This window comes from Malaclemys terrapin, chromosome 1 (assembly GCF_027887155.1).
Source record: "Malaclemys terrapin pileata isolate rMalTer1 chromosome 1, rMalTer1.hap1, whole genome shotgun sequence".
In the NCBI taxonomy this organism is placed as follows: domain Eukaryota; kingdom Metazoa; phylum Chordata; order Testudines; family Emydidae; genus Malaclemys; species Malaclemys terrapin.
In genome coordinates, this window is record NC_071505.1 from 234,532,046 (window position 1) to 234,820,403 (window position 288,358).

At 43.4% G+C, this 288,358-nt stretch overlaps 4 protein-coding genes and 2 long non-coding RNA genes across 12 annotated transcripts in view; 3 read left to right on the forward strand and 3 right to left on the reverse strand.

Annotated features, from left to right (window-relative positions):
- Positions 1 to 857: 857 nt before the first annotated feature.
- On the reverse strand, positions 858 to 13,296 carry LOC128826248 (cytochrome c oxidase assembly factor 5). The gene is made up of 3 exons (XM_054009462.1): positions 13,091 to 13,296; positions 7,653 to 7,736; positions 858 to 4,677 (listed from the first exon to the last, which is right to left on the reverse strand). Exons 1-3 carry the CDS (start codon positions 13,190 to 13,192, stop codon positions 4,636 to 4,638), a joined length of 228 nt encoding a protein of 75 aa, XP_053865437.1. The 5' UTR covers positions 13,193 to 13,296; the 3' UTR covers positions 858 to 4,635.
- A 119-nt stretch (positions 13,297 to 13,415) lies between these two features.
- Positions 13,416 to 22,149, forward strand: UNC50 (unc-50 inner nuclear membrane RNA binding protein). 3 transcript variants are annotated; one of them, XM_054009482.1, is made up of 6 exons: positions 13,416 to 13,515; positions 15,845 to 16,128; positions 18,739 to 18,859; positions 20,808 to 20,947; positions 21,032 to 21,133; positions 22,000 to 22,149. In XM_054009482.1, the coding sequence occupies exons 2-6, from the start codon at positions 15,849 to 15,851 to the stop codon at positions 22,134 to 22,136; spliced, it is 780 nt and encodes a 259-aa protein (XP_053865457.1). In that variant the 5' UTR covers positions 13,416 to 13,515; positions 15,845 to 15,848; the 3' UTR covers positions 22,137 to 22,149. The 3 variants fall into 3 exon arrangements, with proteins under 3 accessions (XP_053865457.1, XP_053865466.1, XP_053865449.1); XM_054009491.1 differs by having other exon boundaries at positions 13,416 to 13,511; XM_054009474.1 differs by lacking the exon at positions 13,416 to 13,515 and adding an exon at positions 15,174 to 15,228.
- A 6,211-nt stretch (positions 22,150 to 28,360) lies between these two features.
- On the reverse strand, positions 28,361 to 172,522 carry MGAT4A (alpha-1,3-mannosyl-glycoprotein 4-beta-N-acetylglucosaminyltransferase A). Of its 3 annotated transcripts, none has more exons than XM_054009516.1 (16): positions 172,395 to 172,522; positions 166,979 to 167,299; positions 127,080 to 127,220; positions 123,810 to 123,950; positions 120,587 to 120,720; positions 89,082 to 89,128; positions 88,304 to 88,417; positions 87,559 to 87,634; positions 83,697 to 83,811; positions 71,312 to 71,442; positions 69,485 to 69,592; positions 68,868 to 69,061; positions 39,848 to 39,926; positions 32,246 to 32,312; positions 28,996 to 29,108; positions 28,361 to 28,788 (listed from the first exon to the last, which is right to left on the reverse strand). In XM_054009516.1, the coding sequence occupies exons 2-16, from the start codon at positions 167,070 to 167,072 to the stop codon at positions 28,762 to 28,764; spliced, it is 1,581 nt and encodes a 526-aa protein (XP_053865491.1). In that variant the 5' UTR covers positions 167,073 to 167,299; positions 172,395 to 172,522; the 3' UTR covers positions 28,361 to 28,761. The 3 variants fall into 3 exon arrangements, with proteins under 3 accessions (XP_053865491.1, XP_053865480.1, XP_053865500.1); XM_054009505.1 differs by having other exon boundaries at positions 127,053 to 127,220; XM_054009525.1 differs by lacking the exons at positions 28,361 to 28,788; positions 28,996 to 29,108; positions 32,246 to 32,312; positions 39,848 to 39,926 and adding an exon at positions 47,789 to 47,906 and having other exon boundaries at positions 127,053 to 127,220.
- Positions 96,334 to 97,987, forward strand: LOC128826284 (uncharacterized). The gene is made up of 3 exons (XR_008442826.1): positions 96,334 to 96,442; positions 96,653 to 96,739; positions 97,528 to 97,987. It is a non-coding gene; the product is annotated as an uncharacterized LOC128826284 (long non-coding RNA).
- A 20,123-nt stretch (positions 172,523 to 192,645) lies between the features above and the next one.
- Positions 192,646 to 280,535, reverse strand: CRACDL (CRACD like). 3 transcript variants are annotated; one of them, XM_054009547.1, is made up of 11 exons: positions 280,035 to 280,535; positions 232,503 to 232,579; positions 231,222 to 231,390; positions 227,904 to 228,039; positions 227,072 to 227,236; positions 226,351 to 226,419; positions 222,530 to 222,760; positions 218,727 to 220,344; positions 197,618 to 197,820; positions 195,511 to 195,658; positions 192,646 to 194,976 (listed from the first exon to the last, which is right to left on the reverse strand). In XM_054009547.1, the coding sequence occupies exons 2-11, from the start codon at positions 232,567 to 232,569 to the stop codon at positions 194,834 to 194,836; spliced, it is 2,949 nt and encodes a 982-aa protein (XP_053865522.1). In that variant the 5' UTR covers positions 232,570 to 232,579; positions 280,035 to 280,535; the 3' UTR covers positions 192,646 to 194,833. The 3 variants fall into 3 exon arrangements, with proteins under 3 accessions (XP_053865522.1, XP_053865528.1, XP_053865517.1); XM_054009553.1 differs by lacking the exon at positions 280,035 to 280,535 and adding an exon at positions 278,617 to 278,631; XM_054009542.1 differs by lacking the exon at positions 280,035 to 280,535 and adding an exon at positions 243,274 to 243,407.
- LOC128826341 (uncharacterized) overlaps positions 279,778 to 288,358 on the forward strand; it is an 11,614-nt gene continuing 3,033 nt past the window's right edge. Inside the window, exons 1-2 of the long non-coding RNA XR_008442831.1 lie at positions 279,778 to 279,882; positions 286,049 to 286,196. This is a non-coding gene — a long non-coding RNA (uncharacterized LOC128826341). The remainder of the gene's footprint in view (positions 279,883 to 286,048; positions 286,197 to 288,358) is intronic.

Sequence of the window (288,358 nt, forward strand, 5' to 3'; positions counted from 1 at the left end):
GTGTGTGTGCGTGTACTGCAAGAGACCGGACAGCCTAATTCAGCAAAGTAAGGAGAGGGAGCCCAGGCTGATTGAGCAGGGGAGGCTCAGTTAAACCCCAGCACATCAGGGTGGCATCCCAGAAGGGATGGGGGGTTCCAACTCATCACACATACCATTTAACTCCTGGGACAATTCTGTACAACGGTGTGCACACAGCATTCACATTTGCTTCCCCACAGAAAAATGACTTTGTGACAGGGAAGCAAAGGGAAGCTGCAAGTGCAGTCATGTACCCCTCCCCAGCAGTGCGAGCATATTGTTTCGGGTGCCTGGAGCAGCTGGCAGAGAAGTAAATCACTGAGAGGAGAGGGGGTGCGGTCGCTGGGGACACCTGGGTCAGTGGCTCCTGTCCTGCTAGTTCCAGGACTTCCTCTTCTTCTTCCCCTTCCCCTGCAAGGAGCGGCCAGGGCTGGGTCAAAACCACCCACAGAAATCCCCCAGCACCGGACCGCCCCTGACTGCTTCCTGCCTGAATTGAATACCCCCCTCTGCCAAACTTCACCCTCTGCATTCAGAGCCCTACTGCACCCAGAGCCCCCTGCTGAGCTCTATCCCTCCACCCCCAGGCCCACCCGCTGAGCTCTGCCCCACACCACTGCTCTGCATCTGCCTGCTCACACCTGGTGCCGAGGGCCAGTGATCCAGGGTATTTCTGGGGCAGGCCCAGCCATTGCGCTGTGTCAGGGGCAGCCTCACCCCCGCATCCGTGTCCTGGTGAGGCGGTTGCAGGTCCCACCTCCATGCAGCCAGTGCCCTGTACTCCCCACTGCCATGTGGAGCCGCCACATTTATTTATTGACAAATACAATTTAAAATATTGTGCAAAGAATTTTAATTTTTTTGGCACCGAATTCCCTCAGGAGTAATACAAGATAGATTAACACATACTATATATCTAAACATAGAGGAAAACTCCATAAGAAAAATTGTTTAAAGTTCTTGCACAAAACAATCAAATTTTATCTATTTCAAAAACTACCAAACGCTTAAAAAAAAAAAAAAATACATTGTTTATCATTACAAACATCCAGCCATTCTTGGGCCTGGCCTTCCAGTTAGCAGTATATGTATTAATTATCCATCAGAGAAGGTAGGCAAAAGCTGGTAGCTATCTTTATCCTTACACTCATTTCCTGATTTACATGTCTTATGTTCTAGTTTACTAATCAGGTTGTCTAAAATTACTTTGATTCCTCCCATTTTAAGAGTTAAATTATCATTTTTAAGGCTATTTGGCTTTTAAAGGGCTCCAAAAGATTTTCCCCATACAAAGCAGCTACTTTTAAACTGTTTTAATGTTAGCTGAAAATAACTATTGAAGGGTATAGCTAATTTAACTGAATATTGCATACACCAAGCTCATATTTGGGCTAGTACTTTTTCACATTTCATGAATCTCCTTGCTTGTTTTATCTTGTGTTTGGAGACATTTCTTCTTTATGCTCCAATAGACTTGGTGGAAGACAGAATGTGAGAAAACTGACCTCTGCAACATTAAATTTTCCATAAAAGGACTATGAAAAGTTGTCAAAATATTTCCTCATGATGCCTCTATATATTTTGGGTACAAAGATGCCCTGGTTGTAAGGTTAAACTATTCACAGCAAAGATGTCTGGGTTAGGGCACCAATGCACTTTGGAGGGGATTTTATGTTTGTTTTTAAAATACATGCCCTTGAAAGAGCCTTGAGAAACTGTTGGAGAGTTTTCTTATTAAAGACAGAGTTAAGTATTGAGTATTAAAAAGCCTTTTTCAGAAATTAGTTCTTGGGTAACCCTAAGTTTTGGTTACAGTATGTTGTGTGTGTGCCTTACTTTGTTTAACTACTGGTAGAAATCTTGTTTTGTTACCAAGACGGAACATGGCTTAGATAAGAGTATACAAAGTGGCAAATTGCCTTGTTTGGTCCCCCTGGAGCCAAACTATAAGAACAGAAGTAAAAGAATCCCACTCTCATGAATAGTTATAAGAAAACTGAGTGGCAATATTAGGCTTGATAAACTGGTCAAAAAATGCCAGTTGATCACCTATTATTTGATCACATTCAAATACAGTAACTCTTAGCTTAACGTTGTAGTTATATTTTTGAAAAATGCAACTTTAAGCAAAATGATGTTAAGTGAATCCAATTTCCCCATAAGAATTAATGTAAATGTAGAAGGGATTAGGTTCCAGAGAATTTTTTTTGCCAGACAAAAGACATTATATAAATATACAGTACAAGTTTAAACAAAGTAATACAGGTACAAGTTTTAAACAATTTAATACTCTCCTCAGCAATGATGATTGTGAAGCTTGGTTGAGTCAGAGGGTGGATTGTCTGGCTGCTCCTCTTGCTGTTCTTTCCAAAGTGAAGGAGGGTGCTCAACCCGCAGCTCTGCCCACCTTTGCTCAACCCCCTTCTCCCAAGCACGCTACATCCTTGCTCCTCCCCACCCTCCTGAATGCTGAGAAACAGCTGATTGCTGCGGGCGGGAGGTACAGAGAGGGAGGGGGGAGGCTGCGTGCTGTATCCTCGTTCCTCCCCCCCCAGAGCTTCCTGAACACTGCGACACAGCTGATTGCTGCAGGTGGAAGGTGCAGGGAGGGATAGGGGAGGCGCCTACTCACGGGGCCCACTGTCAGGCAGGAGGTGCTGGTGGAGGGGAGCTGAAGGGGGGCTGCCAGCCAACCCTGGTTCCAAGCCACCACCCGCTAGCTCCGAGGGGCTACTCTTACAGAAAATCCTGCAAGTAGTGGACAAAGTACTGTACTAGCAGGCGGCGGCCAAACAATGTTATAAGCGAACATTGTGCAACTTTAAACAAGTATGTTCTCTAATAGATCAGCGACGTAACAACAAAACAAAGTTAACCGGGACAACGTTAAGTGAGGAGTTACTGTACTGTCACACGTTCCAGCAAGAACACGCTGATGTAGGTGGTTGCCTACATTTTTAATTGCGGTATGGTGCCATTCTTTCATTTTTTAGAACTTGGTTTCATGGTTATTTGCATTATTCTAAGATAAAATAACTCAGTTAAGTAATTTTTTTTTGTAATTAAGAGTAATTATCTGCGCTAAGCCTACTAGAAACAAAGTCTTCCTCTCTTTTGTTACTGCTGTTCCCATTCTAATAAATTAGTGCTTTAAAATATATGACAAATCAACTGACCAACTATTTTTAGACTTGTGAAATGCCTAACTCTAGGCAGCATATATCATAAAGAACATCCTCCAATACTTACATGTTACAGACAGATCTGGCACTGGGAGGAGACATCCTTGATTTAAAGAAAAAAATCAAAATCAAACATTTTTCCTTTTCTCCCATTTATAGTTTGGTCTTCCAGCTGAACTACATTATGACTTATGCAATTATACAAACTTGTGAATTAAGTTGTACAAAAGGAACATGTGGAAATGCTAAGAGTTTAAAAATCAAGTTTACCGTAGAAAACCAGTCATAATTTAAATTAATGTGAATGACAACTTGAAAATTATACACCCATATATACATTTTAGAGTACAGAAAGGAATAAGAATGCAGGAATAAGAAATTTGTTAAAAAATTATAAAGTTTGTGGTACATAATTAATGTTTAATACAAAGGTAAGAAAAAATGTAATTCTGAATTGTGGTCAAGTGTGTAAAGGGGGAAAAGTCAAGCATAACCTCAAAGGAATCTAGAGGCTGTTGTCGGCACACTATGATAAAAGCGACAACCGATATCTCTTCAGCTGCATGTCTGGGTGAAAAACATGACATTTAATTACTCTTACTTCTCATATGCAACTCTTCAGCTATACACTAGTACTGGTCAGATGAACTATATTTCTCTTAAAAGCAGTGGCTGTTTTTCAAAATGAATAATCACTTTCAGACAGATATATTTTAATTTTTAAGAGTAACCCCAACTTTAATTTAGCTCTTCAGTAATGAAAGGCTACAATGTATGAATGAACTTACACCAACCATCATATTAAAAAAAGAATTTTGTGGAGGGATAAAGAGATGTTGTCACAGTTCTTGGGGACTGGAAAGGTACCAACTGCACTCTAACTGGAACTCACTATTGAGCAATATAAGCCACTCTCTTCCCCAGAGGCTAACCTGTACATTTCAGTGTATGTCGGCCCTGCCAAGCTGGGAAACAAGAGATCTATCTTAGGTTTCCTGAATGATACTGCAGAACATTACTCAAGCGGTCTACCAATTTCAATCATTTTATAATATTTCATTCTGACAATGTTTTATGGTTTTAGATAAATAAAACTACAAACCTAAAAACTGAAAGGAAATCTCAATTTCAAAACAAATTGACTCAGCTAAAGATTGCTACAGCTTATTTTGGATTTTGCATAGTTTATTTAAAATGAATTAGGGCATTTCATATCACTCCAAACTGCAAGCCTAATATTGGTTTCTTTTCAGTATTTTAGGTGCATGTCAGCCTCAATCTATCAGAGTTCTTGAAAGCAGGTATTTTCCATGAGAATACTTCATGACTGGGAGGATGCAGATGATGTACTCTTCTTATTTTAGTCTCTGTATTTTGCTTAAAGCACTGATACACCCACAAATCCCCATGCTTGGCTCTCTTCACAAAGGCTTCAGTATCCCTTCCTTCCTCTGAATCTTGCTCTGCCATCCAACTAAAAATTGAATAATAATTAAATCAACATGTTGCAAAATGTAAAATACTACTATTAGAACTGCTTTGAAGCAACTTTGTTTCTATTTCTGGCACTTTACAAACAAGGATACAGTAAAAAAAAAAAGTCACTGAAGAGAATAAATGATTTCTCCATAAAAAGACACACAAGACTGTTGTGAAAGTACACGGTAGAACTGCATTCAGAAATCTTACTCATAATTAATACTAGGTGACTGATCAGCAAATCTGAAGTCTACATGACAGTGCTAAAGGCCCATAAACAGAATGATAGTAAGTGGTACAATAGAGTCGGGAGAGCGAGGAAGTGTGTAAGTGAGGTACTGTAGAGAATACTCATTAGTCTTATCTTACTGATCATCACTCATGATCTGGAGAATGTGGTACACAGCAAATTCAGATTAAGTTAAAATGGAAGGTGTTGCAAACACCAGTGAGGCTGGGATAATATAAAAAGGAACCTATAGAGTCTATAAATATGGGTAAAATATAAAGTGAGATTCAATTTAGGAAAATGCAAGCTAATATCGGAGGGAAATAATACATGGATATATAATTGGAGGGAAAAGCCTAAAGATTTACTGTACACCAGCATTTCCTAAAGCTGAGAGTGGATAGCTGCTGTACAGTAGATCGCTTTTAGCACTGCAAGAGATATGGCAGCAAGAAGGGCCACATTATTTTGGCCTGGCATAGTTCCTCTTAAGTTTTCTGTCTTCAAGGTTGCGATGACTGAGTATTCTTGAATCCAACAATAATTAAGCTAGTATGTTCTACACACTTAAATTTGAGGAATAGATTACTACTATGCAAAATCATTAACTAGAATTCACTGCTATAGCACAATAAAAAGTTAGGTACAACATAAGGTTGACCATATTACACCAGTCACCATGCCATGTGCAGGGAGAGGAACGTGTACACTCCCTGCCCATTTGTGTATCTAATTGCTAGCACAGAAGCATACTTTATTCTTTACCCAACTGCTGATTGTCTCATGCCCTGAAGCATGAGAACTGAAAACCTTAATCATTTTAATCTAATGTAAATGTTCAAAGTATTTGTATTTGCATGCAGTGCCACATCCTTTAAAAAATGTACTAAATTATTTGTCTCACTAGTACCCTGAGATAGTAAAATTCCAGAATACAAAATCTTTTAAAATTCCATTTTAAGTTTGTTGCCATTTAATTTAATTGGTCAACAAATACGTCTTTTTTTCTTATATTATGGGACAGGTTAAGCAGAAGTCCACAAACAGCCTTTTCTATTACATTCCTATTTAAATATAATTATCTCTCACTCTTTTCCTTTCCAGACTAAATAATCTAATCCAGTGGTTCTCAAACAGGGGGATGAGGCCCCCCGGGGGAAAGGGTGGGGAAATGTATTCTGGGGGGCATGAGATACTTGAGAAGAAAACAAAAACAAAAAAGCACACACTTGCTGTGCACATTTTACCCACAGCAATGAATAACTAGCAAAGCTGATTCCTCCAGAAATATCGGGTCCTCAGATGGCACTGTGCATTTTGACAGATTTCTGTTAAGCTTGCATAGCATTATACAAAGCTGTTGCCATCTGTACATTAATCCGTTTGCTACAATGCGGTGTGCACATTTAATTGTAAGCATCAGCTACAATCGCAGGTTTGCTTTTGCTATTACAATGGATCGTTGGCTCTGTTTGAATCAATGCCTTAGTGTTTTTTAAAATTTAGTGAGGGGTGCATGTTGATTTTTTTCTAATCCGTATATGTACTTGTGCTGCGGGAGGGGAGGCATAAACTACTACAGACACAAAGAAGAGGGGCGTGATCAATTAAGTTTGAGAACCACCTACCTAGTCTTTTTCATCTGTCCTTGTTACATACTGAACTATAGTGAGAAATATTTGAAGATTGTTACAGTGTTGTTGTAGACATGCTGGAGAGTAAAGACACTTTTCTAGCATATTTCTAGCTTAATTCCATTATCCGCTCTAGCTGAATTAAGACAGTTTCCACTGGAGGAGGGTTGAAGGCTGTGAGGCTACAGCAGCAGAGTGGGATGAAAGATCTTAGGTATGTTCTACTTCTGCATCCCTTTAATTAAAATTAAAATCAGGGTTTATTCATTACAGAGCAAAGTAACACATTAGGTAAGACCAAAAACAGGCTATGTGCCCATCATGTGTGGAATGGTTTGATATCAACTTTGCTGCCTCTACCCTATTTTACAAAAAAGCTTTATGACAGCATAGGTCAACATTTCCATACAAGAAACCCATAGCCAGTCTGGGGAAACTCCTTTTCTATCTAGGTAGGTATTTATAATAGGCTTCTCGCTGTGGTACTTGAGCACTCACTCCCAAAAGGAGAGTTTGTCACTCCATCATAAAACTGACATATCTCCTTAAATTAACAGTCATCCAATTATTACCTAAGTACATTTATATTAAAACTACAAAACTTCAAGTGGAAAGCAGATGTCCATTACCACAGTAAAATGATCCTTTAATGAGTTTCCTCTAAATTTAAATCAATGTCCCCCAGTTCTGTTTCTTCCAATGATCTCAAATAGATAAGATTAAGGTATGGCTAATTATCAATCTTAAATATTAAAAAGCTATTTTACCTATTGATCTTCATATTTAAAATAACCCCAATTTTGTTAATCATTTCCTATTTTTATTGTAGCTGTCACACTCTGAGCCTTCTCCAATTGAAATATCTTATTGGATTATACCCACAACCTAATTCCTTGTTTTGCTTGAATGCGAAAGATGTGCTATACTAATGTTCACAACAGCTAACATTTATTAAGGACCAATTACAATTATGACAAGTAAGGAGCTATTCTACTTAATGATGTCAATTTGATTAATTTCAATCGTGTCTTCTTCCTCATCAGAATCTTTTAGAAAAGAAAAAAAAATATTGGCAAAGACTAAAAAACAATCAAACCAATCACTTACCATTGACCTTTTGCACTCAAAAAACGAAACCTGCAAACTTCTGCAGTGTCCTTCCTTCAAGCATTGTCTGGGGCTTTTTCCTTCCTGTCATATGAAACATAACAGTATAAGAATCCAGTGTATTTCTTCAGTGGAAAGGACACTACAGACAAGGCACCTCTAAGAAGTCCTGTGCACACTGTTGAAACTCAGTCCAAGGTCCTTTAACTTGTGTTCTTTGCTGTGGTAAGTTCCTGAGAGTTGTGAAAGTGCAGATAATAATTCTTCCCTTCCTCCCCCAACATCAAAGACATGTGCTTGTATCAGTAAAATGAAGACCAGGGTGGATAAAAATCAATGATTTAAAAAACAAACAAACAACGCCCCCCGCCCCCGATTTTTTTATTTAAATCAGATGTTTTTGATAAAATGCTTTTTGAGGAAAAAACCTATCTAAAGATAGTTTTAATAAAGATAGCTTTGAGCTATAATGTATCTCATCATGGAACATTCTAATTCTATAGTATGAGACAATATATTCATGTAATGTTTAAGAAATCTTTTGTAAATGAGTTCCAATAGTTCATGGATTAGGGATCCAATCTTATGGGGTTCCAGGGGCCTCTGTATAGATTGTTTAGGTTAATCTTTCTATCTACCCAACGGGACTCAGTGCTCAGTCTAGAAGATACCATCAGAGATGCTTAGTTTTGCAGTTCTCAAACTGTGGATTTGTCTCTCCAGAGGTAATGTGCTTGTTAACAGCAAAAATGTTTTTAAATAAATAAATCAATAATATATAGAGGTGAGAAATAACAGACCTCAACCCTATTGTCCCTCTGCAAATTTGTGTACATAGAGTCAATCCCTTACCTCTCTCTAAAAGTGCAAAATTTCTAAAAGTTCAATAAATATAAGATTGTTGGGGGCAGAATAGACCTGGACAAGGAAAAGAAGTCTGGAGATAAATGTGAGAAGGGAGGGACAGGCAGTAGAAACAAAAGTGAAACTGTTTGAGCAGCATATTCCAGAAGTTTTGAGGTCTTTCTGAGTGTAGCCTTCATTGATTTGAGATCTACCATACCATTCTCTCACTAGAAGGGAAAACCTATAATGGCAGTAGGCCATAAGAGAGACCCAGTTTGGGAATATTTTCATGAAGTTCCTCTACCTGTGGGTAAGACACGCATGTGTGCAAAATGCAAACAGTGCACAAAGAAATGCAAGGTCTGGTTGCCCGAATTAAACAACTTCATGAGAAGTGTTCCTTCTCAGGAGGAAGCCGCACTGAAGATGATGAAATAAACATGTCTGAACATGCAGGATCTTCAGGTTGGTAAACTTTTTTATTTCATACTTCTTTCTTGAGGACTGCCTGTCTTCCTTCTGGACTATTCTTGAATTCTCATGTTTGAGCAAAAAAATATAGTTGTTACTCTATGGTACTATCATTTTAGATGCAGTTGTGATAAAAATAAATAGCTGAAATAGGCAGATCTTCCTTTTACAATTTCACCTTTGAAGTCGTACTGAGTGTCAGTGAATGCAATGAGTGATACTAACTGAGCAGTATGGAATTAATAATTAAATAACTGCATTGACTTATTTTGTTTAGGAGAACATACAGGATTCTGAAGACTATCCACCTTCAAGATCACCATCATTTTCTATTGTTTCAGAGTTATCTGCCAATGATAGTGTTTCAGTCACACCACGTATGTCACATAGCCACAGTATATCACCTGTAGCAAAAAGAAAAAAAATAAATCTCTATCATCCAGAAACAACCATAGATAAGTTTGTGATAAGAACCAGCAGATTACAAAAAAAAAAGGAATTGATGAAATATTGCCCGATTTGTTTATGCAACAAACTCTCCTTTCCGTATGATTGAGAACCCACACTTCATTAACATGGTTCAGTCATTAAGACCAGGATACAGTTCACCCAACAGAGCAGATGTCGCAGGCAAATTGCTGGATAAAGTGTATGAAAGAGAAATTGAGCAGTGTGCAGAAGGTCTAGAGGGTAAAATTGTTAACCTGAGTCTTGATGGGTGGAGCAATGTCCACAATGATCCTGTTGTATGTGCTTGTGTGACAACAGAAGAAGGGAATGTCTTCCTTACAGAAACAACTGATACATTAGGAAATGTACACACAGAATACTTACAAGAATTAGCAGTAAAAGCTATAACAGACTGTGAAAAAAAAATTCAAATGTCTAGTACACAGCTTGGTCACATGCTGAAAATGTATCCAAGATGAGAAGAAATTTAGAAGAGAGTCCCAAGATAATAACATACAGTTGCAGTGCTCATTTGATGCACCTCCTAGCCAAAGACTTCTGTGTTCCAGAAATAAAGGCTAATGTTGTTGAAATTGCAAAATACTTCCGTAACAACCACTTTGCAGCAGCTGCTCTGAAAAAGTGGGAGGAACCAAGCTAACTCTCCCACAAGACATGCAATGGAACACAGTTGTGCACTGTTTTGAGCACTATATCAAGAACTGGCCTAATCTGATGACAGTTTGTGAACAAAATTGTGAAAAAATAGATGGCACTGTCACAGCCAATGTTCTCAACATTGGGCTTAAGAGAAATGTTGAACACATGCTGAGTACCTTGAAGCCTTTTTCCTTAGCCCTGAACAAAATGCAGGGAAACAGCTGTTTTATTGCTGATGCTGTTGAAATTTGGAAGGAACTGAGTGAGGTCTTAAAAAGAGAAATACGCAATGACAGAGTTAAATTACAAGCATTAAAAAAACAAATGGGACAAGCACTATCTCCAGCTCATTTTCTTGCAAATATTCTCAATACTTGGTACCAGGGTCAAACCTTAACTGCTGAAGAGGAGGAGTTGGCTAGGACATGGACATCCAGCAATCATCCCTCCATAATACCAACTATAATAAACTTTGGAGTAAGGGTGGACCATTCAAGAAATATACGTTTTCTGATGTTTTAAAGAAAGTCACACCAGTGAACTGGTGGAAGTCACTTAAGCACTTGGATTCAGAGACTGTTGAAGTGATAATCTCACTTTTAACAGCAGTAGCTTCTGCTGGTATAGAAAGAATATTTTCTTCCTTTGGACTAATTCATTCTAAATTGAAAAATCATTTGGGACCTGAAAAAGCAGGAAAGTTTTTTTTTTTCTTTTCCAGATTATGAACAAACAGAAAAATGAAGGTGAAGACGACTGAGTTAGCTGCAGAAGCCAATATTTTAAGTTTCTCATGTTGACCTGGCTGACATAGTCTATTTAATTTTTGTTTATTTTTTTAAATATTTCTTTTAAACTATTTTGGTTAAAAACAATTTTAACAAAAAGAAACCTGATTTAAAAAAACTTGAATGTTTAACTAAATTCAAAAATCCATATGCTTGTTTTGTTAAAATACTATATGTTTGCTGTTGCCCTGTATGCTGTCTATGTTGAATGTGTTGTGTAGGTAAGTAGAAAACTTCTGTCTCCAAGACTGTCTAGTTGACACCTTTCACCAGCGCAATTACCACTGTTTTGTTTTGTTTTTGGTCTTCTGGTGATTATAGCTTGCTTTTAGCATTATGTTAAGTCCAGTCTGAATAAATCTAAAACCACTCAAAAGATGTGTATACAGTACAGATTTTCTAATACAACCATTTGACTTTTTATAGAAAAAAAAATCACACTACCATACCTGAAGTTCTGTATGATCAAATTTCAACATTTCTGTTTCAGTGAACACACATTTTCCCAGCTCATGATTACACACTATAAACTAACACACCATGATACTTTCTTGGGGTGCCCAGGACACTGAATTACTGTTTGCCCCCTGCCTCCAGTGAGAGAGAGACTTGCTGGTGCTTAATTGGGTATCACTTCCCTGACCCTTCCTGCCTGTTGGCCACCCTAAGAACCTCCACTGGGCAATGCTAGTCCTCACTTTTCTTGTTATGATAGGCATACCCTAATCCCCACGCCCCTTTGAAGCATTCCCCTGTGATATCCTGCCTGTCACTGGCTACTTACAAGAATACCAGCTTTTCCTATCCCCAAGGGAACAGCTCACATACCAGCTGTTTAACTGAGAATCAGCTCAGCACTGAGATACATTTGTTATCAATGGTTAAGATTTAATAGTAAGGACAATAAAAATAGAAATATTATATATAAAACAAAAGGCATAGCATACTTTCTAGAAATTAAACTTAACTTAGTAGGTTGACCTTCTGACTAAGGAATTTTCTCACCCCCAAAATGTCTTTTGTAATGTTTCCAACCAGGGCAGGTTAGGATCCTGTTTTCATGAATGAAATCCCACTGACTAATTACTTCCTCAGGTGCAGGATAAAGATGTATCCTTTTGCCTTCTCTTTTATCCCCCAAAATTAATTATTGGATATCGAAGTTGGGATGCCTCCCTTGCACCCCACAAAGTTTATGTCACATCCCCATGCTGACTTTGTATGCAAACAGGGCTTCCATTGTATTGTCTTACAATGCTTAATTTACATTGTGAACTGAGGCAGACAGGTGATATACAATCTTTTGTCTGGTAGGTACTTCTTTGTCAACTTTGCCTTGATTCAGACTGTAGGAACATATTTCCTTTATACTGTACGTATATAACTTTTTACATCGTATCCGTACAGACATTTCACAAGCATATTTATGATCACTGTGTTTTCTGGCTTTAATTTAAGATTGTACATGACATCTTTTATGGAAAGCAGTGTGCTAGGTATAGTGAGTTTGGCAAGCCCTGTCAGAGTTACTTACTGGTACAGAAGATTGAACCCTTTGCCAGTCAGAACTGAGGAATTCTTAGGGGTCACACACACCTTCTCAGGCCTGGTTTACACTAACCCCCCAATTCGAACTAAGATACGCAGCTTCAGGCTTGGTCTACACTACCCCCCCTAATTCGAACTAAGGTACGCAACTTCAGCTACGTGAATAACGTAGCTGAAGTCGAAGTACCTTAGTTCGAACTTACCTTGGTCCACACGCGGCAGGCAGGCTCCCCCGTCGACTCCGCGGTACTCCTCTCGCCGAGCTGGAGTACCGCAGTCGACGGCAAGCACTTCCGGGTTCGACTTATCGCGTCCAGACTAGACGCGATAAGTCGAACCCAGAACTTCGATTTCCAGCCATCGAACTATCTGGTAAGTGTAGCCAAGGCCTCAGCTACCTGAATAACGTAGCTGAAGTCGACGTACCTTAGTTCGAACTTACCTTGGTCCACACGCGGCAGGCAGGCTCCCCCGTCGACTCCGCGTACTCCTCGCGCCGAGCAGGATTACTGGAGTCGATGGGGAGCACTTCTGCGGGACCGGGCGCGAGACAGGTGCAGTGTCCCGGCCGAGGCCGTCACCAGGGGGAACAGGGAAGGGGCCGCCCAGCTCCCGCCATTGACTGTGTGACGCAGGGGGTCTCTCAGCAGGCCCCGCCCCGCCCCTCCCGCGTACCTGTATGACGCAGGAGGTCTCGAGCAGACACTGTCTCAGGTCCTCCCGCACCCCCGCACAGGCCCGCCCGTCCTCCTCCTTCTCCTCATAGTATTTGGGCATCGCGGCAGCGCTCCCCACACACAGCGTTTCGGCTCCTCACTGCAGCGCCGCCGACACCGCCTCCCAGTTCGCTCTGCAGGACGCCGCCATCTTGTTGTCCTTTGACCCAGCTGCGGTGCACGCGCAGACACCGCCACCGCTCTTCCCCGCCGAGTCAGGAACTACCGTACCCAGCATGCACCGCGACGCAGGGTCACGGGCCGGGTCAGGGGGCGCGCGCCGCGCTACGTTGCCGGAAGCAGCTGGAGTTTGCTGTGGGTGCGCACCACCCCGGGAGACCCTCGCGCTGTGTGTGGTTGGGAGGGGCGGGGCTGGAGCGGCAGGTGAGCGGGGCAGTTGCGGGCGGAGTTCTTGGCCCCCGGGCCTTGGGATCCCTGCGGGGTGGGGGCCCCTCCCTTCTACTGCTGCGCGCGCGGCCCTCCCCCCCCGTGTCCTCAAAGGAGGCGATTCTCGCGTCGCGCCTCGGAGCCGCCTCTGGGCACGTGCCCCGGGCAGATCGTTGCCGGGGAGGCGGGAGCTGAGGGGGAGACCTGCGTTCGCTGCCCTGCTGCGGGGAAGGGACTTGAACCAGGGGCTGCCCGGACCCCTGGGCGCGGGGCACTGCGGCGGGGTGTGGGTGGGTGTGTGTCTCTATCTGTGCTGCCGAAGCTGTTCCACTTTGCGGGGGCGCTTAACTAGCCTCGGCCTGAGACTTACTGGGTCTCCCTCCTCTGAAGCATCAGGGATGGCCACTGCTGGAGGTGGGACATTAGCTGGGTTGGTGTCTGAGGTGGCTCAGCAGTTTTTCTTTCTCATGCTCCGGGTCTAACTATCCCCGTATTTGGGATCAGGCAGAGACCCCCCCCCCCCCCCAGGTCAGATTGGCAGAGACTTCAGCATTTGGGTTTTTTGCCTTCCCCTGCAGTGTGAGAGTGTGGGTCACTTGCTCGGGTTATCTGGGTATATCTCAGTCACTACCCTGCCATTGCAGGAGCCTCAGGCATTTGTGCATCTCAGACTATGACACTACCGATCTTACAGTGGTACAGCTATACTGCTACAGCTGTGCCACTGTAAAGTCTCCTGTGTAGCCGCTCTGTGCTGGCAGCAGAGAGCTCTCCTCCTGGCATAACTAAGTCACCCCAATGAGCGGTGGTAGCTATGTCAGCAGGAGAGCATCTCCCACCAACGTAGCGCTATCCACACTGGCACTTTTGTCAGTGAAATGTATGTTGGTCGGGGGAGGGGTGTTTTTTTTCCTCACTCACCTGTCCGACAAAAGTATTACTAACAAAAGTGCTAGCGTAGATGTAGCCTTAGTCCCTCCTAGTCTCTGCCTGTGACACATCATAGTCTGATCTCCTGTGGGCAGTAATATTTTGGTTGTTGAGTTTAGTGTGTAGGGTTCTGGGTGGTGTTGGTGGCCTGTGATATATAGGCAGTCGAACTAGATTATCTGGTGGTCCTTTCAGGCCCTTAAACTAAGACTGATATTCAGAGACCCGAGTTCAAAACAGCGTTGCATTGACTATTTAATTATTAATACAAAGTGGAACAGCTTCAACAGGACAGATTGAGAGACCCACCCCAGAATACCCAATAATCAGTTGGCACTCATCTGAGACATGGGAGACCTGGGTTCTCCCTACCTCAGGCAAAGGGGAATTTTGAAGCCAGGGTTCCCACAGCCTGGGTAAGTGCCCTGCACACTGGACTGAAGTTTATAAGGGGAGACACAATCATCTCGTCTTTATTTTGTTTTGTTTGTTGTAAGAAAGAGCTTAGGTAGGGAGAAGATTCATGGCTTTGAATCCCAAGCAAACAGAGGTGGCTCCCTCTAGCCCAGAATGACATGCCTATGCTTCTTTGAGGAGTGGGGCACACTGAATTTTTATCTGAAATAATTAAAATATAATGCAGTGTAAAATAGAATATCTTTAATAGTAAAAGCATTCAAGGGCAATTGTTAAATTGTACATTTATACTTAGTGCTTGAAGAGTGCTTTGTTTCCAGAGCAGTGTACAAAGATTGTCACAGCACCCCATCCAGTAGGCAGGTAAGTACACCTCTACCTTGATATAACGCTGTCCTCGGGAGCCAAAAAATCTTACCGCGTTATAGGTGAAACCGCATTATATCGAACTTGCTTTGATCCACTGGAGTGTGCAGCCCCGCCCCCCGGAGCGCTGCTTTACTGCGTTATATCCGAATTCGTGTTATATCAGGTCGCGTTATATCGGGATAGAGGTGTATTTGTGTTATACATGGAAAGGGGGAGGGATAGAGAGGTTACATAATTTGTCAAGGGCCACATACTGAGTTAGTAGCAGATTGGAATTTTAATTTATGTATTATTGGCACCAATCCTGGTGCGCAGGTCTCTAAACTATGCTATTTCAATACACTGTTTTTAGGCAGCAGAAAGGGGAAACAATTAACATAAATGGTCACATTTTGAAAGGGGCACACTCTAGCTTATAATTTTACACGTAGTCTTGCTGGCACAAGTGGTAGTATTTAGCTAGCTACTTGCCTGATTACCCTTGCAAATTAGATTTATATCTAAATGCCATAATTAACACTGCATAATTTAAAACGCTTCTAATTTTACATCTGTCATTTCTAAGATTATGTAAAATCAATTAGTTTTAACTTTAAAATCTTTCCTTCAGAAAAATGTTGCCGACCACTTCAGTTAGTTCCCCAAACCAGGGCAATGGTGCGTTAAACTCCAGGGATGCAGCGAGACATACAGCGGGTGCAAAACGCTACAAATATCTAAGGAGGCTCCTTCACTTCCGGCAGATGGACTTTGAGTTTGCTGTTTGGCAGATGCTCTACCTGTTCACTTCACCACAGAGAGTTTATAGAAACTTTCATTACCGAAAACAAACAAAGGACCAGTGGGCAAGAGATGATCCTGCTTTCTTGGTATTGCTGAGTATTTGGCTGTGTGGTGAGTGTCTATTTCCATGATCAGCAAAAATGAGGTGGGAAAGAGGAAGAATTGGGCATTAGCCTAAGATTAGGGAGGCCTGGGTTCAAGTCCTTGCTCTGCCACAGACTTTCTGTGTAACCTTGGGCAACTCATTTAGTCTCGCTATGCCTCACTTCCTCATCTGTAAAATGGGGAAAGTAGTAGTTCCCAACCTTACGAGTGTTGTGAGGATAAACATGTTAAAAAGGTTGTGAAGTGCGCAGATACTACAGTGGTGGTGGCCATATAAGTACCTAAGATAGATAAGATCTTTCTCTTTTCAATAAAGTTGCAGGAATGTACCTTCACAGGGATTTTTTCAGCACCCTTAGTTTTTGACTGTAGAGGCCCTTAATCAGAATGGAAAAGAAGCTGATGAGCTATCTACACTCAAAGGTTACAGTAACCATTTAGAAATTAGAGAACCAGGGTAAACCAGAGGGTCTAGCTGTATCTAGAATCCTCTAAAGAGTCTTCTTTATGTTTATTGTAATCAAGTCTTGTCTCTGTTCTGTGTTTCAAACTGGGAGGTGGGGGGGTTCAATAATTGTGTCATAGCAAAGACAACCAGAGAAATGAATGACTATTCTTGTTTTTGTTTTTTTTAAATAGTTGAACATTTGGATGATTAGTAAACGGGATGTATTATTGTTACATGTATTACCATAACACACAGGCACCCAAACTGTAGACATTGTGCTAGTCACTGTGCAAAAACAGAACAAAAAGACAGTCCCTAATGTTGAACCCATTACTGGCAAAGTACCCTTTACACAGGGTTCTGTCCTTGTTCCCCTTCTCATCTACCTCTATACCTTATCTCTGGTCATCTTATCTACAAACACACACATGCTGATGGCTCACAGATCTACCTTTCTGTCCAAACTAAAATCTTGGACTGTCTCTCTGACATCCCTCATGGATGTCTAGCTGCCAGCTCAAGCTAAGCATGGCTAAAACAGAGCTCCTATTCTTGCAAATCCTCTCCTCCCCATACCTTCCTACTACCCCCTTTCTTGATCACTGTAGAAAACCCCACCATCCTGCCTGTCACTCAGACTTGTAATCCAGACATCATCTTGACTCAGACCTCTCGCTAGGTCATTACATCCAGGCTGTATCTAAGAATAGGCCTTTCTTATCCATCCATACAACTAAAACTATAACAGCCTTCTCTCTGGCCTTGACAAATGCAGTCTTGCCCCACTCCTGTCCCTTCACAATGCTTCTGCAAAGATCATTTTACTAGCCTGCGCTTTGACCACATCACCCCTCTTTTTGAATCTCTTCACTGGCTGCCTCTTCACTATCACATCAAACATAAGGTGCTTGTGTTCATTTTCGAGGCCCTTCATGGTCAGTCCCCAATTTACCTATCGCTTCTCATTCGCTATCCACCTGTGGATGCTCACTTCCTTTCCTGCGATGCCAGCCTCCATTGCCCACTACTCCATTGTTAAATTTTCAAACAGCGCCTTCATGCTTTCTCCCATGCTGACCCACACGCTTGGGAGGAGCGCCTCGTAAACATCAGCAAAGGAATGTCATTATCCACCTTCAAAGGCCTTCTCAAAACTCTCCTTTGCTGTGATGCCTACAGAACCCTTGGCAACAATTAGGCTGCTTGTATGCTGAGACCTCTGCCTATCATGCTGTCCAGTATTGTTTCCTTGTAGACTCCGTCTGTCTTTATCTATTTGTTGTCTCTTGTCTGATACTTAGATTGTAACCCCTTTGGGGCAGAAACTCACTTTTTGTACTGTACCTAGCACAGTAGGGTCGTGGTCCACAACTAGGACTCCTAAGTGCTTTGATAATACAAATAATTCAGTGACCAAAGCCGTAGCGAGACACTGAACTTCAGTCATCACCAATCAAAAGAAAATCTTTTGCATGTAAGCTTCAGTTCAAATTGTGTTTTTATTGTTGCCTTTTAAAAGACAATATCCAGTCCATTTTTGACGTGGCACAGTACCTGCAGTCATAACAAAGCTGTTACTTCTGAAATTCTAGTGTTCTTGTGGTTGGATGGGAAATATTTCCTAGATCCATTTGTGTTTCACGGATGTTTTCCCAAAGCTGCCCAAGGAACTCTATAAGAATGTGTCTTACGTGTACGGCATTTTCATTCAACTAAAATGGACAGGACATCTGAGTCTTCAGAGCCAGAAAGCTCTGCACTGTCAGGTGGTTTTGTTGTAACTGAAAGAGTGAGACTTCAGCTCTGCTTGTTGCTCTTACTCTGCACTTCTGCTTAACAAGGTATCGTCTTCATTAAAAGTTTAAGTTTAAAAACGTGAGATTAGTTCAATGGCATTGGTGCCACACGCTGAACCTAAGCCAACCACATTAGACACAAGTGGTATGCTGTGCAGCATTTGAATAGAAAAAGGAGCTGCCTTGCAGAAGATCTTAGGGGTGAGGAGGAATAAAGGGGAAAATGTTGAGATTTCAGGAGATCTCCTCCAAAAAGTTAACCTCTGGAATGTCAAAGTCTGAGGAACTGGCATTGTTTGGTGTTACAGTATTTTTCCAGCTAGGAAGGATTAATTTCTCTTTTTCCTCTTCTCTCTCTCCCCCGCCCCCCAGTCTCTACTATAGGATTTGGATTTGTGCTGGACATGGGATTTTTTCAAATGATAAAGCTACTTCTTTGGGTTGTGTTTATAGACTGTGTAGGCGTTGGCCTTCTAATAGCAACTTTAATGTGGTAAGTAAATAATTCCACCTAGAACTAAGTTGGGCATTGCTATAGGGGAGTTGAAGGTCCCTGTTGCTGAGGCAGTGTACTTAAATCTGTACGATATGACTTTGCTCAGAAGAGAGGGTTAAGAGTTTTCATTGGCTGTGAATAGAGCACTATTATTGGGAAAGAGCATTAGAAAATAGTTTTCGCTTGACCTTTTTCTGCCAAAAAAAGGTTAATACTTAGAGGAAATTTGTCACTTGCACCTCTCAGTGCCTATTTTCCTGCTGAGTTCTCCCAGAAGCAGTGACATGTCCCTTTCTCCAGCTCCTATGCGGATGCGGAGGCGCAGCCAGGCGGCTCTGCACACTGCCCTGTCCGCAGGCTCTGCCCCTGCAGCTCCCATTGGAGCACCAGAGGGGGCCATTGGAGCACATAGGAGCTGGAGCGGGGCCATGCCATGGCTTCCGGGAGCTACACCGTGCATCCCCTGACCCTGCATCCCCACTAGAGTGCCGGAGTGGGGCCGAGCCGTGTGGTGCAGTCCCCAACCCAGCGCCCTGGCTGGAGCGCAGCAAGCTCCGGACCCCACTCCCCAGTGGGAGCTCAAGGGCTGGTTTAAAACGGCGCGGCTCACAGGCCGTAGTTTGCCCACCCCTGAGATATAGTATTCCAATTCTAAGAATCTTGTCAGGGTAGTGAGGGCCAAGAATCTCCCTGCAGACACAGGAGACTTTTCCAGTCCTTGAGGGTAGCACCTGATTGGGCAGGAGTTGAGAATATGTCTGATGCTGGTTCCTCTGCAGTATTGGACCTCTGAGGGAAACAGCTGAGAACAGTGGTAGGACTTTTCTCCACTGTTGAAAGACCAATAGCAGAGGCCATCTTTTGCCTTCAGTTGCTTCCTCGAGGCACACGCACAGGAAGGTCTCAATTCTCACACTTGCTCTTTTCTCTGCTGCTTGTGTGGTTCACTTGAAGCAGCAGGGAGATGGGGGAAAAAGCAGGAAAACTCTTATCAAAAATGTAAAGGAAATCAGGGGCACTTTAAAGAAGTGATTTCTCATTAGTGAAAACAACATTTTAAAGTAGAGTGACCTTGAAAAAAAATGCAATATTTGATTCAAAAATGACTTTGGAAGTTTGTTGATCATATAAGGAATGTTCTGCTCTTATTCCAAGTATATGCCCAAAATGTGTCATCAAATTCTTAGCTCTACTCAGGTTTTAATTAGGCAAAACTTCCATAGACTTCAGTGGAAGTTTACCTGTGAAAATTAGGCTAAACTATTGATTTGGTCCATAATCTCAAGACCAGAAACTGTGTTTGGTCTGCTTTGTTTTTGGGTGCAGCAAGTAATGTAGTACTCATATCAAGTTAGTACCCATATTTTAAGTATTTTGTTGCCTTCTTTGGTGGAGGTGGGGCGTTTATTAAATGAGGTAACCAGTGTGCCGTCTGTCTCTAAAATTGAATGCAACTGAGATTTTTGTAACACAGGAAATGTGAAGATGTGGCTATCCCCAGCCTTTTTGGGAAGTGAGTGGATGGACAACTGAAAGACAGGGCTTCTTCAGTATCCTATAATTAAAGAAAGCTGCTGTTCTCCTGTGCACAGTGTTTGCACTTTCTATTCAGCATCAAAGAATGTGACTACTGCTGAGAGAGAAATGGGCTAACAAAAGGCTGGTCTGTGCTGTCTTTTTGGGGAAATACTCACCTTTGCTTAGGCTACCATGTTTTATTCACACATTAGGGAAATAATTTTCAGTGATCTGAGGTTGGCAATTATGCAGAGACATTTGAAAGGATTGAACTTATGAATTAAATGGTAAAGACTTGAGGTTTTTTTCCTGTATGTGACTTCATTACTTTAACTATAGGTGGAATGTCAAATCAACATAACTTTAGGAATCATGAAAGTGCGAAATTGTTCACAACTTATTCCTTTTAAATTTCTTTTCCAATTAGGTTTATTTCTAATAAGTACTTGGTAAAGCGACAGAGCAGAGACTATGATGTGGAATGGGGATATGCCTTTGATGTTCATCTGAATGCTTTCTATCCACTTCTAGTCATTTTGCATTTTATCCAACTGTTTTTCATCAATTGTAAGTAGAACAGCCTTTTTAATGCTTTTTGCCATGGTGCTGGGCCTCAGGCAGGTAATAGAGCAACTGTCTTCTCTTTTACAGATGTTATCTCGTCAACCTCATTCATGGGATATTTTGTTGGGAACACAGTATGGCTCATTGCAATTGGTTATTATATCTATGTAACATTTTTAGGGTACAGTGGTAAGTAATTTCAAAAGCTTTTATTAATTAGGCAACTGACTATATGAAAACAACCGAGCCCTGGCCCAGTAAGCTACTTTAATTTATGAATTCATAGGTTTGCAATGATCGTCTCAAATGCAGAAGTAGGAGAATACAGTGTTGATTTATTTTTTAAGCTATCCCTCCATGATAGATGTCTTGTAGTCTTCACTGTCTAATGAAGCAATTCCACATGCTCCCTTGGCAGCTTGTTCCATTCTGTTACATTTTTTCTGAACATCACTTTTCCTGTTCCCTTCCAAACCCAATACTGTCTCTGTCCTGGGTGGTTGGAGTTAATCATTTGTAATCCTTTGCCAAGAATCCTAGGTACTCCCTTATCTAAATGTCCAAACTGGGTTAAAAAGTTTATACCTAAAGGACTTGTCACTTTATGGGGTGGTATTAAAACACACTTTGCACAGAAGATATTGGTACTCATTGATGTTCGCCATTGTGTTGTACTATAATCCAGTTCAGCTGCTGTGTCAAACTTCAAGACCCTTACATTAGTTCTGGACTCGCAGATTGACTAGAGAGGAGGGTAGTAATGCAACAAAATCATTGAGTAGGTTGGCTGTACTAATGTATACAGAGCTACCTCAATTACTCCTTTACTCTGATAGAAGCTATTCTGTATCTGGGTGAAGGGCTACAGAATCAGCATGGCAGGAATGATAAACAGGCACCTAATTTTAACCAAGCTGTTAAGAAATTGATGAAATACGGGCATCCTCTCCCCAGGGTCCTTCTAGATGTAACAGTTGATGGTTTTGGTCCATTAATGCAACTAATTGCTGGTTTTAAATAATTTTGTACTGATCATAATTGTATTTCTTTTCTAGCATTGCCATTTTTGAAGAATACAGTTATCCTTTTGTATCCATTTGCACTCTTAATTCTGCTGTATGTGCTCTCATTAGCACTGGGATGGAACTTCACCAAGACACTTTGTACTTTCTATGAATTCAGAGTGAAATAAAAACAGGACTTCATATGTCTCTACGGTGTAGTTTGTCTTAGCTGCTGACAGTATGCACATCTAAGACCTCTCGTTGTAAATGGTTGTAAATTTTCTCTTTGTAGATAAGTGTAAAAAGCTTGAGTCTATTGCAATTTTTAATGATTAAAATATTTACAAACAGTAAAAATGTTACTAATGCTCTATGAATACTTTTGCAGTACATTCCTCAAGACAAACTACCTGTACATTTTTGTAATAAATCTACCTATGAATAAGTTGAATAGCATAATTCTCACTGCTAATGTCTTTTAATGGGATAAGTACCATATTAAGTTAGTGGAATCAATAGATGGAGGCTAGTTTTGAAGACAAAGTGCTTGGTTTATTATTGTGTGGTTCTGAGGTTTAGTGCTGCTTAAGTTTAGCTACACTAATAATGCCTGATTGCTGTTCAGTCACATGGTCTAAGGGTACGTCTACACTTACCGGAGGGTCCGGCGGCAGGCAATCGATGTTCTGGGATCGATTTATCGCGTCTGGTTTAGACACGATAAATCGATCCCGGAAGTGCTTGCCGTTGATGCCGGTACTCCAGCTCGGCGAGAGGAGTACGCGGCATCGACGGGGGAGCCTCCCTGCCGCGTCTGGACATACGGTAAGTTCGGACTAAGGTACTTCGAATTCAGCTACGTTAAACGTAGCTGAATTTGCGTACCTTAGTCCGAAGTGGGGGGCTAGTGGGGACCAGGCCAAAGTTCCTACAATGTATCAGCCATATCTGCCACTAGCAGCAGCTGGAGTCAGCTAAAGCAAGGACTCCTGCACAGGGGTAGGTGGTGAAATTAGGCCCACCCCGATGGACTCAAAGATACAGCTGTGAGCCCCTGTACTGTAGGGATATTAAGACCCAGGTGATACCTCCCCTGCCATACAGCCTTGGGGCAAAAAAATGTAGACAATCAGCATGAGACTTCAGCCCATAGGAGCAAAAGCACCCAACCACAGAGACCACTGGCCATTCAGAACATCCTAAGGTTTTGCATCAACTATTTTTTTCCTATGCTGAGTGGCTGTTTGCCCCAACCATGTCCCTCCCTCACAGTCTTCACCTCCCCTTTGTTTTCCATTATCTAGTCCTAAGCAAACCCACCCTTGACATAACTGTTTATTACACTGTTCACTCTGCTTGTGTTCCACCCCTTCACCCTGTGTCTTGTCTATTTAGACTGTAAGCTTTTAGGAGCAGGGACTTTCTACTACCATGTTTGTACAGAGTCTAGCCCAATGGCACTATTGTAATAAGGATGACCTAATAACTTTTTCACAAACAAATTCTTGGCCTGCACTGAGGTTTCTGTATATGTCACCATAGGTGCTGACTTTCCCCCTGGTCCTGCCCCCACTACACCCCTTCCATAAGGTCCCACCTCTTCCCCTGAGCGTGCCACATTGCTGCTCTCTTTCCCCCGGAGCATGCTAACGCTGCCAAACAGCTGTTTGGGGCCGAGCGGGAAGCGCTGGGAGGTAGGTGGAGGAACAGTGATGCAGCGTGCTCGGGGGGAAGAAGGAGGGGGTAAGTGGAGCTTGGTTGGTGGTGGGTGCACAGCACCCACTAATTTTTCCCTGTGAGTGCTTCAGCCCTGCACCTGTGTGTGTCACTTCTTAACTGAAGAGCAGTTGCTGTAGTGGCTCTGAGACATGGCATTTAAAGTACTGTATTCAATCCCTATTTAACATGCCTTTTGACAGTTTGGACTCAACACCTTAAAATATTGCTACATTGTTAATGCAACATATTGGGTCTCTTAGAGACAGAAGTATTCTCTCTCAGCTTATGTAAGAACTACAGAACAGATTTTTTTTTAAGCCTTTATTTCAAATATACATGGATAGCTGTGGTACATAAACATTGATGAAAGGCACAGTTGACATGACCCATATCAGGTTTTCAAATATAGCAGCAAGTTTTAAACAAATCTAGCCAATTTATAAAAATCTATTACAGCAGGAGTTGGTTAATGAAAAGATGGGGAAACGTACAGAATAAGTTTTGCCAGAAAAGAATGTTTCAGGATTTAACAGTACTAGATTCCACAAGGCAAGAGTACAAACTGACAACCCCCCCTCAAAAATAAGCCTGCAAATGAAGATGGCAATTTTCCAAAAACAGTGCTCAGTATCAAACTCAAGCACCAGGTTTTAATTTCAAAAAGGATATTTTTAAACAGCAAACTAGTTACAATAAGACTTCAATATTTGATTACTAGAATTTGATATTTCTAGAAAAAAAAACTACATTTAGCTTAAAATACCAAATCTGCTGGCAGTTCATTTTACAGTAGTGTATCCACCACTGTTAAGGCTTGAAGAGAATGCACTCCAAGTCATCTATTGAAATCTCAGCAAACACTGAGCAACAAAGAAAAATTTACCATTTCAACAAGTAAAGCACTATACCTTTGATCCTGGGGAGGCTGGGAATTTCTGTTGTGACCTGCTGTACACTGGCACAAAGTGAGAGCTCCTGACCTGCAGGCAGCCACCAATTAACACTTTTAAAAAAGCAACCCTTCCTTACTTCATAGGAACGTTTAGCACCAGTGATGATCATCATGTCAGCTACCATTAAAGTCAACAGTAATGATGTTTTGCAATAAGGAGCTTGATCCTGCACCACTAAAATTAATGGGAGTAGGATGACTGCCGGTCATGTAAAGATATCAAAGTTTGTCCCCCTGAAACAAAGTTTCATAGTTCCCAACATTAAGCTACCTAGAGTTCTAGCTCAATGCTTACAGTAGAAATCACAAAAAACCCACTCAAGAGAACACTGAAATCAAGAAACATGATACAAAATGACAAAGTCTTGGTGTCAATATTTACACCAATCAAATTCCATTTCCAAAAACAGCAGCATAGCAGTATGACACCCTTTCAGTATTAAACTGTAATGTTTGTAAATATGAATAAGCATAACCGTGCTTTTAAAAATGAGTACAGTTTTCATTTTAGTCCAATTTCAAAATGGATCCTTGTTAAGAAGAAACCTAAAACTTAAGCAAATACTTGATTTCATGAAACAATGGTCTTGGAATAAATATGTATCCTCGTTTCCAGAGGAAAGCACAGATTAGAAGCACAAGATGTAAATTAATACTGTACTCCTTTTGGAGCAGATATTTCAAACAAAAAAAATCAAGGAATTACTGAAGAGATTTTATACTTGCTTATGGAAAAAATGAAGGACAAAGTACAAGTCTTGCCAAAAGACTAAACATGATCCCTCAACATACTCAAAGGTATACGTACTACATATTATAAGGCAGAAGTACAAAGTCATTCTGCCTTAAATTGAGCCAGTATCTTATCTCAGATTCACAAGGGACCCTAATGATTTTCTAATCTAAATTTTTAAAAGGCTGAGAAAAGCAGTGATGGGGTGAGAATTCTAATCTGGTCCATAACTACTATACCTGCCTTGAGCTTTGCCAAACCACCATGGCTAGAGGAGGAAAAAAATCATTACATTTATCCCTATGACTGTAAATAGTTTTCAATTAATGCAAATAAATTAAGTTTAGGACCCTAAAAGAGCAGAAAGCCCTGTAGTAGCTTTTTCAGAGGGGGGATTGTTTTCATTCATGGGCGAATGTTTTGACATGGGGCCAAATCTTGCTTACATCACACACACACAAAGTCTTCAGCAGGACTATTCACTTAGTAAGCTAAACAGGATTTAGTTATGAATAGGCCAAATCTTTGCAATTGCTGTGGGCCCCGCTAAAGATCATTGTTTAAAAAAACAAAACAAAAAAACAACAGTAGTATTTTAAGAAAAAACTTTAATTGGCATCAAATCTGGGGATTTAAACTCAATTTGATCAGAAAATTAAGGTATCTGGAAATGCCAGCTGCTCCAAAAAAGACCTACGTTTCCTTAAGCTATAACATCTTCAGAAGGAACGAATACAACTCAGTCTGAAATAGTTACTATTGTAAAGCTACTACAGGTTTTATTCTCCTATATAGGAGTGTTTAAGGCTGACCTAAAGTTCACTGAAAAGGAAAAAACGTACAAAAAAATCCTGAGGATTAAAAAATCTATAGTAAATCCAAGACATTGAGATGAGCTCGTGTGTTAAATACTATCGTTTCTGGCTGACATAATGCACATAAAGTATATTTGGAGTGTCTATTAATCATAAAGCATGGAGGAATGCAATACACAAACTGGCTAATGTCCAGCAATATTTGAAACGCTCTTATTCTGCCATAAATAGGTGGATCTCCAAAAAGGAGAGCAGACCACTTTGGAGTGATTGGTGAATTAGAATTTTTGAGATTTTAGAGTCTAAAACAATGGTATGTAGAGATAATTTTCTTTAAACAATAACAACAACAAAAAAACGCTACATTTTCTCCACCCCTACCTTCTTCTAATTTAAGGAACAAACTCTCAGGAAATCAACGGAGTTGTACCTGATTACATCAGGTCAGAATTTGATTCTGAATCTACAAAACCTATCTGCTCCCTAAATGATTTATAATAAATTCACTTCTACTGTTGTGGCACATTCTTTTAGTAAGAGTGCAATCTATCATAACATCCCAGAGTATTTCTGGCTCCTGCTAGTAAGATCCAACAAAATAGAATATAAATTAATCCTTTTAAAAAAAATCAGTTTATCAAAAAGGAGGTAATGGATGATAATTGACGAGTTTCAGTTCAATATTTTGACTGCTAGAAAAAAGTTATTCGAAAAAATATAAGGTAGAGCTCACAAAGAAACAACACAAAAGTGTGATCAGTTTGGGGTGAGTTTCTACACATTTAGAGATGTTTGGAGTTTCTTATATGTTGAATGTTACTTTAGGAACACTGTGCTGACAGAATAAACCCATAAGAAGACACTGCTCAGAGGAAAGGCACCTAACAATGGTACTGGTAAATTTATTATAAATCATTTTAACTTCATGGAACGATAAGACAACATTGTTGGCATTGCTTGTTTTGTTCAGAAACATATATCTGACTTAAAAATTAAGTCATGATATAAAATTTAATAAATAGCTATAATTTAAATTATTGGCATCAGTCGCAGGTAAAATTGGGGGGAAAAATAAACCCAAATAATTTCTCAGATCTATGCTGAGATGTGATGAAAAAACTACTAGATTTTAATGAACTGTTAAATGGCATTACATGTTAGGAACAGTGCTGTAGCAGCACAAAGAGCTCACAGGGTCTGTCTGGGCTGCTCATCAGTTACACAAGTATTGTTCTTTTCCTTGAAGCACAAAAGGCAGGAAACTGACTTTGGGCTTGATTCTATTCAAGTCAATGGAAGTCTTTCCATTGATTCCCATGGAAGTTGGATAGGACTCACCCTTAAAAAAAAAAATAAAAAATCACCCACCACAACGTTTACCTAAGGTAAACACCGAAATAAAAACATTTTAAGAAAGACCTATAATGAGGTTAATTACAAATAATTACTATTATTTTTTTATATTTTTTGCTGATAAAAATATCATGTAGGATTGTAGTCATTCAAAGTACTGAACAGAATTTGTATGTCTGGGGACATGAGACAAAATTCAAAATTTACAGCACAAAGTAGGGAATGCTTTTCTATACAGTGAATGAATTCATTCAGTTTAGGAACTGTCTACGAAGTTTTAAAAAGGGATAGCTCGGTATCGAAATCTCCCTCTAAAATGTGATGGATTAAACTTAAAATCACTGCAGATTTAGCATTTACGTTATACTGAAATATTAAGATACTTCAACATGCTTTTTATGTGGCTATGCATTGTAATCAGTGGAATATGGTAGACCCCAAGAATAATGTTCTTCAGAACTCCGGCAATTAAGGCATGCTTATGCTTTGAACAATAGCTTTCAGATTTTGTGGTACAAAAGTACTTTAAAATTTAGCAACTCAATTTAGTTTTCTTAACCATGGCAGTATAGTTGAAATATGGTATTAATTTTTTATGTTGTTTGCAGTTGCAAAGAAAAATGTAGAAAGATAATTTAAGTTAGATAATCCATAAAAAAACCTATATCAATTTAAAATTTTACTGCATAAAAATATGTACTTTTCAAATTATTTTAATAAATTAAATATCCCTAATGTTTTTATATATCTATATATCTATATCTAGATATAGATATAAATATATCCTGATAATCTATAAAAGAGGGTTTTGTTATAGGAAAATAAATGGAACCCCAAAAGTACCCCCTTCATAAAATTTAATTATATTTTTTCATCTCCAAGAAATGTAAGAATATGTACAACTTCTCCGTATTACTATACTATCAAAATAGTATGGGTTAAGAGTAGCAGGTTTCTGCAACCATAAGATGGTAAAGTCATGTAAAAATGGAGGACAACTTGGATCTCAGATGAATGTTATCAGTGTGGAGAATCAGTTTCTGGATGGATATGACAAGAAGGGTTACTTACAATCTTCTCATCTACAGTAGATTTCACAAGAGGTAGAGTTCGAGTGAAAAATAAAAGACAATTGGAATAAGGTGCATGCTCAGTATTTTCAATTTGTGACTTGTTAAAGATGTAGGATATTATAGGAAAAGTTTGCAAAGATTCTCTCTTTTCTTCCAAACAGATTTTGATCAGGTTGTGACTTTTTTAATGTGAATCTAAAATGAAGAATGGAAAAAAAATCATACATTTAAAAAACCCATATGTTTTAGTACATTACAGTAAATCTTAATTTTTAGACAATTATAAGAGAAACAGCTTTCTGATTAATCCAAAATTCTTAGCTTCAAATATGTTGATGCAATTAAAAACATCTCATATTTGATATTCTGATTTTAAAAGGGGTAAAGTATACAACATCTCACCTCATTCAGAATTGCCCAGACTGCTGAGTTTTGTATTACCGAAAGCCGAAATGATGAAATAGGGTTTAGACTTGGGTCAATTGTCCCTTCTGCTATACCACTTTCAAATTTACCTTCAAATGAACAAAAGCATATCCTAAATAATCAATCTCCAGACAAACAAATACAAGATACGGTGTTTAAAGCAATTAAAAAAATTAATCGCAATTAATCACACTGTTAAATAGAATACCATTTATTTAAATATTTTTTGATGTTTTCTACATTTTCAAATATATTGATTTCAATCACAACACAGATTACAAAGTGTACAGTGCTCACTTTATATTTATTTTCTTATTACAAATATTTGCACTATAAAAAACAATTTTTTTTCAATTCACCTCATACAAGTACTGTAGTGCAATCGCTATCATGAAAGTTGAACTTACAAATGTAGAATTATGTACAAAAAAACTGCCATTCAAAAATACAACAATGTAAAATTTTAGAGCCTGCAAGTCCACTCAGTCCTACTTCTTGTTCAGCCAATCCCTCAGACAAATAAGTTTCTTTACATTTGCAGGAGATAATGCTGCCCACTTCTTGTTTACAATGTCACCTGAAAGTGAGAACAGGTGTTCTCATGGCACTGTTGTAGCCAGCGTCACAAGATATTTACATGCCAGTTGCACTAATGATTCATATGTCCCTTCATGCTTCAACCACCCTTCCAGGGGACATGCGTCCATGCTGATGACGGGTTCTGCTCAACAACAATCCAAAGTAGTGCGGACTGACTCATGTTCATTTTCATCATCTGAGTCAGATGCCACCAGCAGAGGGTTGATTTTCTTTTTTGGTGGTTCAGGTTCTGTAGTTTCCACATTGGAGTGTTGCTTTTTTAAGACTTATAAAAGCATGCGCCACATCTCATCCCTCTCAGATTTTGGAAGGCACTTCAGATTCTTAAACCTGGGGTCGAGTGCTGTAGCTATTTTTAGAAATCTCACATTGGTACCTTTCTTTGCATTTTGTCAAATCTGCAGTGAAAGTGTTCTTAAAATGAACAACATGTGCTGGGTCATCATCTGAGACTGCTATAACACAACGGGTAGTGATCAATGGCTCCATGTCTAGTTGGCAGCCGGTTTCAAGCGGAGTGCCCCAAGGATCGGTCCTGGGGCCGGTTTTGTTTAATATCTTTATTAATGATCTGGAGGATGGGGTGGACTGCACTCTCAGCAAGTCTGCAGATGACACTAAACTAGGAGGCGTGGTAGATACACTAGAGGGTAGGGATCAGATACAGAGGGACCTAGACAAATTTGAGGATGGGCCAAAAAAACCCTGATGAGGTTCAACAAGGACAAGTGCAGAGTCCTGCACTTAGGACGGAAGAATCCCATGCTCTGCTACAGACTAGGGACCGAATGGCTAGGTAGCAGTTCTGCAGAAAAGGATCTAGGGGTCACAGTGGACGAGAAGCTGGATGAGTCAACAGCGTGCTCTTGTTGCCAAGAAGGCTAACAGCATTTTGGGCTGTATAAGTAGGGGCATTGCCAGCAGATCGAGGAACGTGATCGTTCCCCTTTATTCGACATTGGTGAGGCCTCATCTGGAATACTGTGTCCAGTTTTGGGCCCCACACTACAAGAAGGATGTGGAAAAATTGGAAAGAGTCCAGCGGAGGGCAACAAAAATGATTAGGGGTCTGGAACACATGACTTATGAGGAGATGCTGAGGGAACTGGGATTGTTTAGTCTCCAGAAGAGAAGAATGAGGGGGGATTTGATAGCAGCCTTCAACTACCTGAAGGGGGGTTCCAAAGAGGATGGAGCTCGGCTGTTCTCAGTGGTGGCAGATGACAGAACAAGGAGCAATGGTCTCAAGTTGCAGTGGGGGAGGTCCAGGTTGGATATTAGGAAACACTATTTCACTAGGAGGGCGGTGAAGCACTGGAATGCGTTACCTAGGGAGGTGGTGGAGTCTCCTTTCTTGGAGGTTTTTAAGGCCCGGCTTGACAAAGCCCTGGCTGGGATGATTTAGTTGGGAATTGGTCCTGCTTTGAGCAGGGGGTTGGACTAGATGACCTCTTGAGGTCCCTTCCAACCCTGATATTCTATGATTCTATGAAAATATATGGCAGAATGCGAGTAAAACAGAACAGGAGACGTAGAATTCTCCCCCAAGGAGTTCACAACAGAGAGATTGCACTACTCATACAGTGCTTGTATGAGGTGAATTGAAAAATACTATTTCTTTTATCATTTACAGTGCAAATATTTGTAATAAAAGATAATGTACACTTTGATTTCAATTACAACACAGAATACTATATATGAAAATATAGAAAAACATCCAAAATATTCAATACATTTCAATTGGTATTCTATTGTTTAACAGTGCGATTAAAACTGCGATTAATCACGATTCATTTTTAATCGTGATTAATTTTTTGAGTTAATCGCGTGAGTTAACTGAGATTAATCGACAGCCTTAGTGACTATCTATTCAATAAATGGATTTGCAACGCTACAGTCATGAATTGGCTGCAGTAATTCACCATAGATAAGTTTTTGAGGGTTTTTTATTTTTTTTTGTTTAAGTCTAATAGTAGGAAAATGGAACCTTACAACACTACCCAAAAATCTTCCATAATGCTCAGAGCTCTTTGCCATCAGCTTCAGTTTTTCATTGGCAAATACTGCAGTACATATAGCCTTAGCACACAGACTAAGCAGCAGACGCACTAAATAAAAAAGCTTAAATTCAGTGTAGCTGTGGGTGTTCAACACCTCTGAAAATTAGGCCACTTTTGGTTAGATTGGATTCAGAGGTCAAATTTTAGGCAACCAACTTTTAAATTTTGACTTAAATATATATAAACTACATTAAGCATGTATGGATATTGGTATTTCTACTGGTAGAAACTTTGATTATATCAGGACGAATAAACATGATGTTGTAAAGGCTATTAATAGACCAAAGCTAAAATGAATAAAAACTATAATACTTTAAAAAGTGATGAATAAAATCCTTTTTTTCACTACAACTAAGAATCACATCAGAACTTCGTTCATTAAAGCAACCTGAAAAGGGCAAGTAACATTTATAAGGTCAGTTACGCAATGAAAATGATCAGAAACATATAAAGGCTTTTAAAAAAAATAACATTTTACTAATTGATATAGTAATAAAACAAATTTTATTTCTATTTCTATGTTTGTAAAAGAACAAACATTGCTGTTCTATGGTGCACAGTATTACCTATTCTGAAATAACCGTCCTCCAAGCGTTTGTCTTTGGTTTCTTTGCTTAATATCAAGTCTTCATTCTAAAATAAAACAGGCACAAAACAAAATGAAAGCACTTATTTTGCATGTATCTAATAAATTTGCAAGCTAGAGCAAAACATGGGTGCCCATGTTCTCTATTTAGAGCACTTTCCTAAAAACTTTGAACCAGCCTACTATTTCCATGAGTAAACAGATGTTATTTATAGCATAGACTTTTCTTAAAACAAAACAAAAACAAAAAAACAACCTGTTCCAGAACTGACTGTATTTGGCTTCAGGGTAGAAGAGAAAAATACCACTCATAAGAACTCATATGATGAAGCACAAGGATATTGCAGATACTGGCATACACGACAGAAAAGACACTCTGGGTAAAGCCTGCTCCACGGCTGATTTGGGGAGAGAAAGATCAAGTAACCTCTTCCCCACCCATAGGACACTCATGAAACCATACAGCACACTTTAATCTTAAAATAGGTCTAGCTAATCTGCCTGCTGTATTCAGAAAGAAATCGGATACTTGCGGATTTCTCTTTTGAGCATCCAGGCTTATCATATTCCTATAGTTCGTTTTTGTTCTCATCTGCAGTTTGAGGAGGCAGGATCAGAAACTTATCACCCACCAAATTGGGGCTGGCTGCTTTTTCTACAAACTGAGAATGCTTCCAAAGCTAAAACACAGATCAGTTTGTAACACTCGAACAATAATTAACAATCAATTTCCACTTCAGTAAGTCTATCTACAGAACAATCTGTCCTCAAACAACTTTTACTCAGGGCTGCCCAGAGGATTCAGGGGGCCTGGGGCAAAGCAATTTCAGGGGCCCCTTCCATAAAAAAAAGTTACAATACTATAGAATACTATATTCTTGTGCGGGCCCCTGGAGGGCCCAGGGCAAATTGCCCCACTCTTCCCCCCCCCACCCCAGGCGGCCCTGGTAAAAATAAACATTTAAAAACCTTCCGCATCTCGGCACAAACCCAGTGTTGAGAAAACTTCTTTTCAAGTCACCTTTACAAGCTATCACTGGTTCTCAGTATCAGCTAGTGCTACAAAGCAACTAAAGCTCATTAAAAGGCTTGGACAAATATTTTCCGTCAAAACTTTTTTTGGATCGAAAATTAGGGGTTTTTAAAAAGCAGAAAAAATCACGGACAATGTCTGCTTTCCTTCAAAATTTGTTGTGTTTTTTTTAATTGAAAAGCTGAAATTAGTCTGCCAAAAACTGAACATGGTTTGGGGTTTCAGAAGTGTGTGGCCAAATATTTGCTGCTTGCTGTGTTTGATTGTTTAAAGAAACAATAAAAAAAATTCTGCTTAAAAAATATCCAAAATTTTTGAACCACCTCAGCTTGTGACCAAACGCCTGAGCCCATCCAGTCAGAGATTTTTCCAGGTGTTGATACTCTGCTGGTTTCCTTGACTCATATCTGTCTCCATAACTTTGGGTTCATTTAGGTTAGAACATAAGAATGGCCATACTGGGTCAGACCAAAGGTCCATCCAGCCCAGTATCCTGTCTACAGATAGTGGCCAATGCCAGGTGCCCCAGAGGGAATGAACCTAACAGGTAATGATCAAGTGATCTCTCTCCTGCAATCCATCTCCACCCTCTGACAAACAGAGGCTAGGGACACCATTCCTTACCCATCCTGGCTAATAGCCATTAATGGACTTAACCTCCATGAATTTATCTGTTTCCTAGAGACTGGCTCCATGGGGTCCCTCACAAACTGGAGATGGTTACTGTGGGTTTGTCTTTAGTATAGACTATGTACATACTCCACAAACTGAGCATTTGAGCTTGTTCCAGAATTTGGGATGAGCCTATGTTGTGAAAACTGAAATGCTCAAAATAGCACATGCATGTGAATGGACACAGGGTGCTAAAATTAAATTAACCCAGGGGTTCTCAAACTGGGGGTCGGGACCCCTCAGGGGGTCACGAGGTTATTACTGGGGGTTGCGAGCTGTCAGCCTCCACCTCAAACCCCGCTTTGCCTCCAGCATTTATAATAGTGTTAAATATATAAAAAAGTGTTTTTAATTTATAAGGGGGGGTTGCACTCAGAGGTTTGCTATGTGAAAGGGGTCACCAGTACAAAAGTTTGAGAACCACTGAATTAACCCCTCTGGAGCCTCGGGGAATGCAGGGGAGGGAGGTCTCCCTTGGTAGGGTTGGGAAGGAGGTAGGTGGTGTAAGATATTGCTCTTCTCATGTGATCCCTCCCCCATGGCTCTCTTGGCTCTATCACTATTAATCTAAGGTGGCTAATTTTAAATGAAGCTACCCTCCCCTGACATGAATCTCCCTATGGCACTGAAATTAAATGTAGACTATAATTTGGCATTTGAGAAGTGAAAGGGATGGTAGCCCTAAGGGAAAAGATAACAGCTTGGCTCTTTGTGTTAAATAGCTGTCTGCAAGCCTCAAACTGCTGAATGAGCTTTAGGGTAGGGAAGGCTGTGCCTCCCCAAACAGCCTGGCCGTGCCCTCTATCCAACCCCCACCCACTTTCTGCCCCCCCGACCCATCCTGCTCCTTGTCCCCCCCGACCTCCCCGAATCACCACCCCGGAACCCCACCCACCACGAACTCCCCCTGCTGCTCCCTGTCCCCTGACTGCCCCGACCCCTATTCACCCCCCCGCCAAGTCCTGACAGACCCCCAGAACGCCCACGATCCAACCCCCCATTCCCCATCCCCTGACCACCCCCCAACAGCACTGTCCAGGGCCGCTCCTGGGTTACCCCCACCTCTCCCCTCTCTCAGAGCCTCAGCGCGCCACGTCCAGGAGCTGTCCTGGCCCCTGGACAGAGCTGCAGCAGTGTGGCTCCGGCGGGACCGGAGCTCACAGCCCCGCCCCCTTACCACATGGCTCTGACTCAGCGGGAGGAGCTCAGGCCTCGCCAGAGCCACGCTGCTGCAACACTGTCCAGGGCTGCTCCTGACACGGCGCACTGAGGCGCCGGGGGATGGGGGAAGATGGAGGTGGGGCCCTGGACGCCTCAGACATTCTCGCGGGGCCCAGGGCAAATTGCCCCACTTGCCCCTCCCCTCTGGGTGGCCCTGCTTTTACTTACTTCCAATTAACAGGTGGGTCAGAACATTGTGCCCAGGTACTCAGAGAAGAACTATCAGCAGTTATCAACTTTCTCATTCTTATCCAGGCTCACCATTCCTATCATGGGAAAGCCACAAGCAAGGGTAGGCCACAAGCAAGACTACTGAAGCAATGATACTTTAAAAGATTATTAGGTATCACAGTACTGTATGCAATACCCTCCTGCTAAAACAGCATCTGTCAAGGCCTGTGTCCAATTCCTAGCGCCTGGTGAATGCTTAATTAGGTGACTGTTGCTGCCCTACCAATGCCTTTAATTCAACACAAACAATTTACCAGTCCAGGAAGTAAACAATGTCCTTGTTTGAAGAGCTTTATCTTTCCTGTAAGGTTTGAAGAGCTTTATCTTTCCTGTAAGTAAACAATGTCCTTGTTTGAAGAGCTTTATCTTTCCTGTAAGCCTGCTTCATAGGCTTCTTTAATGCAATACTCCAGCTATCTAGCAATTAATGCTTTAGATGCTTTTTTTGGCTCTTGTTGCTGGATGACTTTTCTATACATTTACATTCTTGCCAGCTAGATCTAAACAGCTTGGTGTATATCAAATATTTGCTGGAGCTTTGCTTTTGGATGCATAGGGTTTGTAGAAAACGATGGGAGGACTAGCTCCTGGGATCTGTGAAATCCCTAATTTATTTTTGGTAAAAAAATATTTGAGATGAAGAGCCATCTGATCAAAGTGAAAAATACAGTACACCTCTACCCCAGTATAACGTGACCCGATATAACACAAATTCGGATATAATGTGGTAAAGCAGTGCTCCGGGGGGGGGGGGGGGGGGGCAGGGCTGCGCACTCCAGCGGATCAAAGCAAGTTCGATATAACGCGGTTTCACCTATAACATGGTAAGATTTTTTGGCTCCCAAGGACAGTTTATATTGGGGTAGAGGTGTATTTGTAATTATTCAATACACAATGCCTCTAGAAAAGACCCTCCATGTACAAAGGGGATGGTAAGCTCTCTTTAATAAAGAGATAGAAAAATGAAACTGAAGAAAGAAATGTGAACAGTCTAGTAATTGCATCCAGGGTCAGATGATCTAAATCCAAAGGCTCTACTCTGGGGAATTCTGGTGATTAATCAAAAATGCTTGATAGGGTTATTCAGAATTAAAGTGGCCTTAATTCAATTTAGTTTAATTCACTTTGGAAGTGAATGTGGTTTAGCTAATTCTACTTCAAATTCACACCTTTAGTTAATTTGGATTAATTTTTCTGGATATCCATATGTAGACATGTCCTCAGGTCATAGAATCATAGAAGATTAGGGTTGGAAGAGACCTCAGGAGGTCATCTAGTCCAACCCCCTGCTCAAAGCAAGACCAACCCCAACTAAATCATCCCAGCCAGGGCTTTGTCAAGCCGGGCCTTAAAAACCTCTAAGGAAGGAGATTCCACCACCTCCCTAGGTAACCTATTCCAGTGCTTCACCAGCCACCTAGTGAAATAGTTTTTCCTAATATCCAACCTAGACCTCCCGCACTACAACTTGAGACCCTTGCTCCTTGTTCTGTCATGTGCCATCACTGAGAACAGCCTAGCTCCATCCTCTTTGGAACCCCGCTTCAGGTAGTTGAAGGCTGCTATCAAATCCCATCTCACTCTTTTCTTCTGCAGACTAAATAAGCCCAGTTCCCTCAGCCTCTCCTCCTAAGTCTTGTGCCCCAGCCCCCTAATAATTTTCGTTGCCCTCCGCTGGACTCTCTCCAATTTGTCCAAATCCTTTCTGTAGTAGGGGGCCCAAAACTGGACACAATACTCCAGATGTGGCATCACAGTGCCAAATAGAGGGGATAATCACTTCCCTCAATCTGCTAGCAATGTTCCTACTAATGTAGCCTAATATTCCGTTAGCCATCTTGCAACAAGGGCACACTGTTGACTCATAGCCAGCTTCTCGGCCACTGTAATCCCCAGGTCCTTTTCTGAAGAACTGCCACTTTAGCCAGTCGAGCCCCAGCCTGTAGCGGTGCATGGGATTCTTCTGTCCTAAGTGCAAGACTCTGCCCTTGTCCTTGTTGAACCTCATCAGATTTATTTTGGCCCAATCCTCCATAAGAACATAAGAATGGTCATACTGGGTCAGACCAAAGGTCCATCCAGCCCAGTATCCTGTCTGCTGACAGTGGCCAATGCCAGGTGCCCCAGAGGGAGTGAACCTAACAGGTAATGATCAAGTGTTCTCTCTCCTGCCATCCATCTCCAGCCTCTGACAAACAGAGGCTAGGGACACCATTCCTTACTCATCCTGGCTAATAGCCATTAATAGACTTAACCTCCATGAATGTATCTAGTTCTCTTTTAAACCCTGTTATAGTCCTAGCCTTCACAATCTCCTCAGGCAAGGAGTTCCACAGGTTGACTGTGCACTGTGTGAAGAACTTCCTTTTATTTGTTTTAAACCTGCTGCCCATTAATTTCATTTTGTGGCCCCTAGTCCTTATATTATGGGAACAAGTAAATAACTTTTTCTTATTCGCTTTCTCCACACCACTCATGATTTTATATACCTCCAATCTGTCTAGGTCACTCTGGACCCTACCTCTCCCCCCAGTTTAGTGTCATCCACGAACTTGCTGAGGGTGCAATCCATCCATCATCCAGATCATTAATGAAGATGTTGAACAAAACTGGCCCCAGGACAGATATCTGGGGCACTCTGCTTGATACCAGCTGCCAACAGGACATCGAGCTGTTGATCACTACCCGTTGAGCCCAACCATCTAGCCAGCTTTCTATCCATCTTATAGTCCATTCATCCAATCCATACTTTTTTAACTTGCTGGCAAGAATACTGTGGGAGACTGTATCAAAAGCTTTGCTAAAGTCAAGATATATCACATCCACCACTTTCAAACTTTTCAAAGTTTTCTCTGCAATCACTAGGGCTAGAAAATTACTTTATTTTTTGTTTTCCTTTAAAAATGCTAATACCCTCATGTAATCACTTGACTCAAGAAACTAAGGATTTAAGAAAAACAACAAATATGGCAAGACGCGATAAAAATCACAAGAGTTGGCAACATATTTTAACCCCTTTTATAGGCTTCTAGTTGTCTTTCTATACATCCTGGCCTTTATTTAGACATGTAAAAATAGTATGATGAAACGTAAACTGTATTAAAATTATTAATTTTAATAATGTTTAGAATTGTATACATGATAAATATATGGATTTTTTTAAAGAAAAATATGGTTGATGAATCAACAAGAATCAAACATCAGGAGAAAGGGGTATCAAGATACAATCTGACTTACAACACTGTTTACCTGCTCCTGTCTGAAATGTTTCCCATCTTTTCCAGCTGACCTCCAAGGTAAAACTAGTGAACTTAAATCAAATTAGCTCTACCCGGTAGAATGTAAATATGATGAGCCAAATTCAGGCCTAATTCCGGTACACCTCAATTTCATGCCTGTTTATGCCAGTTCTGAATTTGGCTAAAGATATTTCCATTGTGAAATTATGCAGCTCTCCAAATAATTTTTGCATTTTGAGCAGTTATTTCTTTTTTATAATTTCACTCTTGCAATGTATGTATGAACATCAATAAGTTTGGCCTCTCACAACACAAGAAAGTGGGGAGAGGAGAGTGGGTCTTGTTTTGATTAAAATTGCGAAGTAATATCTCATGAGTGTTGAAGGTAGGATTTGTATAGGAATAAAGTAGGGGAGAGAGGAATACTAGCAAGATCACTGCTCTGATATCACTTTGAATCATCATATGTTAATCTTCCAGACACAATGGTCAGGGTTCTTCCAGCTGAAAATATCTGCATCAGATGTGTATCATTTGCAATGAGATCAGACACAAATACTTTAGATTACTCTTTTCATACCTACTGAAAAAACCCTCTTTTTGAAGTAATGTCTTTTGGAATAGAAATTTTTGTGGTGAAAAAGACTAAAGATTCTCCTTTAGATACAGTGGTTAGAGTCTGACTTCAGACTGGAATTGACTTTATTCACTGCATTGCCATCTTGAGGTAAAATCCAGGTTGGTTGTGTGGAAGGAATAGAAAGTTTCAGACTCTGTTCTGGTAACTTGACCATTAAGATGCCAAAATATTTGCTTAGCTGGATTTGTGCAGGATCTTTAAGGCTGGACACTCAGAGGTTGAAAAATGAGGAAGCGGAGTGAAGCCAATTCCTCCAAAATCCAATTGTTTAAAATAAAAGCAGCAGCTAAACAAATGTAGATGAGTAAACACTGTTCTCCTCCAGATTACCCATCTTCCTTTTACCAAGCTTTATTCTGAATGAAAGTCTCTGCTCTTTGTAAATAAGGTCTGTTTAAAGTAAAGAGGAATAAATGTGATGAGATAAGTGGTTTTCAATTCCAATAAAAGAGACACCCATATTTTCCCAATCCAATGATTTCATTAGAAATTAGGAGTTTTGCCTTTACTCTAATATAGAAAGGAGAGATATTAATGTATTCATACCTTAAAAGGCAGAACCTCTACTGTAGTATTTAGTAGAATATCTCCTGGATGCTCTGGATTGCCACTATGAAACAAGTATCTATAAATGCAAAAATTAAAAATAAATGGTCTGCACACTCAGTCACTGTTAGTTTAATAAGTAACATTAAACGACATTATGGAAATTACCCTGGTAGATGATCCCAGTTCAACTATGAAAATCAACTGAAAATTAGTTTCATATACGAATGTACTGAAAAGCTCTGCTTTAATGAAAGATATTGAGTTTTTAAAAAGTGACCAGGCAAAGTTTTTTTCATAGGATTTACGTGTTACTAGAACTTGCACCTAGGAAAATAGCCATATAGAGCTGGTCTTGACACCACAGGGTTATCCTGTGAGACAAAGGGGACTGGGAGGCAACAGGTTCAGGAAAATTGCATTTATTCTTAGCTCTGCTGCTGACCAGCTGTGTAACCATGGGCAATTCACATGGGCCCATTACATCCCATCTTGCCCATCTGCAAAACTAATACCAAATAACTTCTTTCATAACATACTTTGAGCTCTAGGGATGAAAAATGCTATATAGTAAATGCTAAATGTTATTGTCATCTATATGGAAATTTGCTGGTCATGGCAAAAGCTACTGAATAAGCGCTGACCAAGATCACGAATGCAACAACAAAGCTACATAGTTTATTAGCATAGTTGTATTTACATGTCTGTATTCCTAACTATATGTATTAATAAATATTAGTGTTTTAACATTTATATAGTGTTATGGCTCATCAAAGCTACAACCCCTTGATCACATATTATAAACAAACGTACAAAAAAACAAATCCCCAAAATTAATGTAGTGCAGTAGCCAGAAGCCACTTTCCCCCACCCCGGTTGTGGAACAGTTTCCCATTTATTATGGGGTTACGGAATTATTTATTACAAGAGAGAAAAACAAGGTATGTTAGGCAACAGCAGTACCTGTATGTATTTTACACAGTAATTTTAGAGACCATATTGCGATGTGCATCACAACTTTGAAAAAAGAAAATAGAAAATTTCCCTGTAAACATGCATATCGGATGGAATATATTACATAAAAAAATGTTTATAGCACTTAAACCCTCATGCTTCAGGGCACAAGTAAACCACTAACCACTTGAGAAAAGGAATTCACTTTTCCCCATGGGCAGGTTATTCCATAATTGCTTGTTATTAAGTTTCCTGGACCTTCCTCTGAAGGAGTTGGTACTGGACACTGTTAGAGACTGGACACTAAGCCAGAAGGACCATTGGCTTAATTCAATATGGTAGTTTCTAGTTCTAAACCTAGTGGCAGACAGCTTTCTGGCCAAGAGGACTTAAAAGAGGAGCCCATGGACGATGGAACTCCCAACCACCAGAGACTTGGATGAGCCTGAGACTTGCTACTTTTAAGAGTCAAGACAGGACTGTCTCTTTGAGCAAGGCTTCCCCTAATAACAGTGGGAACAGAATGTTCCAGAATACAACAATGAAATGGAGGAAAAATACAACAATTCCATTTTCAGAAAGTAGAGTAACAAGGTTGGGATGAACTGTGTGACAGAAATTACATTTTTAATTATGCCTATGACATCCGGTAATGGACACATTTCAAACAGACATTTGAAAACACACATTTGCAAGAACTCACTTTGCTAACAAAGAACACTCAATGTAAGGGGCTGCTAAATGTAGCATTAGTTATATTAGGAGAAAATTGGATGTTTCTCATCATTAATAAATATATTTATCTTCATGGTCAACATTTTTCCTCAGTGAAGGCTGTTTGAACTGTGGTTGCATTCATTAATGATACTTTATTTTTTTTAAATGATGTATTAATGTGATGATAAAAATAAATGTGTATGACATATATTAAGAGTAACTAATTGGAATTGTAATGCAAAGTTATGGGAGAATTCCAACGTAGGGATTCACAGACCAGGACACACCAACTCAAAGCAGCACCAGACCCTGCCAGAACAACAGATGCAAAACCTGCAGACATATCTCCACTGCTACAATGATCAACAACCCCCACAACACACCTTTCTAGATCTGTGGATCCTACACATGCCTGTCACAACATGTAGTACATCTCATCCAGTGCACTAAATGCCCCAATAACAACTATTTAAAACCAGACAATCACTACGCCCTCAAATGAACTCTCACAGGAAAATATAAAAGACAAATACACCCTATTACCTGTGGGTGAACACTTTTCACAAAGCAATCACTCTATATCAATCTGCATCCTCAAAGAAAACCTGCACAACACATTCAAAAGATGAGCATGGGAGCTTAAATTCATAACACTGTTAGACAATAAAAATCACAGACTGAACAGAGACACTGGATTTATAGCTTATTACAACAATCTGTAACCCAACTAAATCTCTCTTTTTGTCCTGTGACTGGCCACTTCACCTTGAATGATCTCTTACAATATGTGCTAACTACTTATGCTAAACAATCTGTTCCATCTTGCATTTAGCTGTGACACTGGGAGTTCCTTTCCTGTAAGGATGAGGCCTTTTCCTGTAGCCATATTGTAGAGCCCAAGGCCTTTGTCTGGAGAGCAGCAGCCACTAGCTAAGAAGCAGAAAGTCACATCCTCACATTACATCTAAATTACAATAAAACCATGTAATATCGGGCTGTTCTGAAGGCGATCCTGTCCTAATAGCAGCCACCATAACCAGATAAAGAAACAAATCTTAAGATGGTTAAAGAAAACTTAATTTGATAGCATTCTGTCTGGCAAGAAATCACTACAATAGTAGTGGTTATGAAATCCCGACTTCTTTATTGTTTTATCTTTATGGTCCCCACTTCTCGATTGTTTACCTGTATGATCTCTGTCTGGTTCATTGATTGTTTCTGTCTGTTACATAATTAATTTGCTAGGTATAAATCAATTAAGGTGGTGGGGTATGATTGGTTAAATAATTGTTTTACAATATGTACAATATGTTTTACAATATGTTAGGTTAAAATTGTTTTAGTAATATTTTAATAAAATGATTGGTTAAGGTACAACTAACCACGACTCACGTTTCACTATATAAACTTGTCAACTGTCCAAAATGGGCCATCTTGATTATCACTACAAAAGTTTTTTTTCTCCTGCTGATAATAGCTCATCTTAATTAATTAGCCTCTTAGAGTTGGTATGGCAACTTCCACCTTTTCATGTTCTCTGTATATATTGTGACAGGGTCAGGCCAGATGGCTACAAGAGAGTGGTTGAAGGTAGATACATTAGTTCCAGGTTAAGCAGGTCCCTTTCCCATGGGTAAGATAACAGGGCCTATTCCAGAACACTCAGGAATGTTTTAGAACTCATTAAGGCAGGTAGGCTAATTAGGACACCTGTAGCCAATTGGGAAGCTGTTAGAATTAATTAAGGCTAATCAAGACACCTGGTTTAAAAAGGCTCTCACTCCAGTTAGTGAGGTGTGCATAAGGAGCTGGGAGTGAGAGGATGTGCTGCTGGAGGACTGAGGAGTACAAGCATTAACAGACATCAGGAGGAAGGTCCTGTGGTGAGGACAAAGAAGGTGTTGGGAGGAGGCCATGGGGAAGTAGCCCAGGGAGTTGTAGCTGTTGTACAGCTGTTCCAGAAGGCACTCTAGACAGCTGCAGTCCACAGGGCCCTGGGCTGGAACCCGGGGTAGAGGGTGGGCCTAGGGGGTTCCCCCCAAACCTTCCAACTCCTGATCCACATGGTGGATCAGCAGAAACTGCGGGGATTGTTCTTACTCTTTTTTTTCCCCCATATTGGCAAGTGATGAGGTTATCTGAGTGAACAGCAGATTTGAGCCACGAAAGTAGTCAAACTGAGGGCTACTGTGAATCTCTGAGACAAGAAAAATCTGCCAATAAGCGCAGGACCCACCAACGTAGAGAAGGAACTTTATCACTATCTATCTATATATCTATCTTCTTACAATATGTTCCATTGTATGTATCTGATGAAGTGGGCTGTAGCCCATGAAAGCTTATGCTCAAATAAATTTGTTAGTCTCTAAGGTGCCACAAGTACTCCTGGTTTTTTTGCGGATACAGACTAACACAGCTGCTACCCTGAAACCTGTCACTATATAAACTGAGGTCCAAAAGGAAATTCTTTGGAACCAACTCCAGGACACAGCCCCAAGATTAGAGCTGCCAGACCTCAACAGCCTGCCAATCAGAGTGCAAAATCTGGAGTTCCCCAGATTACCTGATCCTGACTGGCCAGCAGGAACAGTACGTCTGCCTTATTGGGAGCGGTGAGCCTTGTATGCTTAGTGTGTGCATTCTGTTTTGGTGATTGTTAATAAATAGAGGTTAAGTAGGATATTACTGTGTAAGGCTCCTTCACTGGTAAAAGACCCCATAAATCCCCAAAAGATTAAACCCTGAGTCCACAGGGAATGGGTGTTTACCTGGAGCCCACGGAGGAGTAGAGCCCGGAGCCCATTGAGGGATAAAGTTAGATGCCTTTTGCCTGGAGATGTAGGAACTGGGAAAGGGTGGGGGGGTGCCTAAATCAACAGGGTTATGCCTTGAGCTTTAGGAACTAGGTAGAGGTGGAAGCCTTGAGCCCTAGGAACTAGGTAAAGGCAGGTGCCCTAGAGTGTGTGTAATAGAGAATTTTGTGCGGGTAACATTTACAGACCTGAAGAATAGCTCCGTGTGACTTGAAGGTTTGTCTTTCTCACTAACAAAAGTTGGTCCAATAAAAGATATTACCTCACCTACTTTGTCTCTCTAATATCCTGGGACTGACATGGCTACAACTATACTGCATACATTCCTTTTAACATTGAGTTTTCAACATGAATTGCGTGAATGAGAAACACCAGCATTTTTTACCACTAGGTGGTATATCTATACTTGGGAATTTATTAAGGCCATTCATTTATATTAATAGAACACAGACTAGTTTCCTAAAATTAATGTCTATGTAACTGCATATAGAACTGATATCTAAATACACCTAGTTTAACAGGCTTTTGTTATTCTTAATGCATCTAAATAAATATGTAAAATCTATTAGCACTGAAGCGCTCATTTCAACTGAAATGTAAAGTAAGCACCATCCAACACACTACATATGCATCACCACTCAGTTAAAACTAGTTCAAGAATAATCACTTAACTAAAATTATGAAAAATCACTCAATTTACAATTTATTAAAATGTAATCAGACATAAAATTTCCAATTTGTCAGTGTTAAATATGTCTAGAGCTGGATAAGTAGTTGCCATTAATCCACATAATCTTTATCTGCAAGAAATTATTTTTTGCTGTGATTAATGATCCTTACAGAAAGGATCATTAAAAGAAAGCAGAAGAGGAAAACAGGGGGCTCTAGTCCTGATTTGGGAAAACATCTCTATTCAGACAGCAGCACATGCTTAACTTTAAGCATCTGCTTTCTTGAATAGGGAAATTCTCTGATAGAGTGATAGGGTGACAAAAAATCCTAAAACAGGATCAGGGCCCTGAAAGAGACAGTGCCAAATTCTGTTGTCAGATGCATGCATGCAAGCTCCATTGACTTCAGTGGTATACACTGAATTCAACGGGAATTGCATAGGAGTAGCAGAACAGAATCTGCTCCAGGGGCATTGGCTCTGTAAACTCTTCAAGAAAAATATTTGTGCTTTTTAACAACTGTTGTTAAATGTTCAATACCTGAGTTTACACAATGCTAACATACAAACAGAATTTATCATACACAGGTCCCTAATCTGCAGATTTTATCAGATAAAACTCTTATTGAAATTAATGGAGAGTTTTGCCTGGATTAAGGACTGCAAAACCAGATTTGTAATCCTTTTTCTAAACATTTATGAAATCTCAAAAATATACAAGGAGTACATTTTCCAGCATTTACTACAGGTCTCAATGATAAGTAAGACAAAATTACAGCAAAGCAGCCCAGAAAGATATTTGTTTAAAATGTGCATTTAGATCTATTCAGATGGCCTTATGCATTCTAACACCCTAATCATCAGTGGGAGTTTTACCACTATATTAATGAGATTACCACTCTCACTCGCCAATATTTTTTCATAAGGGACTTTTTAAAAATGCAAATGCATAAAATGCTCTTGCATAGAGACAGGAACAGTGCTTTTCTTCATCACTATTTAGTTCACAACTCTTATTACCGACAGCAGGACAGAGTGAGAACAATCACCAAAGAAATTCCTCTATAGTCATCAAGCTCTCTGTGAGGGGTAATGGTGAACAAATTGCAATAGTAGCAGTGTTTTTCCTGCTGTGCTATTAACATTTAGACACTGGGGGTGATTTTGTTCATTTACAGCAGTTATCAGCTCCACTGTAGCAACACTGCAACACACAAAAGTTAGCATAATGTCAGTCTGATATGATTTACAAAAATGATTGACCTAAACGAGTTTCCAGGCTTCCTTCCATCCAAAGTTGACCTTTTCATTTATCTCTCTTCATCTATGTAAATAACACATACACATGTGTATTTTCTCTTTGACAGATCGGGTCTATTACCATAATCAAAGAATGCATACAAAATACAAATAAAGTTAGGTATGATAGTTAAGGCTACGTTTTAGTAAGTTAAGGCTACTCCCCTTCCCCACAGGTAAGGACTGCACACAATCCCCAGCCCTGAGCCCCCCCATACGCAAACTCCTGCTGCTGCGGGGGCCCCAAGACTGCCCCAGCAGCAGCTGGTGCGACCGGCCCAAGGGCTGCCCGAGCTACTCAGGCGGCTCCCCAGCCAGCCGCACAGGCCGCTGCAGAAGTCACAGAGGTCACGGAATCTGTGACTTCCGTGACAAACATGGAGCCTTCATGATAGTCTATTCTTGTACTTCAGATTTATAAGAATTTTATTTCTCGTAAAGATAAAATTATTTGACAGCAGATCAAAACTCTATTGCTATTGCACTGGGTACCATTTAGCTAGCTGTCTGCAGTAAGCGTGCCTTCCTTTCGCTGGATAACAAGCACAAGGGCCAAGAGGAGTTGAGCTACAGAACATTTTTCTAGCTGCCAGACCTGACTGATGTGTAGAGAGATGTGCTTTTGGTTCATGAATTACTAAGGCATCTGGCCTGGGATTTACTGGTGTCAACCCATGGGAACACTGGAAATATGTATTTTTTCTGCTTGAGTCGCATTTTTCTTGTTACTAAAATCACTAACAATAGTGTCTCATCTATCTGCTATTTAAACACAATATCCTCAGAATCATTCATTATCATTAAAATTCTGGAAAGCACACACACACACACACACGTATATTATTCCAAACAGAAGTGAAAATTGCTAAATTATTCTCTTAAAAAATAAAAGCTGTAAAAGAATATTTTAGTTACAAATTTAAACATGCAGAAGTTTGGAAACTATAAAATAAGTCAGTCAATGAAAAGTAATATTACATTTACAAAATATAAATTAACATCAAGCTACCTCATAAAAATGAAACTGTAAGAAGCTGCTCTATCCCTGACACCTTCTTTGTATGGAGTTTGTGCAAGGGTTAATAACTACCTAATTCTTGTGTCATTTAAAAAACCTCAACCATTTACAATGTCCACCTTGCATAAATATAAACTACTTTCTTCTTACTTTGTTTCAATGTACATAGAAGTACAAGATGATTCACATTGCTAGTGTAGAAAAAGTTGTATAAGATATGAAAAATAGTATGTGACCGTGTCATTACACATGCAATCTTGGTTTTTGTCACTGTATGTCTTGAATGTAATATAGAATTTGGAATTTGATTCCATTGAAAGTAAACTAGATGTAGTATCTAAAAACATATGAGCTGGAGAGAAAAATATAATCGGTTGAAATAAGTACACTTCTACCCCGATGTAACGCTGTCCTCGGGAGCCAAAAAATCTTACCACGTTATATGTGAAACTGCGTTATATCGAACTTGCTTTGATCCGCCGGAGCGCGTAGCCATGCCCCCCTGGAGCGCTGCTTTACCGCGTTATATCTGAATTCGTATTATATCGGGGTAGAAGTGTATCAATGAAATCCAATACAATCTGATTGCTGTGAAAACCGAAGAAAAAGCACTGTGACTCTCATTGGTGTGGTAATTAAAGATAGTAACAACTTCCCTAGGCAGAAATGCATTATTTATTACTGATATTCTAAAAAATAGCTTCAATCATGATTATAGCCCATTGTAATGAAACCTTAGAAAATTTTCTTGAAGCCTAATGTCCTGGGTTTTCTTGAAAATCATAAAAAGGAAGTTTTGTACAAATCTTCCATGTCAACACTTTTAACTTCTATTTGTGATTTTAATCTTCCCCTTTCCATACTTAAACTGTTTAATCTCGAACAGCAGTTCTTCATCTCCTCTATTTGCAAAATCATGTGCTGATTGTACCATGTTTGATCAGCTGTTGATTGCACAAGGCTCATAAATCAGATCAGGAAATAGAAGTAATCTTTTCTAGCAAAATAAAAACAATGTGTATTTTCCAACATGTTTTAAAAATCTATGCTGGTACAGAGAATTTATTGTTGTTTCTCTGAGCTAAAGTTCTGTCTTTAGGCTTCTGCCTTATGTCCTTTCAAATTTTATGTACTTATAAAATGTACTTATTTTACACTTTTGATGAAGACAAGACTTTCGTTTCTTCACAGCTGGCTTGTAAAGATACTAAAGAGCTTGATACTGAAGAGGAGCATGAACATCACTTGTCGTTTTATATTCTATATTGAGAAAGGAAATATTTCCCTTAAATTAAAATTCTCTATCAACGGGTGATACTTACTGAACATGTGTCATTTAATTTAATTAAACTACAACTTGATTTTTTTAGAGCCTGTTGTTGTATAACTTACAATTGCACTTTAACTTAGTTGGAAAAAGTATGTTTTTTTTTTTTTCTGTCTGGTTTTTATGTGCCTAGTGAACTGTTTGGTCTATTTATAAAATCCTGGGCGTGAAAATCTGGCCCCACTGAAGTCAATGAGAGTTTTGCCACTGACTTCAATGGCGCCAGGATTTCCCCCTTAGTGGTTTTTCAGGACTCCAAGTAGCTGCTTTGTTATCATGGTTGTAGTAGTTATTTAGGTTATAGTATGTGTTTTGTCTCTCTATATACAGATTTTTAAACAACTCTGGTTTTAATAATCTTCTCTTACTGATTGATGTTTAAATGATTTTTAAAAATAAAAAAAGGAACATTCTATAGAATATCAGATTACATGCATGTTAAAATGTGGTCGTCTTTTTAGAAATCACCATAGCAGGCTTACTGTTATTTTTCATTCTCCTAAAATACCATTTTTTCTCCTTTGAGTGATTGTGCACATATACATATTGCTGTGGGTGACTCACCAGCAGTTTTCTTATGAGTGCTAGGACTTTGGATTATCTGAAGAGAGACTGATTTGCCAAAGCAGGAATCATCCCAGAAAGCTTGAGTAATAGTGTTGTATCTAGAGAAGCTATGTACAGATGAGCATATTGCTGCTTTGCGAATGTCCACTTCAGGAATGTTGCTCAAAAAAGGCTGATAAAGTGGAATGAGCGCTAGCGGAGTGGGCCATTATTATGGTGGAGTATGGACTTTAGCAAGATCGTAGCAAAGCTTGATACAGTCATAGAATAGCAGGGTTGGAAGGGACCTCAGGAGGTCATCTAGTCCAACCCACTGCTCAAAGCAGGACCAATTCCCAACTAAATCACCCTAGCCAGGGTTTTGTCAAGTCTGACCTTAAAAACCTCTAAGGAAGGAGATTCCACCACCTCCCTAGGTAACCCATTAGTGCTTCACCACCCTCCTAGTGAAAAAGTTTTTCCAAATATCCAACCTAAACCTCCCCCACTGCAACTTGATACCATTACTCCTTGTTCTGTCATCAGGTACCACTGAGAACAGTCTAGATCCATCCTCTTTGGAACCCCCTTTCAGGTAGTTGAAAGCAGCTATCAAATCCCCCAGCTCTCAAATCCCTATCAAAAATCCAGTGTAAAATACAATGAGCTGGAACAGGTTCCCTTTTGATCCTTTCAGCATAGACTTCAAAGAATCCGGCAGAGGATTTGAAAGACTTTTTGTGGCTGAGGTAAAATGCCAGAGCCCTCCAAACATCCAAGGTGTGAAGCTTTTCTTTGGCCTTGTAGCAATGACATTTTGAAAAGAACAGCGGGAGATGAATACTCTCATTGAGGTGCAATGCTGATACTACCTTAGGCACAAACTTGCGGTGTGGCCTAAGATTCTCCTTGCAGAACTAACAGCCATCAAGAACATGGTTTTCAGAAATGTTATCAACGGCTCAAAGAGGGGAACCAACAAGCAAGACAGCATTAAATTCAGGTCTCATGAAGGTAATGGTACATGCTAAGAAATCCCCTTTAAAATCTGGAAATGACAGGCTGTGAAAAGATAGAAAATCCACCCACTGTAAGGTGTCCTGCAGAGATGCATGCTAGATGGACTCTTGCTGAACTGACAAAGACCAGAGCACTTCAGATGCAGCAAGTAATCAAGTATATGATTTCAGTGATAGGTTACATACTATAGTTAGTGGTACTGCAATTTCATATTTGAGTTTTTTCAGAAGGCTAAGGTGAATATCATATGGTCCTGGTGACTTCTTATTGTTTAGTTTACCAATTTGTTCTAAAACCTCTTCTAGTGACAGATTTAGGACAGTACTTCAGATCTTTGCCCAGAAAAATAGCTCTGATGTGGGTATCTTCCCCCATAAAGAACGGTTACTTACCTTCTGTAACTGTTGTTCTTCGAGATGTGTTGTTCACGTCCATTACACATTAGGTGTGCGCGCGCCGCGTGCACGGACGTCGGAAACTTTTTCCCTTAGCGGCTCCCGTCGGGCCGGCGGGGCCCCCACCTTCCCGCCAGAGCGGCGCCCCGCTCCAGGGTATATATATCCCTGCCGACCCGACCCCTCCGGTTCCTTCTTGCCGGAGACTCCGACAGAGGGGAAGGAGGGTGGGAAGTGTAATGGACGTGAACAACACATCTCGAAGAACAACAGTTACAGAAGGTAAGTAACCATTCTTTCTTCTTCGAGTGATTGTTCACGTCCATTACACATTAGGTGATTCCCAAGCTTACCATTGGAGGTGGATAGGAGTCAAGGTACAACTGACTGTAACACAGCCCGGCCGACCATCGCGTCCTCTCTGGTCTGATGATGGATCGCGTAATGGGCTGTGAACGTGTGTATGGACGACCAGGTGGCTGCCTTACAGATCTCCTGGATCGGGACCTGCGCCAAGTAGGCCATTGAGGACGCTTGGGCTCTAGTCGAATGGGCCCGGATATCCGGGGCCGGAACATTGGCGAGCTCATAACAAGTGCGTATGCAATGCACAATCCATGCCGACAAGCGCTGTGTCGAGATAGGCAAGCCTTTCATACGTTCCGCAATCGCAATGAACAGCTGGGGTGTTCTGCGGAACGACCTGGTCCGCTCCAGGTAAAATGCCAACGCCCTTCGGACATCCAGGGTATGTAGGCTGCGGTGGTGAGGGTCCGTATGGGGTTTTGGGAAAAACACCGGGAGGCAAATGTCTTGCCCCATGTGAAACTGTGACACCACCTTTGGGAGGAATTTGGGGTGCGGCCTAAGTTGCACCTTATCTTTATGGAACACCGTATAGGGTGGTTCCTACGAGAGGGCCCTCAATTCCGATACCCTTCTGGCCGACGTGATGGCCACGAGAAACGCCACCTTCCACGAGAGGTGCGTGAGGGAGCAAGTGGCCAGGGGCTCAAACGGAGGACTCATGAGTCTATTTAGGACTAGGTTCAGAGACCACGTCGGAACCGGCGGGCGTGAGTAGGGAAACACCCTTTCCAGCCCCTTGAGGAATCGGGCCACTGTGGGGTTGGAGAATACTGACACTCCCAACTCTCCCGGATGGAAAGCCGAAATAGCGGCTAAGTGAACTCTAATAGAGGCGGGCGCAAGCCCTTGATTCTTGAGGTGCAGTAAATAGTCCAAGATGGACGGAACCGAGGCCTGTAAAGGCTGTATGCGTTGAGGCTCACACCAGTGGGAGAACCTTTTCCACTTCGCCAGGTATGTTGCCCTTGTAGAGGGCTTCCTACTATTAAGGAGGATTTGCTGAACCTGGTGAGAGCACCTGTGCTCTGCATCGTTCAGCCAGAGAGATACCATGCCGTGAGATGAAGCGAAGACAGGTTCGGGTGGAGTAGGCGACCTTTGTCTTGCGTGACTAGGTCGCGATGGAGGGGAAGGGTGATTGGATCGGCTACGGACAGTTCCAGCAGGGACGTGAACCAATGCTGGCGAGGCCAGGCCGGGGCAATAAGTATGATCGTTGCCCTGCCCCTGCGGGTCTTGAGAAGAACCTTGTGTATAAGTGGAAATGGAGGGAAGGCATATTTTAGGCTCCCTCCCCATGGGATCATGAAAGCATCCGCTAATGATCCCGGGCTGAGGTTCTGGAACGAGCAGAACTGAGGGCATTGGCTGTTGTCCCTGGTGGCGAATAGATCCACCTGGGGAAACCCCCACTTCCGGAAGATCGAATGCAGGACGTCTCCTCTCAGTGTCCATTCGTGCATTCGATAGGATCGGCTGAGGCGGTCTGCTAAGCCGTTCTGAATTCCCGGAAGATACGTCGCGATGAGGTGTATCGCATGGGCTATACAGAAGTTCCATAATTGGAGTGCCTCGCGACAGAGGGGAGAAGACCGGGACCCGCCCTGCTTGTTTATATAGAACATGGCGGTAGTGTTGTCCGTCAGGACTGCCACGCTGTGACCTTTTAGGAAGGTGTGGAAGGTCTGGCAGGCGAGGCGAACCGCTCTTAGCTCCTTCAGATTGATGTGAAGCAGCTTGTCCTCTCCGGACTACAGCCCTTGGGTCCGCAGTTCCCCCAGGTGCGCCCCCCAGCCCATGTCTGATGCGTCTGTCACTAACGTCAGAGTGGGTTGTGGGGCAGCAAAGGGGATCCCTTCGCATACCTGCTGGCGATCGAGCCACCAGCGTAGTGAGCTGAGCACCTGGTTCGGGATCGTGACTACTTGATCCAATGGGTCTCTGTTGGGGCGATGCGTGTGGGCGAACCACAACTGTAAAGGCCGGAGTCTCAGCCGGGCATGTCTGACCACGTGCGTGCAAGCTGCCATATGCCCCAGAAGCTGCATGCAACACCTTGCCGTTGTCGTGGGAAATTTTTGGACCGAGCTTACGGCCCCGTGAATTGACATGAACCGTGCCTCTGGTAAACTCGCTCGCGCGGTTACCGAATCCAGGGTAGCACCTATGAAGTCCAGCCTCTGTGTGGGGACTAACGTGGATTTTGGCACGTTGACCCAGAGGCCGAGCTTGTCGAACATCTGCAAGGCCAGCGTCACGTGGGATCGGACCTCGGCCTCCGACCTGCCCGCGAGTAGCCAATCGTCCAGGTACGGGAACACACGCATCCTTCTTTTTCGAAGGAAGGCTGCTACCACGGACATGCACTTTGTAAACACCCGTGGAGCTGATGCCAGGCCGAAGGGCAGGACAGTAAATTGGAAATGGCGCTGTCCGACGACGAAGCGCAGAAAACGCCTGTGGGCCGGATTGATTGCGATGTGAAAATAGGCATCTTTCATATCGAGGGCAGCATACCAATCCCCCGGATCCAGGGATGGGATAATAGTTCCAAGGGAGACCATACGGAAGCGCGCTTTGATCAGAAACCTGTTTAGATCGCGCAGGTCCAAGATAGGACGGAGGCCTCCTTTCGCCTTGGGGATCAGGAAGTATCTGGAATAGAATCCTTTTCCCCTTAGGTCCAGAGGGACCTCTTCTACTGCTCCTACAGCGAGAAGGGTCTGTACCTCCTGTATGAGGAGTTGCTCGTGAGAAGGGTCCCTGAAGAGGGACAGGGAAGGGGGATGGTAGGGAGGGGGCGAGGAAAACTGGAGGGTATAGCCCGCCTTCACTGTGCGCAGGACCCAGCGGTCCGATGTTATGCGCGACCAGGCCCGGTAGAATTGGGACAGACGGTCCTTGAAACCCAAAGGAGGATCCGGTATATGAAGTGGTACGCTGTCCTCGGGCGTAGCTTCAAAAGCCTGGTTTATTTCCCGGCTGCGGCTTGCCCTGGCCGTGATTCTGGCCCTGGTTAGGCGTATCGTTACGTCTCCGCCTGTTATCCCTGCCTCGACGGCGGTAAGGCTCGTGTCGGGGCCAAGGGTGGTAATGCCTTTGCGGCGGCTGGGGTTTGAAGGGCTTACGCTCCGTTACCGGCGTGTGCATACCCAATGACTTAAGGGTCGCTCGTGAGTCCTTAAGGCTATGTAGCCTGGCGTCCGTCTGGTCGGAAAACAAGCCCGAACCTTCAAACGGGAGGTCCTGCAGCGTGGTCTGCACCTCCGGCGGGAGACCTGAAGCCTGCAACCACGCTGAACGCCTCATCACGACTCCCGACGCGATTGTTCTAGCCGCAGCGTCGGCTGAGTCCAGTGCGGCCTGTAAAGAGGTCTTGGCCACTGCCATTCCCTCGTCCACCAGGGCCGTGAACTCCGGATGCACGTCCGGTGGGAGGGAGTCCTTGAACTTGGCGACTGATGCCCAAGAGTTAAAATTATGCCTGTTTAGAATCGCCTGCTGATTGGCGATCCTCAGTTGCAGGCCCCCCGATGAATAGACTTTCCTCCCGAATAGGTCCAATCTCTTAGCTTCCTTGCCCTTGGGGGCAGGAGCTTGCTGGCCATGTCGCTCCCTTTCGTTGACCGCCGAGACCACCAGCGAACAGGGGGACGGATGTAGAAAGAGGAAGTCAAACCCTCTAGATGGGGCGAAGTATTTCCTCTCCACTCCCCTTGCAGTTGGCGCACTGGAGGCCGGTGTTTGCCACACCGTCTTATAGTTGGACTGTACTGTCCGTATAATCGGGAGAGCGACTCTGGAGGGGCCCTCTGGGCTCAGGATATCGACCATGGGGTCGTCCTGCTCTATGGTCTCCTCCGCTTGCAAGCCCAGATTGAGGGCTACCCGGCGAAGCAGGTCTTGGTGTGCCCGATGGTCAATCGGGGGAGGGCCGGACACCAGTGTGCCCGCTACCGCCTCATCTGGCGAGGAGGAAGAGGTCGGGGCCTTCTGCCCATCCTCATTGTCCTGCAATCCGGCATCAGCCAATTGCTCCTCTGCGGCCTGACCCGCCGCGTGGGATTGGGACGGTACCGTACTCGGTGCCGAGTCCACTCCTTCCCGCTCCGGTGGTCTAGAGACCGTTGCCTCCCTATACGATGGCGGACGGTGCCGCGGGGAGCGGGATCGGTACCGGGATGGCCCGGATCTCGAGGCTCCCGATGGGGGCTCTTGTTGGTGGTAGGCCCAGGGTGTCCAGAATGGCCATTGGCTCGGCTGGCCCCATTGTGACTGACCGTAGTCCCTGCTGGCTTGTGACCTACGGGCATAGCCGCCGTATCGGTCTGAGTCAGTCCCCGAGACCACGGACGGTGACCTGGAAGGCCACGGTGGGGCCGTGGGACGGTGCCGGTCCGGTATTGGGGAGTAGCGCCTCCGCGACCAGGACCTGGAATGGCGCCTCGTCGACCTGGACCTGGAACGGTACCGGTGATCGCGGGACCGGGAACGGCTACGGCTGGTCGGCCTCGGGTAACGAGCCGCCGATGCTTCGCAGTGCCGACTCGTGCTCGGTTGCTGAGTCGGTGCCGGCCGTTTGTTGAAGCCCGACTGCTGCGGTGCTTCTTGCGCCGAGGGCAACCGGGAGTCCACCGAGGCGGAGCTCGACCGGGACCGGTCCCTGGAACAGTGCCGAGACGGCGACCGTGGTGGGCGCACCATCGCCGGCTTGCCTCTGCGCGGCAGCCTAGGCGGGGCGCCTTCAGCGCGTGCCGGGGCCTCGACGGACAAGGCAATGAGGTCCTTAGCTGCCTCAAACGTGTCCGGAGTGGAGGGCTGTTCCACCAGTTCCTCCAGCCCTGCATCCTCGCTCGACGCGCTCATCCCGGGGCTCGACGGGCCCTTCGGCGCCGGAGCCACTACCGGGGTCCGTGATGAGGCCGTGTCGGCCTTAGGGGCACTCGAGGTCTTTACCGGTGCCGCCTTCTTGTGCGGGGAGCGACCTCGGGCCTTAGGTTGGCCCTTCACTTTTGCCGGCGAAGACGATCGGCGTCGTGCACTTCCCCGCTGGGTCGGTGCCGCGGTCTTCGGGTGACCCGCCGGCGCCGGTTCCCGCACCGAAGCCGGGGCGCTCCGCACGGAGGCAGACGGTGCCGTCGAAGTGGAGGGCTGTAACGCCGTCTCCATGAGCAGCTGTTTAAGGCGAAAGTCCCTCTCTTTTTTAGTTCTGGGCTTAAAGGCCTTGCAGATTTTGCAGCGCTCCTTCTGGTGAGCCTCCCCCAGGCAACGAAGACACGAAGCGTGGGGGTCGCTCAATGGCATGGGCCTGCGGCACGTGGCACAGGCCTTAAAACCCTGGGCGTGTGGCATACCCCACCGCCCGGGGCCGGTGCTGAACAAACAACCCCAGCAGGAACTTTAAGTACTCTAATGAGCCGTTAACTACTGGTTAAACACTACACAACTAACTGCTAGATAACTCTAATGTGCTAAGGGACACTCTCAGACGAGAGACAGAGTTGTTCCAACGCCGCCACGGACGGTAAGAAGGAACTGGAGGGGTCGGGTCGGCAGGGATATATATACCCTGGAGCGGGGCGCCGCTCTGGCGGGAACGTGGGGGCCCCGCCGGCCCGACGGGAGCCGCTAAGGGAAAAAGTTTCTGACGTCCGTGCACGCGGCGCGCGCACACCTAATGTGTAATGGACGTGAACAATCACTCGAAGAAGAACCTCTGAATTGAAGACCAGTGCAAAAAATTCATTTAGCTTCTGTGCAAGGGCCTTGTCTTCCCTGAGTCCTCCTTTAGCAGCTTTGTCATCTACTGGTTCCACTGCCTGTTTAGGCGGCGTCCTGCTTCTGATGTACTTTAAACAAAATTACTGTTAGTTTTTCCATCTATAACAAGTTGCTTCTCAAATTCTTTCTTGGCCTGTTTTATTATACTTTGACATTTTACTTGCCAGAGTTTATGATCCTTCCTATTAATCGCATTAGGATTTGACTTCCAATTTTTAAAGACTGTCTTTTTGCCTCTAACCATCTCTTTTATTCTGCTGTTTAGCCATGGTGGCACTCTTTTGGTCCTCCTACTGTCTTTTTTTTATTTGGCGTATACATTTATTCTGAATGTCTATTGTGGTGTTTTTAAGTAGTCTCCATGCTGCTTGTAGGCATTTTACCCTTGTGACATTATGGTCACTATTACCAAGTGGTTCAGCTATAGTTACCTCTTCCAGCTATATTGGAGGTGGGTAGAAGTTCACAGACACTTGGGACGGAGTACAGCTCTGCCGAACCCGGCATCCTCCCTGGTTTGGGAGACAATCGCATAATGTGAGGTAAACGTGCGAACCGAAGACCATGTGGCAGCCCTATAAATATCCTGGAAGGGGACACGTGCCAAAAATGCAGCCAATGAGGCTTGTGCCCTAGTTGAGTGTGCCACCCTCACAATTGGCGACGGGGAGACTCCCGCCAGGTTGTAACAGGTATGAATACACGAGGTGATCCAGTTGGAGAGCCGCTGAGTGGAGATCAGCCAACCTCTCATGCATTCGGCCGAGGCGATGAACAGCTGCGAGGATTTCCTGAACGGCTTTGTACATTCCAGGTAAAAAGCCAGAGCCCGTCTCACATCCAGCATGTGGAGGTGGTGCTCCTCACCGGATGCGTGGGATTTGGGACAGAGCACTGGCAGGAAAATGTCCTGACCCATATGGTAGGCAGAGACCACCTTGTGGAGGAATGAAGGATGTGGTCGGAGCTGGACCTTATCCTTATGGAACACTGTGTATGGGGGGTCAGAAGTCAGGGCCTTGACATTTATATGCAGGGCAAGGTCCTGCGCAGACCACAGACCTTGGGTCTGAACGTTTCCCACATGGGTTCCCTACCCCAGATCCGACGCGTCGGACACCAGCTCCATGGACGAGGGTTGGCCCCTGAACAGGACCCCGTGAAGCATGTTCCCCGGGGAGGACCACCACCGCAGAGAGGTGATCACCGGTTTGGGCACACTGAGGACTTTGTCCATCCTGTCTCTGAACTGGGAGAACACGGAGGCCAACCAGAGCTGGAGGGGCCGCATCCTGAGTCTTGCATGGTGAACCACATACATGCACACTGACATATGACCCAGGAGCTGGAGGCACGCTCTGGCTGTGGTCCTGGGGAACCTTGCGACTGTGCTGATGAACTCCCTTAGGGTTTCGAACTTGTCCAGTGGGAGGGAGGCCCTAGCTGACGTCGCGTCCAGAATTACCCCAATGAACTCTGTGCGCTGCACTAGGACCAACGTGGACTTGGTGTCATTTACCAACAGGCCCAGAGTGGCACATGTGGACAGGAGGAGTGGCACGTGATCCCGCACCTGCGACCTGGAGCTGCCCTTCACCAGCCAGTCGTCGAGATAGGGGAAGATCTGGACCCCCCACCCCCCACCCCGACGTCTGAGGTAGGCCGCCACCACAGATGTACACTTTGTGAATACCTTGGGAGCAGTGGACAGGCCAAACGGGAGGACAACAAATTGGTAGTGCTCCTGCCCATGAAACGGAGAAACTGAGGAAACGCCTGTGGCCCTCAAATATATGAATGTGGAACTAGGCGTCCTGCAGATCGAGGGCAGCGTACCAGTTCCCGGGATCCAGGGAGGGGATGATGGAAGCCAGAGAGACCATGCAAAACTTGAGCTTTACCATGTATTGGTTCAGGCCTTGCAGGTCCAGGATGGGCCTGAGCCCCCGTTTGGCCTTTGGGATAGGGAAGTAGCGGGAGTAGAACCCCTTGTGACTGAACTCCGCTGGTACCACTGCCACTGCTCCTGGGCCAAGGAGCTGCCTCACCTCCTGTTCGAGCAGGGTCTCGTGAGAGGGGTCCCTGAGGAGGGACGGGGATGTAGGGTGAGTGGGTGGGGTACAAGTAAATTGGAGGATGTAGCCCTGGAAGATGGTGTTGAGGACCCATCGGTCCGAGGTCAGCTGCGACCACTCCAGGAGAAAAGCACATAACTGGTTGGAGAAGGGAAGCTTTATTGGATCCCTGGTATGAACTGATAAGTCGCCCCCGGGCATCCCGCCAAAACTGACGCTTTCCTGCCTGTTTACCCTTGGAGGGCCCAGGTTGGAGTGCAGACCGGGATTGCTGCTGCGGGCATTTTTTTTTATAGTCTCTTGACTTTTTATAAGGGGGCACATAGTTAGAGTGGGTGGCCTGGGTGGGAGCCTGCTGGGGTTTAAACTTGATCCTGGCCGGGGCCGGGACATAGAGGCCAAGGGTCTTTAGAGTTGTGCAGGAATCTTTCAGGTTGTGCAATTTCACGTCCATCTGTTCCGCAAACAGGGCCTTGCCATCGAAGGAAGGTCCTGTAAGGAGTTCTGCACCTCACTGGACAACCCAGACAGCAGGAGTCATGACGACTTTCTCATGGACACCCCGGAGGCCACAGACCTTGCTGCCGTATCTGTGGCATCTGAGGCTGCCTGGCGGCAGCCGTACCCTCCTCCACCAGAGCCTTGAACTCTTTTTTTTTTTTTTTTTTTTTTGGGTCATCCTCTTGGAGGGAGTCCTCGAATTTGGGCAGAGAGCCCCACAAATTGAACTCGTATCTCCCCAGCAGGCCTTGGTGGCTCGCCACCATCAGTTGGAAACACGAGGACAAATAAACCTCTCTACTGAATAGATCTAGTCTCCTCGAGTCCTTATTCTTAGGAGTAGGGGCTGGTTGGCCTTGCTTCTCCCTGTGGTTGACCGACTCAACCACTAGGGAGTTGGGGGCAGGGTGGGTGTACAGGTATTCATGCCCCTTGGCAGGCACGAAATACTTCCGTTCTGCTCTCTTGGAGATGCGGGGCAAGGAAGCCAGGGTTTGCCACAAGGCGTTTGAAATCTTTGCCACCCCTTCATGGAGTGGGAGAGCCACCCTGCCCGGTGCCAAAGCCGAGAGAACATTGAAGAGGGAGTCCAAGGTTTCCTCCACCTCTACAGCTTGAAGGTTGAGGCTTGATGCTACCCTTTTCAACAGTTCCTGGTGGGCTTTAGAGTCCTCCTGTGGGACAGGCGGAGGAGGGGCTGTGATTGCCTCATCCGGGGAGGATGAGGATAGGGGTGCGATACTCTGCATCCCCACCAGTGCCGCAGGTCCCACCGCTTGGTCCCACTCCGCGTGCAGAACCGGGGATAAACGCTCCACCGACTCCTTCTTGGGAGGCTGAGAAAGGGAGCCAACGGTCTCTCTGAGGCTCCAGCCACCAAGATAGCTACAACCGGGGGCTGCTTCGTGGCTCATTGGTACCATGGTGCCAGCCAAGGAGCCTGGTGCCACTGCACCTGCTATGGCACCGGCGGAGCAGGCTGTTCAGCCTGACTAGCCTGGCCCATTGACTGACGACTGCGAAGGGAGGCCGGGCTGGCATACGATCTGCTGCTATCTCGGGACTGGGACGAGCGGTGGCGGCGGGAATGGTGCCGACCACGAGACCGTGATCCTGGTACGGAGGAGTGGGAGTACCGCTGGTAGCAGCTGCTCCACAACCGGCTCCAACAGGTGGATCCGCAACGGCAAGGTGCCAATGATCGATGCCTGGGACCACGGGAGCGGTGTCACGGCGGGGACCTCAAGCGAGATGAAGAATGGGAACGGCATCGATGTCCATACCGCGAAGAGCTACGGTAGCCTCTCGGAGACAAGAACCTCCAGTGCCGTCTGTCCCGGTCTTGAAAGGGCACGCTCTCCTTGCGAAGTCTATGGTCCCTCGAGGCGGAGCGGTGCCTGGAACCCCTGTCAGTCAGTACCCAGCCAGACAACCTGGTGAGGGTCAACAGGGAGTGGCGTGCATGGCACATGGGACAGTCGCTGAGCAGGGAATGGCGGCGGGAACCTTCCCTAGACCGTGAACGGTATTGTCCATGCGGCAACTGTGGGGATCTGAGCAGTGGCTTGCCTCTGGACTGGGGAGCCAACAGTTGCAGTGTCCCTGGTACTGGCAGACACAAAGTCTCGGGCCACTTGCAGGGTCTCCAGCGTGGAGGGCACTCAAACGTCTGGGGAGGTAGTCTCAGAATGGGCTGGGCTACTCCGCTCAACTTGAGCAGGGAGCGGTGGCAGCTGGTGGAAGGCACTAAGGGTCGCCGCGCACCAATGCTGCGGTGCTCGGTGCCGACTCGGAGCAGCGCAACGGTGTCGGGGTCAGGGCCGACTCCATCAAAATGGCTTGGAGCGGAATGTCCCGTTCCTTCTTGGTCCGAAGTTTGAAGTATCTGCAAATCTTGCAGCAATTGCTGAAATGGGTTTCCCCCAGACAGTGTAAACAGTCTGCATACAGATCACTCACAGGCATCGGCCGCTTGCAAGTGTCGCACGACTTAAAGCCCGTGGCATGCCCCGACCCAGGTGCACTAAACTAACTCTAAACCAGGGGTCGGCAACCTCTGGCATGCAGCTCATCAGGGTAAGCACCCTGGCAGGCCGGGCCAGTTTGTTTACCTGCCACGTCCACAGGTTTGGCCGATCGCAGCTCCCACTGGCCGCGGTTCGCCGCTCCAGGGCAATGGGGGCTGCGGGAAGCGGCGCGGGCCAAGGGATGTGCTGACCGCGGCCAGTGGGAGCCGCGATCGGCTGAACCTGTGGACGCGGCAGGTAAACAAACTGGCCCGGCCCGCCAGGGTGCTTATCCTGGCGAGCTGCGTGCCAGACGTTGCTGACCCCTGCTCTAAACTAAACTACTTCTAACTTCAGGTACTACTAATATGAATTAACAGAGTCCAAGAGGGAAGCTACAGCAAAGCTGGAGCACAGCAGTTCCGACGCACCTTCACTGGCGACAAGAAGGAACTGATGGTGGGGGGAGCGCGCAGCGCCCCTTATACTGCGCCATAGCGGCACCACTCCAGGAGTTGCTAGGGGCACTCCCCTAGAGGTACTGCTAGGGGAAAAGCTTCCGGCATCAGTGCACGTGGTGAGCACGCACACCTATTGTGGAATGCACATGCGCAATCACTTGAAGAAGAAAAGGGGTATCTATATTCTCTTACAAAGTGTTAGAACCTAAAGAAAGGAAATGCATCTTTGACACAACAATTACAGTGATAGAATTGTCAAGCATTTAAAGCTACTTTTAAATGTGACTGTCATTTTTAGTTCAAAAAAGTGCATTTGGACAACAAGTAGCATATATCAAAATAGCCAAAGTGGACTTCAATAGCCTAGTAACAACTTAAAGTGACTGCATCTTTTTGTAATCTTAAAAGTGTGATCTATTTTGAGGGTCTTAACATCCAGAATTAATGATGGATTTATTTTGCAAACAATCCACAAAATGTTGATGTCCAGTTTCCTATCAAGAATAAAACTAGTGAATTCACAGTACAGCACTGAAATAGAGAGATGTGTGAAGAAGCACATCAGAGATTGCAACGATGAAAGTGGGATTCTAGCTTACTATAAAGGGGGTTCAGTGCTCTGGATGAGGAACTTCAGTTGTAAGAACTGTTATCGAAATGGAAGACTAGTTTCAGAGTCTTGTTCAGTTCACTCCATCCCTGTTGTAGTATGGTTGGCTTAGGACAAGAAACATCCGCTGAACTGCTGAAGTTATGAAGAGATAAAATAAACAGTTGGGTTTCCGTGTGTTCAGTTATGCTCTTATCCTTGCAAAAGAACAATTTTTCTGATTCTCAGAAGTACGGAGTTTTAAAGAAAGGGATCAAAAGTTTATAGCTAACCAAACAAATTACTACAGAAACGGTAAATTCAGCATAGTAAAATGTTTTACATGGAACAATACATTATGGGAACAAGTAATTGCTGTGTTATGCTGTTACAGGTGCACCATTCATTTGGTCAGATTTGTAGTCATTATTTCCATTATCTCATATATCGGGATTTTACTAACATAGCTAGCTACTAACCAGTAACTCTGGGGTGGAGCTTGGCAGACAAAGTTTCATTCCGGTTCAGAAGGCTTTTTTCATTGGTTTCAAGAATCACAGACAAAGAGAAGACATGCATACTAAAGGTCATCAAGTTCCCTCCCCTCACAAATCCAGATTGTTCCCAAAAGTATACTTTCTAATGTTTATCTAGTTTAGTTTTATTCCACATCCTACTACATCTCACCATCAGGAAGATTTTCCTGATATTCAGCCTAAGTTTTCCCTTTCCTAATTCAACCCATTACTCCCAGTTATAACCTTTGTGTACTTCAGTAAATCATTCCTCTCACTCATTGGTGTTTAGAGCCATGATATATCTGCAAACTTATTTCTCCACTTGTCACTTGACTTTAAAGGAAGCAGATTTAGGCCAATACTGAGTGCTTTTGAAAATCCCACCACTTAAGTGCATCATATCCCTGACAATTCTTAACAGTAGTAACTCTCCCAAATCTTCTGACAATTCAAGAAAGGTAAAAACTGATATGTGTGGACTTTGGGTAATGATATAAGAGCCCAAATAACATTTCAATATTTATTAGAAATTGAGAAAATGACCTCACGTCAGATGAAAAACTACTTAGACTTAAAATGTTATACCAGTCCCATCAGTGAACTTCCTTTGAGAAAGCAGGAGAATCCGAGATGTTCACTTTCCTCAGAAAGTGAACTATCTTCATTGAATAGAGATTATTAAAGTCATGTAATCCTCATCTCTTTTGAATGTTACCAGCACTCAAGACATGGCAGTACTGAGAATAGGCTTATATTAGCCATTTGGCCAATTACAAAAGAATGGACACATTCTCCCTTTCTTTGCACAAATGACTGGCACTCTCTCTCCCTCAACCAGTGATGAGCTGCTAAAATCTTAACAACCGGTTCCCTATAAAAAGTTCTGATTTAAGGGATGTACCACAGTACGTATTTTTTTGTACCAATAGGGTACATATGTCCGTATTTTCCTGGGAGCAATTTTTAAATTTTAAAAATTCCGCCCGGACGGCGATTTAAGAACCAAAAAGCCTGACATCTCCAGGAAAATACAGTTGTATGTTAACCCTAAAGTTCTTTTTTAAAAAGATGGGTCTGAACTAGAAATGAGCTCCGTTTCACATGTGTGGGTCCCCGCCACTCTCTGGGGGTGTGCTAGGGTGACCAGATGTCCTGATTTTATAGGGACAGTCTCGATTTTTGGGTCTTTTTCTTATATAGGCTCCTATTAGCCCCCACCCCTTGTCCTGATTTTTCACACTTGCTGTCTGGTCACCCTAGGGTGTGCATCTGTGTGGGTCCCAGCTGCTCCCTGCCCCCCACCCCATTGAAGCAGGAGTGCAGGGTTACTGCCCTGGGAACTGCAGGGCACCAGTGGATGTGGGGCTGGCTGCAGAAAGGGGCGTGGGGCAGGGCTAGCTGGAGGCAGGGGGTATGACATGGGCTGGCTGCAGGCAGGGGCTGGCTGCGGGCAGGGGGGTGCAGCAGGGGCTGGCTGCGGGCAGGGGGGTGGGTACTCACACGGGGAGAGCAGCTGGGAGCAGCAGGACGCAGGCCAAGCCCAGCAGAGCAGCCAGGGACCCACCAGGCAGCAGCAGGAGCCCCAGGACCAGAGGTCCAAGGAGCAGCAGCAGCAACAGGGCCAGGAGGCAGCCCACATGGCTCCCTCAGTGCAGCGCCCCCGGTGGCCGGGAGGAGGAATTACACTCTTCCCGGCCGGAGCCCATCAAAGCTTCCCTCGTAGGGAAGCCAGTTAACAAGTGGTTCTAAAACCGCTTCAAAATTTAACAACCGGTTCGTGCGAACTGCTGCGAACCGGCTCCAGCTCACCACTGCCCTCAACACGATAAACTGAGATGACACTCTTCAGCAAATATATTGTGTAAGTCATGTCCATTTTTGAGGCACAAAGTTTACTTATGACATTTCCTAGCAAGTTTAGAGCATTTGTCAAAACTGCCAGGTTGCTTCTGACACATCCTAATAAAACAAGTATCTAACCAAAATAAAAATTAACTAGTTCCACCCCCTTTCCCTGAAATTCATATCTACAAAAGTATCCACTTTTTTTTTTTTCAAAAATGGATAAGTAAAAACACAAACAATATTGTTCATTTCAATATAACTTTGAAACAGAAACTTTGAAGTTGATCAAAAACACTGGTCTACAATTTTTGAGAAGTCGTCTGCTTCAGAGATAAAATGTGCTATTTATTATGTATTTTGATGTGCTGAATTAAAATATGACAATTAAAACAACTGATTGGCTACTGTTTCTAAGATAATAAAGTTTTTACATTTTATGTCTATGTATATTGTGTAGATAGAGTTTTAATCATAAATTGTAAACCTAGGTCTTTTCATGTGTTTATGGTTGCTTTACATGATAATATTTCACCTGTCCTGTTTATGTAACACTTTAAAAATCAGCAAAAGGGTTATATAAATAAAATTTATTATGAAACAAAAGGCAAAAAACTGTTATGTACATAGTTTAGTCCTATTCAGTGTCTACTCGGCGCTTCTTGCCTTGTCTCTTGTATTCATTAAATGGAGCATCTCTTGTCACTGTCCAGCAATAGTCTGCAAGCATTGATGGGCTCCATTTGCCCTGATAGCGTTTCTCCATTGTTGCAATGTCCTGGTGAAATCGCTCGCTGTGCTCGTCGCTCACTGCTCCGCAGTTCGGTGGAAAAAAATCTAGATGAGAGAGATCTATCTGTATCTTTAGTGACATGTATCTAAACATGTATCTTTAGTGACATGTTGCAACCAAGGCTTTTGTATGCCTTGAGGAGGTTTTCCATCAACAACCTGTAGTTGTCTGCCTTGTTGTTTCAGAGAAAATTTATTGCCACTAACTGGAAGGTTTTCCATGCCGTCTTTTCCTTGCCACACAGTGCGTGGTCAAATGCATCATCTCGAAGAAGTTCACGAATCTGAGGACCAACAAAGACACCTTCCTTTATCTTAGCTTCACTTAACCTTGGAAATTTTCCACTGAGGTACTTGAAAGCTGCTTGTGTTTTGTCAATGGCCTTGACAAAATTCTTCATCAGACCCAGCTTGATGTGTAATGAGGGTAACAAAATCTTCCTTAAAAAGCAACAGAGGGTCCTGTGGCACCTTTGAGACTAACAGAAGTATTGGGAGCATAAGCTTTCGTGGGTAAGAACCTCACTTCAGATGCAAGCCAAAAATCTTCCTTGATTCAACAAGTGGTGGATGCTGAACACTTTTCCTCCCAGGCTCCAATGACTGTCGGAGTGCCCAATCTTTCTTGATGTAGTGGGAATCTCTTGCACGACTATCCCATTCGCAGAGAAAACAGCAGTACTTTGTGTGTATCCAGTCTGCAGACCAAGCAAGAGAGCAACAACCTTCAAATCGCCACAAAGCTGCCACTGATGTTGGTCACAGTTTATGCACCTCAAAAGTTGTTTCATGTTGTCATAGGTTTCCTTCATATGGACTGCATGACCAACTGGAATTGATGGCAAAACATTGCCATTATGCAGTAAAACAGCTTTAAGACTCGTCTTCGATGAATCAATGAACAGTCTCCACTCATCTGGATCGTGAACGATGTTGAGGGCTGCCATCACACCACCGATGTTGTTGCAGGCTACAATATCGCCTTCCATGAAGAAGAATGGGACAAGATCCTTTTGACGGTCACGGAACATGGAAACCCTAACATCACCTGCCAGGAGATTCCACTGCTGTAGTCTGGAGCCCAACAGCTCTGCCTTACTCTTGGGTAGTGCCAAATCCCTGACAAGGTCATTCAGTTCACCTTGTGTTCGGAGGTGTGGTTCAGAGGAGGAGGATGGGAGAAAATGTGGGTCCTGTGACATTGATGGTTCAGGACCAGAAGTTTCATCCTCTTCCTCGTCTGACTCAAGCGAGAATGATTCTGGTGCATCAGGAACCGGCAGTCCTTCTCCGTGGGGTACTGGGCGTATAGCCGATGGAATGTTTGGATAATGCACAGTCCACTTTTTCTTCTTTGACACACCTTTCCCAACTGGAGGCACCATGCAGAAGTAACAATTGCTGGTATGATCTGTTGGCTCTCTCCAAATCATTGGCACTGCAAAAGGCATAGATTTCCTTTTCCTGTTCAACCACTGGCGAAGATTTGTTGCACACGTGTTGCAGCATATGTGTGGGGCCCATCTCTTGTCCTGATCTCCAATTTTGCAGCCAAAATAAAGGTAATAGGTTTTCTTAACCATAGTGGTTATAATGTGCTTTTGTGATGCAAAAGTCATTTCACCACAAACATAGCAGAAGTTATCTGCACTGTTCACACAAGTACGAGGCATCTCTCCTCACTTTGGCTAAACAGAAATGTGTCCCTTTGCAAAATCAAACACAGAGACAAATAAGAGAGCACGACACTGTATGATTTCTAGAGCTGATATAGGGCAATTTGTTCAGCAGAGTGATGTAAGCTTCATTATGATTGCATCATCCATGACTTCTAGGAATAACATGATGCAATTCATAGCATGAATGACGCAAAAAGCAAGTACTGTCCAAACCCAGTCATAGATTTATTCATAGATCCAGTCAAAGATGTATTTTAGTCATTTCTGGTTTAAATTGAGATCGCTTCCCTTTATAACTCACTTATCCTCCCGCCATTCTCAAGTCAAGGGTCGTATATACTGACCCAATAGCATATCTTGAAAATTAGAGCCAATAACCATTTTAAGCATCATTTTCGTTCTCAGTGACCCAGAATTAGTAAAGTTTGACTACATTTATTTCAGAAGCATTTTGGCTGTAGAGCAGTGAAACCTACCACTGAATGTACACTCTCCAGCTGAAAGGTGTCTATTTCATATTATTGCCACAGATAAAAGGTATTGACTTTTATATGATAAAGTGGGGTGTATGTACCCCCTTTAAGGTACATTCCATGCAGGCCTACCAACTACACTGGAAGAAAAGACTTTTATAAGCAACTGAAGAGTACTGTAATTTTTAATTCTTTCACCTCTCAAGTGATCTGCATTTCACTGGTCAGAATCATTGGAGCAAAAATTACCATGTGGGGAAAATACTAAACTCAATGAATCTGAGATCTTCAAGATCGGTTAAGGTGATGACTCAGTCTTCAGCTTGCTGCCAATCCATGGAAGAAGTTGACCAACTGGGTTGACTTCAAGAAGGCAGAAAGAGCAGCTTGACAGCCTGAGATATCCTCCACAAGGAAAGTATCTAGTGAGATTACTCCAATAGTAGTAGTTACCACTGCAAGGCTCTGGGTCTGCAGAAGTGGGGCAGCAGAAAGGCACAATGTGCATGAAAGAAGAATATAAGGGGAATATAAAGATATCCTAAACAAAAAATTTCTTTTTGAAGTCTTGGGCTAGTGTACAAGGGGAAAAGAAAATAAGCAAACAAAAGAGACTCCAACATAACTAAAAGAGAGGACAGTGGCAACTTAACAAAATTAAAATTACTCTGTTAAAAAATAAAAGCAAAAGTAGTATTTCCTTGCCTTAGCTGGCCTAAAGGTTAATAAATAGAAGAGGTCACTTTCACTCCTCTGTGTGACTGTAGCAAATCATAAATTCAAGCACAGATGCAGATAAAAAACCCACACACATCAAGTTTGAGTAAGATAAAGGGCTTGAAAAAAAGTCACATTCAACCGACTGGAACAGACTCAATTTGGCAGTCTTTTTAACTGCTGGCAGGGTACTGGCTGTGGTGTTATACTTCTGGAGAAGGTTACAAAAATAGATTTTGTAGCAAAATACTCTAAATAAAATACAGAGTCAACTACAACGAATAAAGTTGATTGAAGCACATTTTAAACTGAACTGCAAAGTATCCATTTCATTTGATACCTTGTATGAAATTACTTTTTCATTATGTTTAATTTATTATTTCCTCAATTCTATCCTCAAGCATACTTGCTCAGCAAGCATCTTTAGCTGTGAGACCAAAAGACAAGTGATTACTAACCTTTCTACGTTGACTGGTTTGTCAAATTTAAATAGGATATAATCCCCCGCAATTGGTGTAACAGCCCAGAAAAAATCCTCTCCCATATAGGTTTTTTCCAGTGTATGTCCTTGGTAGACTTTTAAAGATGTAGAAACTTCCGCGGGTGGATTCACATGAATTTTATGTAATAATGGTTTCAGGAAGTCTTTATCCTAATTGAAAGAAAGACAAACATGCTATCAGGCTGGTCAGGCAGTCTCTTTTCCTTAGTGGCTAATTTTGCTAGTACTTAAAAGCAAATGGAAAACAAAGGGCAACTAATGTATTATCCATTTTCTCCATTGTACATCTCAAACCCTGTATTGATTAATTAAAAGGTCACAGTATTACAGATAAAAGGTTAGAGATTTAAAATGAGAGACTATATGCAGAAGTTGTATAAAAATATATGAGTTGAGCTGAACATTCTTCTATTCTATGGTAGCAAGCTTTAATCAGGCTTAATTCCAACTAGAGTATAATATATTATACTTGAAAATGCTAAACTATAACAAAAAGTTAATTTTCTCATCTGATGAAAAATCACCTATCAATTCTGTCTGATCTGGATGGGCAGGGAAGTTTTAGCTACTAACCGTGAGTTTCTGGATCTTTCCTGCTAGGGAGGAGTGCAGTCCAACATGTTGGAAAAGGGAAGGCCTGAAGCGTATTCGTAGATTAGATTTCTGTCTGTCACAATGTTTCTTAAAATAAAATCAAGAAAACCTCACATTAACAAAGATAATAAAGAAAGATCAGTGAGTTTTTATTGAAATTGTATGATAATCTATGATTCATGAACCAAAACAAATTACAAGAAACCGGAACTATATACTTCAGTCCTGATGCTATCTTCTTTCATTGCCTAAGAGCACCATTGGGCTATTCATTCTGGTTAAAATTTACTCCTCTCCTCCTCCTGCAAAAAGCCTGAGTAAATGGGCTCTGTACAGAGGAACTACATGAGAATTTATCTATCAATCAGTAGGTGGGTGCAGGGCAGCCTGTAACCCTACCACAACTACTTCTCCAGTCAAACAGGTAATTTCTGTACAGCCTCCATATGATGATATGTGACCAGTTAGTCTGTATAGTCTCAGACAAAATGCTCTCCTCTCTCCCCTTTCCACCCTGTGACAATACTAATGGGGCTCTCCTGTTGATCCACCCTATCTAGCTGGTATTGGACCTGGCATAAAGCTGCTGAGTAAATTCTGCTCACTCTTTGTTGCAAGTGGGGCTTGTTAACGCTACAGGGATATAAGGAAGGTCGAATTAATGGCATCTGCAGGAAACCTTAGAAACATCAAACTTGGGCAGAAAACTCAGGTTGAGATTTATGTTGTTTAATTCTTGTTTCTAGTACCAGTAAATCCAATTCTCAAGTACGGTATAAATCTGGACTATACTCTGACTACAACTATTCTGTTCAGAGCAATCTGCTCACATGCCCCATATTCTCCATCTATACTGGTCTATGTGCCAACTGTGCCATGCACATAGACCCTTTTATATAATCTCTCAACAGCTGCCCTGCCCATACAGAAGAACTGAAGTGGTTCAGCTACACTTGGCCCCTTCACTGATGTGTGAATTTTACCCCTAGAGTTTTCATACACAAAAACCTCAGCCAAAAAAAGCAGTGTGTAAAGTTAACATGGAAACACTCTGCAGGCAAACACACAAGCAGAAGAGCACCCCCAGAGATAACGCTTTTGTACCCCATATTGTAGCCATCATTCTTCTGGTTAATGACACTTGGATGAGATTTTTAATGGAACTAGTCAATACTGCTTCTTCACTGGACAAAGAGCTTTCTGTGTGGCTATATAAGACACTCCCTATAGGGCTACAAGAACTACCTCCACAGGGATGTGGTAGTCTGAAGATGAAGAAACCCTGGGTGAAATCCTGGCCTACTGAAGTCAATGGAAAAACTTTCATTGACTTCAAAAGGACCAGGAATTTACTCCGAGACAGTATATTCAATGAAGGACTCCTTCCCTGAAGTATTGAGCACTACCATTAAGCTACTGGGATGAACCTTTATAATTATTTTCAAAAATTAAAGTGGACTCAAATAATTTTTCTGCAGAATGTTAAATATAGCTAGTGCAACTGCTAGTTATCTTAGGTCTTCTAGGCACAAAAAATGCTGACCTGTTTTCCCCCAAAAATGCATTTCTAAGCCTCCCAAATCTGAAACATTAAGAAATCTAAGAAAGCCATTTTTTTGATCTCCGAGGTCTCCAAAACTTTCTCTCAGATTCAGATCTAACCATAGACTGAGATTTGTATTGGGATATGAAGGAACCAGGAAAAGAATCAGCACATCACATACTACTACTTAGATTCACAGAAAATAAAGTTTTTTTTTAATCAAGAAGCGACATTAAAAGCTACATAATAAAAACTGAACTTACTGCATCTTTTTCAGGGTTGCAGACTTTCACCCAGAGTATATGATCTAAGAGCCAATCAATAGGTTTCTCCTTATAAAACATAAATATGAACTCTACAATAAGAGTGATATCTGGAGATTGGAACATTTTACCTGTAAAGATATTATTCTAAATTAATAATAGTTATTCTGAAACCACTCTTGAGATCACAAACCTAGAGACCATATTGTTTGTGCTAAGGCAAGTTGTATTACCATTTCACAATTGGAAATCCCAGCTGATATCACAAATTTCAACAAGTTGAGCAAAACTGTATAAACAGGAAAACTTCACAAAACAGCTCTTTACAATATTACAACTCCCAACATCATTAAAATACTCAACTTGCATAATAAAACATAAATCAGTATAAATACAGAATTTTTCAACAATTCCAAGAACAGAGAACTTTAGAATACAAAAGTCAAACTTAAAATAGGACCAGATTTCTGTAAACAATTAGCAATACAACATTGAAGATTATTTCTCCATATTAAAAATATTAATTTTGTGTTTATATAGAGAAGAGGGCAAATGAGAGTGTGGGATTCAAAAAAGGTATACAGTGGAAAATTTACTATTACCTATTATGACCTTCCATTAGTTTATTAGTCCATTAGAGTTTCAGTATATTTTAACTATTGTAAATTACACTATTCTGACTGCATAGTATTTTGTTGGGTCAGTATTAATGTAAAAGATACAATTCAAGAAGAAAAACTTTGTTTTCATTCTTCTCTGAATTACAGATATTTAAATAATTCATTTAAAATCTTTAGTAAAAGCGCCGTGTTAAACACAGAGTTAATTACAGCCACAGATCAGAATGTTTCCAAAACTAATTTTATATCTCCAGAAACTTTTAAACTTAAACTTAAAAGTGAAAAACTTTTAAACTATTTTTATGCTTATATTCTGCAAATTATTGCAGTTATTTGGCTAATATTAAAATGGATCCATTGACCAAATCTGTCTGGCAGCTGGTGTTGTTAGAGTCCAAACTCATCCAAAGTTCACTTTTTGTTCAATATTTTAATTGGAAAAAATTTAAAAACTTGAGTGAGCTTCTCACCCCTGCTCCACGGCCCCTTCATATTAGGGGTTCTAAAAACCTCTACATCCAGCCATGGGAGGATTCCCCCAGCATAGAACTATGGAATGCAGTTGTAAGGCTGCCTTCAGAGGACTCCCTTGCAAGCCCTGGCATAGGGGATGTCCAGGACAGGGCTGCAGCACTTTGCATGGCAGAGATTCTGAGCACCTGCTGCAGGTCACAGGCAGCTGGAGACAGGCTGCCATAATTTAGACAGGTCCCTAGAGCTGCCTAGGATATACCATGGACTACCCAGCAGCCCAGAATTGGGAGGGCATCCCCTACCTCAAAACTGATGACTCTGTGCTGTGCCTCTTAGAGGTGAAACACAGAATTCCACCCTTTATAATTTATTTAGTTTAAGTGACAACACTTAAAGACTACATATTCAGCACAGCATACAAAGAATGCAACTTCTGTTATTGTGTATGGACGGTAGAATTCTACTACTTTTTGGCTGTCAGTCAAAACCCCTTATCAACAAGGATGAATTTGTCACCTCTGTGTATAAACAATTTGTTTTCTATCGCACTTTAAAAAAAAACAGATTAGATGTATGCATAAATAAGATTTACAGCCAAGACAAATTTTAATAAAAACAAAATACCATTTTTATAAATGAACTTGTAAGCTAGCTAAGGCTTTCAACAGAGTATGGCTAAAGCCACATCTCTATTAACATTTCAATTATTATTTTTCTAAGTTAAATCGATAGGGACAAAGTGATATAACAGGTCAATATGCTAGACTTTTGCCTTTGGAGATCTGGATATAAATCTCATCCCAAGTCATAAATAATGATTTATTTGGCTGCCCCTACATTTTTTTTAATCAAAATTGTACAACTTGTCGTATGTGTCCACATAAAGAACCAGAAATGGAATAGCAGAGATAAGGCAAATCAAGAATAATGATAACTGTGAAGAATTTTGCACTATGGATGATTACACTATCTCTACATGTCTCTAGACAAAGCTATTAATCACACACTTTAATGAATACTAAATTCACTCAACTTAAAAATAGAATAAGTAGTTAAATTGGGAGCATTAGACTCCTGATTTAACTCTCTCAATAAACACTGTTAAGATGTGGTGAAGTCATGGGTAAATCCTGCTGAAAGCCTAGTGGCAATAACATTTGAATTAAATGGTTACAGAATGGAGTAAGCAGTAAATATAATACATGGGAGAGCAAGAGATAAAAAGGAGAGAGAGAACAGTTGGAGACAATTAATTAATTTAGTTTTTAAAGTAATTATTTTCAGAATCCATAAAAAGAAGAGCCAACAAACAGGCTTAACTCAACTTCTAATCTTTGAGTTCCAATCAGTTTTACTCATGATTTAACCAGAAACTCTATGAAATAAGCAACTTGTAATAAATAATGCTTATTTATTATTCCCCAACAGTAGGGGTCAGGAGAGAAATGTGTCCCTTTTACAGATGATCTGTAAATATACTTTAAAAAGTAACTCATAGGTAAGGCTGAAACTCTGTCACGAATTCACTCTGCAACAGCCAGTGCTGGCTCAGGGGCTGCCCGAGCCAGGAAGCCCCTGGACCAGCAGCAGCAGTTTGGGTGTGTGGGAGGGGGCTCAAGGCTAGGGGCATGAGGTTGGGGGCAGAGGCGCTGGAACAATTTGTATAGTGGGGGTGCTGAGAGTCATTGAATCAAACTGTAAACCCTGTATATAATGGAAACCACTTCAAACCTGGGGGTCCTGCAGCACCCCCCCAAATCCTAGTTCCAGCACCTCTGGTTGGGGGGCGCGGGGTGACTCTTACCTTGGGGTGGGGGGCTCCCCGGCTCCCACCGGCATGGCCCTGCAGTTCCTAGGTGGTGGGGTCGGGGGGTTCCACACTTTGCCCGTGCTGGCAGCCCCCGCAGCTCCCATTGGCTGTAGTTCCCGGGCAATGGGAGCTGCGTAGCCGGTGCTTGTGGAGGGAGCTGCGTGGAGCTCCCTGGCCCCTCTGCTGCTTAGGAGGTGTTAGGACCTGCGGAGCTGGGTAGGGAGTCCCTGCCAGCCCCGCCAACCCTCCCCCTCAGCACCAGCAGGGGTCCTGGGCTGTGCGCCGCCACCCAGACCCGCCTCCAGCACCAGCGGTGGTCCCAGGCCACTGCCCACCCTCTCCCCCAGCACCAGCAGGGTCCCAGGCCACCTCCTCCAGCACCCACGGTGCCCCTGGACCGCCCCCCCCCCCCCCAGAACACCTGCAACCCCCCCCCCAAGTTTTAGTTAGGGGTATATAGTAAAAGTCATGGACAGATCCCGGGCCATGAATTTTTGTTTACTGCCTGTAACCTGTCCATGACTTTTACTAAAAATACCCATGACTAAAATATAGCCTTACTCATAGGTAGAGCTCTGCAAATCTGCAGATATCCATTTTATAGCCATGGACCATGTTTGTGGATAGTGGATGGCTGCAGATCCAAATTTTATATCTAGAGTCCTGTAAATCTGTGGATATCCGCTTTATATCCGTGGACCATGTTTGAGATCTGATACAGATATACACTTTTTATCCACGTAGGGCTCTACTCATACGGTTATATGTTGCATGTCCCAAATTGCAAGTGTAAACTAAAGATTCAGCACATGGTAGATTTTAAATATTTTGCCTTTTCAGTCTTACAAAACTGCAGACTGCAAGCTCCTGCAGGCCAGAAGACATTCCAGCTTGTACTATGCTAATTAAGAAAATCTATAATTAATTTTACATTACTTGTAAAACCACAGAATTTCATACAAAAATCTACATTAAGAGAATGGCTAGATTGTGAAGCAAATTTCAAAACCCAAGTTAAATTCATAATTAAGGTTTATCTGCTCAATCCAGAAATTGAGAACCATGGCATTCTAGGTTCCAGGCCAGTCTCTTGAGCTAAAGTTTGGGCAGTCACACAGAGTTACAAGGTGTACAGAAAACGCCTTAGCAGGAGTAACAGAGCTTCTTGGAGGATGGAAGAACTCAAATAAATGAACTCTTAGCTCTCCACTCGAGGCTGGTCCTTTTCCTCTTCTCACCCCTGTCCCTTTTGGCACCATGAAACTAATAGGAGGTATTTCAGCTGGAAGTAACCTTAACTGTGTGACTCAAGATGAAGAGAGACATTTGTTCTTGCCTAGCTTAAGAACTGAAAAATGTTCTCCTCATTTGAGGTGGTTCCTGTCTCCACACTGCTTTTGTTGTTTGGGCCTACCACCTCATTGTCAAATGTACGGATCACCATCTCCTCCCGTTTTAGTTTGGGGGAAGTTGCTGGCTGGTGTTTTCAACCCAGTGGACACCCATTCTACTTGCTATACAGCCCTATTAACAAGGCAGTCCCTAGCCATTTTGGTGCCCTATGCAGCCCCCCCCTCCTGTGGGGGGGCTGTGTGGGGTCCTAGGCCTCCGTGTGTGTGTGGGAAACTGCCCTCTGGCCCCAGCCCGCTCTGTTCCCCTGGCTCCCAGGCTTGGGGGGAAGGAGGGGAACCGCCCCCAGCACTCACCAGCAGCGAGGCAAGGCAGGGAGCCAGGGGAGTGGAGCAGGCTGGGGCCGGGTTGCTCCACTTACCACATGGTGAGTGCAGGCCCGACCCCTGCAGCAGTCCTCCAGGAAGTGGGGGTGGGGCTGGGGTGGAGCAGGGGCAGGAAGAGGCGGGGTGGGGGCAGAGCAGGGGCGGGGGCCATGGGGAAAAGGTGGAGCAGGGACTGGAGCAGCACGCAGCTGCACAGGGCACCAGGAAATGTGGTGCCCCAGATTTCCTGGTGCCCTCCGCAGCTGCGTACTTTGCGTATGGGTAGAGACGGCCCTGCCTGTTAAGGGTCATATCTCCCCCACTTCCTGTGCATGAGAGGAACATATTAAAAACACATTTGATACTAAGCTGACTTCAGGGGAATGCAGGTTCTTTAAATAGTGACAAAATTCTGAAATCAAGAGTCTAATTTTACATTCACTGTTTCCCACCACCTTAATACAATGAACTGAGACACAACTTCCTTTGCAAACAAATACGTGGGTAGAGATCTGGGTCTTTAATTGAAATGTTGGAAAAGAATGAAAAAAACCTCAGGGTTACATTCCACTAGCCACGTTTCAGACTCTTCTTCCTGTTCTGGGCTCAACTTATGATCTTTGTATTTGGGATCAGTAACATTGACTAACTAATGGAAAGGTGTCATAGCTTCTTTGAATCAGTTTCAAATTTTGTCACTGTGGTTCTAGTTCACTATGGTTAATTAGATCAAACCAGACTGTGATTCTAGTTGTATCAACTTTCAAAGTGTTAAATTCCTTTGAAAGCTCTTTCAGTTGCATTTATGTAAATTTTGTGCCTCTCAGTAAAATCCATTATTGTGTAGGAAACAAAGAACACTAAAATTACTTTCATGACATAGCGGTGGTCAACCTGCTAAGATTCCGGGCTCTGCATTTTCTGTCTCAACATTGTTGTCATTATCCTAACCACTGTAAATGACAGGTGGTATTTGTGATTCCAGCCCTAGAAAGGGGACAGGCTCTGGAAGGCACATGGTTGCTCCAAGTGGAAGCAGGACGGTAGAATAGAACCTTTCTGCAAGAGAGACTAATTTTTATGGCTGCTGGCCCTTGGAAACTTGGGAGGTCTCTAATGGCCAAAAGACATAGAAGTTACTTTGGGCTGGGTGAGTTTTCTTGATTTTGTCCCTTGCTTCACATACACAATGTTCTTTTAATGTCATTTTTATTTTACCGACAGATAATTAGAAATAAAACATTTAAATTTTGATTTTCCATATTTTTTAAAGTAACTTAATTTTTAGTTATAAAAGTATTCTCATTTTCCATTGCTTAATTCTGACTCAAACATCCATAGGTAAAAGACGGTTACTCACCGTTGTAACTGTTGTTCTTCGAGATGTGTTGCTCATATCCATTCCATTAGGTGTGTGCGCGCTGCGTGCACGATCGTCGGAAGATTTTCTACCCTAGCAACACCGGCGGGTCGGCTGTGGAGCCCCCTAGAGTGGCGCCTTCATGGCGCTGAATATATACCCCAGCCGACCCGGCGCCCCCTCAGTTCCTTCTTGCCGGCTACTCCGACAGTGGGGACGGGGGGCGGGTTTGGAATGGATATGAGCAACACATCTCGAAGAACAACAGTTACAACGGTGAGTAACCGTCTTTTCTTCTTCGAGTGCTTGCTCATATCCATTCCATTAGGTGACTCCCAAGCCCAACTTAGGTGGTGGGGTCGGAGTGAGACATTGCTGTGTGCAAAACCGCTGATCCGAAAGCAGCATCGTCTCTGGACTGCTGCACTAGTGCATAGTGAGCTGTAAATGTGTGGACTGATGACCAAACCGCTGCTCTACAAATGTCCTGGATCGGAACTTGTGCCAGGAAAGCCGTCGAGGAAGCCTGGGCCCTCGTGGAGTGAGCGGTGAGGTGCGGTGCTGAGACACCTGCCAGGTCATAGCAAGTCCGGATGCAAGACGTAATCCAGGAGGATAGGCGTTGTGAGGAGACCGGTGAGCCTTTCATTCGGTCGGCCACTGCAACGAAGAGTTGCGTCGTCTTTCTAAAGTGCTTTGTGCGGTCAATATAGAAGGCCAGGGCCCTTCGTACGTCCAGGGAATCCAAACGTTGATCCTGGCGAGTGGCATGTGGTTTGGGATGAAAGACCGGGAGAAAGATGTCCTGGTTGATATGAAAAGGAGAAACCACCTTAGGGAGAAAGGCAGGATGTGGACGAAGCTGCACTTTATCCTTATGGAAAACTGTATAAGGGGGCTCGGATGTAAGCGCCCTGAGTTCAGAAACGCGCCTTGCTGAGATGATGGCTACAAGGAAGGCTGTCTTCCAGGATAGGTACAAAAGTGAACAGGTGGCCAGTGGCTCGAATGGAGGACCTGTGAGCTTGGAGAGAACCAGGTTGAGGTCCCACGTCTGAACGGGCTGACGTTGTTGTGGGTACATCCGGTCTAAGCCCTTGAGGAATCTAACGACCATCGGGTTAGAGAATACCGAGGACGCGAGTTCCCCTGGGTGAAAGGCCGATATAGCGGCCAGGTGAACTCTAATTGAAGATATCGCCAACCCCTGCTGTTTTAGGGAGAGGAGATATTCCAAAATGAGAGGAATGGGTGCCTGCAACGGGGACATGGCTCGTTGTTCGCACCAACAGGAGAACCGCTTCCACTTGGCCAGGTACGTGGTGCGTGTTGAGGGCTTCCTACTGCTCAGCAGAATCTGTTGGACAGAGTGCGAGCATTGCTGCTCTGCCTGGGTGAACCATGGAGCAGCCACGCCGTGAGGTGGAGTGATTGCAGGTCGGGGTGACGCAGCCGGCCGTGGTCCTGAGAGATGAGATCCGGACACAACGGAAGCGGGATCGGTGTCTGAACCGAGAGTTCCAACAGTGTGGTGTACCAATGTTGTCTCGGCCACGCTGGAGCGACCAGAATTACCTGTGCCTGGTCTCTGCGCAATTTGAGCAGTACCTTGTGGACCAGAGGAAACGGAGGGAAGGCATAAAACAGGTGGTCTTTCCAGGGAAGGAGAAACGCATCCGAGAGGGAGCCCGGAGCTCGACCTTGTAGGGAGCAGAACACGTGGCACTTCCTGTTGTCTCGAGATGCAAACAGGTCTATCTGGGGAAACCCCCACTTTTGGAAGATGGAATGTATGATGTCCGGACGGACAGACCACTCGTGCGTCTGGAAGGACCTGCTGAGTCGGTCCACTAGAGTGTTCTGGACTCCAGGGAGGAACGATGCCGTGAGATGGATTGAGTGGGCGATGCAGAAGTCCCACAGGCAAATGGCCTCTTGGCATAGAATTGACGAACGTGCTCCTCCTTGCTTGTTGATGTAAAACATGGCCGTGGTGTTGTCGATGAGAACTAACACACATCGGCCACGTAGGAGGTTGAGAAATGCCTGGCACGCCAGGCGCACCGCCATCAGTTCCCGAACATTGATGTGCAGGGCTAGCTGGGGTGCAGTCCACAGGCCCTGGGTATGGTGTTCGTTGAGATGGGCGCCCCAACCCAGAGATGAAGCGTCTGTGACCAGGTGCAGAGAGGGTTGTGGGGCGTGAAATGGCATCCCCTCGCAGACCACATTGTGATCTAGCCACCAGGTGAGGGAGGTCAGGACCGAGATCGGGACCGTGACCACCATGTTCAGGCTGTCCCGATGTGGTCGATATATTGACGACACCCAGGTCTGGAGTGGGCGAAGCCGAAGTCTGGCATGCCTGGTTACGTACGTGCAGGAAGCCATGTGACCCAGCAGGGTAAGGCACGACCTCACCGTGGTAGTTGGGAACGCCTGGAGCCCTTGAATGAGGCTCGTGATGGTGCCAAATCGGTTGTCTGGCAGGATGGCTTGTGCACGTCTGGAGTCTAGAACTGCGCCTATGACTTCTATTCTCTGGGTAGGTTCTAGAGTGGATTTGTCCTTGTTGAGTAGGATGCCCAACTCGTTGAATGTGTGCACTATTATGTGGACGTGAGCTTGAACTTGCTCCTTGGTGCGACCGCGTACCAGCCAGTCGTCTAGGTACGGGAACACCTGTATCCCTTGCCGACGAAGGTACGCTGCCACGACAGCCATACATTTCGTGAACACTCTTGGGGCCGAGGATAGGCCAAAGGGAAGGACTGCAAATTGGTAGTGCACCGCGTTTACCACGAATCGCAGGAAGCGTCTGTGAGGTGGGTAAATTGAGATGTGAAAGTATGCGTCTTTCATGTTGAGGGCGGCGAACCAGTCTCCAGGATCGAGGGAAGGGATAATGGCCCCCAAAGAGACCATGCGGAACTTCAACTTTACTACGAATTTGTTGAGTCCGCGCAAGTCCAAGATGGGCCGCAGACCTCCTTTGGACTTGGGGATCAGGAAGTAACGGGAATAAAATCCCCTGCCCCTTAACTCTATCGGAACCTCCTCTATGGCCCCCATGGCCAGGAGCGTAGAAACCTCCTGTATAAGAAGTTGCTCGTGAGAAGGGTCCCTGAAGAGGGACGGGGAAGGGGGGTGGGAGGGGGGGATAGAAGAAAACTGGATAGCGTATCCCCTCTCCACCGTGCGGAGGACCCAACAGTCCGAAGTTATAAGGGACCAAGCGCGGTGGAAGTGGGAGAGACGATCCTGAAAGGAGGGGGCTGGATCCTGGGGGATGACTGGGGCGCCGTCCTCGACCGCACCTTCAAAAGTTCTCTCTAGGACCTGAAGGTGGTCTTGGTGGCCCCTGGTTCTGACCGGGTTGAGGGCCAGCCCATCTTCTCCTACCACCTCGCCCTCGCCTCCGGGCCGAGTCTTGTCTCTGACGAGGCGGGGGGGGGGTAGAAGCGCTGAGGCTGCGGCCTAAATGGTCTGCGCTGAGGGCCCACAACATGCATCCCCAGGGAGCGCATGATTGTTCTCGAGTCCTTGAGGCTCTGCAGGCGAGAGTCCGTCTTGTCTGAGAACAATCCATGTCCCTCAAAGGGCAGATCCTGTAGGGTTTGCTGCAGCTCCGGAGGCAAACCCGAAACCTGAAGCCAGGAGATCCTGCACATAGCGATACCCGAAGCCAGGGTCCTCGCAGCTGAGTCTGCTATGTCCAAGGAGGCCTGCAAGGAGGTCCAAGCCACCTTCTTGCCCTCCTCTACCATGGCTCCAAACTCTTCCCTGGACTCCTGGGGAATCAACTCCTTAAACTTCCCCATAGAGTTCCAGGAGTTAAAATTGTAGCGGCTCAGTAGCGCCTGTTGGTTCGCCGCTCTAAGTTGCAGCCCTCCGGCTGAGTAAACCTTACGGCCAAACAAATCGAGCCGCTTAGCCTCTTTTGATTTAGGCGCTGCAGCCTGCTGGCCGTGGCGCTCTCGTGCGTTCACTGATTCCACCACCAGTGAACACGGTTGGGGGTGGGTATACAAGTACCCGTAGTCCTTAGACGGGACAAAGTATTTCCTTTCCACCCCTCTTGCTGTGGGTGGGATAGAGGCAGGAGTTTGCCATATCGTATCCGCATTCGTTTGAATCGTGCGGATCAGGGGTAACGCCACCCTCGATGGGGCATCCGCTCCAAGGATATTCACGATCGGGTCGTGCACCTCCACTATCTCCTCCGCCTGCAGGTCCATGTTACGGGCCATCCTGCGCAGAAGATCCTGGTGAGCCCGAAGATCTATTGGAGGTGGGCCTGTGCACGATGTGCCCGCCACTGCCTCATCCGGAGAAGAAGAGGAAGATGCCTCCGGTGGAACAGGATCCAAGGGCTGGTCCTGGTCTCCCTGTTCCTGGGCTGGAGCATCACCTGTGCCTGGGTCCAGGGCGTCAGGTGGTCCGGACCCAGAAGCCTCCATGACCCCTGGCGGAGGCCGAGAAATGGTGGACTCCGGGGCCCCTCTGATGGAGTGACCGGAGCGAGAGGTCGAAGCAATTGGAGCCCCTTGCGCCTGATGGTACGCCCACGGGGTCCAAAACGACCAGTGAGATGGGCCATGAGAATGGTCCTCTGCCATCTCCTGCCAATGGCCCAAGTCCTGTTCCTCGGCTTGCCCCTGAGGGGGGTATGCCGATCTCGAGAGGTCCTCCGAGGAGTGGGACACCGATCTCGATGGCCACGGCGGTGCCGAGAGCGTCGAGACGATTCCCATTGGCTGCGGTGCCGCACGGTGCCGGTCCGGAGATGATCTATCTCTACGCGGTGCCGGCGATCGGTGCCGGGACCGCGACCGGTGCCGATGACCTCGTCGGTGCCGGGAGTCGGATCTGGACCTCGACGAGGACCTGGAGTATGCCCGGTGCCGGGAGCGGCCTCTCGACGTCGAGCGTCGACCGTAGCGGTGCCGAGAACTACGTCTCGACGTTGATCGATGCCGACGATCATAGCGGTGCCGAGACGTAGAGCGGTGCCGCGAAGATGATCTTGGCCGCGAGTACGACCGGTGCCGAGGCGATATTCGGTGCCGGGACTGCGAGCGGCGTGGGGACCTGCTTCGGGACCTGGATCGGTGCCGAGGTTCCAGCCCTTGCGATGGAGGGCGCATCAAGGCAGGTTTCCCCCTCGACTGGACCGGGCGAGTCAACGGTGCAGTCGGTGCCGGTGGTTGAGGCGGTGCCGGCTCCGTGAGAGCTATTAAGTCTCTCGCCGCCGCGAAGGTCTCTGGAGTCGACGGGAGGCACTGTATCACCGCCGGTCTCGGTGGAGACGCTATCTGCACCGGACTCAACGGCCTCGGCGCCGGAGTCGACGGTGCTGGAGGCACCTGTTTCCGGTGCTCCACCGGCGGACGCGGCTCTACCCCCGGCACTGGGGGAGCCGGCGTCTTCGGCACGGATGTCCCCGTCTTATGGGCTTTTTTATGCCCCGGGGATAATGACCGGCGCCGAGGCACTGCTTGCGGTGCCGACGAGGTCCGGTGCCGGGGAGGCTTGTCTGACGCCACTCGCGTGGTCGTCATAGCCGGTGCCGCCGGGGCACTGCTCACCGAGGTGCTAGGTGCCGGGGCCTGACTTGTAGATGGAGCGTCCGGACTAAGTGCCGCCTCCATCAGGAGTTGCCAGAGCCGAAAGTCCCGCTCCTTCTTGGTCCTTGGTCTGAAGGCCTTACAGATCTTGCACTTGTCTGTTTGATGGGACTCTCCCAGGCACTTCAGACAGGAGTCGTGGGGGTCGCTCGTGGGCATAGGCTTAGCGCAGGAGGCGCACTGCTTGAAGCCGGGAGCGTTGGGCATGAGCCCGGCCCCGCAGCCGGGGGAGAAAGGGGGAGACGACCCCCTTAATCCCCTGAACTACTTAGAACAACTAGAACAACTTTTAAACTATTTAACTATTTAACTATAAACACTAGAACTATAACTATAACTATAACTGTGATACAACAAACTAAGCTAGGGAGAGTGGAGAACAGCTAAGCAGCGCTCCACAGTTCCAACGACCGTCAGGGGCGGTAAGAAGGAACTGAGGGGGCGCCGGGTCGGCTGGGGTATATATTCAGCGCCATGAAGGCGCCACTCTAGGGGGCTCCACAGCCGACCCGCCGGTGTTGCTAGGGTAGAAAATCTTCCGACGATCGTGCACGCGGCGCGCACACACCTAATGGAATGGATATGAGCAAGCACTCGAAGAAGAACTGCAATTATTGTAGTGTATAGTTACAGCATATAGCCACAAAAGTCAATCAATTTTTATTTCCTGTTCCATTACCAGTATAAAGAAGGTAGTTCTGAGGTCACAGCACTATTATTCAGAGATTCTGTGGTTGAACTTTTTCTTTTCAAACTACTAAAGTGGACATTTTTCTTACCAATGAAACCCAGCTGAGAAAATTCTAGAATCATCCAATCTTCAGAAGAAAGTTGAAGTGCAAAATTTTTTATCGTGCTGAAATAATTCTGCTTGACAACAATGTCATCTTCAAGCTAGGGAAATCAAACACTCGTATTAACACAAAGCAGGAAGAGCAAAGCAAAAAGAAAAGTACAGCAAGGAAAAAGTAGTCCTAAAATATATTTATCCATAGATTTCTAGTGCAAACACCACCCTGGTATCCAGGCATCATACACAAGAATTATTACTGTAGAAGCATGATCACCGTCCACCTATTTGAGGATAATTAATTTGGAGACTCTTTATAGCAAAAATCCAGGGATATATACACATCAGCTATCTGGGAACGCATAAGAGTGAACTGGATAGGAAATAGTTTTAAAAAACTTTTCTCTTTACAAACATATAATATCCAGATAAAGATTCCGTTCCGCATGTACTTATCTGCGGTTAAAAAAAAAAAAAAACGAGGAGCCCAGTAGCACCTTAAAGACTAACAGATTTATTTGGGCATAAGCTTTTATGGGTAAAAAACCCACTTCTTCAGATGCATGGAGTGAAAATTATCAGGTCCACCCTGATAGAATTGGCCCTGTCAGCACTGGTTCTCCACTTGTAAGGTAACTCCCTTCTCTTCATGTGTCAGTATATTTATGCCTGCATCTGTAATTTTCACTCCATGCATCTGAAGAAGTGGTTTTTTTACCCATGAAAGCTTATGCCCAAATAAATCTATTAGTCTTTAAGGTGCCACCAGACTCCTCGTTGTTTTTATGGATACAGACTAACACGGCTACCCCTCTGATACTTAACTGTTGTTAGATTATAAGCTATCAATAATGATCTCTCATCCTTGATCAGAAGGCTGTGGCAATATTAAATACTTTAGAACACAACTACTGTAGTGAATTTGCTTGATGTTGCTACTTTCTCGCATATAATAGATCTGGACCAAAAGGGAAAGCACCATCTTTAAACTTCTATAATATTTTATTTGGTATTTTCCCCCCCACATTTCTTAGATGGGAAACTGTAGGTTCCTATGTGTGCATTTTATAATGGCCAATAAAAATAACAGCTTGAAAACAGAAGCTATAGTCCCATTCCCTCAATAGCAATTGTTTCAGCTAACGTAGAAAGCGATTTTCATGGAAAATAAGCATAGAAATGTTTACATAATTCAAAGCAGAATGATCTCCATTTTAGAATTATGCTTTGAAGCAAATACTGGCATGATTAAACAAACAATTTTTTTTTTTAAATTTCAAATGTTCCCTAGTAGTGAGTGTTTTGGACTCTATCCCCAAAATTACCCACTTCTGCTTACAACTGTTGCCCATAGTGGATGCGCTGAATACTAGTATCCATACATATGTTTCCTCCTATCACATGTGTTGTTTATAGGCACACAATGACTAAGTGTGAGTTTCCAGATATAGATTAATTGGTTGTATTGTTTGCTTTACTTCACATGAATACATGTATTATTTGTAACAAAACTGACATCATAGCAGATGACAACACAATAGTCTACAAAATGGCATGAGACACACAAGGTGGGTGAGGTATTATCTTTTACTGGACCAACTTCTGCTGGTGAAAGAGACTAGCTTTTAAGCTTACATAGAGCTCTTATTTCAAGTCTCACTGAAGTTGGTCCAATAAAATATATTACCTCACTCACCTTCTCTCGCTAATATTTGGGACCAACATGACAATAACACTGAATATATAAAATGGCATGTCAACTGTGAGGACCGCTAAAGTTACATGGGAAGAGAAATAAACAGATAAATGTAGGGGGGGGGGGGGAGATGAATCTCAACACTGATTTTTTATTCTTCTTCATGTATTTATTATCACAAATATAATTATTTGTTAAGAACCAGTTTGAGTGATTCAACACAGTGTGAAAATAACATGCATTACTTCTTATTTACTATATGTATTGGGGTAACATTCAAAGGCTCTAATCAGGATAGGAGTCCCATTGTGGTAGGTGCTGTACAAACCCCAGGGCAGGACCAAATCTTCCTAATAGCTTAAATTCTAAAATTACTGTCTAACTGCATCCATTGGTGTACTGTGAGATAGAAGGCCAAAGTTCAGGTGCCTTCAACCATCCTGATAAGAGATACTACAGGACAACACTGCAGGGCCTAGGTATATTGTGCAGAAGCTGAATAAACAGAAGGAACTTTACACTTTTTTGTAAGCTTTTAACACCTTTATTTCTACATGTTTATGGTAGGATCTAACTGAAAATTTCTTCATGGCCATGATTCCTTATAAGCCAATCAGATCATCATTCTCTAATGCCATTTTTAAACAGTAAATGTAGAGTGCAATATTGGTATTGTTACCCCTTTTTGATCTGAGCAGCTAGTCAAATTTCAGGGCTCTGGCAATGTTCCAGTTGCAAGTAAAACTGATGGAGTCTGGTAATCTCCTTGATGCAATCCTGTTTATTTACAAGGATTGTACAAAATCCTGCTTGACTGACCGTAGGAGGAACAAAGAACAAAAGGGGAAGTTTCTTAGTTTACAACCCCAAGCATCTTTAGCCAACATCAGACCCAAAACTCTCTCTCTAGCTTTTTCCAGAGTCACATTGTGCTCACAGGCTACTGCTCGGCTTTCTTGCTTTTTCCCTCTGCCTCTCTTTCTGTTCTTGTCTGTTCTCAGTTTGTGTGTGTTCTCTCACACGATACCCAGTGGAACCCTCTGTCCACATGGTGATAGTTTCTAGACAAAAATCTAATAAGCCTTGTTTTAGGCGTGGTGCCTTAACTGTATCTTACAACTATCAAAGAAAGGGTGCATTCACACACCAGTTTGAATGAGGTTTTAGCTCAACCCAAAACAAGGTTTCACCCAGCTCATAACAGTATAACATACATTTTTTTTTTTAAATCTATGTACATTCAGTCTTCCAGGTGTTCTGCCAAGTCTTAAAGCGTTGCTGGACACAGTGACCTCACATTTTAGAAAATGGGAGAGCCATGGTTAGTTAACCACCAAGATAGGTCAGTTTTTTAAAAATTCTCACTTTAATTCACCTTCATTTTGAGACCTCCCAACTAATTTTCTTCTTTTCTCCCTGTGTACAGATATGTGTTCCATACTGTGATTAGGTGGTTTTATAGGTCAGTAGGGGGCAGTGTTGGCAGCAAATGCTGCCTGAAGAAAACATGCTGCTGTTTCTTCTAATAGCAGCTCAAGCCCTAAATGTATCTGAGGGGGAGGAGAAGGTGGAGCTTCTACCTGGAAGCAGGAATAAGGTGAAATCTATTCAGGGCTACATTAAAGTTTATTTTAATTTTTCAGAACTGTTACAATTCTTACCACAATCTTCACTTTTAGTTAAAAGCAGTGAATCTAGCAACACACTTAAAAGTATCTTTACTCAATACATAGTCACATTAGCTTATATGCCAAAGGACAGAAAAACTGTATCTACACCTCTTCAAAACCAATTAAAAATAATGCAGCATCTAGAGCTCTACTTCCATCAACAACTATTCTATTGTTTCTTTGCACCATAGAGGCTCCACTCCTACCCCTTTCTTTGGCATATGAAAAAAACGAAATTAAATAGTCAGTGTTCCTTTATGTTTTTTTGCCACATCAGCAGTTTTTGGCCACACTTAAGCATATAGACAACTGGATTTCCAGTTTAGACAATGTATGTAATTCAACTTATACACATTCACTAATACTATAATAACCATAATTGCAATCACCCTACAAATATATAATCATTCTATTTAGGTTTTTGTGATGTGCCCATCACCACGGTATCTTTGAATAGCTTTACACATCAAAGAACAGCGATTTACCTGAATATAATAAATGCCCTTTTTCTGGGCATACATCATAAGAAAACAATAGTCCAAGTTTTGCTTTGTTCGCCATCTGAAATTAAATGTTAAAAAAAAGTCAAGGAATTATAAAATAAAAAATAATTTCACAATACATAGTGAATTGCATTACAAAGGATGACAAGTTATTACACATTATTTGAATGTTAGAACAATTATATCTGGCATTATTTTCTCAGGAAAGCCTCTGTCTGGGGGAAAAAAAACACCACAGGTCAATGCCCCCCCCCATATGCTGCAACACAAAAAGAGGAATGACCCAACTGAATCTGATCTCTTGCAGCTATTTGAGCTCTCTCTAAAAATATATTGGGTATTTCAAATGGTAACTGAACAATACTGTTGAGTTTCATACACTCTTTTATTCCTGACAGCATGAAGGAAAACAGAAACAAGAACAGACAACCTACATGATGTTATGCAACAAAAATCTTATATGCTGTTATATTCTGAACTCCCACTGCACCTTCCCAGAATTTAACATTAAATGAAACCCACAAAGCTTAACATTTAGGCTTCAATCCTTAAGAAAAAAACATGCAGATAGTGCTTCATGTGGATGCAGGGATTCACCCATTCAGTTTTCTTTGCAGAATTAGGGCCTCGTTTCCACATAATTTAAAGGATATACAAAAAATGTTTCCAGAATTCACACTCAGTCTGGCATTACATAAACAAGAAGGGTCTGAGGGAAAAATCTTACCTGACTCTTTCTTTTGAGTCTCCAAATGTCTCTTTTAAATTTGTCAAGTCAGGATAGTAAGTCGCAGGTGGGGATATTATTTCCACCAAGCCAGAACTGATTTCTGTAGAAAATCTATCAGAAACATCGAGTAAATAAGTGCAGTGGGACTATTTATTTATTTATTATTGGTGCAGTTACTGTGTCTGACATAAAACATATTTGTAATCATTTGGAACAAATGCATAATGTTACCTTCACAATACATCAGAATGAGGGCTCATCTTCTAACTTTTATGATATGCAGGATTTATGTCTGGTAAAATTACATTCTTAATTTATGTTGAAAGCATAATACAGCAGTAGAATTTTTTAAACAAGCAACATAAAACAAAACTAGTATAAAAGTTATTTTCCTAAGTGAGTCTTCCAGAACAATAACTCCTCCACTCTACACTATAGTCTAGTTAATGTAATAATGTCCATTTTTATAATACCTGGGCTTTCCCTTCTATAGCTCAGTTTGAGCATACCACTGCAAAGGATAGCATGAATGCAGGTGTCATAGAATCCATTTATGTCATGCCAACCCAATCCATTTATGTCACGCCAAATCCACTTAATCCCATTTACTGTTTTACAGTTTAACCTACTTAATTATTTCCCCTTGGTTTGTCTTCATGCACTTATTTTTTCTGAAACCAAAACAACCCTGAGAAAAAAAAGGAAGTAAACAAAACATTTCCCTCACACCACAGTTTTGTTACAAAAAAAAAAAAAAATAATCCCCACAACTTACTCTTTCTCCAGGCTTGCTACAACGCTGTGTACATAGTCAAGATCTGTCTGGAAAAGAAAAAAAGAGCAGTTTTGGAACTACACTTTTCCCCTTTAAAAAGAAAAAGTATTTTAAATAGTGACATTTCTCAACCATAATTTTAGAACACGAGGTGTTTAAACAACATAGAGAAAAGGGATTTTTTTTTTAAACTGGAGACGTAATTAAAAATAGTAACACTTTTTAAATGTCTGCTGCAAAAAAAGTTTGGTTGGGACTGACGTAATGAGATTCATGCCAGAAGAACTAAAAGTTAATCATAGGGTTTTTTTTCTCTAAACCTACAAAAGTGATATTATGTCTACGAATTGTTCTATAGAGTGAAATTACTAATTAAAAAAAATAAGAAAAATTTAAAGTCTAGTATTTACACTGCTCTCAGGTGAATTTGTAGTGAAGTAACTAGACCAACTAGCTGCATTAGATTTCAAGACTCCTTCATAATTTGGGGGTTTTGTTTTGGCAGTGGGATAGTGCCAATATCTGTGCTGAGAGGAGCAGTGAGGGGGACTTGAAGGCATATCTTGGTACTGGGAAGTGTTCTGGCTCTAGTGCTGGCACGGGTTTCAGCATTGATATTAGTGGACCTGTCTTTCTCACTTTAGATGGTGGTGCTGGTGTCTTGGTGCTATTCTTTGTTAATGTTGAGGGCTTCTTTCTCAGTTCAGAATCCTCTCTGCGGGATAGACGTATTGCCTCTCCAAGCTGTGTTTGCACTCGTTGCGGGAATGCCTTTTTGCTCTGGAGGATGGAGTTGGGTCTCTCTTCTACAGAGTAGGCACTGACACAATTGGCACTGAGGCCTTTGGTGCCAACCCAAGGTAGACATGGTCAGTATCAGGGATGCCAGTGCCTGCACAGATGGTTTTCTTGCCTTCTTCACCTTCCTTTTCCTTTGGAACCAGTGGTGTGGTGCCTAGTCATCAGAGCACTTCCTAAGACAAACTTCTCTGTTCCTGTCTGGATCCAGGAGTGAAGACATCCTCCAAAGCTACCCTCCTGGATTGCTCCAAGAGGTGTAGTTTGAACTTGACATCCCAGGATTTCTGGGTCTGGGACAAAAAGAGCAGCAGATAGCATACTTATTGGGGATGTGTGCTTGCTTCCCCAAGGTAGAACAGGCATCTGCTCTGTTAGTCTGCCACAGGCATTAGTACACTGAAGGAAAGACAGGGTTTGAACCCAGTGAGTTTTGAATACACCATAGCTAGTGGTTGCCACCAAGCACTTCACCTTGCTGTACAGGGGGATGTCCAGGAAGGTGTCCCCAATCTGCCTCCACTACTTCATTTTTTTTTTTTGGCAGGGGTGAGGGTATGGGGGGGGGAGGGGGAGAAAGACCAACAAAACTTAATGAAATTAATTAAAGGGAGAACCAAGATGACATTTCTTCACCAGAGAAGAGTTACAGAAATCAAAAGTGGGTTGAGTCACAGGCCAGGTTCTGTCTCACTAACATGGGCAGAAGAGGGAGCTGAGGGAGGGGCCAGGCCACTCTGTCCTTTATTCCCTTGTATGGGTGCACAAAGAGGCACAGGGCATACACACAATCCCACCAGACTGCTAGTCAAAAGATTCCAAGCTTACAACTATGTAGTGCTTGCACAACTACAGTGGGATCCATGCATACCTGAAAAATTACTAGTTTTAGGGAAAATATTTACAGATAAACAAGTTTTCTAGAAATAGACAATTCAAAGTCAGATTATTTCTTTTGGAAATAAATTACGTTAAAACCGTAATTTATAGCATCTATTAAGTCCCCAACTTGCATGCTTAAGTGCTTTCTTGAATTGAGATGGTCTCATGAATCAGGGTCTAAATTTTACAAAAGACAAATTTCTATTAGCAATCTCTTAAGTCTGATTTAAATAATGTTGCATAAATAACTTAAAGTTACAAGTCATTTAAATCAAATCCTGACCTTCTATAAGGTAAAGGTCACCAACATTCTAACCCTGCCATATTATACAACCTAGTCTCCTGTAATATGTACCCATTCTGGAAAAAGTGAGCCTTTGAATTTATAAATCAAAGCTCAAAATCAGTCTTTGTTCCAGTTATTAATCTAATACTCTGAGGAACCGATTATCAATTTTCAAAAGAAAATTTCTAGCCTTTGACGAATCAAAGCAGATTCTGGCAGTTCATCAGAATGCTTTATTTACAGCCTCTTGCTGGTTATTCTTACAAATGATGGAAAACAAAGGGACAATTTATACTCTTCTGAGTTATGGGCACATCAAAAGATTAGCATTAATGAGCTATGTGCACTGAAAGGAGAATCTGCCCCAAGAATTTCTATAGCAATATTAATCCTGTTTGATTAAGACTACTATCCCTTGATTTTCATCACCATTTCAATTAAGAAAACCTGCTTTTATATTAACTAAAGTCCATTATAATGCCTAACAGAAAGCATCTTGAAATGCATGGGAGTAAGTTTCCTCCTGAAAGAATTCTGAACGAAAACTTTAAATATGTCAACACGCCTCATATCAAAAGCATACAACTGTTAGGTAGTCTTCTCTGTTCTCAAACTAAATCAGGTAAGGTCTGACTAGTAGGTGTATGGAAGACCTAATACAGCAAACAGTATTGCTAATTCAGTAGACAGCACTTTTCCCTGAATCAGTATTAAACTATGCCCCAGAATAGTGAGAAAGATGCCACCTTTCAAAGGAAAAGATATGTAGTGATTAAAAGATTCAAGGCCAACTTTTCACAAGAGCAGAGGCATTAGACCTGGTGTTCTGGAAAAATTACAATTCAGGTGGTTACACTCTTATCTGTTAGCAGGTGTTAGCCAATCGAGTGCTATGATTTTTCACACCCAATGCCTCCTCTTAAGAAGGCCGGCTGGCAGGCAGGCAATCTTTTCCCAGGTAAAACCTTCCAGAACTAGAGAGAAGCCTTTTTGCCAGCCAGCTCTAGTCTAACTAAGCAGCCATTTTGCCAAAGCCCCCCACCTCCCCTTTTTTTGCCTATTTGTATGTTCTTAGTGGGTGCATATTGCCACATTGTGGCAAGCACAGCAAGTGTGAGAAATTTGTTTTTCCTTGATATGGCTGCCACCAATATATACAATGGATCTGATCTGATCTGGGAGAGGGCTGACTATGAGTAAGGCTGCAAGTCTGTCACAGAGATCACGGAAGTTACGGATTCCGTGACTTTCCGTGACCTCCATGACTTCTACAGTGGCTGGTGCTGGCTCAGGGGCTGCCCGGGTTGGGCCAGCAGCAGCAGTTTGGGTGAGTGGGAGGGGGCTCAGGACTAGGGGCAGGGGGTTGGGGAGTGTGGGGGGCACTTATCTCGGGGTGGGCGGCTCCCTCGCTCCCCATTGGCATGACTCCCCCGCAGCTCCTAGGATGTGGAGTGGCAGAGGGGTCTCCGCACCACGTGCTATCCACACCCGCAGGCCCCACTCCCACAGCTCCCACTGACTGTGGTTCCCGGCCAATGGGAGCTGCGGCAGCCAGCACTTGTGGTGGGAGCAGTGGCGCCCCTGTCCTGGCCCCTGCCTTTGCCGCCTAGGAGCTGCAGGGACTCAGAGCCGGACAGGAACCCACTGCTAGCCCCGCCAAACCTCCTCCCCCAGCACCAGCAAGGGTCCCGGGCCGCACGCCGCAACCTGCCCCTACCCTCTGCCCAAGCACCAGTGGGGGTGCCGTGGCCCAGCCCTCCCCTTCCCAGCACCAGTGGGGGTCCCGGGCCACCTCCCCCAGCACCCGAGGCACCCCTGGACCACTGCCCCCAGAGCACCCGGGGCCCCCTGCCCAAGTTTTAGTCACGGCAGGTATTTTTAGTAAAAGCCATGGACAGGTCAAAGGCCCGTGAATTTTTGTTTATGGCCCATGACCTGTCCATGATTTTTACTAAAAATACCTGTGACTAAAATGTAGTCTTAACTATAAGAACTAGTCAACAAGCTCCAAGCCTTAATGGTCTGTCCCATCCTCACAAACAACAAATACAACATTTCTTGGGACTGGCACAGTATTATTGACGTTTAGTGCCATGATTTGCCACCATTGCAGTTCCCTTCATAGATATGGTAAAGAATGGATGTTCAAAAAGGGTCCAGTGATCTGAGGCCAGCGACAATGACTTGAAAGACTCTAAAGGAGTGTGCGCATCAGGAACTAATTCTTTTTAATCCAAACTTTTCAAATAGGTTTATATTGCGAACAGATGCCTCAGATGAAGGGCCAGTGGCAGTTCTTCTGCAAGAAGTCCCCATATTCTACATCAGTGGTTCTCACCAGGGGTACGCCTACCCCTGGAAGGTGCCCAGGGGGTATATCAGCTCATCTAGATATTTGCCTACATAAAAAGCGAAGTCAGTACAAACTAAAATTTCATACAGACAATGACTTGTTTGATGCATGCCTGAAGGACAAATGGGAGATTCTACTGAATCACCTGGTATCTTCTGCTTGATATGGAAGATCTTCAAGGTCTTGGTGAAATTAGATTTTAAGTACCTTTATTTTTCTTAGGACACTATTTTAGGATTCTCTGGAGCCTTGAGCATAGATGAGATCAGATTACATTCAATTCTCTCCCTCCAAGATGTCCCTATCTGAGAAAGAAAACAGTGAAAAGCACTAGATTTTTATTTCTATTTTTTTGCCAGGGGCGGAGGGGACCAAGAACAGATTCTTAGAGACATTTGATGAGAGGGACAGGAAGATCTTAGGTGGGTAGAAGCGGCCTTTCTTTGGAAGTTTCTTGGGAAAGGAGCAGGAGGAGAGAGCAAAGAAGCAGACATTCAGTCGATCCAGTCCGTGTTTCCTTGGTGAAGATTCTCCCCCTCTGCTTAGAGGAAGAGTGGGTCAGTTTAAGCGGGGGGGAGGGGGAGGGACTGGATGTCTCCTAGATGACTGAATCTTGAGACTTCTAATCACTCCGGTCTTCTAGTTTGCTATCCTGCAAATCCTCTGTGTCAGCAGGAGGGAGCTGAAGCATGACACAGACATGCAGGTTCAGAGCCACTACTTTCCCTGCTTCTACCAGGCTTGGCAAAGGCAGTTTCTACCTGAAGGAATGAAGGAGACGGTCAACTTGCACAGAATGCTACTGTTATGAACGGCTTAAAAGAGAAGGTAAAAGTAAAACATTTTCTTTCTGCCCTTCCTCCACAGCTTCATCTGTGGGTCTTCTGTCATCTTGCTGCTGCGGGGCTCTCCTAAGGACTTGAAACAAAGATAGTGCCTTTCCAAAGAGACACCAGCTATAGCTGCTCCAGTGACCTGACATTACACTTAGAATTGATGTGAAGAGGGATGAAATGGAGGGACTATAGGTGAAAATTACTGAATCTGAATTGGCTCCCACCTGTTTGATTGGTAGATGAGAGAAGACACACCCAGCGTACATACAGGTGGTCAATTACATCAGGGGACAGCCATATTATAGAAAACACAGGTAACAATCCTTTACAAGAATTTGTTTTCAGTGGCTTATAATTCTGTCAATGATTTTTAAAAGAGCTGGCTGAGAAGCTCACTGGACCATGAATGTTGATTTTCAATGTGTCTTGGAGAACTGTAGAAGTGCTAAAAGACTGGAAGAAAGCTAACATTTTGCCATTTTTAAAAATAGATAAACAGGATGACCTGGGTAATTGTAGGCCTGCCAGCCTGACATTGATTCTGGGCAAGATAATAGGATGGCTGATATGGGACTCAATTAATAAAGAATTAAAGGAGGGCAATGTAATTAATGCAAATCAAAACAGGTTTATGGAAAACAGATCCTGTCTAACTTGATATCTTATTTTGACGAGATTACAAGCTTTGTTGATAAAGATAATAATGTAGAGGTAATATACTTAGATTTATGTACGGCATTTGACATGGTACCACATGATATGTTTATTAAAAAACTAGAATGATACAAAATTGACATGGCACACATTAAATGGATTAAAAGCTGGTAAAGGACAGTTACCTGTTCTGTAACTGGCGTTCTTCGAGATGTGTTGCTCCTGTCTATTCCACAGTAGGTGTGCGTGCTCGCCACGTGCACTGGTGCTGGAAGTTTTTCCCTTAGCAGTACCCGTACCGGGGGAGCCACGGGCTCCCCCCACCCTCGGTTCCTTCTTGCCGGACAACTCCAACAGAGGGGAAGAAGGGCGGCATGTGGAATAGAGAGGAGCAACACATCTTGAAGAACGCCAGTTACGGAACAGATAACTGTCCTTTCTTCTTCGAGTGATTGCTCCACAGTAGGTGATTCCAAGCAATATCTGCTGGAGGTGGGTAGGAGTTCACGAAGGTTCGGGACGAAGTACTGCCGTGCCAAACCCAGCGTCATCCCTAGACTGGAAGACGATCGCGTAATGCGAAGTAAATGTGTGAACTGAGGCCCATGTGGCCGCCCCACAAATGTCCTGGATGGGAACATGGGCGACGTAGGCAGCTGATGAGGCCTGAGCCCTCATAGAATGTGCCCTGACGATCGGTGGCGGGGGAATCCCTGCCAGATAATAGCATGTGCGTATGCACGAGGTGATCCAGTGGGAAAGCCACTGGGTGGAGATAGGCTGCCCCTTTGCCCGCTCGGCCGAGGCAATAAAGAGTTGAGAAGACTTCCGGAACGGCTTAGTCCGAGCCAGATAAAAGGCCAACACCCTACGCACATCGAGCGTGTGGAGGCGCATTCCTCGTTAGAGGAGTGGGGCTTGGGACAGAGCACGGGAAGGAAGATGCTCTGCTCCATATGAAAGGCAGAGACCACCTTCGGGAGGAACACCGGGTGTGGGCGGAGCTGAACTTTATCCCTATGAAAAACAGTATAGACAGTGGCATAGCCAGCTTCTAAGAGGAGGGGGAGCAAACATAAAAAAGGCTCCCCCCCTTGGCTCCTCCTCTGGCCACTCCGCATCCCCCCGCCCCCCCCCCGGCTGGCTCCTCTGGCCACCCCGCCCCTCCCCACCCATGGCTCCTCCGGCAATGCCATACCACCCCCGTGGCCCCCCCACTCCTCCGGCTGCTGGCTGCCATGCTGTGCAGTCCCTTCCTCCCCCCGCTCCTCCGGTCGCGCCCACCGCCAGCCTGCGCCCCCCACCCCGCTCCTCCGGCCTCCCTCAGGGGGGCTGCTAAGAGGCGTAGGAGGGGCCCATACCAGTGCTGGCGGGCCCACGCCAGGGCTATGAGAATGACTTTCACCTTGTTTGGGCAGGACCACCATAGGAGGGAAGCCAGTATCGGGGACGGGACCGTGAGACTCTTGTCAAGACCGTTCTGAGCTTGGGAGAACTGTGAGGCCAGCCATAACTGGAGGGGCCTCATACTGAGCCGGGCATGGCAGACTACGTAAGTGCATGCCGCCATGTGTCCCAGAATCCGAAGACACGCCCTCGCTGTGGTTCCCGGGAAGGCCATGACCGAGGCGATGAGATCCCTTAGGGTCTCGAACCTGTCCAGGGGGAGAGAGGCTGTGGCCCTGGAGGAATCCAGCAGGGCTCTAATGAACTCTATGCGCTGAATGGGCACTAATGTTGATTTGGTCTTGTTCACGACCAGGCCTAGATCGGCGCATGTTGACAGGAGCAGCTTCACATGGGACTCCACCTCGAAATGAGACTCCCCTTTGAGGAGCCAGTTGTCCAGGTAAGGGAAGATTTGTACGTCCTCCTGCCTGAGGCAGACCGCCACTACGGACATACATTTCGTGAAAACCCTGGGAGCTGTGGATAGACCAAAGAGGAGGACTGCAAATTGGTAGTGGTCCATCCCTACCATGAATCGGAGGAAGCGTCTGTGCCCCTCAAAAATATGGACGTGAAAGTACGTGTCCTGAAGATCCAGGGCCACGTACCAGTCGCCAGGGTCCAGAGAGGGGATAATAGAGGCCAGGGACACCATGCGGAACTTGGAACTGGTTAGAAATCTGTTCAGGTCACGCAGGTCCAGAATAGGCCTGAGGCCCCCTTTCACCTTCGGGATCAGGAAGTATCGGGAGTAGAACCCTTTGCCCTGGAACTGAACCGGTGCCCTTTCCACCGCACCTAGGTGAAGCAGCCGACCCACCTCCTGACGCAGGAGGCAGACATGGTCCGGGTCCCCCGGGGTCATCATGGAGGGAGGGTGATTTGGTGGGGGTGAGGTGAACTGCAACACGTCGCCCTTGGAAATGATACTGAGGACCCATTGATCCGATGTTATGCAGGACCATGCCCTGAGGAAGGCAGACAATCGGTTGCAGAACACAAACTTTATTAATTGGGGGGTCTCCCTGGCAACAAGCCCAATGCCCCCCTGGAAATAGTCAAAACCGCCTCTTTCCCTACATCTTGCCCTTAGAGGGTCCAGGCTGCGGGATAGAGCGGGACTGCCGCTGAGATCGACGCTTCTGGTCTCTGGGTCTTTGTACGGGGGCTCATATCTGGTTCTTGTAGGTTGAGACGCTGGAAGCGATTTGGCCTTGTCCTTAGCTGGAGGGTCGTAGAGGCCCAAGGTCTGCAAGGTGGTGCGGGAATCTTTCATCCCATGCAGCCCGACGTCCGTCTGGTCCGCAAAGAGCACCTTGCCATCGAACGGAAGGTCCTGCATCAGAGATTGGGCCTCTGTCGACAGCCCGGACAACAGGAGCCACGAAACCCTGCGCATGGTGATCGCGGAAGCCATCAAGCGGGCTGCCGTGTCAGCAGCATCGGACGCAGCTTGCAGGGCCGCTTTAGCTGCCGCCGACCCCTCTTTTATCAGAGCCTTGAAGTCATTCCTGTCCCGGTCTGGGAGGAGGGGCTCAAATTTAGGCAGGGACTCCCAGAGTCTGAAGTCGTACCTGCTCAGTACGGCCTGGTGATTGGCTAAGCAAAGCTGGAAACTAGCCGACTAATAAAATTTTCTGCCAGACTAGCCCAGTCTCCTGGCTTCTTTGTTTTTGGGGGTGGGTGCGGACTGGCCCTGATGCTCTCTGTGGTTCACCGATACCACCACGAGCGAGTTGGGTGCCGGGTGGGAATACAGGTATTCATGGTCCTTTGCCGGCACAAAGTATTTCCTCTCGGGCTTTTTCGAGATTGGGGCCAAGGAGGTGGGAGTTTGAGATGTTGGCAATACCCTGGTGCAGAGGCAGGGCCACGTGGCCCAGCGCCGAGGGAGACAGGACGTTAAAGAGGGAATCAGACAGACCCTCCATCTCCTCGGCCTGCAGCTGGAAGTTGGAAGTCACACGCTTTAGCAGGTCCTGGTGCGCCTTGAAGTCCTCCTGCGGGACTGATGGCAGAGGCGCCGCTATGGTGTCGTCCGGTGCCAGAGAGAGGACCCGTACGGAGCCGGGTGCCTTGGTTGGTGCCGGGGCGTCGGGACCGAGGTCAGAGTCCTGGCACGGGTACGCTGACCCGTGACATACCGACTTGTCCCGCAGGCGGCCAGAGGAGGCCGATGGAGCCTAGGACGCTCCGGCAACGGAAAGGGTCTCCATTTGGGCTGGAACTGATGGCCATGGTGCCCACTGACACCATCGTCCTTGCTACGGGGTTCCTTGCCATTGGTTCGGCTGAGCGCACGATGGCAATAGGTGTCCCGGCAGAACGCTGCGTGCTGAGGATGGGTGGATGGGTGCTGAGGTCGCCGAAGAATGCTCGGTGCCGCGGGAGCGGTAGGAGCAGTGTCTGTGACGTCTCCCTCGGGACCGGGATCTCGACAACGATGAATGGTACCCATGCGATGAACTGCTTCGGTACGTGTGACGGCGACGCGAAGCCCAGTGCCCTGATGCCGAGGTACCCCGAGAGAAGCCTCTGGTCTGATGTCTAGACGAGAGGGAGCTGGAACGGGAGCGCCAATGTCTGTCCCGTTGAGAGTGGCTCCAGTACCCACGTCTAGCTGGTGAGCGTTCCCGGTGCCTCTCCCGGTGCCTACGCTCGCTGGCAGGCAGTGTAGAGGGTCCTCGCGACTCCTGTCCCGACAGCGGCCTGGACAGTCTGGCTGGCGTCGAGGGTGGCCGGGAGCTGTCAGAAGAGCGGCCTCTGCGCGCCAAGCAGTGCGGGGAACGTTCTTCAGAGCAGGAACTGAAGCTGCTTGGAGAGGTCTGGTGGGCACCCAAAGGGGGCTTGCCTCGCGACCTAGGGCCCATACCCGTTTGCGAGCTCGGGATGGGCAGAGAATGTCCTTCGCAGCCTGCACCGCCTCCAGCGTCGACGGCATCTGTACCGGTGGGGATGCCTAGGCCGACCGTACCAGGCTGCTCCGCTCCACATGAGTCGGAGCCTTTGAGTCGGGGGGGGGGGAAGGGATCAAGGGCTGCCCAGCGCGGGACCAGCCTCCCCCTTGTCCTTATCGTGGCGGCATTGTGAGGCCGGGCTCTTCCCTTGCTTTTTGGAGGGAGAGCGGCACCGACTGGTCGAAGGGGCCTCGCTATGTACCGACGACGCGGTGGCCGGCGCTGAGTCCAATCGGCGTACCGGCATCAGGGTCAGCGACGACTCCATCAGGAGAGCTCAAAGTCTGAAGTCTCTCTCCTTCTTGGTTCTTGGCTTGAACAACCTGCAGATCTTGCAACAGTTGCTGATGTGAGTCTCACCCAGGCAGCAAAGACACTCAGCGTGAGGGTTGCTCCTGGGCACAGAACGGCGACAGGAGTCGCACGACTTGAAGCCTCGGGCATGCCCCGTGCCCACTCTAACAACTGAAGAACGATTTACAATGGTACCACTAAGGACGAGAAGAAGGACTGCAGCAGAGCTGGAGCACTAAAGTTCCAACTACCTTCACTGGAGGCAAGAAGGAACTGAGGGTGGGGGGAGCCGTGGCTCCCCTTATAGCGCAATATACAGGTGCCACTGCAGGGGTCACCACGGTGTTCCCCCAGTACAGGTAATGCTAAGGGAAAAACTTCTGGCACCAGTGCACGTGGCGAGCACACACACCTACACAGGAGCAATCACTCGAAGAAGAATGGACAGGTCTCAAAATGTAACTGTAAATGGAGAATCATCAAGTGGGTTTGTTTCCAGTGGAGACTCACAGAGATTGGTTCTTGGCCCTATACTATTTAACATTTTTATCAATTACCTGGAGCAATAAATAAAATAATCTGTAGGACTTCTGCTTTACTGGAAGTTGGAAGCTGTATAGTTAATGAGAGAGAGGACTACAGGAAGAGAAAGGATGCTTTCAAGTTAAGGCAGTTGAATGCCATGCTGGAGAACAGAATTCTATCCTTGCCTCACTCACAAAGTTACTATATTGATGCTAGGTAAATCATTTAAACCAAACTTTTCACAAGTGGCCATTAATTGTGTGTTACTAATTTTCTAGGTGCTGACCTTTAGGCACTTAGGGCCTGATTTACATAAGTGCTGAGTACCTAGAACAGCAACTGAAATCAATGCCAGCTGTTCTTTGAACACAAAGTGCTATACAAATGCCAAGATACTCTCAAAAATTAAGCTCTAGTTAGGCACCCAAAGTTAATGGATATTTAATTTTGGCCTTGATGTCTTTGAGCCTCAGTTCTTTAGATGTAAAATGCGTAATACCACCATATTACTTCACAGGGTGGATGTAAGAATAAATTGAACAGACAACCTTCATTCTATCATTTCCTAACTTTTAAGTGCTTGATTTTCCATCCTTAACATTTTTTCAACATAATATGAATAAAGTTAAACCAGTATGAAGGTAAATCTATAGGGGAAGGAAGATGAAAATGGTTAGTGACCTTGGGGAACTTCAAATGTAAAATTTTAAAATTTGATTATTTAGCATGGAAAGGAAGCATAGGAGAGTGAGACACAGTGTGTTGGAGGGGGAGGGAAGGACAAAAACATAGGTGTACATTATATTTTACCAATATGTCTGATGTAAAGGTCACTGATTATTTTAACACAGACTTTGAGACTGTAGTATATTAAAATTGATTGCTTTCCCCCCCTCCGTAAACAGTGTCTCGCTTTACATACTAACTGGATGTAGATGGCCTCCAATAAGACAGGCATAACTTTGCAAACTAGTTCTGTTCCCTCACCATCCTACATTCCTGGAACTGCATTTCTTACAAAACAAATAATATAGGATTGCAGGAACAAAACCAGACTTGTATTAATAGATCTGGCATATTTAGTTAGTGAAGAAAGCATGTTTTCAAAAGTGTTGAGAAATCTCAGTGCTGCTTTTGTGGAGATCAAGACACCATATGAAGGAGCACATTTATGCTGCTACAGTTAAGGTTGTTTTAGGCACTCTCTTACAAGCCTTACATTTACTCAGCCATAATAATTTATTCTGGGTTGAAATTTGGCACACAGTTTCAGTCCTGGAGAAAACTGTTTTCATGATTAGTCTAAACTTTAAAGCTTTTGCCTAAAAAACATGCTTTGACCGGGAACACTAATATTTATTTGTATTTTAAGATCTTTAGGGCTAAAAGTAAAAATTTGCAAGCGATTAACTCATAACATGGCTTGTTTTTGCAGTTAATACAGAGGCCTGGAGAACTGGGTTAGAAGTTACAGGATCAGCTGCTGGCTCTTTCACAGACTGCGTAATCCTGAGTGAGTGCTTGTCTACACAGTGCAGCAATGTGCACTACATCGGTATGATTTCTAAAGCACACTAACGTGTTGTCCACTAACTGGTCCATGTAAACCCTGCTGGTGCACACAAAGTTCTCTATTGTGCTTTCTACATGGACCTGCTAGTGCACTTTAGAATCACACCCCTGTAGTGCACAGTGCCACACTGTGTGGACAAGCCCCAAGTCACTTTCTATGTCTGTGTTCTGTTTTGTGAAAAGGGATACCAGTATTCAACAAGATGCATAAACACAAACAATATTCAACAAGATGCATAAACACATACAACAATTTTTGCCTCTAAATGCATTTTTCTAACACAGTCTCTTTCTTGGCACTTTAATTGGATTTTTGAATGTTCATTGTATAACACAGAACTGCAAGTACAGTGTTTGCTCTGTATCCAAAGAGAAATGCATCTGCCAACAGGCTGAGGTTTGTTTGCGGTAAGGACTGTGCTGGTGCTCTGTACTTGAGTTTTCTATCTGCGCTTTTGCCTACTGATATTGATGCCCTGAATTGTGCAGAAACTGGAAAAGCAGAATTCCAAGATATGATAAAGGTGCCCTGTGAGAAACTCTTATGTATGCAAACACTATTTACTGTAAAATAATTTAGAAAAAAGTTCTGGCAGTATATTTTAGAATAATCATCTGTATGGTGCATTGATGTACATATTGCCTTTCAAAGAGAGTAAGAGATGTTCCCTGCTAGGACATGCTTACAATTTCAGAGCCCGTTCTTGCACCCCTTAATCACATAAGACTCTCGAATTGTATTCTTATTGAGTCACATCGCAGCTATCTAAATCTGTGATAGTAATTGTTTTACATTCTAATTCCTTACTTCGTACCATGTTCTTAGAGGATACAATTTTCAGAAGCACCTAAGTGACTTAGGAGGACTTTTGCTCCTAAATCACTTAGTTTCTTTTGAAAATCCTTTCCAGTACACCTCTACCCAGATATAACGCTGTCCTCGGGAGCCAAAAAATCTTACCACATTATAGATGAAACTGCGTTACATCGAACTTGCTTTGATCCGCCAGAGCACGCAGACCCCCCCCCCCTCCGGAGCGCTGCTTTACTGCGTTATATCCAAATGTGTGTTATATTGGGTCGCGTTATATCGGGGTAGAGGTAGATGTACAAATCCTGAATAGGTATTGAGGGATTTTTTCCTTGAAAATTCTGAAATGCCTTGCTCATGAAGATACATTGTCATCCCTTGCTCACACTGTTTTAGGTGCCAAATTAGAGATGCAATTAATATTTTATTTATATTCACTTCATATGAATAGTTACTATTTTTAGGTATTTATATTTGAACAAATACGGAGAAACAAATAATCAGAGTGAAATCTGGCCCCGTTGAATTCAACAGCACAACTCCCATTGACTTCCATAGGGCCAGGATTTCACCTTGACTATCTATACTGGCTGCCATATTTCCTAAATCCCAAATCTCCTCTCAAATGATTTCCCCACCCCTCACCCTACAGCGTAAGTCAAGTTCAGGAAGAGAATGCAAAGGGAAGCAAGCAAGGCACTAAAGTCAGGGAGTGCATTAGGACACTGACAAGTCACTGGGAAAGGAAACAATGCTAAAGAGAGTCAAGTTACTGTAAATTCAGAGAGAAAAGCTGCAGGGATGATCCAGACTCTATCTACACAAGCCATATTGTTTAGAATGGCTTTTATCTAGGCTCACAAACTACACAACCTGTAACTGTCTTAAGTACAGCTAACTATAAATAAATACATTGGAAACCATCAAGAGACATCTTTAAAAAGCAAAGCAGAAAATGATCCAACTCTGCCAAAACTGGTCATTCTATTTGTTGCAGTCATTTCTTCAAACTTTCTGATCCCTTGTATCATATAGGTGAGGAGGATGAGAACAGTATGAAAATAAAACAAAAGGAATTAACCACTACAAAAGTAGTTTCCCTAAAATATGAATCTAACACTGCAAAACTGACAACTCTCTAAATCAGGGGTTCTCAGACTTTTGTACTGGTGACCCCTTTCACATAGCAAGTCTCTGAGTGCAACCTCCCTTATAAATTAAAAACTCCTTTTTATATATTTAACACCATTATAAATGCTGGAGGCAAAGCGGGGTTTCAGGTGGAGGTTGACAGCTCGTGACCCCCTTTTAATAACCTCATGACCTCCGGAGGGGTCCCAACCCCCAGTTTGAGAACCCTGCTCTAAATCTTGTGTAATAGGCAGGAAACAAGGAAAAATGTGTTTGGGGGTGGAAATGCCAATGAATAACTACTTAGAAACTTTGGTTTGTTGTGCCTTTAGTCATAACAGCTCAGGACTGCAGCCACTAAACAGGCTCGTAATGTTTATATATAGTGTGCTGCAGGAGTGGTGAAAATATATATGACAGTGAAGGAGAAAGAGAACTAAAGGATTAATCTTCAATAATAGTTTGCTATGGAGATGTAAATGGAGAAAGCATATATCCTCACCAAAGGGAACAAGGAAAGAGGATGGAAGGATTTGTGAATAGTCAGAATTGTGTTTTGTTTAGTTTGCCTACAATTCACCTTTCCCACTGAAATGAGCTGAAATGCTTCCAAGAAGATGTGTTATCTTGGCAACAAAATATAACAAAAACAAAACCCAAAGCAATCTGCACCCAGGATAAAAGTGGCTAGTTGCTGCTCCATATTACAATCAGATAATGTGAATGGCATAGTTTAGCAAGGCTGCACTTTGTTATATATTTTTATTTGTAATAGCATTCTCTTTCTTTTACCCTCAGATTGGGCAGAAAAAAAGGTTACCTACCTTTCGTAACTGTTGTTCTTCGAGATGTGTTGCTCATGTCCATTCCATTCTAGGTGTGTGCAGGCTCACGGGCACAGTTATCAGAGATTTTTGCCTTAGCAGTATCTGTAGGGTCAGCAGTGATGCCCTCTGGAGTGCTGCGCTCATGTGTCTGTATATTAGGTGCCGCCAGCCCTATGCCCTCTCAGTTCCTTCTTGCCGGCAACTCCGACAGAGGCACAGGAGGGCGGGTAATGGCATGGACATGAGCAACACATGTTAAAAAACAACAGTTACAAAAGGTAGGTAACCGTTTTTTATTCTTTGAGTCCTCGCTCATGTTGATTCCATTGTAGGTGACTCACAAGTTGTACCCCTGGAGGTGGTCTCGGAGTTCACGGTCGTGCGGCTTGCAACACTGCTCTCCAGAATCCAGCATTATCTCAGGCCTGCTGAGTAAGCGCATAAGATGTAAACATGTGGATGGAAGACCAGGTAGCAGCCCTGCAGATATCCTGGATTGGCACCTGGGCCAGGAAAGCCACCGAGGAAGCTTGCACCCTAGTCGAATGGGCGGTCACAACTGCCGGTGGAGGCACGTTCACCAGATCATAGCAGCAGCAGATACAGGCAGTGATCCAGGATAAAATTCTCTGAGTGGACACTGGACAACCTTTTATCCTGTCTGCCACCATGACGAACAGCTGTGTTGACTTATGAAATGGTCCTTTTGATGTAGAAGGCTAGTGCGCTCCTGACGTCCGGAGAGTGCAATCTGCGCTCCTCCTCCGACTTGAGGTTTTGGAAAGAAGAAAGGTAAAAATATGTCATGGCCTGTATGAAACTGCGAAACCACCTTGGGTAGGAAAGTCGGGTGTGGACGCAGCTGAACCTTATCCTTGTAGAAGGTTCTGAGGTGACCGCCCTCATCTCAGAGATCCTGCAGGCAGTTATTGCAACCAGCAACCAAACCTTCCAGGAGAGGAGGAGAAGGGAGCAGGAAGCCCGAGGCTCAAAGGGGGGACCCATGAGCCATGACAGCACAAGATTCAGGTCCTAAGGAGGGACAGGGTCCCGGACCATTGAGAAACCTGATCATCACATCATGAATGAAAACCGACCTGCCCTGGAGCAGAGAGTGGAAGGCCGAAATGGCGGCCAAGTGGACCTTAACAGATGAAAGAGACAGACCCTGGAGCTTGAGATGCAGAAGGGGCCCGCTTAGGCCTAATACCTTAGTTCGAGGATAAACCTAAGGAGTGCAGCCAAGAGTTGTACCTCATCACCACCACGGAGGCCACAAGCTGGGCTGCCAAGTCTGTAGTGTCCCAGGCATGTTCGTTTTCATCATCTGAGTCAGATGCCACCAGCAGAAGGTTGATTTTCTTTTTTGGTGGTTCGGGTTCTGGAGTTTCCCCATCGGAGTGTTGCTCTTTTAAAATTTCTGAAAGCATGCTCCACACCTCGTCCCTCTCAGATTTTGGACGGCAGTTCGGATTCTTAAACCTTAAATCGAATGCTGTAGCTATTTTTAGAAATCTCACATTGGTAGCTTCTTTGTGTTTTGTCAAATCTGCCTTGAAAGTGTTCTTAAAACGAACATGTGCTGGGTCATCATCAGAGACTGCTACAACATGAAATATATGGCAGAATGCGGGTAAAACAGAACAGGAGACCTAGAATTCTCCCCCAAGGAGTTCAGTCACAAATTTAATGAACGAATTATTTTTTTAACGAGCATCATCAGCATTGAAGTATGTCCTCTGGAATGGTAGCCAAAGCATGAAGCGGCATATGAATGTTTAGCGTATCTGGCACAGAAATGCCTTGCAATGCCGGCTACAAAAGTGGCATGCAAATGCCTGTTCTCACTTTCAGGTGACATTGTAAATAAGAAGCAGGCAGCAGTATCTCCTGTAAATCTAAACAAACTTGTTTGTTTTAGCAATTTGCTGAACAAGAAGTAGGACTGGGTGGACTTAGAGGTGCTAAAGTTTTGCATTGTTTTGTTTTTGAGTGCAGTTATGTAACAAAAAATCTACATTTGTAAGTTACACTTTCATGATAAAGAGATTGCACCATAGTACTTGTATGAGGTGAATTGAAAAATACTATTTCTTTTGTTTATCATTTTTAAAGTGCAAATATTTGTAATAAAAATATCAAGTGAGCTCTATACACTTTTTATTCTGTGTTGTAATAGAAATCAATATATTTGAAAATGTAGAAAAACATCCAAAAATATTTAATAAATTTCAATTGGTATTCTATTGTTCAACAGTGCGATTAATTTTTTTTATTCGCGATTAATTTTTTTGGGTTAATCGTGTGAATTACTGCAATTAATCGTCAGCCCTACTAATTAGGCACCAGTTTAACAACCAAAAGTTTACAGAACTACTAAAAATGTTTAGCTAATTTGAGATGTCTACTGACTGACTGAAAGCTGCCAGAAAGTCAGCTAATGTCTTGGGAACAATCAGTCAGAATGCAAAACAAGATCTCAATAGTTCTGAATATATCCTGATTACGATTTGTATCAAAGGTGTTAGAGAGTATTTACTGATTAATAAAGTGGGTAGACATAATGATTTGTGCTAGAAATATCTCTAGAATAAATTATTGAGAGGTATATTTAGTTCAGATTAGTTTGCAGTTATTTAAGCAGGCGTGCTTCACTGAGACAAAACTGTTCAGAGTGCCACAAAATATTTTTCACTTCTTAACTATTCAGACCACCAAAGTTTTTAAACAAAATCTATTATTCAGTAGTGTTTATAGTGGTAAAGACGATTTCAAAATAATACTTCCCAAATTAACTACAATCCCTACCATAATAAATACGGTCTATAGTTAATGTAATTTGGAGTTCAGCATTTTTGCAATTCAGGATCTCTAGGGTATTCTGAAGGGCAATACTTAGACAAGATTAAATAAATATTTTAAATGTCACAAACTGAGCTGGCAAGTATATAAACTAGTTACATAGTGAACAAGAACCCAAGAGTTTCAATATGCAATGGGGATGGAATACAGAGATGAATCATGCCCAATTTTAAAATAACTGATAAAATTGTAAGCCTTCCTAATTAATGAGCAAATTCTTAGTCAAATATGGTTATATGATGAATTAATCCAAGTTATATGAAAAACAATTGTCTCAGCAAATCAAAAAGCAAAGATGATGCAGTTATTGAGGCATAACTGTATAATTGTCTCAGTTATATAATTCCAGCACTTGCCTAATTTGGTGCTTAGCTATCAAGCTGACAGCACTTTAGAATTCCCTGTATCTCAGGAGGATGTTAAACAGCAGCTGCTGAAGTTAGACACTTTAAAACATGCCTTATAGTGATAGACTCAAAAAACTCAATCTATGCAGTTTAACAAAGAGAAGGTTACAGAATGAACTGATTATAGTCCATAAGCATCCACATGGGAAACACATTTTTAATAATGGGCTCTTTAGCAGAGAAAAGTAACATGATCCACTTGCTGGTAGTTGAAGCTAGACAAATTCAGATTGGAAAAAATATGTAAATTGTTAACCATCAGTGTCATTAACCATTTGAACAATTTACCTAGGACCAGGGTGGATTCTCCATCACTAACAACTTTTAAATCAAGACTAGATGTTTTTCTAAAAGACAGGCTCTAAGAGATCAGACTAGATGATTACAATGGACCCTTCTGACCATGGAATCTATTAATATGGAGGTTGTTGACCTGTAACTGGAAGTTCGAGATGTGTGATCCCTGTCTGTTTTCCACATATGGATACCCATGCATACCATGCATCTGAGAGACCAGAGATTTCTAAAAATAGTGTCCATTGATCCATGGCTGGGCAGTTCTCATGCTCTGACATGAGGGTATAAGGGGCGGTGGGGACCAATGCCTCTCCAGTTATTCTCTTATCATAAATCCAAAGCAGAGGGGAAGGAGTGCAGATAGTGGAATTTAGATAGGAAACATGTATTTCAAAGAACCTCCAGTTACAGGTCAGTAACCTCCATTTCTTTTTCAAGTGCTGGTCCCTATGTGTATTCCACACATGGGTGATTAATAGGCAGTATTTAAACAGGAAGGCAGTGTGAGGATGCAGTTGGTAGAGGTGCCTGTAATACTGCAGCCCCAACAGCTGCATCTGGAGAGGATACTTGAATTAATACATACTGTTTCATGAATGTATGGATGGAGCTCTGGGTAGTCGCTCTACTGATGTCCAGGATAGGTACCTCTCAAAGAGATGCCATTGAAGTTGCTTTTGCTCTAGTTAAATGGGCTCTCACGCCATCTGAGAGAGGTATATGTATCAGTTGGTAACAAAGAATGACGCAGCTGGAGATCCACATATAGAGTCTCTGAGCAGATCATGTCTGTCCTTGTGACTATTCCGCTATGCTGAGAAATAACCTTGATGATTTTCTAATCGATTTCATCCTTGTAGATAGAACAATCCAGAGAACTAAGTCTTCTCTCCTGATTGGAAGCATGAGATTTTGGGAAGAATACCAGTAAGTGGACAGGTTGGTTTATGTGAAACAAACTACTTTTGGGACGAATTTCAGATGAAGGTGAAAGGAAACATTCTCCTTATGAAAAATAGCATAAGGCAGGTCAGCTATGAGTGCTCTCAGTTCACTCGCCCTTCTGGGCTTTGTGATGTCAACTAAAAAGGTAACTTTCATGGTAAGGTAAATCATAGAACTTGTGGCCAGTGATTCAAATGGTGGTCTAGCAAGTTCTGATAGTAGTATGAGGTTGAGGTCCCATTGTGGTACAGGTTTCACCACCAATAGGACGATCCAAAACATCCCCAATCAAGGCCTGTGTCTTGGACAAAATTATTTAACAGTTTAAAAAGCTCTTCACCAGTTCCTTGTGTTGGAAGTGGACGCCAAAACAGAAAATCCTCATTTAATTCTGTTGCTGTAGAAAAACGAATACACTGTGCAGCATTTGATATATTGGTAGACTCATCTATCTGAATTAAATAATATGGGCTCTGACGAACACTTTCTAGGAGCTGCTCTTTTACATCAGTGGCCATCTCTGCAATGCAGCGTGGAACTCTCATTAGAAAGTGGGATCACGTCTAGCTGTGATGCTGCTTTCTGTCCTATCATCACCGCACACGTATCCTTTGCAGCTAGTAGTAGTTTCTCACCTATGTCGTTGGCTTACCAACTTTGGCAATGCACAAAGCCGCACGGTAAGAAGCCTTTCTGTTAACAGTGCTGTACACTTCAACAAGTTTTTTTTTTTTGTGTCCTATAACTCATTAAGCTTCCGCTGGAAAAACTCTATAGGTTTAGATACTAAGCTAGGGTGTTTTGTTTCGAGATGCCGGTGTACCTTGTAGGGCCACATACAGTTGTTCACCAGTACTTTGCACTATACAATACATTGAGGCATTGGTGCATCGCTGGACCCACTCCACCTAAAGTCCAGCTTGAAATAAGCTTTGTGCATTTTGCTAGAACTTCCACTGCTGCCCTCACTTTGGTTTGTGTTGTACACTTTTCTCCCTTTGTCGCAAAATGAGCCATTTCTCGTATAAAGGTTTGTCACTGTAAGCACGCTGCTGATAATGTTTTTAAGTTCTTGGGGGGGAAACCACACGAGACATTTGACCTGACACAGTTGCTCAAAGAGCCCTGCGTGGGACTAGTGGGAGAGGTACGGTAGAACGCATGGACGGAATCAGGATGCCTGCCATAGGGATCCCATGGGGCCCACTAGGGCTAATATGAAGGGTCGACTGGTTGAGAGGGCCCCCATGGCAATAGGTACCATCAGTCCCTTGGGTAGTCGTGTCTAGGTGGAGGACAGACCTGAATTGTTTTGAATCTCTGTCTGAGCTCACCTCCCTATGTGGGAATAAAGGAATGTCTGGAGCCTTCAACTCCTCCAAAGAGAAGGCTGATTCCTGCTCAACCAACAGAGCCATCGGTACCAGTGGGTGAAAGCTTCTGCCTCTGGACAGAGGAGGGGAACATTCCCATTTCCCCGAGGTAGTTTCCTCCTCTGGTATCACAATGTTTCTCAGGAGGGTTAGACCCGAAAGAAAAGGAAACCGAGGATATGGCAGGGTAAAGATATCCTCCAGAGAGGGGCAAGTTTCAGTTAGTCCCAGACCCCAGGGCATGCCAATAGTTGGGACTGACAGCCCTGGCACATCCATGGTCATTGTAGATGGCAGGTCTTACAGAGATAGGTCAATACCGCCAAAAGAATCTACTCGGACGCTCTTAAATGGTGTCATTAGGTGCCAATATTTAGGCTTATGAATCAGCGCCTACATCAGTACCAGCAGACCCTTTTTCCTTCACGCTTTACCCTCATGATCGGAGGATTTAAGCAAGCCTAAGTCTTTAGGGCCCACATATGAGGACTCACTAGACTTGGATGGAGTTGGGGAGGGATCCCTGCTCTTGAAAGAGAATCTGTTCTTACACTTATGAGAGTGCCCCTTATTGTTGTGAGAAGTCCTGCAGGATGATGCCATGGGCTTAGCAGGTCTGGCTTCTGCTCCTAAGCTCATTCTTGAAGGGACGCTGCACTTGAAGAACAATGAATTATTTGTCAAAACATAAGAGAAGATGCAGATCTCTTGCTTTGATGGCCCCCTGCTCTAGCCACCCCCACCTCTGGTGCCTGTTGTAGAGAAATGGGCTTTTCAAGGGCTGCTCCCTTGGAACGGAGGGTGTTCTGCCTCACATAACCAACCAGATTAGGGGAAGAGCTCTTGCATGGGTCCAACTCGCACCACTGTCTAACCCAAGGGATGGATCTCACAAGCAGGGACCTCCAGCTGCTGGTACCACTGCCACTTTGGTGTCTCATGGGGGAGAATCTGGGGTCAGACCTGTACAGACCACATCTGGAGGTGATGGGGTAAAATAAAACTGAAAAATCAGCGAAAAATATTTTTCCATTGAATTTTCAATTACAATATCTTAGGTGTTACTTGTAACTAGGTAAAAAAAAAAATGTAGGCAGAAATGTTTTTCAAGTTGACCATGTCCCTTTAAAAACTAATGAATGTCTCATTCTTCACCAACTTGATGGTGGCATTATTTCTTACCCAGAGAAGGCAGACCCTAAAGGCTGAATCACTTCCTCGCTACTAAGCATGCCCTCCTGCTCTTCCTGAAAAGTTAGTGGCAAAACCCCTATGGGATTCATTAGTAGTATAACTGCAACTCAGGACTGGGAATAGGCAAAGATTCTGAGTCTGCCTGCTCTATTACTAGCTTACAGGTATATATAAAGAACTGATGATCCCAACTCTAGACATTCCTTGACATTTATGAACATAAAATATTCATCTAGAAAAGATTTTGAAATAAAATGCAGGTAAAAAAATTAGAAACAATGAAGGGGTCAGGGCACGGCAGAAAAGGATCTTCTGGCTACTGAAGTAAACCCTAGACAAATGAGATGTGGAGGCAGCATAGCCATTCTATAGTTACTGGGAAGATTAGCTTTGCCATATACTGATATTTGGATGAAATAAAATCAATCAGCAGTGAAAGACCCAGAGCTACAGTCAATTACCACAGATGGTAAGCTGATATATTTGGCACCATCTTCCTCTCTGTTAGATGTAGCTGTACGAGTTTTTTGTTGCAGGCTTCCAACAGTGCATTAGAAGCCTGATCATGTTTCTATTAAATCAATGGCAAAATCCTCACTGACTTTAAGGTGCAAGATCAGGCTTTAAATTAAACAGTAGTTGTCTGTCCTTCAAATAACCAAACAAGACTCCTAATAGAAAAGACGGTTACTCACCGTTGTAACTGTTGTTCTTCGAGATGTGTTGCTCATATCCATTCCATTAGGTGTGTGCGCGCCGCGTGCACGATCGTCGGAAGATTTTCTACCCTAGCAACACCGGCGGGTCGGCTGTGGAGCCCCCTAGAGTGGCGCCTTCATGGCGCTGAATATATACCCCAGCCGACCCGGCGCCCCCTCAGTTCCTTCTTGCCGGCTACTCCGACAGTGGGGACGGGGGGCGGGTTTGGAATGGATATGAGCAACACATCTCGAAGAACAACAGTTACAACGGTGAGTAACCGTCTTTTCTTCGAGTGCTTGCTCATATCCATTCCATTAGGTGACTCCCAAGCCCAACTTAGGTGGTGGGGTCGGAGTGAGACATTGCCGTGTGCAAAACCGCTGATCCGAAGGCAGCATCGTCCCTGGACTGCTGCACTAGTGCATAGTGAGCTGTAAACGTGTGGACTGATGACCAAACCGCCGCTCTACAAATGTCCTGTATCGGAACATGTGCCAGGAAAGCAGTCGAGGAGGCTTGGGCCCTCGTGGAGTGAGCGGTGAGGTGCGGTGCTGAGACACCTGCCAGGTCATAGCAAGTCCGGATGCAAGACGTAATCCAGGAGGATAGGCGCTGTGAGGAGACCGGTGAGCCTTTCATTCGGTCGGCCACTGCAACGAAGAGCTGCGTCGTCTTTCTAAAGTGCTTTGTGCGGTCAATATAGAAGGCCAGGGCCCTTCGTACGTCCAGGGAATGCAAGCGTTGATCCTGGCGAGTGGCATGTGGTTTGGGATGAAAGACCGGGAGAAAGATGTCCTGGTTGATGTGAAAAGGAGAAACCACCTTAGGGAGAAAGGCAGGATGTGGACGAAGCTGCACTTTATCCTTATGGAAAACTGTATAAGGGGGCTCGGATGTCAGCGCCCTGAGTTCAGAAACGCGCCTTGCTGAGGTGATGGCTACGAGGAAGGCTGTCTTCCAGGATAGGTACAGAAGTGAACAGGTGGCCAGTGGCTCGAATGGAGGACCTGTGAGCTTGGAGAGAACCAGGTTGAGGTCCCACGTCGGGACGGGCTGACGTTGTTGTGGGTACATCCGGTCTAAGCCCTTGAGGAATCTAACGACCATCGGGTTAGAGAATACCGAGGACGCGAGTTCCCCTGGGTGAAAGGCCGATATAGCGGCCAGGTGAACCCTAATTGAAGATATCGCCAACCCCTGATGTTTTAGGGAGAGGAGATACTCCAAAATGAGAGGAATGGGTGCCTGCAACGGGGACGTGGCTCGTTGTTCACACCAACAGGAGAACCGCTTCCACTTGGCCAGGTACGTGGTGCGTGTTGAGGGCTTCCTACTGCTCAGCAGAATCTGTTGGACAGAGTGCGAGCATTGCTGCTCTGCCTGGGTGAACCATGGAGCAGCCACGCCGTGAGGTGGAGTGATTGCAGGTCGGGGTGACGCAGCCGGCCGTGGTCCTGCGTGATGAGATCCGGATACAACGGAAGCGGGATCGGTGTCTGAACCGAGAGTTCCAACAGTGTGGTGTACCAATGTTGTCTCGGCCACGCTGGAGCGACCAGAATTACCTGTGCCTGGTCTCTGCGCAATTTGAGCAGTACCTTGTGGACCAGAGGAAACGGAGGGAAGGCGTAAAACAGGTGGTCTTTCCAGGGAAGGAGAAACGCATCCGAGAGGGAGCCCGGAGCTCGACCTTGTAGGGAGCAGAACACGTGGCACTTCCTGTTGTCTCGGGATGCAAACAGGTCTATCTGGGGAAACCCCCACCTCTGGAAGATGGAATGTATGATGTCCGGACGGATAGACCACTCGTGCGTCTGGAAGGACCTGCTGAGTCGGTCCGCTAGAGTGTTCTGGACTCCAGGGAGGAACGATGCCGTGAGGTGGATTGAGTGGGCGATGCAGAAGTCCCACAGGCGAATGGCCTCTTGGCATAGGATTGACGAACGTGCTCCTCCTTGCTTGTTGATGTAAAACATGGCCGTGGTGTTGTCGATGAGAACTAACACACATCGGCCACGTAGGAGGTTGAGAAATGCCTGGCACGCCAGGCGCACCGCCATCAGTTCCCGAACATTGATGTGCAGGGCTAGCTGGGATGCAGTCCACAGGCCCTGGGTATGGTGTTCGTTGAGATGGGCGCCCCAACCCAGAGATGAAGCGTCTGTGACCAGGTGCAGAGAGGGTTGTGGGGCGTGAAATGGCATCCCCTCGCAGACCACATTGTGATCTAGCCACCAGGTGAGGGAGGTCAGGACCGAGATCGGGACCGTGACCACCATGTTCAGGCTGTCCCGATGTGGACGGTATATTGATGACACCCAGGTTTGAAGTGGGCGAAGCCGAAGTCTGGCATACCTGGTTACGTACGTGCAGGAAGCCATGTGGCCCAGCAGGGTAAGGCACGACCTCACCGTGGTAGTTGGGAACGCCTGGAGCCCTTGAATGAGGCTCATGATGGTGCCAAATCGGTTGTCTGGCAGGATGGCTTGTGCACGTCTGGAGTCTAGAACTGCGCCTATGAATTCTATTCTCTGGGTAGGTTCTAGAGTGGATTTGTCCTTGTTGAGTAGGATGCCCAACTCGTTGAATGTGTGCACTATTATGTGGACGTGAGCTTGAACTTGCTCCTTGGTGCGACCGCGTACCAGCCAGTCGTCTAGGTACGGGAACACCTGTATCCCTTGCCGACGAAGGTACGCTGCCACGACAGCCATACATTTCGTGAACACTCTTGGGGCCGAGGATAGGCCGAAGGGAAGGACTGCAAATTGGTAGTGCACCATGTTTACCACGAATCGCAGGAAGCGTCTGTGAGGTGGGTAAATTGAGATGTGAAAGTATGCGTCTTTCATGTCGAGGGCGGCGAACCAGTCTCCAGGATCGAGGGAAGGGATAATGGCCCCCAAAGAGACCATGCGGAACTTCAACTTTACTACGAATTTGTTGAGTCCGCGCAAGTCCAAGATGGGCCGCAGACCTCCTTTGGACTTGGGGATCAGGAAGTAACGGGAATAAAATCCCCTGCCCCTTAACTCTACTGGAACCTCCTCTATGGCCCCCATGGCCAGGAGCGTAGAAACCTCCTGAATAAGAAGTTGCTCGTGAGAAGGGTCCCTGAAGAGGGACGGGGAAGGGGGGTGGGAGGGGGGGATAGAAGAAAATTGGATAGCGTATCCCCTCTCCACCGTGCGGAGGACCCAACGGTCCGAAGTTATAAGGGACCAAGCACGGTGGAAGTGGGAGAGGCGATCCCGAAAGGAGGGGGTTGGATCCTGGGGGATGACTGGGGCGCCGTCCTCGACCGCACCTTCAAAAGTTCTGCCTGGGGCCTGAAGGTGGTCTAGGTGGCCCCTGGTTTGGGCCGGGTTGAGGGCCGGTCCACCTTCTTCTACCACCTCGCCCTCGCCTCCTGGCCGAGTCCTGTCTCTGACGAGGTGTGGGGGGGTAGAAGCGCTGAGGCTGCGGCCTAAACGGCCTGCGCTGAGGGCCCACAACATGCATCCCCAGGGAGCGCATGATTGTTCTCGAGTCCTTTAGGCTCTGCAGGCGAGAGTCCGTTTTGTCTGAGAACAATCCGTGTCCCTCAAAGGGGAGATCCTGTAGGGTTTGCTGCAGCTCCGGAGGCAAACCCGAGACCTGAAGCCAGGAGATCCTACGCATAGCGATACCCGAAGCCAGGGTCCTCGCAGCTGAGTCTGCTATGTCCAAGGAGGCCTGCAAGGAGGTCCGAGCCACCTTCTTGCCCTCCTCTACCATGGCTCCAAACTCTTCCCTGGACTCTTGGGGAATCAGCTCCTTAAACTTCCCCATAGAGTTCCAGGAGTTGAAACTGTAGCGGCTCAGCAGCGCCTGTTGGTTCGCTGCTCTAAGTTGTAGCCCTCCGGCTGAGTAAACCTTACGGCCAAACAAATCGAGCCGCTTAGCCTCTTTTGATTTAGGCGCTGCAGCCTGCTGGCCGTGGCGCTCTCGTGCGTTCACTGATTCCACCACCAGTGAACACGGTTGGGGGTGGGTATACAAGTACCCATAGTCCTTAGACGGGACAAAGTATTTCCTTTCCACCCCTCTCGCTGTGGGTGGGATAGAGGCAGGAGTCTGCCATATCGTATCCGCATTCATTTGAATCGTGCGGATCAGGGGTAACGCTACCCTCGATGGGGCATCCGCTCCAAGGATATTCACGATCGGGTCGTGAACCTCCACTATCTCCTCCGTCTGCAGGTCCATATTATGGGCCATCCTGCGCAGAAGATCCTGGTGAGCCCGAAGATCTATTGGAGGCGGGCCTGTGCACGATGTGCCCGCCACTGCCTCATCGGGAGAAGAAGAGGAAGATGCCTCCGGTGGAACAGGATCCAAGGGCTGGTCCTGGTCTCCCTGTTCCTGGGCTGGAGCATCACCTGTGCCTGGGTCCAGGGTGTCAGGTGGTGCGGACCCAGAGGCCTCCATGCCCCCTGGCGGAGGCCGAGAGATGGTGGACTCCGGGGCCCCTCTGACGGAGTGACCGGAGCGAGAGGTCGACGCAATTGGAGCCCCTTGCGCCTGATGGTACGCCCACGGGGTCCAGAACGACCAGTGAGATGGGCCATGAGCAGGGTCCTCTGCTACCTCCTGCCAATGGCCTATGTCCTGCTCCTCGGCTTGACCCTGAGGGGGGTATGCCGATCTCGATACTTCCTCAGAGGAGCGGGACACCGATCTCGATGGCCATGGCGGTGCCGAGTGCGTCGAGACGAATCCCGTGGGATGCGGTGCCGCACGGTGCCGGTCCGGGGATGTTCTATCTCCACGCGGTGCCGGCGATCGGTGCCGGGACCGCGACCGGTGCCGATGACCTCGTCGGTGCCGGGAGTCGGATCTGGACCTCGACGAGGATCTGGAGTATGCCCGGTGCCGGGAGCGGCCTCTCGACGTCGAGCGTCGACCGTAGCGGTGCCGAGAGCTACGTCTCGACGTTGATCGGTGCCGACGATCATATCGGTGCCGAGACGTAGAGCGGTGCCGCGAAGAAGATCTTGGCCGCGAGTACGACCGGTGCCGAGATGATATTCGGTGCCGGGACTGCGAGCGGCGTGGGGACCTGCTTCGGGACCTGGAGCGGTGCCGAGGTTCCAGTCCTTGTGGAGGGCGCATCAAGGCAGGTTTCCCCCTCGACTGGACCGGGCGAGTCAGCGGTGCAGTCGGTGCCGGTGGTTGAGGCGGTGCCGGCTCCGTGAGAGCTATTAAGTCTCTCGCCGCCGCGAAGGTCTCTGGAGTCGACGGTAGGCACTGTATCACCGCCGGCCTCGGTGGAGACGCTATCTGCACCGGACTCAACGGCCTCGGTGCCGGAGTCGACGGTGCTGGAGGCACCTGTTTCCTTTGCTCCACCGGCGGACGCGGCTCTACCCCCGGCACTGGGGGAGCTGGCGTCTTCGGCACGGACGTCCCCGTTTTATGGGCTTTTTTATGCCCCGGGGATAATGATCGGCGCCGAGGCACTGCTTGCGGTGCCGACGAGGTCCGGTGCCGGGGAGGCTTGTCTGACGCCACTCGCGTGGTCGTCAAAGCCGGTGCTGCCGGTGCACTGCGCACCGAGGTGCTAGGCGCCGGGGTCTGGCCCGTAGAGGGAGTGTCCGGGCTAAGTGCCGCCTCCATCAGGAGTTGCCTGAGCCGAAAGTCCCGCTCCTTCTTGGTCCTTGGTCTGAAGGCCTTACAGATCTTGCACTTATCTGTTTGGTGGGACTCTCCCAGGCACTTCAGACAGGAGTCGTGCGGGTCGCTCGTGGGCATAGGCTTCGCGCAGGAGGCGCACTGCTTGAAGCCGGGAGCGTTGGGCATGAGCCCGGCCCCGCGGCCGGGGAAGAAAGGGGGAGACGACCCCCTTAATCCCCTGAGCTACTTAGAACAACTATAACAACTTTTTTAAAAAAAAACTATTTAACTATTTAACTATAAACACTATAACTATAACTGCTAATAACCAACAAAGCTAGGGAGAGTGGAGAACAGCTAAGCAGCGCTCCACAGTTCCAACGACCGTCAGGGGCGGTAAGAAGGAACTGAGGGGGCGCCGGGTCGGCTGGGGTATATATTCAGCGCCATGAAGGCGCCACTCTAGGGGGCTCCACAGCCGACCCGCCGGTGTTGCTAGGGTAGAAAATCTTCCGACGATCGTGCACGCGGCGCGCACACACCTAATGGAATGGATATGAGCAAGCACTCGAAGAAGAACTACCAACTCCAGCCTGTAGAAGCTGGCAAAAAGTTGAAGTACACCTGGCTTGCTCAGTGAGAAATATTTCTTAAACAGTTTTGGTTGTCAAGGAGCTTTTCCTGAGGCAAATTTTACACTATGCCCACAAGAAGCTGGATCTTAAGAAAAATACAAAATACAGCAAAAAGAATGGTAAAGAAAGAGGAAAAAAAGAAAGGAAAGCAAGGCCAGGCAAGAGTTACAGTGGCAAATACACTATGCTTGAACATGCCAGGGATTCAAATTCAGGTTCTCAGCCTAGTCTTTCACTCCTGGGCCAAAAACCCACAAGGATGTGTGTGAGAAGTACACTGTGTTGTTCCTAAACAACACCTTGAGTACGGTTGATACATCCGTCACCAGTGACAGACTCCAGATGAAGCCACATCCAGCCCTCTTCTGCCAAAGAAAATATAGCTGCAGTTTTAAATTTTGAAATTTGCTTATTTACAGGCATGTGTGTGACTTTGAATGTTGGAACACCTCGCAAATATGAATGATTTTCATATCCTCATCATCATTGTGAAGAAGGGAAGAATTACCCCATTTCAGAGATGGAAAACAGAGGTATGGAAATGTGATTTGTTTAAAGTCACACAAGAAATCTCTGGTAGAACTGAGAATTGAACCCAGATCTCAACTCCTTTTCTTTACCTTTGGAGAAGAATGGTTATCAGATAAATGTTATTCTCAGAGCAGAGAACAATTCCTCTTCTTCACCACCCCAGCAAAACAAAATAGAAAAGGAAAAGTCTGTCTAAATTTTATAGGTTGAAATGAGAAAAACATTAACTAGAAGTAATTTTATCATCTTTAATATAATGCAGGAAAAAATTGCATATAGCAATAAATTCACTGAATTTTTAGGTCTTAATTCCACTTACACTCTTATCAATCTGCATGAGATGCTCTAAAAACATTTTCTGCAGCTTATGGAGATTGAGAGCTACCCAAATGTAGTATCCAGACTGATGGTCATGGTTGACAGGCAGGAAAAATGGAAAGCAATATGACCTAGAATTGACTCCCAAGTTGTTCTAATTTAACATTTCAAGAGGAATAATCTAAAACTTTTAAAAGGAGGCCTTAGAATTTGCTGAATTCTCAGTATGTTCTGATAACAGAACTAGAACCACTTGCATGTCTGTTTGGCTCTGCACTTACTCATAGAAAGGTTCTAGCTTATATAAATTAAAATAAATACAGCCACTGCACAATTGTAGACTCGTACAATAGAGACAGTTTTTACAGTTGTCCATATCAAATGGATGCAGGTTCTGAACCCCAGAGGTGATCACACTGCTTCATGAGTAAATTATACAGTTAGATGAGTAAGAATCAGTCCTTTATAAACCCTCCCACATTCTATAACTCAAGACCACAATCTGCCAGGGAAAGCACACATTTCTAAAAAGAGATTTTCAACTCTTGCAGCAACTGATAAAATACTTCCTAAGAGAGACTGATTCCCTGTTGTCCTTAGGATCTGAGCTAGAACATCTAGTGTAGTCAGCAACAATAAATCAGCTTTCCAAACTGTCCAATGAATCCTGTTTGAATAGTGTCCACCCAAAGACCAGGTTCAAAAATAATGATCTTTTAGCAGGAGAAACCTATTGTCCAGAAAAATAAAAACAGCAAAACATTTGTCAACAGACTATTATGCATTATGAACAAAATCCTCAGCACAGGACCCAAAGCAGGACGATCAGGCAATTGGATCATATACAAGAAAGAAATTCTCCCCACCAAGTTGGACCTCTGCAGAGGCTACTTCAGCCAAACAGCTGCAATAGTGCTCTCCAGCATCAACACATGCCACCATCATCAGTGGGAGCAAGCACCAGAGGATCTGCAAAATGATGGATCCCCTGGACCTTCCTCCTCCATCTTCTCTCTATTGAGCAGAAAGTCCTTCTCACACAAACTTCAAGGTGATGTGTCTCAATATAACACATGCACCATTCACTCTGCCTCTTCATGCACCACCACGAAATCAAAAACATTTTTCTATAACAATGTATTTGTCCTTGTAGAACATTCAAACCAATTCTTAGAAATTGCACAATAAACTGCTATGTGATACTAATGATGTAAAAATACATAAGTAATTACCTCTCCTATGAAGACAACCATAACACAATCCAGTTTCTCTTCTGGAGACAATTTATCAATAAGAGAGTGAAGGGTTTCTGTAAGATAAGACTTTACTTTTCTCTTCACGGTGGGAATTCCCATTACAATTGAAACTGAAATTAAATAAAAAACAAACAGTCTTATGCACAATCAATATGTAAGTCTTTATATAACAAAGTATTAATTCAGAAATACACTCAAAATATTAAGAGATTACACAGTAACCAAAAACAATTTCAAAGCATACCAGTATTATTGGGAATACAATTAATAGTAACAACATCAATTCTTAGGGGAAACACAGCCAGACGAAAAAATAGCAAATGCTGAAAGTGTCACAATATTAATATATATGTATTGTTAAGATGCATACAACCGGGGTATCAGTTAGTTAAGGTCGCACTGAGACTTACACAAAGTAAACTAAAATCCCTTTTCAGAGTTTAGTCTCCAAATTTAGTACAACAGTTTTTCCACAAACTAATCTTCTACGTAGTGTTTTTAGCAAAATATTTAATAACTTTTGCAGAAGAAACTTATTAAAACCTCTTCTTTCCCATAAACTACCCAATACCAGCACTCTGACTCCCACCACACTGATGCTAACCCCACCCACCTATCCCTATTTTCCACATGGCTGTTCAATCTTCATGCTCTTTAGCCCACCCCAAATACAGAGGGCTGCCCTCCCACTGGGAGCAGAATAGGTGGGGGGAATAAAAGGGATGAGTAGGACTGGATGCAGTAGTGAGGAAGCGTAGTGGCCCTATGCTGAAGCAGCTGTACTTAAAGGGATCTCACCTTTAAATATACAAAATCAAGTTAGAGCTGAAAATGCTGATTGGCATTCTTAACTCATCCTCTTGTGCTTACAAACTACAGATCTCTCAGAAAGGTATGTGATGTTAAATTTGCATTGACTAGAAATGCCTACCCAGCAGGCACAACAGAAAAAGAGAAGGATGGTGAAGTAAATCTTAATTTCTCTACTGTTTTTAGGACCCTTGATTTTGATTTTTTTTTTTCTTCAATTTAAATTTTGAAATAATATATGGTTGGCTTAAACCTGTGGAAGAAAGTCTGAATCCTCCACCTTGCTGGTTAAATACACCTCTACCCCGATATAACACGAATTCGGATATAATGTGGTAAAGCAGTGCTCCGGGGGGTGGGGGGGTGGGGGGGACACGACTGCGCACTCCGGCGGATCAAAGCAAGTTCAATATAACGCGGTTTCACCTATAACGCGGTAAGATTTTTTTGGCTCTCAAGGACAGTGTTATATCGGGGTAGAGGTGTATGTATAAATAGGTCCTACCAATTCACAATCCATTTTTGTAAATTTCAGAGTCATAGCATTTTAAAAATCTTGAATTTCACAGTTTGAGATATTTAAATCTTAAATTTCATGGTGTTGTAAGAAAGCATGAATATGTATTTTAAAACAGAAAATATAAACATGTAAAGCTCTTAAGTCAGCATTTCTCAAACTAGGGGTCCTGACCCAAGAGGGGGTCACAAGGCTATTTTGTGTGTGTGTGGGGGGGGGGGGAAATCGCAGTATTGCCACCCATGCTTCTGCGCTGTCTTCGGTGTTGGATGGCCAGAAAGCAGATATCTGGACGCCAGCTCTGAAGGCAGTGCCACCACCAGCAGCACCGCAGAAGTAAGGGTGGCAATACATCCTACCATTCCACCCTTACTGCTGCTGGTGGCAGTGCTGCCTTCAGAGCTGGGCACCCGGCCAGCAGCTGCTACTCTCCAGCTGCCCAGTTCTGAAGGCAGTGCAGAAGTAAGGGTGGCAATACCGCAACCCCCTTACAATAGCCTTGCAGTCCTTTTTGGGTCAGGACCCCCCGTTTGAAAAACACTGTGTACTTTTCTATACTTTTTTCCCTATAATATAGTATAGGGTAAAACTACACAGAAGACCAGATTTCATGGGGGAGACTAGATTTCACGATCCATGACCCGTTTTTCACGGACATGAATTTAGAAGGGCCCTACATATAAAATATGTATTTCAATTTTGTTAGTGGGTGTGATTGTGAATATGAGACTTGATTCTGCATATTTAATATGTGGGCATGCATCTTGTTATAACAAGGACAGAATCAAACCACAGAACTATTATCAAAACAAGGAAGCTTCAATTATGAGAGAATCAGCAGCTCCAGATCAAACAGCAGACAGACACAAATGGATTAATATGTCGGGCCTTCATGCCTTATACACATGCAGACATGCTTCCAAGTACATGACCCTGGTTGGGCTTTATCTGCTTTAAGGACTGCGGCTCCAAGAATGGAATTATGTTGAGATCTACTGATGAAGGAGCAGAACTTTTGAGGCTTAATCACTTGTTTTGGTGAATGTGTGTCTTTACAAAGTATAAGGAATCAGTAAGAGAAAAAACATGTAGTCTAATAGTAGAATGTTTTTTCTCCTCCAACCAAGGTCCACCTTTTGTGGAGAGGACCAAGCCAATTATCATTAGGTACCCATAATTCCAGGTCCTCTGAGTTATACACTGGAATTTATTGATGGGAACACCAGACACACCAACTTTGAAATGGTTAAATCCATGCTTGATTTACCCATATATCTGAGTATCAGAGGGGTAGCCGTGTTAGTCTGAATCTGTAAAAAGCAACAGAGGGTCTGTGGCACCTTTGAGACTAACAGAAGTACTGGGAGCATAAGCTTTCGTGGGTAAGAACCTCACTTCTTCAGATGCAAGACTTGCATCTGAAGAAGTGAGGTTCTTACCCACGAAAGCTTATGCTCCCAGTACTTCTGTTAGTCTCAAAGGTGCCACAGGACACTCTGTTCCATATATCTGAGTAGCCAAAGGGATGCGTCAGAAAACTAGTTTCAGAGCCTGTAATATTTCCATGCCTTGTTAATTTTCATAAATCTCATTAAAAGATAACACAAATTGATCCCGATTAAGTGCTTTTTATTGTATACCTTAGCACCTGGGGCAGTGTGTGATCTGGGATTATGTAGTAAAGAGCAAAACTGAAGACAACTCCTTTCATCTTGGATTCAGTGTGAGTTCTAAGAGATATCATACAAATAAAGTTGCAGCTACCAAACAATACATTAAATTATGATATTACCAAAATAAAATTAGGAAGTCCTTCAGACATATTATTTTATATATAAACACATAAGCATTATTTAAATTATGCCAGCATACCGCCTGTTCGTCCCAGGCCAATCTGCACAGAAGGTTGAAGGCTTCCTTCATTCTTCAACAAATGAGGCAAATGGTAATAGATATTTGGCACTTGAAGAGATTTTCTGCTTGTTAGCTCTTTTAACAATTTCAGCGTTTCATCTGCAAACACATATAAAACCAATAATGCAGAAAATTAATCAGAGAGGCTATATGTTTATGCAGCAATAAATCATATGCAATTCCAAAACTGATAATTCATTCATGCTTTGTTTGAGTTAGGAAACATTTTTAAGATTTGTGTACCAGGAAGTAAAACCTTTTCTGTTTTTAATTTTTAAAAGAGTTATGAACAAGATTCATTTTTAATAGTTTTCTGGAAACAGGAACATCATACTTATATCATCGCATGTGAATTACAATGTGCTCTGACCAATGATAGAGAGGAAATAACTCACCTTGAGTAGAATCCTCCATAAATTTTTACCTTTGGTGTGTCTTTATATTATACAGTATATTGGGCTTATTATTCCCCAAAAATTCAAAATAATCTATATCTACTCTCACAGGAGCTCAAGCAATGATTTAAGCCTCAGATAAATAACTTCAAAATTGCATGCACATTTTTACATACACTGCACACAAATATATTGCACAAAAATAGGACTACATACGGTATACGGTGCAACAGTCCAGGAATTAAATTTGGATATACTTTTTGTAAGAACAGATACACCTAACAAAAGTAGGCATATGAATTATTTACTGCAGTTAAATACTGAAGTTAAACAAGTTCTAAAGATGTTTCCACAATGGATCATAAATATCAGCTTTGAAATTCCCTTGCCAGTATGTGTCAACTCTCTTAAATCAAATATGAAAACCATAGCCAAATTTTTTAATTAGAAAAAAAGCCATAGCACCTCATATTGACCTTCGAGATCTCATGAGTCTCATAAAGATCAGGTCAGGTCAGAAACTGGTTTGGAGACTTCCAAAGAAAACCTACCCACCTTAGAAGTGATGGTGACTCAGTAGATATCACTCTTTCCTGGGATGCTGAAATGAACCAGTGTTTCCTATACAACTGGAGATGCCTTTTTTGGATGAAATCTAATACTAAACTCCTGACTACTTATAGTCTTGAAAAGGCCCTTGTACAAAGTGCAATGAGTAGAGGTGTTCGCTTCGATGTGTGGGCTAAATTCCAATTTGGGTGATTACACTCTTCCTGCCAAAATTTTCTCTGCAGTTTCAATTGCAGAAGTAGACGCGGAAGTTCACCCAAATGTATTCCAGGGTGGATGAATGACAAGATCTGTAAAGCAATTTGGATTCCTTCTAGATCTAAGGTACTAAACACAATATAGATTTGAGTATTTATATGTTATTTAAAATATACCTATAATAGTAATCTCTGGCACATTTACAGTTCATTACATTTAACACAAGAATTGGTGAACCAGTGTCAACCCAAAATAAGAGGCAACAATCTCAAAACTACAAGTTAAAAATAATTTTACCTAGCCCATACATCCCCCCCAGGAAAAAGTCACAGTGCAAAGTTAGTCTTTATGTTGTGCCCAAAAAGTCTTGACTTGGGTTCTGTCAAACCAATGTGGTAAGTGAATTACAGAGTAGAAGGTTCTCCAGCAAAAAAACACTGCCACCATTTGTTAAAATCTGAGATTGTTAGTGAGAATACCACAGTTGACCTCAGAAGGCAGGGCAGCACATGGGAAGGGAGCCTATCTTTTAGGCAACTATGCCCCACCCATATAGAATTTTAAAGATGTATATTACTACTTTTAATTGCACCAAGAAGTGAACAGAAAAAAGACAGTGCAGTCTTTGGAGAACTGGTATAATATGATTTCTTACGGCCAAACACTCTGTACAAGAAGGCCAATGCATTTTACATAAAGACAAACACAAACTAAAACTCCAGATCCAACCAGCTCTTTACTTTGTGAAAGTTCAGATTAAGATCCAGATCCAAACTTTATGGCTCAGGCTCATCTCTAATTCTGCATGATCTCTAGCTTCTAAATGTTCTACAGTCTTAAACCACTATGGAGAATGCATTGCAATAGTCCAATATGGATATCACAATGACATGGCTAACAATGGCAATGTACACATCAGAAAGAAAGTCACATGATATGTTACATGCAGATTTAAAAAAGTAATGTTCCCAATGCTCCTGGTATCCCAGGTGGCTATCTAAAATCCAGAAGAGTGAGGCATTAATGTACCGAGGGACAACTTTTTAATCAATCCCTGGCTGGAGGACCTAAGACATGAGCTGTAGAGTACAGAGTAGACTCATCTTTCTATAAAAGACACTACTTGTCCAAGTTTTTCAACGTTCTATAGTAGTACTAGGAAGTGACAGTAGACCTCAAATAAAATTTGTTTTAGGTGTACTTCTCTCATATGGAGAAAATCAGGGAGTATTGGTTTAAATAGCTCCAGACTGAGGTCCTTTGGAACAAAAATATTTTTGGCAATTTTGACTTTTTAGAGAGAAATTAAATCTCTTAAAATCGGGGGAATATACTTCAAAACAGAAACAGTGACAAAATTGTTACAATATGGTTGTGCTAGGCTACAAGCTAATAATCTTTCCATACACAGCTCTTGTTAATTTTGAGGATTTGCCTCATAATTTGATGAAAAGGAATAAGATATAATTATTTTTAAATATTTAATTATCAGTTTTGCAGAAAAGGGTAACAAATGTTTGCTGCTATTTACTACACTTTGCATTGCTTAAAAGGCAAACTTTAGAAACACAGAATCCCCAAATCAGATCCTGGTATGTAAAGAGGATTTCATTCTACTTTTAACATTTGCATGAATTACTAGTTTTCTTTTTTAAGTTGCTCATCAGTTTTAGCTTAAAATGTGTAAAGATATTATACAAATTGCTGCCAGATTACCTGTACTGAATAGCACCCCGAAGCCCCAAACCTATTTTACTAGGCACTTGAGCAAGTATATAGTCCTTGAAGAGATTACAATCTAATTTAAAATATGATACAATGAGTGGATATAACAAACAGAGGGAATGGAGGATGAAGGAAGGGGGAGAGGTACCAGAGATAAGAACATGTTACATAAACTAGTTATATGCACAATTGGATGGTTTCCAAGCATTTGGTTTTTTAGGATATTTTCCTTTAATAATTATATACAATAGACATCAGTAATCGAAAGCCGTAAAACATTAAGCTTAAAAAAACCCTATATCATGTCTTGTACCTGAAAAATTGTTTAATGCATCCTTACTTCCATTTGTTTCTGCTACTGCACGTCTGAATTGCTCCAAGATGGCATTTAGCTCAGTGGAACGCTGCAGGGTTCTACGCTCAGCAATACGAAGACGTTCCTTCAAAGCATGAAATTCCCGCTGATAAGCAATCAACTTTTCTAGAAGGAAAAAAAAATGTCTGGTTACTTACTTTTGAAAACACTTCATCTGCTCTTCACTCCCCAAATAGTGTTCTTATATAAAACAATTTTGTTGCAAACTTTGAGCTTAGAGTCTCTGAACAGGTAGAAAAATAACTGATCTTTTGTGAAAGGCTGAAGGACAACCTTTATCAAATTATTAAATTAACTTGTGTTAACTTGTTAACAATATACTTGTGTTAACTCCAGTATTAGAAGAATTTAGATCAGTGGTTCTCAACCAGGGATATGCAGAGGCCTTCTAGGGGGTATATCAACTCATCTAGATATTTGCCTAGTTTTACAACAGGCTATATAAAAGCACAAGCAAAGTCAGTACACTAACATTTCATACAATTACTTATTCATATTACTCTAAATACTATATACTGACATGTGAGTACAATATTTATATTCCAATTGATTTATTTTATAATTATATGGTAAAATGAGATAGTAAGCAATTTTTCACTAATATTGTGCTGTGACACTTTTGTATTTTTATGTATGATTTTGTAACCAAGTAGTTTTTAAGTGAGGTGAAAATTGGGGTACACAAGACAAAATCAAACTAAGGTTGCCAGGTCTCCAGTTTTCAACCGGAATGCCCAGCCGAAAAGGGATCCTGGCGGCTCTAATCAGCACTGCCGTTAAAAGTCTGGTTGGCGGTGCAGGCAGGCTCCCTACCCAGCTCCATGCAGCTCTTGGGAAGCTGCCGGGATCTCTCGTCAGCTCCTAGGCGTAGGGGTAGCCATGGGGGCTCTTTGTGCTGCCTCCGCCCCCAGTGCCAACTCAGCAGCTCCAATTGGCCAGGAACTGCAGGCAATGGGAGCTGAGGGGATGGCGCCTATAGGCGCAGGCAGCGCAGCAGTCCCCAACCTTTGCCTACTGGCTGCCGGACAAGCAGCCGCCGAAATGCCACCATGAAGCGGCAACATCAAGAGGCGTCGCCGCCAAAATGCCGCCATAAAGCAGCGTCATCAAGAGGCGTCACCGCCAAAATTCGGCGGGAGCACTTCTTGACATTGCCGCTTCTCGGCGGCATTTCGGTGGCTGCTTGTCCGGCAGCCAGTAGGCGGGCGCATATGGATGTTCTGGTGGGCGCCATGGCGCCCATAGGCACCATGTTGGGGACCCCTGGCTCAGAGACACGTGGTCACACCTCCGCCTAGGAGGTGGAGAGAGATCATAGAATATCAGGGTTGGAAGGGACCTCAGGAGGTCATCTAGTCCAACCCCCTGCTCAAAGCACGACCAATGCTGGCAGCTTCCCAGGAACCGTCTGAGGTAAGTGCTGCCCGGAGCCTGCACCCCTCATCCCCTCCTGTGCCCCACCTCCCTGCCCCAGCCCTCTCCTGCACCCAAATCCCTCATCCCTGGCCCCACCCCAGAGCTGCACCCCTAGCCAGGGCCCTCATCCCCTCCCACACCCCAACTCCCTGCCCCAGCCCAGAGCTCTCTCCCCCACCCCAGGCAGTTAATTGAAATAAGAATTATTGCTTAGTTAGCAATACCAAGATGCCCATAGTAGAAAAACCTCAATTTTTTAATCATTTTAGCATTAAAACATTAAAATTTAAATAAGTTAGAAAAACAGGTCATTAAAAGATTAGTAACTTAAATGAAAAAAATACTTAGGTTTCCACCATAGTACCAAATGCTTCTTTCCTTCTATTGAGATACCAATTTACTAGCCATAAAGCTGATGGAAGGACCCCAAAAGAAATCTATCCTCTGATGAATAAAACACCATTTGTTCCCATACAGAGAAGCAGCAAATGAGTAGAAAATAACAGAAGATTTGGTCTTCAAAAATTCTGCAGGTTTTACAGCTTGGTCGTTGATATTTTTATTTAAGAAGCATTTATTACTTTAGAGTAAAAATGGGAAGCTGATGTTTTGCCATACACTTTGCTTTGGAAGCCAAAAGGATCAAATAAAAATATCAATACTCAATAACTGCTAATAGAGATGATTTTCCTGTTGAGAATTACGTAAGTGAGGTTCTTACCCACGAAAGCTTATGCTCCCAATACTTCTGTTAGTCTTAAAGGTGCCACAGGACCCTCTGTTGCTTTTTACGTAAGAACTGAATGTTTTAATTCTTTGTCAGTTGTTTTCATTCAGCCAGCATAACTACAGTAATTAAAAGTAAATGTTTAATCTGGCTTAATGTTCTGCATTTCCTGGAAAATGGTCTGCTAGTTTAGCAGTTGAGTTTCTCCATTTTTTTTTTTCTTGATCCAAGAAACATGCAGAGTCGAAAACCCAGACATGCTCTTTTGGGAGCTTGATTCTTTTGTGGTGCTCTCATGAATACAATGGGAATTCCACTGGCGCCTCAAGAGAAGAACACACTCCACAAGCTACAAATGCTGTCCATTTTCCTTGCAGCCTCAGCCCCACATACATTCTTTATTATATAGTTAGATGTTTTAGTTCCAGTTCTGGTCAGCTACCAAGCTATGTTTTACAATAGATCCCAATTTCCTAAACTCAGCAGGAAGAATCTGGAAATATTAGTGAGTTTTTCACTGTTTTTTAAGTTATGTTTTCTTTATTACTAGTCCAGTGTGTTAAAATGAATGCATTTCAACCCTTGATGATTTTAAGAGTTAAGTGGTCTTTTCCCTTAGCAAAAAAAGGGGGCAGCAAAAAAAAGAAGAAAAACAGGAGAGAAAAACCATACTGTAGTTTCATTTTATATATATGTCTGCCAGAATATCTGAATACTGTAGCAGAAGCAGCCTAAATTGTAGGTTAATAGTTTGCATGACCAGAAAGCTCTGAATATCAAAATTTCAAATGAAAAATAGTCTGAACATCAAAATGGCTAAAACTCTCCAAACTTCGCCTGAGTCACTTTGCTGCAGTAATGTTACAATGTTGAAGATTAAAGCGTCAGAGTTCTTAAAACTGTTAATAGCTTTTAGATTAAATGGACGAACGACTGCAGAATCACCTTCATAATTGTACATGGAAAGACTCCACAATACTATCAGTAGAATTGCAGCCCCTGTGGCTATCATAGGTTTCATGATACATCAGTCTTGAGAGTAGAAATCCTACAAAGGAATCTAGAAAGTATAATTGGACAGGCTTTATACTAAAGACGGTGCTACAACTACAGCAGCAAGTTGTTTAAGAACAAGTCCTCATGTTACTGTTTAGAGATATTCTAGTATTTTTAAAATCTACCAACAAGGGTGCAGAAGATACCATTAAAAGTATAAGATTCTGACTACACTACTGCTTTTACCAAAATTATAATTGTGTTCACATAGGATTCACATGTATACATATGGTTAGCACATGGTACCTAACATCATGATTAGGTGTGGACAAGCCAGACTCTAAGGCAGGGGTGGCCAACTTGTGGCTCCAGAGCCACATGCAGCTCTTCAGAAGTTAATATGCGGCTCCTTGTATAGATACCGACTCCGGGGCTGGAGCTACAGGTGCCAACTTTCCAATGTGCTGGGGGGTGCTCACTGCTCATCCCCTGGCTCTGCCACAGGCCCCACCCCCTCCCCTGGAGCTGGTGAGTAGGGGCACCGGGCGGGCAAGGGGGGCTGGCAAGGGGGCTGCTTTCCCAGGAGGGCGACGGGGGGCTCAGCTGAGGAGCCAGGACGAGGGGTGGACGCTACCCCCCTACAGGGGTGAGGAGCCGGCCGGGGTCCACCCCGAGCCAATAAATTTTACATGGCCACTCGTGCGGCCCCGAGCCGCTCTCCCCTGCCGGGGTCCGGAGCCCCCCCGTCGCCCTCCTGGGGGAGCAGCCCCCTTGCCTGCCCGCCCGGTGCCCCTACTCACCAGCTCCAGGAACTGGAAGCCAGCCACCACCCCCTCCCTCCAGGCTTGCCGCCATTACAGCAACAAGCCTGGGAGGGAGGAGGAGGAATGCCACGTGCTTGGGTAAGAGGCGGGACCAGGGCGGGGATTTGGGGAGGGAGCCAATGGGGGAAGGAGGGGGTGGAGTCGGGGATGGGCGGGGCGAGAGCCCTCCAGGGAGGGCAAAATTGCTTGTTTGTCCAGTGTCCCGACGGATGTGCGGTCGGGACACTGGACAAACAAGCAAATATCGGGACAGTCCCAATAAAATTGGGACGCCTGGTCACCCTATATTACTGTGGCTCTTTGGCAAATTCTGGCTCCTTCTCAGGCTCAGGTTGGCCACCCCTGCTCTAAGACCAGAAGGGAAAATCATGACCCTCTAGTCCAGGGATTCTCAAACTGGGGTTTGCGACCCCTCAGAGGGTCATGAGCTGTCAGCCTCCACCCCCAAACCCTGCTTTGCCGCCAGAATTTATAATAGTGTTTAATATAAAGAATGTTTTTAATTTTTAATTTGTAATAGACCCATAACCTCTGGCTAAGTTACTGAAGTCCTCAAATCCTGATTTAAAGACTTCAAATTACAGAGAATCCACCATTTATACTAGTTTTAACCCGCCCCATGCTGCAGAGGACAGTGAAAAACCCCCAGGGGGAAAAATGTATTTAATAGAAAGCTGATGGACATTACAATTAAATGTAGTGCCAACAGAGGTAGTTCACACCTTTCAAAGTTATTGTTTCAGCCTCTTGGCAGGCTCAGGATAACAACAGTACATTATTGCTATACTTGAGTTCACATTTGAAGGTTTCTTTTGTACCCATAATGGTCACTTATAAAAATATAATGAAATCTTAAATTATGGAGTACAAGACAACAGTAGGGAGGAAGTGGACATTTGGCATTTACCTGTGTACAATGCCAGATAAGTCCTGTTAGGGGGAATTGCCAAATGTTAGCCCTTTAAGAGGAACAGATTCCAGGATTCAAAACAAACAAGCAGACTCAGCACTACTTTACTGAAGCAAACATATAGAAATGGGTTATATTACTATGGTTTTTATTAGCCTTATATTCCAGGTCAGTCACCAGATGGTGATAGTTAAGTCTTCAGATCCTGGCAGAATGTTTCTCTATTCAAGGTAAAAGACCAATTTGGAAGAAAAAAAAAAAAGAGTGGGAAACAAGCCTTTTGTTCCCAAAAATCTGATTACTATTTTGTTAATGCTGCAGTCAGTCAATTTCAAACCGAAAACTGGCAACCCCTCAATCTGGACTGGTAAATCTGAAGATCCAAAAAAGTCTTCCAATCGTAGCAAATTTTGTATTTATTTGTTATGAACAATTATAGCTTGTTAAAAAAAATAAGCTATGCAGATCTAAAATACCTTTTCGTAATTAGTTATCTATTTTGAAAAAATGAATTAAACCCTACATATTACTTCTGACATGAAAGTGTCAGTAGAGAACATAGCTGTAAAACTGTCTTGCACGTTGCTACCTCAGGTTTGCATCTGATTTATATATATTTCCCTAGCTGTGTTATTTTCTCCTGTAAAAACAAGGAATCAAAATAAAATGATTGGTCTATTTAACAGATGTCAATAGCCTTATTCATCTAATGTTTGACATTTGTCATCCTGCAGGTTTTTTAATTGAGTACTAAAACACATGCTTTCAGAACAAATTGTACAGTAGGAGATTGTCAGCAGGCGTCCTCAGAGAAATCACAGCCCTTGCTACATTAATTCTCTCAGACTGCTATGCCTACTAAATCTCAAACTGAAGCTTTTCCAGTGGCGTTCAAATTCTTATGTGAGATGCACAGGTCTTCTTCAAAAACAAAAACTGTAGTCATGATCCTTCAGAACCAAAAGCAAAAATGTATTTGAAAGAATTCCTACCCATGTTTCCTGCCTAATGTAATCATGGAACCACACTTAATGTAATACTTAACAAAATCTGCATAGCAAATTTCATAGATTTATAGACTATAAGACCAGAAGGGATCAGTGTGACATCTACCTGAAATGCTAGTATGAAATTTACCAATCTGTATTTAAAAAGGGCATTGTCAAGTTAAAATTCACATTTTAAGAACAAATCTCCTCATAACTGATGCTACTCTTATTTTATTTCTTTATAGGCATTTCTATGGGGATTATCGCCCCACACCAGTAACAGGTAAAAGATATATCTTTAAAATTCAGTTAAAATATTTTTATTGTCTATTTTTTTCCCCAGAGTTTGGACAATGAAGACCGTCCAGTTGCTTATAAGTCAATTTTAAATAAAAGACACTTTCAAGTTCCCACGCACAAGCACAATGCTGCAAACAGTGCAGAGGAGTATATTTTTACAAAGCTCTTTCCACAGAATACATATTTTAACACTTGAAAATATCTGCATTTGTCTTAGGTTTCATAAAAGCTCATTTTTACGAAATCTCGATCTGAGGTCTGACCTAACAGAATCCTTTTGCTATTATGAATGAAGGCTAGAGTCTTCAACTACTTTACCTTGCTGAATCAATTTGTTACTCCCCCATGAAATAATTAAATTACACAAATAGTTAGCCAACTATTCACCATCTGGAATTAAGTTTTTTGACCCAGCTTTGGGAAGTTTTCCAATACACAGAAATCGGGTGCATATGGTGTACACAATTTATTAAAAATGCTCATTTTCTGTTGAAAAAAATTTCACATAAGATAAGGACATGGAAGGGAGTAATTGGACGCGTTGTGATATATGAAAATCCCTGCTCACAAAACAAAAACAAAATCCAGAAATTTATCTCAATTAAAAAAAAAAAAAAAATCAAGAACATGGCTTATAATAGTCCCTTACAGGTGATAAGATTGGTAAAATTCCAGAATAAGAGTGCCCACACTGGGAGCTATTTCAGAATAGCATAATTCACAGTAGTTATTCTGCTCAATTTCCTTTTATAGGCAAGCCCTAATACTGTAAGAGAAGTTTGCTGGGACTTTTATGGATTTACCATGAGTTTTCTTAGGAACATATCTATACAATAAAATTCCAGTATTGTCACTGTGTGTCACTCAAGGCTACAGAGTCTGTTAAGTTAGTGTGAAGCCATGGAAACAGCTACAAGCATGGCTGGGAGCTCTTTTTGTTTAGAGTATCAACAAGTTCAATCATTACTGGGATTTGTGGTCTGTTATAATCGAAGTTCATGTCATTTTAACTTTTTACTTTTTGACAAATTTCATCCATGCAACACCAAGACATGTATCTATGCCATGCCAAAACTCCTAGCTCATGATATCAAAGGTAATCACTACCTTACTCTACAGCTAATTTGCATGCAACAATTTCACTGGCTATAAGAAGGAGACTGCTCAGATGCTGGATTACTTGGCTCAATTGCCACACTGATGCAACAGCATGGGGTTTCAGATGCTAGTAGTTTAACTACTTTCCCAGATTTTCATTCTTGTTTTCAAAGTCTGGTGCGTTTTCTTTTTAAGTCAGAATTACATTTGGTGTACAATTTTTTATCAACAAAGTCACTAACTGCCAAATATCATGACGCAAGGAATCATTCAAGTTTTGATCTATTCCACTAGAAAAAATGACATTGAATTGGCATTTAGGTTGAGTATATAACTGTAATTTAAGAGCAAAAAATATTACAGGCATGTTGTAAATATTCCAAATCCAAGCACTACAAACCAAGGAAATTCATGATTAAGGTTACATGTTAAAATTAGGACTATCAAATGATTAAATAAATTAATCGCAATTAATCACAAGATTAAAACTGCGATTAATCACGATTTTTTTAATCACACTTTTAAACAATAGAATAACAGAATACCATTTATTTAAATATTTTTGGATATTCAGTTCAGTCACAAATTTAATTAACCCATTATTTTTTTTCACGAGTGTCATCAGCGTGGAAGCATGTCCTCTGGAATGGTGACCAAAGCATGAAGGGACATACGAATGTTTAGCATATCTGGCACATAAATACCTTGCAATGCCAGCTACAAAAGTGCCATATAAATACCTGTTCTCACTTTCTGGTGACATTGTAAATAAGAAGAGGGCAGCATTATCAACTGTAAGTGCAAAAACTCATTTGTCTTAGCGATTGGCTGAACAAGAAATAGGACTGAGTGGAATTGTAGGCTGTACATTTTTACATTGTTTTGTTTTTGAGTGCAGTTATGTAACAAAAAAATCTACATTTGTAAATTGCACTTTCATGATAAAGAGACTGCACTACAGTACTTCTATGAGGTGAATTTAAAATTATTTCTTTTGTTTATCTTTTTTACAGTGCAAATATTTGTAATCAAAGATAATATAAAGCGAGCACTGTACACTTTGTGTTGTGTATTGTAATTGAAATCAGCATATTTGAAAATGTAGAAAAACATCCAAAAATATTAATACATTTCATTTGGTATTCTATTATTAACAGTGCGATTAATCACAATTAATTTTTTTAGTTGACTTAATTTGTTTTAAGTTAATCGCTTGAGTTAACTGCGATTAATTCACAGCCCTAGTTAAAGTATGAGAATGCAAAGTTAAGGCACCAAAGCAACTTTAACTCTGCCCTATTGTTATGCCATGTAACAAAACAATTATGGATTAGGGCATTTAGTGTATGTGGTAACCGGTTAGCTGAAACAGATTTTTAAAGACATATTAGGTTTTTCCCAAGTATAATTTTGTTATTTTAATCACAAAGATTTTTTGTTCAAATTCTAAAAACAAACAAAGAAAAAAAAACAAAAAACAAAAAAAAAACACCCTCTAAGAAAGTCTCAGTGTTTTAGTACAAAAAGAACAGGAGTACTTGTGGCACCTTAGAGACTAACATTTATTTGAGCATAAGCTTTTGTGAGCTACAGCCCACTTCATCAGATGCATAGAATGGGCCATATAGTAAGAAATATATATACATACAGAGAACACGAAAAAGTGGAAGTAGCCATACCAACTGTAAGAGGCTAATTATTTACGACGAGGTATTATCAGCAGGAGAAAAACTTTTGTAGTGATAATCAAGCTGGCCCATTTTAAACAGTTGACAAGAAGGTGTGAGGCTACTTAACATGGGGAAATAGAGTGGCTGGGTCATTACACATATTTAATCTATTTCCCCATGTTAAGAAGCCTCACACCTTCTTGTCAACTGTTTAAAATGGGCCAGCTTGATTATCACTACAAAAGTTTTTCTCCTGCTGATAATACCTCGTCGTAAATAATTAGCCTCTTACAGTTGGTATGGCTACTTCCACCTTTTCGTGTTCTCTGTATGTATATATTTTTCTTACTATATGGTCCATTCTATGCATCTGATGAAGTGGGCTGTAACCCACGAAAGCTTATGCTTAAATAAATTTGTTACTCTCTAAGGTGCCACAAGTACTCCTGTTCTTTTTGCGGATACAGACTAACACAGCTGTTACTCTGAAACCTGCTTTAGTACAGTAACTCCTCGCTTACCATTGTAGTTATGTTCCTGAAAAATGCTACTTTAAGCAAAACAATGTTAAACGAATCCAATTTCCCCATAAGAATTAATGTAAATGGGGGGAGGGAAAGGGGATTAGGTTCCAGGGAAATTTTTTTCGCCAGACAAAAAATGATATATACAAACACACACACACACATATATATACACAGTATAAGTTTAAACAAACAATTTAATACTGTACACAGCAATGAAGATTGTGAAGGTTGGTTGAGATGGTGAAGTCAGAGGTTGGGATATTTCCCAGGGAATGTCTTACTGCTAAATGATGAACTAGCACTCAGCTGAGCCCTCAAGGGTTAACACATTATTGTTAATGTAGCCTCACACTCTACAAGGCAGCACAAATGAAGGGAGGAGAGAGAGCATGGCAGAGAGAGAGAGACACACACACAGACACAGACACATACCGTGTGTGTGTGAGACAGAGAGAGAGAGATGCGCATTGCCACTTTAAGTATGCTGACCCCACTCTAAGTACATTGCCTTTTTAAGTAGATCCGCAAGTTGAGACAGCAGCTGCTGCCAGCAAGCTCCCTCCATTCTCAGCCCTGTCGTGTCCCCCCGCCCGCTCTGTGCAGATAAGGTACAGGAGCGGGGGGAGAGATTGACACCCTGACATTAGCACCTGTCTTCACCCTCACCTCTGCATAGCAAGCAGGAGGCTCCCAGGAGGAGCTCTAAGGCAGAGGGCAGGAGCAGCACACGGCAGTGGGGAGGAGGGACAGCTGAACTGCCCACCAATTGATAGCCTACTGGGCAGCTGAGGCACAGGGAACTTAGGGTTGCGGGGAGCTGATGGGGGGCTGCCAGTGAACCCTGATTCCAAGACCCCACCAGCTAGCTCCAACAGGTTGCTCTTTCTGCAAGCAGTGGACAAAGCAGGCGACTGCCGAACAATGTTATAAGGGAGCACTGTGCAACTTTAAACGAGCATGCTCTCTAATAGCGCAGCGACATAACAATGAAACAACATTAACTGGGATTCCTAAGTGAGGAGTTACTGTATTCCTAAAATAGTTACGCCCAAAAGATGGGGTCTCCTCATTTCTCAGCAAAGATTTAAGAACAAACATTTCTATAGTGAGGTCCTGAATTAAGTCTTCACTATTTTTTATAAAAATATTATATTTATTAACAACTAGGGCTGTCAAGAGATTAAAAAAATTATTGTGATTAATTCTGTGATTAATGGCACTGTTAATAATAGTATACCATTTAAATATTTTTGGATGTTTTCTACTTTTCAAATATATTGAAAGTCAAACTTATAAATACAGAATTAGGTACAAAAGAATTGCATTCAAAAATAAAAATGTAAAATTTTAGAGCCTGCAAGTCCACTCAGTCCTACTTCTTATTCAGCCACTCGCTAAGATAAACAAGTTTATTTACATTTACAGGAGATAATACTGCCCTCCTCTTATTTACAATGTCACCAGAAAGTGAGAACAGGAATTTACATGGCACTTTTGTAGCTGGCATTACAAGGTATTTACGTGCCAGATATGCTCAACAATCATATGGCCCTTCATGCTTTGGCCACCATTCCAAAGGACATGCTTCTATGCTGATGATGCGAATTAAAAATAAGAATGCGTTAATTAGATTTATGACTGAACTCCTTGGGGGAGAACTGTATGTCCCCTGCTCTGTTTTACCCATATTCTGCCATATATAACAGTCTTGGATGATGACCCAGCACATGTTCATTTTAAAAACACTTTCATTGTAGATTTCACAATACGCAAAGAAGGTACCAATGTGAGATTTCTAGCTGACCCAAGGTTTAAGAATCTGAAGTGCCTTCCAAAATCTGAGAGGGATGGGGTGTGAAGCATGCTTTCAGAAGTCCTAAAAGAGCAACAGTCCGATGTGGAAACTAAAGAACCCGAACCACCAAAAAAGAAAATCAACCTTTCACTGCTGGGATCTGATTCAGATAGTGAAAATGAACATGTGGTGGTCTGCACTGCTTTGGTTTGTTATCAAGCAGAACCCGCCATCAACATGGACGCATGTCCCCTGTAATGGTGGTTGAAGCATGAAGGGACATATGAATCTTTAGCGCACCTGGCATATAAATACCTTGTGATGTCACCTACAACAAAGCCATGCGAACACCTTCTCACTTTCAGGTGACATTGTAAACAAAGAAGCGAGCAGCATTATCTCCTGCAAATGTAAACAAACTTGTTTGTCTTAGCGAGTGGCTGAAGAAGAAGTAGGACTGAGTTGTTGGGGTTACTATGCCTGCCTGAGCCAGAGTTCTTCCATGTTTAAACTCTATCCTTCCATGTTTAACTCTAATCGACCTTAACAACCAAGGACAGGAATTGGAATGTGTAAATAGCCAGTTAGCAATTACGACCTTGCTCATACCAGGTACCAAACAATAATGATGAGGTTTGCATGTTTCTAGCTGGGGAAGGGGTAATAAACTAAGGGTAAACAGGACCAAATAACTGTTTAGGGAGAAGTTACTAACAAGCTAGATTTATAGCCCTAGAATGATTTAGTTGCTTAAATGTATAAACATGCCTTTGGTAGAGAGGGGAGGGGGAGTGGGGGGGGTGGTAGAGAGGGGGAAAGAGGGGGGCTTAATTGTAAAGTGTATAAAGAAGAGAGAAACTGTTTTTGCTGATGTGCTCGATTTGAGACTTGCCTGTCTCCTTGCACCACTTTGAGATCTCAAATAAACTTTGATTGTTTCTCCACCCCGGTATGTTTATTGGCGTGAAGCACTCCGGGCACCTAACCCCACTGTTGCTGTCCTCGGGCCCCTGTGCCGGCAACGGAGTGGACTTGCAGGCTCTAAAATTTTACACTGTTTTAGTTTTAAATGCAGTTTTTTGTACCTAATTCTACATTTGTAAGTTCAACTTTCATGATAAAGAGACTGCACTACAGTACTTGTATTAGGTGAATTGAAAAATATTATTTTCTTTTATCATTTCTACAGTGCAAATATTTATAATAAAAAGTAATATACACTTTGATTTCAATAACACAGAATACAATATATATGAAAATGTAGAAAAACATCCAAAATATTTAATAAATTTCAATTGGTATTCTATTGTTTAACTGTGCAATTAAAATGGTGATTAATTTTTTTGAGTTACTCATGAGAGTTAACTACGATTAATCGACAGCCCTATTAGACAATATACTATGACATTCTAAATATTGAAACTGAAATGCATCAAATGAATGAAGCATATTTTGTGATTCGGCATTAGATTTTTTTTTTAATCTATTTATTCATTTAGGATCAGATGCTGCTCCAGTTGAAGTCAATGGTAGTTTTTCCACTGATTTAAATTAGAGAAGAAATGGGGTCCTTACTACCCAATTCACAAATTAGTTTACAATGGGTCTCAAATCATTAGTGCTAATTAGCAAGTTCTACTTTATTGCTGACTCTGTTCAAAGTATTTTATTGTTATAGCCTACACAACATGTTAGAACAGAAGCTATTTAATAAGGTTCTGCCAGCTTCCATAGCAGAACACAAGAACAGTTGCACACTTGAAAATCTAACATTTGCTGGGCTTGGAATTGCTTGTATACATTTACAAAATGATGCAAGTTAGATGTACATACAGATACATACAGCTTTAAACAGGATAGGTGTAATAGGCTGCATTCAGTTTTTTTGTTTGTTTTCATTTTTGGGGGGGGGAAGGTGAGTGTGCAGAGCCAGTCTCTGCCGCCCTCATCCCTCCACACAAAAACCCCCATAAAATGCTTCAAAATGGTCTGGTGTTTTCTTTTCTTTCATTTAATGAGAGAAAGTTGTGTTTCATGTATGTGTTTGAGAGTTGTGCACCTGTTTTTTTCTGGTGACATCCCTACCTCCAATTATGATACTGGATATCGGGTATATTGCACAATGTACTCAAACACTCTTAAAAAAAAAAAGCAAACTATTGTTGACTGTCAGTATAAGCACTCCCACTAATCCAGCCAAAGTCAAATTTTAAGTTTTGTGCATACATACAAAACCAAACACTTCAGCTTAAAATTATGTGGACACTAAAATCAAGGTGTGGGCTCTAGGGACCTGATCTTCCATCCAGTGTGATGTTCTTCTGGCATCTTTTTCCTCATGGAGATGGGGAAAGGAAATCTGTTTATGCCTGGAGCCTGCTCTTTTCCAATCCTGCCCGACTCCTGGCCAGGGGAGCAGAACTGAAGCAAACCAACCCAGACTGAGACAATGCCTGTACCCTGCCTACCAGAGCCAGCCGCCCATCCTCCTTTCCTGCCCTGGGGAGGGTACGCGGTAATTCCACCTGGACTGGGCTCTGAGTGGTAAACTGCACTCTGCCCACTGAGCCAGCCAAGATCCCCGCTGCAATGCTTAGTAATGGGGTGAAATAAACTGGGCCTTCCTTTTGTCTCTGGCTTTTCTAGGCCCAGCTCACTCTATGAAGTCTGCAGGGGCACCAGCTGATACAAACACCTCAGAAAGGAAAACGAAACTGAGGAGATCTGCCTTAAAATCAAATGTAGCCCTGGGATACAGCTGGGGCTTAACTGTCAGTTAAAAAAAAAAAACAAAAAAAAACCCTAGAGCTGTCAATTAATCGCAGTTAACACAAGTGATTAATGCAAAACAAATTAACGCTTTTTTTAACATGGGTTAATCGCACACCTCTGTTTTGGCCCTCTTCACTTACTGTACTTAAATACTTGGCAGACACTGGCACAGTTCTACTATGTTCTGGAGTGATTAAATATCAGAAAAAGTTAATGGAGTAAAGCAGCAAAAGTTCAGGTCTTTTGAATGGGAAGTTTATTTTTAAAAAACGTACAGATGGTTCTCTGTAGCTATTGCAAGGTTGAGATCCAATACCATCGAAGTAGTTCAAGTCTGCATACCACCTATGCCCTAAACATGCTTTCACCTCCAGTTATTGCACTACAGATAGCCCACCGACAGAAATGAATCTCGCCAGCTGTGACAGAATACGCTTACAGAGTTTCAGGATCGCTACAAGCCCACGAATCAAACAAAGTACAACAACTTAACTAGTGCTATTGCAAAGTGGATAGCTATGGACTGCAGACCACACAACACTGTAAACGTTAGAGCACTAAAAGATGTTATTCAAATTGCATCTTCCAAACAGTCATGCAATTTGCCCTCCCGGGGAACCATTTGCAACCCAAATACTTGATCTATATCTGAACAGGAAGACTACAAAGTTGGAACTTCTGAAAAATGCACTAACTGTTGCTTTGATTGGTGATCACCGGAGATCCTTGAGCAATCACGGCTATCTTAGAGTCACGGTACACCTGACTGATGCTGCATGGACACTGCAGTCATTTGCTTTAACAGAAACACATACTGAAGAGAGACATTATGCTGAAACTTGTGCAGAGCATTTCTTGGATGTTGCCAAAGAAAAGGTAACAACAATTAGTACTGACAGGGCATATAATAATAATAGCAGCAGCCAGTCATTTGCCTTTTGAACACAACATGCATCGCTCAGTCTGCAGCAATCCATTACAGTAGCACTCAGTGGTTTTGAAAACCTGCTGGCAAAATATAGAAAACTTGTTGGCCATTTCGAAACAGTCCAGCTAACAGTACAGAGCTAGAAATACACCAAGCTGCAAGTGGACAGAAACAAGAACCTCTTGTACAAGATATTTCAACCAGATGGAACTCCACTTTAGGTATGGTTCAGCATCTGCTTAGAAATAAAGCCACTGTCACAGTCACCTTAGCTCTTCAAAACACAATCTATCAGTGCCGACAAGTAATGGATTTTGAAAAACTGAAGAAGGTGGAAACACTACTAAAGCTCTGCAGGTTTGTGACAGAACTCCTTGAGGGAGTATTGTATGTCTCCTTCTCCATGGTTTTACCTGCATTCTGCTATATATTTCATGTTCTGGCAGTCTTGGATGATGACCCAGCATATGTCGTTCAATTTAAGAACATTTTCATTGCAGATTTGACAAAACGCAAGGAAGGTACCAATATGATATTTCTAAAGATAGCTACAGCATTCGACCCAAGGCTTAAGAATCTGAAGTGCCTTCCAAAATCTGAGAGGGACAAGGTGTGGAGCATGCTTTCAGAAGTCTTAAAAGAGCAACGTTCCGATACAGAAATTACAGAACCCGAGCCACAAAAAATAAAAAAAAATAAACAACCTGTTGGTGGCATCTGACTCAGATGATAAAAATGAACATGCGTCAGTCCACACTGTTTTGGATCAGTATTGAGCAGAACCCTTCATCAGCTTGGAAGCACGTCCTCTGGAATGGTGATCGAAGCATGAAGGGGCATACAAATGTTTAGCTTATCTAGTATGTAAACACCTTCAACGCAGGCTACAACAGTACAATCTGAACACCAGTTCTGAGTTTCAAGTGTCATTATAAATAATAAGTGGGAAGCATTATTTCCTGTAAATGTAAACAAACTTCTTTGCCTTAGTGATTAACTGAACAAGAAGTAGGACTGAGCAGACTTGTATGCTCTGAAGCTTTACATTGTTTTGGTTTTGAGTGCAGTTATGTTTAAAAAAGTTTACCTTTGTAAGTTTCATTTTCACAACAAAGAGATTGCACCACAGTACTTATGTGAGGTAAATTGAAAATACTATTTCTTCTATCTTTTTTACAGTGCAAATATTTGTAATCGAAGATAATAGAAAGTGAGCACTGTACACTTTGTATTCGGTGTTGTAATTGAAATCAATATATTTGAAAATACAGAAAAACATTCAAAAATATTAATAATAAATTTCAATTGGTATTTAATTATTGTTTAACACTGCGATTAAAACTGATTAATAACAACTCATTAAAATCTTTTGACAGCCCTAAGATAAACTGAAAAAAAGTTTGGATTTTTTCCTCAGAAAAACTCTGCAGCAGGGAGGTCCGGTTGACCACCTGCCACTGTGGAAAAAGATAAAAATTAGAGGGAACTTCGGGGTAGAGGAGACAGACCCATTTTTGTCTCCCCTACCCTGAAGTGAAAGGTGTTTACTGCCGCCACATGTACCTTGAGAGAGTTGAGTGTGAGATTCAATGCCTTCAAAGACAGAAGGTAATCCAAAAGGAGGGGAATCGCCAGCTCTTCTGGGAAAGTCCCTTCTCTTGGGCCCAGGAGGAACGCCTCGTGGACTCTTTCCTGCTGCTGGAGAGGAAGTTTTGCACTTCTGATGAACATGCCTGTCCTAGAATCATAGAACTGGAAGGGACCTCGAGAGGTCATCTAGTCCAGTCCCCTGCACTTGTGGCAGAACTAATTATCTAGACCATTCCTGACAGGTGTTTGTCTAACCTGCTCTAGGCAATTTATTCCAGTGCTTAAGCACCCTGACAAGAAGTTTTTCCTAATTTCCAACCTAAACCTCCCTTGCTGCAATTTAAGCCCATTGTTTCTTGTCCTATCCTCAGAGGTTAAGAAAAACAATTTTTCTTCCTCCTCCTTGTCACAACTTTTTACATACTTGAAAACTTATGTGCCCTCTCAGTCTCCTCTTTTCTAGACTAAACAAACCCAGTCTTTTCAATCTTCCCTCCATAGGTCACATTTTCTAAACCTTTAATCATTTTTGCTGCTCTTCTCTGGACTTCCTCCAATTTGTCCACATCCTTCCTGAAATGTGGCGCCCAGAACTGGACACAATACTCCAGTTGAGGCCTAATCAGCACGGAGTAGAGCAGAACAACTTCTCATGTCTTGCTTACAACACTCCTGCTAATACATCCCAGAATGATGTTCGCTTTTTTTGCAACAGTGTTACACTCTTGACTCATATTTAGCTTGTGGTCCACTATGACCCCCAGATCCCTTTCCGCAGTACTCCTTCCTAGACAGTCATTTCCCATTTTGTATATGTGCAACTGACTGTTCCTTCCTAAATGGAGTACTTTGCATTTGTCCTTATTGAATTTCATCCTATTTACTTCAGACCATTTCTCCAGTTTGTCCAGATGATTTTGAATTTTAATCCTGTCCTCCAAAGCACTTGCAACCCCTCCCAGCTTGGTATCGTCCACAAACTTTATAAGGGTAATCTCTATGCCACTATCTAAATCAGTGTTTCCCAAACTTGGGACGCCGCTTGTGTAGGGAAAGCCCCTGGCGGGCCGGGCTGGTTTGTTTACCTACCCCATCCGCAGGTCTGGCCAATCGCGGCTCCCACTGGCCGCGGTTCGCTGCTCCAGGCCAATGGAAGCTGCTGGAAGCGGCTGCCAGTACGTCCCTCGGCCCGTGCCACTTCCAGCAGCTCCCATTGGCTGGAGTGGCGAACCGCGGCCAGTGGGAGCCGCGATCGGCCGGACCTGCGGACGTGGCAGGTAAACAAACCGGCCTGGCCCGCCGGGGCTTTCCCTACGCAAGCAGCGTCCCAAATTTGGGAAACATGGATCTAAATCATTGATGAAGATATTGAACAGAACCGGATCCAGAACTGATCCCTGCAGGACCCCACTCATTATGCCCTTCCAGCATGACTCAACCACTGATAATTACTTTCTGGGAACGGTTTTCCAACCAGTTTTGCACCCACCTTATAGTAGCTCCATCTAGGTTGCCTTTCCCTAGTTTATTTAGGAGAATGTTGAGTAGAGAAGATTCCTATCCAAATACCATGCTCTGAGGTGAAGTGTCTGTGGATCGGGATGTCTGATCCTGCCATGGTGCTGCGTCAGTAGCTCGGGGAAACTGGGGATGGGAATTGGGGGACAGGCTGACATGAAGAGAAGGTTGGGAAACCAGAACAGTCTGGGTCAGCATGTGGCAATCAGAATGACCATTGCTCTCTCCCATCTGATCTTGTCGAGTACTCGTGGCAGGAATGGCAGAGGGGGGGAGAAGGCATAGTTGATCTGCTCTGATCAGCGGAGTATGAGAGCATTGCTTTGAGGATGAGACCAATACCACCCCCCCTCCCTGGAGCATTTGTTGTTGGCAGGGGATGCAAAGAGCTCCCTGGTCAGAGTCTCCCATTGGTCGAAGATGTCATATACACTATAGTGTCGTAGAGTTCCCACTCGTGATTGATGACAAACCACTGCTGAGAGAGTCTGCGATCACATTCTGAGTGCCCAGGAGATAGGCTGCAGATAACAGGATCTGGTGGGTGATGCCCCCTTGTTTACTGATGTAGTAAACAGTGGTGGTGTCATCCAAAATGATAAGAACATCATGGGACTGGATGGATGGGAGAAATGATTGGCATGCCTTCCTTACAGTCCAGAGTTCCAAAATATCGATGTGCATCTTAGATTCCCAAGAGGTCCATGTTCCCTGTGTCATGTGATTCCCATGTGTGCCCCCCATCCTACCAGGGATGCATCAGTGATGATCATCTTGTCCGGGGAGGATGGGAGAAATGGTACCCCTCACAAACCTGTTGCAGGTCCATCCACCACTGGAGGGAAAGACTACCACAGGAGGAACTATCAGCATAAAGTTCATGGCATGGCGCGTGGGTGAGTAAACTCTCTCGAGCCACATCTGCAGGCAGTAAAGGTAGAGGCAAATGAAGGCGGTGACACAATACCCCCTCCTTGATAGTCGAGAGAAACTCGCTCTATCACCCCTCTTTGTAGTAAGGAGTCCATCCCTAGGGTTAGGATGCAGCCATCAGAGTGGTCCCTGTAGAGGGATCAGAGAGGGTGTTGTGCATGAGGTAGCATGATGAGCTCGATCATATAGCCATAGTGGATGACATTTAGCACCCGCTTGTCCATTGTTATTGCACTCCAAGCTGGTAAAAAGAGTGCTAGATGACCCCCAAAGGTGGTTGTATGGCAGCAGTCAAGGTGGTTCTCTATAGTTCCTTAGAAATATCTCTACTAGAGGGGTTGCATTTGGGAGGAGGAAGGCAGTGAAGGCAGGCCTTGAGGATGATATCTTTGAGACTTTTGACTCTTCCTTGGTGGCTCATAAGGCTTCTGATGGAAAAACTGGGAGGTTCTGTAATGCTGTGTGGGCTGCGGTGGTAGAATTAATGTTTTGGCACAGGTGTGTAAATACTCAAGGAATGGAGTGTAGCTCTTGAATCCTTGACTATGTGAAGGGAATTGTCTGTTTTCTGGCAGAAAAGATGGGATTAATCAAAAGAGTAGTCTTCAATGGTATTTTGTATCTCCGTGGGAAAACCAGAGGAATGGAGCCAGAACTCCCTCCTCATGACAATGCCCCTGGCCATTGAGCGCAATGAGATATCTGCCACGTCCACCACTGATTGGCATCATTGTCCTTGCTACTAGCTTCCCCTCAATTACTGCTCGGAAGCTGGCCCGGTCCTGTTGTGGCAGGTTTTTGGCAAAGTCCTCCAATTTACTGTAATTCAAGAAATCGTATTTGTCAAGTAATGCCTGATGAGAAATCCTGAATTGAAGGCTGACTGAGAAGAAGACCTGGCAGTCTAAAAGGTTCAGCTGCTTGCCCTCCCTGTCAGATGGGGTGGAGTGTGGGTGCTATTGCCTAGTCCATTCCATCACTGCCTGGACCACAAGTGAATTGAGAGAGGGGAGTAAGAACAGAAAAATCAAACTAGTGTGGAGGATACTGCTACGATGTAGAAGGCCTCTGTTGGTACTCGTAGTGGTGGGAAGGGATGAACGATCTCTGTCCCTCATGCAATTCTTTAGAAGACGAAAATTCAGAGATCTGTTCCATCGGCGGTATCATCAGAATCATGTAAACCACTGAAGCGGGGAGGGTAGTGAGGAGTGCCTCAGATGTGGCATGTCCTGTCCCTGAGATAAAGTCTCTCTGGAGATTGAGGTCCCAGAAGGCATGGAGACCTCGGCTATCCCAGGGCGAACACTTCCTAGGGCTCTGGTGTTTTTCCTGACCTCCCCAGAGTCAAGGGTACTCTTTCAGTCCTCAGAACTAGTCTTTGAGCAATGGTCTTCCCTGGAACGGATGGCTCTGTAACTCTGAGGGATGTCGAGGTATGCAGGTCTGTACCTGGCACATCTGTCAATTTAGATGGCCTCTTTTTGTGCATTAGAGTGAGCTCCCTCCCCGCAAAAAAGCTTCAATTCTACTCCTAAAACTAGTAAATTACTAAAACTACTACATAAACAGTAAAATACTCAAACTATGTACAACTATATATTTTCGAAATGCATCACATGCTAGAGAACACTAATAATTGCAACCTGGACCACACAGCAGTCAGAAGGAACTAGAGATTCGGTTGATCTGCTCGACCCTTTATCACCTCGGACAAAACTGTTACCCGTTCTTGGAACCAGCCAAGAAATAACCACAAACAAAGGTCGAACTAAAGCAGTCCTGAGGGTTAATTTATTACTTGCTTCCCTTATTTGTGCAGTTATACTCACACACACATCCCATTGATACTGCTGACAGGTTACAGACGCAGGTGTTGCTTTCGTGACTGAGGTGACTGAGACTGGCCAGGTTCCAGCTGCCCAGAGATTGAACCGCTATGTGACAAGAGTCCCCGAAGTCTCTTTGGATCTGCGGGAAGGCTCTACTGCTTCCGGTCTGGTCCCGAGTTCTTGCTGTCGTGGGTTACATCTCTCTCTGGCCACTACTACTGTAGGTTTATATACAGCCCCATATACACCCTGGTTCCATAAAAGCGATATTTGCTTCTTTGATTTGCCATTGGCTGTCACTCATTATCTCACTCATTCCTTACATTGATTACATATTCATAAGCAGCACAACAGGAAACTACAGACTATACGCGAAAGAGCAATTGGGAGGGAAAAGGGGGGGGCAGATGCAGCAGGGCGAGCGCATGTAGCAGGGCGCGTGGGGGCCATGTCCAGCTACAGAAACCATGAGGTGAGCCACGGCACACGTGCAGACCAACAGACGCTACTACTTTCAAAATTTCTGGCTCCAGATGAATGGTGTGCATGCAAAAACTCATCAGCGGAATAGAATAGGGACCATCACTCAAAGAAAAACTTTTTTCTTTGAATATATACCATCATGCTCAGGCTACAATATCAGAGTTTTACAAACCATCACAGTACAAATTTCATCATCATAACCCTAGTCTCTCCTTCCTTCTCCTTGGAGCCAACTGGACTCTTTTTTTAATTACACTACTTATGTGGAAGCGTATGCCAGACAAAATTGTTTTCAGTAGCATTTCAGAAAAAGACTGAACCTCAATAATAATGAAAATAGTTTTTTTCTGCTCTACATTAGCACTTAACCCATTTTCAATACTGGCTCAGGGGAACTCTGTTGAAAACTGTTTTCAGCAATGGTTCAGCTAGCATAGAGAAGGCTTTTGTGACACTCATATGAGAGTTACAATACACACAGCTATGTTAAAAAAAACTGTGTTGACATAATGCAAACATGTCACCCATGTTTGTGCCTTGAAACTGCTTAAAGTTGATGTATGGTGTCCTTGAAATGTTAGAAGTGTACTGACATGGATGACTGCTTCCCATGGGCTAATTAGCTGCCTCACTCCTGACTGAAATTAGCTCCTTTTAGAACAACAAAACCTTTTAAAGCAAGTTACAGAGGGTTATTAAACCTGGAGCAGAAGATTAATCAGCCATGCAAATAGACAAAACAATATACAGTAAATGTTAACAATATAGATGCTATAAATAGATCTTCTTAAAGAAACTGCCTGGGATCAAATTTCATTAGGCATTCTTATTTGACAATTTTATTCTCTAGGCCTCCAGAGCTATGGCTATTCATAAAGCTGTTCTGCATATTTTTATTATTTTGAAAGCATGGCTCTATTAAATCCCTCAATATACTAAAAATACATCCCAATTACAAAACCCCTTCCCTTCTTCTCTATAAACCAAATAAAATTATTTTCCTGCATCAAAGACTTTTGAAAGAATGGAGTATTCTGTGTCCCACACACCTACAGAGAGCAGTGCAAGGCAGCTGAGCCAGAATGCCCCCACAAACATCCAATAATATAAGTGTAGCAGTTACTAGACATACTCTATAGCTGTTTCTGACTCTTCACAGCAAGTTTTCATTGTGGGCAAGCTACTTGCCAGGTCACACCTAGCCACTCTGAGCTTATCAGAGCACAGGGGGTGGGGAGGTTAAAAATAGAGGAGTTAAAGATAGACCTTTGGGTTCAGTGGCTGATAGACACAGAACCAAGCGATGTGCTTGCTATGAGGGTTGGGTCCCCATCCTAGTACTACTTTGGATACAAGTGAGTGTTTATTCCAGCTTTATTTAGTAGAGAAGCCCTCCATTAGAATAATGTTTGGTCCAAGCTGGTGTGTTTTATGGCCCTAGAGGAAGAGCTAGTAGGGGTGCATCTTAGCAATCTGCTAACTGCTTTAAACTGGCATTCTGTCTCTGTTAAAAAGAATGAGGGCAGAGGCTCAGTGAGGTGACAGTTTCTAAGTTCTTGCCCGACTTAGCTGGGCTAATGAGGAGAGATAGTACGGTAGAGCAACAGCCTTATAGAGATTCACGGAATTGATATGTTATATGTTGATCCTAAACCATGCATCACTTTGGATACAGGCTATAGATTTCTCTCTCACCAGCAACTTCAAGGATCAGTAAACTATTAACCCAATGACTGGAAAGCTGCTAACTGTGGAGATCCCATACTGTTTGCTGACAGGTCCTGGAGTACTGAAAGGACTGAGATGCTGCCATTCTTCTCAAGCTCTGAAGCGTCCAGGTGACACACACCCCATATATTATGACAACACTATGAAGACTGAGAAATCATCTCTGAGAGCAGATCAGAGGGAAACGCATATTGATATGTGTATTAAAATACAGGAGTGTAAATGTTATGTTGGAACCTTATGCTGATTATGTAAAAGTAGGGAAACCTGTAAAAATAACACCAGTAGATTTACTACCTAACAGCTTTTGTTTAAAAGTTATTCACAGTATTCCAAATGCTATTAACTATATTTCATGCCATTTATAACGTTGTCTGTATGCATTAAATGTTTGTTTTATTAAGAAACTGTATGGTGTTTCTCTCTCTCACTCTCTGAAATTGTCTAAAACTATTAATGCCTACTTGTCAGGGTTTTACACATAATAGCCTTAAGTTTAATTCTGTGGAATGCTTTCTGAAAAGACAGAACTCTTGCCTGTGCTGAAGCAAAGAGTTAAGATGAGGTGCAGGAAGAAGGGGGGGGGAGGTGGTGCAGAATAAGGCAACCTTTGCATCCCTCTTCCCCATTACATTTAGAAGATAAGAATGTATTCATAAAGCAAAAACAGTTCTGTTTTCATATTTGATATTCTCTGCAGTAGCTCTCACAATTTGACTGTAAGTCTCATGATATTTAGTATTTTTCTTAGAATCCTAGTTACGGGAATCAAAAGACTATGTGAATCTCAGATTTCATTTGAAAAATAAAAAGCAACTTCATGGTTGTGGCAAAAAGCTTGAAAACATCAAACCATTGAACCCTAACAAGTCAGTAACCAGAAGATAAAGAAAAAACCCTAAGGTTTTTTAATTAATCGTTTCTAAGCAAATGTAGTTTCTGGGACCCGACTTAAGATTTAAAATGTTTGAGTCTGGTTATACTGTTACAATGATGTGGACCCAAATCCAACAGCCCTGCGCTAGTGCATAGGAAATAAAGTGAAACTAATTATAATTAGCAAAACAAAATCGGAAAGTGAGCAAAGTGCCAAAAGTTTTTAAAACGCACAGTGAGATAATTAAAAATTTGACATCTACTAGCCAAAGATTTAAGTCTAAATTGTGTGACTCAAAGCAATAAAACGTGTGAGTAGTGGTGGCTGTGCAGTGCATGAAGGTAATATATACAGCCGGTCAACTTCCTCAAATACATTTTTTAAATGTTACTTTATGCCCCTTGCTTTTCTTAAACCCTTCCCTTCCTAGCTTAAGTCCACTTTTTCTTTACTATAATTTCCACTTACTCTCTTCCTATACATGGAGTGCGAACAATTTAACAGATATTTAATAGACAGAACTTAAAATTTGAAGTTCGGGGCAATACCCAGAGAAGTCAAAAACCTTCCCCCACCTCCAAACCATTTAGAAAGGGGCAAGTGCTGCAATTTTTACCAGAATACTGGCCCTAAAGCCAGATGGGAGAGCGCTCTCCCATCAGCATAAAACGGCTACCCAGGAGACCTTACGGAGACCTGTGCCATTGTAAGGTCTATAGTGTAGGCAAAGCTCTTAGCACGAATCAATTTTTTTTGTAGGTGTCTGAAAAATGTGACGCTCTACACACCCATCCCCCAACTGCTTCTGGTAAGTATAAACACTCTGTCTCCTCAAAACCTTCAGGGTAGTCTACACATGAAGTGTTACAAAGACACAGATGAAGACGCTCTATGCCGATGGGAGAGAGTTCTCCCATTGGCATAATAAAACCACCTCTGCAAGAGTAGATATGTCAGTGGGAACAGCTCTCTCACTAAAAATAGTGCTGCCCACACCAACGTTTAGGTCAGTATAACTTACGTCACTCAAGGGGGTGGCTTATTCACACCCGAGTGACATAAATTACACCCACATAAGCTGTAGGGTAGATCATCCCTTAGCCTCATTGCTGGTGAAAGGGTGGTAGTAATTACTTCTGATCTATCATTCACAAAGCTTCAGTTTTTGGGAAAGATTCCTACTCCTCATAAGGGAGTGGATTTTTCAAACCCAGATTAAAAAAAGGAAAGAATTTTTAACATCTAGTTTACTTTTCACTATTTTTTTTGTAACCTGTTTACTTTTTGCACTTTAAATCATCTTGGCCAAGGAGTACAGTCCAATCACTCTTGGTTTAGTTTGTTTTCCACCCCCAACCTATTTTCTGGTTTGAATGCATTAGCACAGTGCTGAAATGTCTGAGCTGAAAACTTTGGAGCTTGATTTTACAAGGTGCTAACCACCTTCAACTCCCATTATAAGGGACTATTTAAAGAAAAATCATTTGCACTGAATCTTTTAAAATTGCTTGAATAAAAATATTCCTATTAATAAGAGGTGGTTAAACATCTCTATTACAAACTCTAAATTTTAGGCTTGAGCTATCTGAAAACATTCCTAGAAAACTGTCCCAATAGAGATTCTATTTAATCATGAAACAAAGGAATAGAAAGAGAGTATAAAAATAGGATATGCCCTTACAATCGGTGCAATTTTCTTGTAGAATTCTAAAATGACTAGAGTCACAATTTCATTGACACAGAAGATAAGAAAATTAAGGGAAACATGAAATGGCTTGATTTATCATATATACTGAGCTAGGAACTAATGACTGTCACTGTGAAAGTTCATACAGATTTGGCAGACTTTTCATATTTTATTTGTAAAAAACACACCACACAGACTTGAGTTTGTTAATCACTTTCCTTGACACCTTTAATTCAATATACTAAAAAAAATTTGATTGTCAGTCAAAAAAGAAAGATGACAAGTTGTTTCTAAATATTAGATAAACAAGAAGTTTTTCTAGAAGATTAGACCTTGTTCAAATTGCAACCTTGATTTGATTTTCTTGTTGTCTAACTGAAGCTGTTGTGTCTGCATTTTGAAGGGCATATCGTAAGTTACCTCACACATTGATCATTCTTCAACAATAATTTAAGGACCCAAATGAAACAAGTTCATAAGGAAGTTATGCTTTCAAGAAGAGATGCAAAAACGTAGCAGTCAGTTTTTCAATTAACACACAAAAAACAAAGTAATCGCTCAAGCAGGGTGGTAAAAATTCTAGGATTCAAATCCAAATTTAGGAACACGTCCTTGACTCAAAATCCTTCTGCACTGAACTCAAAAATTCTTTCACAGAGGATTTCCTGACACAAGTCAAGCAGCGTTTTAAAAAAACAACAGGCAAGTAGTTTCCCTTTACAATATTAAAATCTTAAATTGCACTTTTCACCCATAGACCTCAAATCACTTAAAGAAACGTGAGTATCATTATCCTCATTTTCATTTGAAGGCACTGCTCCCACCTGAGGTGCAGATTTGATTCTGCCCACTAGTTTCAAGGCGAATGGAAACCCCACAATAGAACTGTGGGACACACAAAAGAATTTTCAGTTACAATCAATTCCAAGAGTAGTTTCTCCATTATAATTACTCATAGAATTGGCAACTGAATCAAAATTTAATCATGATGCATGTTACAGCTTACACAATTTCTAATTGTTTTTTGAGGTCTCCTTTGCACAGGAAACTGCCAGTCCAACACTTCCTTCCTTCCTTTAATCATAACTGTTTTTCAGATAGTGAGCTGCATTTATATCCTGCTTATGACTGAAATTAAGATTAATATGCAGTAAAGGTATTTAAAATATGTTCTCAAAAAAGGAACATTCTATGAAATGAGGAGGCCCTAGTTACCCGCCAAATAAGGAAAAAAGTAACAGCAAGCTACTTGTTATTTCACTTCCAAATTCTGATAATTTAATTCTTTAAATACAGTACTATTCTCATTTACATCAGGGTCCAATCAACAGGGTATTTTTTTTTAAAGATTTTTTTATATATTGCGAACCCTGTTTACTGAGGCTAAATACAAGAAGTAACACACAGACATACTAAGACACTGAACAACTGATAATTGTGAGCAACAAATCCTCCTGAACCAAAGATGAAAACAGTTTACTTGGAGTGTAGATGGACAAAACCTTGGTCAGCACCAATCAGTAAAAAGCCAAATCTTCACCATAATTCTTGAAATTTCGTCTCACTGCTGACAACTAATGTTACTAAAGGTTCTGTTTCATAGGTCTGATTTACATCAGAAAATTAGATCAACCCAGCTATGTCTCTCCGAGGTGTGAAAAATCCACACCCTGAGCAACACAGTTAAGCCAACTTAAGTCCCAATGTAGACAGTGCTAGGTTGATGGAAGAAATCTTCCACCTCCTCAAGAGGCAGTAGCTAGGTCAGCAGATTACCTATGCTAATGGGAGAACCCCTCCCATCAGTGTAGTAGTGCTTCAGTATAGACACTTCCAGCAGAACAACTGCAGCTATGCCACTATAGTGTTTCAATTGTAGACAAGCCCTAACACCCCATCCATACTTGGGAGGGCCAATGAACATAAAAGCATTTAAAGTGAGCTCTGCAATAAGATTTGGAAGGTTTAAAAAAAAAAGTGTGACTTGTAAATTACCTTTATATTATAGCAGAAATTTGATAGGATAGTTGTGAAACAGTTATAGCGTTTAAAGCAGCCTAGCACTAATAGTGGCACAGTTGCACATCTATCTAGGAGTGGGTTTTTTTGGTTTTTTTTTTTACAGCTAGATAGAATAAATGGGAACAGGTTTTAATCTCTTCTAATGCGACTGATTTCCTATGTACCTCTACATATTCATAGTGCAAAACAGAAAGGACATAAATTTAGGAAGCTTGCTATATATTTTTATAAACCTCAAGACCTCATGCTCTTCTCTATCTCCTCATGAGAGAGGTGGTGGGCCAACCATTTGTAGGACATCTCACTGTATGAAAACAAAGCATCAAAAAATCCAGACTCCTATTAAGGAGCTCATGTCAAGAGAAGCATATGGTTCTCTGTCTGTGCCTCAGCTACAGCCAATAAGGCACATGTTTTGTGTGGAAATAATTCTTGCAGCTTAAATGTTGCCAATTACTTCTTCATTTCATTGTAGCTTGGGGTTTTGTTTTGTTTTTTTTCCATTTTTAAAAAGTCTCTTTTTTATCTCACTACTAATTTAACCAGTGTTCATACTTGTTGCTCAATGGACTGTGCTGTTATGTGTTCCTATGTACTAACACATTTTTCAACTTCATTGTTCAAGTCCTGGTTATCTGGTTTGTCCTTCAGTCTCAATAACAAGAAGTGATGTTGCCTGTGTTGGCATTTCCTCTTGACAGGATGAGATCGTGATACAAAAAATTTCTCATATTCCGAAGTCATATGTTGAATGAGTTCCACAGTAAGCACCCAACACTTAAAATACCTTTGATCCCCCCTGAGATCAGCAAGAATTAAGAGGTTTCATATAATTCAGTTCTCCCCCGGGCAAAAAAAAAGACTAGTACACAGGAAATGGTGCTTGTTTCTGTTACAGTTGATGTCTTTTCCAATAGATTACACTATTTTCAATCACAGAGATAAAATAGCCCCTATTCATAATGTAGGAGATGAACTGAATTTTTGTATTTTTAACTATAGGCATCAAAAAAGTCACACTGCAAATCACGGTTTCTTACAATTTGGAACACATTTAATACATCTTTCTTTTGATCACTATTACCACATCTCATATACATCATTAGCATAATTTAATATTTCAATTTTGCAAAAATATCTTTCATTTTAAAACCAACACAATGAACAGAAACACAGCAGCGCTTAGAAAATACACACTGATTTCATTCAATATAGTCATGATGCACAAATGAAATTCTTCCAATTAATTTTCTGAGCAGGGTAAACAAGTTATTTTACAGTACTATAAGGAATCAAGGTATTTATTATTTTTCATTAGCTTGTAGGGGTTTTTTTTTAATTACTTGAATAGGTTATCAGCTATGTTGAGTGCATAGAATCTTGCATATACTGCCTTTCATCCCAAAGGAATGGGTATTCCTAATGTAATAAAGTTCTGCTAAGTTAATTCTTTTACAATTCCACTGAACATGCATTGTTCAAAGATTACTAATACTTCCCAATATAAAAAAACAAAACGGTTACCTACCTCTCATAACTGCTGTTCTTTGAGATGTGCTGTTCATATCCATTGCAAGTAGATGTGCCCGTGCCACATGCACAGTCATTGAAAGGTTTTTCCTCTAGCGGTGCCCGTTGGGTCAGCTATGAAGCCCCCTAGAGTCACGCCTTCATGGCGGTGTATATAGGCCCCTGCCAACCCGCCACCTCTTCACCCACCACCACTCCTTCTTGCCGGAATACTTCAACAGAGGTGTAGGCATGTGGGTCTTGGAATAGACGAACAACATCTCAAAGAACAACAGTTACAACAGGTAGATAACCGTTTTTTCTTCGAGTGCTTGCTCATGTCAATTCCAAGTAGGTGACTCCCAAGCAGTCCCTAGGAGGAGGGGTCGGAGTTCACTGAGTCACAGACTGTAGCACCGCTCTGCCAAACGCAGCATCATCTCTGGCCTGCTGTGTAATGACATAGCATGACAAAGGTATGGATCAATGACCACATCGTTACCCTGCGGATGTCTTGAATGGGGACTTGTGCCAGGAATGCTGCCGAGGAAGCCTGCGATCTTGTGTAGTACACTGTTATTGCTGGGACAGGTATCTTTACTAGGTCGTAGCACGTCCTGATACAGGCCGTGATCCACGAAAAAATCCTTTGGGATGATACTGGAAGCCCCCTCATCCACTCAGCAATTGCAATGAAGAGCTGTGTTGATTTTCAATACCGCTTTGTCTGCTCAATGTAAAAAGCTAAACACTCGTCGGCATCCAGGGAATGGAACATCCATTGCTGGTTACTAGCATGTGGCTTAGAGAAGACCACTGGAAGAAATGTGTCCTGATTCGCGTGGAATAGCGAAACTATCTTTGGGAGGAAAGTCAGGTGTGGCCGCAACTGTACCTTGTCCTTATAAAAAACAGTATAAGGGGGCTCAGAGGTCAAGGCCTTAAGCTCAGACACCTCCCCTGGCTAAAGTTATTGCCACCAGGAATGCCACTTTCCAGAAAAAATAGAGGAGGGATTATGTTGCCAAGGGCTCACAAGGAGGGCCCATCAGCCTTGAGAGCACCAGGTTGAGATCCCAAGGGGATCTTACATGAGGGTACAGTCTATCTAGTTCCTAGAGGAAGTGGCCAACCATGGGGTTAGCGAATACTGACCAGTCAGCAGAACTGGGATGGAAAGCAGAGATGGCAGCCAGGAGCACCTTTACTGACGATACTGCCAGGCCTTGCTGTTTCAGGTGCAGTAAATCATCCAGGATGAAGGGAATTGATAACTGTAATGGCAGAGTGTCCTTTTGCAGTGACCAAATCGAGAACCTCTTCCACTTAGCCAAATAAGTGGCTCGAGCGGGCAGTTTCCTGCTGCCAAAGAGAACCACCCTAACAGAGTCTGAGCATGTGAGCTCCAAAGGGTTTAGTCACAGAATTTCCATGCCGTGAGGTGGAGAGACTCTAGATTAAGATACTGGAGACGGCCGTGGTCCTGCGTGATCAAGTCCAGGACCAGAGGCAGTGCCATAGGTGTGTCCACTGACAGGTCTAGAAGGGTGGTGAACCAGTGGTGACCTGGCCATCCCGGTACTATCAAGATCATTGATGCTCCCCTCTCTTTGGGCTTTCAGCAGGACCTTGTGCACAAGCGGAAAGGGTGGGAATGCATACAGCAGGTGCCCCTACCAAGGGAGAAGAAAGGTGTCTGCAAGCGAGACAAGGCTGTGATTCAGGAAGGAATAGAACTGCTGACACTTCCTGTTGTGCCATGTTACAAACAAGTCTATCTGGGGAAATCCTCACCTTCAGAAGATGTTGATCACGACATCTGGGCAGAGGGAACACTTGTGGTTGTGGATGGACATGCTGAGATGATCGACCAGTTCATTTGAGAGCCTGGAAGGTACGATGTCTCCAGATGTATCAAGTGGGCAATGCAGAAGTCCCACAGCTTGAGGGCTTCCTGGCACAGAGGAAAGGAGCAAGCATAACCCTGTCTGTTTATATAGAACATCACTTGTATTGTCTGTCAATATGGATATACACATCTGCCCTCCAGATGGGTGTGAAATGTCTGGCAAGCAAGGCTAACTGCACGTAGCTCCCTGACATTAATGTGCAGCAAAAGTTCTGCTTAGGACCCGAGACCTCGAATCCTGAGTCTTCCTAGGTGTGCCCTCCAATCCATTGCCAATGCATCCATTACTAGAGACAGCAAGGGTTGGGGCCTGGGAAGGCCACTACCGCACACACCACTTGTGGGTCAAGCCACCACAGGAAGGGCTCGATAACTGGAGGAGTGTGACCAAATTGACTAGGCGGTCTCAATTCGGCCTGTATACCGAGGCTAGTCAAGCTTGAAGGGGTCGGAGCAGCAGCCTGGTGTGCTGTACTACATATGTACAAGTGGCCATATGGCAGATCAGCTTCAGCCAATTTCGTGCCGTAGTAGTGGGGTATCGCCTCTATGATGGCGCCTATGGTGAGAACACGTGTTTCCGGAAGGAATGCCCTGGCTTGACCGGAGTCTAGGAGCACTCGGATGAACTCTATCCTATGAGTAAGCGTTAGGGCTGATTTCGCCACGTTCAATATCAGCCTGAGCCTGTCGAATGTCGCCCGAACCAGGCTCACGTGGTCCTCCACTTGGGCCCTAGAATGGCCCTTGATTAGCCAGTTGTCTAGGTATGGGAATACTTGTACCTGCTCCTTCCGCAGGAAGGTGACTACAACCGACATGCACTTGGTGAACCCTCAAGGCGCTGCCGAGAGGCCAAAGGGGAGAACCGTAAACTGATAGTGGGTGTTGTTGACCAGGAAGAGGAGAAACCATCTGTGAGACGGGACTATGGACATGTAAAAGTACGCATCCTTCAAGTCAAGGGCAGTGTACCAGTCCCCTGGATCCAGGGAGGGGATAAAGGAAGCCAGGGAGACCATGCGGAACTTCAACTTCATGAATCTGTTGAGGTTTCGCAGGTCTAAGTAGGTCTGAGCCCACCCTGGCCTTCAGAATTAGGAAACAGTAAGAACAGAACTCCCTGAATTCCGGAGGGACTCTCTCTACCACCCCAATTTGTAGGAGCGTTTGCACCTCCTGCATGAGAAGTTGCTCATGGGAACGGTCCCTGAACAGGGACGGGGAAGTTGGGAGGAAACAGAATTGGAGAGAATATCCCATTTCTACCATGCTCAAGACCCATTGGTCTGAGGTCATTTGTGCCCAGGTATGGTAGAAATGGGATAGATGATTTGCGGAGGGAGAGGAAGGATCCGGGATCTGGACTGGTGCATCACCCCCAGGCGCACCCTCAAAAGTTTGGCTTGGGGGCTGAGAGCTGCCTCACTGAATCCTGATCCTGGTTAGAGGACTGAAGGTCTCCATCTATTATTCCTGCCCCACTTCCTGCTACAGTCCTGTCTTGGGGGAGCAAGGTAGAAGCGAGGGGTAGGCTGCAGCTTAAAATGTTTCCTCTGTGGAGTGGGCTGATGTATGAAGGCCCAGGAACTTCAGTGTTGCCCATGAGTCTTTAAGGCTATGGAGCTTAGAATCTGTTTCCTCTGAGAAAAGCCATGAGCCATTGAAAGGCAAGTCTTGAATTGTCTGCAGACCTTCATGCGGAAGTCCCGACACCTGAAGCCATGAGCTCCTTCTCATAGCGATGGCTGTTGACATAGTCTGGGTTGCTGAGTCCGCAGAATCCAGGGAGGCCTGTAAGGAGGTCCTCGCAACAACCTTGCCTTCCTCAAGAACAGCAGCAAACTCCGAACGAGAGTCAGCCAGAAGCAGCTCCTTGAATTGGACATGTTCCAGAAGTTAAAGCTGTAGTGGCCAAGGACCACCTGCTCACTGACAATGCGAAGCTGGAGCCCCCCAGTAGACTACACCTTCCTACTGAAGAGATCCAGCTTCTTTGCCTCCTTGGACTTGGGAGTCGGTCCCGGTTGCCCTTGCCTTTCCTTTCTGTTGGCAGACCTCCCCAACCAATGTGCCCGGCTGAGAGTGAATGAAAAGGTACTCGCTCTTTTGAAGGCACAAAATACTACTTCTTCACCCTTTGGCTGTGGGGAGGAAGGAGAGGCAGGCGTTTGCCACAACACTTTAGTAGTGTTCTGAATGGTCTTAAATGAGAGACAAACGTACCCTCAAGGGACCTTCAGGCACCAGAATCTCGACCATGGGGTCTCTGACCTGCTCTTCCTTCTGAGTAACTCCTGGTTGTCCATGGCCAGCAGCGTGGCAGATGTGCCCACCACTGCCTCATCAAACTTACATGTTTGTGAGTGGCCACAAATTCCTAGGCAGCAAGACTGGTCATATAGTAATAATACCTCTCTTTCAAAAATATCAAAACATTTTATCAAATGTTAATTAAACTTCAAGCCACTTGAGGCCAAGGAGTGATTTGTCTAAAGCAGCATTAGACGTTTGTGGCTATGTAATGCACTCATCCTTTCGTGAATGCATGCCAACATCCCAACCACCATTTCCACTGAATTGCAGTCTTACTGTTCAAACTCTTGAATGTCTCACTAGCAGCAACAGGATAAAACCTTAAATTAGGTTATTACCTAATGTGTATATCAGACTGTAACTAATCACAATGAAAATAATAAAAGGTGATTATTAATAATTTGTTTTTTTCCTCGTTGTCTACCCCATGAGTTCCTTAAAATTACAAAAAAGACATCTGAAATTAGAGACACGAGAGTCTTTTTTAGTTGAAGCACATAGTAATAAAAAAAAAAATCTTTGGAATAGTAAACCAAACTATTTTTCTTATAGGAAAACCAGTGTGTATGTGTGCACACACACAACAAACCAGTTCCCCAAATCAATTGAATAGCATTCATATTCCCTCTCGGTTACCAGCAGGATGGATAAAAATCAATGATTTAAAAAAAAAAAATCGGATTTTTTATTTAAATTGGATTTTTTTGATAAAATGCTTTGAGGGAAAAACCTATCTAAAGATCATTTTAATTAAAATACATTATAGCTCAAAGGTATCTTATCATAGAATAGGGATTATAAATTCTAATTCTATAGTATGAGACAATATATTCATGTAATGTTTAAGAAAAGTTTTGTAAATGAGTTCCAATAGTTCATGGATTAGGGATCCAATCTTATGGGGTTCCAGGGGCTTCTGTATAGATTATTTAGGTTAATCTTTCTATCTACCCAATGGGACTCAGTGCTCAGTCTAGAAGATACTATCAGAGATGCTTAGTTTTGCAGTTCTCAAACTGTGGATTTGTGTCTCCAGAGATAACATGCTTGTTAACAGCAAAAATGTTTAAAAATAAATAAATAAATAAATAAATGAGGTGAGAAATAACAGACCTCAACCCTATTGTCCCTCTGCAAATTTGTGTACACAGAGTCAATCCCTTACCTCTCTCTAAAAGTGCAAAGTTTCAAAAAGTTCAATGAACAGAAGATTGTTGGGGGCGGAATAGATCTGGACAAGGAGAAGAAGTCTGGAGATAAATGTGAGAAGGGAGGGACAGGCAGTAGAAACAAAAGTGAAACTGTTTGAGCAGCATATTCCAGAAGTTTTAAGGTCTTTCTGAGTGTAGCCTTCATTGATTTGAGATCTACCATACCATTCTCTCACTAGAAGGGAAAACCTATAATGGCAGTAGGCCGTAAGAGAGACCCAGTTTGGAAATATTTTCATGAAATTCCTCTACCTGTGGGTAAGACAGGCATGCGTGCAAAATGCAAACAGTGCAACAAAGAAGCCTCGTTGCCCGAATGAAACATCATCATGAGAAGTGTTCCTTGCTGCGTTGAAGATGATAAAAGAACATGTTTGAACACGCAGGATCTTCAGGTTGGTAAATTTTTTTATTTCATACTTCTTTCTTAAGGATTGCCTGTCTTCCTTCTGGACTATTCTTGAATTCTCATGTTTGAGCAAAAAATATAGTTGTTACTCTATGGTACTATCATTTTAGATGCAGTTGTGATAAAAAAATAAATAGCTGAAATATGCAGATCCTCCTTTTACAATTTCACCTTTAAAGTAGTACTGAGTGTCAGTGAATGTAATGAGTGGTACTAAATGAGCAGTAGGGTAATAATAATTAAATAACTGCATTGACTTATTTTGTTTAGGAGAATCCATCCTCAACATACAGGATTCTGAAGACTATCCACCTTCAACATCACCATCTTTTTCTATAGTTTCAGAGTGATCTGCCAATGATAGTGTTTCAGTCACATCATGTATGTCACATAGCCACAGTATATCACCTGTAGCAAAAAGAAAAAACAAATCCATCATCCAGAAACAACCATAGATAAGTTTGTGATAAGAACCAGCAGATTACAAAAAGAGATAATGAAAAAAATGCCCAGTTTATTTATGCAACAAACTCTCCTTTCCATATGACTGAGAACCCACACTTCATTAACAAGGTTCAGTCATTAAGACCAGGATACAGTCCCCACGACAGAGCGGATGTTGCAGGCAAATTGCTGGATAAAGTGTATGAAAGAGAAGTTGAGCAGTGTGCAAAAGGTCTGGAGAGTAAAATTGCGCCACCCATCAAGACTCAGGTTAACAATGTCCACAATGATTTTGTTGTATGTGCTTGTGTGACAACAGAAGAAGGGAATGTCTTCCTTACAGATACAATTGATATATCAGGAAATGCACACACAGCAGAATGTTTACAAGAAGCAGCAGTAAAAGCTATAACAAACTGAAAAAAAATTCAAACGTCTAGTACGCAGCTTGATCACAGACAATGCTGCAAATGTATCCAAGATCAGAAAAAATTATTTAGGAGAGTGTGAAGAGAGTCCCAAGCTAATAACATATGGTTGCAGTGCTCATTTGATGCACCTCATAGCTAAAGACTTCTGTGTTCCAGAAATAAAGGCTAATGTTGTTGAAATTGCAAAATACTTCCATAACAACCACTTTGCAGCAGCTGCTCTGAAAAAAAGTGGGAGGAACCAAGCTACCTCTCCCACAAGACATGCGATGGAACTCAGTAGTGGACTATTTTGAGCATCATATCAAGAACTGGCCTAATCTGACAACAGTTTGTGAAAAAAATTGTGAAAAAAATAGATGGCACTGTCACTGCCAAAGTCCTCAACATTGGGCTTAAGAGAAATGTTGAACACATGCTGAGTAACCTGAAGCCTATTTCTGTAGCCTTGAACAAAACACAGGGAAATAGCTGGTTTATTGCTGATGCTGTTGAAATCTGGAAGGCACCGAGTGAGATCTTTAAAGAGAAATATGCAATGACAGAGTTAAATTACAAGCATTAAAAAAATGAATGGGCCCCACACTACAAGAAGGATGTGGAAAAATTGGAAAGAGTCCAGCGGAGGGCAACAAAAATGATTAAGGGGCTGGAGCACATGACTTATGAGGAGAGGCTGAGGGAACTTGGATTATTTAGTCTGCAGAAGAGAAGAATGAGGGGGGGATTTGATAGCTGCTTTCAACTACACCTCTACCTCGATATAACGCTGTCCTCAGGAGCCAAAAAATCTTACCGTGTTATAGGTGAAACCGCGTTATATCGAACTTGCTTTGATCCACCAGAGTGCGCAGCCCCACCCCTCCCTCCCCCCGGAGCACTGCTTTACCGTGTTATATCAGAATTTGTATTATATCAGGTCGCGTTATATCGGGGTAGAGGTGTACACCTGAAAGGGGATTCCAAAGAGGATGGATCTAGACTGTTCTCAATGGTACCAGGTGACAGAACAAGGAGTAATGGTTTCAAGTTGCAGTGGGGGAGGTTTAGGTTGGATATTAGGGAAAACTTTTTCACTAGGAGGGTGGTGAAGCACTGCAATGAGTTACCTATGGCAGTGGTGGAATCTCCTTCCTTAGAGGTTTTTAAGGTCAGGCTGGACAAAGCCCTGGCTGGGATGATTTAGTTGGGGATTGGTCCTGCTTTGAGCAGGGGGTTGGACTAGATGACGTCCTGAGGTCCCTTCCAACCCAGATATTCTATGACTAGCACTATCTCCAGCCCATTTTCTTGCAAATATTCTCAATACTCGGTACCAGGGTCAAACCTTAACGGCTGAAGAAGAGGAGTTGGCTATGACATGGACATCCAGCAATCATCTCTCCATAATGCCAACTATAATAAACTTCAGAGCTAAGGGTGAACCATTCAAAAAATATATGTTTGCTCATGATGTTTTAAAGAAAGTCACACCAGTGAACTGGTGGAAGTAACTTAAGCACTTGGATTCAGAGACTGTTGAAGTGATAATCTCGCTTTTAACAGCAGTAGCTTCTTCTGCTGGTGTAGAAAGAATATTTTCTTCCTTTAGACTAATTCATTCAAAATTGAGAAATCATTTGGGACCTGAAAAAGCAGGAAAGCTTGTTTTTCTTTTCCTGATTATGAACAAACAGGAAAATGAAGGTGAAGACAACTGAGTTAGCTGTAGAAGCCAATATTTTAATGTTTTTCATGTTAAAAACAATTTTAACAAACCTGATTTTAAAAAACTTGAATGTTTAACTAAATTCAAACGCTTGTTTGGTTAAAATATTATGTTTGCTGTTGAAGAAAAAAATCCAGAATATACAACATTGTTGTTTTAATTAAATAAAACAATTTAAATGTCTGTCTGGTGATATTCTCCTCCTAATACAGCATGGCAAGAAAATCCTCCAAATATTAATGATTAACCTCTTGAATTGGAGATAGATATTTATGAAGTCATTGGGAGGTGAACTGCTTCAAATTACCTTTGGTAAATGAAATAACCAATCATTCATTTTCTAATATAGCTGTAAAACTAATCTGAAAAGTTTTCAAAATAAATCATTTTTAAAATGTATAATGTGTACCTTCTAAAAATGAAACCTACAATTCTCTGAGTTGTGAAGAATATGTATTAAAGTTATGACAACCAACAAGAATACACTTTTATGTAGAAATCCATGATTAAATTGAGTCTTCCTGACTAGTGATTTAAATCAAATCCACCCTGACTAAAAGTCCACAGATATGTATCAAGGTATTTATAAACAAAGACACAGTCATCAGAATTTGCAGAAGCAGCATGTTGTAATATCTTTGCCCAAGTTATATAGCATGAAACTTTTATTAGAAAGAGTACGTGTATTTTATAAGCCAAGATGCAAAATTCAGCATTTCTGGTACAATATTAATATCTTTGTTTTCATTGTTCGTAAAATGTAATGTCTATTGGCCAATTAAAACAAATTTACAGTATCATGACCTCAAGAATTCAGCCGTTTCATTGATGTTTATGTTCAGCAGCCAAGCCCATTGACCAACTGTTACAAAACAGATTACAGGACACAGCATCTGTTTCTCCTACAAATGCCCAATGAAGACAAATTAGCCAACCTGCAACACAACCCGTATGTTTCTTCCCAAAGGCTTTGTTTCTCTTTCTTCCCATAGATTTTTTTTTTTTTTTTTTTTTGTTAAAGAAAGACTCTAGGCTGGCTTTCTCTGTAACAGATGGGATTCCTGGCAAGTCTTGGCTTGCTTTCCTCTAAGTCAATGCTTCAGTGGTGCAGGATCAGCATCAGAACCCCAAAACAGCACTCTCTTAGCATAGAGGTTCCCAGCCTTTTTTTTTTTTTTTTTTTTTAAACCATGTCCCACCTTAGCATTTTTTAAGTTTATTTTATTTTTAAAAGCTTGGCTTCCCCGCCCATCCTTACAATGCGAGTAGACTGACACCTAGTGTTCTGTGTGTGTATTCATGAACTACTAGGCAAATTACTCAAAATGCAAGTCAAATGGTGCTATAAAAACATTCCTACCTGTTTAGAAAGCATCAGATAAGGGGAGCTGGAAGGATGGCAAAAGTAATAAGTGCCAAGTCACAATGCCACTCACTCAAATTTAATCTGACTGTCCCTCCCCAAAATTTGAAAGAGCGAGAGGTACTGTGATCTGGTAATTGCCCACCCACCCATGGCACTTTTACTCTAAGACTCACTGTGCCGCCGCCAACCCCCTGCTCCTCCAGAAAGTTTGATGCACTCACATTCCCCCATTGAGAAAGTCTGTTTTAGCAGGGGTAATTAGAGCAAAATTCATCATTTTAAAGTGACTTGAGATAACAGTAATACAATACTCAACAAACATATCAGTTTTGTAAAAATCTAATATATAGAATTCACTAATTTCTCATTTAAATTATTAGAAAGGGAATATTTAATATAAACAGGTCAAACTGGAAATATTTTACATTTCCCTCAAAAGGCAAGACAGAAGGGAGAAAAATCTCTCAAAAGATGCTGAGTGGCAGTTTGCTGTTTCAATCACCAAATCAATAGGAAAAAATAGAATGTGGCACCAAAAAGTAATGTTTATATTCTTCAGCCTGGCCCACTGGGCAACTGTCACAGGAAAAATTGGAGAAGAGCATCTGTTTCTCCTGCAAATGTGCAATGGAGATACTGCCTAAAATAGCCCTTTTCCATCAAGAAAAGAAAAGAAAAAGTCTTGTTTATCTCCACAGAAATATGTTTTCAAACAAAAACAATAGGCATCCCTCCAGGTTGATTTTCTGACTGCAAGAACAGATGCATATTACTCATCAAGGAATATTCTTGAGCAGAAGTAGTCAACATTCAGTTTACAGCTTACTAGCATTAAAAAAAGCGTTTAAAAAAAAACAGCATATGTTGCATCATTCACTTCTCCTTCACGCATAGCTAGAGTTCAGTTTCTTTTCAGAAAATATTTTTAAATGTCTTACCTTTACCATTTTGCCATGCAGTGTACCAGGACAAACTGAGAAAAGAAGTGATGAAAAATAATACGGTGGCCACAGTTCCATTTCGGAGCCTCATCTCATTTCAACATCACACTTGTTTATATTGTACTTGCGATTTGGATTGATCAGTTGTACTGAAGTCAGTTTATTCCACCATTAGCGTCACTTGACCAACAGGAATGAGAGATGTAGCTCTCTCATTTCAAAAGCTCTGTAAAACCAGTCCAGCAGTTACACCGCTTCGAACTTTCTCTCGAGTCACTCATTAGCCTTCATAAAATAAACTTCTTTATGCTTCTACTCCTGTTTACAAAAGGAACACAATTGATCAGTTAGAGGCACAAAAATATATTCGTAAGCAGTCTCACCTCTATCTCAAAACACATAATAGAAACACCATTAGTACTAGGACACTCTTTACTAAAAAGGATACAGTAGTATGACTCAGATTAATTCTCCTCTGCTGTCACCCATTTTTGGGATATTTTCCTCAAAACTGAATACTACTTGACATACTAATATGTCCTTTTCATTAAAAAGTTTTGTTTTTGAAAAGACACAATTAACAGGTTTTGTTTGTATGCTACAAATATCCGTAATATTAGTATTCGTTACAAAGGTACCGAACAGGACCAAGCCTCATCGTTCAAGTGCTGCACAGGTACATACTAGAATCACAGAAGATTAACTCTTCAAGAAAAGACCAATAGTCCAAGGCCTCAATCCTGTGAGTCACTGCACGTAAGTAACAGTGGTGCACTTGCACAGAGCATCACTGAAATCAACAAGACTATGCAGATGCAGTGGTGCACCGGTGAACAGTGAACTGAAGGATCAGAGCTCTAAATTAGCATTTCCAGAGTCACAGTATTTTAGTTAACTGCTCCTGACCCAAAATAGTATGCACAGGAACCCAAAACAGTGTTAGTCAGATGCACAGAAAACAATATGCTTTACTCAATTCTATGTGGTCCAGCAGTCTCCAACTTTCTTTCAACCACAGCTTTAGCTCTGGTATGGATTACACCAAGGCCTCAAAGCTCCTTCAACCTACACCGGCTAGCAGCAGTCCCCAAGGAATCATCTGAGAATACTACACTCTGGCCACCACTACCCTTCACACCAGGGTGTAGTGCAGGAGGTAGCTATGCCAGTATTGCCCAGCCAATAGCTCAATTTACTGGAAAATTCTAAGTATTCAGCCTTTTTGCCCTACCTGGGCAGATCAAACTTCCCAAAACAGGACAATGTCTGGTTTCTGGGTTTTTTTTTTTTTTTTTTTTTTTTTTTTTTTTTTTTAAAGTACCAGAGAAATCTGGAGGACTTTACACATTTATGACATGGCATAAACATAAAGCCTAAGTACCTGATATTGTTTCTTTAAGATATGCCAGCTTTTCTATTTCAAATTCCATCTGACAGAAGTTTGTTACTCAGCTGGTAAGAATTTCTTTGGGTTTAAAGAGCACCTGGGACAATGCAATAAGATATAAGAATAGATAAATAGGAAGGGCAGAGTTGTGAAGAAAGAACAGGAGTACTTGTGGCACCTTAGAGACTAAGGGTACGTCTTCAATACCCGCCGTATCGGCGGGTAGCAATCAATTTATCCGGGATCGATATATCGCGTCTCGTTAAGACGTGATATATCAATCCCGGAACGCGCTCACCGTCGACTCGGGAACTCCACCAGAGCGAGCGGCGGTAGCGCAGTCGACGGGGGAGCCGCGGCCATCGATCCCGCGCCATAATTTGATCCAAGATACTTAAGTTGCGGATCTTGGATCGATCCCCCCCCAGCGTAGACCAGCCCTAACACATTTATTTGAGCATAAGCTTTCGTGAGAGTTGTGAAGGACATTTAAGGTAGACAAGAAGATTGAATTTGATGTGAAGAAAGAGAGGGAGAACCAGTAGAGAGGTTCAGAGAGAGGACTGACAACAGGTTGAATTATAGGTTAGGAAAAATTATTTAGCACCCCCATTTTGAACGGTCTGAGGGAGATGAGATGGACATAAGGAAGGCCAGAGAGTAGGTTGCAGTAGTCAAGTCAGAAGATGAAGGCCAAAATGAGAGTTAAAGTAATATGGACAGAGAGAAAAGATCTTGGAAGTGTTAAGGGAAAAAAGCAGTGAGATTTTTATATGGCCTGGATGTGAAGGATTGGAAAGACAAAGGAACCTAAAATGACTCTCAGATGACAGGCCTAATTAACTGGGAGATTAATGATGTCAACAATGCTGACCATAACAGTATTAGGTTGATTTTAGAGAACTATTATGATGATCTGCAGTAACATCTAGAGGTCCCAATCAGGACTGGGATCCCACTGTTCTGTACCAACACATAAGACAGTCATTGCTCAAAGAGTTTTTATAAAACAAGGTATGATATATGAATGTCTCAAACCACAGCAGAAAGGGGAAGAAAGTAAGTCACAGTAATATGTGCAAAACTAGATGTTTCCAAATGAAGTAAGTAGCCTTGTGAATTTTGGTTGGCTGGTTGGTTTTGCTCTTATGCCATTCTTCTCAACCCCACCCCCTCCTTTTTTCCACCTATAACCTAGTTAACATTATTTAGGGGTACAGTAACTCCTCACTTAATGTCGTCCCGGTTAATGTTGTTTCGTTGTCATATCGCTGATCAATTAGAGAACATGCTCGTTTAAAGTTGTGCAATGCTCCCTTATAACGTTGGTTGGCAGCCACTTGCTTCGTCCACTGTTTGCAGAAAGAGCAGCCCGTAGGAGTTAGCTGGTGAGGGCTTGGAACCAGGGTGGACCAACAGCCCCATATCAGCTCCTTAAGTTCCCTGTGCAGCAGACGCCCAACAGGCTATCAATTCAGGTGTCCCTCCCCCCACTGCTGTGTGCTGTTCCTGCCCCCTACCTTGGAGCTGCTCCCAGGAGCCTCCTGCTTGCTGTGCCTGGCAAGGGGGAAAAGAGGAGTGCTAATGTCAGGGTGTCTCCCTCCCTCCCCTCCTGCACCCCATCTCCACAGAGCAGCTGCTGTCTCAAATTGCTGAGCTACATAAAAAGGCAACGTACTTAAGAGTGGGGTCAGTGTACTTAAAGGGACAATGCACGTCTCTGTCTCTCACACACATGGTGTGTGTGTCTCTCTCTCTCTCTCTCTCACACACACACACACACCACGACCACCACCCAGCACTTTGGAAAGTGGAGGGAGTGGTGCGCTCCAATGGGATAGCATGGGTTGTTCATCACCCCTTCAGTTTCCAAGGTTTGCAGCCACTGCCATGCTGTGTCTCCTCCCTCCATTTGTACTGCCTTGTAGAGTGTGAGGCTACATTAACAATGTGTTAACCCTTGAGGGCTCAGCCGAGTGCTAGTTCATCATTTAGCAGTAAGACATTCCCTAGGAAATATCCCACCCTCTGACTCCACCACCTCAACCAAGCTTCACAATCATCATTGCTGTGTACAGTATTAAATTGTTTGTTTAAAACTTATACTGTGTGTGTGTGTGTGTATGTGTGTGTATATATATTTTTTTGTCTGGTAAAAAAAAATTCCCCTGGAATCTAACCCTTCCATTTACATTAATTCTTATGGGGAAATTGGATTTGCTTAACATCATTTCACTTAAAGAAGCATTTTTCAGGAATATAACTACAACATTAAGCAAGGCGTTACTGTACTACACTGCATCAGAGACTGCACATTCTAAGACCTTATCAATATTAGAAAGGTTGTAACAATTTAACTAAAAAATTTTCCGTTGATCTCGTTAACCCAGTGCATGCCCCAATGTTGACGTATTTAAACCACTTAACCCTCAGACATCGATTTAGTTTACAATAATTAGTAATTTAAGCAAAGTAATTTAGCAAACAAAGCTGATCTAAATGAGGGGTCAACCAGTTGAAATATATTTATATTATATGGTTTCTACCAATTTATCTAGATGTATTTAGTTAAACTTGTGAAACTTCTCCAGTATAGAGATGGCCTAGGCTAAAGGCCTGATTTTGCAAGATGCTTAAGGCAATGACAGTTGAGAGCCCTCAACATCTCTCATCCCTATCTTACTGAATCAAATAATTGGCTAATGTCTATATACTTTCAGACACCTTTGGTCAATAGACATGAGGTAGTTTCAAATGTGTGCCAAAACCTGATATGCGTTAATGCCCCAATCCTGCAGTCCAACTATGCATAAGTCTCTGTAGGATCAGGACCTACAGAACCTTGTGGTTCTGAGGAAACCTTAACACACATTGGAGCACAAGTGCCTAGAAAACAGAATTCACAATAGCAAAAAAACACCCACACCTTTAAAAAGCTGTTTTGTTTAATATACAAAAAGAAAACATATAAAGAGAAAAATAAATGGATACATTCTCATTACAGCCTTTTTTAAACCCTTCCTTTCATTAGAGCATTTTTCTGTATGTAGGGTTAGGAGAACAAGTGTAAACACAGGACTGGAAACCAAAACCAAATTCGTTCTAATCTCATTTGGCACTGTCTACCACTGTTGCTTACAAGCAGGAAACCTCTCTGCTACAGTTTCCTCCTCCTCTGTCAGAATGAGGGCACTAGCAGTGCATCTACTTCACAGGATGGCTGTGAGGATTAGAGGTAAAATTGTAAGTCACTTTGAAGAAAGTCTCATGTATATCACGCTCAATCATAAAAATACTATAACCACTGAGCATTAGCAGGGTGCTCAAGATTGATAAATAATGTGACCATCATAACAACTTCAGCAAATCTGAAAAGCAATTCAGAGATAACCAGAGTCAAGGCCAGACCACCCTGCTGTGCCTGGGGTTGTCCAGCACACAGGCTTGGCAGGACCAAACACCCTGTCTAATTCCTAGAACACCAGACAAATTGAGGCTGGATTATTGCCCTGGCTCCCCCGAACGGTCTCGCTCGCATCCCTTTCCTGAGGTAGTTTCTCTCTTACCATCCCCCCCTTGAGGTTCTTTACAGCTACATCCCTCTCCCCCGGTATCCCACAGCGCCGGGGCAGCAGCGGAGCTCGCGGACCTGCCAACCGCCCCCACGCGCCCCGGGCTGCGCGGGCGCCGACTGGGCTGCTTCGGCAGCGGCGATAAATAACCGTCGCCTCGTTCCGCGGGGAGGGGGCAGCCCCCGCGGGGAGGAGCTTCCGGAGATGCGGTCCCTGCTCCGGGGCGCCCAGGGGAGCCGGGCTGGGGCACTGGCCCGGGAGACCCCGTTTGGGACCCCCACACGCAGCGCTCGCGGCACAGCCGGGTGAGGGTCCCAGCCCCCGAGGCAACGGGCCGGGTTCGCCGGCAGCTTAGCCCAGAGGAACCAGCCCGGAGCCCCCGCAGTGGGGCCCCCACCTGCCCTCCGCGAGGCCCCGGGCTGAGGAGGGGGCGTGTCCCGGCCGCCGCGCTCACCTGGGTCCGGGCCGCGCGGAGGGTGAGCCGCTGCCGCTCGCGCTTCCTCGCCGGCAGGGGCTGAGGCGGCTGCTAACGGGCCGCGAGCTACTCAGCCCGCACCGCCTCCACCCACCCCATAGAGTGGCGGCCGCTCCATCCGCCCGCTGCGCGGAGAGCCCGCCCGCTGCCGCTCGCCGGGCTGCCCATTGGCCAAATGGTTCCCCACGGCAGGCCAACCGCCAACTCCCCCAGAGGCGCCCTCTCATTGGCTCAGCCTCCTGTCAATCTCGCTTCTGGAGCTATAAATAAATCTCGCGCGCCTGAGCTAGTGTGGTGCAGTGCCTAGGCTGGGACTAACCAGCAGGTGGATCGCGCCACCGCCGCTTGCTGGTGTGTGCTATATACATCGCCTCTGAAAGGACACAGCGGCTGGCCGGTTCCGGCTCCGCACAGAGGGCTCGCTCCGCTTGAGGCAGCCTCAGGGCGTCTCTCAGTCTCGTGGGGCCAGGTGGGGCAAAGCTCGCTCTGTTGTGGTGCTCACAGAGCTGCCTGGAGCTCTCTGGGGGTGTCTCTCATAGGCTAACTGGGGCCCTGTCTGCTCCTGCAATCAGATATTGCAGGTCCCAAGAGGGCTTTAAAAAAAAAAAAAAAAAAGGGAGGTGCTGTCTCTACAGAGCTGGTGTTTTTCAGCTTTCAAAAACAGAGGCCCTTCCCCACTTGAGCTAAAGAACAACGCCATTGCTTCACACTAGTATATAGGGTCACTGTATTTCAGGTTCCCCAAAAGAGGACACTGCTGGGGGGACAGTGAGAAGTGGGGGTTTTGGAGGGGGGGGGCTGCAGTAGGGGTACTTACTGGAGGTGGGGAGAAGTGTTTCTCAAATGGGGGGTCCTGACCTAAGAGGGATTTGCAGGGGAGTCACAAGGTTATTTTAGGGGGTTGCAGTATTGCCATGCTTACTTCGGTGCTGTCTTCAGAGCTGGAGAGTGGTGGCTGTTGGCCGGGCACCCAACCCTGGAGGCAGTATCCCACCAGCAGTAGTGTAGAAGTAAAGGTGGCAATACTCTACCATGCCACCCTTACTTCTACACTGCTGCTGGCAGCAGCTCTACCTTCAGATACTTTTCAAACACACTCCAATAGTAAGGTAATACCCAGTTGAGCACAAACCTCAATTGCATTTGGTGGCTGCTAAGATTCCTCAGGAGTCCTTGCCCGACACCCAAGATCCTTTATCCTCAAAGAGCCACTTCCACCTTGCTTATATGCAGGAGATGCTACAATCCACTTAACCTTTTCCCAGTAGAATTAAACCTGCTACCAGGGTGAGATGTTTCAGACAAACACTGCCAACCTGTTACACATACATACTGTTACACAAAACCTTGAAATGTAGATACAGCTTTGAAGTAATAAAAATTAACTAAGCAGAGTTGACAGCTATCTCTGTTCCTCCCCAGTATCAAAATACTGTGTTTTACATCAAGCTGAATAAGGTCCATGGTAATTTACTCTGTATGACTGTTATTTTTTATCCTTTAACTCTATCAGATATCATCCTGCCATTGTTTAATTGCACCTTTCCCAAAAGATTTACAGACCGTGAAAGCATGCTTGTATGCTACCATCAAAATCAAACAGCATCATCAAAATTAGCATGGATAGCAACCCTCCAGACTTATGAAGGTATGCCTGCCATGTGGTTCTAGTTAACAATATCCAATCCTTTTTCCTCTCCCAGTGTCACACACTAACTCTTTTGTGTAGGCCAGGTCAGTGCTAGAAACTTTAGCCAGTTTAGTAATGTCAGTTAGGGGTGTGATTTTCTTTACAACATTTCTATACTGGCAAAAACGTTAGTGTAGATGCAGGTATAAGCACATAAAAGTAATTTTTCCAGTGTAGCTTATTTCACTCAGGAAACCAGTATAAACTGTATTGAAAAGCCATTTTACATGGCAATTGTTTCATAAGGATACTTTCTCTTCATTCAGTAAGGCCAAATTTACATTAGGAGGGTTTGCTGGTATAGCTATGCCAGTGTAGCTACACTTTGACATTATCTCTTTAGCTATTAACTTCCGCCATCAATAGAGTAACTAAAAATAGAGCTTTCCACAACATCCAACTTTTCCCCCTTGGGTTAGTTGCATGACAAGAAAGGTAAAATAGAGAACAGAAAAAATTCAGAGTAAGGACACCAACTATCAACTTGCACCAATCCAACAGTAAGCAAATATCTATCAGCATGTTTTACCATTTGAAAAGTAGAAAATTCCACAGCTAAGGACAATTGTGCAACTGGGTCTGCAATAAAAGAAATTTGGCCTCTTTAATAGAAGCTTCATAATAGTAATTGTTTCTGGTAAGAGTGGCAGTACACCTTGGAAACTGAATAGTGTCTCACACCTGTAATTCCTCAACAAATCTTTTCTTTCTTTGTGATAGTCCGATGTACTCAACTCCTATAAGCAACTGAAGTTTTGAAATATAGTTCATAGGTCTACACTGTTTTAATTTGAACATGTAATTGAAATAGATTAACTCTTCCAATAAAACAGCTTCATTTTTAAAAGCAACGCTTGAAGAGAAATCACTATAAAATGAATAAGTTTAAACCCTTAGTGTTCCACTTTAGCCTGGTGAAAGAAGACCAAGGGCAGTCAGTCTATTCTATACCAACATTAAAGAGACAGTGGCAATCAATGGTATGTCAGCATAATAAAGATCTCCTGCTGCAAGGCATCTGACAAGGCATTTATCAAAAGTAAATGTCAAAATGAAGTCAAAGTGTTACAAGAAACATCAGCTCTGTGGTGATTTTACTGTAGATTAGTGACTATTTCTGTTATACCAAATGACCGGTTTACATTCATATTATCTAATGGAGCCATAAGGTTGTCACTATTCATCAAGTTTGGAGCTCCCTTTGCCAGGCACCTGTACTTTCTCCTAATTCTTTCAGCAGTGTGGATCCTTGTTTGTGCTGCTTTCCTAGAGAGCGAGAGCAATGGAACAAGAATGGTAAAATGGGTAAGAGTGGGGAGAAAAAGAGTGTCTGGCTTTACATGTGGTTTGGTGGTAGGGTGTCCAGTGTCCTGACCGATGTGTGGTCGGGACACTGGACAAACAAGGAAATGCTCCGGAGCCCGGAAGTGCTCGTGCCACTCCCCCCCCCCCCCGACCCCCCCCAACTCCGCCCCCTCCTCCCCCCATTGGCTCCCTCCCCGAATCCCCGCCTCTTCCCCAGGCTTACCATTCCTCCTTCCTCCACAAGCTCTGGAGGGAGGCCCTGGAGACGCAGGGGGAGCGTGGTGCCAGGGTGAGTGAGAGTCCGGCCTGGCCCCAGTGCAGGCAGGACTCAGTCGGGCGGTAGGGAGAGTAGGGGGGCGGCCCGCGGGGCCAGGCGGTGGCTGTTCTCCCACCCTGGGCAGCGGGACTCGGGAGCAGCCACTGATTAAGCTCCCACTGCCGCAGGGAGAGGAAGCGGCCGATGGCCAAGCTCGGCGGTTGCGGCTCTGGCCTGAACCCCCCGAGCCCGGGCCTGCTGCGGGGACCCAGCAGTGCGCACGCTGCGCCCAGCCCCTGGCCAGTCGTGTCTGGGCTGGCTGCCCAGCTGGTGCAATCCCGCGGCGGCCCTGGGGCGGAGGCATCGGCAGCCCAGGCCCGTTCGTTCCCATGCGGGACCCGAGCGGGACGGGGGGGCTGGGGCCTGCTGCCCCCACTCCGGGGCCGCCGCGGGATTGCACCAGCTGGGCAGCAGCCCAGATGCAACTGGCCAGAGACGGGGCGCAGCGTGCACGCTGCTAGGTCCCTGCAGCAGGCCTGGGCTCGGGGGGTTCGGGCCCAGATGCCAGAGCCGCAGCCGCCGAGCTTGGCCATTGGCCGCTTCCTCTCCCCGCGGCAGTGGGAGCTGCAGCAGCGGCTGCTCCCTAGTCCCGCTGCCCGGGTGGGAGAACAGCCGCCGCCTGGCCCCGCGGGCCACCCCCCTACTCTCCCTACCCCCCGACTGAGTCCTGCCTGCTCAGGGCCAGGCCGGACTCTCACTCACCCTGGCCCCGCCCTCCCGGGGCCTCCCTCCAGAGCTTGTGGAGGAAGGGTGTTTTGTTTTGTTTTTTGCCCCGCGTCCCAATATTTGACTTGGGTGATTTGGTCACCCTGTTTGGTGGAGGGGCAGGAGTGAGGCTTATTTTGAGTTTTGCTTAGCTGAAAAACGGCAGCCCAAGCAGACTGACAGCTGCATTTAAGTGGTTCAGAGAACAAACTTTTCATGTGGTTCAGCCAGTCAGAAACTAGCTGATAACTGGAATCTATTCCCACTTCCATCACTGACCTGCTTCCTGCTTGTTACTTGCCCAAGGTTACACTTCACCCCTCTGTGCTTCTGTTCCTTCCCACCCAAACCATTGTCTGTTTAAACTGTAAACTTTTCAGGGCAGGGATTGTCTTTCACTATGTGTTCATACAGTGCCTAGGACTAGGAAATCCCTATCTCCATTGAGGCCTTGATACACTATCATACTACTAAAAAGCAACAGAGTCCTGTGGCACCTTTAAGACTAACAGATGTATTGGAGCATAAGCTTTCGTGGGTGACATGCATCCGACGAAGTGGGCATTCACCCACGAAAGCTTATGCTCCAATACATCTGTTAGTCTTAAAGGTGCCACAGGACTCTCTGTTGCTTTTTACAGATCCAGACTAACACGGCTACCCCCTGATACTATCATACTACTCTCATACTACTACATAAGGACTCTTCTTGCTATCATACTACCGTAACTTCTAATAAAAGTACAGAATGTTTGTTATGGTTTATTGGTATATTTTCAGAGCATACAAATAACACATTTCATTCCATCTTTATAGACATAAAACCAAAACAAATACATGTTTTGATGAATAAGCTTGTTTGCGAGAGACAGTTATTGGTTTTCAGTATTATAAGCTGCTTTTAGATTTTAATCAGCTAGGAGCAGCAATCATGTCTTCACGTGTTTCTTTTGCAGTGCCTCTCATATTGCCAGTATTTAACAAATAAGTAACTCCATACAAAATTCCATGTAAATGGTGAAAAAAAGGTTTCAGAGTGATGTGATCAAAAGTCAGAAAATGCATTGTCTGCATAACCTTTATCCTGGCCCTTGGGTGCATGCATTATAATACAGTCTTTTGTTACATGATCTTGTGGAAAAGAAGAAAATTTTAATATTGTCTCTGCTCTTACATAAATCTGAAATCTGGAAACCCTGAATTTTATTTGGTGTCTCTATTGCTCAGAGAGATTTGGTCCAAAACCCAAAATAGAAATAGACGGACCTGTTGTTGAAGATGAAGTCCTTGATGGGTTCAGGCAAAGAGAAATCATATGAGAATAAAGAATTGGGATTTCCAGCTCAGTCAGTCCACTAACATATCAATAAACACAAACATTTACTCACAAATGTAACATACAAGCTGAAAGTAATGCTCAGCCATAATTTGATTTTAATTTAAAAACAAGATTATGCTAATAGGGAAATTAGCTTCTTTCAAGAAGCTTCTGAATGTAAATGTTAACCATGTTGCAATTTGGCATGTCTCTTATTCATAGTTCATCTTTTCTCTAATACCTCAAAGAACACAGGAAGTGCACTTCCAGAGTATTTTGCAGATCTAGATTCATCGGTTATGAAACTCCTAATGAGTAAGTAAAAAAAAAAAAAAAAAACCCAACCCACACACTAACAATGATTCTCCTTTCACTGACATTGCTGTAAATTAGTACTCATTCCATTGAAGTCAATGGAATTACACAAGTCAAAGTGTAAGGGGAGAATTTCTGTATTTCTGTTTTGGTGTTAGATAGTTTCCCACACTTTTCTACCGAAAGGCGGGAAACCCGGCAACCATGTGACGTGATCTGCCCAGTAACAGCAGGGCATATAAGGGTTAGCACGTCAGAGGGAAGCTGCTGCCCATCTCAGTGGCAGAGTGCCAGATCACAGCAGTGTGGTCTACTCAGGTGCGTAAGCAGTATAGGTACCCTGCCACTGCCGCAGAGGGTCTCAAGCCCACCATTGAGGCCCTTCTGCAGCAAGGGGTACTGATTGAGACAGAGAGTCCCTGTAACTCTCCTATTTGGACGGTTTTGAAAGCGGACCGAGAAACTTGGCGCTTGACGGTTGACTACCAGGAAATTAACCGTGTGACACCCAGGTTAGCTCCAGTGGTGGCCAAATATAGTGACATCGTGGCTGCAATCACAGCCGGCGCCAAGTGTTTTTCAGTCCTAGATCTGTCCAATGCCTTTTTCAGTATCCCCTTGCACCGGTCCTCCATGCACAAGTTCACCTTCACTTTTGAAGGAAGACAGTTGAGATTTACTAGAGTTCCACAGGGGCTATACAATGCACCTTCCATCTGACATCGGTTTGTGTCAGCTATGTAGAAGACCCTGAGGTACCGACAGTATGTATTAAGTTACATTGATGACATCCTTGTGGCTACCCCTACTCGACAGAAAAACCTGGAGGTCTTGGATGAAGTCTTAGGGAAGATCTAAGAGACAGGTTTTGTGGTAAACACAGCCAAGGCTCAGATGGCTTTAGACAATGTCACCTACCCGGGAATCCACCTGGGCCCAGAAGGATAGAGACCTAGGAGACCAGATCACTAATGGGTAGAATTGGTCTGCAAACTCCCTGCTCCTATTGTAGGCAGAGTGTGATTCTTTGTAGCCTTACCATCTCCAGAATATATTAAATGCCCCAAAACTTCATTAATGCAGTTTTAAGGTTGCCCACTGTTGCCTCATGCCCTTCCACAAAGTGGAGAGTGGCTGAACTTAAACCTGTGAAAACCAGGAATTGAAACTTAAAATTTCTGAAAACCAGGAAATAGAGAGTTAAGGTACGTCCCACCTGCTGGCTCCTTGGCAACGATTACTCTCGCCACAGAAGACACTGGCTATATGTTAGTCCCATCACTGCTCCAGCGTCATCTTTTCATCCGCTATCTTTCTGCTTGTCCAGCACAGCCCAGTTCTCTCACCTCAGGCCTTCTCCCCACAAAGAGGCAGGCATCAGGATGGAACCATAGGTTGAAGAGCCAGGGGGAGGATGAAGAAACAGTGCAGGGACTAGCATGGAGTCAGTGGGTATGTTTTTATGAAGAGGGGAACAGACATGGGGGGCATGGATGTGGCAGATGTTGGGAACAATGCTGAACCCCCCACTCCCACTATCCCCTACTGCAAATAGGGTGACCAGATGTCCCGATTTTATAGGGACAGTCCTGATTTTGGGGTCTTTTTCTTATATAGGCTCCTATTACCCCCAACCCCTGTCCCGATTTTTCATACTTGCTGTCTGGTCACCCTAACTGCAAAGCTGTGATCCCCTCCTTTCCTCAACACTTTTCCCTGCACTGCTCCAACACCCCCATATTCCCTTTCAGTGCTCAGACCTCCCTATACTCCCAACTGCTCCCACATTTCCTCCATCATGGACATTGCTCTGAAAAGAGCCGCACTGCTCCGATTACATGCACCCACACTGCTTCAAGCCCCCAGCTCCACCCTCTTCCTTGCCCTTCCATTTTGTTAGTAAGCTTGGAGGGGTCATGGGGACAGTGCTTAAAGTGATCTGGGATCATCACTCCTATATCTGACAGTCCCCTGGCCCAGCAATTATTTCTGCCCTCCAACTCCCAAATCACTCCACTCACATCATTTCTGCTCCTCCTCGAGGGGGAAGGAGCAGAAGGGATGGGGAGCTGCTGAGTTCTTTATGCTCCCTCCTCCTCCCTCCCTGCCCCACATGGGAATGGTGTGGGGTTGCTGCTGAGGAGAGGATGGAGCTCTGCCTGTTGCCTGCAGCACCATGATTGGCTTCTCTTCCCCAGGAAACAGGGCAGTAAAGAAAGCAGCCAATCAGAGTGGGGTTTTCCCCCTCAGGCAGTACTAAAAATGTAGGCCCTGGACTAGCCCCGCTTGCTTCTTAACAATTTTATTTCTCAGGTCTGAAATCTGTTGCAACCTGGCACACTTTAAGCCCTGCATGCGGAGGTGGGAATGTGGTGAGGATGCAAGTAGTACATGTGCCAGCTGGAGGCAGGGAGTGGCAAGGAAAGTGGAGATGCTACATCCTTGCCTCAAATCCAAGTGTATGGGAAGAGGCTCTACATATCCATCTGCATCAGGAGGCTCAAAGAGTCATGAAGTGGCCGACTGATCTCAGTGAGATGTTCTCAACTGAATGAGAGCCAGGGCCGGCTCTGGGCTTTTTGGCCGCCCCAAGCAAAAAAAAAAAAAAAAAAAAAAAAAAAAAAAAGGTGCAGGGGGAGGGCGGGAGAGAGAGAGAGAGAAGGGGGTAGCCAGGGCTACAGCAGAGGCGCTGCCACGCGCCCCCTCCCGCTGCGCTGCCGCCTGCTGCGAGGGCTCTACTCCGGTCGGTGGGGGGAGGAAGAGGACTGCCCTGCAGGGCGCTCTGGTTCTCCACGCCACCGCCCCCTACAGCCGGAGCGGAACAAGAACAACAACAACAAAAAAGCGGCCGTGCCGCCCTAGGATTAGGCAGAATGCCGCCTCCAACAATCTGCCGCCCCAAGCACCAGCTTGCTTGGCTGGTTCCTGGAGCCGGCCCTGATGAGAACGTCCCATGGAGATTAATGCAACCTGAAACAATAGCTCAGACTTGGGAACTGCTCCATTCATCTCAGTGAGTGTCCCCTCCCCCCAAGTTTCAGCACTTGTGGGCCTGCGTTACATACCAGCCATGCCTCTTCTCAGCTCCTCACACTAGTCTTTGTATTGCATGCCTGTGCCATGCACCAAGCATTTCTGTTCCCAGCTCCTCACCCCATCTCAGCCTGTTCCATCCACTGAATATGCTCACTTGCATCTCCCCATCCCAGTCTCATCACTGTGGCTGCTTGTTTTGAAGAAAGGACAGAAATGGGGGGCATGAATGGGGGGGGCAGAGTGGAATCCCTTCCTACATTCCTCACTTCATAGCTCTGACGCCCCTTCTTTCCTCTCCACTCACTGATGACACTTTCTCTTTCTAGCTAGAAGCAGCAGCATTGGCGTACAGGTGAGCCTAGTGTTCCTTCCCCACTGCTGGAGGCAGCATGGAGAAGGTGGGGAGTTCTAGGTTCCTTCCCCTGATCGAGAAGCAGTCTGGGGGAGCAGGGGAATACTAGGTACATTTTAGGAAATTTTAGACCAAGATTTTAGACAAAAGGCAGACAAACCCCAAATAAATAGGAAGCCTATGGACTAATTATTAGTAAATCGAGAATAGTTTGTAGCTGTCAGACACCAACAAACATGCACCAAAAATCATAAACCTCAAACACCTATGTAGCTTCTATCAGACACACACACAAAATTAGTGTTAACAAAAACCAACAACCCCAAAACCTGTCAGCACTGAAGTATATAGATTAAAATTAAGTAGGCTATTCCCTTTTCCACAGATCCAGTAGGAGCATTAGATGCCCGTATCCAGATGCCAGCCAGAGGCCCAAATCTGACCCTACCGTATACACATAACTTCCATTATAGTCGATGGGAGAACAGCAGTTTAAGTGAGACATGTCAACATTGTATCTAAAAGAAATACTGTTTGATATTAAAGCCCCTCCAGTGATACTAAAACCCAAATCCTCAAAGATATTTAGGCACCTAACTCTCTCTGAAATCATCAGGAGTTCAGAGTGGTGTTAGTCTGTATCAGCAAAAAGAACGATGAGTACTTGTGGCACCTTAGAGACTAAAAAATTTATTTGAGCATAAGCTTTTGTGGGCTAACACCCACTTCATCGGATGCATATAGTGGAAAATACAGTAGGAAGATATATATACACAGAGAACATGAAAAAATGGGTGTTGCCATTACCAACTCTAACGAGAGTAATTAATTAAGGTGAGCTATTATCAGCAGGATAAAAAAAACTTTTGTAATTATAATCAGGATGGCCCATTTCCAACAGTTGACAAGAAGGTGTGAGTAACAGTAGGAGGGAAAATTAGCATGGGAAACAGTTTTACTTTGTGTAATGACCCATCCATTCCCAGTCTTTATTCAAGCCTAATTTAATGGTGTCTAGTTTGCAAATTAATTCCAATTCTGCAGTTTCTCGTTGGAGTCTGTTTTTGAAGTTTTTTTGTTGGAGTATTGCGACTTTGAGGTCTATAATTGAGTGACCACGGAGGTTGAAGTGTTCTCTGACTGGTTTTTGAATGTTATAATTCTTGACGTCTGATTTGTGTCCATTTATTCTTTTGTGTAGAGACTGTCCGGTTTGGCCAATGTACATGGCAGAGGGGCATTGCTGGCACATGATGGCATATATCACATTGGTAGATGTGCAGGTGAACGAGCCTCTGATAGTGTGGCTGATGTGATTAAGTCCTATGATGGTGTCCCTTAAATAGATATGTGGACAAAGTTGGCAACGGGCTTTGTTTTTTTGTTGTGTGGTGTGTGGTTGCTGGTGAGTATTTGCTTCAGGTTGTGGGGCTTTCAGGAGTTAGACGCCTAAATAACTTGAAGGATCTGGGTCTAAGTACTGTGCGACCATGGAGGTGAATGCTGCTCCCACCCACCAACTACACAGGTGATTAGAATGAATGGGGACAGGACCAGGATAAACACAAATCAAAGTCAGAAGTATTACTGGCAGCCAGAGTACACCAAGCAATTAAAAAACTGCTTCTGAGGCTGATAAACTGCCAGAGATCACAAGTTTGATAACTTCAAAAGCTGTATTGCTAGCATATGCATCTCATGAATAGTATTCTTGTGTTTCTATTATTCCTATCTCGAGAGAAACAAATCTACAACAAATTATAACATTTGACATGTTTTTAATAAAGCAATGACACTCTTGCTGCAATAGACAGATGTGTAGAGTGTTTTCACTAATGTGCTAACCAATCATCAGACCTCAAGGTGCCTCATACTACACCATAATTTAACCATGTATATACATAACTAAACCTTAAAGCTATCCAGGGACAGATTGTGCCCCTAAAATACAGCATTGAGTAAGGGACTGCGGAGTCACACTACCTTAGGGGCGAGCTCCTGTGGCGAATGGTCACTGCACCTTTGGCTATGAGGCTGTCATGTGCACACACTTCCATATCTGGGCATGACCCTGCGTCTTCCCCATTCTTTTTGGAGAGGTTAGTGCCTCTAGGAATATTCCTGAGCTGCCCTGCCCTGCCCTCAAGGGAGTATGTGGACTGTGATGTGATCAGCTCTTAAACAGGAGATGCAAGGAAAGGGAGGGGGGAGCTCCTCTTTCCATCCCTATTATATAGAGGCTAGCTACAATCTGGCCTTAAACCTATAACGTTATTCCTTCCATTTTGCCTAAGCCTGTGTTTAGATTAGGATAAAACTAATATCTGATGCTAACTACAGACCAGCATAAACAAATTCAGTGTACACACAGGGGTATCATCCAAGCATTGTTTCCTATATATAACCCGAACACTGGGATTGTTGGCATTTGCATAATGTTTAATTATTTAGTCAGAACATAAAACGTGTCTCTCTTTTAAAAAAGATTTTTATAAAATGTCTCAATAATTAAACACCACCACAGTTATTAGCAGTAGGGAAGTCTTTCAAAATATATTAGTCAAAGCAAATAAGTAACTACATCTAATTCCACTCATCAAAATATACCACTTGGAGAGAAATCCCCAAGCGGGGGCAGGGGAATCAATACAGACTACTGCATGTGAGTGAGCAAAAAACAACCCAAAATATAGCAGTTTAGCTACTATATCTGGCAATTTCAAGAAGACAGAATTCAGAGGCTTAACTTACTCATTAATCTGTATATCTGTTCCTTAAAAGACCAAATCTATAGTATAGATCTTGCTGAGAAGTTCATCTGTACTTACTGAGGTTAAATTCAGGGACAGCAGAAGGCCTGTATGAGCCTATTGCATTATCTGGAATGGGCGGACGTAGGCCCACCCAAAACTAAAGGCCCAACTTCTCAATCAACAGAGACAAAGAATGAAAAAACAAGAACAAGAGTGATGGTCATAGGGATAAAATGAGGGATCCAGTGGAGGACACCAAGCAGAGACTCCCGAGCAGCACTTGCTGCTCCTCAAAGGAGTCCAAGGAGCCAGTGGATGCTGCCCAGAGGAACTGACCAGAGACGTGAGGCAACGAGGTGTCAGAAACATGCCCCACAGCTGTAGACCTCCCCCCCCATGCCAATGAGTTGAGCTTTGTCCTCCTAGTCTGGGGACTGGCCATCTTGGTCAGTGACAGGTGGAGGTTGACAAAGAGATCTTGCAACTTTGTGGGGCCATGAATGGTGTGCACAAATACCAGAAGTGTGGGGAAACATGCTCAGCAGGAGGTTCTGGAGGAGCCAGAAAAGGGACTGCAGCCTGATGCATCTATTCTATATAGATGCTCCATGGTCTCCCTCTCGCTGCAAAAGGGGCAAGTTTTGGGAGACTCCATGAGCCATGCCAATTGCACAACTGTGCTCAGCGCTGCATGGAGGAGCCACCAAATGAGATTCCCAGTGGACCATGGGACTAAAGTGGAATACAGGCTGGCCTCCTGGGCCTCTGCAGATAGCAGCAGGTCCTACAACTTTGTGTCAGGACAGGACATGAGGGCCAGGAAGTAAATAGTATGGAGCATGAGCATGTATAGAGATTTGTGAGGCATGGTTCTGAGATGTGTTCAGCCTGCTTAGGTGATACGTCAGAGGCGGACAGGGGGGCCCATGGAGTGGGGACCTGATGGTAAGCTCTGGAGGGCCAAGCATGAGCAGAGTGTGGCCTCCCACGGGACTTGTTTAAAATAAGTGAGAGAAGCAGGGGGCAAGTCTGCCCTCACTTTCTGAAGCACACAGTGGGGTTGTGTGTGGGGTGGGATGTAGCCCAGGAGGTCCACGATTCTGGTGACTCCAGCCAGGACCAATCTCTGGTGCTCCAAGTAGGACTCCACCACCTGCACACGAAGGTGTGGGTTGTGTACCAGTGGTTCAGCAAGGCAGTCTTCCTCCTCAGTGGCCACTACAGACCCAGTTGCTGAAAACAGATTCCAGGTCCTGAGGAAATCCTGGTTAAGACTGGCAGCTCAGAGAGATCTCTCAGATGGAGATAAAAGAACCACCGGGCATAGCGGAGCCCTCAGAGGAAGGTGTGCACCAGCACACTCAGTGCTGGATTATAAATAACAGAAAGGAGTCTCTGCAGGGCCTGAAGTCAGAATGCATAGACCTGGCTGTGAATGCAGACCTGGCCCACCCTGCTCTCTCCCAGGGCCTATGTGGGATATGATGGTCTGGGGTTTGAATCCAAGGTCTTTAGCTCTAAAAGCAAGAGCCTCTACTGCTTGAACTAAAAGAACCAATCCTGGCAGTTTAACATCTGTAAAACTCCTAAACCTCTACATGGACCAGCCACTACAGAAGGAAACTGGTGAATTTCACTGGATTAGAATCTGATTTCCAAACAAGACAAAATAAGGAAAATTAAATTAAAGAGTTAGCCAAGGACACAGAGTTTAAAAGCTACTGTGATTATCTGAGAAAGGTTTAATCCACAGAATTATTTACATAATTTGTCATTGACATAGATAATCAGATTCTGATCTAATTTATACCTGTGTAAATACTGAATAACTGTATTGAAATCAATCATCAGCATCTGGGCTGAAGCATAAAACTCAAAGGTTATCTTATTTATCAGCAATGGAGATTTTTTTTTCTTTTCTAAATTAGACTTCATGCTTTAGCAGCATTTCAGTACTCTTGCAAACAATCTCATGTCCTCCCACCTTCTTCTAAATTCACCTATTACCTTCAGCTCAGGGCTCTATCTTGTTAAAGGAGACTTATAAGACATCTTTATTTTTAGAGTAATTGCTGTTCTCATCAGGCTGCAGAACGCAGGCAAAGAAACCTCTGCTTCCTGTCCTGTATCCTTGGGGTAACTTCTAGGGGTCAATATGAGCGTTACTATTCTAGAGCACTCCAGCTGCAGTCATATCAAACAGGAACTGGGTGAGAGACTTATCTAGAAAGCCTGATCCAAGGAAATTATCCACCAGGCTAGAACAGGGAAAAACACCTGGAAAAACTAGGATAAATTTGCTTTTTCATATAACTGACCTTCTGATCTCCATTTTCTCATATAAAATAAAAATTTAACTCCACATAAATGAACTCAAACTGTGAATAGTACCATTCTGTAAAGAGAATAAAAGATTGAAGTGCCCCCCATAATGGTGCACAATCACCTCTCACGAGTGTCTCCTGTTGGGGGGTGCAAACGTGCACTCTCTCTGCTCATGGTGCCTCGTCAGCCATTAACCTCGTCAGTCGGCTCTTCAGTGGCTCAGCCTTCCAGCCCAGTTATGCACAGCCTAAACATGTGAAGGAACCCCTTCTGGGGAAAAGGTCCATCGGGGCCTGTCCCGGTGCCCTTGTTATCGGCTTTAGCCCTGTCTCTGGCCTCAGTCCTCAGTCCCTTCTGCACTAGCTTTAAGTCTGTGTCTGCCCTGGTATAGAGCAGTGCCCCCAGGGCTTTCTCCCTGGAGCCTCTAAGTCCTGCCCTTCACTTGGGCCCATAGATGATGACTCTGTGGGTGCTCCAGGGCTGGAGCACCCACAGAAAAAAAATAGTGGATGCTCAGCACCCACCGGCCACAGCTATTCCCAGCACCACTCATCAGTTGATGGGGGAGCCACCACTAACAGTTGATGGGTGTTACACCACTGCCTGACAGCTGATGCGTGGGGGCAGAAGCACTGCCCAAGAGCTGTTTGGCAGCTCAGGGAGGGACTTAGGGGAGGGCAGAGGATGGAGGGCCTTGGGGAGGGGGCAGAATGGGGGTAGGGAGGGGGCAGAGCAAGGGCAGGGTCTTGGGGGAGGGGGCAGGGCCGTGGGGCAAAGTGGGGTTTGAGCACCCCTGGGAAAAAGGAAAAGTCAGTACCCATGCTTGGGTCTCTAAACAAGCCTTATCCCCTTCTCAGGGCTTAGGCTACCCTACTAGTGGCCTGTGGGGGGACCCAGGCCTGCCCACTACTCTGGATCCCAGGCCAGAGACCCTATAAATAGCAGCTATATGCTGCTTTCTGTAATAGTTGTTGCTGCTATTCCCTGGGCCACTTCCCACATAGCCCCTTTGTTTTTACCCTTACTGCAGGGCTGAAAAAATCTCACCTCCTCTCTTTTCTCACCCTTCTGGTCCCAGCCAGCAACTGAGCTGCCCAGGCCCTGCAGCTCCTTTTAACTGGGCCTGCTGCGCTCTGATTGGCTGTTTCCCTGCAGCCTTTCGAGGCAGGCCTGGAGGACCCACCTTCACTACTCCTTTTCTGGGGTGTGGTAGGACCGAGAGGCCTCCAGGATACACCCCATCACACCCTGCTTTACTTCTTCTTCTTCTTCTTCTTCAGTAAAATAGATCAAAGCAAGGTCTATCTGCCCTGATCTGCTATCAGTGATCTCAAGATAACTTAAATTCTATACCCCACTGTAGTCAAATAGTCTACAGGGAAAATGTGGGGTCAAAAGTAAACTCAAAAACCAGGAATCTCTCTGGAGGTACTATTCACCACCAAGGGTGTTTTGAAACCAGTTGCCTCAGATAGTTATTGTCCTGTTTTCTTTCTTCCCTAATGGAACATGCTCAATGTCTGAATCAGACTTTAAAGAAATAAAGTTACTATTCAGCAACAGGCAGCCTACTGCGGGACTGTGGCATCACATCAGGAAAATGGAAAAAGCAACACAGGACAATCTAGGGAGGAGCTCCTTGTAAACATCAGCAAATCCACTTCACCTCCCTCCTTAAAACTCTCCTTTGTTGTGATGCCTACAAAAACCTTGACAACGTTTAGGCTGCTGGTGTGCTTAGGCCACTGCCCATCATGCTGCCCAGTATTGTCTGATTGTGTCCTTGTTCTCCCCCTCTTGGTCTGTCTGTAACCATCTGTTGTCTCTGTCTACTTATACTGTAAGCTGTTTGGGGGACTGTCTTTTTGTTCAGTGTTTGCACAGTGCCTACCGCAGTGGGGCCTTGGTTCATGACTGGGACTCCGAGGTGTTATAATAATACAAATAATAAATAAGTAATAACAACATAGGAAGGGAAAGAAGCCTGCAAGGAAGCTTTGCTGCACTGAGACGATGCTCTGTTAAGCCAGAAGCAATTGGCCATATCATCTCACGTTCTTTTCTTCTTTCTTTTTAAACTTATAGTGTTGTTTTTCCCCTCACTTCTGGGTATTGGAAAGAGGATGATGATATTGCTTTGGATTTTCCATTGGTATTTTATTGGCTGGGAGGAATAAACTGTAGAAGACTGTGTATTCTCCTTTGCATCCATCTCATTAGCTTGTTTACACGTTGCCCTCCTGAACTATTACAGCTATCTACCTACTGCTTTCTTTGTGTTAGTCATTCTTACTTAAAAGTCAGAATGAACCACTGTAAATAAAGGCATGTTCCAAAGAAAGGGCCTAATCCTGCAAACATTTATGCACATGAGTAACTTTACAAACTCAGGAAGACTGTAGTCGCATGTATACAGTTACCCGTGTGTTTTTGCAGGGAAGGCTGAAGTGTGTCCTTCCAGTGCTATTCTAAGAATATGCAAAATGCTACAGGTGAATAAAAAAGAGTGAATAACTGTTCAAAGGAGGGGCCAAATTGGACATACTTGGGGCCCTATTCTTTACTCCTTTGTCTGTGCAGGCAACACGCCCACAGCAGTTCACTCCTGCACAGGGAGCATTGAATAAGGTCCAATGAGTTAATAAGGACCTCAAAGTTATTTTAGCTGAGAAAAGAATCATAGAATATCAGGGTTGGACGGGACCTCAGGAGGTCAACTAGTCCACCCCCCTGCTCAAAGCAGGACCAATCCCCAGACAGATTTTTGCCCCAGATCCCTAAATGGCCCCCTCAAGGATTGAACACACAACCCTGGGTTTAGCAGGCCAACTGAGCTATCCCTCCCCCAAAAGTGCAGAAGCCACCTCTCCATCCAGCACACCGAGTGGCCAGCATGTGTTTTTTTCTGAGCTGTGATTGGTTGAAATCCTTTTGTTATCACCATGGATGCTTTCCATTGCTCCTTTCAATACACGATACAAATTCCGGTTGGTTTATTGACATATGCTCATTTAGCTACTTTGGCCAAAGTTTTTGACATGCTTATTGATAGTGACTCTTGTTTAATGGGACTATCTATTTGGGTGGAAACAAAAGAAGTTGGAGGTGGCATTAGTCCAGGAGAGACACCTGCCAGAGCTTGGGTTGGGATGAACTTGGGTCTCCAATTCATTCACTTCTAAGGTGTGAAGAAATGCAAGTTTATTTGATGATTCTGAAACCCTTACTCACATTGGGCACTTACTCATGCAGATAGTCAATTGATTTAAAGGGGACCAATCACATGAGTAAACAATGTTGCTATATCTCAGTGTAGGCAAGTATCAATCATCTAGGACAGTGTTTCCCTAACTTGGGTCGCCGCTTGTTTAGGGAATGCCCCAGGAGGGCCGGGCCGGTTTGTTTACCTGCCATGTCTGCAGGTTCAGCCGATCGCGGCTCCCAGTGGCCACAGTTTGCTGCTCGAGGCCAATGGGAGCTCCTGGAAGCAGTGGCCAGTACGTCCCTATTTTGAGGACTTAAATAGTACACAGACCTTATTCTGACTCACTAAATGGGTGAATTTCACCCTAGGATTCTATGGAAGGTACTGCACTGCCAAATCTTCTCAGAGTTGCTTGTTTTTTTCACAGTACAAACCTGTAAAGTTACAACCATAAAAACAGAGTCCTGTAATTAAACCCTTGTCTCCCACAATAGAGTGCTCATCATGTATATGAAGCAAACATGGTGGCAATTTTATTATACTCTTTGAGAATAACAGGCTATTAATGGTATCACAAAATAACAAGCTGTTTGCTCAACTACTGTTGAACATTTTTACTGATAAGACTTTAAATATCTATTTGTCTCTAAAAAAAAAAAAAGAACAGATTTTGTAAAGTTTTTTTCTGTTAAACACAACAGATGGCACAACCCCATTTTGAAGTAAAGTCCAGAGAGATGTTTTAGCCTTAAAAATGTATTTATTACATTTTGCTATACAACATTAAAAATTGTTTAGTTGTGATTTTTTACTTAAAATTCCTGAGCTAAAAGTTAAGATATATTATAGTATTACAATAAGCAAAATAGTAAACACTGTTTAAGTCACAAAAATCTACAGTTTTCTGCATTCAGAAACATACAGTACACAATTTCATTTACACTATATGCAGTACTTTCGCATTGGGGGTGATAGCACCTCCAAAACTTGAACTTGATCATTAAACAGTAAGCAGAGGAATTGGTTTTAAACAACATATGGTCCATCACTTTGGGGAGAGGAAAAAAGCTCTTAAGGATTTCTGGTCTTCACCTCCATATTTTTTTTCCTTTTGTTTGTTTGTTTTAAAGTAATACAGTTTTAGTTAAATTATGTGAAAAGGCCATGAATTAACCTTGTTTTTTCCAATATTATTTCAGTAGATTTGCTACTGTATTGTACTTGTTGCAGTTGAGCAAAATGGATCATGTTGAGTCAGTCATATTGCTTCTGGGCTGGAAAAGTACAATGGCATCTACAGAAAAATTGATCACAGTTCTTTCCACACAGTCAAGAATATAAACCATACATCAGTTTGCCTAAATACATTTGTATTACATCCTGGGATTGCCAAGTACAATCCATTTGTCTGAGAGAAAATATGCAAGATCTGAAATAGTTTTGCACTATTTCCCATGTTGGTGGACAATAGTGACTGTTCAGCAATTGGCTATTGCAGAGTCACATGACCTTTTGAGCTAAAATAAAGGAACTCCAGCACAGGATAATATTGATACAATAACCTATTTGAAGCAAAATCAGGCCCTACATTTGAGATACTTAAATTTATGCCATTCTGATGGACTAATCCTTTAAGGTCTGAGCATGTATCATATAGTACTGACCACCCTGTAAAACCAGAGCTCGCTCCCATGGAAATCACTGGAAGTTTTAGCTTGATTTCAGTGGATCCACAAGCAGGCCCATAGCAGCCAATTGTCACTGTTCCTGGCAAAGTCAAATTAGTGAGAGTATTGAACATAAAGGATGCTATCCTGGCCACACTGAGGTCAATGGCAAAATTCACACCGACTTCAATGGGGCTAGGATTTCATCCCGGAGGTGGCAAGATCAGGCCCACATTAGAGTTAGGGCTGCACTTTGTGGGAAGGTATAAGACAGCTGCATTTGCTCATCTCTCAAAACTATGTATGGGGTCCATTCTTTGTATGTTTGTGAGGCCCAGAATATTGTGTAGGAAACCCTAGATCACTCTATTAATAATCTCCTTTATCTTGAACCTTTGTCTGTCAAACAGAGAATTTCCTTAAAGATATTTGGAATTGTCCCATGTAGTTGCATTGCTCACTCCCCAGAAATTCAGTTGAGATCAGATACATCTTAAATAATTTATAACAGCGAGAAAACGTTAAAGCAATATAACATACCATTAACTCTAGTTCAAGTTAATTACCAGAAAACATTCTACTCGTCAGTGAGGCTCTGAACAGGCAATAATCAAAGGATAAGATAGATTTTTTTAAATTTAATTTTATGTTTTACATTTTCCCTTTAACGTGGAAGGGTTTATTTAAAGAATTATACAGATTGTAATGCAGTACCTTAAATAAACTTTGCATTGTGATTTCATGAGTTATTTCTTAGTTAGTTTTTGGGGCTTTTTAAGATTGTATTACGGTACCTAAAAAGTGTATCTGTTTATATTAGAGAGTGTTTTACAATACGTTTAAGAAATAACTGTAGAATAAACTGTGATTTTATATTCAATGATTTGAGAAATGAGTGATTATTATTCGTGATTAAAGACTATATTGTAAATGCACAAGCACAAAGGGCAGAGTGAAGGTTGCTCATGCAAACAATTTTGGGGCAGTTTGGATTTGAATCCGAATTTTGTGCTTGAATACATATCCACTTTTAACATGACCGATATACAGTTGATGAGGATGATTTTCACATTTTTTAAGATTACCCCCAAATCCACAGGCATCTGCCTTTAAGACTGAATAGCTAAACTTCTCCTTCTACTCCTGGTTTCTGAACATTTACAAAAACGATTGTCTTGAATTTTGTGATTCCAATGAGATTGGTGGGACTTTTGCCAGAATAAGAACTGCAAGACTAGGCACATTAACAGCAGATTCATATTTATGTTTTCAAAAGACTGACAAATATTTTAAATTCTGTGATACAAATGATGACATTTACCTTTTTAACAAAAGCTCTATTCTGTTTTTATTCTTTAAATACATGAGTTGTACTGTACACTTACTAGAATCTCTAAAGAGCAACTAACGCCAAATTGAAAATCTTCAAAAACATACTTTTTACCCATATATGCTGTTTTATTTCCCTCATTTTCTAGTACTAAAGAGATATGATGAAAACAGCTTATTTATCTCACATGTTTATATATGCCAGTGCCTTATTCTTTATCTAAATTGACTTACAAATGCTTCATTAAAGTTGATTAAAACACATATTGCCTTCTGCTCCCCAGACCCTTACGAAACATGAGATTTCAAAATCTCAGACTCATGGATTAGAAAACAAGGACATTCTAAGTTACGGTTTCCCTACATATCCCTTAAAAGAATATTAGTCTGGCAGGAAAAAACAAACCACAAATTTATAAAAACTAGGAAGTGAACATCAAGGTGCCGCTAAACACATACAGCACAACCACCCAGGCTTGCTCTATTGCAGGGGTTCTCAAACTTCATTGCACCACGACCCCCTTCTGAGAACAAAAATTACTACATGATCCCAAGAGGGAGGACTGAAGCCTGAGCCTACCTGAGTCCCACTGCCCCAGGTGTGTGTGTGGAGGGGGGAGCCCAAGCCCCACTGTCCTGGGTGTGGAGGGCCCAAGCCCAAGGGCTTCAGCCCCAGGCAGGGGGCCTGTAACCTGAGCCCACCACCCAGGGCTGAAGCTTCAGCTCTGGTGACCTCATTAAAATGGGGTCACCATTCACTTTGGGGTCCCAATCCACAGTCTGAGAACCGCTGCTCTAGTGTTTTTATGGGAGGAGAGACTGTTTCCCTTAACAGCAGGATACTAATTTTAGGAAATTTCCTAATGGATTGTTGTTAGGTTCTTTGTGATTGTACAGCAGGAAGAGAGGAAGTACAATAAGGTCAGCGTGATATCTACCAACCAGCAGCAACCACTTCCCCGTGTCAATGTTGCTACACAACCAGCAGAGGTGCCCATGAAACTGCATAAACAGGGATCCTGATTTGAAGTAGCAGTGGGCACAATGAAAATAGTATTTTTACAGCTTGTAAACATACTGTGCTATTCCCACTCCCTTTTGCCATTCAGATGAGGGCAGAGTTAAGGCTGTGAGGTTGTATTGTATTTGAAGAAGCACCTTAACTGTTCTGTTCCTGGTTTTGTAACATTTGAGTTTGGGCTCAACAAGTCCCATACCCTGACTCGTTAATCTTTATCTGAATTCATAATCTTCATCTTTGATATCATAAACAGATCCATTGCCACTAAATATGGTGCCACAAACCAACATGATGAATTCCCATAAAAAACAGAACACCCGCATCTGGGTGAATTCTAGACACGAGCATTCATGAATACATACATGGGATTCCAATTCAATCCGAACACATTTGTTTCCTCTGCTTTTCTGTGCCCGTTTGTGCAGCCAGTTTTGTTCAGGCAAGTATTTCAGGAGGAATTTTTATTAATTTTCATGCACAAACAAGTTTATTTATGCCTCAGGAATTAAATCAGAAGACAGAAACCATACCATGTGACTCAGCTAACCAATCACACAGTTCAAACAGCAAATTCTGAATATCTGATAGAGTACTCAATAAAAACAAGTCATGAATACCTCATTGGCCCAAGCATCTTTAAAGAGTGTCTGTCAGATAACACCAGTAAAACAGATTTATATTATCATGATCTGATAGTGGACAATACACAAATAGATAATGAGCGGTGTAACAATGTTTGCAACAAAAAGTTCAACAAGATTTAACAAAAATACTCATTTTATGCAAATTTAATTGGGGGGAATACACAATGTATATAGGCAGAATGTTTTTCTAAGTTGGTGGGTATGTCCCTAAAGTAGATTATTCTTAAACCATTTCTAGTACCATCCTGATTGCTACAGATGGTTTACGGTAAACTTGTTGACGGCACTTATTGCACTCTTTTTTCAAAGCTTTATAACAAAACCCTTCTGACGTACCATAGATTCTTCATTGTGATTAACTAATCTACAGAAGTTCAATTACATGGACTACTGAATTATCCAAAATAGCATATACTATTGGTCTGAGATGTATCACCCTATTTTATAATCTGTGGCATATCACTCCAAGCTTGGGATTTCTTTTTGGCAAGTTCCATCCATGATGGCTGATCTGGAGCAGAGTGACTGACTTTCTTAAACTGGTTCATTTCTTCTTTCTCTGTCAGCACTGAGGATTGAGCTATTGTGAAAAAAATATATATACGTTATGTTAGCTTGATGCTCATCTATAGACCTCACCTATTTCTTTAAAACAGTACATTGGCCTACAAAATTAAAGCTTTACATTCCACATGGAAACTTATTCTACAGTGCATTAGCAAAGAATTAAAATTGTACTATAGATCAAATGCATCATTTGAATGCACTTGACTTCCTCTAATGGGGGCAATGCATCTAGGTCCCAATCCTGTGAAGTGTCCAATGCCCTCAATTCGCATTGCTTTCAATGAGAATTGAGGTTGCTACAGAATTAGCCCATTATAAGCAGCATTCCTTGAAATAAAACTGTGGAAACTAGTGTTAAAGAAACAACTACAATTCTTGCTCTCACTGCAGCCAGTGAGAAGTGGGAAAGAGACAAGTTACTGTGGCATGGATCCTGCAAACACTTAAGCACATGGGTAATTTTGCTCATATGAGCAAAGTCATCCACATGCTTCAGAGCCTGCGGGATTGGAATCTACATCAGTATTTCAAGCATTTGTTTTCATACCAGGGACATGATGCGACAGCGAGTTGGCTCTTGGCAGTGGCTCGTTCACGTCAGACTTTGTCTCATTCCTCTGTTCTTCAGAAGAAGTTTTAGGTGCTAAATGTGAAGGTTTGCTCCTGATGAAGTCTGCTTGTTGCTTCATTGACCCCTAATTACATGGGGGGGGGGTGGGGGAAAGCAGGTAGAAATGTTTTAAACAATTCAGCGAGAAAGAACAATAGTGGGAATTTAAAAGAACATGAACACAGGAGTGAACAAAATGCTCCTGCATAACAATGAAAAAGTCTTGTCACACACTTGTTCCATTTATTTCATTCAAGTTATCACCAGTTCATAAAGCTCTAACATTTTGAGTTTTGTTTCCAGGACTCTAATTTTGCAATTTAAAAAAGTGCCTCTGTATTTTGTCTTATTTACAACAGTGATTGCAGAAGATTGTTATTTTCACTGCAAATTTATTCTCAGCCATATGCATCCCTCTGCTAATGTGAATAGAGAGGAGCCATGCCTGTCAGAAAATGGTTTGTGGTGCACACTGCGGGAGCTGTGGCTTCACAATATGTTTCCCTTTCTTCTCTCCAACTCTGAGAGTTCAGAGCTCTGCGGTGGTGGAGAAGGCTAAGGTTGGGGTTAGATGTTCTTTGAGGCACCATTTCTTTCAGATCCTCATCGATTTCCTTAAGGAAGGCAATGCTGACCATGTCAGCATACTCTTCCTTGGGTTCCCCTATTGTCCAGTGAAACTCCCCCATGGTGGGAATCCATGGTAAAGTAGTATGTTTCTGGAAGGAGCCCTGTTACCATGTGGGACAGAGATAATGGGAGCAGTGCAGTGGCACTGAGCCTCATGCCCTGTGGTCAGCAGGATCTTGGGGTACCTACGGGCTAGAAGGGTCACATCCCTTAGCTGTTGTATGGAACCAATCTACATGGCACAATCTGCAGGATACAATGCAACTTGAAATCAGGAGATTCCTGGCCCTTAGGAGGGAATTTCTCAAATAGGGGATGATTTGACCCTCTGTGTTTTAAGTGTCGTGAACGTGTACAAACTTTATTATGGTTTATAATCTCATCTGGACACATCATTAGGGAACATTTCTTGTTAATCACACTGCTGTTATTTATCATTTGTCATCCTGTGGGGAGGCCTCTTTTAAAACTTTAGAATACAATACACTAACCTCACTTTCTATCAGGAGAGCTTCATGTAAGGAATTATTTAGCATGAGTTTTCTAAGAGGCAATGCTAGCTAATATCCAGTGTCACCATCACATATAAATCTGATTTATCACAGTACAAAGAGCCAAAATCTAGATCATAAGAACATATATAAGAACATAAGAACGGCTATACTGGGTCAGACCAATGGTCCATCTAACCCAGTATCCTGTCTTCTGACAGCGGCCAATGCCAGGAGCCCAATAGGGAATGAGCAGAACAGGTAATCATCAAGTGATTCATCCCCTGTCGCCCATTCCCAGCTTCTGGTAAACAGAGGCTAGGGACACCATCCTGGCTAACAGCCATTGATGGACCTATCCTCCATGAACTTATCTACTTCTGTTTTGAACCCTGTTATAGACGTGGTCTTCACAAGATCTTGGTATTGTCACTGAGTGTCAAACAGAAAAGTTATTTTTACCTTATTTCATTTCTCCAGACCCTGAAAATTGTTGGCGAGGCAGTTTTGAAACCAAGCTGTTCTGTCAGGCTTAAATCACTGCGATTTTGGATTACTATGAAATGTGTGTAGGGTTTTTAAATACACACAAAAAGAACAGATTCCCTCAATAGGGATTGCAGAAGTTACCACATCAGTCAATGTGTATATATACACAAAGCTAGGCCTGATCCTGCCAGCATTTAAGCAGATGAGTAATTTTACACTCAAGGAGCAATCCCACAATCACTCACGTGTAAAATTATTCATGAGAGTAGTCATGGGACTATGCACGTGTACAAGTGTTTGCAGGATCAGAGCCTTTGTAATTAAGTATCAATAATAATTCGATTTTTACAGAATTATTTAATAGCAACTGATCCAAATCAAGAATGCAACAGCAAGTTTACACAAAAGCATTAAACAAGTTTGCCTGTAAGCACCTCCATTCTTTTCTTCTCCTTATTTTGTTTTTCTGTGTCTGACTTAACATCTTGAGCCACAAGTTTCTCTTCTTTAGTAGGCTCTGGCTCCTGTTGAATGTCCCTGTGCTTCTGTCTTGCTATAGTAATCCAGGCTGGCTTTGACTGGCTGTCAGTTCCTACTGCAGAGTCTGCTGTAATCACTGGGGAAGGCACAGTCTTCTCTGTTGACAGATTCATTTGGAAACAAGGTTATTGGAAAGAAAACTTTAATTCCTTTTAGCTCCTCCACTTTCTCATTTTACTGATTTGTTATTACAGGAAATGTGATTACAGAACATTTTATTTTGACCCCTTGAGGAGTTTTGATATTACTGTTCATTATTCACTTTGCTAAATTACAATTTTATTTTGTAAGTAATGCTTCTGTATCTTTGTCCAGAGAGTGTCACCGTGTCACTCCTGTCATATGAGCGATATAAAGCAGCACCAGTCAAATTACATCAACACTGCAATTGTCAATTGCAAACTGTCAACAGCTGACCACTCTTGATCTTGCCCTCTCTCTCCTAAATACCAAGGCAATGCTTCCATAGCACTAAAAAAAGAGAGACATGTTAAAATGGAAAGCCACAAAAATGAATGCAACAGGCCAGTTTCACTGCTGGGGTAAGTGGATGAGTGGAAATTCCATTGACTTAAATAGTTGCACCCACTTACACCAGTGGTGAATTTGATCCATCAAGCAGAAATAGCTCTTACTCCTAAGTAAACAACAAGTTAATCTCACAGTGCTTAAAAGGTACAAGAAAAATAACACTAACCCTAAAACACTAACTACCTGTGGGCCTGCTTCTCTATACTGGGAGTCTTGCCACTGATGTAGATGGCAGCAGGATCAAGTTTTAAAGTATCAGGCACTTGTGTATCACACGTAAGTGAAAAATCAACACTGCCAGAGAGTGTCATTTCAGACTGGTGAATGAAATACAAGAACAACATTTACAGAGGAAATCCTAACTTCTGAAGTGTCTGGTACTAACGTCTGGGATTCTTCGTTGCTATCAGGGAGTCCTGTACGACTTGTCTTCACTAGAAAATTAGGTTGTGTTAGAACACAACCTTGCAGACATATTAACTAATGTGATGCTCAACATGCTGTTGCAGTGAGTGGAGACAGGGAGGACCATTATGTTTTACATATTTTTTTCTGGACATGAGTAAACTCTACTGGAACCAAAGGGTTAACCACAATCACTGGACAGGATGTTTACTATTACTTGTCCCTGTCTTCACTGCCTGCAAAGTCATGTTTAATACTGTATTAGTTAACACAACTCCTCAGGGTCGTGTTCTAACACAACCCAGTTTTCAATTAAGACAAGCGTGACAAAAGAGAGGTAGTATGTGGGAAACAAAGCAATCAGATAGTGAAGTGTCAAGAAGAGTCACCCCTCTGATGTCAGCACTGTGGCCTGGTCTACATTAAAAAGTTAGGTCGACCCAGCTACATCGCTCAGGGGTGTGAAAAAGCCACCCCTCAGAGTGATGTAGTTCAGCCGACCGCATCCCTGGTGTAGACAGCGCTAGGTCGATGGACGAATCCTTCTGTCAACCAAGCTACCGCCTCTCGGGGAGGAGAATTACCGATGCCAATGTGCCACTGTAGCATTGCAAGTGCAGGCAAGCCCTGTGTGATGAAAACCTGCATCTGCCAATGCAAACATTTCAGCCCTGTAATGCCAGGTGGGAAAGTGCAGAAATAGTTAAAGAGAATTAGAAAGTCAAAGTTTGACTAAGGCTTCCACGCAGTGCTCATGGCCCAAACACCAGTCACTGTCTTTGAGATCATATCCAGGGCCTTCAGCCAACTACGACTCCAAAATACAGGCTCCATGAGCCGAGGCATAAGTAAACTTAGAGGCTTTTGTACTCCTCTGTCATAACTATAAAGGGAAGCGTAACAGCTGTCCTGTGTACAGTACTATAAAATCCCTCCTGGCCAGAGACTCCAAAATCCTTTTCCCTGTAAAGGGTTAAGAAGCTCAGGTAACCTGGCTGGCATCTGACCCAAAGGACCAATAAGGGGACAAGATTCTTTCAAATCTTGGTGGGGGGAATGCTTTTGTTTGTGCTCTTTGTTTGGGAAGTTGTTCGCTCTTGGGACTGAGAGGGACCAGACATCAATCCAGGTTCTCCACATCTTTCTAAACAAGTCTCTCCTATTTCAAACTTGTAAGTAAACAGCCAGGCAAAGCGTGTTAGTTTTACTTTGTTTTCTCAACTTATAAATGTACCTTTTACTAGAGTGTTTATCTCTGTTTGCTGTACTTTGAACCTGAGGCTAGAGGGGGGTCCTCTGAGCTCTTTAAGTTTGATTACCCTGTAAAGTTATTTTCCATACTGATTTTACAGAGATGATTTTACGGAGATGATTTACCTTTTTTCTTTAATTAAAAGTCTTCTTTTTAAGAACCTGATTGATTTTTTCCTTGTTTTTAGATCCAAGGGGGTTGGATCTGTATTCACCAGGAGTTGGTGGAAGGAAGGAGGGGGGATGGTTCATTTCTCCCTGCTTTAAGATCCAAGGGCTTTGGATCTGTATTCACCAGGGAATTGGTGAAGAGTTTCTCAAGGCTTCCCAGGGAAGGGAATCCACTTGGGAATGGTGGCAGCAGACCAGATCTAAGCTGGTAGTTAAGCTTAGAAGTTTTCATGCAGGCCCCCACATTTGTACCCTAAAGTTCAGAGTGGGGAAGCAGCCTTGACATCCTCCTAGAACCCTACCATGAAAAATGCAATTGGTTGAAAGACTGAAAATCCTTGGTTCTTTTAGGATAAAATTTTGCAGGCTGACACCAAGTGTGTGCCAGAAGCACTCCTGGTTGTTAGAAAGGGAAGAACAAAGCCTGAGTAATATTACCTCCTTCCAAAGACCTACCCAGCCCCTACTCATGGCCCTCAGCTGATTCTGCTGATGAACATGGCCTCCTGATTGCCCGAAGACTTCAGCAGGCACAGTTTTAAACTCTGTAACAGGCCTGGGTCCCCGGCTGCTCCATAACATTCCATGGTCGCAGCTGTGATTCTGGTCCTGTTTTCAGCTCCCCCTTGCTCCTAGCCCTTTCTCCAGACTCCTCCTGCTCCTAGTGCCCGATTCCTGCTCCCAATTCCCATTCCTGGCTCCTGTTCCTGCTCCTGCTTGGGTTGATACTTCAGCTCCGACCTCTGACTCCTGAATTTTGGCTCTTGCTCGCTCCCTGGACTTGGCATTCAATTTCTGAACAAGGCTCTGACCCTTGGCTCCTGGTTTCTGGTTCTCAGCTCCGGCTCGCTCCCCAGGTTTGATAACTTGGCTCCTGACTCAGGCCACCTAGGCCTGGCTGTCCCTGTTCCAACCATTAGGCTGCCCTCCTGCCCTGACCACTAGGCAAGGCTGCCCATAGCTGGGCATCACACCTCCTGGAAGAGGTGAAAGTAGATGATTTGTCTTGGATAGGAATGAAGAAAAGGGCAATTCTTAAAAAAAATTGTCATCACTGTCTAAAATAAGAAGGAAAAGATGAAAACACAGAGCTACAGAACTGTTACTGTCTCTTCTCACGGGAACCACAGCAACAAAGAAAAATACTGTAAGAAGTTGTCATTTTCTGGTGTGCAGAGTACAGGGACTCCAAGGGAGTGAAGGAATAATCCAGACAATGAGGATGAGGTGTCTAACCCGAGGGCTTGTTAAAAGATACTACCTGAAGGCAGCTGATCACTAAGCGACATGAGTCAACTGGATGCCCAGACACCCTTACTCAGATAGCTCTGAGGGATTCTGACAGAAAAGCAATCTTAAACTAAATCCAGAATCTCAGAATGCGAGCAGGAGGTAATGGTAATGGCTTTGGAGTGACACCAAGAAAAATATTTCCCATACTCTCCAACAAACAGTGGTGGTACTTGAACTCTTAAGACAGAGTGTCAACTAATTGAGAGGGAAAAGCTCTCACGCACAAGGATTAATCTCTCCAACTCCAGGCCAGCAGTAGTAGTGTAGCAAGAAGCTCTGTGGAGAGAATTGCAATACAGCTCAGCTCATCGATCAGGTGACTGGATTCCCCTACAAAATTAGACTCCTCCCACAAGAAAATACTGCAGGTGCCTGTTTTATTCAAATAATGCAGCACTGGTTGCTTATCTGCCCAGGATACCCTGGTTTCACTATGCAGGACTCCCTGAAAGCTAATAGTGCTTGCCTCTTGAACCCCATGTTCTAAAACATTGATACATTCTTTTCTCCCTAAATAACTATTTCCTCTGAATCATCCTGCATCCCACAGAGCCCCACAGCCCAGATGACTGGTATCTGTGACCACTACTGTGGTTTTGACAGAAAGATTCCTTTTAACAGGCAGTTTGCCACTAACCACCAAGTGAGGAAGATTTCACAGGGAAGTTCAGCAGAGCAAAATTTGTCTAATGCTTCTTAAGAATAAGTACTAGAAAGGTTTGGAAACCACTGGGTAACTTGGGACAGTGCTACTGCAACTGGAACCAGATGGTTCTCTCATTGATTCTCACCACTCTCTAGAGATGAAAGCCCAGATTCACAAAGAGACTGCATAACTTTTAGGTGCCCAGAAAAATCACTGGAATCAACAAAATCTGAGTTAGGCACCCAGGCTCCCTATACAACGAATAGGGAGAGAGAGGTGCCTAAGAATGGGATCCGCAAAAGCCAGCATGCTAGGTGGCTCCCCGCCAAAGCTAGCCAACAGCAGATGCCAATGAGAAGGTGTATTCTAAGCTCCATCCCTCTTTGGGACTTGAATGCCTAAATTCAGGCTGGAGGGAGGCACCTATCTCTGCTTGGAATCCATAGCTGTGAACCTTCTCCTGGAGTCAGGTGTCTAAGATGTATTGTTTTTGTTTTGCAAGAAACACCAGACAACGAGGAGAAAGAGGTGTGATGGCACTTCCCTATTAACTTTTAGTCCAGTGGCTAGAGCACTTGCCCGGGATATGGGAGACCTGGGTTCAGTTCTGAAGTGTTTCTCTCAGTCTCTCTGGTTGAAGCTGTTCCACTTTGTATAAACACTTACATAGTCATTGAAGCAGCCAAAGAAGGGGCATTTGGGCATTCAGAGATCTTTCTACAGTTCTGACTGGACGTTCTCTGCCCTTCGCTGACTGGCTCCAACCCTCTCCCTCCCTCACAGTTGCTTCACCTCAGCTTCACTTCATACCCTGCCCCTGTTACTCTCTTCTCCACTATCCTGCCCCCCTCATCCCCTTCAATGTCCCCTTTCCCTTTCGCTCATCCCCTCCGAACTAAAAAAAAAAAATCATGGTACCAACATGGTGTTTGCTGCCATTACATTGTTCACTATGCTTTCACACCTTTCCCGACCCTGTGTCTGTCTTGTCTGTTTTGACTGTAAATTCTTTAGGGCAGGGATTGTGTGATTCTTTGTGTTGGTATGGTGCCTAGCACAATGGGCAGGGCTGGCCTTACCATGAGATGAACCGAGGCAGCCGCCTCAGGTGCTAGACTAGAGGGGAGGGAGAGGGAGGGTGGCGCCACTAGGACCCAGAGTGTAGAATATTGTGTCTGCTGCTGGTGCATATGTATTCTCTCTGCTCTAGATGCACAGAATGGTGGTTGCTGTGCTGGAGGAAGGAGGGCACAAGAGACATAACAGGCAGGCAGGAGAAAAGGTGAGAGGGAATAACAGAAAGCAGCAGGAGCTGCAGGGAGAGAGAGGAGGAGCAGCCTCTTATGTACCTCTCTAGCACCCCCAGGAACCTGGAATGATTAACACCAGCTTCTCAGGGAGCTTCCAGTTTCCTGCTGCTTCCCTGAACCCACTTGAGGAGAACAGGCAGTCAACTGAAGTAGTAGGAGCCAGTTAGGCCCTTAAGTCGCTGATATCTTCCCTCAATCAGGACCTGCTACCAGCCTGCTTATTTATCCCCTTCAATTGAGTGTTGAGAGCCACTATAGCTGGCACAGAACAGCAGTCATGAGTGAAAGAAGAAAACGCCCCTCTGGGGCAGCATTCAGAAAAAGAAAGAAAGCAAAGGAAGCTTTTCTATCTAAGCAGGAGCTCTCCTGTGATACACAGACACAAATGTCACGGTGAGCCTTCCGGACCCAGTGAGGATGTGAGTGGTGAGGAGATGCCTGACCTTCCAGTTAGTCAGAGTGCAGGTGACCTGGCAACTACTGCAGCATCCATATCTCCATCTCAAATGGATGTAACCATGCACATTCCTGAAGAAAAGTGTAGATCAGAGAAGTGTGTGGTGGAGGCACAAGAAACAGCTGCTGCTGAATTTAGTTCCTTAAATCTAGATGATCCAGGATTGTGGACCCACTTGAGGGACTTCCTTGTACTGCATGGGCCACAGCAAGTGAAAAACTTCATGTTCCCCAAAGACAATGAAAATAGAAGTTTCCATCCAACACATTACTGGTGTGAAATCCCCAATGGTGACAAAGTGGAGAGGCCATGGCTTATTTACCCAAAAACCTAGAATGCTGCATACTGTTTTTGTTGCAAACTCTTCCAGTCTAATGTTCCAGCCACATTGGGTTCTACAGGAACAAAGGACTGGAAAAATCTGGCTAGAAATCTGGCATGCCATGAGAAGGCAGCAAATCACCAGAGAACATTCCAGGGGTGGAAAGAGCTTGAGATGAGACTAAGGTTAAAGGCCACCATAGATGATCAGCATCAAGAGAAGATTGCATCAGAGTCTCTTTACTGGGAAAATGTTCTGAAAAGGCTCATTGCCATTGTGAGAATGCTTGCTACCCAAAACCTAGCACTGCGTGGCACTTCAGATCAGCTGTATGCGCTAAACAATGGAAACTTCCTTAAAACTGTGGAGCTGATGGCCGAGTTTGATGCTGTACTCCAGGAGCATCTGAGAAGAGTCACCACCCAAGAAATGTACACACACCACTATCTTGGAAAAACAATTCAAAATGAGATCATACAGTTACTGGCAACAAAAGTCAAACAGAAGATTGTGGCAGATCTGAAGTCAGCAAGATATTACTCTGTTATTCTGGACTGCACACCTGACATCAGCCACATGGAACAAATGACTCGAATGGTGCGTTTTGTAACAACAGAACCTAGTGAAACTGTCCCTGCAATCAGAGGCGCCAACTTTCTCCGGCACCGTTGGGTGCCCGCGCCCCCCACCCCTTTCCCCGCCCCTGTCCCCACCCCGACCCCACCCCATTCCATCCCCATCCCCAAAGTCCCCGCCCTAACTCCGCCCCCTCCCAGCCCCCATTGGATCCCTTCACCAAATCCCGGCCCTGGCCCTGTCTCTTGCTCCAGTGCACGGCGTTCCCCCTCCTCTACCCTCTCCCCCCCGTTAATCAGCTGTGTCGTGGCGCAAGGGCTGGGAGGGAGGAGAAGCAGGACGTGGCGGTGTGCTCGCGGCGGAGGTGAGTTGGAGCAGCGGGGTGGGGTGGGGCCATGGGGAGCTGCCGGTGGGTGCTCAGCACCCACCAATTTTTTTCCATGGTTGCGCTGGCCCCACGGAGTCGGCGCCTATGTCTGCAATGGTGACTGTCAGAGAGCATTTTCTAGAATTTATTAACATTGATGATACTACAGGAGCTGGTATGACAAATGTGCTTCTTAAAAAGCTGGAAGATACGGGAATTGCAATAGCTGACATGAGAGGTCAGGGCTATGATAATGATGCCAACATGAGAGGAAAGAACAGAGGAGTGCAGATACGGATCCCAGAGTTAAACCCTCAAGCTTTTTTTGTCCTATGCAGTTCTCATTCATTGAACTTGGTGGTCAGTGATGCAGCGTCAGCTTCTAGTGAGGCTGCTGAATTTTTTAATGTAATTCAAAGCATCTATGTATTTTTCTCTGCATCAACTCATCGATGGCAAATTTTGAAGCAACATCTGGGAACATCTTCTCTGACACTGAAACCACTGAGTGCCACATGATGGGAAAGTCGAGTGGAGGCGATAAAACCTATCAAACATCAAATTGGGAAGATGGATGATGCCGTATTTGCCATTATGGAGGGTAATGCTTTGACAGGAACTGTTCATGGGAGAACAGTGGCAGAGGGAAATGGAATCACCAGAAACATACATAACTTCAAATTTCTGTGTGGCTTAGTGTTGTGGCATGACATATTATTTGAAATAAATGTTGTAAGCAGGAGACTCCAGGTGTTGACCTTGATATCTCTGGAGCAATGGAACAACTGGACAAAGCAAAGTCAGACCTACAGTCTTACCGGTCAGATGAGGGATTTCAAAACATTCTGAAGAGTGCACAGAAGTTGGCAGAGGAACTTCACAATGAAGCTATTTTCCCACCCATTCAAGAATACAAGAGTCACCGAAGAAGACGACATTTTGATTACAAGACATGGGATAATCCCATAAGAGACCCCAAACAACAATTCAAAGTTGAATTCTTTAACCAGGTGCTAGATTGTGCAATATAGTCAGTTGAAGAACGTTTCATGCAGCTCAAGGAACACAGCAGTATATCTGGGATGTTGTATGATATTCCAAAACTCCTTACTATACCTGAAGAAGACATACACCAGCAATGCAGGGTACTAGAAACAGTGTTGACATATGACAGCATGTGCGATATTGATGCGAGTGATTTAGGTGATGAACTGAAAGACCTTTCAAGATACATTTCAGCAGGATCAACTCCAAAGGCTGTTCTGGACTATATGTGCACAAATAAGATGACCACACTCTTTCCAAATGCTTTTGTTGCTCTGCACATACTTCTAACACTTTCTGTAACAGTTGCCAGTGGAGAACGCAGCTTCTCCAAGCTGAAATTAATAAAAACACATCTACGCTCCACAATGACACAGGAGAGGCTAGTCAGCCTTGCAACCATATCAATAGGGCATGAGCTGGCCCAGACTGTTGACCTTCAGGAAGCAGTTCAAATCTTTGCAACCAAGAAAGCACGGAAAGCACCACTTTGATTATTCAAACAGATAAAAATGCCAGTGTTTACTGTGCAGACAAGAAAAGTTACATTTGCTGTTCAGGGGTTTGAAAGTTAAGTGTTACTTAACATTTTTGAACAAGGCATTTTAAATTGTTAGTTCTCCTTTACTGGGGTAGGTAGCAGAGCAGTACTATGAGAGGAGTAGAACAGGAAGAAGGTAGAATTGAGACCTTTCAAAGTTTTGGCCCAAGCGAGGGGGCACAGGGGCGTCATTTCAGCTCCCCGCCTCAGGTGCCAAAATGCTGTGGGCCAGCCCTAACAATGGGGCCTGTTCTTGGCTGGCCTTTAGACACTAACATCAGAAACATGATTAATAATAAACAATTAACATCTGGGGTTGCCCAGATGAGAGAAATTTACCAGCACATGGAGGGGAACCATCCATTCCTGCACTCTCCCACCCCCCCCAGTAATAAATTGAGGGCACCCCCATGGTAATGGACAAGGTGGCAAGTTTAATCCTAAATCACGTAGTCATATACCCTTACATCCCCTGTTTCTTCAGCATTTCCTGTTGGATGTCCATCCATCAACTTATGCTCAATATGGCCAAAACTGAGCTCTTAAGCTTTCCACCCGAGCCCTCTCCCTTCCCCTACTTCAGTAATCATGCACACTGCCACCATCCTCTCTCTCACTCAGGTGCATAAACTGGGCAGCTGTCTTTCTAGACACATATGACTAAGCCATGTCTCAATCCTACTGCTCCTTCCTGCCAAGCGCCTCTAAGATCAGCGCTCTTCCTCTCTGTCCACACAACTAAAACACTAATTTAGGTCCTCATCTCACTCCTTGCTACTGTTTCCTCCTCTTTTATGACCTTGAAAAATGCCATCTTAAATCCATTCAAAACTCTGATACAAAGATCATTCCTAGCTCATCGCTCTAACCATGTCACCCCCCCGCCCTTTGTATCCCTCCACTGACTCTCACTGCATCAAACAAAAACTACTTGTCTTCCCTTTGAAGGTCCTCGTGACTTGTCTCTGAACTAACATCTCTTATAGGATATTGAGCATTTGACTTCTCCCTCAATGCTGCCAGTGATGCCAGAATTCCCTCAAACACCTTTGTACTTTCTCCTGGACTGTTCCTTATGGGTGCTAGAAACTCTCTGTAAAAACCACAACATTACCTCATTGTCCTTCTTCAACTGCCCTCAAAACTCACCTCTAAAGTGATGCCTATAAAACACTGTACAATGACTAGGCAGCTGACATGTTGTGACCACTGCTTATTGTGCTAAACATAATAGTCTCATTGTTACCTTGTTCTCCTGTTAGTTTGTCTGTAGGCATCTACTGTCTCTCATCATATATACTTGGACCATGTTTTTTGCTATTAGTGTAAACAGTGCCTAGCACAACAGTAATGCATTGGTGTCTTTGGGTGTGTAATGTGGTGGTACCCATCTCTTATGAGCACCCCCTTCTGGTCAGGTGTGTCTGCAATCGTTTAGTTTACAGTGACCCCTGTCAGTGGTTTCTCAGGTGGTTTTTCAGTGACTCAGTCCTCCAGCCAAGTCTCTCACACGGTCTGTTTTTTGAGCCAGAACAAACCCCTTCCGGGGTATATAGTCTTTACCTTGTCCTGGCCCTGGTATGGGGCCGTATTCCCAGGGCTTCCTCCCTAAAGTCACTGTCTTCTTGTGGCCCTCCCTGGACTCAGTCCTTACTCAGTCCCAGCAGCCAGCCAGGAGCTCCTTCACAGCTCCCCGGTCCCTGCCAGCAGACTGTCTTAGGCTCCTCACTGGGACAGGGTTTCACAGGACCCTGAGGCCTCTACCAGAGGGCCTCTGGGTCTATTCCATCCCGTCACAGGGTGCTACCATAATAATAATGTTTATAAATAAATAGGAGAAGATGACATCAAGTAGTTATGTTCTTCTTATAATACTTCTTCAAGGTTGAAAAACTCAACGTCCCTGTCAGCCATGTTAGAGGGGCAGCTATCACCTCAAAAGATGGAAAGAGAGCACTCTTGTACTAATGGCAAGCAGCTTTTTGTAATTATTTTCAAAGAAATTATCTGAATCTGTATGGACCTGACCCTGGATGGCAAAGTTGTGACAGTTGCATTCTTAGGAGCAATAGCTGATCTGTTTATCCTTTGGGAAGGAGGCTGTTTTAACGAACCAGTCTGTACATTTGCTTTTATGATAGTCTTTGCTATGACAGAAACCAAGTCTGGCAGGAAAGAGAGAGGTAGAATAGTACTGTCATCTCAGAAACGAGACACAGCCGGGCAGGATTTACTACCTCTTCCACAAACAGGTTTGGCAGAACTACTGCAGGCAGCATAATACATGTATCTGATTATTTATTATTTCTGTTTCCCAAAGGCTTCCGTGAAGGATGGAGGCCCCATTGGAGGGAGGGATGGCTAGACAGGCTACACACATAATAAAAGAGTCTCTGTCCCAGACAGCTTACAGTCTATGCAAGTGATAAAAGACAATGGGTGGATACAACAAAGAATGGAAACTGGGAGAAGGAAGGACAAGGTAGCAGTCTAAAGAGTATTTGAGACTCTCCTTTAAAAGCGTGGGATTCTGAGGGGCAGTGGAGGCCCAGTAGCCATGGCATGGAGTGGCTATCCACAAAATAAATATTTCTCTCACCTTTTTCCTCAGTTCATTGGCCTTCTAATTCACCTTGAATAACTCTTTTCTTTCTTATCTCTTTCAGTCACTGGGCTGTCAATGTGCTTTTCTGACTTGCGATGTGGCAAGTCAAAGGATTGGGGAATAGAGATAGTCAGGGTGGAACCAAGAGTCCTTGTTAATAATTTTTTTTAAATTAAGGCCAAGTTACAGTAAAACTTGGTAGCAAGTCTTAAGCACAATTCAATTGTTGTTTCTGCTTATTAATCACAGGAAGAACACCCAGGAGTTCTAAGACTTGTGTATTCTGCTTTTTAGAGAGACGGGGTGTCCAGTGAGCAGGATACAGGATTGGAAGTCAGAAGATTTGTTTTTTTCCCTAGATCTTCCATGGGCTGTGTGCCATTGGGCATACCTGGTTTCCCCATCTGTAAAATAGGGCTAAAGATACCCAACTTTGGACTACATTTTGAGATCTATGGATTAAAAACATTATATTAATGCTAAGTACTATTCTTTTGCTTTTTGCTTCACTGGGTAGAAAAAATAATTTAAGATATTTAAAAATAATTAGTTATTGAATAGCTTTGTCAAGTAATAAAGGGTACTGGGCAGTGATTCAGAATCATATTCAGTCATTCAGAATATGTTCACACTCATGGCTGCATCTTTTATTTGTTTCTTTAAAACTAATTTGATATAAGGTTTTTGAAAGAACTATGGTATTTCCTTCCTCCTCTTGAATGAAGTTTGCCCTCATTTTGGAAATGTGGCAATAAATGGAAAAGTACTGCCAGCCGCATGTATATTGAGGTGAGAATCCCTTAATTCTGCTAGTGCTTTACAAGAGCACACTTAGAAGGGGGCATTTTATCTGCCAAAATTGCAGGTCTTAGTCTGCTTTCAAACTTTTCTCAAACAGAATTTCTCTTCCTTCAAGACCAGGGGCTTGATCTGGCAATGGGAATTTTGCCTGCATAAAGACTGCAGGATCAGACTGCATACCATTGTGTGAAGGTTATTCTTTAATGTATTTCTCTCTAGTTGTTTGAACAATAAGATTAAACCTGTAGAACTAATCTTTAGATACAAAAGGAACTTTTGTTGTTGACATATTTGAGCTTCGGTGATTTTGCACATACGTAAGAGGTGGAAAAGGAAAATGATTAAATAATCATTGGCCACTGTTATCTATGTGCAGTCCTATATCACTTGCCATATATTTGAAAATTATTTTCTCTAACACTAAAAGTTAAAGTAACTGAAGCTGTAAGGCTTAATTTTTCAGAGGTAGCCTCAGATATTACTCCCACATTTTTGTGTCCACAAATATTTGCAGGCACAAAAAAAATTACAGATGTATTTTATAGCACTGAGATGTCTAAGTATCTGAAAATGAGGTGCTTACTTATCTAAGGGCTGTAAAATATGTCTATAGTTATTCATCACCACAACAACATGCAGGTGCAAAGTCAGACTAAATTTGAGACCTTTTTGAAAGTCATGACCTTAATATGCAAGCAAAGTCATGTATTCCAAGCATATTTTTAAAAGCAAATATTTTCAGAACTAATGCAAATGTTTTTTTTTTTTGGGGGGGGTGGGGGGTGGGAGGGGGAGAAGGGAAAACCACATATACCGTACTGTATCATTGTTTTATAACATACTATTTGTGGATGCGTATTTCATTCCACGTTACTTTCTCTTTGTTAATTCATAAATAAGCAAGTTATTTTAAGAAAGGCTTTATAACGTATATGACATTTAGGATATTTCAGCCTACATATTTTCCTTTGTTTTTTAACATACCATATGTTTCTCTCAGTGTACACACCCTATGCTTTCATATCAGACTAAGCATCTCTGAAAGGTTTTGCTAAGCAGCTCTGACATCTTTTTTCTCTAAGCTGCTGTGCAACATGAGCTGTAAGTTTGGTTGGATCCATACTAGATCGCCAAGAGAGTTTATTACAGAGAAAACTGCTACCTTTACATCAAAAAGTCTACTGCTTTCTTGGAAAACAGCCCTACCAAAAAATTGTCTGAGACAACTAGAAAGACAACTTCTTTTGAAGAATAGTAATCTTCCTACATATATTGCTTTAATGCAATCCTAGTTAGATATAAAAAAAATTGTCTTTTTTATGCAGAAAGACAGAGAGAAGTACTTTTCTTGTAATTTCAAAGCCTGGATTTTCTGGACAATATATTATTTTGCTCTCCTTCCTAGAATTCCTTTCTAGAATGTCACTCCTACTACAATTTCTCAATACAAAAGTCAATTACTTTTATTTTTATAACTTTTCAGTGGATCCAAAAGGCACACACACAATGTTCTCCTACAGCGATGGGTTGTTTTTAAGGTTTGTGCACAGTGATTTACCCCAAAAGACAAAAGGGAATACATTGTATGTTTATATCATGCCAGCCATTCTGAAGGATCCCTCATCACTTTACAAATGATGGCCCAGACCTTGCAAATATTGAGGCATGTGCATAACTTCCCTCATGCAAGTTTAGATTTTAAAGACCTGGTGGGTTAATACTCATACATGTAAAGCGATATACATGCTTAAGTGTTTTTGCAAGCTTGTGTGAAGTCACAGGCCACTAACAAGGCTTGTGTGTGTGGAACTCCATTAATGGGAGTTATTTGAGCGATGTTCCTGCAGTATTGGGTCTCCTATAGATAAAATTAAAAAAAAAATCACTGAAATGAAGCTAATTCAGGATTTGAGGTTGGCAACCCAGACACTGAACACTCCAGTGCCAAAGAAGGAAATAGCACATTTAAAACAAATCACATATTTGAGGTAACACATTTGCAAGCCTTTTCTCCTGCGGGAATTCTGCACCACTGAGCAATCCAGAATTTTGCAGAAATTAACATTGTGCGTGCAGAATTTCCTTTCTCCCACAGAAATGGGCTGCGATGCTGCTGGCCGCCACTAGGGGCCGCTGGACCTGGCAGAGCCCAGCTCGCACATAGAAGACACTGCTGGGGGGGAGGGGCTCCAGGCCAATGGGGGATGCGAGAAGCTGCGGCCAGCACATCCCTCGGCCCGCGCCACTTCCTGCTGCCCCCATTGGCCTGGAGCGGCGAACCGCGGCCAGTGGGAGCCGCGATCGGCCGAACCTGTGGACGCGGCAGCTAAACAAACCAGCCCGGCCCGCCAGGGGGCTTACCCTGGTGAGCCGTGTGCCAAAGGTTGCCGATCCCTGAGTTAGACTTTGAGCATGTGAGCAAGAACCAGCCAACAAAGCACCTGAGAGATTATTTCCTACCGCAAAGAAAATAGTGTGATTTCCTACCGCAAAGAAAAGAAATGTCACAACAAACGCAAGTAATTTTTGGATCTAGACTCCCTTAAAATGAACATATAAACAAAAAGTTTATTTAGATTTGATTCAATTCATGTGAGATAGAGAAAAAATAAACTACAGTACTTCTTTTAAGTGTGCTTGGTGGGTGATAGAAAAGGTGTTAAGATGTTAAAAATGGTTGAAGATCCTAAATGAGAGTCTAATGGAAAACACATCCTGACTTAATAATGACAAGCCAATAGATTTGAAACCGAAATATTTCAAAATCTCTTTGCCCTGGCTGCCAAAATCAACTGAGGATTCTGTGTTCCCTTTGCAATAACTGATGTCATCACAGTAGAGAACTTGGATTCTCAACTCTGATTTGACTCTGGCAGAGGAAATCAGAACCTTGAACTCAGGTCTTGGAAGGTAAATGAAGACGGGTGATGAATTTTCAACTATGAATTTTCAAAATGTATTGGTAATTTTTAAGTCAACATGTATGTTATGTTAGGGCCTGACAGAGGCATTCAGGTGCTGGGAGTGCAGAGCTGAATGGCAGCTCTGCGAAGGAGAGAGGAATTCTGTCTGTGGATGATACAGCCTGCTCCCAACCCTGTACACCTGCCCTGCTCTGTTGGCCAGTATGCATGAGAAGAGGATAACCCTGTCTATTCCTCTGCCCCTCTCTTTTGGAGTGCATAGTGCTTCTGTGGGTGCACCAAGAGTGCAGTGCCTAAACACAGGGACTTCCATTGTTTCTACTTCTGAGATGGGGAGCACAATGGGCAGCAGAAGTCTGCTTGTGCCATCCTCAGATGTGCATTCACACAAGGGCTAATTAAGGTTTTGCTATTTGTAACCCACTGGTTAATGTGTGTCACTTGTCCCACTCTGTACCTGATCCACAGAGGATGTGAATCTGTTACAGCCCCAACCTATGGCTCTTTAGCTCAAGCTGCAAAGACTCACGCTTTTAGCCCTGGAGGTCCCCAGGGCCAGCCAGGACAACAGCAATCACACTATTTTAAAACGTTTCCTGTTCAATTTAAAGGCACGCGGCCACCAAGCCATCCCCAACTATCTCCACAGGCCTTTCTAGTCGCCTGGACTGCTGGCTATGTTTGGGTGTGGAGTCAGCATGCCACCAACCTTAACAAACACTTTAATACCAGTTCTCTAGGTAACTGGAAAAATCTAGAGATTAAATGGAATGGAAGGGACTAAGTTGCTGTTGTAAACACTGAACATCGCAATCTTACTCTCTCCAAACTGCTGTACATGAAATGTGAACTGCGCCTCATCATAATGATTCAGCATAATTAGACCAGCACTCTCTTCCAGTCCAGCAGTGTCTCATCAGCAGCCACGGCTTTTTGAAAGGTCTAATGAACTTAAAGGATGGAAGTGGCTAGTTGCCAGCACTAGCAGAGGTTTGGATGCAATGCAATGTCAAGTGGGAAACAGTAAAGCTGATGGCCCTGCATACCTGGGAATAGATTGTGTCCATCTAGCCCAGGGGTCGGCAACGTTTGCACGCGGCTCGCCAGGGTAAGCACCCTGGCGGGCCAGGCCGGGCCAGTTTTATTTACCTGCTGACGCGGCAGGTTCAGCCGATTGTGGCCCCCACTGGCCGCGGTTCGCCGTCCCAGGCCAATGGGGGCGGCGGGAAGCGGCGCGGGCGAGCGATGTGCTGCTCGTGGCTTCTCGCCGCCCCCATTGGCCCGGGACGGCGAACCGCGGCCAGGGGGGGCCGCGATCGGCCGAGCCTGCCGCGTCAGCAGGTAAATAAAACTGGCCCGACCCGCCAGGGTGCTTACCCTGGCGAGCCGCGTGCCAACATTGCCGACCCCTGATCTAGCCAAACATTCCTTTGAAGTGCTTCGTTCTAGAGGGGTCTGATAGCAGCTCTTTGAATTGTCTCTGCCAGTGGCTAAGGAGAATGATGAATTTGCATGTACTCCTACGTTAGTGAGAGTAGAGGGCAGGCCTTTTTTACAGTATAAAATAACTGAAGACTATGTCATCAGTTAGCAGTACTGGTCAGCACACTGTTCCACCAATTAATTTGTTCTCATTGTCTACCACAGGGGCCAGAGCTCAGCCATGCCTTTTAAGCTGTGAACAGCACTGTGGTTGGTGCAGTAGTGCACTGCCCCAGAAGCTTCTCAGAGCATTGGGGGAGCACACCTGCTGCTACACCCCTTCAGTGGGTGCTGCATAATGTCCTTTCCAAAGCCAGCCAGCTCTGGGTATTTAATGAGAATGGGCACAGCCTGCATATGGTACTGAAGAAGACATATCCACAAGCACATGTTGCCAGCCCAGTGTCACATGATAAGCAATACCGGGACAAACAGTGCCATGATCAGATTTCTAAGCAGAAAGGTCCACAATGAGATACTATAGACCTCAGGTCAATATGGAGCAGTCTGTTCCATATTTAAACTAACCATGTCCCTAGTTAGCTCATGCTAAAATGACAGAATCAATATTCCCTTCCCCCACAGCTATTCAGTGAATACAGAGAAAATAGCATGACGGCTTCTTTTATATGCTTAGTAGGTTTCATACAGTTATGAAATGGTCCCGGGTTCTTGTATCAGTATTTCATATCTTATACTAAATACGTCTGTAACCCTAGGCCAACTATTCCAGTCTTGTTTACAGTGAGCAAGCAATGATAAAGCCTTTCAAAAGGGTTTATGGGAGACCATAAATAAATAATGTGCTGAGCATGCTAGACAATTAGTAAACCTCCTTCAATATCCCTGTTAAAAAGAAGGACGAGTCTTCCAGAGGTCTGAGTCATCCATACCCCGAAAGGCTTGTTTGCACCTGCAGAATGTTACTTTTGGAATCACTATCCGGCAGGTCCAACAACAGCAGTTCATTCCTGTTAAATGAACGTGGTTAACTTGAATTTTTTTGTACTGGTGGATTTTTTAACTGGTGCTCGGACAGACGCTTTTCAACTATATGACTTTTTTTTAAAGAAGCCAGTAAAAATATTCGATAAGGGTTTTTCTGTTTCCATGCTAATGTCCATCAAGGCCTTCTCAGCAAGGAAGAGAGGACAGATCTGAGAGCAGCATTGCTAAATGTGTCTGTCCCCACCCCCAACCCTAGCCACACACTCAAGCTTGCTTGCCAGCCTCCTAAGCAGCAATGAGGTAAGGTCTCCCAACTTCAGGAACTGCAGAACAACTCCAGGGAACCTCCCCACCTCCAGCTTCCCCACCAGGTTCCCATTGCTTCCTGGCACACTACCGGGGTCTGGGGAGTGAGGAATCTGGTAGGTATACCCTCCCCTACCCCGTAGCTTTCATCTCTCCCCAGCTTGGTGCAGGAGCCTGGAGAGGGAAGATGGGGACCACTATGGCAATCCTCCCAGCTGCTCTTGCTTCCTGGCTCAGTGCCGGGGTCCTGGGAAAAAGGAGACACCGTCCTGGCTCCAAATGGAGAAACAGCAGCAGCTCTTTACTGGGGAAGAGCGAGCACTTGAGCTCTCCCCACATCCCCAGTGCTGCCTGAGAATGTGGTCAGTAGAATAGCACATGACATAGGAAGTACAAAGGCCATTCAACAAAGCCATGAAACGGGATGGTACACAAAGGGCTGTCAAATACACAAAGTAAACACACTGGGCCAGATTCTCAGCTGGTATAAATCAGCACAGCTCCCTGGAAGTCAACAGAACCACACTGATTTACAACAGCGGAAGATCTGAACCAATTCAAACAATTTTTCCTTTTAACTTCTTTCATTTACAGTCCTTTTAGTTGCAAACACCTATAGTAAGCATAACATTTTCAGAAAGAGGTGTGATTTTCAAAGTGTCAATGCCCCTATAACTAAAGAGCAGCCAGTAAAGTTTTCTGCAAGTTTTCCAGTAAGATTATTTATCATTTTACTGCAAAGGCAATGAAATGTTACAAAATTGTCACTAGCAAACCCTGGGTTTCCGATAAAAAGAGGAGTGTTAAATATAACCAGATTGAATGTGGCTGTATGTCACGTCAGGCGACAATTTTTTATGTATTCTAAAATATGCTTACAAAAGAATGTTAAAAATGTCTGTTGGTTGTGGGGGTTTTGTTTGTTTTAATACAGAAACCTTATTCATTCTAAACCAGAGGTGGGCAAACTATGGCCTGCGGACCACATCCGGCCTGCGGGACCCTCCTGCCTGGCCTCCGAGCTCCTGGCCTGGGAGGCTAGCCCCCGGGCTCTCCCCGTCAGCCTCACCCCGCTGCCGGCGCAATGCTCTGGGTGTCTGGGCAGCGCATCTGCAGAGCCGGGGCCTGACCCGGTGCTCTGTACTATGCGGTGGCGTGTCTGGCTCCAGCTGGGAGGCATGGCCGTAGCGCTGCCAGCCACCAGTGCTCCAGGCAGCGCAGTAATGGGGCAGGGAGCAGGTGGGGTTGGATAGAGGGCAGGGGAGTTCAGGGTGGTGGTTAGGGGGCAGGGATGTGGATAGGGGTTGGGGCGGTCAGGGGGCGGGGAATGGGGGGGTTGAATGGGTGCAGGGATCCCGGCGGGCAGTCAGGAAGGAGGGGGGGTTGGATGGGGCAGCAGGGGCAGTCAGGGGCAGGGGTTCTGGGGGCAGTCAGGGAGAAGGGGTGGTTGGATGGGGCAGGGGTCTCATGGGGGTGGCAGTCAGGAATGAGAGGAGGGGTTGGATGGGGCAGTGGGGGGCAGTCAGGGGTGGGGATTCTGGGGGCAGTCGGGACAGGGAGCAGGGGTGTGTGGATGGGGCAGGAGGCCCGAGGGGGGGGCTGTCAGGGGGCGAGAAGCAGGGGGGGCGGGGGCTGGGCCATGCCTGGCTGTTTGGGGAGGCACAGCCTCCCATAACCGGCCCTCCATACAATATCTGAAACTCGATGTGGCCCTCAGGCCAAAAAGTTTGCCCACCCCTGTTCTAAACCTAGGAGAAATCAGCTCTTTAGTAGATTTGGACCACAGTACTACATCTGTTCTGGTCACATACACCTAAACTTTGGCCAGTAGGTGATTTGGGTCTCAGGTCTTTCTATACTCGGCCAAACACCACCACAAAGTCCAAATAGCACTGAACTGGGGAAGTTACATTCAGATATAGACTTGGACCTATCTCTGTACTTCAACAAATCTGGTCATGAAAATCTCTAGTTACTTTTTAAGAGTCAATATCAAAAATATTGCTAAACTTTAAAATACACAGATTCAAAACGTGCAACAATTCTATTAGACTTCCTGTTACCTTACCAGAGAAATCTCAGTGAGAAACCAGACTGTGGCAGGTAGGGTATTCATGGTCATATTTTCATCTTGCTCTGGTATAAGAAATGATTTTGAAAAATTCTCCCATATTGCACAGTGTCCTAACCCCTTTGGACTTTCTTTTAAATAGATTTGTGGATCAGAGCATGGCTCTTCCATGGGGTTGCCAATTTTGGTTGGACATATTCCTGGAGATTTAATCATGACATAATCTTTAATTAAAGATGAATCTTTAATTCCTGGAGACTCCAGGCCAATCCTGGAGGGTTGGCAACCCTACACTTCCAGTACCCTGGCCATTACAAAAAGCTTCACTATTTCTTATTAAGGCTCCATTCCTGCAGTTGCCTCTGTGTGGGTGGACTCCTGGGCTTATGGCGACCCAGTTGCAGGATCAGGGCCTAATGGTCAGATCCTCGAAGGTATTTCACTGGAGTTAGGCATCTAAAATACAGTTGAGGACCTGGGCCTAAGTCATTATCAATGACCACCAGGAAAGCGAGTGTTTGGAACTAGAAAAGAAAATACCACTTCACTGTGTAACTTTTCATTAGCACAGCTGGGACGCTGCTCCAGACTGAACTTGCAGAATATCTCGCATGGCTTCCATTAAGTCAAAAAGATATGATCAGCTCAAATGATTTTGAAACATTACTTTGCTGATATCATTCCCTGTTTCCCTCTGAGAAGTAGTAGAGGTTTAATTTCTCATTTTTTGTTGCAACATTTCATTTCTATTAAACTGCAGCTGCATGTATACAATGCTTCTGCTTTGACAAACAGATTAGTAAACTGTACAAAGGAACAAATGGAAGGAATGTGTTACTGCTAGAAGTCATCTTCATTGTTTCAAAGAGAAGTATACCTTTCAAGACCATAAAAACCCCCTCTCTGAATTCAAATGAGCTTAGACAACTATATAAAGTATCAGAAGTCTTACCAGGCACTTTTGAAGGACATGATTTTTTCTCCAAGTCTCTGTCTTTACTTCTGGATTCAGGAGATTTTGTGACTTTTTCCTGCTTTTCCACGTTACTGTTTGCATTAGTTACATTTTGCAAAACAGGCTTTCTAGGCAATGGAGGTTTTGTGCTAAGCTGTTCAGAGGACTTTGTTTTAGATTTTATGTTGTCATTCACAGAGCCATTGATATTTACATCAGCTGATTTTTTGATCTGTGCCTTTTCACCTTTTAGAAGTGATGCCAATCCCTCTTTTTCAAAATTAATTTCTGCACTGTATCTTTTAAACCCCTTTGATTCTGGTGAAGAGCTGTCTCTGTATTTCAAGGACAGTGAAGTGGACCTAAGCTTTACTTGAAAAGGACTTTTATCTTCACTGCCTGGTTGGCACTGGGATACCACTGGAATTGCATCAATGGCCTGAGAAACACAGCCAGACACCATTGTGTCTGCTGCTTTGCCCGTGACCTCAGAGTCAGAATCTGCCAGCGACACCTGCTTTTTAATGCTATTTTTTTCCTCCTGTAGATCCGAGCCCACCTGCACATCCTCTTTCAACTTCTCATTTCTTGAGGAGAGCTTGGTTTTTGACAGGGGTAATTTGGTATTTAATGGACTTTCACATTCTGAGTTTTCTTTCAGGTGGAGGCTGCCAGCCCCTGGTCTCTCCCGTGCTGATGACACTGAAAATTTTCGCAAGGTGCTGAGTTCATTGACAGCTTTCTCCGTTTTTTCCCCAAAAATTGCCTCCCTGTGTCCCAGGGACTGATTGTTTTCCTTGTCAGATGCAGCTAGTTCTTGAGTGGGCGTAGTTTGCTCCAGAGACCAGGAAGCAGATGACCCCAGCTGTGATGACAAAGCAGGCTGTGGGATATCAGAGGAAACACAGGGTGAGTCTGTGAGCTGAGAAGACCCTTCAGGTAACTGCTTGCTGGAAGCTGGCAATGCTGCAGACTCCTTTGTTTCCTTATTACAGGAAGTTGCCATGGGTATCTGACCATCCTTCTGTACATTTTTTTCTGGCCCTCCCAAACAAGAAAAACTGCCAGTATTGGTTGAAGTATACTCTTCAGACAGCAGATTATTCACTGAAGATCCATTAACAAACTGTTTATTTTCTTGATTTAAAGTATTAACTGACACATCACATACGTTCCCGGTGGACACACTTAGTGTTCCAGGGGGCTCTTTTTCCCTTTGTGCTTCTCTATCTGGAGGGGGATACAGGGTGATTACGTTTTCTTTAGGCTCTAAAGAAGAAGGATAATCTGACTCAGAATGTGTTAATTCCAGTGTAGTTTGACAGCCGTCAGGATTATTCTCATGTAATGAGACTTCCTGGACAATGGCAGACTCAGAAGTGAACTGCCGTGTGGGAGGCCTTTCGTCTCTGTGTCTCGAGCCATGGGGAAAGTCTTTAGGCATTTCAGGTCTCTGCCAGGAGGCCACGTCACTTGTCACAGCTGTGCTGTGTGTCAATTTCTGATGGCTGGTGGTGAAGACTTCACATGTCAAGTCTGTCAGCATCTCTCTTCCATCGTGCTCCTCTTCTTCTGGGGTGCAGCTCAAGTCATTCAGAGACTCTGAGTGGGTCCGCTACAAACAGCAAACAATTATTAAGATTTTATTATTTCTTTATAACTTCACACACTTTCATTTATTGTTTAGACTGTGGCAGAGCCCACAGTCTGGCAACTGCTTTCCAAACAGAGAGGAAAACAGTCCCTGTCTTGAACACACACAGCTAATTAGTTTATATTTATGTACTATATGCTGATTTCATCGTATTATGCTTAGCAAGCTGTATTACATACATGTGTAATAATTTTCTAACCAAACGATCAAGAAATCAAATTAAGACGTCATTTCCTGCCCCTACATAATTAACCTCTTTGATGCCTTTGTATCTGTAGCCAATATCCAGCAAAGCTGGAGCTGTAGGACTCTGAAGACAAGTTTTCGGGGCTGGATTCACCAGTGCAATTTGGCTACATTGTGGTGCTCCAGTGGCAAAGAGCAGCTCCATCATGCTATAACACATCACACAAACCCTTCTTTATAAGACCTGACCTTGGAATGGCAAGTCTATGCAAAGGGACTAATAAAAGTATTAAATATGATAATGTACAGCAGATGGTCTTCTTATCTTTAGTCAAATTGTGACACATCCTTCCAATCTTTTGTAGCTTCTGTTTTCTTTCAAGAGTTAAAAATATTTCACGAAAGCTTATAAAGCATTTATTTATTTGGGAGGTCTTTTGATAACACATGAGGTAAGCTTTTGTAAATATGTACTTAGAATTGGCTGAATATACAGGATTATTTCAAAGCATTTTATTAACCTGTGGAATATCCATTTTCATACAGTGCCGTTGTTATCTTACTGAATCACTGTAGTCTATTGTGTAAAGCCATATTTTAGATGTAGGTACTAATCTGAGGAATACAAAGCTTGCATTCTAAAGTGACTTATGTCTCATCCTACTCCCAGTTTTGCAAACAACAAAGTTACCATGCTAATTCAGTATAAGATGTAGTCTATGCCAAATAAAGGTCCAGGAATATAAAAACAGGATGTAGATCAGGACAGAAGTACTCCGGCAAAATTGTATGAGGAAAAAATTACTAGTGGAAAGATCTATTAAACAGTGCAAAAGCTTTCCAAGGGAAATCATGGAGGCTTTATCACTTTGGTTATTTAAGACAGGACTGGACAAAGCAATAGTGAATATACTGGCAACACTCCTGCACTGGCAGAAAGGAATGGATTAGATAGCCTTTTCCACTGCTGCTTTTCATGCTTCTCTGATACAGCCTGCATTGTCACTATGCATAGCTCAAGACTGCTTTCCCAAGCACAAAAGTTGCTCACTGGTTTTGAAAAAATAACAAATCCTCTTGACATCATAGTTGGGGAAAAATTATATTTATGTCTTTAAACAAGACAATTTTTTTAATAAGAGGTTCAAAATATCCAGACGCACTAATGCAAATAATGTATTAAGAGCCTGTACAATTTTAATTAAAAAAAAATCAAGATTTGAGACAGAGTTAGAAAAATGTATTCTAAAATGGCTGTCTTTTTTACTCAGAAAAACTTCACTGAGATACAAAAAATGTTTTTTTGGGAGGGCATATTTTTTGCTCAATTTTCCACCTTTGCTGGTAAAGCCACATAAGGATAAAGTGATCGGATAGTTGTGTAAGGGGGATTAGAATGCACGATGTTCCCAGGAACCAGAACTTGGCTCCAACTCTTGGCCATGTGATCTCTTATTTATGTGACTTTAGAAAGTTAAAAATGTCCCTGTTGCCTTGGGGATTTTTTTAAAGCCCAATAACAAAATTCTTTCTAAGGGTCAGGTTTGACAGACCAAATTTCCATCCAGAAAAATATGTTACAATCAAGTTATGCTCTGGTTTTTAAAAAATGAGTAACAAATGCTAGTAGAGCCTCAACTTTATCATCACTGTTAAACACTGAAATAACAACTCATGGTAACTTTAAGAAGAAATGAAATGTAGCCATAAATCCTTATATCAAGAGAATTAACAAGTAATCCCCTCTCGCAGCGTGCAGCTTACACATTGCTCTTAGGGGTTCTATTCCAGATGCATACACAATGCTTAAACATTAGTGATTAGAAAGCAATGAAATATCCACTCACAGCTCTGGCACTACTTAATAAATGCTTATAGAGGCAGAAATAAGAATGGCAAGTCAAGTAAGAATGTGTAGTTTAAAGTCAGTGCTGAGTTCTCTGTTTATTTTTACAATTACCGAAGGAAGTCTTCTCATTTTACTAGATCTCTGGTTCCGTGGTTTTATTAAAAGCTTGTGTTTAGCAGCAGAATTATCTAAGCAAGTGGAGAATTCAGGCGGAGTGTCAAAATCAGCTGCAGGCGAGATGCTGCTGTCAGATGTTCGGGGAGATATAGTTTTAGCACTTGCGTGCCTAGGGAATAGTTGGCCTTCTGTAGAGCGGGGCCTAGAAGAAGGACCTGAAGTGACCTAAAAAAAAAAAAAATCCCAAAGATAACATCAAACAATGAAACCAAGCAATGAAAATAGCAATTTTACAGAGAAAAAACTTATTTACTGGGGTTTTGGCATCTTTTTACTTTTATTTCAGTTGAACTGCAATTACTAGCTTTTGCGCATGAAATACTGTGATAGCAGTTTTGCATTTTAACAGCTAGAAGATTGCAATATCCAGTCTATTGGAAAAGAATGTGTCACCGTTAAATAGCAGACCTAAAACAAATGAAAAAAGTGTCAACACATCTGAGAAAGGAAATTAGGAAAAACTTCAAAGGCCAATCCTCCTGAGACAGCTCCCTTTCTGACTCCTACCCACAAACCTACAGGGCTAGAACCCTTCTGCTTTCCAGTCATACAGGGCCACATCTCTTTCCAATCCTACAACCTCTCTTTAAGAAAACAATGTCAAAGGTTGGTGTCCCCAATATTTAACCTACTTGCATGTTTATTTCCATTTGGAAAATCTGTGACGTTTTTAACCACAAACAGAATATTTCATTCCTCCCCATCCCACCCCAAAATAAAATATCATGGCTTGCTCACAGCCTGGAACTTCCAACCAGTACAACAATCCATCCAGAAATAATACTCTTGGTATCTTTAGGATATGGTACTTTCCTGCCAGAGGAGTTCAACTTTTCAGCCTTCCATAAATGTAATGTGTAAATCCCAAGGTTTATGCATAATTCTCAATTCCCACTCAGGTATGAAATTAGGATCATCTTACAAAATGAATTTTTAAAAGTGATTTTTCTCTTTCAATAATTAAATTCTTCAAAATAAGAAAAAAAAAGGATATTGCCAAGGTATCACTCATAACTTTAAAATGATCTCTTATCACTGTTTATAGTAATCCTGTGACAGCTTGAAACTCAAATATATTCCCTTATTGCAGTTTTTCCCTTCATGTTGCTTTGTGCTGCTATCCAAGTACTGTGGGGCTGCTGACAGATATAGATATTTTCTCTCAAATAAGAGCCGTGAAATATTTATTTTGCTTATGGAGAAAAATCAACATTTGTATCCAATGTGCCAAAAAACTGCTTTATGCACTGCAGCCAAACATGTATTCTTTTGTATATAAAGGATCTGTTCCTGCTCCTATTGAAATCAATGGAAAAACTCCCACAGACTTCAGTGAAAGCTGGATCTCTAATCATTCTATATTTAAAAAAAAAAAAGGGGGGGGGGCGTATAATTCAATCATGCCAGCTAAGGGATGTTTTAACTAATTTGGACTGAAGTTTTCTCTACGATATCTGCAATTTGCTATTCAAACATGACTAATGTGTAACAATGATACATGGGTACATTACACATTAGTACCTTACAGTGAATACATTGACATTTCAGCTCCTTGATAAAGGCAAAGTATTGGGGGGAGGGATAGCTCAGTGATTTGAGCATTGGCCTGCTAAACCCAGGGTTGTGAGTTCAATCCTTGAGGGGGCCACTTAGGGATCTGGGGCAAAATCAGTACTTGGTCCTGCTAGTGAAGGCAGGGGGCTGGACTCAATGACCTTTCAAGGTCCCTTCCAGTTCTAGGAGATGGGATATCTCCATTAATTCTAATTCTATTCTATTTGCTTACCTGAAGGACTGACATGAATGCCCAATGTCCTTTCTCCTTGATCACTTGGAGCTCAGACTTCAGGTAATACTAACACTGATCATTAGATTAGAAAACTAAAGAACACAGTTTCTGTCACTTCACTTAAAATACAGCATTCAAATTGAGTGTCAGATGTATATTTGCTGCAGAGACTGTACGTCAGGTTATGGCTGGCCTTGTGCATGTGTACAAGAGGGGGAGAAGGTTGAGAAAGCCCTTCCCAAGCAGTGCACACTGGTAGAGGACAACCATCATTCAGCTGGCTGCACTGGTGAGAACAGGGCACGTGGCCATTGCAGGGGAGCCAGCCCCAGAGTGTGGGTATCCAGTGGAGGTAAGGCCACAACACCATCTTCCCTCTTCAAACCAACAAAGCTGTGCTGTTGTGGATGGGGAGAAGAGGACTCTGGCTACATCTTTTTCAAGGTGTAGCAGGTCATGCTGCCCAGCATGTGCCCTCCCATAGCCCAGGAGGGAGGTCTTGCACTGTCACTGGGGTGATGTGTCTCCTCCCCTCTCCTAAAGAAGCCCAATCTCTTAGAAGCTGTAGCTAAAGCCTGCCATGGCAGGAATGCATTCGCATTCACTTTCTGGGTATATCCTGAATTGGCAAAAACACATTTACAAAGAATTTACACCTATTTCCTTTTTTTCTAAAATGAGTTAAAATTTCACTTTGCCCAGTAACAAGGAGCATTTCAAATAGTTTTATGTGAAATATATAGTGAAGAGGAAAAGATGCCAGCAGCCTGTGTCATCTCAATGGGATTTAAAAGTATATTTTGCATGATTATCACATAACTGTCAATTTAGAACTGAAATAAACAAATAATAGAAATAAAACAATTTTATTTTTCCTTTGCAATTCCCTCCCCCACATCTCAAAAATGCTCCTCGCTTTACCCCCCGCATTGCAGCCACCATAATGCAGCTGAGGAGGACTAATTGAGACTCTTCAGAACCTGTCAAAACCACTTTTCAATCAACCAGAATGATTTAGTGCTGATTGAAGAAAGGCATCTATTCACTTCTCCTCAAGGACTGCAAACGTCGTTACAGAAGAATTCCCAGCTCATGCTGTGTCAGGTAGAGAGATACCGACTAAAGACTGAACCCAGGTCTCCCAAGTAGCAACGCTAATCACTATTACCAGGCCAAGTGTTACTGCACCAATGTAAGAGAATGGGGTGGTTCTGTAGTCAAAGCAGGGGACTGGGACTAAGAGGATCTGGGTTTTATTCATGGCTGTGCAACAGACTTCCTCTGTTTGGGCACCTCATTTAGCTCTCTTTGTCTCAGTTTCCTCATCTGTAAAATGAGGATAATGATACCAGTCTCACAGGCTAAGTTTATCTATGTGTTTGGCGGCTAAATTCATTCATGTTTGTAAAGTGCTTTGAGATTTTGAGATGGGCGATATACCAGAAGGGGTCTTTAATTATTAATTATCATCACCCTCACCACCACCACCATTACTATTATTATCCCTCAGTATTACAGCATGGGGAATTCTTTTAAAACAAATAGCCTTCACAACATACAAGATCTTTCAGCATAAAAAGGGGAAAGTCATTGTCTAAAATTCATGTCCAGAAGTCATTAATAAATCCTGATCATGAACTAACACCATAGATTAGGGCAGTCGGGAATTTTATTAAATCCTCTGCAGAATTCCTGCGTTTTAGGTGTTCAAATGCACTTGTATGTTCTCTTTTTGACTTTTTATCATTATCATCAAGAATTATTTGGCATTAGAGAATTCTGTTGATAAAGAATTGTAACATTTTATGTTAGCAGGACAAGCATTAAAAAAAGCAAACAGGTATAACATATACAAAAGGTTGTTCTTGCAGCAAACAGACAACAAAGTAACATATTTATGCCTTAAATTTCCTTAAAAGACTCATATATATGTTGCTTGCTTCTTAATATATTTGGTGGAAGTTACCTGTTCTTCTTCTTCACTGCCTGTTCCAGCTAAACTCAAAGAGCTAGGGTGCTTGTGAGAGTCAGAGAACTGTGGGATGGAATGAGGAAGAGATTCAGTAAAAGATGACAAATGAGATGGTTACTAACAGAAAACATCTACACATAGCACACACAGACACTGACGATCTAAGCTACAGTCCAGTACTGCTACCAAGTTCTAAGAATTAGAGAGGACCTTGCAAACATAAAACATAAGAGATGCAGGAAAAGAATGAAGGCTTCATTAAATACTGCATAGCAAAATTACATTTTAAAAATAATTACAAATTCTTGAAAGTTTCTTCTTCCCAGGCTGGAGGACACAGTGTTAAGAGTGAGAGAGCTCTGCTTTTATTGACTGATTCTGAAGAGACTACTGATTTTTCAGCTCTCTTTCTCTGGATTGCTATAGTGGCTGGCTACAATAACCCAATACACATAACTGGTACATAACCACAATCAAAAGAGAAGAGGGACACAAACATTCCTCCAGGAGTTACTGCAGCTGACAATCTATCACCAATATGGTTTTATGCATAGATATTGGAAGAAGTCCAACCAGTTCTGATGAAGAGAGATAAAACTTGATGAAGGACAGCAAACTAAGTCATTTATCCTGCCCTTTCACACAAAAAAGGATGCTCAAATAGGAAAGTCTGGTCCAGTAAGTGTTGACATTGTCAATATCACAATCTACTCACCCTTGTTGCTGTGCTGGAACTTAGAATTTCATGTAGCAAAGATATTTCTGGAGGACTCCTGGGTAACCCATCATCTTCAGAGCTAGTCCCAGCATCATCTATCCGCTTTGCATGAATTCCAAATGGAGGAGGCGGCCCCAGTTTCATGCTATGTTGGAGTTTCAACTGCAATATGACATGGAAGTACATTTTGAATGTTTTTTCCCACATTATCTGACTCTGTCCACTCCAATGATTTATTTTGATTTTAACTCTACACAACAAGATACAACTTAATGAGCCAGAGCATAGAGCACCTCCATTTCACGTTCTCCCTGGGTACCAAACAGCTCATATACCTTATCACTCTAATTTAGATTGAATCAAGATATAGTAATGTTGTTGGATTAACAAATTATGCACTAATGCAGGGTTTCTCAAAGTTCATTGCACCGTGACCCCCTTCTGACAACAAAATTTACCTCACGACCCCAGGAGGGGGGACCGAAGCATGAGACCGCCCAAGCTCCACTGTCCCGGGGGGATGGAGGACAAAGTCCAAGCCCCACCGCTCTAGGCCGGGGGGCCAAAGCTGAAGCTCAAGGACTTCAGCCCCTAGTCGGGGGTCCTGTAACCTGAGCCCTGCTCGGACTTCAGCCCCGGGTCCCAGCAAGTATAAGCTAGTCCTCGTGACCCCTTTCAAAGGGGGTCCCGACCCACAGTTTGAGAACCACTGCACTAATGTAATTATTGTTATTTAGCAGAAATCGAATGTTCAGTTATAGACAATTCTAAAAAGTAAAGTTTGAAAGAAACTCAATTTCTAATATTTTAAAAGAACGTCTTGTGTTACCTGCAAAGCTCTAATCCGATCGGAAACGTTTTCCTGAGAAAACACTCGTACGGGCCTAGCAGGCTCTTGCACAGGCTCAGGAATGAAAATGCTGTCATGTGATAACGCTCTGCTTCCCATAATACCTGTGTGGGTCCTAGGATAATATAATAAGCTAGTGAACATGTATACGCTTGTTTTTTTAATCCTTTTACCGGATACTTAATTCTTAGATTAACTAAAGAGGATCTTGTAAATGGAGATATCAGATAAATGTTGCATATCATTCGTTATGCCTGAAATTCTAAATTGCTGATTGAAAACAACGGTCACAACATTCAGTGTAGTAGCTTAAAAAGAAAACAAAAGCAGTGACATCTGTAATGCTGATAAAACAGACTACTAAAATCCTGGACGTGAAACCCTACAGAATTTAATAGATTATAATTTCTATAGTGGGTTTTTCTTTAAGAATCCTACATTTCATAAAGAATTATATCCCTCCTATAGAATTATATAGGATTCCGAACAAAAGAAAAAAAAACACTATGGAAAGGATATTGTCCTCTATTAAATTTTAAGTGTTTTTAGAATAGCCTCTACAGAACCCTCCTAGTTTCTTCTCTATTAAAACTATAAAGTAATAATTTTTACACACATCTGTGTGTACTACTTATTCCCTTTTATACTCCTGAGTCCCGATAAGGTTCTCCATGTACAGATTGCCCCTCCACCCGCCTGTACTAACATCTTCACTGATCTGTTTCCTTCTGGGGAAAGCCGTGGCATGGGGTGCAGGAGAGAAAAGAGGGGAATCCTGGTGACACAACTCCAGTAGAGTTGGGGAGGGGAGGGCTGCCACATTGGCTATCTAGGACAAGTTTCTAGACTCCCATGGATCCCCTAGGATCTGCTAGGATAGACTCACCTGTGCAGAACCAATTGCAATACTGGAACCTATGAATGCAATGCTGCTAGTCTCAGTGGAACTTGTGAACTACAGTTTTCATGGACGCTGCTTGTGGGCTTGTAGAGGAGATGTGAGAATTCTTCTCTCTTAATGTAGGGACCCTTAATATTTGCATTTTACTTCTGATTTTTGAGGGGAGTAGCAAGTAACTGCTTCTACAAATGTTGCACAGGGTGAATCAAATGCTTTGTTTCTTCCAGGGAACTGTAGGGCAGTTCCATGGGTCTCACAGGTAAGGTTCTGTCCTGGTAAGTTTCATTGCATGGCAGGGTAGTAGCACTGGCTGACTGGTAACCCTGCCAGTAACATCCAAAATACTGGAAATTGTGTACCTGCCTCTGTTTAACTGATGGGGTTATTATTTATTTGTACTACCACAGTGCCTAGAGATCTGAAATGTGTGCGCACAGATTTGCTTTTTCCCCCCTCTTTCTTTTTAAATAAAGCAAACAAAAGAATATAGCAAATATTCATGTGACATTTTGGGACACTCACAGCTATTAATTTCTCTATGGCATTGGAACCTTGAAGAGATTATAAAAAAAACAACACTACCACCAGTAAATAAAAAAATTGTGTAGCCCCGAAACTGAGATACAACCAGAGGGACATAAGGGAACACAAACATGAACGAAGAGTGAAATTTTCCTTGCAGTGGTAGCTATAAATATTTTTGATAAAACAATAGGTGGAAAGAGATTATCTGTATTCGAGCTGCAGAAGGAAGGAAAGCCTGCTGCATGTGCCCAATACATTAAAGACACTACAAGAACAGTTTATCTAAGTGAAAATGTGATCTCTGTAATGCAGCCAAGGTCAGAGAGAAATCTATAGCAATTTGCTAAGTAAGTGCCAGTCAGGGGCGTTACAGCTCCTTTATGCATCTACATTTTACAAGACTAAAACAACAACTAGAGAAGCACGTTGTATGAGCACATGTATCCATGTTTTCTAATTGCTCCATCTTCTTTCTGGACATGTAAACCTTCTAGATGGGCGCTGGAGGTTTATAAATGTCCCAAAAAATTGTTTGAGAGAAAATTCATTTTCCTTTCTTTCAGAGTATTTTATTGCCTTTGTTTTTATATAAAAAACAACAATTTAACAAAAACAGAGCATGTGAACAAGGTCAGAGGGCTATACACACACTGCAACATGATAAGGCTGAGTTACAGAGCATGTAGGGAAGGTCTGACCATTACTGTTCTTAAGGATTTTTGTTGAGCAAGAATGCAACAACTCTGCTGTACCTATTGCTACCAGTTTAGATACTCTGGGGTAACACCCAGACCTTCACATTAAAGACGAAGCAGGAGTAATGTTACTACGGCCAATACTACAAAATGTGAATTATTTTATTAAAAGATTATTTGGTTGTGTGGCGCTGCCTAGTGGCAATACTGTCTAATGTCACCTTAATGGACAGTACATTTTGGAAGGTTTGATCTCCAGCACCTATCCACCCTTGCAAAAATAGCATCTCTTTTCCTCTGGTATGTAATCTCTGGAATAACCAGAATTTTGTTCATGAGGAAATACTGTCCATTAAAACAAAAACTTTCTTTCTGAGCAGCCAACCCTACTCAAGGCAGTGCATTGCAATGAATAAAGGGCCTTTCCCTCTGTCTGTATATTAAATCAAATGTTTTAATTTTATACCATATGCATCATATGGTTTACATGTTGCAGATTAAAAATTAGGGGAAACTTTTCAAAAGCGCCTAAGTGATTTAGGAGTCTATGTCCCATTTTCAAAACGGACTTTGGGTCAGATTTTCAACAACATTTACATTCCTAAAGATGCAGAAAGAAGCTCTAGTGAGATTTTCAGAAGTACCTAGGCATATTAGGCACCTAGCTCTCATTAGTTTCAATGGCATTTAGATGCCTAACCTGTTTAGACACTTTTGAAAAATCCACTAGGTGCCTCTCTAAGTGGGCAGTAGCCCACGAAAGCTTATGCTCTAATAAATTTGTTAGTCTCTAAGGTGCCACAAGTACTCCTGTTCTTTTTACAAATACCTTTGAAAATCTGTTCCAGAGGAGCTGAAATTCCATTGACTTTCATTGAGATTGAGGTACCTACATTCCTGACAGTCAGTTTTGAAAATGGGACCTAGGCACTTTTGAAAACTTTATAATGAAGTTTATTTCTCCTCAGATGAGATATTAGTAACTGTTGCACCTAGATCACATTTACTTGCAATTTCCCCATTACAATCAGTATTTTCCTAAAGAAAGTGAGGTGCCTGAGAATGTGTGGCTTTTTGAGTAACAGTTGGAGGTAAGCACTTGGATATTTAATCCATAAACATCATTCTGTCTTTTGGAAAAGCAATTCATTGTTTGTGAATAAAAGTAAGACTTACTCAAGTTCATCTTCAGAATCATAGTCAATGTGCATGGACTCTGGGACTGTGACATCACTAGCTGACTGGCATGGTTTCAGAGTGATGCTCCCTGAAGATGGTAAGGTCTCTTTCCTTTTCCTTTTCCCAAAGAACTTTTTGAAAGATTTGAACTTTGACTTTTTCTTTCCTAAATAAAGAAATATTAAGGAGAGTCTGTATGATAGTTTAAAGTTCTAAGAAAAAAGTCATAATTCTCTATGAAATTCCATTGGATTTTTTTCATAAGAAATTTTTCTTGGAAGAAGCAACCTGGCCCACTATGGGTTGTTGTTTTTTTTTTTTTTTTTTTTTTTTGTATTAACAGGTCTCAAGTCTAAATTGATTGCAAGGTATTATTAATTATTAATTATTATTATTATTATCTGGCGAAATGCTTTGTGATGCCTATGGCATGTTAGAAATAACCTATAATACAGGAAATAGGATCTTTTCTAATACTGTTTCTACCTGCCTTTTCAGATAAGTTTTAATAGAATTAAACCATGAAGAAAAACCACTGTGTTAACTGACTGGGATGCAGAGATGAAATTACAGTTTGGAAACTCAATGTTGTAATTTAGCAAACTAAACGGTTAAGATCTGGACAGTCTTGTTTCCAAATGGCAAAACTAATTTAAATGCAAAAATGTCACATTTAGGTGGAAAATGCAGTGTCAGGAGGCTAATGCTTTTAATAATATCAGTTTTATAACAAATACAAAATATTTTAAATGGTAATTATGTAATTCATTGGTTCTCAGAATATTAAAATAGGAATCAAGGAAAAATGTGATGCTGTGCTGCTCAGAGGGGCAGGAGCTTAGATAGGGATAATTGCAATTTTCTCATGATAAAAATTAGCATTTTACCCAAAGCACTTTAACAACAACAAAAACCCAAACACTCGCAGCAGTGTCTTTCAGGGACATCCTGCAAATTAATACAGAATGGGCACACATTTTGAACAGCAGAGGTTATAACAAAGTCACCAGAGATAAAGGGCCAAAAATCAGACATGCTGCAAGTCCACTGAAGTGAAAAGAATTATGCCACTTACACCACATCTGAATTTCACTCTAAGAAAGTGTTTTAATTTAAGCATCTGAAAATGTCCCAAAATTATAACTCAGAGAGAGACCGTGAGCACATTCCCTAAATAAATAGAATCACTACTGTGAGAAGCCCAAATGGTATGAAACTCAAGAATTCTTAACAGTAAATGAATACTTTTCATATACACATGGAAAGTAGGCACTCTACCTGAATTGTCCTCACCACATCCTTCAGCCTCTCGCAATTTAGTATCCATTATCCTTGTGGAACTCATGTGATAGTCACTAATATAAGGGGGGAGGGAAAAGGTGTTTATTAATTTCAAAGAAAAGTTAGTTTACAATAATCAAATGACCATTTTAAACTGACACACCTAAATGTATACATCCAGAATGATAAAAATACGTCATAGGGCAAAGTGCTTTAGGTAATATTGGAATGAATTCCACAGGATGTTGCAACTTCATAAGACAACCTCCAATCCTGCTCCCATTTCATTCTATGAGAGTTCTGTCACTGGCCTCAGTTGACAGAAAATGAGGTCCCAAATTTTCCACAGTGTGTGAACCATCTCTTCAGAGAGAATTTACTTCATGTACTATCTCCCTTCCTCTTTGCAATTGTGTCTCTGCTTTCCTCACCCAGTAGCGATCTCATAACCTCTCTGTAACTAGAGCATCTGTTTACATGGAAAAATACGATTAGAAAAGTATACTGAATGTAGTTTTATTTTATTTCAATTAAATTTAAATGAATGGATTGTGGCCCAGTGTTGTATAGTTTTTCTTTTTTGACAAATCCACAAAAGGGTGACAGCTTTTTTAAAATTAATTTACTCACCAGGACTATGTAGAAATAGAAGTCAAAAATAAAATAATGAACATCTTATCACAGTTCATTATATGCGTAACGATTTCCTTTAAAAAATAGTAAGAACATTCCTAAATCATAGTTCTGTCCATAAAAAAAAAAAATCTAATTACTATACTAAACATTTCTAAAGAAATACATGTCCCAGGCTTGGTGACAAAACATAAATATTTACAATTTAAAATTTAATTTCAGAGCAGTTGTGCTCTTTTTTCCTCATCATCTGGAGGTTGGCTTCATTTGCCAAAACCATCAGTTCATGGTAGACATGGTATAAAATATCAGAGGGGTAGCCGTGTTAGTCTGTATCCACAAAAACAACGAGGAATCTGGTGGCACCGGACTCCTCGTTGTTTTTATGGTATAAAATAGTAGATACCATTGATTGTGACTCAAATACCATGAAAAATATTCAGATACCATGGGGGGAGGGGAGGGGAGCCATATCAGAACCTACATAGAAAAACTAACATCATGGCTGTCATGGACCACTAAAATAAGAGATAGCTTCAATACGAGGCCAATAATTCCAAGGACTTAGAGAAATGGAAATGTAAGATTGATTGCTCCAGCCTGAAACATGACGCATTGCCTGAAACATCAGTGGGCTTTTGAGCCAAACTATGACAAACCACTATACTGCCTGACACTACCACATCTCCAAAGTCACCGCCGTCACAGAATGCTTCTCCTGGCATATTCAGGATCTACATTCTACATCAACCAGGCCAGCAAAATTCATTGAAAATAAACCCTTCCAGAATCAATCTCATATTTTTTTAAATTGTCATTATTTAGCATAATTAATAATCAATAAAGGTAAACACTGAGGAGATAGTGGGCTCAACACATGCAAATGAAGGAAGGGAGTGCCTCAGGTTAGTCAGCAAGTACAGTAACTTGCCTGATTAAGGAATGCAGTGAAGCAGCAAGGCCAGGGGTCTTGTCCAAAGATCCTATCTGCCCCTTCACATGGGGCAGGGGTAGAAAAAGAGGAAAGAGAGACAGAACTATGAGGAAGCAGAATGGCCAACCCTGAGCACATGAGACCGGAACCTCCCCTGGGAGTGGACTATGAAACTCCCCAAATCTCTCAGCAGGCAGTCAGCAGCAGTGATGGAGCAGCTGGAGACAGGGGGAACCAGCCAGAGAAGTCCCTCCTGATGCCCAATTCCACAGAGGATTCCCACACCATGTCTATTCCCAACCTACTGAGGCAGTAGCTTTCCCACTCCCAGGAGCAGCCTATGCAAGGCCCAGCTCTCCCTAGGAGGCAGAGAACATTTTAACTGATGTCAAGCATGTTGGATACTGGGGCCTCCTCCCAGGGAGTGGTCTAGGAAAAACAGCAACGTGGGGTGCCACCTTCAGTACCTGCGGAGCCCTGCTGACATCACCAGCTGTTGACTTTGGGTGGCATTTATTAGGTTTCTGGGTTTTGGCTTGAGTGTATGTGCGGGCGGTGCCAGTGACTAAACCATACAGGAGAGGCTAGGCTATATATATGTTTGTGTGGGTGGTGCCAGTGATTGAACTATATATATATATGGAGTGATTGAACCATATATATATGTGTGTGTGTGTGTGTGTGTGTGTATATCTATATATATATACACACACACACACACACACATATATATATGGTTCAATCACTGGCACCACCCACACAAATATATATATACACACACACACACAAATACCCAATGGTTTGTGATGAATAATTGATTAGATACCATACACATTAATCTATGTTATAGCTCTCCAGCTCTGGGGTGCCAGAAAAACCTCAGCCTCACCTTGTGATATTAGGACAGGCATAGACCCAAATCAATGCCTCCATATCCTAACTCCAGATCCTATTTACACTCGGTAGTATCAATAGACAGTGTGAGCTCTTTGGATCCTGCAGTCCCTCAGATCCTCAGCTGGTGCAAACTGGCATAGCTCCATTCACTTTGATTTACACAAGCTGAAGATCAGGCACTTTATAGAGCCTAAACATCCTATAGAGTATAGATGACTCATTATCTGAATATTTGGAAGTCATTTTGTCAACTAAAATTTTGGACGATAAACCAATTTGGTAACAAATACATACATAGAGATGTTTATGACGAAGCTGTTTAAAAGTTTCAGATTAGCAAATTTAAAGTAGCATTTTCCAGTCTACAAGTGAGCTAATTATCAAAGCTCAAACATTAGGAATTTATCTCCTAGAGTGATCAGAAAAAAAAAATTAGACTCACCAAAAAATGTCAGAAAGGGTCACTTTGAAAGTTTATAAAAATGCATAAGGGAATTAACAGTACTACTTGTCAATTTTCAGAAAATATCATTCTGTACTAAAAAGGGAGCATTGCAAATCTGGGGCAGATACAAAATATCATTCACACTCATCAAAGTATTAGCCCTTGCTTTAGAAGTAAATCTCACTATTTTAAACTACAGGAGTCCCTATGATGCTTGCATACTAACGAACCAAATCTGAACACTGCATGCCAACACCCTAAAATTTAGCAAGGCTTTGATTTGGATTTCAAATCACCAAGGCGTGGGAATGTTCAGATGATAATCATTTGCAGTTTGGATTCAGCGCTGGCATTTGATTTAGCTGTTACAGACCTATCACAACCATTTACATTCATTTGTATGAAAGAACACCATGCTCAGTGGAGCAGAAGGTCAGTAGTTTCTCATTAAAGTTATGTTATGAAAACATACTATGTGACTAGGACAACAAGGTGTGTCCGTATCTTGATGATTACATGTCACAAAGAAATTTGTCCCATTCAGTCTCACTCCTACTGGGGAAGGAGTTTTAGGTTGGCATTACTAAATAAGGATTTGTTTGCCTGTTTATTTAGATAAATGAGCATTTGCATTTTCCTGCTGAACTGAAAAACAGGAATCACAAACAAATGGATGGATTGAAAATGAAAACTATGAATTACCTGTTGGGTGGCATGTAATTTTGTCTAGTAAGTACAGTCTAGCAGAGAGTCAGGACTCCTGGAATCTATTCTCAGTCAGTCACTGACTGACTCTCTATGGCAGTGGTTTTCAAACTGCGGGTTGCGACCCAATACTGGGTCATGGAATGTAAGGCACTGGGGTCACGGCGGCTCTGGTCAGCACCGCCGACCGGGTCGTTAAAAGTCCCGTCGGTGGCGCTGCCCGGCTAAGGCAGGCTAGTCCCTATCTGTTCTGACACAGCGTTGCACCCTGGAAGTGGCCAGCAGCAGGTCCAGCTCCTCGGCCGGCGGGGACACAGGGCTCCACACGCTGCCCCCGCCCCAAGCATCGGCTCCACAATCTCATTGGCCGGTTCCTGACCAAAGGGAGCTGGGGGGGGGGGGCGATGCCTACGGGCAAGAGCTGCACGGAGCCACTTGCGCACCTCCACCTTGGAGCCGGACCTGCTGCTGGCCACTTCCGAGGCGCAGTGCAGTCCGCAGTGCCAGGACAGGCAGGAAGCATGCCTTAGCACCCCCGCTGCACTGCTGACTGGGAGCTGCCTGAGGTAAGCCTGCACCTCAACCCCGCACCCCAATCCTCTGCCCCAGCGCCACTCCGACTCTGGGATGTCTGTGGTGCTGCGCTCAGCCAGGCGGGGTGGAGCTCCTGCCTCCTGAGGGCCAGCTCCAGAGTCCAGCTTAACCCAAGCTCCCCAGGCAGCCACACTCCTGAGCTGCCCTGCCTCCCCCGGCTGCAGTATGGGCCTCTCCCCTTCCCCTCCCAGTGCCTCATGGGGTGTAATCAGGGGGAAAGGACAGGACTGAGCCCTGGGGAGGGCATGGTGGGGGCAGCAATGAGCCCTGGAGAGGGAGCAGTAAGGAGCCCTGGGGGATTAGGGCAGTAAGGAGCCCAGGGGGTGGGGTTGGGGGGTGGTAAATAGCCAAGGGGAGGGTGAGGGGGTAAGGAGCCCTGGGGGGCATCGAGGATTGGGCTTTGGGGGGTACAGTGAGGAGCCCCGCGGCACAGCATATGGCTGGCTCTGGCAGTGGAGTGAGGGCAGAGCCTTGGGGGAAGAGGCCGAGTGGGGTGGGGGAATCAGGGGGACCGGGCCATGGTCTGGGCACCAGTAGCCCCCGCAAATCAAGGGAGCTTCTGGCACTCCATAGCCTCCCCAAAGGAGGCTCACGTGCCGCCTATGTATCTTAATTGTACGGTTAGGCCCTAATCCTGAGTTTTGTGCTGCACAGATGGACTGCTTAGTTTTCTAGTTTCCTGTTTCTCCAAGGATTTGGTTAAGTCTATCAGTAAGTGAAATCATACCATGGGTCGAAGACTCAGCCAGAATCCATACATATCCATCAGGAATACTAAGCACTACCTAAGTTGCTCTCTATAAGAACCTGGTTTAGTTAGGGAAAGATTGATCACACCACTGACAGATGTATTTCTTGAACATTTTAAAATATTTTATGTTGCACTTTTTCCATAATGGAATGCTCCAGCTATTCAGTTAATCAATTTATTATAAAAAATTATGGGCCTAAAATATCACATGATAAATTGCAATATGTTACAATATTGACTTTTTCAGTATCAGACTTTTCCCAGAAGAGATGGATTCTTATTCTCTTGGTCTGTCTTTCATCCTTCCCACACCCTTTTTTAAACATTAAATGAGCTAAGATGTAAGAATTAGACTTGGGGAGAAAAGGTGAAGGAAGAGAATACAAGAGATAATGTGGCAATGTGAGAGCTGTTAATTTTCCTCCCTTCCCTACAGTTGATATATTCAGATATTTTACAATTAGACAAAATAACATTTTATTGCTAGCGAAAAACTTCAATATAAATAATATTTTAAAAAGCATAGTTAAAAATAACATCAGTGGGCAGAGGATCTGGCCCTTAACCCTCAAAATACTGTGAAATGTACTAAAACGTGTACCTTTAGATTACAGCCGTGTGTTAATGTGGGCTCAGGGTAGGCAAATGCAGGCACTCTTGGGGTATGGAGGAAGCCCAACAGCCAGGAGTCCCTAGCTGCAAGTAGCTATAGCCACAGAAGCCACATCAGATCCAGGGGATAAGGACCCAACTGGGGGTCTCTTTATTCCTCTCCATAGATCTAATCCTGACATGAGGGACACTTTGCATGGGCCATGCTCTTCACAGTCCCCACCCCCAGTCATATGACTCAGGGAAGGGAAAAGCAGGAACGTTAGGAATGAAGCAAGGTCACCAATCCATAAAACACTTCACTTGCAGCAGAGCAGAAGCAGCAGCACCCAGAGCAGGAGTTTCAGTATACAACTGAGGGGTTCCCTAGCCTTTTCCACAGACCTAGACCTGACATCAAACCTCGCGCAGTCCCTTCCCCCTGTCTTAGATGGGTAGAAAGGTAACAGTGGGAACTCTTGGGAGGGAGCAAGCCCAGGAACCCAGTAGAGCTTCCCTAGCAGCAATAGAGGAAGCAATAGAACCTTCACGGGCCCCTGGACAGTGGTGATGTTCCACGGCCCAGGTCTTCTGGCATGCCAGACTTACTGTGGTGTCATGACTCCAATCCCAGGAGGTCAGGATTTGGAGCACATCAGGTTCAAAAGCATATAACTATTTTTCACTTCCAGAACAACCAGCTAAACCCGCAAGTTTATCTCTGAAAATGGAGGATCGTGATGGAGATATCACAGTGGGTGTTGGGAGGAGGCTGGAAGGTCACTTGAGGGGGAGGGGAAATCAGAAAAATGGAAGTATGTCAAGTGAATATCCTCTAGTGAAAAGCACACCCCAATTCAATATCCCCTCCTGCTGAAACCTTCTTCTAGTGACAAGTGCCTTCAAACTGACCCTCCCTTCCTAGCTGCCAAAGCCTTCTTCAACTTCCCCAGTGACAAGCAATTCCAAACCAACCCCTTCCTAGTGACAAACATCAGTGCCTCAGCCCTCCTGTTGATAAACCTCCCTGTACCTACTAAAGATAAAGCCCCCCTAACCCACACCTGCCAGCTATAAAACTCTTTTGCACACCCCTCACTATACTTTACAATATTAAGAAAAATGCCCCATTTTTAGGCTCCTGTGAAGTGAGTCAGAAGTTCCCCATCTTTTTCCCACCCCCCAGTCTGGGACCTGGGCCTCCTGTTCAAGAAACCCAAGTAAGGATCCCTGCTGATCTTGTGGTAGTACCTAAGGACCTCAAAAATAATATAAGAAGGGCCCTGCAGAAAAGCAGATGAGGGAGGTGGAATACACCTGGCTTCATATGCATCTCTTACAAGGACTTGTGCTAACATTTTAATATTTGTCATGACCAGCGTTTCAGTCAACACAGATCAGGACAGAAAAATAGCAACACCATGCACCTACTGCCTCTTTCATTTTCTTAGGAGAGTTCTTAGTCAGATATGCTGGACATGGCTTCTTTGTTTAATTCTTTTATTTTGATTTGGCTGTGTACATTTTGCCTCAGTCACCAGACAACCTGAACTCTCAGCCCTAGTGCATTTGTAATTATTTATTTCCAAAGAATGTGCAGACTCTCTGTGTAGAATCCGCAGAAAACCTAATGCTACGTCAGTAGTCAGCAGCTCACTGCATTCTCTATTACAAACACAACAAATTTCCACGGGGGGTGGAAGGGGAATCTGCTACTTCTCCCTCATATTTTTAAACCATGACAAGGACCATTCTTTTTGCTATGAGTTCAAAAGGAAAGGAGAGAAACTCTTTATAAACATTCCTCCAGAGCCGCCTATTAAAAAGTAAATTGGGAAAAAAAGAGCACACTGTAACAAACAATATATAGAGTCATACAGCTGAGGTCAGAAAGGTTTGATTGTGTAGTCTGACCTATAACACAGCCCATAGAATTGCACCCAGTGATTCCTGCAATGGAGGAAATTATTCTTTCCTACCATGTAACTGAAAGCTATTGAGCTCAATAATTGCTGGTTAAAACAGAACGTGTCTTGTAAAAGGTCATGCCTTGTTCGAGGGACAGGGTTAGCTTCCACCCCCTCCAAACAGGATGCATACGAAAGCATACCACTACCTAAAGGACCATGGGAGAAAACAGAGTTTAGGAGGCATAACAAAATAAACAGAAAATGCACTATACTCATGACATAACCCCTCCACCCACCACATTATAAATTTTTCTTTTTACAAAGTTGCTGATTTAATAAGTTTTTTCATTTTTATTTAGGGTTGCCAACCCTCCAGGATTGGCCTGGAGTCTCCCGGAACCGACATCCATCTCCAAGGTGACTGTTGAAAGCAATCCAGGAGATTTTAATAGAATATTTTAAAATAATGACAGTATGTCATGTTGAAAAAAAAAATCTCCTGGAATAGCTTCAGTCAGAGTTGGCAACCCTATTTTTATTTTACATAGTAGAAAACATAACGAGCTGTATGGCTGTCTGATACGATAACAGGATAAAAAGCAACAGAGGGTCCTGTGGCACCTTTAAGACTAACATTGGGAGCATAAGCTTTCGTGGGAACCCGGGAGGGGAAGTGCCCGGCTGGGGGCGCAGGGTCCGGAGGCATAGGGGCTGCCCAAAGCCCGAGCGCTACCAGCTTCACGGTTTGCTGGGCAGCCTCCAGACCCTGCGCCCCTGGCTGGGCGCTTCCCCTCCCGGGCTCCAGATGCGCTGGGGAAGCGCCGGCTGGGGGCGCAGGGTCTGGGGGCTGCCCGGCAAACCCTGAAGCCGGTAGCACTGGGGCAGCTCTTTCCCCCTGGCTGGGAGTGGAAGGGAGGAGGGGGCGGAGTTAGGGTGGGGAAGGGGCGGGGTTGGAGCGGGGCTAGGGGTGGGGAAATGGGCGGGGCCAGGGCCCGTGGAGGGTCCTCTTTTTTTATTTTTGAGATATGGTAACCCTACTCTAAATTGATTTCAGCCACTCTCTGCAAAATAGGATCTAAATTGGAGAACCTTTTCAAAATGAAAGTAGAGGATTTATTTTGTGGACAGTGTGAAGGGCTACTTTCTGCCCACTTCCTATCAAGCTACATTGCTATGTTCCTCCTTCTGTGCTTAATCTTGCTCCTCAGTTTAATTAAAAAAGCACTATTAGCTTTTCACAAATCTAACAGCTTCTGTTGATCTGGTAGACTCCTCATTTTCTATATATACATACAAACCTTTCATTCTTAATATCTGTTTATGCTATTCACTATATTTGTATTTTATGTTTGAAATAAAGAGAATTTTTTTCAGGCAATCATTCTTTTCCCTATTCCTGCATTTGGAAAAATAAATACTGTCTCTGCTCCAGACCAAGGATATGAACTCAGAATTTAAATGGAAACTGTATCACGAACAGTGGAACTGGAGTCAGAGGGCTATTTTAAAATAATGACAGTATGTCATGTTGAAAAAAAAATCTCCTGGAATAGCTTCAGTCAGAGTTGGCAACCCTATTTTTATTTTACATAGTAGAAAACATAACGAGCTGTATGGCTGTCTGATACGATAACAGGATAAAAAGCAACAGAGGGTCATGTGGCACCTTTAAGACTAACAGAAGTATTGGGAGCATAAGCTTTCGTGGGTAAGAACCTCACTTCTTCAGATGCAAGTGATAACAGGATAGCGTCTCTTTTCCTTTCTTGGAACAAACACTGGAATGATGAGGGCAGGGCTACTTTGTATAAAATTTCAAGACCCCAGAAAGTCAGAATGTTGCTACACTACAGTTAATAGCATGAACAGCTAAATAATTACACATTTTTCAGGTGTGCATCAGCCTTCTTCGCTGATAGAAATGAACCATATATTTTGCTTTTAAAATGGCATTAAAATAGTATCTAATGTACACAAACAGTATTTTAGCTAAGAAACTTGTTCTACAGACAGTGCAGCCTTTTCATACATCAGCATGCTAAGATGACTGAGAGCTGAGCTTCAGGAAAGTATTGTAAACTTATTGCAACTATCCTTTCAAGCAGTAAAGAAAGAACGTAGCATGTCTTGGTTTACTTACAGAAGAATTACATCTAAACTCCAGAGTCAGCAACTGCAATTATTCTTGAATTTAACATTCCTGAAACTATTTTACAAAAGCAATTGTTTAAAGACCTATTATTATTCAGAATGAGTGGAAAGTCAAATTGTTATTGAGTCTCAATGGCTTCATTAAAGAACACACAAGACAGCATACATTGCTCTTCCCTTTAATTTTGAAACCATGAATATAACATATTGTATACATACACACACATACTTTCTAGGTGAAGAAAAGAATAAAACTCTCTTGGAACTAAAGGAAACCCTGCAGAATTGCACAGTATTATACAGTACTGCAAGTGGCTACATCAATTAAGCTGGTTTAGGGCTTGATCCTCTGAAATGTTGAGATCATTGGGAGTTTACGATGCTTGGCACTTTGCAGGAAGTGCTTTGTACTTCACAGGATCAGGCCCTTAGTGAGTTTTAGCTGCTATTAACAAAGCTCAGTGGACCAAATTAGCCAATAAAGTCACAGGAATTGCACCTGCATACAGCAGGTTTGAACCCAGCCCATTATTCATAACATTCTGCACATTTTCATCAATTCTGAGCCCTTCCATGTTGCATTGACTATTTGCTTCCAGCTACATAACATGTGATCCAATCAGTGATTTTGTTAAACTCCATTAGGAACTAACAATAACAAAACCTTTTCACATTTCACTGTAATCACATGCAATACCTTCCTGCATTGCCCAGTTATCTCCCAGGGCTACTTGCTGTTGTTTTGCCAAGAATTTATTTAAAAGTGCAAACTGCAAAATAAAGAGAAAAAGTGCATGCCATAGTAGAGAAGTGGACACACTTTACCAGATTACTCAGGAATTCCTACAGTACGGAGGTAAAAACAGTCTAAGTAAATGTCTGCACAATGCAGAAATAGTCCAAACATTGCTTATTATAAACAAAGGAGGTGATTAGAGGATACACAGAGTTAAATAGTATAATTATTAGATGACCCTTTGTGGCTCTGTAGAAAGATATACCAGCCTGACATCTAATACTAGACAGAGTATGAGAAGGTGATTTCTAGTATCTGCTCATCCAAGATGCCAGTACTGTCCCCCTACCTGCAGCACATCCTGTTTTACTTCATGCTAGACCACATCATTCTGCAGAACCTGCTGCTATTATGCTCTAACCTGGAGTCACCTTGGATGCACTTGTAAAAAGAAACCATGTTTCCAATACCAGGACCAGTCTTCCTCAATCATCCTAGCAACAGGTAGCAGTGAGAAGGAAGTGGGCTATGGCTGCTGCAGCAGCAGTCTGAGGAAAAGTTGTTTCCACAGGGAGAGTGGGCACCTTCTCCACCATTCTTTACTCCTCATCACATTCACTTCCTAGATCTTCAGCTGCAAACCAGCATCTTCCCCCACATACACAAACACTGTCCATGAAGTGCTGCCACTGCCAATGCAATCTCAACTGCTGAGATCTCCCCAGGCAACAGAGTTTACTTACTTAACAATAACTATTATCCGGTAAACACATTCCACACACTCTCATTTCACGAAACCCATGGGCCAAATGCAAAGCTGAACAGGCTCCTGCTTCACAGTTTGCTCTAGACTCACTGTAAAGGGGTGCATGCACGAGATTTTTAATGAGAATTACTGCTACTTTATTTCATTTCCCTCCTCCCCACAACTGAATGTGAGCTTCCTTTTGCTGAGCCCAGGCTGGAGGTGGATGAGATTACATTCCATGAGTCTTTCTGCTTTCTCCATCCTGAATGGATGCCAACCTGATAACATTAGCTGAGGAAAAATAGCAAGAGATTTTGCATGCAAGGCCATATTCACACAATTACCTCTAAATTAGGGTTACCATACGTCCTCTTTTTCCCGGACATGTCCGGCTTTTCGGCACTCAAACCCCCGTCCGGGGGGAATTGCCAAAAAGCCGAACATGTCCGGGAAAATGGCAGCTCTGCTCCTCCCCGACTCTTCGCTCTGTTTAAGAGCTGGGCTGCCCGAGCGCTACCGGCTTCGGGCAGCCCCGTGCCTCCAGACCCTGCGCCGCCGGAGCCCGGGAGGGGAAGTGCCCGGCCGGCGGCTGAGGTCCGGAGGCAAGGGGGCTGGCCGAAGCCGGTAGCACTCGGGCAGCCTGACTCTTAAACAGAGCCAAAGAGTCGGGGAGGAGCAGAGCCGCTGCTCCTCTTCGGCTCTGTTTAAGAGCCGGGCTGCCCGAGCGCTACTGGCTTCGGGCAGCCCCCGTGCCTCCGGACCCTGCGCCGCCAGAACCCGGGAGGGGAAGTGCCAGGCTGGGGGCGCAGGGTCCGGAGGCATAGGGGCTGCCCAAAGCCCGAGCGCTACCAGCTTCACGGTTTGCTGGGCAGCCTCCAGACCCTGCGCCCCTGGCTGGGCGCTTCCCCTCCCGGGCTCCAGATGCGCTGGGGAAGCGCCGGCTGGGGGCACAGGGTCTGGGGGCTGCCCGGCAAACCCTGAAGCCGGTAGCACTGGGGCAGCTCTTTCCCCCTGGCTGGGAGTGGAAGGGAGGAGGGGGCGGAGTTAGGGTGGGGAAGGGGCGGGGTTGGAGCGGGGCTAGGGGTGGGGAAATGGGCGGGGCCAGGGCCCGTGGAGGGTCCTCTTTTTTTATTTTTGAGATATGGTAACCCTACTCTAAATTGATTTCAGCCACTCTCTGCAAAATAGGATCTAAATTGGAGAACCTTTTCAAAATGAAAGTAGAGGATTTATTTTGTGGACAGTGTGAAGGGCTACTTTCTGCCCACTTCCTATCAAGCTACATTGCTATGTTCCTCCTTCTGTGCTTAATCTTGCTCCTCAGTTTAATTAAAAAAGCACTATTAGCTTTTCACAAATCTAACAGCTTCTGTTGATCTGGTAGACTCCTCATTTTCTATATATACATACAAACCTTTCATTCTTAATATCTGTTTATGTTATTCACTATATTTGTATTTTATGTTTGAAATAAAGAGAATTTTTTTCAGGCAATCATTCTTTTCCCTATTCCTGCATTTGGAAAAATAAATACTGTCTCTGCTCCAGACCAAGGATATGAACTCAGAATTTAAATGGAAACTGTATCACGAACAGTGGAACTGGAGTCAGAGGGCCCAAGTTCCCTGAAGGGACTGTTATTGAGGGACAGAACAGCAGGAAAACAGGGAAAGGGGGAGGTGGGGTAGAAACAACTCAGCCACACAGACAGACCAGTGCATAGTGTGCATGGAGTTTAATAAACTTCCACTTGTTCACCTTAACCTACATTCAGCTTCACTCTTTGCTAATGGAACACAGTGGTAATGTCTAAGCTGTGAGTTCGCTGCAGTTCAGCAGCTGGCAGTGTGAGCCATGGAACTCTGTGTGAAAACCCCTGGAGCCCTGGATTTTGCAGACACAAACCTAGCCCAGCAATGGATCCAGTGGAAGGAGGAGTTCAAGCTGTTCACAGACCTGAAACTCTGGAGCGCAACACAGGATTCTCAGTAGAGACCAATCTGAAAGGGAAGAGATAGACCCCTGTGTTACTGCCTTAAACACACTGTCTGCTGCATGCAATTTTGGGACTTGACAGACCTCCTGATTCAGGACTAGACAGTCTGTGGTACTTGGGATCACTACCTGTGGGAGCGGCTGCTCCAGGAAAATGATCCCACATTAGACAGATGTTTAGACGTGGGGTGGAGAGTGGAAACCTCAAGAGAAAGGATGTAAGCTCGAGAAGGCATAACACCCCAGGAGGACATGCAGTGAGACAACAGCAAAGTAGAGCAGGTGGCCAGGGATCCATCCCCCATAGTGAGATGCATTTGTGACAGATAGCAATTTCCTGGGCAAACCTTATCAACTAAATTAAGCCTCATTAATCTAATGAGATTTGAAGTATTTTAGCAGTCCATTGTATTACAAGTGTTTATGTACCACTGTGGGACTGTATGGAACTTCTTTAGGAGGAAGAATGGAGTAATGCAATTCTGGGAAGTACTGCAAACTTCAAAAACTATGTTGAACAATGTAGCAGACAGGACTGATCTTTAGGGACAATATATGGGAAGTGGGATTCCTGGGCAGAGGGCAATTGCAAACCCCCATCTACAAATTCAGCCTTTGACACTTTTCCCTGAGGGGGGGACCTTTTGTTACATCACCTGTTACATGAGGACAGTGCAGAGACCCAAATTGGGTTCTCAAGGGACCAACAGACAAAGAAAGGACATTTGAATTAACAGTCTGAGTTTAAGACAGCTCATAGCCTTCTTTTGATCCAGCAAATGGACAGGACCTCTGGTCCACAGAAGACCCCCATCATCAGGGACAGTTTGGAAGGACTTTGGCCTTCTGAGGCCCCATAAAACTGTGTTCTTGTCTAAGCAAAAGGAGTGATGAACTTGGAACCACAGGAAAACCCGTCGGTGGGGTTTTTGAAGAACTGCTCCTACTAGACACCATGTTAGTATTGGGTTGATTTCTCGTAAGCTTATTAGCATGCATGTAGGTTCTTTTATTGTTTTTATATGTTTTCTCTGTAATGCTTTCACCCAAGAATCAACTATGTTTGGTTAAAAAGAACTGTGTGGTAACTTATAACTGTGGGCAATTACACTGTTACTGGTCTCTGAAGAGAAGGCAAAAAGAAGCCCTCTTAGACAGCCTGTCTTTTGTTGGGAATAGCACAGTGAATGCAGGAAATTGGTCAGCCTGGAACTACCCCGGTCAGGAGGGAGAGAGGCAATGACCAGGGGAACCAGCAGCCTAGAGTGGGTGCTCTTGCTGGACTACTGAGGGGAAATACAGGTGCAGTTACCTGGAACTATGACAGCATTTACTATGGAAGACAGCATGAGCAGGTAATGGAGAAGTGCCCCCACATTACGATAGCATTGCCAGGACTGTGTCAAGTTGAACCACTTTAGCAGTGAGTGCAGAGGAAGATCTCAGAAAGACTCAGTCAGTTGTGTACAAGGGGAGGATTGGCACATCAGACAGTAGTGATGACCTCATGACTTCTCCTTGAGTCTGAGAACTTATCAGGTTCAGACTGTCAGGACAGGAAAGCAACAAGAGACAATACTAACCTCCGTGCATGCAACAATGTTAATAGAGAAACATTCTGTGTGATTTCAGTTGGATAGCGGGGCCTCCTACAGTTGTGATTCCTCAGGATGAATTGGACTCAAACACCCACTACAAACACACAATCTAATAATGTACAATGGAGAGCATAATGCCGCCTGTGGGAAAATTGAACCTCATAGTCACTAACCCAAAAAATAACAGATGGTACCTGCTGAAGTTTGTGGTGGCAGATGGTAAGCACCACAAACCCCTCTTTGAGGACTATAGCCATACTTACAAGCCATGGATCTGATCAGGGTGTAGCGTCAGAATTTTATAGCTTCTGTGCGAGAAGCAAAAAGAGGAGTTCCATGGACAACACGGACAATTTTAAAAGCGGATGAGGATGTTTTCAAAGGCGGTGGTTGCCTTGAAGCAGTGGTTCCCAAACTGGGGTTTCACAAAATGTTACAGGGGGTTCTCACCGAAAAATTCCCTAATGGCGGACAGAGCTGTCCCTAGAGATCTCGGGCAGCAGCCCGGAGCCCCTGGACTTCCAAGAGCTAAGCAGATCAAAGCAAGCGTATCTATCACACTGAGGAGATTTAAACTTCAAGACTCCTTATAAGAAATGGAAAGGGCGGTGGCTATTTTTTGATGTTTTTAAAATTAAATAGGCAGCTAGTATTGTTTTTAAAATTATTATGAAGAACAAGTTTAAGCTTTGTTGTAACGTGTGTTGTTTGCCTGGACTGTTCAAGATCTGAATGCTTGTGTAGGAGGAACTCTTTGAGTTGGCTTCTTAAATACCTTCATGCTTTTTCACATCTGATACTCCTTGATGAAACATAGGAGCCTTGTCTTATAACAGGCTTATTCAAAGTGATACAAGCTATGAAAGTGAGATCTCGGAGGAGTGTTGCCATTTTCATAATGTAATAAAAATACTGTAATGATAAATAATTAATAATAAATAGTGTGCAATAAGCATGCCATAAAAACAAACTTTATATTTCCAAGATGCTTTTATAATTTATACTCAGGTAAAGGAGAAACTCCCTGGAAATATTCATTTTTAGCAGGGGGTTCACGAGACACAACATTTTAGTGAAAGGGGTTCACAGGTTGTTAAAGTTTGGGAACCACCGCCTTGAAGGAAAGCCGTGACTGGAAGTAGACCCCACAATGGAACCTGTCCGCTTAGCACTATGGAAAATTCCAGTGACGCTATGTAACCCAGTAAGGACCTGCAGAGCAGGGGTATCATAGCATCTGTAGAGGCCAGTACAGCCTGGGTAAACAGCATGGTAGTGGTAAAGAAGCCATCAGGCAAATCACACATCTGCACGGACCCAAAGCCATTGAATCGGGCATTGAAAAGATGCCAATATCCAATGCCCACAATTCATTACATCTTTCCAGAACTTTCCAAAGCCAGAATCTTTACAGTCTTGTGTGATGTGAGGAATGTGTTTTGGCACATAAGCCTGGATAAAGAGGCTTCTATTCTGATGTACTACCAGCCAGGAGAGCTACTGACATGCCAGCGTGATGCACTTGAGAAAGGACAGGGTGTAGCTGTTTTGCAGGAGCAGCTAATTGCGTATGCCAGCACAGCCCTGTCAGAGATTGAATGGGGATATGCCCAAAAGGAAACAGAGCTTCTGGCTGTGGTATATGGAGTGGAGCAATTCTATCAGTACACCTATGGCCATCCAGTAATAGTCCAATCAGCCCACCAGAGCCATCTCTAGGGAGATGCGGGACCTGTGACAGAAGTGATGGATTCGTCTCTTCCGGGACCGACTGCGTTGGCCAGTCACACCAGCCCAAGGAGCCCCCCAAAGTGTTGGGCCTGGAGCGGTCACCCTGATTCGCCCTACCCAAAGGACGGCTCTGTAGCCCACAAACCCCTAGAGACAATCCATCCAATCCATTCTCTTTGTGCTCCCAATGGATTGCAGCAGAGGTTGATGAGCCTCCTGTGCTACCAAGTAGAGATCAGACTGTCCAGGACGATCACTGGTGTTAGTGGACCCCCTGAGCAGGACATATATACCCAGCATCAGTGAGTGTGGGAAGGGGATCAGGACACTGAATCCATTAACACACAGCACTCTCTCCTGGTTTCAGCAGTGAGGGGGATGGAAATCAACAAGGCTATGGAAAAGGACAGGCAGTCAAGAGAGCAATCCTAGCCAGGGGGCCAGAAGATAAAAGCCAAGTACCAATAGGAGCAGAACCATATTTGCAAATTAAAAATGAGCTGCGCGTGCAGGATGGAATCATATTTCGAAAACAGAGAACTGTTGTCCCTGCTTGTTATGTACGGATGTCATGCAAAAAATACATGCCTCACACCTGGGCACTGAGAACTGTCTTAGATTGGCTCAAGAGGGTATTTACTGGCCAGGAATGAATACACAACTTCACTCCTTGATAGGAGGGTGTGATGCCACCAGCCGTGTGATTACTGCCAGCAGAAAGAGACTCTGTTTCCACATGAGCTGGCCACCTGACCATGGGAAAGAGTGGGAGCAGACTTATTTATCTTCAAGGAAAGGCAGTACTTCATTACAGTGGATTACTAGTCAAATTCTTGTGGGGGTCGATGCCCTTCCTTATATAAGAAGAAAGTCAGTAATTCGCAAAATGAAGGCCTACTTTGTGAGATATGGCATTCCAGAGCCTGTATTCACCAACAACAGACTCCAATTTGCCTTGGAAGAATTCAAGGCAGGTCAGATCCCTTGTTAGCATTTTAGGCACACAGGAATACCCGTTCACACCAAAACAGTCCAGTGCAGGCACTGATGGGACAAAGGATCAAAACCCTGCTACCAATGAGGGGACACCTGTTGCAGCCAGAAGGATGGAGACACCACTGAGTAAAGATGGCCATCAATCAGAGAAAGCAGGCACTAGAATATGACAGGTCAGCCAAAAGCCTATTGGTCCTGGAGACGGCACGACTTTGAGGATCTAGCCATTAAAGAGATATCAGAAGGAGTGGACTAAATGAGTCATGAAGAGTGCAGGGGCACCCAGGTTACACAAGGTGACTACACAAGAAGGAGAAGTGATCTGAAGGAAAAGGGGGAACTACAAAGCCAGAAGACAACACCAAGAGAGAGCCTACAGAGATCATGACAGAACAGAGAGACAGAGCACCATCTGGAGGCCAGCTCCACCAGAGCCCTGCATGGGAGCATATGAAGATTCTTTTGTTAATAGCTTCCCTTACAGAATGTTGGTGATGCTGGTGAAACACCTGTTACCACTTGTCACTTGCAGGTTAATGACACATCCCTTGTACAGGACGAGGGTTGGAAGATTCTGTCACTGGAGCAGCACAGCAGAAGTATTAAAGCACGCAGTCAGCTAGCTTTCCCCCCTCTCTCCTCTCGGTCACTCCAAACACAGACGCACATCGGTGTGAAGTTACATACTTGGGATGGGGTTGTTTGTTTGTTTGTTTGACAGTAAACAACGTTCTCACACACAGAAAAGTCATGGCAAAAGATAGGCCCTGTGAAAGTATTTTTTTTAAAAAGACACAAAGTTATTTTATATGCCTTAGGAATTCATGCTTAAACTTTTCAGTATGTATTGTAGTGATAATGAAAGTTTTGGGACCCTGGGATCAGAATCTAGATATCCAGGTCAAATTTTTCAAAAGTGGCCACTATTCTGGGTGCCCCATTTGAGACCTCTTGGGCCTGCTTTCAGAACTGCTGAGCACCAAAAGTCCCTGCAAAAGCAAAGAGGAACTGTAGGTAACTTAGCGCATCTGAAAATCAGGTGGCACACGTCTCAAATTGGGCACTCAGATTAAGGAATCCCAAATTAGAGACCAAAATTTAAAAATTGGTTGCAAGTTAAAGATTTCCAGTCTTCAATATCCATTGCTCAGATTGTATGGAAATCATTATAAACTCACATGCAAAGGAACTGCAAATACATATTGAGGGCATATACGCCAAAGATATAGGGCCAGGTCCTCAGCTGGTGTAACTTGGCATACATCCACTGAAATCAATGGCGCTATGCCAATTTACAACAGCTGCGGATCAAGCTGTATAGGCTACTAAAGAAAATTAACCTGCACAAAGTTAGAGGTATATGTTTCCAGATCTGTGAAAGCAGGATTTTCTGTGAGAAACAGTCCTTTAGAAAACTGACTAGTCACATAAGAATCAACAACGGACAAGGGTTCTGGTATGTATTTCATGGACTTTAGTGCATATTAATAATTTAAAAGAAAGGATGCTAGCACAAGAAGGGCAAAATAATTTAGTTCCTAGGTATTTTGAAAACAGTGCATCGTCCGTTTTCCTTTACTAATAAGTTTCCACTTGTACACGAGCAAGATAGACATAAAAAGCAGCAACATACTTTGAGCTTTTAAATACAACAGGCAATGCATGCCAGTGGCTGCAAACAACCCTTAGCTAGAAAAACTAGTAATTCTCATTCGGTAAACATGCTAATATATATAATAGCCAACTTCAGTGAGGACGTGGCAACAATAACTCTCAATCACTTAAGGATTTTTCATTAGTAAATTCGACAATAGATTAACTAGAGCAGCTTAAAGGTTGTTTTCTACACTTCATAAAACAGAAGCAGCAAGCAATGTGGGGAGCCAGCTCATGTTTCCACCTAACTATTTTTCCTTACCACCTGATGCAACTTTAATAAGTAAAAAAGGCAGTGCAATATTGCACAATTTAATGTTGTTCAGCTGAGTAGCCAAGAAACACTTTACAACACAAGGAAATTAACCTTCAAGCAATCAAACATGAACTTTAACTGCTTACCTGTATATGTTCTTGTTTTGCCAGATTCAGTCTAACACAAAACGTTGCTGGTGTAACAAGAGAAATCCCTCACTTAGCCAAACATCTAAGCACTAACAAAAACAACACTTTTAAGTTTATACGAAAGGATTCTGAAGATGTCTTGATTCCATTTGACTTGGGCGACACACATATACCTCAGGAACAACCAGACACTATGCTATGCCAATGATCTTCTCCCAAAGTACGGGTTATTAACACTGCCCTGAGCCCTGCACCAAATGATCCCTATATCTGACGCTGAACAATTCAGTCAAAAGGAGAAAGCACCACTATCCCAGAGTTGCTAGGAAACAGGGAGGGAGTTCCTGACCTGAATTCTTAGCTGAGTTTGATGTTGCCCAGGAAGCTTAGGTTCTGATGACTTCCTTGAAAATACAGGAGATAAATATGCACACAGAGATCTTCAAGGGAAAAATGTTATCGTGAACTTTTAAAAGATAGCAGCAAAGACAAACATCCAGTGCAAACAACAGTAAAATCACTCTGTAACAGTAAGGAACCACTCATTAAAGCATTAAGCTCATTTGCAAAAATCTATGGTGAATTTGCTATTTTCTTTGCCAGAAAAAGTTGGGGAAATTTTAACCCTATAATCAGATTTTTCCGCTTCACTAATCTAAATGGTGGCCAAATTACTTTGTTATAGAAAATGCAAAAGCCCACACACCCCTCCATGTGAATGCAACATTAACGCAATGTTGCGCTAGTGAAGTTAAACACACACAAATCAGGAAATACAAAAGTAAAGGTTCCAATTGCTAAATAAATTGGCCCAAATAGCCCTTATTGTAAAATATGTTAAAAGGCATTCTAAAACTCTAAACGCTGTACTCTGGAATATGGCATACGTGCAATACAGGCAAATTAATGTTGCCACAAGAACATTTACTTTTGCATTTCATGCATTTAAATATTAAAAGCCATTATCTCACCACTGTATTATTATATTTTGCATTTCATTTTCTGTGTGTGTGTGTGTGTGTGTGTGTGTGTGTGTGTGTGTGTGTGTATTGAAAACAAATAAAAGGGGGGGGGAGAGATGAAAGGAAGATGAAGAAAAGAGGAAAAAAAACCCACAGTTACCTTTTTCCTAGATGTACCAGCATGTTTCTTGTAAGGGCTACTAAAGGACTTCTATGAAGCACATATGCCTTGAAGTTCACAATTGCGCCCCAATCCTGAACCAGCCACCTAGCTGTGTACTGCACAAATATATAAAAAGGAAGAAGGTATCTTCCCAGTGAAAGATACTCCCACCCAATGGCTAGAGTAGCCTCATGGGCCCTCACACAGTAAATCCACAGTGAGGAGGATGGCCCTCACACAGCAATTTCTTCAGCCCTATCCAGACCTTTTCCCACCCGCCCTACATATTACCATACCCAGCTATTTCCCTCATTTCACAGGAGATCTGCACTAGTTCCATAGACTATGACCAAGCTTCTGCACCTGTGAAGGAGAATACTTGATTTGCTCCTTCATGCATGTGGACTTTAAGGAGTATGCCTTGGAGGAATGGTCTGGTATTTTTAAGAACCACACGGAGGCCTCTATCAAGGAAGCCCAGGAACAGACTGGGGACTCCATCCCTGGTCTGGACTTGGAAGCAAACCCTTTCTCTACCAGAGCAAGAAAGCCATTTCCTAGCTGGGTAGGAGAGAGGCAAGTATGAGAACCCATTCCCCAGCTAGAGCAGCAGAGCCAAATGTCTCTCTAGATGCATAAGCATATTCTGTGGCATAGAAGATTCGTAACTAGATGTGTGAGCTAATAATCACACAGTTAAAAAACTCTGATGAAGGGTATGAGAGGGCTAGCAGGGTGGGGGGCAGAGATGTGCAGATTATGTCTGAAAAACTCCAGCTATGCTCTCAACTTGTTTGTTTTTTTTAATGTGTTCATCTTATTTTGCATGCATTTGTATCTGAAAGTGCAAGTGAAAAGTTTGTGTGGTTCTCAAACACTGGTAACTTTGTTAATTTAAAACAATTTTCCTTTCCAAAATTAGCAAAGCATATGCTCACCACTTACATGCTAAAGATCCAGTTTCAAACTTTAGCCTTTAAGATATTTGACTTTGGGGAGGGGAAGGAGTAAAGTATAGTTTACAATGAAAAAAGGATAGGAATAGCCCAAAAGCAGAGGCCCCCTGAACGCCCCCAATGATGCTACACTAGCGCTATGACACCACCAGCAGATGGTCACAGTCTTGTTCATAAGTGTTTCTGTGTTTCACTAACAAAGTACCTACAAGCTGGTCAAAGCAACGAAATTGAATAAATGATCATTAGCCTAAGGAAAAAAATGAATATTTGTTCCTGCCTTATTGTGGAAATTTGAAAAATTGCTTGTGCACACTGTAAAAGAACAACTGAAATTATTATTTTACAATGTATATTGTTTTAGAAATGCAAACATTTAAAAAAAATCTTTACTCAGCTGAATAATTATTTAAATGTAAGTTACAGCTAGTAAAATGGTATATGCCAGGGTGGCCAAACTTACTACCCTCCAAGCCACATACAACAATCTTCAGAAGTTCAAGAGCCGGGGTCAGCCACACTGGCTGCTGCAGCTGCAGAATTTCATGGAGGTTGCAGAAAGTCACAGAATCCGTGACTTCTGTGACCTCCATGACAAATTCACAGTCTTAACAATAACTAATCTTTATTTGTGTCCTACAAATTGAGATAGCAGGCTTTACCAAGACATACAAAGGCAGTTTAATCATTTGCTTACTGGAATTTAAGGCCCCAAATTTCACCACTGCTTCCTAGGAAAACTACATATAACGTAATATTGCAGCACCAATCATAGGAATACACATTACTGGTTCTCAAAGTGTTGCCTCAAAGCCTCCATGATTCAAATTGCCCCCCTCTGATAGCCCTGATATCTGGCTGCTCAAAATCAGCAGTCAGGTGGTCAGCACTCCACCTCTGAGCAAACCTTTCACTCTTAGCTTCACAAATATTATGCAATGTACAACATGAGGCTATTACCATGGGAATATTATCCTCACTGAGGTCTAACCTGCCATAAAGGCATCGCCAGCATGCCTTTAATCTGCCAAAGGCACATTCCACAGTCATCCTGCACCTACTCAGCCTGTTGTGGAACTGTTCCTTACTGCTATTCACGTTTCCCGTGTACGGTTTCATGAGCCATGGCTCTAAGGGGTACACTGGGTCTCTCAGGATCATTATGGGCATTTCAACATTCCCCCACTGTAATCTTCTGGTCCAGAAAGAAAGTCTCCATTTGCAGCTTTCTGTACAGACTGGTGTTCCTGAAGATACGTGCATCATGCACCTTCCTGGACCACCCCTCATTGATATCAGTGAAATGCCCATGGTGATCCACAAGCGCCTGCAACACCATGGAGAAATACTGTTTCCATTTGATGTACTCCATCGCAAGGCGGTCTGGTGCCAAAATTGGAATATGCGTACCATCTATCACCGATTCACAGTTAGGGAAACCAATTTCTGCAAAGCTATTCATGATTTCACGCATGTTTCCCAGAGTCATGGTCCTTCGTAGCAGGATGTGATTAATTGCCCTGCACACTTGTGTTAATGCAGCCCCAACAGTTGACTTCCTGAATCCAAACTGATTCACGACCAAATGGCAGCAGTCTGGAGTCACCAGCTTCCACACTGCAATTGCCATGTGCTTCTCTACCAATAGGGCAGCTCTGACTCTGGTGTCTTTGAGCTGCAGTGCTGGGGTGAGCACTGCACACAGTTCCAGGAAAGTGACTTTCCGCATCTGAAAGTTCTGTAGCCACTGCTTATCATCCCAGATCTGCATAACAATACAATCCCACCAATCAGTGCTTGTTTCCCGAGCCCTAAAGCGATGGTCCATCATGTGCAGCTGTTCCATGAATGCCAAAGGAAATCTCATAGACTCATAGACATTAAGGTCAGAAGGGACCATTATGATCATCTGGTCTGACCCCCTGCATGCTGCAGGCCGCAAGACCCTTCCCTGGACTCTACCGTTGAAGTCCCCAATCCTGTGTTTTAGTGACTTCAATCGGCTGAGACCCTCCTGCTAGTGATCCCTGCCCCATGCTGCGGAGGAAGGCGAAAAACCTCCAGAGGCTCAGCCAATCTACCCTGGAGGAAAATTCCTTCCCGACCCCAAATATGGCGATCAGTAATACCCCGAGCATATAGGCAAGAGTCTCTAGCCTGACCCTTGTTGGCCATTATGCTGTTCATGTACCATTGCTTGGTTTTCCTTGGCTACTATGTTTTATCATTAAACCATTCCCTCCATAAACTTATCCAACTTAATCTTAAAACCAGACAGGTCCGTCGCCCCCACCGTTTCCCTCGGAATGCCGTTCCAATATTTCACCCCTCTGATGGTCAGAAACCTTCGTCTAATTTCAAGCCTAAACTTCCCCCCGGCCAGTTTGTATCCATTCGTTCTCGTGTCCACATTAGTACTAAACTGGAATAATTCCTCTCCCTCCCTTGTATTAACCCCTCTGATATATTTAAAGATAGCAATCATATCCCCCCTCAGCCTTCGCTTTGTCAGACTAAACAACCCAAGCTCCTCTAATCTCTTTTCATACGACAGGTTTTCCATTCCTCTGATCATCTTAGTCGCCCTTCTCTGCACCCGTTCCAGTTTGAGTTCATCTTTTTTAAACATTGGAGACCAGAACTGCACACAGTACTCCAAATGAGGTCTCACCAGCGCCTTATACAACGGAAGCAGGACCTCCCTATCTCTACTAGATATACCTCACCTAATACATCCCAAGACCGCATTGGCTTTTTTCACCGCCACGTCACATTGCCGACTCATAGTCATCCTGCGGTCCTAAAGTTGCTCCTATCCATATCACACAGCATGTCAGGCAACTGGGAGTCTTCTTCAGTTAGGAACTTCATGATTCACTGCACTGCCATCTGCGATGTGCTAATGACAGTTATCAGAGCATAGGAGATCAATGCGGGATCCATTCCTTCACAGAGATGCCGCGGTGCACAGCAAACAAGGGCAGTTGAAAAATGCCGTGAAAGAAAGCTGAAAGCCCATGGAATGCTGGGATGGAAAACAATGCATCATGGGACATTGAGCCCAGTTCTAAGATTTGCTGCAATCCGCTCCGCCTTCCCATAAGATCTAGTGGCAGAAGGTGTTGAGCTGGACCCACAGTGCACTGCTCACACTGTCAATGATAGTGCCCCCAAGTGTGGACGCACTCTGCCGACAGAGGGAGTATAGTGCAAACATGCAATACTGACTTTTATTATAGCGCTTTGTCGACATAACTTTTGTTGAAAAAACCCTGTAGTGTAGACCAGGCTTAAAATGTAATCTAAATTCCACAAAGACCCAAAAGGAATTTAACATTTTTTTCTACAGAAAAAAAAATTGATTTATGGAATAAAAACGGATAATTGTCAGCAAAGCAATGAAAACAACTGAGTAATAAGTGATTTATACAGAAATTAGCAAAAGGATTTGGAGGGGGAAACTCACCTGATGTCATAATTTGTTATTTTCCATCCATCAGAATATTTTCTATGTTCACGACTTGAATTAAAGAGAGGGAGGGGGAAGAGACAAGGTGGAATGGGGAAAACCAGTGCTCTTATTAAAAATAATGTGTAAGATCAGACTCTGGTGTAAATTGGCATAGCTCCATTGACTCTAATTTACACCAGCTGAGAATCTTGCCAAATGTACTGAATAATTATGAGAGTAGAAGAGGAGGAAATTACTCACCTTGTGCAGTAACGATGGTTCTTTGAGTTGTGTCTCTATGGGTGCTCCATTGTAGGTGCCCAGGCACCTCTAACCGGAGATTTTAGGTAGCAGATTTTTAGGCCCACACATGCTCCCTCCCTCAGACACTCTTAGTGGTCTGTCTCAAGGTTAACTAACGCTGCACGGGTGAACCACCCTGAGTTCCTTCTCACCGCACAACCCCTTGGTGAGAACTCTGAAGTGGAGGGAGGGTGGGTTGTGGAGCACCCATAGGGACACATCTTGAAGAACCATCATTACTGCACAAGATGAGTAACTTCTTCTTCAAGTACTGTCCCCATACGTGCTTTACTATAGATGATTCTAGTATGCCCCATGGAGGGCTGGGGCTTCGGAGTAGAGTCTGCTACTGACATTAGTATTGTGGAGCTGAAGATGGCATCAGAGGGAGAGTCCCGAGTAATTGTACAGTGATCCGTGAAAGTATGGGCAGAGGCCCAGGTTGCCACCCTACAGATTTCTGAGTAGAGGACATCTTTAACAAACGTGACTGAAGCGGAAACAGATCTTGTGGAGTGGTTGAGGATCCCTAATGGAGACAATAGATTACGTGCACAGTAATAGTGATTAATATAATTGGAGAATCTTTGAGCTGATATTGCAGAGCCCTTGGATCATTCTGCAAATGAATTGAAGAATTTGGGGGACTTCCAAAAACCTTAGTCCTGTCCAAATAAAATGCCAGGGCTCTCCTAAAATCCAGCACATGTTAACATGTTGACTCCCTGTTGTCATGATGTGGTTTTGGAAAAAAATATGGGGAGGTGAATTAGCTGGTTCATATGAAAGATGGAGGCTACACTGGGGAGGAACTTGGGGTGTGGCCTCGAGAGGATTTTGTCTTTAAAGAAGACTGTGAATGGCGGGTATGCCATGAACGCCGCTATTTCACCTAATGGCCACTAGAAATGTCATCTTCATGGACAGATGTAACAGAGAGCAAATGGCCAAAGGCTCGAAGGGTGATCAAGTCAAGTGTCAATTTATGTAAAACATACAGGTTATATTATGCGTCACAACTTTTGTGTGAATATCCGTGATAAATGGGAGAAAGCATGCACAAGTGTTTCGGATGGCTCTTAATTCTAAAAGATTGATATGGAGAATTGCTTCTGTGGGAGACCACTTGCCCTGGACTTTGCGATTACTAAGGTGGGCTCCCCAGCCTATTAGAGAGGCATCTGTTAGAATCAGTGTCGGTGGGGGTTGTGTGAATGGAATGCCTGCATGGACGTTGGATGGTTCTTTCCACAAGTCCAGGGAGGGTTTGACTCTGGAGGGCATTGATAGCGGCTTGTTTAACCCGTCCTTGTTTGGAGAATAGAAAGATCTGAGCCACATTGACAAACATCTCATGAACAACTGGGCATGTGGAGTCACAATCATGCATGCTGCCATGTGCCCGAGAAGCTGGAGGCAATTCCCGGCCAGTATTTGTGGGCTGGCCTGGACTGTCTCTATGAGACTCGTTAGGGTGTTGGATCAGTGCAACAGGAGGAATGCCCTTACTTGCACTGTGCTGAGTTCGACCCAATGAACTCCAGACATTGTACTGGGGTCAAGGTTGATTTCTGGGTGTTGAGCTATGCACAGTCGTCTGGGTGGCCGGCAGGGCGTCTTGGAAAGAATAAGCTTTCAGACGGCAGTTGTCCAGGGATGGGTAGATGACAATACCTAATGTGTGTAGGTGTGCTGCTACGACGGAGAGGACCTTGAAAAATACCCTGGGTGCAGACGAGAGGCCGAATGGGAGCACACGCTACTGATAATGGTCTTGCCAAAAGGTAAATCAGAGGAATCTCCTGTGATATGGTTGGATTGAAATGTGGATGTAGACATCTTGTACGTCGAGGACCAAAAACCAAACTCCTTGCTCCAGAGATGGAATAATGGCTGCTAGTGTGACTTTTGTGCCTCCGTGTATCTGTTTAATGCCCTTACCCATCTAGTATGGGACTCCAACCTCCCTTTGTCTTGGGGAATCAGGAAACGCACACCACTGCATGGAAGGGACTCCTGTCCGGGAGTGTGCGAGCCTCTTGCACACACTAACGTGACCAGGGACAGCTGCCAGTGAGCCTGGTGGCCGCCCCAATGGGCAGGCCTGGGGGTGGCACAGCCACACTGGCTCCTGCGAGCAGTGGTCCAACATGCTGCTGCTTTTGCTGCTGCATCTGTAGATATAAATTTTGTATCCAGGTAGGGCTCTAATTACTGCCTCATCTGGCGAGGAGAAAGAGATGTTCACTGGTGGGGCAGTTTCCACCTCCAGTCTGGCCTCCTGCTCCCCGAAAGTTTCTTCCTCGTGTTCTGGGGCTCTGGACACTGAAGCCATAGGGGAATGTCTAGTGGAGTGGACTCTCTATGGGAGACACTCAATGCCCAAGAAATGTGGGGCCTGTAGACTGCCCATGGATCCCAGGACAACCACTACTGGGGGTGGTGGTGGGGAGAGCATGGGTGGTAGTACCCACAGGTACCTGGAAGATTGAGGGTCGGAGTGTGGGTGCAATTGGGGAGGTCCCTGATGTTGTAATGGTGGGTTCTAGTGTGAGACCAGAGAGACATTGTCGTCCTGGTCACTATCAGACTCCCCGCTGGAGAAGGGTGGGTCTGATGGGCGTGCGGGAGCCAAATGGCTCATTGCTGGTGGTGATTCTGGGGACTAAGAGCTAAAGGGCTTGCAGACTGTTTTCTGGAGGTTTCGTGGGGGGAGTCAGTTAACTTTCTCCGCAAATTCTATCTCTATGGATGTTGAAGGCTCTGCGGAAGATCTTTGTCCTGTAGAGGCTTCAGGGCCAGATGCTGGCCTAAGAGCACCCTTCATGAGGAGAAGTTTTAACTTTAGCTCCCGATTCTTTTGGGATCTAGCCTTTAATGTTGGCAGAAGGTGCACTTTGGTGGAAGGTGCGCCTCTCTAACACACCGGACACAACAAAAGTGTCCAACTGTCACTAGAATTGCCTCCCTGCAGGACAGGCACCTCTTGAATCTGGAGGAACCTGGTATACCCCTAACAGGGGCGATCCCACAGCAAAAGGCGGGGGGAGGCGGGGAGGGAAATGGTCAAAAGAAAAAAAAGGTGGTTGTTTTTTTTTAATAAAAAAAAAAACCAGAAGCTCTAACAGTACTACAAAAGAAAAGGAAACTAAGAATCACGTTGAACTATATATAGGCTACCAAGAAAAAGAAAGTTAAGTAGTCAACGGGACTGCTACACGTTCTGTTTGAGGCCAAGGACAGTTGAGAAGGAACTGATGGGGGTTTGCCTGCGCAGTGCAAGATTGCCTCGAGGCAGACACTGCTACTTAAAGTCTCTGATTGGAACGGGAGGGGTGCAGATACACCCAGAGCGGAGTATCCATAGGGACACAACTCGAAGAAGGAAGAAGGCATGCCAGTTAAACGGTTCTCTCATATGAACTTTGCCTATATTCCTGTAATAATCATTAAAACAATATTAGGCAGGTTGGATTGAGGTCTGAGTCCTTTCCAGAAGAAAATATTTATGAAGAATAAAACTTGTAGCTAAGTAAAGCAAGGGTTAAAGACATATGAAACATATACATTTTCAAAAAACATGCATACTTCACTAAAAGAAATGCTTCATAAAACTAGACCCTTTAAAATAGCCTGCTTTTATTCTCCAAGGTCAAAATCTGCCATCCAAATATCTATCAAAAGGGATAGCTTTACAGTAAATTGAGATATTACATAATCCAGTCACATCCCAGCATACATCACTAATACAGTACTGAGAAATCTCCTGGTTGTTCAAATCCAGAATGAGCCGTGTGGAGCATTGATTCACACTGATGAATTGTAACCAAGCAACACTGACATTTTCACTCTAGTCTGTTGTTAATCTGACTTGGAAAGAATAGCTACTCTTGGTTGTCAGAAGAATAGCACTGAAAACCTGCCAAACTCTGAGTACCCTAATTAAAGAATTCCACCATTCTAACACTAGATATGGAAAATCTTTAACCAAAATTTAATAGAAATAGACTGTTGCTTCTCTCTCAATAAAAAGACGATGACATGCTTGACAGCAGCAAATAAATTCCCGTTGGTCTGTGAGTGTCTCATAAATAATATTTACAGCTGGAGTACTTCAGATTTACTTAACACAAGAAGAGCAGGATAATGAATTATTCATCTGAGCAATGGGTCAGAAATACTGTCTTTTTGTTAGCTCAGTTATTAAATGTGAGGGGAAAATAAAGATGACTAGACTTTCTCATAGTTTGTTGACAACAATAACTAACCAGTAACACAACAGATGTGACTCTGAAATGAACTAGGTATTTGCAAAATACTAAAAGTAAGAGCTTGGTTTTGATTAATTCTAAATCTTGGTATAATTATTCATGTGAATGTCTGAATTTAGTTAGTGTGATGAAAAAATCCATGTTAGTCACGCTCTCTCTTATGACATGTTTATGAACCTTACTGGCAACAAAGCAGGGACCAAATGTACATTTTTGCTCTTTTTGGCACTGGATTTTTATAGAGGTCAGAACTGTTGTCCTTCTGCTTTATACTGCTTAAGGCTACATGTACAGATAACAGGAAACAAAGTTCACATTGTAAAATGTTCACCAGTTGCCCATTATAGAATAACTTGTGAAGAAGATATGCTCCATCAATAAAACTGTCTATTCAGGTTTTCCAGTACTATTCATGGTATGTCTTCATCATGTGAAAGAAATATAGCAGAGAAATATAATGGTCATGCATGAGATAAAAGTTAAAGAAAAACCTGACTCTTGTTTTGACAACTTAAAAGACATACTAGCAGTTGGTTGTATTTCTTGTCTGTTGTAAACGTGAAATGACAGAAATGCTAACCGTCTCCCCTAGAACTCTGTGCTTCAAAATCAAACTGCTTGAAACTGAAATAAAATGGCCTGAAATCAAGCTTCCAACAAGAATAGGAAGTGTTGCACTCATGTAAAACACAATTTCCTGTCTCATTGAATTCTTGTTTAAAAGTTCAAACACAAAATAATACCTTGCCCCTTTCCTGTGAATAAATATACCAGAATGAAAAGTAACAAAACTATTACAGTATTGTTTTATGAGCAAAGAATGATAAGCAACTTATTCCTTTTATTTATTAAACTTTTCCCTTTTCTTCCTATGTGTTTGTTATAACCGACAAATGAAATACTGAAAAATATTTCTTCAAGATAAGAGTGTAAAAATGTGTATCAGCTTTACTAATCCCTTTCATAATTTTGAAAATATACTAGGTCACATCCAAGTCTTCTTTCCTCCTCCCCCCAGTGAGATGACGACTAATTTTTCTTCATAAATTAGATTCTTCAGATGGGGTATTACATTTGCATCCTATCCATTATTCTTGTGCTAGGTGAGCAATATTGTATATCACACTCCATATAGGATACAACCAGCGGCCTAAAAGGTCAAATTTTGTTTCTTGTTTAATATTCTCTACCAAGGCTACCTAGTGCTTTATTTGTGATTTCTTAATGCTGCTGATGGTTTCAACCTCCATAAAACTTCTTAAGGGTCAATTCTGCCTCATATGAGATGATGAGCTCCCAGTGACTTCAATGTGGTTGTAGTGGGTACCTGGGGGCAAAATTTGGCCTTACGCTCTTTTATATGCCAGATGGTTTAATTTAGCAGATATTCCCTAGATTGGTTCCTTGCCCTCAGACTGATTCTTTTACATTACATTTGCCATCTGCTGGTCCAATCACTTAAATGATCCACATACTTTTGAATCTAGCTGTATTGATTCATTCTTATCATCGTTTCTGCCTCTGAGTGGTGCGGCAGGCAGACAGCAGATATGTGCAAGGCTATGCTCCAACAATGGGAATTCTCTTCTTCTCACTCCTCTGAAGGTGGCTGTCCAGGAGAGCAGAAGGAAAGTCATGAGAGGGAATTAAAAATAAAGCCAGAGTGAAGGACAGAAATCTAGATGAAATAAACAATGTTGTCCCAGTGGCAGTGAAGAGAAAGCACAACTATTAGTGGTGTGTTTCCTTTTATGGTGGAGGATGTCATGGTATGTTGCACGTCAGAGCAAGGAGCACAGAAATGCACACGTGGGTCCAAGAGAGGTAAGTGCTCTATTATTGAAAACCCAGAATTGATGCTGCAGTCAGCCATTCTTCTGAGTCTAATGAGACCAATATGTTAACTCTTTAAGTGCCTGCCAGCACAAAGGATCTGAAACCAAGTTGTTACTGAGTGGATGCCGTGTGCACGTTATCTGTCTTGTTAATTCAGATTGTAAGCTTTTAGGGCAGGGATGTGTTTCTTGTGTTCATATAGTTCCTGCACAATGGGGCCCCTATCTTGGTTGAGTCTTCTAGGGGCTACTATAATACAAATAAATAATAGTAAAAATGTTGTGATATTCACTTCACTTTCAGATCTTTTCAGTGATATTGTCCCAGCTGTGCACACAGAGTTGGAACACAAACTAAAAGGTCCAACATGGCTTCAGAGAAACTGTATCCACAACAGCACTCTTGAAAATTAAACTTTATAACCCTTTCATTACAGAGGCCCTCCGGGTTACGCAAACCCGAGTTACGCAAATCCGCACTTACGGAAAAAGTTCTGTATGCTAGAAATAGGGGTTTTTCTGTTTGGTTTTTTTGGGGGCATAATGGTTGGGTATACGTTTACGACTTATGCAAAATTCGAGTTACGCAAAGTGTTCCGGAATGGAACGCTTGCGTAAGTTGGGGAGCGTCTGTATTGGTGTCCCCATAACTGATATGTTGAAGAAAAAAACAGTCACTTCCTGTGGTATTTCCATGCCACAAAAGAGTTACTGTTTATCCCAAGCAGCAATCACAAAATTAACCACAGACTAATGCTTCAGAAATCCTGGTTTACCTGACTGCTTCTCTGTATGGTTCAAGGAGTACATAAAATTGTCTTTTACTGTTTTTTCTTCTGTATTTTCTGGTGGCTCATAGACATCTGTCCAGTGTAACTGCTGTAAATTTTACATTACACATGAAAGTACGTTAGCAACACGGGAAGCCTCAGTAGAATCCCTGAAGATTTCTTAATATTTAGGTAAAAGAACCTTACACAGTTGATTCAAATTTTCCACGGACTTCTGACCTCAGCTATGTTATTGTTGCCCGATGTAGTTAATCCACCTCTCCAAGAGGTGGTAGCTAAGTTGATGGAAGAATTCTTCTGTCAACCTAGCCACGTCTACACTGGTGGTCAGATTGACCTAACTACGGTGCTTGGGGTGCTAAATTTTTCACAGCCCTGAGCAACATAGCTAGGTCAATCTAATATTTAAGTGTAGACCACGTCTGTGTTTCTTGCCTGCTCACCTCTCCTGCCCACTCCTGCGCTTCTCTTTTCACACATATACAGTCACACATGCATCCCTGGTCAGAACAATACTCTGTCAAACCATCTGCCCACATGGTGCTAATTTTCTGGGCAGACTCTATTAGGCCTTGTTTGGGGTATAGCCCCCCTTAAATGTCTCCTACAACAATCTCAAGTGAAGGGCATCAGTTTCAATGAGTTCATACGTCAGTTTCAATGAGGTTTTTACTGAACCAATAACAAGGTTAAACTCAGCTCATAACATTTATTAACCAACCTCCCCCAGCTGTCTGATATCCTTGGTAACAATGGCCCTGATCCAACGCTATGGTTGCCAACTTTCTACTCGTACAAAACCGAACGCCCTTGCCCCACCCCTTCTCTGAGGCCCCGCCCCTGCTCACTCCATCCCCCCTCCCTCTGTCACTCGCTCTCTCCACCCTCACTCATTTTCACCGAGCTAGCTCAGGGGGTTGGGGTATGGGAGGGGGTGAAGGCTCTGGAGTGGGGCCAGAAATGAGGAATTCAGGGTGTGGGAGGAGGCTCCGGGCTGAGGCAGTGGATTGGGATGTGAGAGGGCTCTGGTTACAGGTGTGGGCTCTGGGGTGGGGCCAGGGATGAGGGGGTTGGGGTACATGAGGGGGCTCCAGGCTAGGGGGTGGAGCCGAGGGGTTCGGAGTATGGGAGAGGGCTCCGGGCTGAGGCCGGGGTTGGGGTGAGGGAGGAGGAATGGGCTCTGGACCGGGGGGGGCGCGGGTTCCAGGATGGGGTCAGAAATGAGGGGTTCAGGGTGCAGGAAGGGGCTCCAGGCTGGGGGTTGGGGTGTGAGGGAAGGGGTGAGGGCTCCAGCTGGGGGTGGGGCTGGGAATGAGGGGCTTAGGGTGCAGGAGGGGGCCGGGATTGAGGAATTTGGAGGACTAGAGGGGGATCGGCGCTGGGGCAGGAGGTTGGGGGGTGAGAAAAGGATCAGGGTTGGGGCAGGGGGTTGGGGCAAGGGATGGGGATAAGGGGTGCAGGCTCTGGGCAGCGCTTACCTCAAGCAGCTCCCAGCAGCAGTGGCATGTCCCCCCTCCAGCTCCTATGCAGAGGCACAGCCAGGCAGCTCTGCGCGCTGCCCCGTCTGTAGGCGCTGCCCCTGCAGCTCCTATTGGCCGTGGTTCCCGGCCAATGGGAAATGCAGAACTGGTGCTTGGGGTGGGGCAGCGTGCGGCGCCCCCTGGTCGCCCCTACATGTAGGAGCCAAAGGGGGTACATGGCGCTGCTTTCAGGAGCCATGCAGAGCCAGACAGGGAGGCTGCCTTAGCCCTGCTGAGCCGCTGACTGGACTTTTAATGGCAGTGCTGACCAGAGCCACAAGGGTCCCTTTTCAACCTGGCGATGGGGTTGAAAACCGGACACCTGGTAACCCTATTCAATGCCCTCTGAAGTCAACTGATAGGTTTTGAATTATTTCAATGGGTGGTAAATCAGGCCCAAATAGATTATAGTGCAACCCATGAACAAGACATTTAATTTCTTTTGCAACACAAATTCCTTCACTACTGAACTGAACTAGACTCCTGCTCCAACCCTTATAGTAATCTGATGCCTCTGTATGATCTAGGGAGTGGCCCTGAGAAATAAATTTGCTGAAATTCCCAAGCTGTCTTGTCTATTTCACATTAATTGTTTGCGTGTAAAAGACAACCTGGATTTTTTCTATCATCAATCATAGTTAATGAAAACATGCAAAATTCATAGGCAAATTATGAAATGTTACTGCTGATCTGAGAAGCTAAAACTTTTTTTTTTAATGTATGTAATACAGAAGTGTAAGATAACACTCTGAATCTTTGGTCTGGTCTACACTTCAAAGCTGTGGTGATTTTTTTTTTTAACTGATCTACCAGTACAAGCCCTATTATGGATGCAGTTGTACCGGTACAAAGGGGCATTATATCAGGCTACTCTTCACATATGTGAATATGCTGTACACAAGTACATATATGGGTAACTGTGTCCCTATCAGGGGAAGGGGCGGAGTTGTACCATTTTAACTATACCAAATTAGTTAAAGTGGTAAAACTTTTATGTATAGACAAGCCCTCAGAGGGGCACTGTCATCTCAAAAATCACATTTCCAATTGAAGCTGTTGTGTGTACTGTTGTTGGAAGTAATCCATAAGATTATTAGGATGGAAAGTGATAAGAAACCTCCATGTTTTTTACTCTCTTTTTTCAGTTAGTTTACTTTGTGCATTTGACAGCACTTTGAGTATAGTCAGTTTCCCTGTTTTGTTGCTGGTGCAGGCTTTGCCTCAAGCACTGTGAGGTGTTTAACTAAAACAGAAAAGCTGGAACTGAAGAGGCAGCAGGCAGATATGGCACAAAGGAGATGGGAAAAGAGGGTGATTGTCACTCTCCGGCTTGTCCAATGGAGCCTTCTAAATATCAACAGGGGAACAGTATGTGGCCTTCACTAGTCCCGTCAGGTGAGGTGGCAAAAGGGTGGCCCACTGATCAGGTCGCCACCGGACTGCCATTGCCACTCATTCAAACATTACCAGGAAAGCTTTCGGGTCATCCGCAGAACCCATCAGTGTAATCTGAGGAATATGGATCTTATGAGAAGATGATATCAATTCATTCACTGGGAAAGGCAAAACATATTCCCCCTGGAAATACAGAATGCTCATCAGATCTGGCACTGGAAATAACGACCTACTCCCTGTATAAGCCTTAATAAAAAACTGCCTGGTTTTTCATTTTCCAGTTTGGCAATCTAAGCCTCCATGTTCAGCATCTAGCTAAAACATTGTTAAACTAACTCTGGGCTTTCTGCCACTCTAAACAAATTTACAATTTGCAATATTTCAACTCATTTTTGACTGAGGATGAGACAGAAGTAGGAAATGTTTGAAGTACTAGAGATTTAAAAGCCTCCAACAGGTGGATTATTAACAGTTTGTAAGGCTTGTTCCTCTACTTAGGGATTATGGAAAGTTATGTGTATTTTTGAGGTATCTCTGACTGTCTCCAATTAAGGGTAACACATGATCTTTAAACAAATCAGACAAGCGTGGAACAATTTTAATCCCTGAATGAATAAATCCCCCGGGGGGCCTGGCTACAGAAGAATCAATGGGTAATTCTATTAGGTCTCACTGTGAGTAAGATACCAATCTGCCTTCTATAATGATCCTTAAAGCCACAAACCTTGTCATAATAGTTTATCAGATTTGTATGAGCAGCCATCAGTATGGAAAGCCTGATTACACCCAGAATGTCATTTGCTCACAACAGCTGTGGGAACTAAATTTTGCTCAATCATCTCAGAGTTATGGTTATGATCTAATAGGAAACAAAATAAGATGGAATTGATGTTAAGTCTGCTCTCTTTTGAATGTGTGTATGTCCCAGGGAGCCTACTTTTTATTCCCCACCCTTTAAGACCCCACATCACTGTGACCTGCCTTCTGCCCAATAAATATTAGCTGGGACTCCTTTAGAGGTCTACAAGGTTTCTCCCATATCCCTTCATAGTAATAAGTGGTCTTTCCTGCTCTAATGAGTTGAATCACTCCCTGCTAATGGGTGAGAAATCACACACAGGTCTCTCATTTGTCCGTGCAGAGCATCAATCCCAATAATCTCATAACAGAACTGTGTCATAAAACACAAATAATCAATAACAAGAGAGTTATTGGAGCTCCAGAAAATTAAAGGTATTTCTGACACACACTTTCCCCCCTCTAAAATAATACTCCTGCCATGCTGACATCTTTCAATTTAATAACAGAATCACTTGTGTTGGAAGAGACCTCCAGCGACTCATATAGGACCAGATTTTCAGAGGTATTTAGGTGCATAAAGATTTAGATAGGTGCCTACTGAAATTTTCAAAAGGACCTAAGGAAGAGTTAGGTGCTGATCCCACTTATGTGCTTTTGAAAATCCCATTAGGCACCTATCTGCATCTTTAGGCACCTAAAATACCTTTGAATATCTGCCCCCTAGTCCATCCGGTTACTTTATGGAATAAGAAGATAAAATGTAATAAATGTAATAAATTCCCCTACAATCAAAATGTTAATAATTTTCACATATTTCTGCTTGAAGACCTTCATTCAAATTCAGACTGGAGCAAACAAATACAACTCCCTTGGAAACCTCTGAGCCAAATTCTGCAGTGTTTTAAATGACAGCGTGAACTGGTCAGAAGATAGAAGTGGGGCCAAGTAGTTTAACTTGTACCAAATGGCACACAGTAGAAGTGCTTTTCAGAAAGTAACTGAAAGACAACCAGTCATAAAAGAGAATAGGCTTACTGATCCATATACTCAGCATTCTGTACTCTCAACATTCAGACACTGTAAAACATCATGTACATTGATTGCCTCACTTGTGTACTAGAGGAATAAAGCAAACATTTTAAAGAATCATTTTTCTTATAATATAGCTCAGCATTCAATGATATTATAGAGCAATATATAATTAAGTAGAACATACTGTCAGTAAGGTATTTTACATCTACTTTCATCTCATTTTGGGGAAATAAGTGAAAAAAGTCTAAAGCTATGAGACAAAGGCTCATGTTTATGGCCTCATGTGGTACTGAGGGCTGAGATTTGTGAAGAATGTGACTGATAAAGGTGCAAGCAAGGGAACAGGCCAGCAGGTTGATCCTGTTGACATTATTTTTGTTTGTCAAGTTATTTTAGAAGGGCTTGGAAATCAGCCTGCCATGAGTCACGTAACCTTGTGTGACATGGATTTTTGAGAACACTGAATTGGACAATATTTTCTTTGAGTCACTATTCCATCTTCCTGCAAACCAACTACTTGTAGAAAATGACAGCACACAAATACAACTGCTGATGGAACTACCTGTGACCACATACAGATTGCTCACGATGAGTGGGGAAAATGGATCGTTCACTGAATTAACACCCTTTTGTATGTCAAAGCCTAAATTTTCAAAAGTGATTTTGGAGGTCCAACTTGAGACACTTGAAAGGGGCCTGATTTTTAGAAAGTACTGAGCACCCACCACCTGAAAATCAGGCCTCTTTAATTCCTGGTTGGGCATCCTCCTTGTTTTTAATATAAAAATGACATTTTTACCCTCTAATAACCCCTACACCTTACCCCCATTAGATGGCTAGGTACAAGATTTATCTTGAGCTAACCCTCTATTCACCCTTCTCCTGTGTGACTCTCAGTTAAACCTCTAAAGACCTCCCCAGTTTTGCCCACTTCAAGGCTCTAGGTCCTGAACAATACTACACCCATGCAGTATACATTTCCTATATTCTACAGGTAGCACTATACAATATCTGCTCTTTTTTAAACAGCAAAGAAATTACTTTGTTTGAAAATAAACATGTTTTGAAGAGCACAGTGTAATATCATTTCCTTGAAAAACTAATGACTTGCTTTGCTTATAATCTGCAACTCAAGAAAGCACTGGGTAGAGAAAAAGCTGTAGATATCTCCAATGCCTAAAAATCCTGGGGTAAAATGGAGGGATTCCCTTGTTCTTCCATCACCATCTCATTCCCCTCTTGTCACAGCAGCCCTAGAGTCTATTCTTGCTGTTGACAGAAAAAAAGAATGAGGTGAGAACAATCTCTCTCACCTCCAAAATCACCATTTGATACAATGGAGTCAGCTGTTCAGAATTTAGAATCATGTTTGTTGTATTTGATTCTAAACTTGATTCAGTGTTTTTAAGAGGACTTTTTTTTAAAGGAAATTGTTTTAAAAATTGGAGGAAGAAACTAAGAAACTACAAATACAATCTAATAGCTTTTTAGACCCATGCAGATGTGCTGATAAAAATATAGTTGTATGCCACAGAAAACTAGTGATTCTTGAAAATAAACACTAAATCTTGGGCTAAACACACTTAGATGGCAGATATATTTGTAGCAAGCTTTCTTTAGTACTTGAAACAATATTAGTAACTGCTCTGAACTGCCTTTCCAGATTGTTGAAGGATTTTGTATAGCCTTTTAAAGTTACTTTAGCCCACACACTGGTTAACGAAGGGGCTGTGAGGAAAGTTAAGTAAAGGTAACTTGTTATATTTATGGCCTTGTCCACTCTACAAAGTTAAGTTGATGTAAACCAGCTTATGTCGACCTAACTATGGAGGTGTACACACTACAGTGCTCCTCCTGCTACTGTTACTTGCCCACTACGCTAACCTAATAAAACCACCGCGACAAGAGGTGTGTAATGCTTAGGTCGATGTAGTCAGGGCGACGCAGTGTCAGTGTAGACACAAGGAGTGTTGTATGGACATGCAACAGCGGTTAAATTACAGTGGTGGCTGTATGTCAACGTAACTTAAGTCGACTTAACGCTGCAATGTAGAAAGGCCTAAGTAAAACAGTTGATGGCTGCAACCTTTGTCCTCACTATTGCTCTTCAAACCCTTAGCTACAAGGGGAAGATTAGCCAGAAACTCTGCACAGTGAACCTTAGAGTTTCCAAGCCCCTCTCTCTCTTCCCAATTTTGTTTTTCTGTGACTGGATATAATGTAGTCCCTGAAAAGTCCTGCCCAGTACAGGAGCATAGAGCAGCTCTTTGACTACACTTAAGAAAGGATTCTCTATTCAGGGCACAAGTAGCTGCTAGGGTCACAGCTCCAGCTGACCCTTGAATGTTATGATAAACATACCTACCACAGGAATAAAAAAATAAAAAAATACTACAAATGACTACTTGATATACACACTTGTCTTTCCCCTTTAACCACCCCTACCCTCTGAAGGGACAATGGACTGTTAATTCCTGGCAGCGTGAAATTTTTCAATTGGTGTAATGTTTAATGAAGAACTGAGCCTTAATTAATTATAATAGAACCGCAAATTATATGTAAAGTATGCAAAGTTTTATACTGCCTAATCTCTCTAGTTATAATTTTCCCCATTTTGTATTACCAACGTGAATTATCTCAAACAACAGTACCTGATCTACAACAAAGAGATATGTATACTCTGATCCCAGACAGGCCCATTATGTATCTGAATGTGCATTGTTAAATTTTCCACTTAAATCATACTATTACAAAAGATGGTGGAATTTAAACGAGTTCAACTACATAAAGAGAAACTTACCGCTGGTTGTGTTTTAAATATGTTCTACAAGATCATGGATGCTATTAAAAAATGCCCTACTTGCTGCTCAAGAGCTCTATGGCATTGTTGTTTTTTATTTGGGAAGTCAACTTCCCACTGTGTGATACCAATGAACCGGTCTGTTAACCTATATTACAAAAAAAATGTTTTTAAGTGGGAAACTGTTTGCAATTCAACTTGCTATTAAATATCAAACATTAAATATCAGAGCAGAACAACCCCACCTGCCATTTTGTGGATGTTAATATTATGTATCTATTCATTTTTATTGTACCCTAGCTGGCTAGTTATCTAACGGTCTGAGTGTGAAACCCTTAATCATGTTGACTAGTACCTTACTCCAATAGTACACCCAACCTTACTCTCCCAGGTGGAGTAAGCTATTACTCAACATGAACAACAGTTTTAGAATATGGCCCCAAGTGAATATGGAGTGAAATCCTGCTTCCAGAGAGATCAAAATTCCCATCCACTTTAAAGGGACCAGGATTTTACCCAGGGTCATTTAAACTTAATTAACAACAAAATATATAAGAACTTTTCTTGATATAAATTAGGGCTGTCATGCAATTAAAAAAAGTAATCGCGATTAAGAAAAGTAATTGCAATTAATCACACGGTTAAACAATAATAGAATACCATTTATTTAAATATTTTTGATGTTTTTTATATTTTCAAATATATTTATTTCAATTACAATACAGAATACAACGTGTACAGTGCTCACTGTATTTTTGATTACAAGTATTTGCACTGTAAAAAAACAAAATAAATAGTATTTTTCAATTCACCTCATACAAGTACTGTAGTGCAATCTCTTCATCATGAAAGTTGAACTTACAAATGTAGAATTATGTACAAAAATATAACTGCATTCAAAAATAAAACAAATGTAAAATTTTAGAGCCTACAAGTCCACTCAGTCCTACTTCTTGTTCAGCCAATTGCTAAAACCAACAAGTTTGTTTACATTTGCAGGAGATAATGCTGCCCGCTTCTTTTTTTACAATGTCACCTGAAAGTGAGAACAGGTGTTTGCATGGCACTGTTGTAGCCGGTGTCGCAAGATATTTATGTGCCAGATGCGCTAAAGATTCATATGTCCCTTCATGCTTCCACCACCATTCCAGGGGATACGCATCCATGCTGATGACGGGTTCTGCTCGATAACAATCCAAAGCAGTCCAGACCGACGCATGTTCATTTTCATTATCTGAGTCAGATGCCACCAGCAGAAGATTGATTTTATTTTTGGTGGTTCGGGTTCTATAGTTTCTGCATCAGAGTGTTGCTCTTTTAAGACTTCTGAAAGCATGCTCCACACCTCATCCCTCTCAGATTTTGGAAGGCACTTCATATTCTTAAACCTTGGGTCGAGTGCTGTAGCTATCTTTAAAAATCTCACATTGCGTTTTATGAAATCTGCAGTGAAAATGAACAACATGTGCTCGGTCATCATCCAAGACTGCTATAACATGAAATATATGGCAGAATGTGGTTAAAACAGAGCAGGGGACATACAATTCTCTCTTAAAGAGTTCAGTCACAAATGTAATTAACACATTTTTTTAACGAGCGTCATCAGCATGGAACATGTCCTCTGGAATGGTGGCCGAAGCATGAAGGGGCATATGAATGTTTAGCATATCTGGTACGTAAATACTTTGCAATGCTGGCTACAAAAGTGCCATGCAAATGCCTGGTCTCACTTTCTGGTGACATTGTAAATAAGAAGAGGGCAGCATTATCTCCTGTAAATGTAAACAAACGTTGGTTTTAGCAATTGGCTGAACAAGAAGTAGGACTGAGTGGACTTGTAGGCGCTGAAGTTTTACATTGTTTTGTTTTTGAGTGGAGTTATGTAACAAAAAAAATCTACATTTGTAAATTGCACTTTCATGACAAAGAGATTGCACTACAGTACTTGTATGAGGTGAATTGAAAAATACTATTTCTTTTGTTTATCATTTTTACAGTGCAACTATTTGTAATAAAAATAACATACTTTAATTTCAATTACAACACAGAATATAATATATATGAAAATGTAGAAAACCATCCAAAATATTTAATAAATTCTAATTGGTATTCTATTGCTTAACACTACAATTAAAACTGCGATTAATGGTGATTAACTTGTTTAATTGCAATTAATTTTTTGAGTTAATTGCGATTAACTGACAGCCCTAATATAAATCTATGCACATTTTCAGTAATGGAATTATTATGTTCTAGAATAAGAGCCTGGTCTTGCAAATACTTATCGCTGGGTATTGTTTTATTACCAATTGTAGTTCCATTGACTTCTATGAGACAATCTCACAATTCCAAACTGCCTCCTACAATTCTCCAGGTACCAGGAGACCCCCACTGGTCCTTCTTAGCTGCCAGGATTTCCATCTTCCCTCTGTGATAATTTATCCAATAGATGTAGGCATTTTCAGTTCAAAATTCTGCACTACAATGGACATTTAAAATTGATGGGTAGAAGAAAATTAATTTAATATCAAATTAAATTACACAGGGATTACTGCCATGATTGTATTTATATTTAATTTACATATTTATATTTAATTCAATTGAAAAAAACTCCATTTTAAATTTACCTGAAGCTGTCAGTCGATCTCTAGCCTTCTGCACTGTAGTGTAGTAGAATCCAGAACCCCTAACTATAGAGCTCAAATCAAGCTTGCTACTGAGTGCACTAGGCCTGGGCTATTAGTTAAACACTCACTATTTAAAGAGTGGAGTGAGGAAAATAAAATCCCCAGAGCCCAAATTGTACGATGGAGAGGAGATTCCAAATGAGTTCTGTTGGCCTGATGGTAAACAGAGATCTACAGGAAATCCATATATCCATCTTCCTTAAGGGACAGTTAACCCTAAGAAACATGATAGTGAAATGGGTGCCAAAGTGATTTCCTCCACTGAACATTTTGTTTGAGCTTATGCTGTGCTTTATTTTCTATGTAATAGTGCATTACGTTAAATCCCTACAATAAGAAGAGACATACTTAATATTTTGGGCTGTTTCACAGTGATTTTTGGAAGCGCAGTAAATTAACTTATGTTGAAGTTTACATTTACTTTGGGATTATTTACAGAGTCTGCAAAGTTATAGAAGTAGACTGGTGTAGTAAATGAATGTGTTAAAATCCTAGCGAGCATTAGCTTTGGTCTGCTGATTTGAGACAAGAATAATTGTGCTCAAATTAGTGTACAGTAACTCCTCACTTAACGTTGTAGTTATGTTCCTGAAAAATGCGACTTTAAGTGAAATGATGTTAAGTGAATCCAATTTCCCCATAAGAATTAATGTAAATGAGAGGGTTAGGTTCCAGGGACATTTTTTTTCACCAGACAAAAGTCTATTATATGTACATACACACACACACACACACACACACACACACACACAGTATAAGTTTTAAACAAATAATTTAATACTGGTACACAGTGATGATGATTGTGAAGCTTGGTTGAGGGGGAGGAGTCAGAGGGTGGGATATTTCCCAGGGAATGCCTTACTGCTAAATGATGAACTAGCAATTGGCTGAGCCCTCAAGGGTTAACTCTCACACGCTACAAGGCAGCAGGAATGTAGGAAGGGGAGACAGCATCACAGACAGAGACAGAGACACACACGGTGTGTGTGTGAGAGAGAGATGCACATTTCCCCTTTAACTATACTGACCCTACTCTTAAGTACACTGCCTTGTTAATTAGATCAGCTTGCTGAGATCGCAGCTGCTGCCAGCTCCCTCCAACCTGAGCCCTGTTGTGTGCCCCCCCTGCTCTATGGAAGATGGGGTAAGCAGGGTGCAGGAGCAGGGGGGAGGGGGACACTCTGACAGCCCTTCTCTTCCTCCCCTCTCCCCCCGCACAGCAAGCAGGAGTCTCGGGGAGCAACACCAAGGCAGAGGGCCGGAGCAGCACATTGCAGTGAGGGGAGGGACAGCTGAACTGCCGGCAATTGATAGCCTGCTGGGCAGCTGCTGCACAGGGAATTTAGGGGAGTGGAGAGCTGATAGGGGGAGCTGATATGGGGGCTGCCGGTCCACCCTGGTTCCAAGCCCCCACCATTTAGCTGCAACGGGCTGCTTTTCCTGCAAGCAGTGGACAAAGCAGGCAGCTGCCAAATAGGGTGACCAGACGTCCCGATAAAATCGGGACCGTCCCGATATTTCGGTGTCTGTCCCGCGTCATTTGATGCCTTTTGAGAACTCATACACAATGCCCATGTATTCAGTCTTAGCACAAAGAGGGAGAATTTGGCCCTATATCATTAGCTATGGATGATACCACACTAACACTGCTGCATCTATAATGCAGCTTTGTCACTACAATAAATATTGGGCTGAGATGTTTTGATTATTTAATCATATTTTGCTTCTTCAGCAGTTCAGTACCCAGTCTTTGCCATTATAGACATATCTTCTTTTCTATCAACTGTTTAATAAACTTCCATCATGACTATAAATAATATATCTGTAAATTATGTAACATTTGATATGCTGGTGGTATCTCCTCCTGTTGGAGGGAATGGCTTGGAATATCACTAGTACTCTGATCCTGCAATGAGCAACAAGTGAGCAAACCCCTCTATCTGGGTGGAGCTTGTTCATGGATCAGGGGGCATTGATTCTCCTCCCACTGCCACCCTCCTGCATGTGTGAATCAGGAGTAACTCTACCAAAGCCAACGGGGCTACATTATTGTGAGAGAGCTATCAGGCCCAATAACTTGGAAGAATATATGCAGATATTAAAAAAGTTTAAAAAAAAATTTAAAGGAGAGCTTGCAAGATGACAATAACAAAGAAACAGAAATGCAAATTTTCTATTGTGTCTTGCTTTATATTTAAATTAATTACCTAGCAATAAAAGCAAGCAGAATTCTTGCTTCATTGCCCGATCAACATAATGCACCTGCTCCCTTCCCTATGATAAGGCTACAGAGATATCATGAAATTGCTTTCTTTCAATGATTAAAAAGCTAAAAGGCAAGTGCCTGTAATAATAATGCCATTTTCTCCCCGCTAATCTAATCTTTGCCCTGTGGAAACTGCTGATGAGAGCTTACTTCTACTCTGAAATTTACATAAAAACTAACCATATCTTGTTTTTGGAAAAGGACTAATCCCCCGAGGTTAGTGGCATGGAGAAACAAGATCTGGAAAATTATTGCAATTGAAATGATAGATAACCTTATATTAGGATCAAACAGAATTTATAATATATGGTTAACATTTTGGGAGTTTGAAAAAAATAAATATACAGACAATAATATGAGGTTGACCAAACATAAATGTGTCTTTTAAAGGTGGCAAATACAGGGAATAAACAGAAGTGAAGCATAGCACATGATTCCCATCCGAAGGAACACATATAACCTGCTGCTATGATGTGATTTTATGATGTGATTTACAGAGGCAAAAAAATAGAAGGGGAAAATTTCTGGAAGGTCTCGTGTGTGTAAATTAGAGTAACTATTTACATTTAGATGAAGTGTGCAGCAGACTACAGACTAGACCTTCTAAACTGGTATTCATCTTATCACTAGCTACAGTCCTGAGACCTTCATTATATTCTGCAGATTAAAAAAGGTGGAATTAAAAGGCGAGATATGTGGGGATTATTATGAATATGATTTAAAATCCTTGGGTGGAAATGTGAATTTATTATCTGAGTGGTAATAAGGTTAAAAATCTGTATAATTTAAATGATTTTTTTGCTGTTCATGTATGTTAATAGTTACAAGATAGAAAGGGTTTTTTTTTAAAAAAACCCCTCTGTCACTGAATTTTTTAAAAGTTTGATTGTAAGTTCTAACAGACTTGTCTACAGATAGTTTGCATTCACCACAGCCAATATTTAAGTATAGCAATTAAATTACATCATACTTTTATTTTATTACAAAAAAGTGAGTGGGTTTAGCAACTGACACACCAAAATAATTTAAGAATGTGAAGTAGTGACTTGATTAGCAATATTTCACAATGCATGCACACAACCACCTCTGAGATCTTATAGGACAGTTTCAGGATACATGCAGATTTTTCTGTAAAAAAATGTTTGCAACTTACTCTTGCTATAAGTAGTTATACAAACACAAGAGAGAAAGCCATAGCTTTTTAGCACTACAAAACAAACCTCAGCGTTGTACTCATCTTGCACAGTTTAAAGGAAATGTAGAACATTTGATGAAGGTGTAAACTTGGCAGAAGTATAGACTCATGCAAATTCACTTTCAATGTTTACTATAAATGTTTAACAATGAAATATAAACTACTCAAAAATCTTCTACATACATGGAAAATTAAATCTGTAAGTACCTTGTGAGAGGTGTCTCTTCTACACCTTAAATTGAAATATCTGTTGCAATTCAGAATGTTGTAAATACCTCATTCACTATATGCTTTGCATTAAAAAAGCTTTTACCATCACCCTGGAGCCTTTTGGCTACATACAAAGAATAGGAAATACAAAATCTTTCTGGCCTCCTGGAAACTTTGCAAATGAGCTTGCACTTCTTGTACTCTGCCCCCTCTGAAGTCTCTGGAAGTGCCAGGTTCGTAAGAAACACAGAATCAGTGTCATAAACATATATAGCTCTCTTTCACTAACCTTCCAAAATAAATTAAATTTAGGCATACATTAGACAATGATTGTAAAAACTATACAGTACATTAGAGGGGGAAATTCTCAAAGGAGTTACATCAGAGATTAATTTGCCCCAAAGGCTTTAAAGTGGTCTACATGCTTTAACCTCTTTCTTTGCTGCCTTGCTCTTCATGCACTCATTCGCATGTATACAGGTGAGTATAAAATGCCACAAGATCAGAAGGGTAGCCTCTTACACCCTCTTTCCCCAAGTATACACGATTAAAAGGCAGCAAGACAGCAGTGGTTAATTTCCAAAGCATCTGTTCTGAGCGTTACCAGCAAGCGCTCAAGAAGGGCACGCAAAAACCCTCTGATAATGCAGAAAGTCTCTCCAATTAACTGCAATTCCCACACCACCCCCTTTGCAAACAATTTTGCTGCATTATTTTCCTGCCCCCGTAACCAACTCCAGAGAAAAATGTCAAACACAATCTCTTACAGTGGCATTATTTTAAGCCCTTTCTCTACACATTTTTCTTAGTCTCCCACCCACTGGTATTGTAATCACTATGTTGTCTATGCCTGGTCCTGCTCAGAGCAGGTAGTGCAACAGTGGGAGATTTCAATAAAAGTGCTAATATAGACAGGGCCCTATATAGCAAAGCTTCACCACCCCCTCCCACAACTTTTCCTGCAGAACAGTTTCCCCAGAGAGCAGGGGAGCTGGAACAATGTGTATAGTGGGGGTGCTGAGAGCCATTGAACCAAACCGTAAACTGTATATAATGGAAACCACTTCAAGCCAGGGGGCGCTGCAGCACCCCCCGCACCCCTAGTTTCAGCACCTATGCCGGAGAGGCAGGCTGGGCAGTAACTCCTCTTGCTGACTGCACAGGGCCGTGCAACAGTTGGAGGCTTGTACTACACTCTGCTAAGGAGGTTCAGGGCAAGCAGCCTCCTGTCCCTAGCGATGGGGAGACACGAACCAGATCGGGGTAAGGAAGAGAGGCGGGGGGACTCTCTGGCCCAGCCACTGAGAGCATATCGGGGGTGGCGTGGCCGACCCGGGCCCCCTGTTCAATGCTGGGAGGGAGCCGGCCGGCTCAGGGTCACCCCATTAAGTCGAAGGGCAGACACCGGCACTCACCTGCCTCCAGCCTGTCAGACCGAGGCTGCAGCCTCCCCAGCATCAGCGTCATGCGCGGGGCTCGCGCCCTCCAGGGGGCAGGAGAGCGGCCGCCGGGCTCGCCCCGCCGGCGGTGGGAGTCGCGCCGGGACCGGCCCAGGGGAGCTCGCCGCGCTGGAGCCAGAGACCTGCCCCGCCCGCGCAGCGGGGCCAAGGAGGAAGCGGAGCGGGCGCTGCCAGGGAAGAGGAGTCCCCGGGGAGGGGTGTGGGCGGGCGGGGAGGCGGCGGCAATCACCGCAGCGGGAGCAAAGGCTGCAGAATTGGGGCTCCAGCCTCCCCTGGAAGGAGCGCGGGGGAAGCCGCTTCCCTCTGTGCGAGCCAAACCCGGGGAGCCTCTGCCAGGCACCGGCCTAGCAGCCACGTTACTTTGAAAAGCGGCGGGGGGGTGGGGAGCGTCTGGCAGCCCCAGTCCCCGTGTACCCAACTGGCCTGGGCCCAAAGTCCAGTGGGAATGTTGGCAGCGCGGGATTTTACCCTCTCCGCTAATCCTGGCAACGGGAGAGTCCAAGCCAGGGACTCGAAGCAGCCCGACCGTTTTAAAGGAAAGGGCTAGTTCCGAGCTGGTGCTTTTGCACTCTGAGTTCTGGCTTGTTTAACATGTCTTTAGGGTGCAACGGTGTGGAAAAGTAAGAATGACATGACCTCGCCCTCTCCCTTGGAAGCCTACCCTTATAGTTTGAAAGTTTTTCCTAATATCTAACCTAAAACTTCCTTGCTGCAGATTAAACCCAGGTTCTTGTCTTGCCTTCAATCATGCTTGAGGCTCTCTTTGTGGTTAATCTGCTGAGTTAGAGAGTGTTTTGTAGTTGCTGTTGGTTGGGTGCTTTGGGCAGGTAGCTGCAGTTGGTATTTGCCATTAGAGACAGATCAGTCTAAAACAGCGGTCTGCAATGTTTGGCACGTGGCTCGCCAGGGTAAGCACCCTGGCGGGCCGGGCTACTTTATTTACCTGCTGACGCGGCAGGTTCGGCCAATCACGGCCCCCACTGGCCGCGGTTTGCCGTCCCGAGCCAATGGGGGCTGCGGGAAGCCGTGGCCAGCACATCCCTCGCCAGCGCCGCTTCCCGTCACCCCCATTGGCTCAGGACGGCGAACCGCGGCCAGTGGGGGCCACGAGCGGCCGAACCTGCCGCGTCAGCAGGTAAATAAAGTGGCCCGGCCCACCAGGGTGCTTACCCTGGCGAGCCGCGTGCCAGAGGTTGCCGACCCCTGGTCTAAAACTAGGTGACTGGGCAACAAAATGGCAGATTAAATTCAATGTTGATAAATGCAAAGTCATGCACATTGGAAAACATAATCCCAACTATGCATATAAAATGATGGGGTCTAAATTAGCTGATACCACTCAAGAAAGATCTTGGATTCATTATGGATAGTTCTCTGAAAACATCCACTCAATGTGCAGCGGCAGTCAAAAAAGCGAACAGAATGTTGGGTATCATCAAGAAAGGATAGGTAATAAGACAGAAAATACGTTGCCGCTATATAAATCCGTGGTACACCCACATTTAAATACTGTGTGCAGATCTGGTCGCCCAATCTCAAAAAAAGATATATTGGAATTGGAAAAGGTTCCAAAAAGGGCAACAAAAATTATTAGGGGTGTGGAACAGCTTCCATATGAGGAGAGATTAATAAAACTGGGACTTTTCAGGTTGGAAAAGAGACGACGAAGGGAGGATATGATGGAGGTCTATAAAATCATGACCGGTGTGGAGAAAGTAAATAAGGAAGTGTTATTTACTTCTCATAACAAGAATAAGGGGTCACCAAATGAAATTAATAGACAGCAAGTTTAAACAAACAAAAGGAAGTATTTCTTTACACAAGGCACAGTCAACCTATGGAACTTTTGCCACCCAGAGGATGTTGTGAAGACCAAAACTATACCAGGGTTCAAAAAAGAACTATATAAATTCATGGAGGATAGGTCCATCAATGACTATTACCCAGGATGGGCAGGGATGGTGTCCTTAGCCTTTGTTTGCCAGAAGCTGGGAATGGGCGACAGGGAATAGATCACTTGATGACTGCCCGTTTTCTTCATTCCCTCTGAAGCACCTGGCCTTGGCCATTGGCGGAAGACAGGATACTAGGCTAGATGGACCTTTGGTCTGATCCAGAATGGCTGTTCTTATCTAGAGGCCATACAGTTGGAGTTGCTACAGCCAGGGTAGAGTGGAACCCTTTAGTCACTAAAATATTATTTAAAATTTAATTATAATTTGAGTTGGAGGACTGATTTGCTCAGGGGATTGGTAATAGAATCTGCTTAGTCAAGCTGGAATCTAATTCACTATCAGCTGATGACTGTTCAGTATCTTACTACTCAATTCAGGGTCTAGAAGATAAATATTCATTTAAAGAAAATACTAGTACTGATACCCATATGTGGCAGTTTAACAAAAAGGTCATTGAGAGACCATTTTGGCCCCATGGAAGGTCCATTCAGCTCAGGGTCATTCTTTGGATGGAGGACTTTAGTATCACTTTCCATCAGTTAAGAATCTTTCATCACTTAAAATGTGGTTGTTATTTGAAAAGTTGTTATATAAAGGACAATGATGGATGGGCCCTGGTTGTCTGTCAATGGCTTCCACATTAAAGTAGCTCTGTTTAAAAGGGAGAAATGTTGGGTTTATTCCTTTTAACTCACAGCCATGCAAACCCCAGCTGACATATGAAACCCAAACTATAGTCTCTGGCTCACACATCACTCTCCTTTTAGAGAGCCAGTAACTAGAGTGTTTTTAAGAATTGTGTTGACATAGGATACTGAAGTACAGTTCATCTGAATAGGTGAAGTCAAGAGGAAACTTTTGTTGGTTAGAAAAGTAGTGAGGAGTGGCTGGGTGAAATGTAGGGTGTTGGCTTTGACCTTTATAAAGTCTTAAAAGGACTTGGTCTTGGCTTTCTGTGTGACAGAGCAGCAGTTGTGATCAAAGAAGTCTCTTAAGCTACCAGACCTCAGTTTAAATGGGAGGGGGACGAAGTTAAAATATGCTCAGTGATAGGTCCTTGAATCTGGAACTTGCTCAGCCTTGATCTAACTGAAAAAAGAGTTACCTTTCCATAACTTTTGTTCTTCAAGATGTGTTGCATGTGTCATTCTAATATAAAAGTGTGTGCACGTCAGAGATTTTTCTCTCAACTCAGCATGAATGGCCTCTGGTACCAAATGCCACGGCAGACAAGAATAAAGGACCCCTGTCCCGAGCCATCTCAGTTTCTTCCTACCAGAAAGACTGTGATAGAGAGAGGAAGGAGGGTGTGTCGTGAAATGGACATGTGCAACATATTTCAAAGAACAGCACTTACAGAAAGATAGATAATGTTTTTATTCTTTGAGTGATTGCACATCCATTCCACTGTAAGTGACTCACAAGCAGTTTGAACTGGAGTTGGGCTCAGAGTCCAACTTTAACATGAATTGTAGGAGCACTCTTCTGAATCTGGCATTGTTTCTAGATGGATGAGAGATGGCATTGTGAGAGGCAAATATATAGTGCTATGGTCAGGTTGCTGCCCTATAAATATCCAGAAAGGCCACGGAAGCCGCCTGGAGCCTGGTTGGGTGAGCGACCACTTTACTCAGAGATGTAACATCAGCCAATCAGTAGCATAAGCGAATACAGCTGGAAATCCAGGCAGACATCCTCTAGGTCAGGGATGGTCAAACTATGGCCCGGCAGCCACATCCAGCCCTTCAGACGTTTTAACCGGCCCTTGAGCTCCTGCCGGGGACCGGGGTCCAGAGCTTGCTCCATGTGGCTCCTGGAAGCAGCGGCATGTCCCCATTCCGGCTCCTATGTGTAGGGACCGCCAGGGGGCTCTGCACGCTCCCCCCATCTCAAGTGCCGCCCCCGCAGCAGCCAGTGGCTGGGAAACTCATTTCTAGCCCCACCCCAGAGCCCTCATCCCCTCCCACACCTCAACCTCCAATTTCATGAGCTTTAATGGCCCGCCATACAATTTCCATACCCAGATGTAGCCCTGCTCTAGGTGGATACTGGGTGTCCCTTTACTTTGCCTGAAACTGTGACAAAGAATTGAGACAAAGACCTGAATGGTCTAGTCCAATCCAGGTAAAAAGCCAAAACTCTTCTAATATCTAGAGTATGGTGCTTTTCTTCCCTTTTACTCAAAAAGGGCTTTGTAAAGATATTCGGTAAATAAAATCACTTGATTCATGTGAAATTTGGAAACAACTTTAGATAGGAATTTAGGGCGAGGTCAAAGGAAAATATTGTCCCTAAAGAAAAGTGTATAGAAAGGCTCTGATATTAAAGTTCACAGCTCCCCTACTCTCCTGGCTGAGGAACAGCAACCAGAAAAGCCACTTTCATAGACAGGTGTAACAGAGAACAAGTCACTAGGGACTCACGGGGGGACGCATCCACTTTGCTAGCACTAAAGTTAAGCTCCACTGTGGAACCGGGTTATGAACCCATGGGTAAAATCTAAGCAAAACCTTTAGAAATCTGATGGACATAGGGTTTGAAAAAATTAATTGGTTATCCATGGGAGGGTGGAAAGCTGAGACAGCCACCAAATGGAATCTGATGGAAGAGAAGGTTACTCACCCTGTGCAGTAACTGAGGTTCTTCGAGATGGCGTCCCCGAGATGCTCCACTTCAGATGTTGGTGTGTCCCTGCACCTTTGATCAGAGAATTTCAGCAGCAGTGCTCGTCTAGGTTGTGCATGTGCTCTTCCCATCTCGCGCCATTGTCAGTGCCTATCTAGCGCCATGCGACCAGACCCCCCCCCAGTTCCTTCACCACCACCAAATCCATCGAACTCTGAAATAGAGGGAAAGAGGGTGAGTAGTGGAGCACCCACAGGGACACCATCTCAAAGAACCTCAGTTACTTCACAGGGTGAATAACCTTCTTTTCTTCGAGGATTATCCCTGTGGGTGCTCCACTTCGGGTGACTGAGGAGCAGTGCCCCCTGGTGGATTGAAGGGGCTTTGGAGTTGCGTGGGTAATTGACGATAGTACATGAAGTCCTACCAATGCGTCCCATCTTGAGCTCTGATCTATCATATAGTGTTTTGTAAATGTGTGTGCGGACGCTCAAGTGGCCGCTTTACAAATGTCTATGATCGGTACGTTGTTGAGAAAAGCTACTGAGGTTGAGAATAACCTGGTAGAGTGGGTTTGGATCCCTAGTGGGGGTTGTATGTCATGCTGTTGGTAGCAAAGGTGAATGCATCCAGAAATTCATTTGGACAGTCTCTGCTTGGAAATAGCAGAACCTTTAGATCATTCTGAAGTTGAAATAAAACATCTCAGTGACTTTCTGAAGGTCTTGGTTCTCTCAAGGTAGAATGCTAGTGTGTGTCTGTCATCCAGGGTGTGTAAATATTGAGTCCCGTTTGCTTCTATGAGGTTTGGGGAAGAACGAGGGAAGATGGTTTGGTTGGTTCAAGTGGAAAGAGGAGGGTACTTTAGGTAAAAATTTAGGGTGAGGTCTTATGGTGACCTTATTTTTGAAAAAGATGTTACATGGTGGGTGCGCCCTGAGGACTCCTAACTCTCCCACTCGTTGGGCAGATGTGATTGCGACTAAGAAGGCCATCTTCATTGATAGAGCATGTTGCTAATGGTTCAATGGGGCCCCAGTAGGGCAGCATAGTACCAAGTTCAAGTCCCAAGGTTGGGTAGGTATTTCAGGGTAGACATTTCTGATGCCCCTAAGAAAATATTTGGCAGTAGGATGGGCAAATATCAATATCCCATCTACCTTGTGGTGAAAAGCAGTAATAGCGGCGAGGTGTTCTCTAAGTGAGCTAAGGGATAGGCCGCAGTTCATTAGTTCTAGCGTGTATTCTAAAATCATTGGAAAGGGGGCAATAACAGGTCGTGCTCATTTGCTTTGGCACCAGATGGTGAATCTCTTCCATTTATACAGGTGAGTATTCCATGTGATTGTCCTACTGTTTACTAATAAGTCTTTCACCTGTTCTGAGCAGATCTGTTTGTCGTGCTGGAGCCTAGTAGGAGCCATGCTCTCAGGTGAAGTCTCTGTAGGTTTTGAAGGTAAATCTATCCGGCATCTTGCAAGAGAAGATTCAGCAAGAGTGGAAGAGTACACGGTGCACATACAGTCATCCTCAACAGGTACGGGGTACCAAGTTTCTCTGGGCCGTGTGGGAGCTATCAGGATGATTTTGGCCTTGTCGGCTCTTATTTTATGTATTACCTTTGATAGCAGAGGCACGTCCCATTTGAAGAGAAAGGTGTCATCCAAGGAAGGGGGGCCTAACCCTGTTCTCGAGCAGAATTGCAGATATTTGCAATTCTGGGAGGTCACAAAGAGGGCTATGGATGATCTATTTATGTGTAACAGTGTCTCGGTAGGAGACCACTTGCCCTGAATTGTTTGATATTGTAGGTGAGCTCCCCAGCCTATCAAAGAGGCATCGGTTGTGAGAATCATTGAAGGTGAAGTTTGTTTGAAAGTGACTCCCACACACACATTATTGGGTTGCGTCCACCAGTTTAGTGAGTCTTTGATTTTGACTGGCATTACGAGGCCTCTGTTTTGGCTGTGTTTGTGTGGTATGTAGATGGTTCTTAACCAACCCTGAAGGCAGCACATGTGAAGACACGAATGTACCATGAATTTGGTTGCCACCATATGGCCTAATAACTGGAGGCAGGTCTGTGCTGATATCTGTGGGCTGTTCAGTATGGTGGAGATCAGATTGACTATGATGAGAAATCTGATTGGTGATAGTGACGCTGTGGCCTCTAGAGTGTTGAGATGCGGCCTGATGAAGTCCAGTTTCTGCACAGATGTCATTGCTGTTTTGTACGCTAAGTTGTAGTCCCAGCCACGAGAGGAGGGTGATTTTTGTGTGTGTAATGTCTATGGCATCTGCCTGGGTGGTGCTTTTAACAGGCAATAGTCCGGACAGGGAAAAATTGTCACTCCATGTTTCTGGAGGTGTGCGGCCACCACCACGAGCACTTCGGAAAACACCCAAAGTGCTGTTGAAAGGCAAAATGGTAGAACCTTGTACTGATAGTGTTCTGTCCCTAGATTAAATCTGAGGAACCTCCTGTGTGCGTGAATCCATGAAAATAGGCATCTTGGAGGTCAAGGGCTAAAAACCAGTCCCCCTGTTCCAGTGCTGGTATTACTGTTGCTAATGTGACCATCATGAACCATTGGAACCTTACGAATTTATTGAGTTTTCAGAGGTCTAAAAAGTAGGCCTCCATCCGCTGTTCTTTTTCTGGGTTAAGTAGTAGTGGGAGTAAAAACCCTTCCCTCTGTGTTATGATGGTACCTGTTCCACGGCACCCAGATGTAGGAGGTGGTTTACTTCTTTCTATAGAAGGTGTTCATGAGAGGGGTCCCTGAAAAGGGAGGGTGGATGTGTGGGATGAAGATGAATGGCATATAACCTGAATGGATTATTTTTAGAACCTATTTGTCCGTGGTGATGGATTGCTACGCTGTGTTGAAAGGGTTCAAGCGGTATCCAAGATAGGGGATGGTTAGTGATGGTGTCCGCACTGAAGAATAGGGGAGGTCTTTCAGGCCCTCAAGCAAACCCTCAAAATTGTTTTGCAGAGGGCTGGCGGGACGTTGATTGAGTTGGAGATTGGTGATGCTTTAGAGGCCTCTGTCTTTGCCTTTGCGTGTTGTAGTACCTCTGTTGTGAGGTGTACAGGACAGACCTAGCACACTGAGTGGGATATTTTTTACCCTGTTTTCTTTTTTGTGCAGGTGTGAATGTAACCAGGGAGCGAAGCGTCACCCTCAAGTCTTTCAGGGTATGAAGGGACTCATTTTTTGCCATGAAAAGCTTCTGGCCATCCAAGGGAAGGTCCTCCATGATGGATTGTACCTCCCATGGGAAGCCAGACAGGTGGAGCCACAAAGCCCAGAGCATAACTATGGCAGTAGCCATGGAATGTGCCGCTGTATCAGTCGCATCTAGAGATGCCGGTAAGGTGGTTCTGGATAGGAGTTAGCCTTTCCAAATGATGGACTTAAATTGGTCTCTTTTGTCCTCCGGTATGATGTCAATAAATTCAGCAAGTTTTGAATAAATTTGTATGTTCGTATTTAACCATTAGGGCAGTGTGACTGGCAATCTGGAACTGAAGAGTGGCAGATGAATCGGCCTTGTGGCCAAAGAGGTCCAGACATTTCCACCCTTTGTCATATAGGGTGGATCTGGCTCGTTGTCTGCCTCGTTGGTTGACAGCACTGACTACTGGAAAGTTCAGTGTGGAGTGAGAAAATAAGAAATCTAGTCCTTTAGAGG

What these genes read in the sequence shown, in the direction of transcription:
- LOC128826248 (XM_054009462.1), bottom strand. Translation starts at nt 13,192, where the DNA reads ATGCCCAAATACTATGAGGAGAAGGAGGAGGACGGGCGGGCCTGTGCG. An exon ending in AGACCTCCTGCGTCATACAG is followed by an intron (nt 7,737 to 13,090) that starts GTACGCGGGAGG and finishes TTCATATGACAG; the next exon opens with GAAGGAAAAAGCCCCAGACA. An exon ending in TTGAGTGCAAAAGGTCAATG is followed by an intron (nt 4,678 to 7,652) that starts GTAAGTGATTGG and finishes TTCAATTTTTAG; the next exon opens with TTGGATGGCAGAGCAAGATT.
- UNC50 (XM_054009482.1), top strand. Translation starts at nt 15,849, where the DNA reads ATGTTGCCGACCACTTCAGTTAGTTCCCCAAACCAGGGCAATGGTGCG. An exon ending in GCTGAGTATTTGGCTGTGTG is followed by an intron (nt 16,129 to 18,738) that starts GTGAGTGTCTAT and finishes CCCGCCCCCCAG; the next exon opens with TCTCTACTATAGGATTTGGA. An exon ending in CTAATAGCAACTTTAATGTG is followed by an intron (nt 18,860 to 20,807) that starts GTAAGTAAATAA and finishes TTTTCCAATTAG; the next exon opens with GTTTATTTCTAATAAGTACT.
- MGAT4A (XM_054009505.1), bottom strand. Translation starts at nt 167,072, where the DNA reads ATGAGGCTCCGAAATGGAACTGTGGCCACCGTATTATTTTTCATCACT. An exon ending in GCAACCCTGAAAAAGATGCA is followed by an intron (nt 69,593 to 71,311) that starts GTAAGTTCAGTT and finishes TTTTATTTTAAG; the next exon opens with AAACATTGTGACAGACAGAA. An exon ending in TAGAGGTTCTGCCTTTTAAG is followed by an intron (nt 32,313 to 39,847) that starts GTATGAATACAT and finishes GTTTTATTTTAG; the next exon opens with AATGAAGACTTGATATTAAG.
- CRACDL (XM_054009542.1), bottom strand. Translation starts at nt 243,311, where the DNA reads ATGGTTTCTTTTTACAAGTGCATCCAAGGTGACTCCAG. An exon ending in TGCATCCAAGGTGACTCCAG is followed by an intron (nt 232,580 to 243,273) that starts GTTAGAGCATAA and finishes CCCTTATATTAG; the next exon opens with TGACTATCACATGAGTTCCA. An exon ending in AGGAGAAGAAAAGAATGGAG is followed by an intron (nt 195,659 to 197,617) that starts GTGCTTACAGGC and finishes CCATGTAATTAG; the next exon opens with GGGTCAATGAAGCAACAAGC.